We start from the raw sequence: 288,358 nt of genomic DNA on the forward strand, positions 1-288,358 counted from the left end.
GTAAGGATACAGCTTTTCATTCTGGTAGAGAACCCAAGCTTGTCTCATATGCATCTGATTGAGAACCCAAGCTTGTCTCATATGCATGTGATTGAATAAGGGTACAGCTTCGCTAACACAGATGACTGATCGGTCTCGTCTACATCTTTTTGAGAAAAAGTAGTGCTTCACAAACATCTGAATGAGTACTTCGTTTATTGCTATAAGAATATTCTAAATAATATGCTTTAAGAATGGACCTAGTTATATGCTAAAAGAATGGACCTAGTTATATGCTAAAAGAATTGACCTAGTTATATGCTAAAAGAATGGGCCTAGTTATATGCTAAAAGAATGGAACTAGTTATATGCTAAAAGAATGGACCTAGTTATATGCTATAATAATGTACCTAGCGTTATGTTTTAATAATGTACCTTATGCTCTGCTATGATAATTGATCTAGTTCTATGTTTTAAGGATGTACTTAACAATATGTTATCAGAATATACCTATTGGAATGGTATAATAATAGACTTGGTACTTTGATACAAAAGTAAACTAAGTGCTATGCTTTAGGAATGGACCAATCTCTTGTTAAAATCACGTACTTAGTGCTATGCTATAAGAATAAACTTAGTGGAATGCTATGAAACTAATGTACCTAGTGCTATGCTATAAGAATGGAAATATTTCTTGCTATGATATTGTACTTAGTGCTATGCTATAAGAATGGAACTAGTGCCATGACGTAATAATGTATCTTGGAGCTATGATGTAAGAAAGGAATAGGCTGGCATATGTTTGATAAATTAATGATACTGGCTGTAATACATCTGCTACACCTAGTATCTCATTTAAATGATTGAGTTACAATACAATTTCTCATACATGTAATTGAGTACGGATACATTGTCATCTTTTTCTGAAAGAGTAAGGGTACAGCTTCTCATTCTGGTAGAGAACCCAAGCTTGTCTCATATGCATCTGATTGAGAACCCAAGCTTGTCTCATATGCATGTGATTGAGTAAGGGTACAGCTTCGCTAACACAGATGACTGATCGATCTCGTCTTCATCTTTTTGAGAAAAAGTAGTGCTTCTCAACCATCTGAATGAGTATTTTGTTTATTGCTATAAGAATGTTATAAATAATATGCTAAAAGAATGGACCTAGTTATATGATAAACGAATGGACCTAGTTATACGCTAAAAGAATGGACCTAGTGTTATGTTTTAATAATATACCTTATGCTCTGCTATGAGAATTGACCTAGTTCTATGTTTTAAGAATGTACGTAACAATATGTTATCAGAATGTGCTTATTGGAATGGTATAATTATAGACTTGGCAGTATGATACAAAAGTAAACTTAGTGCTATGCTTTAGGAATGGACCAATGTCTTGCTAAAATCATGTACTTAGTGCTATGCTATAAGAATGCACTTAGTTATATGCTAAAATGATGTCCCTAGTGTTATTTTATTATAACGTACTAGATATATGTTTTAATAATGTACTATGTTACAAAAGTGAACTAAGTGCTATGCTATAGGAATTGACCAAGGTCTTGCTAAAATCATGTACTTAGTGCTATGCTATAAAAATCAACTAAGTAGAATGCTATAAAATTCATGTACTTATTGTTTTGCCATAAGAATTGATCTAGTTCTTGGTATAATAATGTACCAAGTGCTATGCTATAAGAATGGAAATATTTCTTGTTATAATAATTACTTAGTGCTATGCTATAAGCATGGACTTAGTGACATGTCATAGAAGTGTATCATATGTATCTTGTGCTATGCTGTAAGAATGGAAATAGGCTGGCATATGTTTGATAAATTAATGATACAGGCTGATATAAATTTCCTACATCTAGTCATACATGTACATATGTAATATAGTACGGATACATTGTCATCTTTAATGAAAGAGTAAGGGTACAGCTTCTCATTCTGGTAGAGAACCCAAGCTTGTCTCATATGCATGTGATTGAGTAAGGGTATAGGTTCGCTAACACAGATGACTGATCGGTCTCGTCTACATCTTTTTGAGAAAGGGTTGGGATTCCCAAACATGTGAATGAGTACTCAGTGGAATGCTGTAAGAATGTTCGAAATGCTATGCTATAAGAACGGGCCTAGTTATATGCTATAATAATGTTCCTAGTGTGATGGTGTAGTAATGTTACATATTTTATGTTTTAATAATGTAACTTGTGATGTGCTATGAGAATTGACCTAGTTCTATGATTTAGTAATGTACTTAACAATATGCTTTAGGAATGTACTTAATGGAAGCTATAAATATGTACAGTATATCATGCTATAAGAATAACCTATCACTTTATTATAATATACTCCTAGTGATTTACTATAAGAACGGACCTATCACTATGCTATAATAGTGTTCCTAGTTCTTGCTATTATTATGTACTCTGTGCTATGCTATAAGAATAAACTTAGTGGAATGCTATGAAACTAATGTACTTAGTGTTTTGCTATAGGAATGGATATAGTTATTGGTATAATAATGTACCTAGTGCTATGCTATAAGAATGGAAATATTTCTTGCTATAATATTGTACTTAGTGCTATGCTATAAGAATGGGCCTAGTGCCATGACGTAATAATGTATCTTGAGCTATGATGTAAGAATGGAATAGGCTGGCATATGTTTAATAAATTAATGATACTGGCTGTAATACATCTGCTACACCTAGTATCTCATTTAAATGTTTGAGTAACAATACAATTTTTCATTCATGTAATTGAGTACGGATACATTGTCAACCTTCTGTGAAAGAGTAAGGGTACAGCTTCTCATTCTGGTAGAGAACCCAAGCTTGTCTCATATGCATCTGATTGAGAACCCAAGCTTGTCTCATATGCATGTGACTGAGTAAAGGTACAGCTTCGCTAACACAGATGACTGATCGGTCTCGTCTACATCTTTTTGAGAAAAAGTAGTGCTTCTTAAACATCTGAATGAGTACTTTGTTTATTGCTATAAGAATGTTCTAAATGATATGCTATAAGAATGGACCTAGTTATATGCTTAAATAATGTACCTAGTGTTATGTTTTAACAATGTACCTAATGCTCTGCTAGCTATGAGAATTGACCTAGTTCTTTGTTTTAAGGATGTTTTAAACACTATGTTATCAGAATGTACTTATTGGAATGGCATAAGAATAGACTTGGCACTATGATACAAAAGTAAACTTAGTGCTATGCTTTAGGAATGGACCAAGCTCTTGCTAAAATCATGTACTAAGTGCTATGCTATAAGAAGAAACTAAGTTGAATGCTATGAAACGAATGTACTTAGTGTTTTGTTATAAGAATGGATATAGTTCTTGTTATAATAATGTACCTAGTGCTATGATATAAGAATGGAAATATTTCTTGCTATAATATTGTACTTAGTGCTATGCTTTAAGAATGGGCCTAGTGCCATGACGTAATAGTGTATCTTGAGCTATAATGTAAGAATGGAATAGGCTGGCATATGTTTGATAAATTAATGATACTGGCTGTAATACATCTGCTACATCTAGTATCTCATTTAAATGATTGAGTTACAATACAATTTCTCATACATGTAATTGAGTACGGTAATGTTTTGATAATGCACCTTTTGCTCTGCTATGAGAATTGACCTAGTTCTATGTTTTAAGGATTTACTTAACAATATGTTATCAGAATGAACTTATTGGAATGGTATAAGAATATACTTGGCACTATGATACAAAAGAAAACTAATTGCTATGCTTTAGGAATGGACCAAGCTGTTACTAAAATCATGTACTTAGTGCTATGCTATAAGAATGAACTTAGTTATATGCTAAAATAATGTCCCTAGTGTTATTTTATTATAACGTACTAGATATATGTTTTAATAATGTACTATGTTACAAAAGTGAACTAAGTGCTATGCTATAGGAATTGACCAAGGTCTTGCTAAAATCATGTACTTAGTGCTATGCTATAAAAATCAACTAAGTAGAATGCTATAAAATTCATGTACTTATTGTTTTGCCATAAGAATTGATCTAGTTCTTGGTATACTAATGTACCAAGTGCTATGCTATAAGAATGGAAATATTTCTTGTTACAATAATTACTTAGTGCTATGCTATAAGAATTGACTTAGTGACATGTCATAGAAGTGTATCATATGTATCTAGTGCTATGCTGTAAGAATGGAAATAGGCTGGCATATGTTTGATAAATTAATGATACAGGCTGATATAAATTTCCTACATCTAGTCATACATGTACATATGTAATATAGTACGGATACATTGTCATCTTTAATGCAAGAGTAAGGGTACAGCTTCTCATTCTGGTAGGGAACCCAAGCTTGTCTCATATGCATGTGATTGAGTAAGGGTATAGCTTCGCTAACACAGATGACTGATCGGTCTCGTCTACATCTTTTTGAGAAAAGGTTGTGATTCCCAAATATGTGAATGAGCACTCAGTGGAATGCTGTAAGAATGTTCGAAATGCTATGCTATAAGAACGGGCCTAGTTATATGCTATAATAATGTTCCTAGTGTGATGGTGTAGTAATGTTACATATTTTATGTTTTAATAATGTAACTAGTGATGCGCTATGAGAATTGACCTAGTTCTATGATTTAGTAATGTACTTAACAATATGCTTTAGGAATGTACTTAATGGAAGCTATAAATATGTACAGTATGTCATGCTATAAGAATAACCTATCACTTTATTATAATATACTCCTAGTAATTTACTATAAGAACGGACCTATCACTATGCTATAATAGTGTTCCTAGTTCTTGCTAAAATCATGTACTTAGTGCTATGCTATAAGAATAAACTTAGTGGAATGCTATGAAATTAATGTACTTAGTGTTTTGTTATAAGAATGGATATAGTTCTTGCTTTAATAATGTACCTAGTGCTATGCTATAAGAATGGAAATATTTCTTGCTATAATATTGTACTTAGTGCTATGCTATAAGAATGGGTCTAGTGCCATGACGTAATAATGTATCTTGAGCTATGATGTAAGAATGGAATAGGCTGGCATATGTTTGATAAATTAATGATACTGGCTGTAATACATCTGCTACACCTAGTATCTCATTTAAATGTTTGAGTAACAATACAATTTTTCATACATGTAATTGAGTACGGATACATTGTCATCCTTCTGTGAAAGAGTAAGGGTACAGCTTCTCATTCTGGTAGACAACCCAAGCTTGTCTCATATGCATCTGATTGAGAACCCAAGCTTGTCTCATATGCATGTGATTGAGTAAATAGTTATCAAAAGTACCAGGATTATAATTTTATACGCCAGACGCGCGTTTCGTCTACATAAGACTCATCAGTGACGCTCAGATCAAAATAGTTAAAAAGCCAAATAAATACAAAGTTGAAGAGCATTGAGGATCCAAAATTCCAAAAAGTTGTGCCAAATACGGCTAAGGTAATCTACTCCTGGGGTAAGAAAATCCTTAGTCTTTCGAAAAATTCAAAGTTTTGTAAACAGAAAATTTATAAAAATGACCATATAATTGATATTCATGTCAACACCGAAGTGCTGACTACTGGGCTGGTGATACCCTCGGGGACGAAACGTCCACCAGCAGTGGCATCGACCCAGTGGTGTAAATAGTTATCAAAAGTACCAGGATTATAATTTTATACGCCAGACACGCGTTTCGTCTACATAAGACACAGATGACTGATCGGTCTCGTCTACATCTTTTTGAGAAAAAGTAGTGCTTCTTAAACATCTGAATGAGGACTTTGTTTATTGCTATAAGAATGTTCTAAATGATATGCTATAAGAATGGACCTAGTTATATGCTTAAATAATGTACCTAGTGTTATGTTTTAACAATGTACCTAATGCTCTGCTAGCTATGAGAATTGACCTAGTTCTTTGTTTTAAGGATGTACTTTATAATATGTTATAAGAATGAACTTATTGGAATGGTATAAGAATAGACTTGGCACTATGCTACAAAAGTTAACTAAGTGCTATGCTTTAGGAATGGACCAAGCTCTTGCTTAAATCATGAACGTAGTGCTATGCTATAAGAATAAGCTTAGTGGAATGGTATGAAACTAATGTACTTAGTGTTTTGCTATAAGAATGGATATAGTTCTTGTTATAATAATGTACCTAGTGCTATGCTATAAGAATGGAAACATTTCTTGCTATAATATTGTACTTAGTGCTATGCTATAATAATGGGCCTAGTGCCATGACGTAATAAAGTATCGCTTACACGGATGAATCGGTCTCGTCTACATCTTTTTGAGAAAAAGTAGTGCTTCTTAAACATCTGAATGAGGACTTTGTTTATTGCTATAAGAATGTTCTAAATGATATGCTATAAGAATGGACCTAGTTATATGCTTAAATAATGTACCTAGTGTTATGTTTTAACAATGTACCTAATGCTCTGCTAGCTATGAGAATTGACCTAGTTCTTTGTTTTAAGGATGTACTTTATAATATGTTATAAGAATGAACTTATTGGAATGGTATAAGAATAGACTTGGCACTATGCTACAAAAGTTAACTAAGTGCTATGCTTTAGGAATGGAGTGCTTCTCAAACATCTGAATGAGTACTTTGTTTAATGCTATAAGAATGTTGTAAATGATATGCTGTAAGAATGGACAAAGTAATATGCTATAATAATATACCAAGTGTTATGTTTTAATAATGTTACTAATGTTCTGCAATGAGAATTGAAAATGATCTATGTTTTAAGGATGTACTCAAGAATATGTTATCAGAATGTACATAATGGAAGCTATAAGTATGTACTTTTTTATGCTATAAGAATGGTTCTAGCACTATGCTTTACTATTGTACTTAGTGCTTTACTATAAGAATGGACCTAGAACTATGTTATTTATAATAGTGTTACTAGTGCTTTACCATAAGAACAATCTTAGTTCTTGCTATAATTATGTAATATGTGCTATGCTATACTACTGATCTTAGTGGAATGCTATTATAATTTCCTTAGTGCTATTCTGTAATAAAATTGAGAATGGAAATGGGGAATGTGTCAAAGAGACAACAACCCGACCATAGAGCAGAATGGATCTATTACTATGTGATGATAAAAAATAAAGTGCAATAAGAATGGACCTAGCTCTTTGCTATTATTATGATCCTTTTAAAATGTATTTAGTGAATTAAGGCTTTAATGGTTAACTTAGTGCTATGATGTGAGATGGTACCTACTATATTGCTTTAATAATGTGCTTAATGGAATGCCTTTTAAAATCCATCTAGTACTATGCTATGAGATGGTACCTAGTCAATATTGCTTTAATAATGTGCTTAGTTGAATGCCTTAAAAATCCATATAGTACTATGCTTAAAAATGTACCTAGCTCTCTGCTATCATAATGAACTAAGTGCTATGCTATATGAATGGACCCAGACTAACGTTATGTCAATGTATCTAGTGCTATGCTCTAAAAATAGACCTAGCTCTATGCTTTTAAATGCACCTTAGTGATATGCTATGAGTATGTACGTATTGGAATGGTATGTGAATAAACTAAGCAATATGTTAAAAAAAATTAACTAAGTGCTAAGCTGTATGAATTGACCAAGCTCTTGCTAAAATCATGAACTTAGTGATATGCTATAAGAATGAACTTAGAGGAATGCTACGGAATTAATGTACTTAGTGTTTTGCTATAAGAATAAAATATTTCTTGCTATAATAATGTACTTATTGCTGTGCTATAAGAATGGATCCAGACCTACGTTATATCAATGTTTCTAGTGCTATGTTCTAAATATGGACCTAGTTCTATGCTTTTAAATGCACCTAGTGCTATGCTATAAAAATGTACTTATTGGAATGATATAAATAGGGAAACATTTCTTGCTATAATAATGTACTTAGTACTATGCTATAAGAATGGACCTAGTGCCATGTCGTAATAGTGTATATTGTGCTATGCTTTAAGAATGGACCTAGTGCCATGTCGTAATTGTGTATCTTGTGATATGCTATAATAATGGACCTAGTGCCATGTCGTAATAGTGTATCTTGTGCTATGCTATAAGAATGGATCTAGCGCCATGTCGTAATATTGTATCTTGTGCTATGCTATAAGAATGACCTTGTGCCATGTCGTAATAGTGTATCTTGTGCTATGCTATAAGAATGACCTAGTACCATGTCGTAATATTGTATCTTGTGCTATGCTATAAGAATGACCTTGTGCCATGTCGTAATAGTGTATCTAGTACTATGCTATAAGAATGGACCTAGCGCCATGTCGTGATAGTGTATCTTGTGCTATATCTGTTAGAATGGAAATAGGCTGGCATTTGTTTGATAAATTAGCACTATGTTATAATAGTGTACCTAGTGCTTTACTATAAGAATAATCTAAGTAATTGTTATAATTATGTACTATGTGCTATGCTTTACTACTGTTCTTAGTAGAATGTGTTATTCTATAAAAATGGATCTACATGTATCATATGTTATAATAATGGATAAAGCGCAATAAGAATGGACCTAGTTCTAGGCTATTATTATGAGCCTATAAGAATTTATTTAATGGAATAATGCTAATATGATGTACTTGGTGCTATGCTATGAGATGGTACCTAGAATATTGCTATAATAATGTGCTTAGTGGAATGCTTTATAGATGCATCTAGTACTATACTATACAAATGCACCTAACTCTCTGCTATCCTAATGAATTAATTTATTTTGTTTTAAGAATGGACCAAGACCTAATGTCATATCAATGTACCTAGTGTTATGCTCTAAACGTGGACATAGTTCTATGCTTTTAAATGCAACTAATTATATTATGAATGTACTTATTGGAACGGTATAAGAGAGGGACGAAAGATACCAAAGGGACAGTCAAACTCATAAATCCAAAACAAACTGACAACGCCATGGTTAAAAATGAAAAAGACAAACAGACAAACAATAGTATACATGACACACTTAAAAAACCAAAGAATAAATACACGAACCCCACCAAACACTAGGGTTGATCTCAGGTGCTCCGGAATGGTAAGCAGATCCTGCTCCACATGTGGCACCCGTCGTGCTGCTTATGTGATATCAAATCCGGTAAATGATCTAATTCGGTAGGTCACATTCATGAAAGGGGAGGGTATTATGAACATATCCGATATAAGAATAGACTGAACACCAAGTTGAAATAAAGTGCTTAGTGATATTATATAGGAGTGGACCAAGTTCTGGCTATAATTATGTAATTAGTCCTGTGATTTAAGAATAAACTTAGCGGAATGCTATATAATAGTTGTGCATAGTGCTATGATAAGAATGGATCTAGTCCTTGCTATTATGGGGAATGGACCCAGATTTTGCTATAATAATGTACTCAGTGCTATGTTATAAGAATGTATTTCATGGAATGATAATGTCAACTAGTATACTCTTAAAATTGACATCGTTCTCTACTTAAAGAATGAACTTAGTGGAATGTTATAATAATTTACTAAGAGTGGACATATTGCTATACTATTACAATGCATCTAGTACTATGCTTTTAATGGAATTCTATAATAATGTACTCAGTACAATACAGTGTACCGAAAGTGTTAGAGTCGTGAGATGTAACAAGACCGTTTAACTTTGCTTTTGCCTTCCTTCTATATATATGAGATACAAAAGATCAATTCCTTTATATATTTAATTCTAAAATGACGTGCTTCTTTCGCTTTGTGAATAAACCCATGCCCTAAATCCAATAAAATTTGTTTGCGCATGCGTATATTAACTACTGCAGAATAATGAATTTTACCAAATTGCCATGCATTTAATATATTTGATTAATTCAAAACACTTTTAAACACTTGAATGATGCACATGGTGTTACTAATTTATTTATTATGACTGTAATGTGTTGCATTTGATTATTGACATATTTAACCTAGATACAACCGTTCATGTTGGCTGTTCAAACTCCTGCCTCTGAAAATCACATTGCCAGTCGTTTGTTTGTTTATCAACACAAAAGGGAGGTTCATGGAAGAGCCTATACAAACGGCCTACACCTATACACATTGGACATAGAAATTACCTTAATTGACCTAATCAGAATCGAAATAATGGATGCAAGCTACTACTTTATTGTAGTTTTAACATGGGTAGGCATTATATTTGTGTTAGTTTAGCCCTCACTGTCGCTCGGGCAAAAATAATCACGAATATAATGCCTATCCATGTTAAAACTATAATAAAGTATAGCTTGCATCAATTATTTCTTGAATAATTTACTTACAATTCAGCAACTAAATTTCTTTTTCTTGTGGATGGCTTGTTGTCTTTTGTTATGATGAATCCATCTGTTTATTTCTATTCCTTTTAAAACAGTACTGCAAGTTCCTACAAATAACAAAACATAAATATATGTAGATGCTAAGAAATTGTATCATTCAAATGTTCTTCTTTTCAAAGCCATTGTCCGCATCATTCAATAGTTTAACACGATTCATTAAAACGTTTGATAGCTGGAAGGATGATTAACAATGTGCTGAAATACTTCGGGATATGAAGGGTCTCTAGTATTCCAACGTTTGGTGCGATACTTACAATTAACAGGTATAAATAAAAAAAAGGATGATGTGGTATGATTGCCAATGAGACAACTCTCCACGAGAGACCGAATGACACAGAAATTAACAACTATAGGTAACCGTACGGCCTTCGACAATGAGCAAAGACCATACCGCATAGTCTGCTATAAAAGGTCCCAAAATAATAATGTAAAACAATTCAAACGAGAAAACAAACGGCCTAATTTATTTTTAAAAAATGAATAAAAAAAAACAATAAATGCAATAGGTAGGTCCTGAAATAGAAGACGTTCAGAATAAAGGTCTGGAAAATTGCGACTGTCACTGGAAAAATGAAGGTACGTATTTTTTGTTCTTCGAGCTAAAAGATGTCCATTTTTGTTTGTTTTTTGTTTTTTGTATCAATAAGACCTTCTATATCTCTTCTACCACTTCATTTTAAATATGTAGATTAACTAGTCGACAGAGACGCATAACAAACAAGGCGTCTTTTAATCCAGTTGAAATTAATATATTTATAAATGCAGATGTATGGCAGCCTTAGTAGGGCATCCCTATGGTTAAGAGAGGCTAGATAAAACTGATAAGAACTTACACGGACAATAACGGAAATAACTATTTGCTATTCTGGTAGAAGGAGGACAACACGAGGATTTTGCATAATTCATTTTTATAATGTGAAGTCTTAGATGACGAATATCATTTCTTTTTGTATTGTGACATTAACACATCTTTGCGTTCTAATCTTTTTGTTTATCTAAAAGACTATGTTCCATTATTTCAGCATCTTGATGCATTCAATAAACTTAAACACATTCTAAACCCTATCCCTGAACTTGTTTGTCATATTGGAGTCTTCATTAAACAGTCTTTAGAACTGAGGGAGTCAGACCCATGTCAGGCAAGGTTATGATGGTGTTTTTTACATACATTTATAATTGAACTCTAATGTTCTATTTTTCCATATATTGTATTGTATTATTTTGTATTTCATTGTATTACATTGTATTTCATTGTATTGCATTGTATAGTTTAAAATTATTGTTTCATTGTATTGCTTGACCCTCATGGGTGTAATTTTGCAATAAAGATATATATAAATATATCAAGAAGAATGCATATTTTTCAGTTCTTACCAGTCTACCATATAGATATAGGAAGATGTGGTGTGAGTGCCAATGAGACAACTCTCCATCCAAATAACAATTTAAAAAGTCAACCATTATAGGTTAAAGTACGGCCTTCGACACGGAGCCTTGGCATATCCATATTCAAAATCTCCGGTCCCCCACCCTATGGCATCTCCAATAAAATATCAAGTTGTTTTACCCTGATTAGTATTAAACCGACCTGGAGTTTAAATTCATTGATAATTGACTGCTTATTTTAAATGTACAGTGACAAGTATTGCATCAATGTTCAAGAAAGCACAAGTTTAAAGTAAGTTACAGTATATAACACACACATAAAGGAGAGTGGTATGATTGCCATTAAGGCAACTATCAACTGAAGTGAAAATGAAGTGAATGTAATCAATTATGTACGGCCTTCAACAATGGGAAATAAACTATACTGCATAGTCGGATATAAAAGTCCCCGAAATGAAAAAGAGAAACAATTGAAGCGGAAAAAAATAACTATCTTATTATATATAACAAAACAATTTTAAAAACGGACCAAATATGAGTCGACAGACATTAACCAACGACAACCACTGAATTACAGGCTCCTTACTTGCGACAGTCACTAAAAAATAGTTACATGTATGCATGTTTGTGACCCTTCAACTGATTTGTTGATGGTTGCTCAACATCCAGTGGCAAATATTTCATGCATGTCCAGGACGACTAGACCGTCCTATAAGACCATTCTACCACATGCATTCAAAAAATAAATGGAGAGTATGTATTTCAGTATAAATGTAAGAACTTCTGAAGAAGAGGGATCGCATCTTTTATGAATAAAATAACGGCAAAATAAAGTTTTAACGTAATACTTAATGGATACATTACTCATTCACGCCTCCGGGTGCGGGAATTTCTCGCTACATTGAAGACCTGTTGGTGACCTTCTGCTGTTGTTTTTTTATTTGGTCGGGTTGTTGTCTCTTTGACACATTCCCCATTTCCATTCTCAATTTTATGATATACCTTGTATAAGTGGTTTTTCTAACGGTTTACAATCTAACATCACAAATCTTGAATTGCTTCTTTGGTATATGTCTGATATTTTCTTCGAATGACAAATGGCTATTTCAAACACTGACCAAACACCGAAGGTCACAAAACATTAAACCAATGAAAACCCACAAAAAAAATGACACACCCTCAGTAATAAAACTACTCACAAAGTTCACTTGACCTCAGCCTTGTTGATCACTTAACTTTAAATCAGTTTGATAAAAAGGTGTCTACGGATGAATTATAATGAAAAAAACGCGAACAAGTTATAATAAAAAAAGAACATTCATTTTTATTTTTAATAAGCAGTTGGTGAAATATTGTTTTAAAACATTTATATGTACATGTATCAACAATCGAGGTTTAAATACGAATTACCTAAAATTCATATGCACTCAATATTAGGATTTCGATATTGCAGCTAGCTCAAAGCCACTAACAACTTAAAAAGAATGGGTTTCTTGGATGGATAATCGTCTCATTGGTACTCATATACTTCATCTTCTTATATATATGAAGTATTTGCAACTGGATGATACTACCCAGTAACAGAATCAATTGATCAGTAGATTTAGATGAAATGCGGGGGCACAATAACGAAACATATTATTTACAACAATGCATACCAAATACAACAGTGATAAATAGTGATAAATAGTTTGAACTCATCGGTGACCTATATTTTTTATTATTGTTTTCAAATAAGCTGTACTTAAACTAAACTATATTAAAATTTAAGCGATTTCTGTAATTCAGTTCTTTTTTTATTTCGATATTACCTCGTTTTCTCCTATTAGTTCAACAGAAAATAATGTACTTTTACCAAAATGTGTCCTTTTTTCGAAGGGAGATTTTGAGCGTAAATGAACGGTGACCCCATTTTTTTTATTTTATTTTTCTATTTAGTATAAGATAAAGTTCATTTATAGAAAAATATAGTTAAAAAAATTATAGTTACCGTGTTTGGATAGAAATATTGTCTGCCCTTGTCAAGAATGCTTTTATTCTTTTTACAGTGGTGATGAAAAATGACCAGTCTTTTCAATTTATAGAAACATATTCAGCTTTTATATGCACGAAAAAAATTATTTAGGATTAAGGGTAAATGCTATAATATTTCTTCGTTTTCATTATTACCTTTTGAGATGAATCATAATTTGATTTTTATGGGATTCTTCATTTCCGTATTATTAAATTTTTATGCCTTTTTTCGGCCATTCTTTTAGTTCATACATTTTGTCTTTCATTCTCTATCTTTTATAATTAAGCACCACATTGCACGCTGTTCTTTATCATGACTTGTTTTCCCTATTTTTTGTTTATTCTTTATCAGTAACTGATGGTACTGTCTTTGAACATCAACACCTAAACGTATCAGTATGGTGAAAAGATTATCAGTGAACAATGCTTCAGAGAGTTACCATTTTATTTTAGGTTATCATCATACAGTTTGAAAAATAAGAAGGACAGGAGTTTGGAGTAAAAAAAGTATTGATGAGACACCTTATGAAAAAAACGGATGATAGTTAATGTAAAAAAAGAATCAGGATAAACTAATTAAAAATAAGGACTAAAAAGAGTGAAATATAAATAGGCAGGACAACTTAAAAAAACGCAGGGCAATTTTTTTCATCCTAGCCCCTCCCTCTACCCAGCCCACATAAAAATCAAATGGTAGCTCCCTCAATAATTGATGTTAAACAAATCTTAAATTTATAGGACCGAAAAGAGTCGTAAACAATATACGACTATAAATCTTTTGTGAGTGGTCAGTTGTCCATAGCATACATAAAGGGGTCATTTATAGTTGGATGAGGCGTTTTATTATCATAAAGTGCTTCTATCATCATCTGTTAACCCGTAAACTGTCAGTCAGAGGTCCTTATATTAAAAATATATATGTCGTACAGTACTTGTTTGAGCATTTTCCTCATTATAGTTCGATTGGCTCCCTATTATATTCTGTCTGTGTTTATTATGTTTTGGGTTGACGTCTAATTGGCAGGGACCTATAAAGGAGCCGAAATAACAAATGTAAAACAATTCAAACGAGAAAACTAACGACCTAATTTATCTACAAAATAATGAACGATAATATAAAATGAATGCATGTTTTTCTATAAATAAGAACCAACATATGCCCATTATAACTGTGATTCCTAAAAGTGTGTTATATGTCAGTTAAAGTCCTTGATCCACTGGTGTGCTTCCGGTAATAAATAAAGATTTAGTCGTATGATTATCATATTTCCTGAGGTCAACATTTGACCATGAACTCTAATATCGGTTTATGTTGTTTTTGAAGGTTTCGGACAAGTGACATATTTTATAGAAATTATTATTTTATTTCCGAAATGTTCTTATTTAGCTGATGGCAATTACTAAGTAGCGGTTTGATCAATGACATGAATATTTTATATGAGTGGTCAGCTGTCCACAATTGACCTTAATGGGTCATCTTTAATCATTTATTTCCGCAAAGCTTTATGTCATCATCTGGAAAACCGTATAACTGTCAGTCAAATATCTTTCATGAGTGTAAAAATGTTAATCTCCTAACTTTATAGAAATCCTAGAACGTTCTGCTTGTTCGTGGTGTTAGTTCGTCATTTTTTGTTGTTGCTTTAAGCGAAATTTGATGATTATAAAGCTTTAGTTTTACATAATAATGTTTCATTGCTATTCAGTCCTTAAAATGTGATGAAAAAAAAAAAGATTAAAAACTGAATATTTTGAATATGTATAAACTGTTACTTTCTTATTCAACACGAGAAAGTCGAATTAATAATTTCGCTTGAGCCATTAATTGGTCATATTTCTCAAGATTTTGTTTTGTGTTTAAATTTATTCATTAACATTTTTCCGATTTATAAGTAGACAGATATAGAACGTATGGAATACGGTTATTGTAAGATTGATATGATTGGAAGCAAGGAAACTACATATATATTAAAATAGAAAATTAGGGAAAAAAATATAAACTAAAAAAAAGAGGAGTCAAACCGAACCGAAGCCTCTGCATGTTAATTATTTTGGTAATAAATATTTGATTTATTTTATTTTTTGTACTTCTCTGGTCGCTTTAATTTCTTTTTTTTTGGGTCTGTATCGTGGATTTGGTGCTCCCTAACTATTTTACGTAAGCGGTTTTCAATAATAGAATGTTTATATCCAGCGAATCTTATCTAGTTTATATCATTTAATTCCCAAATAAGGACTGAAGCGCACTAAACTGGGCAATCGAGTTAGGCGCAGAACTTTTGAAAGGTTCGGAGAGCCTACGATATTGGTTCAATAAAATTTAATGAGAAGCGTGGTTGAGATAGAGAGAACTCCGAATTTTTCAGGGTTTTGTACAATAACATGTTTACTCTCCTACTAGTCATTATTTAATTTTGACACGAATGAAAAGTATCCGGTCAAACAACTACAGTTACAAACAACAATTGGCTATTTTATACAAAAAACATATTTCCTGGATGTATTAAAGCGCAAAACATGTCACATATAAACTTTCTAAATGGTGAAGTGACAAAATTTATGTACGACGCAATATACGTTTCAACTTCCCCCAAACTATATAGAATGTAGTCAAAACAATACAGAGAAATAAATAGACATATAATAAATAAATATTGCACCATAAAACCTGAAATTTGTGTAGTCGGATAAAAGTTTTGATATATTGCTGTAGCTCATACATTCTGATGTTTTTCCCGAATTTTGCATTGATATATTTACAAAACGGAAAAAGTGTGGTGGGATATTCCTTATGTATTGACTATTTTTGTGTATTCTTTATATTTTGCCCCTTTCTGTCCCCGTAATAATTTAGCAGTTCGTGGTTCTCTATTCTGTAAACACCTTCTATGGCTCCTCATGAATGAATTTAGGAAAAGACAAATATCATTAAATCTTGGCTATACAAGATACTATAAGATATATCTATTTATTTATTTGGTTAGTTACTTAATTTTTGAACCAAATGATGTAACAACGAATCAAATAGAAAATTTGTCAAAAACGTTTCGGACAACAAAGACTTATTTCTGGATTTCTTTAGGAGCAGGTCCACAGGCTCTTTTGGAGTCAACCACCTTTTTAAATTAATTTCAAGTAAATTGTCTTACTGTAAAAGAGAGGGCAGTGCACAAAATGTTTTGTTAGTCGTGAAGATAATCGCAAGAATACGTTGAAAAGTGGAAAAACGTTAAAATACAAAAAGAAAAAGAAAATTAACTGTCAATCAATTCAAAAAGAGAGTTCAACCAGTTGTTTTGTTTGTATTTGTAATTGTCCTCAGACCATAAGAACCTAATTTTAATATCTCGGGTGGAGATGTAGGAAATGAAAATCTTCCGATAGCGATGATCAAGTGTTTGAAAAATCCTATCAGCGAGTGGACTTAAAAAAAATAGTACAAAAGTACCAGGATTAAAATTCAGTACGCCAGACGCGCGTTTCGTCTACATAAGACTCATCAGTGACGCTCAAATCGAAATATTTCTAAAGCCAAAAAAGTACAAAGTTGCAGAGCATTGAGGATCCAAAATTCAATCAAACAAAGAATAACACAACGCTGGCATATGCTTCGTTTTTCGAATCTTTACTACATGTATGCCTAGTACGAAATATTTACCCTGCACTTTAACAAATGATTAAAATGACATAGATTTATAATCTTAATAGAGGATAAGAAATGATTTATTTTCTGATTATACTTCAGCTTCGCTTTGAACGCAGTAAATGTATATCAGTTCAAACCTGCTATATGTAAATATTATTATTTTTTTTTGGGTGGTTTAAATGGGGTGTAAATTACAAATTGGTTTCATCAAAGAACAGAAAAAACATGAAGAAAGAACGACATTAAGAGCAATCGTATGAGATTATTTCATTTTCAAAATATAGGTAACAAAAACTTATAAAACGATTTTTCTCCGAATTACTTATAACATTTTTATGCCTCGTTTATACGTACATTTAATTCGAATTGAATTCGAATGGAATGCGAATCGAATTCACTAATCGCGTTCACACAATCTTCTTTTTTAATTCAATTCGCATCAGCAATACGCATTTGTTAATACGAATTAAAAGTTAACGTCGTTTTGGACAGTAAACCGAATTTGACAAATTTGACGCGCATTGCAAATCGAATTAGAATTGACGTTTGGACGTAAAACGTTTCGAATGCGAATTAAATTAATTTGAATTAGTTAATGCGAATAGAATTCGAATTACGTGTGAACTCAGCATTAAATTGTAAAAATTGTAAAATCATATTCTCTTTATTGATGAAAAATAGGGGAAATCCGTTTTTTCGTAAATGATGACGAACAATATATATACAACTGACCACAATCGTTTATAATAACAAGAAGGTATACATGTACCGAGGAGGACGCTGTCATTGTCACATGGTCATCTGTCTGGTATGTGCTTTATAGGGATACATAAACACATCGGCGATCAAGATTGTCATTTTATGATCGTAAGGTGAATATTTTATTATCTTATCGGACCATCAAACTGACAACTCTATTTAGAAGTTTTTTGTTTGTTTGTCCATACAACAACAAATGTCATTATCAAGACTTAACTTCTATAACAGAGTTATGTTTGGTCCTTGATAAAACTTCCGTTGAAAGGGTGATAGAGATTCCTTTTTTCTTTTTTATTTCCCGGGGGGGGGGGCAACCTCTCCTCCTTTATTATACAACTATCCGGATTATGTGTTGGTTCGTGTTGCACATTCTGTTGTTTTTTATAAAGTGTTTTATTAAGAGTTGTTTTTCTCTTCTCGTCGTTTTTCTTCTTTCTCCATGATGTAGTAGTTCTTTGACTTACCAATTCAAGGTGGTACCTAACACTACAGGGAGATAACTCTGTAAAGTCCGCTAAACGTTTTAATTATGTTGTAAAAGGAATATTAAGTTTCTCAATGATCAAAATTGGTGTTTTTCAAACTGCTATATAACCAGTGTAATTTTTCTGACAAAACGGTTGGTTCAAAATGTTTGATTTTTTTTATATATTTGTTAAAGGGTCAAAGTAAATACTTTGACAAAATTCAAAGAAAATTAAACGAGCCAAATTTATTTTAGTGAAGGTGTTGGGTACCACCTTAAACTTTCTTTTGATATTTTCGACTCACAAATACAACAAAACATTATAAAATGTGAAATGCACGATGTTTCCTGTGTTACTTTATATGAGAAATCATTGTTTCCCTGTTAACCTGACAAAATATCACATATTAAAAAATAAAGAATCGCAAGAATTCCAATTACATTTGTATCGACTTGTATCATGAAATATATTTGTAGCTGAAGCCCGTCTCCGGGTGCAGGATTTTCTCGCTGTGTTGGGTCGCCTCCGGCTGTTTTTTGCGTTTGGTTGGGTTTTTGTCTCTTTGATACATTCCCCATATCCATTCTCAATTCTATTGACTATGCATCTTAAATCCTTCATGAATTACCTTTTCAAGGTAGCCACTCAAGTTTATAGTTGCTGTCCAGCTGTTAACTTTCAGTATATAAGTAGCAATAAAAAGGAAAATAGTCAAGACTTCGTAAACGGTAATGAAATGATTAATCATTCTTTTCGGCGTCAAAAAATGATCAAAGATGATCGACACATTAATAATTTGTTTCCAAGTTAGCGTTGGCGAGTTTATTTTGTCAGTAATAATATTGATTGACAGAAACTTTTCTGTTTCCAACTTCGCGTGGAACGTACTATTGTGGTAGTCATTTGGCAATGCAAAAGTGTCCATATTATATACTTTGAGAAAATATTTTTATCCAGTCGAATCCTCACTTTAGCAGCCGGCCAATCATACTTGGGAAAATGTTTGAATTACATCTGAATTATGACAATGCGACTAATCATATTTCGGTTTGAGCCAAGGCTCCGTGTTGAAGGCCGTACATTGACCTATACTGGTTTACTTTCATAACTTGATATTTGGATGGAGAGTTGTCTCATTGGCACTCACACCACATCTTCCTATATCTATGTGGGGACTTCGATGACCTTATGTTCATATCTACTGTATCACTACCCTGTCTAAACTGAGATTGTGTGTTCGAATCCCGTACGCGGCAGGTGCGTCAGACTCTGATCTTAATAGACCAGAATTGTCAGTTTTAATTTATATTCGAAGGTTGATGTTTTTTTTTTCGGGTACTCCGGCTTCCTCAGCCACTCAAAACTGACATTCTGACACGCAATTGCAATAGTGCTGAAAATGACTTTACTACTTGGTATATTTTAATATCTGTAAAAGTTACATTAAACACTAATCAAGTAATCAAACCATACTTTGATTACTAGTAGTCAAGAATAAAATTAAAATGAAATAATGTCGATCTTCAGTCAGATAGCTTAATTTTAACGGTATTTTTAAACGCCGTGTTTTCAAGAGAAAACAATGTTATAAATGTCAAACAAAGAACGATCACGTGTCATGTTTTTCATTAATTATACGTAATAATCAGTGCAAGCACCTTGCTACATTTATAATGCTAACCTTTGACAGATTCTATTAAGGAGACAATTTCTAATTTGTATGTCAACTAAATGCAGTTAGTAACCTTGGATACATTCAAATGACCTTGAATTAAGATGTAATATTTACTTCGTTTCTTTAACCTCAAATGTGCCCTTATCTTAATCAAAACCTCAAAGGTGGACTTCGAATAAGAAAGAAAGTAACTTGGTCTAAGATTTCTTCTATCTGACCGTCTGCAAGGGCCGGTCGAATTAGGTTTTTTAATTTCAATGTTCTAAAATCCAAATTTCCACTTTCAATCGACCAGCTGAATAAGCATGAACTAGGACCAAACACCCAATGCATTCTATACATGTAATTATTGACATAAATAGGATTGTCAATGAGATAACTATAATGCATCAACTGACATGGCGTTAGAAACTAGAGGTCACCGTACGACCTTCAACAATAGACAAAACTTATACAGCATAGTCAGCTATTAAAAGATTCCAATTCCTATCAATGAACGGACAAATAAAGATATACTGTGTTAAACATGATGGTGAGAGTTGTCCGAATTGTTTTTATAACGTTATGAAATACATGAAGAAATTCGAATTGAGACAAATATTCATTTGAAATGATTATAGAACCTAAAAGGAACATACACTAGTTCCTGTAAAAATCAAAATCACTGAGGAGACATGTTGAAGAACAAATGAAGTAATTATTAAGAATAAAGGGATATTAATTCATCCGTTCCAAAGGTGTCTTTAACAAGTCGTTTATGAATGTCATATTTTACATATTAAATATGTTAACTATAGAACAGACGTACATCAGTCTGCCGGTTTTCTCGTTTAAATTGTTTCACATTTTGTCATTTCGAGGTCTCATATAGATGACTATACGGTATGTGCTTTGTCGTACGGTGACCTCTAGTTGTTAACGCCCACATTATGTAGACTCTTGTGGATAGTTGTTTCATTGACAGACATACTGCACATCTTTTTATCTAATTTTAAAACAACTGAAATAAGTCGTTACATGTGATGAGATGGAAATAAAGTTTGTCACTGATAGAAGTTACAATAACTATGTAAAATATCCGAAGTTAAAGTTATGGTGCTATTTATACATTACATATATTACATGATTACATAATAAAATTGAGAATGGAAATGGGGAATGTGTCAAAGAGACAACAACCCGACCAAATGAAAAAACAACAGCAGAAGGTCACCAACAGGTCTTCAATGTAGCGAGAAATTCCCGCACCCGGAGGCGTCCTTCAGCTGGCTCCTAAACAAATATATACTAGTTCAGTGATAATGAACGCCATACTGATTTTCAAATTGTACACAAGAAACTAAAATTAAAATAACACAAGACTAACAAAGGCCAGAGGCTCCTGACTTGGGACAGGCGCAAAATGCGGCGGGGTTAAACATGTTTGTGAGATCTCAACCCTCCCCCTATACCTCTAACCAATGTAGAAAAGGAAACGCATAACAATACGCACATTAAAATTCAGTTCAAGAGAAGTCCGAGTCTGATGTCAGAAGATGTAACCAAAGAAAATAAACAAAATGACAATAATACATAAATAACAACAGACTACTAGCAGTTAACTGACATGCCAGCTCCAGACTTCAATTAAACTGACTGAAAGATTATGATTTCATCATATGAACATCAGGCACAATCCTTCCCGTTAGGGGTTTAGTATCATACCATCATAACATATAGGAGAAGAACATAACCCGTGTCATGCCAACAACTGTTTTTAGAATAAATGTGTTTAGTTCCGACGCAAAGAACTTATCAGTGACTCAATATTAACGCCAAAATATGCAATCTTTAATGACTTGACAACAGTATCGTAATTATGTTCGTATACGAGGACTGTTTACAAGATGTGTACCCCAATTTAAACAAAATGTGATTAAAGTGCAATGAAAATATCAAATTTGTTATTAAAACTATGTACCATATAAAGTAATGTTAATAGTATTATAATTTAATAGAACAGAGAACAGCTGAAGTAAGCTGTTTCTTGAAGCTATCAATGGATGGTGCCTAAACTAGTACCACAGGGTGCTGGTTCCACTGTGGTATTGTGTAAGGAAAGTATGAATATATGTATAAGTCTTTTGATGTATGAATAAGCCTATATTTATATGAGAGCGGATGTTTTTTTTCTTCTAGTTCTTGTGTTTTGTTGAGTATGACTGATAGAATAGCATCAAGATGGAATTTAGTAAATCATTACCAATCTTATGCGTAGCCTAGTACGTTCTGCTAGTGATGGTAAATTTATATATTTTACAGTTAGACGGATAAAAGAAGAGAGTAGACAGAGGTTACAGCACTCAATTGTTCAGAAGTACCTTCGTCGTCCGTATTAATTAACTAGCATATGTTTCAATAGCAATTCGCTAATACTATAATACTATATAGAACGCGTCTAAATATCGCATTGAAAGTTCATTATTTGACTGCAAGACTGCATAACTAAATGTAGATCGTGAAAATTTTATCGAACTTGATTGATTGACAGATGTTGATGAGGGTCTCAATGGGGTATGCAGAATATACAACATATCTTTAGCAATCATATTTTTTCAAAGTCGGACTTTTTTCTGACTGTTTATATCCTCTTTCACTTAATCCGTTGAATGTATGCTGGCTGATACTTTATTTTTGGGAGAACATAAATTATCTATTAGTCCAAGCTGTGGCGGATTCAAGGGTTGTTGAGCGCTCACAAGCTTGTTCTAAACCCCGCCACAGCCGTCATAGTTCCGCCAATTGTAATGTCATTGTGTGTTGTCTGTCATATGGTTTTCGTTTATTGTTTTGTCATAAATGAAGCTGTTGATTTTTATCGCTTGAACTATTTCCCATTTTGTCTTGGCTGCCTCTTATTTATATCAGATTATACGGTTTGGAGAGTATACTACTTTTTGAAGACCGTACGGTCACCTTAATGACTTACATTGCCTTACTCAAAGACCACATTTTGTTACGTTTATATCAATTTTATCATACATTTATCAAAGAGTTCTTAATTTCTCTCAGACTTAGGCTTATTGTTTGCTAGGTTGAGTATAGTGACTTATGCTTATGCTATTCTATCAATTAAATCTTATTCACGTTGACTATGGAGTACCAAGTATAGCAAGTTAAAGAAGACCACAAAGGTAAAGTAGATACTAACGTAAAACTCGTAACAATGTCAAAAGAAAAAAAACAAAAGACTGCAGTTTACATATTTCAGATCCAAAAATAAGTAACGAGTTTTATTAAGAAAGAAATTAATTCTAGTTTCTAACAGTTCAGGTTTACTGTCATTTTTCAGTGTATATTTAGACCGAATAAATGATGAATTTTGTACATCATTATTAATGTTTTATAGTCAACATTTATCAAAGAAAACCTTTGTTTTACAGGTGTGTTCGTTGTATGGTTGACGTAAGCGTGAAAATACATTGAACTTATACGACCAGAGCAATCTTAAGGGAAACACAACATTCTATGTGGGCTAATATTGGAGTCTTCATTTCTGCTTTGTTTAATTTTTTGTGACACGTTCTCTATTGTCCATCATACATTTTTATATCTTTTCTTTGTATTTTAGCATCTCATTCTCTATTCTTTTTATTTATTTTGTGAATTTGTCTTTACCTCTGATTAATTTGTTTGTCCATTATTCTCTTATACAAACCATATCTCTGTGGTTTTGATGACTGTGTTATAGTGTTCGGTTCACTTTCGTCTTCAAGCAAAAGACTATGTGCTTTTGAGCTTCAATCATAAGCGATGACAAGCAAAGAGGCTTGTAGTAAAGTAAATTAATCAAACAGCATTTAGATTGATTGATTGATTGATTGATTGATTGTTGGTTGCTTACCGTCCAGTGGCAAATATTTCATGCATATTCAGGACGAGAACAAGTTAACAATAAATACAATAGGTAGGTTGATATAGTAGAGGCCATCTGGGATGATGGTCGGGGAAAGTTTAACTGCCACTGAAAAATGAGGGTATATTGGATAGGGACAGAAAGTTTGCCTTGCAACAGGCCACCTACGGACCCCTCAATGAGTTGTTGCAAGGGTTCTTAACGTGCAAAGAGCGTGGCACTCTCTTTACAGGAAGCATCGGATTTAACGTCCCCTTCTGACCGGACGTGACTGCGAACTTGATACATCCCGCACAGCCAAACGGACGCCCCACTTCGGCAAGCGTTTTACTGCCGGTTGGGAGAAGACCAAGTGACCATATTTCTATACCCCAGTCACCCTTGGGGTGTGACAGTATTTAGCAGCACACGCACCATGTCACCGCGCGGTCGCAGAGTCAATATAGAAAACTGAAAAGTGCGCAGAATTTAGAATTCAGAGCAAAAACTGGTTGCATCAGAGTTTAATGACAGACTCCTTTGCAGGCTTGAAAAATGACGTATTAAAAAATCAGAGTAAAAATGTCGTTAAATTATAGAAGGCGAAAAACAGATGCCGTTTTTTTTTTTGTTATCTGCTCTGTATGCAATATCCATTGTTTAATTTCGGTTCACATTTTTATTCAATGTTTTAGAATTAATTCACGACCTTTTTGTCTTGTATCTCAAGCTCTGAGCCTTTTCAAGTTTGTCCGTGGAATACTTTTCAGAGACAATTTAAGTATAATTAACGACTTTTTTGTCTTGTATCTCAAGCTCTTAGCCTTTTTAAGTTTGTCCGTGGAATACTTTTCAGAGACAATTTAAGTATATATAGGTGATTTAATCATAGAGCTATAGAGACGTAGAAATGCTCAGTAAGTGGGTCACCTTGCATTAAGTCGGATCAACACTGAGTAATAAATTTCACAAATACGAACATGTCAAATGCAGGAATATTAATGTAAGTGTGTGCCAAAGGCACTTGACGTTCTATCAATATTAATTAAATAGAAGCAATTGGAAGGAAATAGTGTCAATGTATAACGTATTGTGCTAATGATAGGAGAAATTCCGTACTGCCATTTGTATACCACAAAGATAATAAAATTATATCATAAGACATAGTTTCAAAGGTATTAATTTTAGGAGACTGCTATGTAGATACAATAAAAAAAATGCCAAAAACATCTGAGCAACTAGATTTTACGGAAGCGTATTAGCGCCACACATTTTTTTTTTTTTTTTTCCTATGTTTGCGTTATAACGCAAACATTTTTCAAATGGTTTTAAGGGAATGACTAATTTATAGTTTTTATATACTGTTTTACACACAAGCTTTTTTAACATTTGAAGGTATTGCATATATACTTACAAATTTACGTGTTTTACTCATTGTTGAAGGCAGTACGATAATCTATCGTGGGTTACTCTTTTTTGGACGATCAATGCATTCGAATGGGGACATATAGTTGGACACCCCTTTTATCCTGGGTTGGGAACCCCCCTTTTCAAAAATTTCTGGATCCGCCCCTGGGCCAATAAAATGAAGATTAGTTAATACTTGCATGATTTTTGGTATAATATCACATTACTTTAATGAAAATCGTAAATGTACAGATCTACAAAATACTAGAAAATTACACTCATATATCAGACATGCACATGTTTGAATTGTAAATTTCATGAGTTGCCTTCATCATGAAATGCTAAAAGCCAAATATTTGAAAGACAAGACAAAAAAAGAACTAAGCTAAATGATAAAAAGGACCAAAAATCAGTGACTAAGAGCCAAACCCAACTTAGATCAATTTTTGATGTCTGTCACATGAAACATATGTTAGGATTGGCAGCGGGTTTACAAATTCTTGATAAGCTTAGTAGACACTCCCATAAGTTTGAAAAAAAACAGGTATTCAAGTACCCAACTTGATCTTTAATTTGAATGTTATCAAATATATTCGATACATAAGGCATGTTGGTGACATAATAAAAGAACCCGGATATGAAAAAAACTAATCGTACATTGATAAAGACAGTCTCATTTCAGGGTAGTTAAGGATGTTTCTTATTATGTGTAACACACCCTGGTAATCTAGAGTTAGAAAACCTCATTTGGTTAATAATATTTAGATATATTGCGCATGCGTAGATCATGTTTATATCTAACTCTGTAAATGTAAAGCTAGTGGAACTAATTAAACAGATTTAGAAAATGAATTTTATAAAAATAAGTCCAATCTTACCATCATAGTCCATCATATCTATCCAAGCATGAATCTTAAAGTTAATTTACCAGGAAGCTCCGAAGGATCATACAATGCATCTTATTAAAGAAGATGCTTTAAATATTTAAAAAGATATTTTAATATTTTTCTTCCAATTAACATAATCACGTATTGGTTTGAGAACGACAATTTATATTATATTTGATATTTCCGCTATCCTTTATCTTGATTTGGTTTTTCGTTTTTTAAGGTAATCAATCTAAAAATCTAGGCCTTGGATTTATAAATACTCTTTGCATATCGAGCCTTACCACGCTTTCTCAATTGAACAATGCTTAACACTTGAAATTAAATATATATTCTAAATTTAAAGAAAAAAACACTTTTATATCTCTGCTAGCAATTCAAATGTTATTCATAATCTAAAATTTCCTTAAAATTCTGTTGTACACGTCCATCATGATGGATTGCTGGTTAAAGGAAGAGAAACTGAAAGTGAGAACATGCTTTTGTGTGCACCTATCCTAAGACTAATAAGACCCGTTGTTCAGTGGTTGTTGATGTGGTTCAAATATGTTTCTCGGTTTTTTTTTTGTTTTTTTTTTGTTTTGGTTAGACCGTTGTTTTTTCCTGTTTGCAATGTTTAAACTTTTACACTAGTCATTATAGGGCCCTTTGTAGCTAGCTTGCTGTTAAGTGTGACCCAATGCTCCGTGTTTACCTATTTTATACTTTTACAAATTGTGGCTTGAATGGAGATTTGTCTCACTGGCTTTCATTAACTGGGAGTAATTTTTATTTCGGTGGTTCATGTCTTTTGAATTATGTTAATTGTTTTTTTCTCGGTCTCGTAACGATCTTTTGAGTTGAGCCAAGTGCAACTGTTTTAAATAGTGGCACAATGTTTAACCCCGCCAAATTCTTTATCTGCCTGTCCAAAGTCAGGAGCTGTTGTACAGTTGTTGTCGTTGGTTCATATCTATCATTGGTTAATAAATGTCATATTTGTTTTGTCACAAATAAGACCGTTGGTTTTCTTGTTAGGGTTTGATTTTTCATGGCGGGGCCGATTATACGATATAGGATTTTCTCATTGTCAAAGGCCGATAAGTGAACTGTAGTTGCAGAATTTGCTTACTACCACTTTATTCTAAATCGGAAGGATAGTTGTAATAGCCAATCAAACTAATTTTCATACACTGTAAAAATCGTGCTTAGAATTTAAACACTTGTGATACAAGTTTAGATCTTAACGTGTTTAGGATTGTGTTTAATTTCTAAACACATTTTTCAGTAAGCACATAATATTTAAACATGATGTGAATTTAAACACGTTAAAAACAGAAAGTGTATAGATATTAAACACCTTTTTCTAAGCTAAACACGATTTTAAACACAATCCTAAACACATTGTACTGAGATACGTTTAGATCTAAACATGTAAAAAAAAGTGCACAAAAGATGTGCTTAGAATTGTGTTAAGGGTCAAAACACCATTTTTACAGTGTATATAAGTCAAGGTTTCTCCAATTGAGATACAATACGCTTTCAAGTGCTGTATAAGGTCACTTGAATTTGCATTAGTTATTGTTCTTGAATGGGGAAAACATTTTAATTCCCCTATTACAAGTTTGTCCTTGACTCCATAAAAATGTTCCGTAGAACTAATTAAAAATGTTGATGACTGGTAATTAATGTCAATGGTTTTCCTGTTGTTTTTGTTATATATTCTGAATGATAGGTTGTAAATACTGATCAGAAACTCATATTACTACAGCAGTACAAGTTCTTTATATGTTGTGATGTTACACTACTATAGTATTGTTTCAGAAAAGGGTGAAGGTTGGTACCTATTAAAACGTTTAAACCCGCTGCACATGTTTGAACCTGTCCAAAGACAGGAATTTGATGTTTAGTAGTAGTCTTTTAATTGTTGATTTGTCTCATAAGTGTTTCTCGTTTCTCGTTTTTTTTATAGAGATTAGACTCGTGGTTTTCCCGTTTGAATGGTTTTACGCTAGTCATTTTTCTGAGCCTTTAATAGCTTGCTGTTCGGTGTGAACCAATGCTCCGTCTTGAAGACCGTACTTTGACCTATACTGGTTTACTTTTATAAATTGTTATTTTGATGGAGAGTTGTCTCATTGGCACTCATACCACATCTTCTTAAATATATCATCCGTTTTTTACTAAATGCTAATGTTGTCTTTTAGCTTGAGGTTTCAGAATGATTTTCGGGATTTTTTTGTACAAACTGTTAATTTTCTTCCTATGTTGGACAATGCTATTTTTCAATTTAGGTCTCGTACTAGACAAGAATATGCGTTTCTGTTTTCTTCATTCAATTTTACCCATTCTTCTCTATTTCTTTTATTTTAGCATCCATTATTCTATTTTCTCAGACTTATTTTTGTTGTCCAATTTTTTTATTTTTTTTCTCTATTCTGTAAACTTTATCTTTACCCTTATGAACATAAATTTAGATGAGCACCTTTTTGGGTAATTCTGTTGTTGTTTTTTTATTTTTTTTATTTGATATTATTCTTAATATTTCGATCTTTTGCTACTCTTAATATATTGGTGTAAACGTTGATATCTGTTTGTTTCTTCTTTTTTGTAATGTCATTGTTTCCACTTATATTTTATCAATGAGAAAAACACGAAAATCTTATGCATCTGCATAGATTTGTTAAAACATGGAAGAAGTGAAATGAAAAAGTCAATATGATATTGGTTAAAGATATAGGTGCAGGCTGGTGCGATCAAGGACAATTAAGCTTTCTACTTATATATGATGAAATCTTTATTATAGATCACTGTTAGGACTGGTCAACAGTAAATTAAGTCCGATTTGTTCGGGTTATGGTTAGGGTAAGGGTTAAGGTTAAGGTTTAGATTTAGGGTTAGGGTTTGGGTAAAGGTTCTAATAAAATTATAAATTTACTCTAAATATCGTATATAATGATGTAATATATATGCATGTATTTCAGGCTTTGAGGCAATGACCTTTGTTATATTGTCAAAGTCGTATATAAAGTCATGTTTAGAAGTCAAATTATTTAGGATATGAAGATTAATGGGCGTAAAAAACATTTTTTTATTCTTAAAACAAGGTTAACAAAATGTTCAACATTGTGAAACAGAGCAAATTAAAACATAAGACATTATGCCCTATATAGTAATACATGTAGCTAACTATATGGTATGGGTTTTGCTCATCGGTGACAAAAACAATTATCATTAAAAAGTATGATCTAGTAATAAAATTGATAATGGAAATGGGGAACGTATCAAAGAGACAACAACTCGACCATAGAAAAAAAAACAACAGGAGAAGGTCACCAACAGGTCTTCAATGTAACGAGAAATTCCCGCACCCAGAGGCGTCCTTCAGCTGGCCCTTAAACAAATATATACTAGTTCAGTGATAATGAACGCCATACTAATTTCCAAATTGTTCACAAGAAACTAAAATTTAAATAATACAAGACTAACAAAGACCAGAGGCTCCTGACTTGGGACAGGCGCAAAAATACGGCGGGGTTAAACATGTTTATGAGATCACAACCCTCCCCCTATACTTCTAGCCAATGTAGAAAAAGCTTTCATACTATACGGTATTGGTTTTGCTCATCTGACAGCGAAGGTTGTGCAAAGCAAATAAAAAAAAACACCAGATAGTAATAGCTGACTATGCGGTATGGGTTTTGGTGAAAATTGTACAGAGCAAATTAAAACATTCATTTAACAGTATGATTTAGTATGGGTGACCGATAGAGGCGAATATCCTCTTTTTTTTAGCGTTTGGTGGATAGTTTCTAATTGGCAATCATACCACATCTTCTTATTTTGTATTATATCGTATTTTGTATGTAACGTTGAATTAGTAACTAGTTATTACATTTTTCTTAAATAGAAAGATAAAATATTCTTAAACGAAAAAAAAAAAACATGTTTTGTTATGTAATTTTTTTCTTCATATTTCTTGTATTATATATATTGTTTATTCTAAAAACCAATACAGTTTAGAGTATTTTAACCCCACCATATTTTTTTCATGTGACTGTTCCAAGTCAGCAGACTGTCGTTAAGTGATTGTCCTTGGTTCATGTTTGTCATATTTGTTTTTCATTCTTTGTTTGTTATAGATTAGACCATACGTGGCGGATACAACGGGTATAAGTAGAGGGCGTACACCATCTATGATATTTTTGATCGCCCTATGAAAAAAAATCACATGTCTCACGATTATAGTATAAAATCGTCCGTTTTTTTTTTGGCATCGCTCCTCTCTGAAGTATATAATACGTATTCTAATGCAACAACGTTCGTAACCGGTCAATTTGATTGGATAACGTCACTTTCTTACATGGCATCAATTGACAATTGATGCTATGGGACGTACGCGCAAGTGCATGCAGACGGCATATGACAGATTTTGAATACATGTTTTAACGTTGCTTTCTGTCAGTTTCATTAGAATGGAGATAACAATATTGTATTTTAAGCTCCGACGTTTACACTGAGTCATCCTTTTAGTCCGACCGAAGAAGCCCAATACGTACTGTTTATGAAATACAGAAGTCAGTTCACAATCAAAGTATTTGAGTTTCAGTTCGTCGTTTTAGTTAGTTGATAACCTCATAAATTTAGAAATGACCAGTTTATGAGATTAAAAACCTATTGTTTTCGCCGGAGAACGTATACATACACTTGATAAATGTTGTGTACATCTATATGTAGGTCTGCTTACGAGAAAGTTATGGTAAAAGGTTGTTGGGGTGGTTTATGGTGATATGAATTCATATTTCATCTTGCAAAGACATTGCGTTCCCTTTGTTTACTTATTATATTCCACAAAATTTATGTAAACATTTGACAGATAGATGCAAATGAGAAAGTGCAGGTACGGTTTGAAACAAAAACTTGTGAATATAAAACAGAAGATGTGGTATGATTACTAACGAGACAACTCTCCACAAGAGACCAAAATGAAACAGAAATTGACAACTATAGGTCACCGTAAGACCTTCAACAATAACAAAGCCCATACCGCATAGAAAGCTATAAAAGACCCCGAAATGACAATGTAAAACAATTCAAACGAGAAAAATCCTTAATTTAAGACGCATATTTATACGATTATTTATACATACATCTGTTATTATTTTATCAATTAAGTTTACAGATAACATAGATTTTATAAGATGTGGTATAAGTGCCAATGAGACAACTCTCCATCCAACTCACAATTTGTAAAAGTAAACCATTATAGGTCAAATTACGGTCTTCAATACGAAGCCTTGCCTCACACGAAACAGCAAGCTATAAAGTACCCGTAAAATTCAAACGGGAAAACCAACGGTCTTTTGCTATATAAGAAACGAGAAACACTTATGAACACCATCAACAAACAACCACTAGATATACTGACCATCAGGTTCTTGACTTTTTTCAGGTGCAAACAAATGCAGCGGGTTTAAACGTTTTAATAGGTACCAACCTTCACCCTTATCTGAAACAATAGTGTAACACTCTGACAGCCTGATTGCTTTTCATAAGTTTAATGTTGAATTATTATGTTATATTCTAAGGAAATTACGGGCATTACTACATTACAATATATTAATAAATTTATTTTTAGATAATCAAATAAGGAGATGTGGCTCGCCAACGAGACAAATATCCACCAGACTGTCCAGTCTGAGAGTTCAAATGAAGTGAACACAATAAGTTATAGAACACTCGCCAAACGGCTTTCGACAATGAGAAAAACACCTTCCGTATAGTCAACTACTGCTATAAAACTGTATAGTCAGCTACTGCTATAAAACCGTATAGTCAGCTACTGCTACATGTATAAAACCGTATAGTCAGCTACTGCTATAAATACGTATAGTCAGCTACTGCTATAAAACCGTATAGTCAGCTACTGCTATAAAACTGTATAGTCAGCTACTGCTTTAAAACCGTAGAGTCAGCTACTGCTATAAAACCGTATAGTCAGCTACTGCTATAAATACGTATAGTCAGCTAATGCTATAAATACGTATAGTCAGCTACTGCTATAAAACCGTATAGTCAGCTACTGCTATAAAACCGTATAGTCAGCTACTGCTATAAAACCGTATAGTCAGCTACTGCTATAAAACTGAATAGTCAGCTACTGCTTTAAAACCGTAGAGTCAGCTACTGCTATAAAACCGTATAGTCAGCTACTGCTATAAATACGTATAGTCAGCTTCTGCTATAAAACCGTATAGTCAGCTACTGCTATAAAACCGTATAGTCAGCTACTGTTATAAAACCGTATAGTCAGCTACTGTTATAAAACCGTATAGTCAGCTACTGCTATAAAACCGTATAGTCAGCTACTGCTATAAATACGTATAGTCAGCTACTGCTATAAAACCGTATAGTCAGCTACTGCTATAAAACTGTATAGTCAGCTACTGCTATAAAACCGTATAGTCAGCTACTGCTATAAAACCGTATAGTCAGCTACTGCTATAAAACCGTATAGTCAGCTACTGCTATAAAAGCGTATAGTCCGCTACTGCTATAAATACGTATAGTCAGCTACTGCTATAAAAGCGTATAGTCAGCTACTGCTATAAATACGTAAAGTCAGCTACTGCTATAAAACCGTATAGTCAGCTACTGCTATAAAACCGTATAGTCAGCTACTGCTATAAAACCGTATAGTCAGCTACTGCTATAAAACTGTATAGTCAGCTACTGCTTTAAATACGTATAGTCAGCTACTGCTATAAAACCGTATAGTCAGCTACTGCTATAAAACCGTATAGTCAGCTACTGCTATAAAACCGTATAGTCAGCTACTGCTATAAATACGTATAGTCAGCTACTGCTATAAAAGCGTATAGTCAGCTACTGCTATAAAACCGTATAGTCAGCTACTGCTATAAAAGCGTATATTCAGCTACTGCTATAAATACGTATAGTCAGTTACTGCTATAAAACCGTATAGTCAGCTGCTGCTATACATACGTATAGTCAGCTACTGCTATAAATACGTATAGTCAGCTACTGCTATAAAACCGTATAGTCAGCTACTGCTATAAAACCGTATAGTCAGCTACTGCTGTAAAGCCGTATAGTCAGCTACTGCTATAAAACCGTATAGTCAGCTACTGCTATAAAACTGTATAGTCAGCTACTGCTTTAAAAGGTCCTGATAATCATGAAAAATGTGAAATGATTAATCCAAACAAGATAACTAACAGCCTGATTCATGATAATACAATATACCGAAAACTAACACGACAAACACGAACTATTGAATTCCAGTGACTTGTATAGGAAATAATTTGTCAGAGACAAGTCCACGTGTTTTAACCTAAGACATTTGTGCAACAGCAAAACTCTTAATTACTACTATGTTTTACTTGCAAAAGGGATAATGTTTTCATAAGTCTACAAGGACCTTTAAAACTGTTGTTATAAGGGACATTTTTTTTCTACACGAACAAAGCGGGCGTGGCTGTGTATTTTTTACAACCCAAAAAGCTAAACGAACGGCTCCTTTTCTCCAGGTATTTTAATGGAAGAAGACAGATTTTCAAGTGTTAATAATAAAAGGTCAATGATGAACCACGTAGTAACACTAATAAATCAAGATGAAGTTAGCACGTTTTGGATAACTTTCGTACAACGATGTATTGTTTGAAGATTGAAATTTGAAAATAGATACCAATTAGTCCCATAAAGGTTAAACATATAAATGATTTGTTTCCTTATTGGAACCTTTTTTTTATGTTACAATGTAATTCTGGTGTTGCTAATTGCTGTAGACCGTTTAGAAGATATAGGAAGATGTGGTGTGAGTGCCAATGAGACAACTCTCCATCCAAATAACAATTTTAAAAGTAAACCGTTTAGTGTCCATATAACAGCTTATATCCTTAAAACCAAACGGTCTGCCTTTTTCTGTTCATGGGGTTTATTGTTACAAGGAGGGCCCGGGTTAAATTAAATTGTTGGTCAATGCAAAAACACGAATTAACCCTAAAACAATCAACAAGAGATATGTTGTGGTCAACATTTGGCCGTCAATGATATACTTTGTCTATACATGAAAAGATGTAAATAAATCTTAACGATCAACTTAAACATTGCTGTGGTTGATATTAAATTTGACACAAAAGAATAATTTGACATTTAAAGGTTTGGTTAATGAAAGGAGGTCATATAAGTAGGAGAGAGCTCATACAACCCCCTTGGTTAATTTCAGATGTTTGGTAGTCGATCATCTTTGTTATATCAGTTAAATGTTTCCAAAATATTTGGTGCTGCATCCAAAATATAGTAATATTAACCTATTACATGTATGTACATGTCTGTTTATGTTGCTAAACCAGTTTTTTTCATAATAAAAGAACTATTAAAAAAATGTCATACAAGTTGGAGGTTTAGCTAGCTATAAAACTAGGTTTAGCCTATCATTCTAATCGGAAAATGTACGTATCAAATCAGGAATATGACAGATGTGTTTCATACGTTCTGTCGCTTGATAAAGTTTCATTTTATCAGAATTTATGGACTTCCCATTTTTATGCCCCATTTATGGGCATTATGTTTTCTGGTCTGTGAGTCCGTTCGTCCGTCTGTTCGCTCGTCCGTTCGTCTCGCTTTATGTTAAAGTTTTGGTTAAAGTTTTTGGTCAAGGTAGTTTTTGATGAAGTTAAAGTCCAATAAAATTGAAACTTAGTACACATGTTCCTTATGGTACGATCTTTCTAGTTATAATGCCAAATTAGAGTTTTTACCCCATTTTTACGGTCCAATGGACATCGAAAATGATAATGCGGATGGGGCATCTGTGTACTTGGGACACATTCTTGTTTTAAATTATCTTGGCGTTCAGTATTTCTTTTTTTATACTTTTGTGATTTCATTGTTTTCCATCTTCAGCTCAGTGTCAAAATACCAAATGTTCCGGAAGGGTCAACTACAATCATATCATGGCGACTCAATAACTCCGTGTCCCTTCCTTTTCTTACATATAAGAGTTGTACAACATCTGTTAAACAATACCAGTATAACTATATATGTTAGACAAAACCAGTTTCACTATATCTGTTAGACAAAACCAGTATAGCTATGTCTGTTAGACAAAACCAGTATAGCTATGTATGTTAGACAAAACCAGTATAACTATATCTGTTAGACAAAACTAGTATAGCTATGTCTGTTAGACAAAACCAGTATAGCTATGTATGTTAGACAAAACCAGTATAACTATATCTGTTAGACAAAACCAGTATAGCTATGTCTGTTAGACAAAACCAGTATAACTATATCTGTTAGACAAAACCAGTATAGCTATGTCTGTTATACAAAACCAGTATAGCTATATCTGTTAGACAAAACCAGTATAGCTATGTCTGTTAGACAAAACCAGTATAGCTATATCTGTTAGACAAAACCAGTATAGCTTTGTCTGTTAGACAAAACCAGTATAGATATGTCTGTTAGACAAAACCAGTATAACCATATCTGTTGGCAAAACCAGTATAACTTTATCTGTTAGACAAAACCAGTATAGCTATATCTGTTAGACAAAACAAGTATAGCTATATCTGTTAGACAAAACCAGTATAAATATATCTGTTGGACAAAACCAGTATAACTATATCTGTTAGACAACGCAAGTATAACTATATCTGTACGACAACGCCAGTATAACTATATCTGTTAGACAAAACCAGTATAGCTATATCTGTTAGACAAAACCAGTATAACTATATCTGTTAGACAACGCAAGTATAACTATATCTGTACGACAACGCCAGTATAACTATATCTGTTAGACAAAACCAGTATAGCTTCATCTGTTAGACAAAAACCAGTATAAATATATCTGTTAGACAAAACCAGTATAGCTATATCTGTTAGACAAAACCAGTATAACTATTTCTGTTAGACAAAACCAGTATAACTACATCTGTTAGACAACGCCAGTATAACTATATATGTTAGACAAAACCAGTTTAACTATATCTGTTAGGCGAATTTCAAACATGTTTAACTGTGTCTGTTAGACGAAACTAGTAAAACTGTATCTGTTAGACAAAACCAGTTTTACTACATATGTTACACGAAAACGGTATAATCATTTATCTGTGAAAAGAAACCAGTTGAACTATATCTGTTAGACAAAACCAGTTTAACTGTATCTGTTAGACGAAACGAGTTTAACTATATATGTTAGACGAAAACACTATAATTGTATTTGTTAGACAAAAAAAGTTTAACTATATCTGTTAGACAAAATCAGTCTAACTGCATCTGTTAAACGAAACATGTATAACTTTATCTGTGAGATGAAAGCAGTATAACTTTATCTGTTAGACGAAACCAGTTGAACTATAATATTTAGACAAAATCAGTTTAACTATTATAATTAAACAAAACTAGTTTAACTATTATAGTTAGACAAAACCAGTTTAACTATATCTGTGTGACAAAACCAGTTTAACTATTTTAGTTAGACAAAACCAGTTTAACTATTATAGTTCGACAACACAAGTATAGCTTTATCTGTTAGACAAATAAGTAACCAGTTTAACTATTCTAGTTTAGGTGGTAGTCTGTCTAACTCAAGATAAAAACTAATAAAACCTACAATAAATCTAAATATATGGTAAGAATTTAAATTTTGTCATGTGACAAATTTCTTGGTCAGGTGACCTATATATAAATATAAATATACACCTTGACAATGTGACATTAAGGTAGATAAATGGTCTATGTGTCTTAATGAGATATATATAAATGTAATTATGTTCATAATTTAATTCTTTTACATAGTGTTCATTTTGGAGTAAGACTTGAGGAAATTTTACCTGTTCAGGTAGGAGAATTATTTACGATACACAAGCCGAAACTAAAATAACGGAAATTTAATAAAAACATCCACGTGGAGTAAAAATAACAAAATAAATTGATAAAAAAGTATTTTTATTTCTTTAATGACACATAATTTTATGAATAATTTATAACAACATAGAAAAAAAGTAGCGTAAAGAAAATCACAATACAAAAATAACAGATTTCCGACGACTTAAAGAATTTTAACTACTTTTCTTTCATTCTTTTTACGTTAAACAGTGCGTGATAGTGATTTAGTTAAATGCGGAAAAGGCCGCTTCTCTCTATTTATAAATGAGAAAGAATAATATGAAATTTAAATACCCATTTCTATAAGACTTGGTTCTACAAGACTGCCTTTGAATTCATTCAGAAATAAGTATACACCGTAATAACATATATAAATAAATAAACATTTTAGCACGTGACTGGGCAATAATATTGTTAATAAATTTGTGTTTAAAAATGCAAATAAAATAAAGATTGTACGACGATCAACAAACAATTATATAAGATCAGAGGCTGACGGTACTCTAACACGAACTTGAGGAAGGAATGGGGACTTCGATTCCGATGCCTCCCCCTCCTTCGTGTGGTGCGATCGTCCAGGGACTTTCAATACTAACATAGAAAGTCCCTGGATTGTCACACTCTCTGTACTTTTAAAACTAATGAGGGTCTGCCTTTGGACAGTTGAAAGACCAAATGTATGTCTCTTCTCTAACATAGTACCCTCATTTTCTGTGGCACTTCAAGTTTCCCGTTTAATGACATTGCCTTTTTGGATCAACCATTTGTTCTCGCCATGAATATGCATGAACTATTTGCCACTGGACGTTATAGAAGCATCAATCAATCAATCAACTTTAGAAACCGAACTCCGTCGTTCTGTAGTAAAATTTCAATTGTAAATTATTATTTAGTAGTTAAACAACAGTAAAAAAATATGTTAATCGTAACATATTTACTTCGCTCCTGTAAAGGGAATCTGTTTCAGTAACAAAGAGATCACTATACATATTTGTTACGGCGATTAATTGCCAAACTGCTATATATAAATAGAAAGGAATATGGTAGACGTAAAAAGAAAATACTTGATGTGAAAACTAAATTTTGCATTTCATGAAATTTAAGTAAAAAGAACACACTATCAATTGATAAAGGAAGTAATACACCGAAAGGAAAAGGTAAACAAACCAAAAAAAGACTGAGTTACGTAATTTTCAATATTGAATGATGGAAATTCTGTCTAGTTCTTTAAAAACCACGAGAATCAGACTTGGAAGGACAAGGAATATTGTATTAATAAATAGTATACGGCCTTTTAGAAATGTATATAGTTCAATTTTTTTCCAATAGATGACATCACACATTGACAATGATATGCTATAATTTGATGATTGCTTATTTATTCAGTTTCGTTCCTTAACGTCCAGTGGCAAATTTAATATGTCATGCACAACATCATAGCTGATTTGATTCAAATATAAGTATCATGAAAGTAATAAATTACGCGTCTCTGTTTGAAATTAGAAATGTGTAAAATAATTACTAATTTATCTGAATCAGAGAAATTTATGTCTTTGTTTGAATTAACAAATATCTTGAGTTTTTTAATAAATAAGTAGAAAATCTTTTCAAATATGTTATATATGGTAGTACAAAGACTTCATATCAGCTTGTGTCAAAAGAAAGTATTGTTTGAATATAAATACAATTGGATATATATCGGGTGTGGGTTGAATCGGGAAATGATTCCTTGTACTCAAAGGACATTAGTACACCGACACTCCTTCGTCCGCGGACAAATGTATTATAAAGATAATGATTGAATTCATTCAAATATAGCTTGAACAGGGCAAACGTATAGAGTTTATTCCAACCAACCATAACATGACTCAATATATTAAAAAAAGTGAAGCTTGCTGCTTTTGACATCAAAGAAACAGTAGAGCTAAAGATTTGGGTCTCTTGTCAATCAAAAATTATTAACTGTGTCTTGATTTTCTTTATATTGTGTACTACTTCGCACTGTTACATTTCACAGCCTTAAAAAAATTGAAATACACATTAGATTTTATGTTATAGAATCAATCTTCCTTTTTATGAATATCATGTTTAAAAGATTTTCTTTTGTTTTCTCTTACGTAATAAGATAAATTGATATGTTGTATTATAAAGTTAAAGTAAAATAGTAAACAATATACATTTACATGCAATAGCATGACAAATATGTTTACTTTTGTTGTTTACTTTTCCAATCTTTTCCCATCTGTTTATGCAGCCTCAACTTTTAGAAATCTGATACTTCAGGTTTGTTTATACAAATACATGTAGTTTAAAAACAGCATTGAAATATCATCATCAAAGAACATTACAGAAATCTGATAAGTCAGTGTTGATGATACAAATACATGCAGTTTAAAAACAGCATTGACATCTCGAAGAACATTACACTAGTTGCCACTCGGTTCTTCGGTGAAACTTAATATAATTTCATTATCCTAATGAACAGTCATACATTCTACCATAAAAAGGATATAGAATATGACTTTCAGAAATTATCGATTAAAGAAACATTGTGGTGAACAGTTCATTGTCTTTGTCACGATCATTTCAGATTCAGTAAAATTTTAATTTTCAATGGTATATATTTTCTGTTTGTAAATTGTAAACCATATATGATATAATGATACTTTAAATTAAATAAATCAACATTCTCGTCACGAAGAATAATTATATTTAATTTAAGATTCACCCGGAAATGTCATGTGCCATCGAGCATGACGGGTATTGGTAATGTTCTATACAAGGCCATAGTCTGGGTCTACAAAATCAACTATAACCCCGTTTAATGATCCTTATAGAAAAGTTCAATAGATATAGGGCAGACAGGGTAAATTCTAAATCACGTAAATGCTAAATTGTATCCGTTGTCGTTATGAAGACTCGATTTTTACATGTTTAGTTATTGAATTGTATATAAGAGGAAAATCGAACTCCAACATTTTATACGGAATCATTAAGTTTCTGTCGCGCAATACTTCATGTAACGAATGTCGGTCTGTATATAGAACAATGTCGGTTTTCTTTTGTCTTTTTGGTATCGTTCGTTTGCTGTCTTTTTTTACTACTGCCCCGTGACGTCGTCTTTTATCAATGTTTTACTTTTTTTGCAAATGGGAACCATAGATCGGATAGATGGTCAGGTCTAGATAATGACTAGCAGTTTTAATCTACCATTTTAAAAGGCAATTCAGTACTTTTGTTTGAAAAGGTTAACACAATTGGAACAACAAGATAAAAATAAGTATAGAACAATTCGTGGCGTGTAAAATGTGAAGTCAATCTCGTATTTGAACCATAAGTAGCATGAAAGATGTGAAGTCGTTCCTGTAGTAGCATGGAAAATGTGAATCAGTTCCTATATTTGAACCATAAGTAATTAACATGTACAATGTGAAGTCATTCCCGCTGTATTTGAACCATATGTATAGCACTTGCGATCGACATTGAATAAATACTTCGTCAGTCTAAAAAAAATAGGTCTTAATCGAGAAATGATCATGTGCGTTTAACAATTCGATCCCATGAAAACATTTTAAAGTTTATAAATGTGTGTAATATATTAAATGGCGGCATATTTTTGTGCTGCAGGTCGCTTCGATAAAATATCCATGGAAATGATTTGCGCAAAGCGCATTGTTTATATATTTCATACTACGCGAATACTTTAGATAGAAAACATTGGAGGGTTAATTTATAGTATTTGTATACGAATAAACTAAGTCAGCAGACGTTATAAATCAGTGTTGGAAGTAAATTTCTTTCATTTAAGGGGCCCAGGAAATGTTACCTTCTCTGTTTAATATTTTTCGTAAGTACCAATCCCGAACATGAATAAACCTCTCGGTCCCATATTTATACGAACCGCATTGTAAACATTAAACATGTCCAACAGGCGGTCATAAATTCACCTAAATAAACACTATGTATAGTGCATACTCGAATTTTATCGAATTTTTCAGTTTGGAAATGAAGTTGTATGTCATTGACAAAGTTAAATTGTATGTTCAAGATCATTTGAAGGTTGTGCAAAACCACAAGGTACAATAAATATTCTTCAGTGCACGCTTATTATAATGTTACCTAATTTGTAAAACTGGCCGTCGGCAGTATGTCAAAACGTCTATGTACAAAAGGTGTGATAACTTCTAAATAATCACGAAAAAATAAATAAAAACACATATTTCTTGAATCATTATTGTTCGAAGCTTGAACTTCTGCTTTTCAATGGATCGTTATCTTCTAATAGGGTTTCGGTGTGAGCCAAAGCTCCGTGTTGAAGGGCGTACCTTGACCTATAATGGTTTACTTTTATAAATTGTTACTTGGATGTCAAGTTGTCTCATTGGCACTCATACCACATCTTCCTATATGGCTGTTTATCTAGATTTTCACTGTGTTAAAGGGGAGTTCTAGGATTGCATCGCTTTATTAAAGTAGAAGATGTCGGATGATTGCCAATGAGACACATGTACAATGTATCCACATGAGACCATTGAAAGGACGTTGATGTCGTGCTTGGTGTCGGTGTTAGCTTTGTTTAGTTCTGAAAAGGATGTAGTACATTTGGTCTACATCTTTATCATCATATGGGTAGTTACTTGGTACCCCAATAAACACAATTCAAGGCGCACGAATAGAAAATGATGCCGTTATAAATATCATGGCTTCGTATTCGTCTTGTCCAAGATCTCCCCCTATAGGAATAGTTATTGAGATTAACTTTTGTTAAAAAAAAAAATGTTTGTTAAATAAAACAAATGGATATTTATTCATATGCTCCCATGGACATACCAGCTGATACAGACAAGGAAATAATCTCTTTTGTAATAATTTTGGTTCTTTCTACCGCAAGGACGTAGGAAATCCCGGTTTGAAAGTATTATGTATACACGTTCTCGGGTTGGAAGGGGTCTATCACACACGGACATGGATTCTTGCACTAAAAATATTTTTTTTTATAGTATCCCCTCTGATTATATTGGTAAATTTAACTTAGGAATAGTAGATCAGGGCATTTCTGTATGAAGGTATACACAAACGTCAGGTTGGAAGGGGTCTACCGTCTACCATAATATATACAAACGTCAGGCCTCACGGTCATAAAACTTTCGAGCATGATTTTTGTACTAAGACTCGGAAAATCAACCAATCAAACTGCTGGATTTCATGTTTGGAGCATGATTTTTGTGATCAGAGAACTGAGCAAAGTTTTATGCCTTCAAGGCCAGGTTAGAAGGGGTCCGCTACCATTTGAATGATCTCTTTAGTTTCTCTTTCGGTCATATTGGTAAATATAACCTAGGATAAGTATATCAGGGAGGAGAATTACCATATGAAAGTATACAGACATGAGCTTGGAATTATTGGTCTACAAGACTGTCAAGACAGGGACTCAGTGATCAATAGATGAGCGAAAACTTAACCGGTCTGTAGTTAAAATAATAAGTCCTCGTTTGAATCGATTAAAATTTGTCCGATGATTTCGTAACTTTTTATAGCTGACTTTGCGATATTGGTTTTGCTCATTGTCGAAGGCCGAATGCGGATAACCTATAGTTGTTAACCTCTATGTCATTTAGTGTCCAGTGGAGATCGAGTTCTCTCATTGGCAATCATACCACATCTTCTTATTCCTATATTTACATTGTAAATTGAGAACTCGTTATTATGAACAGATAATCTATTATCTTCAGAATATATATATTGATCAAGTTTTCGCATTGTACTTATTATCAATAACCTTAATCCTGTAATACAGATATACAGTCTCCATAACAACCATGCAGTTAGTATCACGGTCAGTAGGTGTGTGTTTTAGTTTTTTTTGTATTTTGTTAGTTTGTTTGTTGTTGTTAAATAGTGCCATTTGAATATTGTGTAAGACGTTAAACACCCTCACTATCCACTGCTACTGTCAATAATACCTCGATGATCTCTCGTGGAAAGATTGACATTGCTGTCTGAAAGATGTAATATACCACACAGATTTAAGATATCACAATTTGTATTGTATCGAAGATGCTTTGAACAACTTGACATGCATTAAATATTTGCCACTGACTCGGCAACCACCAATCAGACATGATTACCAGAAGATTGAAATACCACAGCGGCTCAGTTACAATAAACTTCTCTGTTTCATATTTCCTAGTCTCATAGGATAACAAAAATCATAATGTATGTCCCAATTCAGGAGCCTATATGGTGCATGGTTGTCGCAGCATGACAGTGGTTGCTGTCTGTTATATTTATATTTATTTCAGTTTTAGGGGGGGGGGGGGGGGCAATACATCAGGCAGTTGGTTCAGATGATTCGCTTTATTGTTTCATATTTTGTCATATCGGGATATATTGTTTTTAAACAGACAGTCGACTTATGGTACAGTGTAGTATATTGGGAAATCATGATTTTTCTTTAAGAATTCCAGGTTCTCTTGAAAGAGGAGAGATCAACAGAAACTAACAGGAAGTCAAAAATTTCTACTCCCTGGTCTGCTTTAAAGTAAAATTGGAATTCTTACTTTATCTTTACAGTATAACGGATACAAACATTTTCAGTTCATGCATCTTTCTTTAATTTTTTACATTATAAATGTACGGAATCGGGAGCATGCTTTTCCCGTCATTTGGTCAATTTAAAATATAAAAATGTAAACATCCGGAATGAATCTAGCGGGAACGAAACACGTGTTTGAAATTATCAGGTTTCAAAACAAACAAAGATACAATGTACATTGATGATTTATCATTGCAGCCATAAGGGTTTCTTGCAAATCAGTAAATATAAGGCAGGACAATTCAATTTAGATGGTGGGATTTTAGACTCAGTATGACATATTTGACAAGCCTGACAAGGTACATGTACCTGGTTGTGTTTTTAACAGTTTTAAAATCATTTTAGATGCAGACTTGATCAATTGATACACATTGCCACATTAAAAAGTCACTGATTCATTCACACATCTTTTTTTTTCAATCTACTTAGTGATTGTTATATAAAGCATGACTCTTATAAAGGCGTTAATCACACGTTTCAATTATCTGCATGTATGTCATTTATGTACACCATTCAAGATTTTGATGGACCCTCAAGGGGTATATACATGTACCTGTATACTCAAAATACAACGTGCAATTATACAAGTTGTACAAATTATAAATCAAAATTGAATAAGTGTACCTTAGAGGCAAGTAAATAAGTACACACTACAAACAAAGACTAGATGAATAGTAAATTAGTCACAAACACATGCATAACATGAGCAAGTTAAATCTTTATTTTCAGTTTAAATGTTTTATTAAAATGTTTAAACTAAAATGACCAAAATGAAAAATATAAAAATGAAAGGAAAGAACAGAAAATGAAAACAATAAATGTTGGAACTGCCTTTCTTTCTTTTAAATAAGTTTTTTTAACTCCCAGAACATGCAGAATATATTATTATATTTGTCAATTTTGACTTTCCAAATTATACTATTGTTGATCTTCTATAATACATGTAAGTGGAAGTGTTAAAGGTAGAGGGGGGTTAGGAGGGATCCTGATCCCGAAATCCTGGGCTTAAAAACACAAAATCCTGAGGTCCCAAATTTAAAAAAAATAAAATCCTGACATCCTTAAGTTAAAAAAAAAAGAATTCCTGGATCCCGAAAGGGTCAATCCCAAAATCCTGAGTATAAAAACAACCGATCCCGGAGTCCTGATAAAGGTCCTCAAGGTACATATACAATCACTTGAGGGTTAAAGTAGGAAAAACTTTAAAATCTTAATTGTTATTTTAAACCAAAACTTTGAAGAAGAAAAAAAAAATAAGAGTGAAAAACAATAATCATTTGTATCTATATATGATATAATACATTGTGCATGTATTTATATAATTAAAAATGATTACAGCATGATAAGAGTGGCCCGTCTAAGTTCAGTCAGCAGGCCCCCATTTTAAAAAGTTCTGGCTCTGCCTCCGGATTATGATGAATATTTGAATCAGGAAACTGTTATAATTAGTGAAGGCAAAAAAATAAATACATGTGTTTCCGCTAACAATGAAAAAAATAGGGTAGGTAGGTCGGCAATATCATTTAATTTACAAACATTTATTAGCTGGTTACTAGGAAGGAATCAGTCTGACTTAACATGTACAATGATGTACAGTGCTTATTCAAAAGTGGCTTAAAAAGTGTTGGTCATGTTAGTGAAGGCACTAGAAATACATGTAAGGGTAGCAGAAACATACATATTAGGATTTTTTTACCCATATGTACATGTACAATGTAACCTTATAAATACAGACTCCAAAAGTTAATGACTTATTAGTTGTGATTTACTTAGAAAACATAAGAACATACATGTATATAGGAAAGTACTTCTGAAATCTCTTTAAAATTAAATAATAAGCACTAGAATTTAAGAAAGGAATAAAGTCATGTACATGTAAAAGCAGATGTGAGGAAAACACAAATGTAAGATCCCCTTGTTCTTTTTTTTGTTGGATTATCTAAAGCTTGATTCGTTTGTAAATGTAAGTGGTAGATAGTAAATATTTTATACATGTTTCATGGAAAAGGCCAATTCAAAGAGCAGATTAGGAAACATCTAGATTTATCCTTAAAACTAATAAAAGAGATCTAAAAGCCCATTAAATAGCAAATTTACTAACAGTTTCAACTAGACTTAGCCAAAGATGTATGCATTTTTAAAACAATTAACTTCTGGGCAAACAGGCAAAGGAGAGGTTCCTGGATGTAAAAGGGCATTTTTTTTATGTGACCATGAAGATTTTTTTTATAGCCTGTTTATGCTTTAAAGTTTAACTAAAAGCTGAAAACATTAGTTATACAAGAATATAAAGAGATAGTAGCATGAGATGAAATTCATGATAATATTGCAAGTACATTAAGTAACAATACTGCCAGTACCATGCACATATATGAATACAGTCAGGGGTACTACTTGTACAAGTTATTTTTATTTACTTGAAGAAGTAAAAAAAATTATACACATATAAGTAAATAAATAATGTTTGAATAATCTCCCCTTAATTTTCTAAAGTAAATTTTTCTTCCATGGGGGCTTGTAAATGAGCAGTGTTCTGAAGATAACAGACAAATGGGATTTTCATTGTCCATGAAATAACACTTAAATCATACCTGTCAACTCACCCGTTTTTTGCGGGTGACACCCGTTATTTTCACCTCTCACCCGGGAGTTTTTCTTTACCCGGCGGGTCCCGGGAATTTCTAACATTACCCGTTTCACCCGGATTTCTGACCGGAATTGTTTCCGGTATTTAGAAGTAATACGACCTTCGGTTTTATCGGTCTTTTTCAATGTAACCAAAAGTCAAAATGTAGGACTGTTTACCTGAGCTACGTAACGATATTTTCAACAAGCTACAAGATGAGTTCAGTGACTATCAGTTGACCCCATTAGATTAACTTCCACTTTGCACTTCCCCTGAAACTGACATTGGTACATGTTGGGGAGAAATGTCCAAGTTGCATGACATTTTTCTTAACAAGCCAAGATTTTTTGTTTTGTCAAAACTTGCTAAAACATTACTGGTTTTGCCAAACAGCAATGCAGACAGTGAGAGGGCATTTTCTTTAGTAAAGAAAATAGCTTCAGAGTTTAGGGCTGATCTTAATAAGGATACATTGTGTGCTCTTCTTTCTTGTAAAATGAATACACACAAGGCCGTAACTACCCTTGAGGCAAGTGAGGCAATTGCCTCACTAAAATTTTGACACTGATAATTTTCTTATAAATAATATATATACATATAATAGTCAATTGTTGTTGTCTCAACCTTTATTTCTATAACTTGTCATCATTCCTTTTAAACTCTTCTTTTTGGATTTAACCAGCATCTCAACGGGTGATGTTTCTCGATAACATTAACCTAGTAACGATAATCATCATGTATTTCTAGTTGAAAACTGGCTCTTGCAGAAAAAGGAAAAGCAACATTGAAGGTAAAGAAGGAATCATTCTAGTAAACTATTTTTTTGTGAACAGAGTCTGAGTATTGCATATAACTTCATTAGAACAATCCAAAAACGATAAGTAGACTGACAAATCAAGTACTGGTCTTCGTAAAGGGGCAGTCCTGTCTGCGTATTCATTTCTCTGTTTCACCAACTTTTGACAAATCAAGTACTAGGCATCGCAAGGGGCAGTCCTGTCTGCGTATTCATTTTACAAACTTTAATCTTTCTCTTTACAGATAAATAAAATATAAATAATATGAAACATGCATGGATTAATGTTTATCCATGTTTTTTTAAACTTAAAAATTGAATAAATATCCCACATTCCAATTTGATATTATTGAGAAATGGTAGAACCTTTAACACAGAATTTTGTCTTTACTTATTCGGGACTACAGAATTTCGTTTCTTTATATTCGGGGTTTCGGAATCGACACCCTAACCCCTAAATTTATAGATTCTGGAACTAAAATACCACCAACTATTTCCAGAAATAATTTGAATTAACGGACCTATATGTAAACTTCAATAATCCATTCCAATTCCCCTGTACCCATATCATATATACTTACTCTATAGATAATATCATATACATGTATTTTATCTCATTCTGTCCCTAGTTTGTTTACTCTTTGTCAGCATAAAAGCGAGTTTAATATTTTGTAACTGCGACTGTATGGTGGTGCTTACAGGAAAGCTTAATTCCCTTTTGCAAACAAAACTTACTACCGATGATGCTACCGAATTGCTGATTGAGAAGGAATTGGAAGAAGACATTGATCATTGTGTTGATGATAACGTGCTTCCTTTAGAAACACAGACTGCCCTGAAATGGTTGATAACTTGGAAAAGAGCATGCATGAGTGTCGAGAGATTGTGTGGTCTTGCCATGCTCCATGTTCATCTCTCACGATAAGGATATCAGTAGATCAAATTATGAAACGATTTGACTGAACCGGCCATTGAAAAATTTGGCAAACTCTACTGAAGTTTGTTCTATGTTCTGGCAGAGGACTCAAATCAGTGATATTTGGATGATTATCTTACTTGTAAATTGAAATAGAGTTGTTCAAATTTGGTGTCAGTAAAAGTCTTAAAATAGGAAAAACTTATATAAAAAGTGTCCAAATTCAAAACATTATCAAACTCTCTTAAAATGCCTAGAATGCAGGATTTTGCACCATTCATTTCATACTCTCCAAAAAAAAATTTCGCCTTGCTTCGCTCGGCTCAATTATTTTGCCTCACTAAAATAAGATGCCTAGTTACGGCCTTGACACATTTGCATTGCTATGAACTGAAACCAAGTGCAGTTCTTTTAAAGAATGCCAAGTCTGCTACTATGGAATATAACCATAGTCTGAAATAAACTTGTATGCATGTTCTAACTGTTTCATATACATATTGACTATATAAATTATATGTAAACATGTTTTTGTTCTTCAATTGAGCCCGCAAAATGTCGTACGCGTTATGACCTGAGATTTTTTTCTCAATGCAGGTCATGACCTGACTTTTCATTTTCAGAGGTTGACAGGTATGACTTAAATGGTTAGTAAAGACATCTGCAAAAGGCAGATAATTTAAAATTCTATTAGAGCAAAGAAATCATAAGAATTCAATAAAAGAAGATAAGATGACTTTTTTACTTCTACAAGTAAAAAAATCTGAATGTCCAAGGGACATAACTCGGCCAATATTTTTTTCACCTATACAAGTAAATAAAATTCACTTGTATAAGTACATTGTATCCTACAAATTTACTTATATAAGTATATTAATATTACATCTTCAAGTAATTAAAAATAACTTGTACAAGTAGTACCCCTGACTGGAATATAGTGACATGTAAATTTGAAAACTTAAAACATCTTAAAACAACATACATGTATGCAAATGTTTCCACTGTTGAAAAAAGTATAAAAAAAGTTTCTAGGGTGTTGCCATTTTCATCTTACATGTCTTACATATATATACACAATTTTTTATACAAAGGCAATCAAAATCTAATTCATGTAATTGTATTGTAATTAATTACATTAATAAAAAATAATGTATTTAAAATGTGATTATTTCAGACAAGTAATATATCATGGTCAATTGCCCGAAGTTATTAAAACAGTTAATGTCAAAACTCTGATTTATTTAACGTTATACAAGTACTTCAATATATTTTGTTACATAATTATCTGTTGTTCAGAATAAATTGTGAATATATTGATCCAAATTTCACTCATAATTGTAAATTCCCGACTTGGATGAATCACTGCTAAAGTTACATGTACATGTATGTATTTATATATATTATTCTGTATAGTTTTCTACGTTTTTTTTTTTATTGCAAAGTTGAAATTTTAAAACTTTAGAGGAAGTTTTAGTTACATGTACTTTGTTGCTTTAATATCTTTTATTACAAAATATATTACTACTCTTGACTGTTACATCATTAGTTACATATCATTATGTGGTTCAGATCCTCCCGACCCCTTAATTCAAAAATGTACCAGATTAGATCTAGATCATCCCTGATTTTTCATGTTGTTCAATCTCTTTGTCATGTTAATGTTTTGTGATGTATGTTTATCTTTTTCTTCTGACCATGGTGACACTGTGACCAGGTATTACATGTATTTGTATCTGTCTTTTTGTGTCTTTGTTTGTCCCCTTTGAACATGCAAATGAAGTTCTTGGTTATTTTTGTGTGTGTACTGCATGAATTGTCTTTGACACTTTCATGTTACCTCTGCTGAATATAATAAAACTGAATTTTACTTTATATAAAGATCTGTAAGAATAAGTTACAAGATATCATCATGATCACGTGGGACAATATAAATTATAAGTTAAAAGAAATACAGAAAATACCATTGTTCAAAAGAAAATGATGAAAAACCAACTTCAACAAAACACTTCTTAGAAAACTAAGACTAAGCTAACTTCGTCTCATTGGCACTTATTAGGAATTCTTGAGAAAATGATTGCTAAATCCTGAATTCCTTTCCTTTAAAAATAATGTGTCCCCTCCAGAATCACAATATCATTTCTTTAAGCAATGGATTTTGTTTTCAATTTCTCCTGAAAGGATAAGCAGATCCAGTCCTGTTGCTTATTACAAGAAAACATTTGATCATCTTGATGAGTGACAATCAGTAAAGAAACATTCTTTTTCATGTATCTTTGCAGGTATTATAGTTCCTGAGGCTATAGTAGGACTTTAGTCCAAACAGCACCTCTGATCACAATGGCTGACCCACCCGAGCAAGTAGAAACTGGGGTCATCAAAGATCATCGTCTGCATCTTGGAGATGAGGACTATCACGCAGAAGAATGTAAGTTTTAGTTCATTTTAAAATTATTATTATGATACATAGATAGAGGAAGATGTGGTAATTGAGTGTCAATGAGACAACTCTCCATCCATGTGACAATTTATAAAAAGTAAATCATTATTGGTCAAAGTACGGCCTTCTACTATAGCCTTGGCTCACACCAGACAGCAAGCTATAAAGGGCACCAAAAAATTACTAGTGTATAACCATTCAAACGGGAAAACACTTATGAACTACATAGGCAGACGACAACCACAGTGCAGTGTATCATGTGTATACAATGTGTATATTAATGTACTATACATAGTATTTTTAACAGCACATCATGTAATATTGAAAATTACACTAAGCAATTTACATAATACATATTACCAATTTTCATATATAAGTATAATATTTACAACAATATATGAAAGGCCATGATAAAAATTTAGAATATAATATAAATGACCACTAACAACTTTTAAAAAGAAGAAAAAGAGATGTTAAAATTACAAAATTCTGATTTATATTGATGTGGTCACTAGAAAATCATTGATTGCTTAGAAGGAAAAATAAATGTATTGTATAACTTTATTTAACAATTTTATTTTTAACAGCACAACACAGATTGGTGGACCCTGGTTATATTGGTGTTAGATTACCAAGTAGGCCAAGACGTCCAAAACGTCATCATTCACGAAAACGTAAATCAAAACCAAAAATAGAGGCTACGCCAAGTAAGTAAAGGTTCTGTCTAAAGTAAAGTCATCAATATTTTAGTGGGGTTTGAAAAAGACCAATGATTCTGCAGAAAAGTTTTTTCCATATTCTTTCCAAATTCACAAAAAACTTTCATTCAAAAGACAAATGAAAGAGTGATAGTTAGGTTAGAATGAATTTCTCTAGAACTTATGAGAAATTTTCTTGTCCTTGACCCTTGTAAAAATCCTACAAGTTCCAACCATTAATTCATTAATTTCTGCTATTGCATTGTACAGTTTCAATATTAAATGTTGTGTTCTTGGTAGATTGTGGTTGGTTGGTTTAACTTGGATTATCATTACTATATTATTTCAGTACTTTTATGTTAATTATGCGATTTATTTGGGGAGTTCATTGATTTCGCCCTTTGCCTCTTGGATTGATAGCTCTAGATAGCACCAACTCTCCTCTCACTCTACATTAATATATAACTGTTTAGTTGTTGTTGTTTGTTAATGAGCATGCTGAGAAAAATCTTTATTGGTGATGGACCATTTTCTAAAATCTTCTTGTCTAAAGATAACAAATGTTTAAGATGTACTATTAATTAATGACCAATATTTTAGCGGTAGATTATTAATTAATGACCAATATTTTAGCGATAGATTATTAATTTCTGACCAATATTTTAGCGGTACCATCTGATCCTATGTTTATGGATCCTGGTAAGTTCTGTGTCAGAGTAAACAAGAAAAGGAAAACTAACAAATGGAAAATTACACTTAGTTTTAATTTCATGTAAATTGTATTTTTCATTAAGGATTTCATATTTTTTACTTACAATCATGACATTTTAATTTCAAGATTTAATATTAAAAAAAAAACCAAATTATTCATTAAAGATTTCAATTTTTTTGGTGGTTCAGGCGCTTTTAACTTTCTGTTAATTTGATTAACTGGTTGATGTCTTAGTGACATTTAACCCCTATTACCATGACTATATACTTTGTTAGAATACTTTTTAGATAAAGAGGAATGCAATTTTACATTAAACTAAGACTAAGTGTGTATGAATTTTGTCAATTCCATATTGCATGCATGTCTGGTGTTTTAGTAGACATTAAATAGTACATTGTTTGTGAGATTTAGAGCCAGTAAATGTATGGGATTGGAAAATGTACAGTAGTGACAGTAATAAAAGATACTCATGAAACGGGATTGGAAAATATTCTAGAAATGTGAATACATGTACACCACTATATTCTAGAAATGTGAATACATGTACACCACTAAAGTTTATCATCTGTTTTAGGAGTGAAAAGAAAATTAAACAACATTGTACGTTTTGTAGATTGTTCAAATGAAATCAATGAAAAGGTTTTAATTTTGCAATGATTGAGACATGTTTTTTTATCAAAAGTTTGCTGCCAGACAAGAATTTTTGTGGCTCTTCTGAAAATATGGAAAAAAACACCTGTGTCATTAATTCACTATGTTATTATTTGTTGAAGATGATTAAATGTTAGTGGCATATGTCAACTCAGTGTACATGTATGAACAATCTTTATGTTTTTTTAAAACTACTGATCTGACTGAACGCTTTCAGAGTATTTTTTTAAGTTGAAGGAAATTTTGGAGTAATTTACATAAGTATAGTTTTTACTGAATAACTTTCAAAGTACAAGAATTTAGGTACTAGTGAATTGCAAAACATTTTAAATCTCTAGATAAAGTCAACGTTCCTTTTTTAACTGAAAATTCTGAGTCAGATTAGTTCTGTCTAAATAAACATTGTCTATAGCACAAGAATAGATTTGACACTATTTGTAAATTATGTTTACCGATTGCATGTATTGTATTTAAATACATGCACTTCTAAACAGACTTGACTTATAAATGGCAAACTTATAGATTTTAGATTTGTAACTATGGAAATAATTTTACTTATCATTTTTAAAACTCCACACTGAGGTGCTCCTACTGACATTTTTTTTACACAGAGAAGTAGTTTACCATTACATTGAATTATAGAATTCTATCAAAAAGAGGAAGTTTCATTAGCTGAAAAAATTAGTGTTTTTTATTTATTTTTGGCGATTTCGGTTATCTTGCTTACAGAAAAGGAGACAAATTTCTTTAAATTTCTTATTATGAATGCCGTTAAGTCCTAGTCTGTTCAACAGATTTCAAGTTTTAATCTTTGATATGAGGATGAATTTCATCATTTATTTGATTGTAAATTTCAGCTAGTCTTACTCCAAGTGAACAGATTCAGGCCCTGATCACTGAGAATGAGGAGGAATCTCATGACATTTTCTGTCAGTTGGACACCTTGTTTAAGCTTGGTAACGAGAGTCAGTGGCGAGAAGCTGCAAGGTAAAGAAGTGCTGATGAAGTTTTTTTTTTTTAAGTTTTTTTTTTTTCATTTTTTTCTTCAATAAGTGGTTTATTATATAATACTTATTCGATGAATACCAATTTTTGTTGATATCTATGTGACCTTGATCCACAGAAAATTTTCCAAGGGAATATAAGCAGACTTTTCTAAGATAAAACACCAATGGGTCAGTTGCTTTGATCTTGAATATAGATCTATGTATGTATGCTATTTTATCTTTTCAATTGTCAAACATTGTAGAAGTAATAAGTTAGAAATGTTCCGAATGGATTATAATTTTAAAATGAAAACATTTTTTAAGTCATAACTTTCACAAGAATTACAAACAAATATATGAATGAGAGAGGGGTGGATGTTTATGCAATCCAAGCTGGAGGTCTGAATCCAAAATTTTCAACATGTTGAAAGCTTTCCCTGGTCCAACTAGTAATATTTAAAACAAAATACTGCTGATTGTTGATATTTTTTGTTATGAAAATGTTGTATAATTTAGGAATGTTTTTGTAGATGGGTAAAATATGAGGAGGACGTAGAAGACAGTGGTAATAGGTGGTCCAAACCTCATGTAGCCTCACTTTCATTACATTCCCTCTTTGAATTGAGGTCACAACTTTTAAACGGTGCTGTGATGCTAGACATGGATGCATACCATATATCACAAGTTTCAGGTTGGTACTATTTTAACTGAAGACCAATCTGATTTAAATACAAATCTGAATTCTATGTCCATAGTTTGCTTAACATAATCTTACAATGGCTCATTCAAATTTCTGATTTATCGACCTATCCGATTCCTCTAGTTTTGTTGTAATAACACACACTTGCACATATTTGAAAGCTGATATTCCATTGGATAATGTGCTAATAACCAGAATAGACAGTAGAATGGAGTGTTGTCAGATTCTTAATAAAAAAAATTCAAATTAAGATATTTTTTCCTTTACTAAAATGTACTGACAGAGATTGTCCCCCCCCCCAAAAAAAACCCACCATAGAAATATCAACAAGATATATAGAATGAGGCAAAAAAATATTTACAAGAATTTAGGCCTTATGTCCCAAATCTTGACCTCACCAACATTCTGTAAACAGATAAATAGACCTTACATCTTAATTATGTGAGGTAGCTATTAATATTTCATTGTTTGACTTGATTCTGCCAAAAAGCCAGGAAGATTTATTAATAAGAATCTGTGGTTAAACGTGGGATCCATAAATTTAACACTTTAACCTTTGACGGAGGTCATGAGAGTTTAAATATGTATTGTATATGACAAACACATGTGATTAATTACAGGTTTCATACAAAGTTAATAATTATATTCCTTCATGGTAAATACTTGTAAACAAATGAATAATGGACAAAATAAAAAGGGGAATTTTATGTGACCTTTCACAGTTTAATGACAGATGTTGACATGGTTGTCATTGGTTGCTGTCCATCATATCTATTTTTCGTTAATTGTTTTTTTCATAAATCAGGCCATTGTTTGTTTGACTTGTTTCACAATTTGTCTTGTCTGGGCTTTGAGAGCACATTATATGATTCTGCTTATTGTTGAATTGCCTATTGTGAGGCTCCCACAGGGTACCACTCATCAGGTCGCTTTTAAATTCGTCGAGAGGTCGTTTTTAAGGGAAATGTACAGGTCGCAGGTAGTTTTTCCCAATCCAGAGAACTGAAGTCGGTCGGAGGTCGTTTTTTTCCAAATTTTACAGGTTGCAGGTCGTTTTTAGAAGGCCCCAGGTCGTAAGTCGTCTCTAAAAAGCCCATAGGTCGAAGGTCGTGTTGACCCTGCGGGAGCCTTTATTGTGATCTACAGCTGCTGTAATGATAGTCTGTCCTTAATCAAGTGCCCCTCTTCCAATAAGGATGATAATTTGAGTATATGAATGAAATTACCTTATCTTATTCTTTTAAGAATATCTAGTAAATATATATTTACTTGAAATGCCAATGTGTATTCCAAATGAAGAATGTTGCATTCTCCAAACTATCAATTTGTGCAGAAACTTCAATTTCATCCATTTATAAATAGTAGATTTGACACCATCCCGTGCATCATATGATAATTACATTGTAGGCAATCAAACCAGATTAATTATATTTTAAATAGTTAATACAAGTAAACTTTAAGTGCAATTCAATCAATGACAATCGTCTGTAACAAACATCTGTGATGGTATGAATTTCAGTCACTGTAATATTGGTGTTATCAAACCTTAAAATCTGAAATATCTGTTTATGTAATAAAAGAAAATCTCAGGATTGTACTGTTAGTATCGGGTTGACAAAGGTGTGATATTGAAAATCCATATAAATGCTCTATTTAGCATTAATTTTGGAGTACTCTGCTTATTTAAAAAAAAAAAACTTTTATAGTACATGAACTCACTACTGAAAAATTTTAGTACACTGTTTGCGGTACTAGTATGCTCTTTACTTTTCACACACTACTATGAATTTCAACTTCTAGTTAATTTGAGAATTATGTTCTTATTTAACATGTTAAAGATAATGCTTTGTGCACAAGAATTAAAAAAAAACATGTTTAATATACCGGCATTTCACATTCAGTATACGTATGAAACCTTAGCTTGTAATTAATTATCTATTTCATTTTTCAGAGTTACTTTTAGACAATTTGATAGCCAACAAACTTTTAGAAGACACAATGAGAGATGACATTAAACAGGCCATTCTATCCCCACATATACATGCCCATCTTAAGAGGAGGAAGACACAAGCAGACGACCTTGGCAGAAAAAAGTCAATTGCCAGAACGTTCTCAGAAATTGGCAGATCTTTTTCAAAAACAAATACCAGAGGTTTGTATTATGCTTGAATTGTATTTTTTTAGAAACACAATTGATGAGGGGGGATTAGGACCTTTATTGGGATTCCAGGATCGGTTGTTTTTAAGCTCAGAATTTCAGGATTGATTCTTTTGGGTTCCGGGAATTCTTTATTCAAATTTCGGGACCTCAGGATTTCGTTATTTTAAGCCCAGGATTTCGTGTTTTTAAGCCCGGGATTTTGGGATCAGGACCCCTCCTATCCCCCCTCATTGATTATCATCAATTAAAACCTGTGTCTAGTATAGTTTTTTATAAGAGATTGAGTCTTTTCCCCAGTTTCCCATTATGGCAAAATGACTTGGGTGCGTAGGTAAAGTTATATATTTGGCTAGCTTGCTTGTTAGCTTCACTGTGAAAACTTTACAATGTTAACTCTACTACCCTTCTTTTGGTTAAGTCTAGTCCTAAAGACAGATAGATTGGTTATCTGTTCGACCAGTTTACTCTTAAAGTAGGGTAGAAAAAAATAATCTAAAAATGACTTCAGCTAGCAAGCATGCTTACCAAAGTCATTACCTTTACCTACACACTCAAGTCAATGTTTATTTTAATGATAGATTCACTCTTTGAAATACATAAATACAAATGTTATGACCTTAAAATCAAAGATCCTTTAAAAATGAAGTGTATATATGAAGGTTAGAATTTATTAAGATAAATAAATTTATTTGTGCAGCTCCTCATAAAGATCTTCAGTTTTGAAAGTCAATAAATTTAAAGTCTCTTAAAATGACCTTAAGAAGTCGTAGGAAAATGACCTCTGAGATATAATTAGTGACAACAAAGTTACGGAAATGGTTAACTACGTCTGTTACATTGACAATTGACGTCAATTTACATGCCATAATATGTTAGACAGTGTCTGCTTCCTTAAAATGTTTTGTAGTGTTGTAATTTATCTACCTTTTTACATCATCAACATTGACCAAGATTTGTCATGTAAAAGTTTATATCTTTTTTAACATCTGTTTATATTTTCAAATAAAGTGAGAAAACTGACAAATTAAATGACACAATTATTTTGTATTACCCATATGAAAGAAAAATTCTTAAAAGATGCCACTTTTCAATTTTTAAAATTAGGGACAATGAGATAACTCTCTATCCAAGTCACAATGTGTAAAAAGTAAACAATTAAAGGTCAAAGTATAGCCTTCAAGACAGAGCCTTGACTCACACGGAATAGCAAGGTTTAAAGAGCCTCAAATTGACTATTGTAAAACCATTCAAATAGCAAAGCAGACATGCTTTCTGTCTTCAAAAGATTCATCAATGACGCTCCAACAAACACATTTAAAATGTGTGTCCTTTATCCTGAAATGAACATATCCCAGATGTGAAGATATCTCAAAAATCAAGAGCAAGAATGTTGCACTTCAATAAAACCCTGAACATACCTTACAAACAAAATCTTTCGTTTATTTCCAGATGATCACTAATATGAAAATTAAAAGAAATTTAGGACCTTGAGGAATACGAAAAGGGCAAGATGTCTTAACCTTATCATTTTTATGCCCCACCTACGTTAGTAGAGGGGCATTATGTTTTCTGGTCTGAGTGTGTGTCCATGTGTTCGTCTGTCTGTCCGTTCGTTCGTTCGTTCGTTCGTTCGTTCGTACATCTGTCCAACTTCAGGTTAAAGTTTTTGGTCAAGGTATTTTTTGATGAAGTCGAGGTCCAATCAACCTGAAACTAAGTATATATGTTCCTTATGATATGATCTTTCTTATTTAAATGCCAAATTAGAGTTCTAACACCAATTTCACGGTCCACTGAACATAGAAAATGATAGTGGGAGTTGGGCATCCGTGTACTGGGGACACATTCTTGTTAGCTTTTATTATAGAATATTAAAAAGAAAAGTAGATGATCCCTCGTTCCAGATTCAAGAACCAAGTTCAATATTTCTTAATCTGTATTTCATAAAAGTGCTAAATCATTGGTGTTTTAGCCGACACCTTTGCAAGAAGTTAATTTTGCAGTTGTATTAATACCTGCGAGGTTGTACAGCATGTAATATTATAATTATTTTCTATGACACATTGTATATTATTTAATTAATTATTTATGAGACAAAAGTACAAGTAGAAATTGTCATTAAAACAACTCTTGCATTCATAATTAAAAGCATTATAAATGCACTATGACTTATTTAATACATTGTACAAGTAATTGGATGGTAGAGAGTTATAAAGAAGAAATTATATTCACCGTTAGACATGTTGATTGATTGACAGAAATTACATTGTTTTTTATAAACTACAAATCTGATTCATAACCAATTTAAAGTTCACTTAGAGTATATGACAAAGTACTGTTTTAGTAACTACTGTGGATTCATTTTTATTCGTGGGATACCAATTTTCGTGGATTTCGTTGGTACAGGCAAACCACGAAATTAAATGTTCAACAAATGACAACTTTTACAAAGGCTTGTATGCAGACTTCGGTAAAACCATGAAATTAAATATCCACGAATATGTAAGTTTCCCTGAATCAACGCAAATTGGTACCCACGAAAATAAATGAATCGACAGTATTTTGTTAATATTGTTGCCTTTTGTTATGCTTGATCCCCTTAACTCAATGATGACCCTCTTTCTTCCATAATGATGTATCTATGTGCTGCCTCATTTCAAAGGTTTTACCTTGAAAAAATATGTATCAGACTTCATCAAATACGAGCTAACATAAAACCAATTGCAAGGGAACACCATTTAATGATTTTATTATTATGGTTGGTATAGTGGATACCTTAACTCTCAATAAAATTACAAGGCCAAATTATAAAGTAATTTCACTGATTAAAATAAACATTCTCCTTTTGTGCATAATGACACCTCAGTGGCAGATCAAGGTGTGGGGGGGGGATTCCGGGGTTGGTAACCCCCTTTTTTTGGACGATCAATGCATTTGAATGGGAGCATATAGTTAGAACCCTCCTTTACTCTGGGTTGGGAACCCCCCTTTTTAAAATGGCTGGATCTGCCCCTGCACCTTTTGTACAATATTCTTCTGAGACCATAAGTCATGAGGTTTAACATTGAATGAGGCTGTTGTTCATCATGTGTGGTTGATTTCACTATACATTTGTACATGTACCACAATAAGTCATAAGGTTTCACACTAAATGAGGCTGTAGTTTATTATGTGTGGTTGATCTCACTATACATTTGTACCCATTTCCATTTGACAATTTTTGGCAGGAGTTTTGTGACTTTAATGATTGTACCAATATGGTTGTTAGAATAGATACTTCAGCTCTCAAAATACTTGTTCAAAGTCAAATTACGTTGGCATGTCCAGGGGGGGGGGGGGTCCGGGGTTGAAACCCCCCTTTTTTAGGCTGATCAATGCATTTGAATGGGAACATATAGTTGGAACCCCCCCTTTGTCCTGGGTTGGGAAACCCCCCCCTTTTTAAAATGGCTGGATCCGCCCCTGAATTACAAAGAACTTTTATTGTTTTTACTTGCATAACATGCAAACAATACTCATCTGAGATCATAGGTCTTGAGCTTTCAACATCTTTCATACTCAGTGAAGCTGTTTTTCATCATGTGTCTGAACTGACCATTTCTATTTAGCTCTGGTTCAGGCAAAAGTTATGGGTCACTTTCACCATTTTTAGCCATATGTAACATAATTACACTATGATCGATGTATTCCTCATTACCTCTGAAAGTATCTGTGAAATTTTTACCACAACCTAGTAGAACACAAGAAAATTAAGTTTTATAACAAAATATTCACAACAGAACGTGGAGGTGATCTTATTTCAGTATTCTAAATATTTTCTTATATAAATTTTTATTATAACCTAGTATAATTTGTAGAACAACCATGACAACACACTTAATCTAGTATGAAAAAAATATTCACAATGGTCCATGAAGGGAATTAGTATTTTGATATTCTTTAATTTTATGGTCATTTCTTTGCCCTGGTCCTCCACCATATAATGTTCAAAGGGGAAAATATACTTGCCTCCCCATGCTGCTAAAGTTATATCTAAAGTTATATCTGCTTAAGAGCAGCAAAAACATGTCTTTTGCCAGAACACATTTATTCCAAAAGAAGAATTACATCACATGACAAATATGCACCATATAAAGGGACTCAACTCTCACAACTTAACTACAAAACACATACAACCATACATATACATAACATTTGTATTCTAGATATATTTTACCCTTATTAATGTCTATAACTTATATTTAAGCACCCCTAGAGGATAGTGTGTCAAACCTAAAAGGAAATGCCAACACATGCAACAGTGTACCTAACATGGAAAGATTTCAAGTCAAGGGGGGCCTGTATTCTATATATAGATTTTTACTATAGTTCTCTATACGTTATATTTTAGCACCCCTAGAGGATAGTGTGTCAAACCTAAAGGGAAATCCCAACAGTGTACCTAACATGGAAAGATTTCAAGTCAACGGGGGCCTGAAAGAATCTCCTTCCAGTGCTAAAGTAAGTTTAAACAGAGGCGCAGAGTATCAATAGTCAGCACTTCATTATTTTAGAATCAAATGCATTCTGGGTAATATTTTCAAATGTATTTACCAAAACATTTTAATTGGTTAAAAAAGTCAATTGAAAATCAACAAATGATGCAACATTGTTCTGATTTTATGGATACAAATAATGAAATTACCCATAATCCATCTGATTCTGAAGCAGTTAATATATATAAGAATGGCCACATGAAATGTATTTTGAAATTCTCATGCTTTCTTCAACTTCAGCTTCAAATCTTATTTGGATAATTTCACATATTTAGATATTTTTGTAAAGAAAACGAAATCATCCATTTTCAATTTGTAAGGAAGAGTAGTGAAAATCTAAAATACAAATTCATGTGGTCTTGGATTTATTTTAGTTTAGACATAGTATTTTTTATATATATTCAGAAACAATTTATTAGATGCATGATTTTGACTTCATACTTCATACTGTAGTTAATGAAACGGAAAAGAACAAGAAGAAGAAAAATAGAACAATATTTAATAAAACTTATATGTTAAGAATTAGGGGGAAATTGTATCATGATAAGAGGCAAATTTACCTAAGCAAAACTGTAAAAATTGAGTTTATGGACTTTTAAAAAAAAATCACTCATTTAACAAATTGACAGAATACAATAAAGATTTACTCTTATGAAAACTGCAAAATCAGTCCCTAAGATGGAAATCACATGTCGCTTTGGGTTCACGTCAATAAAGATTTACTCTAATGATAACTGCAAAATCAGTCCCTAAGACGGAAAATACATGTTGCTTTGGGTTCACATTTTGAACATGTAAAAATGATATATAGTGAAAAAATTAATCCTTCTTACAAATTTGTAACTTTTTATTTTATAATTTTTGTAAATTCTGTTAAAGAATCAATGTTCTATGATAAAGTAAGACATATTTTCAGGAAATAATTTTAAATACGCATTTGCACACCTTTTGTAATGAATTAAACTTAAAGTTGAATGCGTATTATCATTTATATGTTTTGATATTTTTTAGCTACAAAAGATACATCAAGTATGTATTGAGCACTTGGTTGTTTTTCAATGTTGTTTACATGTATGGCTGTTTACTTTGAAGTGTTTGTAATACATATTTTTTAAATACCGTACCACCTGAACAACAGTAATTCAATGACAATTTGCTATGCAGGCTAGGATTGGCTTTCAAAATACAAAAAAAACAAAAATAAAATAATATTTCTGGCAATCTTACTGACCATTTTATTTTACTCATGGCTCAATTTTTGTTTTGCTAATTGTAAAATTAAAAACACTTAGTCAGTTCCTGTTGTTCAAAACCAAAATGTGTTATTTTTTTGCTCCCCTGGTGTGTCACCCATTTTTTACAATTTCTAGCATAGAATATCTGAAATTGTGACTTGCACTTAATCCCTAGAAGTTATTTCCATTGGTGGCATTATGCTAGATAATAACAAATCATCAAAAAAGTCATTTTCAGGAAAAAAACATTTGGAGAGGATTACTTCACAAGTGATATCACAAAAATATTGAACTCAAAGGAAAGTTCTAAATGAAAAGTCCCCAACCGAATGGCAAAATCAAAAGCTCAAACACATCAAACCAATATACAACAACTGTCGTATCCGACCTAGCAGAGGCATTTTCTTATGTAGAAAATTATTTCTTAGATGTTGTTTGAATTCATTCTAATAAGATTATTTTTGTTCCAATTAACGGGCCCATGAACAGCAAAGTAATGTATTATTTGAATGTTACTTTAAGTAATGTATAAGTCAAGAAAAATTCACAAATACTTATAAGAAATTTACTCTTTTGATTTTCAGGTTTGTACATTAAGCTAGACATGCAAAAAGTTTATTCTCGGCTCAATTAATGTACATTATTTTATTTGTACACTATATAATAATGTAGGGTTTGATGGTATAATACAAATACTGTATAATTAGATATTAATTAGGCTAGATTAAATTAAATCCTAGATTATTTGTAATTTTTTTAAATTTCCATTAAAATATTGTCTTATCATCCAAAAAATAATTGTACTTATTGTTAGCCCAAAAGATGTTTTATACTGAAAACAAACTTATTTTTGTGAGCTATTTTTTTCATGAAATTCATAAGTAAGAAAATAACTAAAATATGTCATTGTTGGAGTATTTATCTGAATACCTGGACGAAGTTAAAAAAAATGGCGAACTGAAAATGCCAGTTAATTAAGTCAAATGAAAAAAGGGTTAAAAGTGAGCAAAAGTATCCACGAAAATGAAGTTGTTTAAAATATATGTCAAAATTGTCTTTTTAAAAAAATCTAAAATATGCTTAATGAAAAGTTTGCACATGCCATTCAAAATATTGCAAGAACGTGAAGGATAATGTCTGAATTATTTGTTGGTATGGCCTATATTGTAAAATTTATTTTCAGCACCATGCGGCACATCATCATGTATGTACTGAGCAATAAGCTTTTTTGATAATAATTGAGTTCCATGTGTAAGGCTGTTTACTTGTAGCTTTTTATTTATTACAATTTTAGCTTCATTAACTTTTGATTACAGCACACATTTGGGACCGTATATGGTATTCATACTGTGTATTTTTCATACATCATTTTGACTTACAGAATCTAGGGAATTGTGGGTAATTGTGTGTTTTTACACCAAAATGAAAAGGAAGGTAACCCATTGGTTGGTTCTTCATGTTTTAGGACAAAACCTACCAATTACAACATTCTGCTGTATATTTGTAGAGGTATTACCCAGAATGCATTAGATTTTTGAAACAGTGAATTACACTCATGCTTTAAAATAAGAATCTATGAATTAAACCTTGGTAAATCTAGGTATCAACCTTTGAAATAAGTAATTAAGAAGACAAATAGTCAATGAAAGATAGTTATGTAAGATATAAGCCTAGATTAAAAGTTTATTTCATCCCTAAATGATCCTCAGATTGTGGAGAAAAGTGACATGACCTGATATCGTCATTGCACGAAATTTCAATCTGTTGCTATATTTGGTAAATAAAGACAACAGGAAATGTTCAAGCTGCATTATACAAAAATACATAGAAGATGTACATTTAAAACTGTAACAAGCACCTGATGATTCAGATTTTTCTTCATGCTCAATGCACGAAAGGTCATATGGTAATGTCTTGAGCCAATGTACATGTTCAACCGTTTCAAAATAGGATAATTTTTCAGTGTCTTCATAGTGTTTATTTTTAGCAACTTGATTAAATTACATAAAAAAAAAAATGTGAAATCTGTCATGTTTTTGTGTGTTAACATGTATGTAAGCCAAATTTAAAGATGAAATTTAGTTGCCGGATTGTCTGTGTCATGTGACTGAACAGTTTCTTTTTTGTTGTTTTGTAGTATTGATGTTGTTTTATTTCATAAAATGCATGTTACAATCACGTTCAATATCAAATCTCACTATGATTTTTTTGCACGATTTTTTATGAGTTCATTTTTATTTCAGTACCAAAGTAATCATTCTTTCAAGTTTAATTGAGGGATCCATGATGCAAGCTTAAGCTACTAATTTCAATATTTTATCTTGTTATATTTTATTAGATGTATTCATCTAACATTAACCTATATAGCTCAAAATTCAGGGGAGGTAATCAAAAAGAACCTCTCTGAATTAGTCAAAGCTTGTCTTGTTTGCATTGAAAATATATTAAACATGTCATTTTGTATTCCAAACTATAAAGCAAAGTATCATGTAAAACCCATAGTTTTTTTTTTTAAATCTTTTGTCCACTATTCCTAATAATAAAGAAAGATACAATTGATTTCTTTAGATATAAAAAAAAAATGCTCCAGAGTTGTCTTTGCTTCCTTTGAGATATTATTTTCCAGTTTCACAGCTCACAGCTTCTTTTATAAATAATGATTAAAAAAAAATCACTGTTATTTATCACAATATATCAGCTTCTTTTATAAATAATGATTAAAAAAAAATCACTGTTATTTATCACAATTTATCAGCTTCTTTTATAAATAATGATTTAAAAAAAATCACTGTTATTTATCACAATATATCAGCTTCTTTTATCAATAATGATTAAAAAAAAATCACTGTTATTTATCACAATATATCAGCTTCTTTTATAAATAATGATTAAAAAAAATCACTGTTATTTATCACAATATATCAGCTTCTTTTATAAATAATGATTTAAAAAAAATCAATGTTATTTATCACAATATATCAGCGAATAATTCGATTTGTGTATGTAAACTCAAGGGGAGATATTTAATTAATCATTTGATTTTATTATGCATTACAAAATAATTTATTGCTATTAAGCTGAATTAATTCTGCTTCCTTTTGTTTAGTTTATTTGTATGCAATACTATATGATGGAAAGTTTAACATTCCCAATTTGTGTTGAATAAAATTGAATATTTATAACACTTTTAATAGTACAATAATTTATATTATAGGCTTTCCAGTAAAAAATATACTCACAAAAGTACACACAAATCTTAGTTATGAAAAATGCAGATCATATGAAATATGTCTGTTAAACAAATTAGATGTAGGTAAATTCAAAACTTAAAGTTGTGATGTTTGAATAATCATATTTTACTTCACTTGAAACTTTCTTGAAAAACTGTATTGTAAAAACTTTATTTCGTAGTAATAAGGTGCACCTATTGTATCTTATGTAATTATTGATGATAGTAAGCTGGCATTTTTTCAATATTTTGTCACAAAAATGAAATTGCATTTTATTTGTTTTATATTTGTTTGCGGCTAAATGCTGGAATTGTAATAATCAATCTCACAATGGGGTTGATGGTTCAACAAAATCTAGATTAAGCATTAGCAGTAATGACAGAATTTACCATATTTAATTTGGCAATTTATATTTCAGTTAAACCAACCATTCATGAAAAAAATTCCAGATGGCGCTGAAGCAGCAAATATCTGGGTCGGAGAAATGGACGCATTGAAATATCCCGTGACAGCTTTTATACGTCTTTCTGAAGCTAGGCCAATCGGAGACTTGACAGAAGTTCCTCTGCCGACAAGATTTTTATTTATTCACCTTGGACCTCCTGGTACTGCAGGAAAATGTTTAGAAACCGGCAGAGCTATATCTACAATTATGGTTGATGAGGTAAAACGGAAATTATTATGCCATTTATTTCAAAAAATATTTCATCCACAATTTTAATCTCACTATTTCCTACCATACTGAGAATTAGTGTGACATGAGAGAATATAACAACATTTATTGTAAAAAAAAATTAATGCTGCAGCAATTTTGGCTTTAAACTCTTCCCGCCCAAATTGACAAATTGTTTTTACATAAGAGAACACCTGGCTTTCATGGGCAATGTTAATTTATGACATGTCATAAAAAAGCTTCATAATTTCCACAAAAATACTTAATAATAATAGTAATTAATGAGCTTAATATGAGAAATTTCATCAAAACTTAATCACAAACTAGTTTTTGATAATGTTAAAAAATTGTGTTTTAAATGTAATAAATTGATAATTTCCAATAGGTGAAACACATTTGACCTAATTCTTAAGCTTAAATTTGTTCGCCATAAAGCTGTCTTTGTAAAGGCTTTTTCTAAATTTGAAATGCACCTAACTACATCATGTACATGTAAATAGGGTTTACACAACCAGAGGATCATTAACAACTTTTCACACAAAAATGCATCTACCAGTTAATAAGATCTTTATGAAAAGGTTCATAGTCTTTGGAAAAATAAGTAATTCCCTTCCTCCATATATTTAATTTTGAAATTGCCTACAGAAAAGTCATACCACCAGGATGATATAAAGATTGACAATGCCTGAAAAGTAAGCAACACAGTTGTAAAAACTTCTAAATGTTAACCTTTTTTATTAAGACACTGTCATGAAGTTGGGTTAGAGTTTAATAGTGTTTGATTTCTATTTAGGTATTTAGAGAAGTTGCCTACAAAGCCAGAAATCGTCAAGATATCTTAAATGGAATAGATGAATTTTTAGATCAAGTGACTGTGCTGCCACCTGGTGAATGGGATCCTAAAATCCGTATTGAACCACCAACAACAGTTCCTTCACAGGTTTGTAACAGATATTCAACTTTAACTTTTAAGGAGCCTTTTCTGCATTAAGGTGGTATCAATCACTTTGAATTTAATTAATTTGGCTTGTTTAATTTCCATAAAATTTTGACAAAATATTTGCTTTGACCCTTTTAAAAAAAACAAAAAAAATCACTACCGGTACATTTGAACCACATATTTTGTTTGAAAAATTTCATTGGATATATAGCAGTTTGACAAATACTTATTTCAACCATCCTTATGTGAAGGCATCAGGGAAGATTAGTTTATTGTAACTAACTGAGTTTACCCTCTTTAAATAAAGAATTTATTATTATTATTATTTATTTTTACAAGTGTTTAGGAGTTACTATTCATAAATCAAAGCCTAGATGAAGTTTTTTTGGAGATTTTTCTCTGATTCCTTAATTTTCCATTGTATGAATTTTTCCTCTCAACCTACTAAACATCAATAGGGTTTTTCTCAATAGAGAAAAAGTGAAATTTCATATATATATATAGTAAGGCAAACACCATTGACATCATTTGGAAAACAATAAACAGATTGTCCATGGTCTTTCAAACATGAGGAGGTTTCTCAACTAAATCCCATCTCAGGGCTATCAACCTTTAAGGAGATTGTAGCACAGAAAAGGGGGGGAGATGAGATGTAGGATGGTAAAAGAAAGTGTGGATGTGAGATATAGAGGATAAATAAAGGTGGGAATAGGAGACAGGAGATTAACAAAATTAGGCAGGTTTAATACAGTCTAAAACATTTAGGAAAATTGGAAAAATTACAGAAAAAGAGGGCCTTTGAAAATGAGCAACTCTGTGTCCCCCATCCCAACACTCAATTTCAAAATCATAGATATTCTATATTCCTGTAACAGATTATTTTCATGGATATTTTTGTAATTTTATTTCAGCAAGGACGTAAAGAAAATAAGCCACAACCGGCTGGACCAAAAGAGGCAGCATTGATCATTGAGGAGGAAGAGAGTCATGTTGATCCTACTCTCGTCAGAACTGGAAGGTAAATATAAGTGAACTGAATAGAGTCAAATCATCATTTCCTAGGAGTAATTTTTGTGAACTGAAAGGAGTGAAATAATCATTTCCCAGGAGTAAATAACTTTGAATTTTACTCTTGTCAGAACTAGAGGTAAATATGTGTGAACTGAAAGGAGAAAAAATAATAATTTCCCAGGAGTAATATATGGAACTCTCTTTTATTGACAATCAATGCATTTGAATGGGGACATAAAGTTGGAACACCCCCTTTTTAAAAATGGATGGATCTGCCCATGTTATAGGTCCAGTTTCTGTTGTTTATGACATTTTCAACCAATCACAACATTTTGGTGTATGCTTTTGAAATAGTACATAGTACCCAGAATGCATTTGACTCTGAAACAGTGCATTGCAAGATTTCTCATTTCCCATTTACATAGATATAGCTTCAATATCATTGACCTTAACCCAGTTTTAGAATTCTATAGTACACTTCAGAGACAGATTTGAGGGGGGGAGGGGGAAACATTTGGTTGATTATAGAGAATCACTGAAGAAGGACCGGAGTGGGCCTCTTCTAATGCAGTCAGTGGATCCCCACTTATGAATATTTCTGTATGAGCCACTGCAGTTGAATAATCATGATGAAAGAATTTAAGTAAGATGAAGTTACATCAAATTTATAAATTTAATTTATTATAACGAACATTTTTTTACAAAAGTTCTGACCTTGACCTTGTTTTTTACAGGTTATTTGGAGGTTTGGTTGCCGACATAAAGAGGAAAATACCATGGTATCCGAGTGATTTTAAAGATTGTTTACACATACAGTGTGTGGCCTCTGTCGTTTATTTATATCTTGCCACTCTGACTCCTAATGTGACATTTGGTGGATTGCTGGGACTAGCCACTGATAACTATATGGTAAATGCTAAGAATTATTCAATATTGAGTGTTTGCCCGATTTGTGTTTCACCCCATTTTCAACATTGTGATAATGTTTTGGTGGTCAGTTTTTACTGGTGAGGGAAACCAGAGTGCTCAGAGAGAATCACTGACCTTCATGACCTTTGGTTGCTGTTTCAATAAGACATATGCAAAACATGGGAAAAAAATTCAGAATTCGAACTTTTTAAACTGAGAAACCACTTGATTAAAAGACTCCTCTTTATAATTAGAGCCTGCCCTAGAGGGTGCCCTATAGTGATCAGTCTGTCCATCCGTTTGTCTGTCTGTCTGTAACAAATTGTGTCCACTTCATATCTAGAGAACAGTTATAATCTCACACTTTTTACTTGACATGTATATTAACCAACACCAGAGGGTGTGTCATAATGTATGTACAACTTCCTAGGTCAAAGGTCAAGGTCAAAAACTTTAGGGTTAAGTTGACAACCCAATATCCTATGGTAAAGATACAAATTTCTTACCACACATTATTCAAAGCCTGGCCCACAGAGATGGCTACCATCTCAATGATGTCTAGTTTTATATGAAAATATTAAATGTGAATGGCTATGGATACTGTATGTAAATTCATTAATCCCATCTCTCTACTTTCTATGCAACTATTTTTGCACCTGTCCCAAGTCAGGAGCCTCTGGCCTTTGTTAGTCTTCAATTATTTTTAATTTTAGTTTCTTGTGTACAATTTGGAGTTTAGTATGGCGTTCATTATCACTGAACTAGTATATATATTTGTTTAGGGGCCAGCTGAAGGAAACCTTCAGGTGCGGAAATTTCTCGCTGCATTGAAGACCTGTTGGTGACCTTCTGCTGTTGTCTGTTCTATGGTTGGGTTGTCTCTTTGACACATTCCCTATTTCCATTCTCAATTTAACTAATATCTCTTTCTAACCTCTCTTACAGTTCAGTTCCTCAAAATAATACACATATTTTGATGCCCATCTAGTTTGTTTGTCTGTCCTACTTCAGGTTAACGTTTTTGGTCAAGGTAGTTTTTGATGAGGTGGACGCTCAGTGTAAAATATAGAAAAAAAAAATGCCTTCCCATGTTAAAGTGTGCATAGAGTGTGACATGAAGGAATTATTTCTTAAACTAAACTCGCATATGGGCTATACCCCAAATTCAACCTCTTAAAAAAGAGACAACCTGCAAAGTCAGCAAGATACTAGATTGATTGATTGATTGTTGGTTGCTTAACATCTAGCGGCAAATATTTCATGCATATTCAGGACGAGAACAAGTTCACAATAAATACAATAGGTAGGTTGAGGTAGAGGCCATCTGGGATGATGGTCGGAGAAATTTGGACTGCCACGGGAAAAGGAGGGTATATTGGCAAGATACTAGAAGAAAATCATATATTTTAATGTAATAGTAAGTATTTTTGCAGCCTTCAGCTGTTTTCAGCTTTCTAGCGAGTTATTGTCTCTTTTACAAATTCTTAAATTCCATTCTCAATTTTATTGGTGACTTGAGTATTTTTTTTTGAAAATGTTAATGCTAGAAAAAGAATTGATTTAATTTTTTTATTTTTTTAGGGTACTATGGAGTGTATCTTGACTGCTGCTTTAACTGGTATCCTGTTTGCACTTTTTGCTGGGCAACCATTGAACATATTAGGAAGTACTGGTCCCATGTTGGTGTTGGAAATGATAATCTATAAGTTTTGCAAGTAAGAAAATACATTTGCAATATCTTGATGCTTTTTAATTTTATAAGCTTCTGAACTTATAGAAAAATAATCCACTTGCTTAAACACACATATCAGCTCACTGTTTAAATATAGAAACTGGTCGATTTTATAATATTGAGAGACATCTGAGAATTTGTAATATGTGTGATAAACAAGTAATTAAAGATGAATATCATTTTATTTTAGTATGTGAAAAGTATAATGAACTTCGGAAGAAATTTATCAAACCATATTTAATGATTTTCTAACAATATGCATGCAAACTTATTCCTTCTTTGTGACTGATCTGCAAAAAGGTGTGTTCGTTCTATGTGACGTCATCAGGCATGGTGGCCTTTTTTCATGCCATCACAATAGGAAATTCAGATGAAACAAGAAAATTCAATGTCATAATCAGATTTAACCAATGAAGTACTGAGATCAAACGATCCACACCTTGGTTAAATTTTTTAAACAATGGGTGCAGAAAGGGATAAATTGACAAAGAATTAGAGAAAAATCATAAGGATAAATTCCTGAAAAAAAAACAACACATACAAAATGAATACCAATGCATGTATTATTAATTGCAAACTCAACTTGATAGTAGCGATTCAAAATACTGTAAATTCAGAAATTATTGTGAGGTTTTTATTATTGCGAATAATGCGACTGAGTTGAAAACGCAATAATTAAAACTCGCATTTTGTAATATTTTAACTGAACTAAGCATGGCTTTTCTCAAAATCGTAAAAATTTAAATCTCATTCAAGTATTTAATGACAAAATCGCAATAATAAATGCACACAATAATTTCTGAATTTACAGTAGCTATTTTATATTTAGGTATGTTGGCTATTTCTATTAATGTCATTTTTTGCAGTGACCAAGGATGGGAATTCTTACCGTTGAGAGCATGGGTTGGCTTATGGTCAGCATTTTTTCTCTTGATAATAGTTGCATTTGACCTTAGTGCACTTGTGAAATATATAACAAGATTTACAGAGGAAAGTTTTGCGTGCCTTATAGCAATCATTTTTATTGTTGAGGCATTTAAAAAACTGTTTGCTATAACGGATAAGCATCCTTATAATATCCATCCTGAGATACCACTGGATTATACTTGTGGCTGTTACCATCCAAATTTCACGATGCCTGACCCTAATAACGCCACCTTAATGAATTTAACATCAGAAATTGGGTACAATTTAATTGACATGACCAAAGGAATGTCTACAGCCTTCAACCTAAATGAAACTGATTCAAATGTAACTGATTACTCGAAGTTTTTAACAAAAAAGGAATGTGAGGAAGAAGGAGGGAAGATGCTTGGAACTGGTTGTGACACCCCTGTTTACCATGACAATGTCTTCTTCCTGTCTATTATATTGTTTTTATTCACCTTTGGAATTGCATGGACTTTGAAGATGTCCAAGACTAGCAGGTTCTTTCCTACTTTTGTAAGTATGAAATATTTCATCTGCAGTGGCAGATCCAGAAATTTTCATAAGTGGGGGCCCACTGACTGTCTTAGAGGGGGCCTGCTCTAGTCATGCTTCAGTGATTCCCTATATAATCAACCAAAATTTTCACAGAAAAGGGGAACCACCTCTAAATCTGCCTCTGTTTTGTGTAATAACTTGACTTGTGGTGTTCAACAAAGTTCAAATCTTCTATAATACAAAAATAAGGAGATGTGGTATGATTGCCAATGAGATAACTATCCACCAAAGTTCAAATCAACATGATCAAGTGGATGTAAGTAATTATAGGAAATAGTGTGTTTTCCACCAATGAAAAAAACCCAGTACGTATAGTCATTATAAAAGGCCCCGTCATGAAAAATATGAAACAATTCAATTGAGAAAACAAACAGCCTAGTTTATTTTATTTATGACAAAACAATTTACAAAAAACATACATTACAGAAATGACACAACAACAATCACTAAAATTACATTTTTTCCTCAAACCAAAAAAGAAAAACCCAAACAAATCAATTATTCCACAGAATACCCTCAACCACTCAAAGAGTTAAGTGAACTTCTGATTCTAAAAAAAAATTAATAGATCTGAGAATACTACATTTTATTTATTATTTAGAAACAACCAAAATTCAATGCAAGATATTCTATGTCTTCAGAAGACAGTACTTGTCTTTGCATACTGCATCCATGAATAGATTTTATGAAAAAGACATTTCAATATTCTGGTAGTGCAGTTGTATAAGAAGTTAGGCACATCTTATTCTCATGGAGATCATTTATGCCCCGCCCCCTCAGTTATAGTGTATTGACTTTAAAACTTTTGTTTAGTTTTCATGTATTAGTTTGTGATTAGGCCAGTTTATGCGGAACAACTATTGGTAAATTAATGATAATTGGTATGCAGTTATATAATGATATAAGCATTGGCATGTCTCATTTCCATGGAAATTATTTGGCCCTGCCCCCACAGTTCTGATTTATTGACTTTGAAAATTTGCTTAGTTTACATGCATGACATGCATTGGTTTGTGTTTAGGTTTGTTTAACGGGAAAACCAACGGTCTAATCTATATAAACAAAACGTGAAATGAGAAACATGTATATATTACACATTGTTTATACTTATGATAAGTCAATGGGTTTTGGTATGCAGTTGTATTAGCATTTGCACATCTCATTACGATGGAGATTGTTTAGCCATGTACCTTCAGTCATTGTGCATTATACCCCTGCTTTATTATACCCCCGTTTTAAACCCCCGCTTTAAAAAAGGGGGGGTATACTGTTTTACCTCTGTCTGTCCGTCAGTTCGTCCGTCCATCAGTCAGTCAGTCCGTCCATCCGTCTGTCAGTCAGTCCGTCCGTCTGTCCGTCCATCTGTCCGTCCGTCTGTCCGTCCATCTGTCTGTCCGTCAGTCAATCTGTCCCATGAATATTTTTCGTCGCATTTTTCTCAGGAACTACAATACAAGGATTTCTGAAATTTGGTTTCAGGGTTTATTTAAGTCAGTACAGTATACCGTGTGATGCGTTTTCAGATTGATCACTTGAAAACTTCCTGTTTACCGAACACTTGTATGATTTTACACATGATAGCTAAGTTGAAAATTTTCGTCACACTTTTCTCAGGAACTGCAATACAAGGATTTCTGAAATTTGGTTTCAGGATTTATATAAGTCAGCTATACCGTGTGATGGGTTTTCAGATTCATCACTTGACATCTTCCTGTTTACCAAACACTTGCATATTTTTACACTATTTATTTTTTCGTCACATTTTTCTCAGGAACTACAATACAAGGATTTCTGAAATTTGGTTTCAGGATTTATCTAAATCAGCTATATTATGTGATGTGTTTTCAGATTGATCACTTGACAACTTCCTATTTACCGAACACTTGTATGATTTTACACATGATAGCCAAGTTGAAAATTTTCGTCACACTTTTCTCAGGAACTACAATACAAGGATTTCTGAAATTTGGTTTCAGGATTTATATAAGTCAGCTATACCGTGTGATGCGTTTTCAGATTCATCACTCGACAACTTCCTGTTTACCAAACACTTGCATATTTTTACACTTTTTATATTATCCACTTGCGGCGAGGGGTATCATCAGTGAGCAGTAGCTCGCAGTTTCACTTGTTGACTTTGAATACTATATTTGCAAAACTTACATGTTAAAGTGTTGTCATTTTAATTTCAACATTTGTATTATCGAAATATCAAAAATGCAAGACATATCTCTGTGATAACAGTATGTAAAACAAAATAGCTTATTAGAAGTTTCATATTCAAATGTAACACCAATGATTTAATTATCACAGACATGACAGAAGTCTATCTAAAGTCTTAAGCTTAAAATCCCTTTATTTCTCATCTACATTATTAAGGAAATACATGTATGCTCATGAAACCTTATTTAATCTATTTGTTTACATAGTTAGTTGTGTTTATGTTAGTGTATACAGTATTTATTATATTATATTTCGAGCTATTGTATTTCAAGAACAACCATCCACATATAAAATCAGAAAAAAATGCCTTCCCTGTGGGGGACATAGTATTTACTTGAACAGCCGTAATCAGAGGACAAATGGGGAGATAACTTTTGTACTAAATAATTACCAACTTTAAATAAAGTATTTATTATTATTATTGTCATACATTTTTTGGATTAGTTGCATATTTTGACATGTTTTTATCTTATTTTTAGGTTCGTCAGTATTTAAGTGATTTCGCAGTGTTGATCTCTATTTTATGTATGGTTTGTCTTGATTTATATTTGGGTGTGCCCACACCTAAACTTGTAGTTCCAGCAAAATTTGCTGTAAGTATTATTTCCCCTATTAACTTGATTATAAAATAAATATTTGTTTTGTATTAATTGAAAGTAGGAAAGAAAAAAAATAAGTATAACTGTAGGATTATATAGGGTCCCCAATGAAATGATGTCCCATGGACCAAATTTCACAGATATGACCTATGAAATTTGGTCCAGGACATAATTTTATTATAAAATATTGTCCACTTCTATGTAAAAGTGTCCATTGACAAAGGATTCTATTGTGACCTTCGTTGGACATTTTTTCATAGTTAAATCATGTCCATACTGCATAAGAGTCTTGTCTAATACCAAAAAAAATATTTAACAAAAAAGTAATAAGACTAAACTGACATTTGTTTTTAAATATACAATAGGAATCTATGAATTGATTTAACATTTTTGAATTGTCCTTTTTAACAAGATCAATAATGTCAGGAATAATATTAGTATTGAGACACATCTGTGTTGTCATTATTTAAATTTCAATTATGATTTGATAACTAATTGATTAAAACATTTCAATGATTTCTAAATTATTATCCATTTTTAGGAACAAAAAAAAAAATAGCTACACTATGAAATATTGTCCTTTGTGAAATATTTTTATAAAACATCCATGAAATTATGTGCAAGTACTTGGGACAATTTTTCACTAAGGGAGACACTATTTTATAGTTTACAAATGTGATATTCTATCCCATGAACAAAATTTCACAGATGAACTGTGAAATAATGTTCTAGAGGACACAATTTCATGGGACACTTTTTTGGCTTACATAAACATCATGAAGGAAGCAACCACTAAAACTGAATAACTCCTTTGTAAATTTTTGAAATACACATTTCAGTTTAGAAATGTGCCTAATAATTTCCTTTAAATTTCAATTAGTAAATTTAACATAGTTTACTTGTTGGAAAAAAATTTCTATACCATTTATTCTGTTAGGAACATTAAGTATTGAGACTAGAAAATGTTGACAATTTTTTTTTTAACCTTACACATTTGTATAAAAAAGATAGTTAATATTTCTACCAAAAGCAAAATTAAGTACTGTGGATTCATTTTTTTTTTGTGGGTATAAACTTTCATGGATTGAGGAAAACTTACATTCTTTTGGATATTTAATTTCGTCTTTTTGTCAATCTCTGCATACAAAGCCTAAAGAAAATTTCTAATACATTAAAAACTCACCTGTACCCACGAAATTTGGTATTCACTAAAAATAATTAATCCACAGTAATATGAATGAATTTCGTGCTGTTCCTCCAATAAAATCCTTTTGTTTTTAAGATTTAAACTGCAGTTTTAATTTTGTATTTAAATTCCAGCCGTCAAACCCAAAGCGTGGATGGTTCATCAATCCGTTTCATCCAAACAACCCATGGTGGACTATTCTAGTCGCAGCTGGACCAGCCATTGTTGCAGTCATTCTTATATTTATGGACCAACAGATTACAGCTGTTATTGTAAACAGAAAGGAAAACAAACTTCGAGTGAGTTGCTTATTCCCTGTTTATGGGAAATTTTATTGTTGGAACTAAAAAATGTGTTTTTAAACCTTTTTATTTTTAAATTTATTTTCAATTGTTCGGCGTAACTTTCCCCTTACATCACAACCTGACTATGGTGTTAAGGCATTTGATTTATAGAACAAAACAATTTGAATAATTGACTTCACTTTTAGCTCACCGGCATTGTCCGTCTTCATTGTCCGGTGTCGTTAACTTCTTCTCTGAAACAACTAGGCCAAATTTAACCAAACTTGGCCACATTCATCATTGGAGTATCTAGTTTAAAAAATGTGTGGCGTGACTCTGCCAACCAACCAAGATGGCCACCATGGCTAAAAATAAAACATAGGGGTAAAATGTAGATTTTGACTTTAACTCTGAAATCAAAAGATTTAGAGCAAGTCTAACAGATACAAAATTGTTTGTTAGGTCAAGATCTATCTGACCTGAAATTTTCAGACAAATCAGACAATCCGTTGGTTGGGTTGCTGCCACCAAATTAGTAATTTTAAGAAAGATTTGCAGTTTTTGGTTATTATCTTGAATATTATTATAGATAGAGATAAACTGTAAACAGCAACAACAGTCAGCAAAATAAGATCTACAAATAAGTCAACATGACCAAAATTGTCAATTGACCCCTTAAGGAGTTATTGCTCTTTATAGTCAATTTTTAACAATTTTCATAAATTTCTGTAAATTTTTAGAAATATTTTCCGATGTAATGATTGGGCCAAGTTCAGTATAGTAAGATCTACAAATACATCACCATCTCCAAAACTCAATTTTGTCATGAATTTATCTGTGTCCATTGTTTAATATGCACAAAGACCAAGGTGAGCGACAATGGCTTCTGAGAGCCTCTAGTTTTTCACTATTGTAGATATATATAACATGTATACGAATATCAACATTGTAATAAAAACTGGAAAAATACAATCACACATACATACACACACTCTTGCACTTGCACATTTTTATAAGATAGCTTGTGTATTGCAAAGATAAATATTATCTTTTTAAAGATGTGCTTTTTTAAACATGTGACCAGTCAACACAACCATGAGGTTTCTTTTTTTGTTATTATACTTCACTTTAAACGCCATATTTTGATTGGCTAAAATGAGCGAAATAATGTTCTCTATCACATGGCTGAGTGGGTGACAATTTTCCGGACGAATCAGAATTGATAATTTAAAGGATAATGAATTAAATTTACATTAAGTAATTAAAGACAATGTTTATGTTCTACATGTTGACTCAGACTATATTATTTAACTGTCAAATAAAAAGATAAATCATGTTGCTTCACTTGTGTGGATATTTCTAACCTTTAACACTGTTATGTACGTGACCTCTTAGAAAATACTTTTAAATAAAGTTCATTCATTCATTTGTCCATCAGTGTGTCTATCTGTCTGTCATGCTTCAGAAATAACATTTTGGTCAAGGTAGTTATTGATGAAGTTTAAATCAAATCAAAAGGAAACTTAGGAAATTGTTCTAATTGTATGATTTTTTGGTTGAGAAAATTGAAAAAGTTTGTAAAACTAATTTTATATGTACAAAACAATAGTTGTTGGTTTGTGCAAATGAAGATGTATGCATTTCATAAATATTATTTTGCAACTGGACAGGACTTTCAGTATGTGACATTGCTATACTGATACATGACATCATTGCATAATTTTTTCATGTATCATATTTTGTAAGGGGGGATAGGAGGGGTCCTGACCCCGAAATCCCTGGCTTAAAAACACGAAATCCCTAGGTCCCGAATTTAAATAAAGAAAATCCCGACGTCCTGAAATCAGAAAAAAAGAATTCCCCGATCCTGAAAGGGTCAATCCCGAAATCCCGAGCTTAAAAACACCTGATCCTGGAGTCCCGATAAAGGTCCTATCCCCCATCTTCTGTCTATGATCGTTAAAGTATTAGGCAGTTAAATCAACAGGAAAATGTTCAAATTGCAGACAGAACTCAATGATTTGTTGTTGTTTTTCAGAAAGGAAATGGATATCATCTTGACATGATGGTTGTAACAGTGTGTATAGTTATATGCTCCTTGTTTGGTTTGCCTTGGTATGTTGCTGCCACTGTGTCAGCACTTGCTCACATTATGAGTTTAAGGAAAGAAACAGAATCTGCAGCTCCTGGAGAAAAACCAACATTCCTTGGTGTGAGGTGAGTAAATACTCAAATAAAAACCTGTAGTCCTTGGTGTAAGGTGAGTAAATACTTCAATAAAAACCTGTAGTCCTTGGTGTAAGGTGAGTAAATACTTCAATAAAAACCTGTAGTCCTTGGTGTAAGGTGAGTAAATACTGAAATAAAAACCTGTAGTCCTTGGTGTAAGGTGAGTAAATACTGAAATAAAAACCTGTAGTCCTTGGTGTAAGGTGAGTAAATACTGAAATAAAAACCTGTAGTCCTTGGTGTAAGGTGAGTAAATACTGAAATAAAAACCTGTAGTCCTTGGTGTAAGGTGAGTAAATACTCAAATAAAAACCTGTAGTCCTTGGTGTGAGGTGAGTAAATACTCAAATAAAATCCTGTAGTCCTAGGTGTGAGGTGAGTAAATACTCAAATAAAATCCTGTAGTCCTAGGTGTAAGGTGAGTAAATACTGAAATAAAAACCTGTAGTCCTTGGTGTAAGGTGAGTAAATACTGAAATAAAAACCTGTAGTCCTAGGTGTAAGGTGAGTAAATACTCAAATAAAAACCTGCAGTCCTTGGTGTAAGGTGAGTAAATACTGAAATAAAAACCTGTAGTCCTAGGTGTAAGGTGAGTAAATACTCAAATAAAAACCTGAAGTCCTTAGTGTAAGGTGAGTAAATACTCAAATAAAAACCTGTAGTCCTTGGTGTGAGGTGAGTAAATACTCAAATAAAAACCTGTAGTCCTAGGTGTAAGGTGAGTAAATACTGAAATAAAAACCTGTAGTCCTAGGTGTAAGGTGAGTAAATACTCAAATAAAAACCTGAAGTCCTTGGTGTAAGGTGAGTAAATACTGAAATAAAAACCTGCAGTCCTTGGTGTAAGGTGAGTAAATACTGAAATAAAAACCTGTAGTCCTAGGTGTAAGGTGAGTAAATACTGAAATAAAATCCCGTAGTTCTAGGTGTGAGGTGAGTAAATACTCAAATAAAATCCTGTAGTCCTAGGTGTAAGGTGAGTAAATACTGAAATAAAAACCTGTAGTCCTTGGTGTAAGGTGAGTAAATACTGAAATAAAAACCTGCAGTCCTAGGTGTAAGGTGAGTAAATACTGAAATAAAAACCTGTAGTCCTTGGTGTAAGGTGAGTAAATACTGAAATAAAAACCTGTAGTCCTAGGTGTAAGGTGAGTAAATACTCAAATAAAAACCTGCAGTCCTTGGTGTAAGGTGAGTAAATACTGAAATAAAAACCTGTAGTCCTAGGTGTAAGGTGAGTAAATACTCAAATAAAAACCTGAAGTCCTTAGTGTAAGGTGAGTAAATACTCAAATAAAAACCTGTAGTCCTTGGTGTGAGGTGAGTAAATACTCAAATAAAAACCTGTAGTCCTAGGTGTAAGGTGAGTAAATACTGAAATAAAAACCTGTAGTCCTAGGTGTAAGGTGAGTAAATACTCAAATAAAAACCTGAAGTCCTTGGTGTAAGGTGAGTAAATACTGAAATAAAAACCTGCAGTCCTTGGTGTAAGGTGAGTAAATACTGAAATAAAAACCTGTAGTCCTAGGTGTAAGGTGAGTAAATACTCAAATAAAAACCTGAAGTCCTTAGTGTAAGGTGAGTAAATACTCAAATAAAAACCTGTAGTCCTAGGTGTAAGATGAATAAATAATCAAATTAAAACCTATATTCCTTCGTGAAAGGTGAGTAAATACTCCAATTAAAACCTGTAGTCCATGGTGTAAGGTGAGTAAATACTCCAATAAAAACCTACATTCCTTGGTGTAAGGTGAGCAAATACTCAAATAAAAACCTCACTTTCAGAGGTTGGCAGATACAAACCTGAAATTCTATGAAAGATAACATTTCTTTAGTTTATTCTTGTTTTTTCCTTCTTCTGTCAAACCAATTTGAGCCGGGGATTTGTGTCCTCAAGTTAATTCCGTTTTTATTTGTTGATATAGTGGTGAGATATTTAGGTTGAAAATATACCATTTTATATACCGTAGTGTTAAATATCTGTTTCAGACTGTTATTTAATGCTGAGTTCACACGTAATTCGAATTAGTTTATTCAAATCAATTCGAATTAAAAAAGAAGAGTGTGTGAACGCTATTACCGAATTCGATTCAAATTCAATATTAATTAAATGTCCGTGTGAATGAGGCATAAAATTGATTGGCAATAATCTGTGTTGATTTTATAGCTTTTGTTGACTGGATTCCTGTTTTTATTTTATAGGGAACAGCGTGTTACAGCTCTATTGGTGGGAATATTGAGTGGCTTGTCTGTGTTTATGACACCGATTTTGACGGTAATCTTAATTTATCATTCCTTAAAAGAGATAAACCAATTCAATTCTTAATTCAAAAATTTTAAAGTATGATATTTAAGTGTATATCCATTGCAAAATGATAGGTTTAAAAAAAAATTAAACTTGCGTTATTTCTAGCCAAAATTTTATGAAATTGCAATTCGTTCATGTTTCAACAATGTCAATTATTCAAAATGCACAAAAGCATTTATGAATTAACAGTAATAAATTTTGATGAGATTTACACCCCCCCCCCCCCCCCCCCCCAAAAAAAAATCACAAACTTTGCTAAATATGGTGTCAAGTTGTCCAATATGTCATTCAAATGGAGCAACTCTTGTATTCTTATTACAATCAAACACTTTAAAAATGCAGATTAAATTTTTGTTTGTAAATGTAAGTTTCTGCCCACAGTAGTTTTAACAAACATATCACATGTTTATAAATTAAAGTCTTTTTCAACAATATACATTTTTACTAATTTTGTTCCAGTATATTATTTCTGTGTGTATTATCTTTAAATTTTTGAATTTTTGTAGATAATTCCTATGCCTGTCCTATATGGTGTGTTCTTATACATGGGTGTAGCTGCTCTCAAAGGCATGCAGGTAATATTTACTAACATTTTTGCACCTACTTTTAATTAAAAACACACAAAAGTTTCCATTCTGTGAGTATTTTATGGATTTTATTTTATTAACTATATACATGTATTTCTACATATTTGATTTTGAATCCCTACTGAATCATATAAAATTGGGTTTGAACCCACCCCCAAATCATCCAAGACTCTAACATGGGCAGAACATCAGTATGGACTTGGATCTGTTTCCAATAACTTTTTGACGCCAAGCAACAATCACTTTATAAATGTGACATAGATTTTTTTATATTGTGATGTTAAATTTTATGGGAACTTGTTTTAATTTACGTAATGGCAGACAAATTTGTGTGCAAGTTTAAATATGTTTATCACCAACATTAAACTAACAGCGAAATTAATTTATTTTTTAAAATTTTATTGTAATTCTGTTTCTACTTTCAGTTGACAGACAGAATCTTAATCTTGTTGATGCCAACCAAATATCAACCAGATCACATATTCCTACGCCACGTTAAAACCACACGAGTACATTTATTTACTCTCATTCAAATTCTTTGTCTGGCTGTTTTATGGGCAATTAAGACAACTAAATCAATTTCGATCGTTTTCCCCGTGATGGTGTTGGGAACATGCTTTGTCAGAAAAGCAATAGAAAAAGTCTTCACTCACGATGAACTGAAATGGCTTGATGATATTATGCCAGATGATAGTAAAAAGAAGAGAGAAGATGAGGAAGAATTGAAAGATGATGATGACGACGATGAAGAAGTAAGGAAACTCATTTACATTGTGGCATAGACCAAATTTATTTGTTCAGTGTATGTTTACTTGTTTGTGTTTATATGTCTTTTGATTGAGTTAAGCCATTTCAATTGATATTTATAGAGTGTCTTTCTATGTTGTGATGTTACACTATTGTTCCAGATAAGGGTGAAGGTTGGTACCTAGAAAAATTTTAAACCTGCTGCATTTCGTTGCACTTGATCTAAGTCAGGAACCTGATGTTCAGTGGTTGTTGTTTGTTGGTGTGGTTCATAAGTGTTTGTCATTTTTTTACACAGATTAGAATATTGGTTTTCCTGTTTGAAATGTTTTACACATGTCATTTTGTTAGGCCCTTTATAGCTTGCTGTTAGTTGTGAGCCAAGGCTCCATGTTGAAGACCATACTTTGGCATATAATAGTTTACTTTGACAAATTATGACTTGGATGGAGAGTTGTCTAATTGGCATTCATACCACATCTTCTTATATCTATATACATTTATAATAATGTAGATTGAAGGTAGATTACAAATTAATTAAGAAAGAAACTACATTAAAAATACATATAGATTTTGCTCATTGTTGAAGACTACTGTGAATGGCAGCTGTTTCTATGTCATTTGAAATATTGGAGAGTTGTCTTATTGGAAATTATACTACATTTTTTAAAATTTTACTCTTATTAATATAGAGTTGTTTATACTTAAAAAAAATTCTTCACACTTTTCTCAAAAACAACTCTGCAGAATGACTTCAAATTTGGTAAGCAACTTCACAGTGATGAGTTGTAATGCGTATGAGCCTCTATCAGACACCAACTTCCTTTTCTATAACTTTGAATCACATTGAAAAAAGGGGGGGGATAAAATTAGCACATCTAAGCATGTATCTTAGCTTGTAAATATTATTTGTTCAAAATTTTTTGTATAGTAATAATAACATCCAACTGAAATATTTTGTTATAAGAAATAACGAAATATTTTCTGATTTATTTTTTTAGACTGAAAGTTTACTTGGTGATGAAAAGCGAAGACTGAACGAAATGAAAGCTATATATGGTCAGGGAGATAAATTTGGTGGTACTAAGACACCTTTCGCCCAGGATCGTGTCAATATTACAGAGGAGGTCAATAAAACAGGAATCTGGTTGCAAGTCAGACGTGACTCCATGCCTGTTATAAGAGATCCAGACCAGAACAATGGAGGACTTCACAATAGGTTAGGAAAGAGTAAAAAAAATGGGGAGGGGGGAGGAATTGTAGGAAAAAAAGGGGTAAGGGTAAATCAAAAACTATTTGTGAAAGACTGACAGATTGACAACACAATGAACAAAAGAAAAAGTCAAAGAGAATTGACCAATGGGCCACAAACAACATTCGGTTATTTTGTTTAAAAAATGTTTCCAATGAACCCGCCTACCAACCAATATGGCCAAATTTAACCAGACTTGGCCACTATCAACATTCAGGTATTTTGTTAAAAAAATGTTTCCAATGACCCAGCTTGCCAACCAACATGGCTGACATGGCTAAAATTAGAACATGGGGGTAAAATTATGTTTTTGGCTGAAATTTTGAAATTTTACAAAAGTATAATGGTTGCATTATTTTATGCATCAATGTTAACCTGGATTTTTTTTATGTTCTTTGTTTATATCTTAGGAAAAATGGATCAAGAGATAAGAAACCTGCAGAAAAGACTTCTTTCTTTGTGGGTGAAGATGAAAGAACTCCTCTAAAAGAAGAACATGAAGAAGATGATATGGTTTAGATACATTTTCATTTAATTGAGCATGTGAAACATTAAAATGTGAAATTTTATAATGTGAATCTTCAAAATGTGAAATTTTGAAATGTGAACCTTGAAAATGTGAAAAAAAATAATTGAAATGTGAAAATTCATATTTTTTTAAACTAAGTATGTGAAGATTAAATGACACAAATTAATGTTTGTTTAACTTTTCTGATTTATGTTTTCAAGTGAAGGATGGAAAAAAAGGAAAATAAGTCTTTTCCTGGTTGTGAAAAAGATTTAATGCAAATAATTTATGTAGAATGTTAAATATAATTTCTTTTAGTGCTCAGATGCTTCTAGTCAGAAATTGTTGAATTTCAAAAGATGATTGTAAGTTTCTACTGAAAATGAAAATCTGATTTCCATCCAAAGCTAGTGTAGTTTTGTTTTGTATCATTATGCATATACAATATTATTAAGAACTTAAGTTAAAGCAGTTTAAATTCAAACTTAAAAAATGAATATTATTTCTTCATATGTTGATCATATAATTATTATTATTAAATATAGTTATACTCATATGTTTGGTTTATTTATATCTACTGTTTGTTGTATTAAGATCACTATAAGATATTGAAATGTTTAGTATAGTTTTATAATGGAAAATTTATCTATTGTTAAAATATGGCATATATTTTTTTATAGTTTTTGTGAAGCACAAAAATGAATATTCAATATATTCATGAAATGTATAAATGCCAGTTGAGATTTTCAGAGTATTTTGAAATATTTATTGTGCATTTTTGGCACATGTTTTGAAACTATCTCTATTTTTATTTTAATTATTCAAAGAAATAAGTCTTCCAATGCTAGATGTTGTCCTTCGTGTTAATTTGCAACTGCTTTGAAACAATGCTTTTGACTGTATTGTTATTTGAGTACAGATGTAATAGATTAATACAATTTCTTACATTATAATATTATCCAATGCATAGATCTTGCCAAAGTGAATTTTGATGAAGTTATACAAATACTCTATTTTGGCATAATATATAAATCTGAATCTCATATTTATTAAAACCACTGTAAACAATCTTGAATATTTTTTTTATAATCCTGAACTTTATAGATTTTTGATAGATTTCTATTTTTGTTTAATACAATCTTGAACTGTATAAAATTTGATAAGATCTGTGTTTTTTTTAATTATAAATATTACCTTATAATTGTTTAAAATGAAAATGTTATTTTATGAATCTCTTAAAGGAACCAAAGTGCTTTGAACTTGTGTAATTTATGAGTCATAATATTCTAGGATAAAACTAAAAAAATGATTTAAGCATAATATGTTCATATTGTTACATAAGTGCTAGTCAAATTCATGTAACACTCATGTAGGTAGTTTGCTTTCTTGTTTTAGATCTTTTTTGTTTATTTAGTTTGATTAAAACCGTTAGGTCAGTGGGAATGAAGTTACATGTGTTATGTTGGCATTCTGTACAACCCTAAAAATATACTTCAGATTATCTGTGCCTGTTAGTATATCTTATGTGACTGAATCTTAATTTTCAAATATTTATCTTAGAATTTTATTTTTGTAATGCTTCATTTTAACAAATTTAGTTATTTTTTTTTTAAATCTGTGTACATAAGAATCTGTTTGAATTTGCAAAATAATTAATTTCTTGTAATTCAATGATTTTTATTAGAAAAACAAATGTGCAATTAATTTATCTTTGCTATTAATTAAGTTTTTTAATTTTAGTCATTAATGTAAGATATTTTTCTTGTTATATTTGAAGTGCAGTATATTGTTTGTATATTACATTTAAAAAAACAAAAATCAATAAATTAAAAAAATATTTTTTGAAAATATTGTTTATTTAAATGTTATTATTGGGTTATTACATGAATATTGGGGAATATTGTCCCGAGTAGAATTTTATATTGCAACTGGAGCTTGCAATAACCCTTTTATTGTAAAGCAATATAATATCTGAAAGTACAAATTGGTTTTAACTGAGATTTTGACATTGATGACATCATGAATTTTGAAGATTTATTGCACTTTTGGTTACTTTCTGTGGGGAATATTATATTGCTATACAATAAATATTATTATTACATTCAATTAAAGCTTACATTTTTATTTAATTCATATAAAGCTTATTTTTAGCAATTACCTACATTTTTACTTCTCATTGCCTTTTCCTTCATGTGCTTACAAATTATGGATATTTGATATAACTAATTTGAATGCATAAACAAATTACACATGTAAATATTATTAAATGATTTATACATATAAGCATTTTATACTGATGGTGGAATCAAATATCACTTTAATTTCGAAAAATTTCAAAATCACTTTGGTTGATCCCACCGTATAAATCAAGGTTTTCTATGATAATAAATAAACTTATTAGAATTTTTTTATTTAAGCATTTGCTATTGTGTATATATTTACTGAGAAATCATTCTACGGTTAAGCTGTTATGTTCTGTAATCATAAATAACTATTTGAATTTTTTAGTGATAAATTTTTTAATTTGAAATTTCACAGCTAGACATATGTTATGCTTCATTGATGTAAATATAATCATCAAAGAAACCAGAAAATCACTCATTATCAAATATTTCTTATGAGCACAATTTTCAGTTGTCACCAGCTTCTTAACAGTTCAAACCAATGTAAGAGTAAGAGTCTCTGTCAGTTAAATGGTTGACACAGCTTGTTTAAATTACTTTTTATATCAATTTTTCAGCCACAGGCTCTATTTCCATCTAAGCAATTTTTTTGTTAGCTACGTTTGGTAAGATCATGGATAAGTGTTAAAAAACAAGGCTTTATATACAATTATACATATCATTATATTTATATTCTATTTTTGCTTTGCAGAAATCAACAAGGAGCTTTTATTTTATGCTAAACATGTATTTGAATATACACAAGACTTTGTAAGATTATGCAAATTGTTATGAATATTCATTTTGAATTTTCATTATTATGTATGTGATAAACCATTATTGATTTAAAATAATAAAACAGGATATCATTTTTATGATGGATTGTTTCTTATTTATGCATTACCTAAAGATACGATAAGAAATTTGTAGTAAATTTACTATTTCGAATGTTGATAATGAACAGCATCATAGTTCCTTTAAGTTTTATATTGAAATATAAGGAGATGTGGTATGAATGCCAATGAGAAAACTAAGTAATTATGGGAAACCAAACATCCCTGAACAATGAGAAAAAACAATAAACATATGGTAAGCTTTAAAGGCTCCACATGAACAGTTTGAAACACTTCAAACTAAAAAAGCTAATGGCCTCGTTTATTCAATACAATTAACAAAAAAACAGACATGAACCAAAGACTGAATTACTGGTTTCTGACTTGGAAAGTCCAAAACTGAGTTTAACAGGGTTAAAACATCACACTACTGAAAGGGAAAATTAACTATAGGGAAGGAAAAATTGTTCCTTATTAAGTTTCCCATGTGAAAGTGAAATATCCAAATCTGGGAATGGAAAATTTGAGCTTTCTGTATTTGATTTACTTAAAGTAAGTTCATTTGATGTTGGAATCAGCACTATGAACGATGGAGATACCTTCCTTAATTTGAAATGATTTCAAATATATAAAAACTGCATGTATTTCAATAACGTCATATTTCCCCTACCAACGTATTGGCTAAAAAGTTGGTAAAAGCCTTAAGAACTAACAGTCTTCAGGCAAAAATACTTTATGCATTGGTAGTAATCAAATTCTATTGCATCAGCTGTGTATTTTTATATCAAATTCTATCACATCAGCTCTGTATTTTGATATCAATGTCTTTAGTTATGCTGGAGGATGAAATGTTTTAAGAACTAGACAACAAAAAGCAATACTTGTTGTTTCCATGGTTTCATCACTAATATGTATCGGTTTCATATACTGAATTTATAAACTTTTTTCGGAGAACTAAGGATTTTTCTTATCCCAGGCATTGATTACCTTAGCCGTATTTGGCACACCTTTTTGGAATTTTGGATCCTGAATATGCTCTTCAACTTTGTTCTTGTTTTGGCTTAATAAATATTTTGATCTGAGCGCCACAGATGAGTCTTATGTAGACGAAACTCACGTCTGGCGTACTAAATTATAATCCTGGTACCTTTGATATTTATAAATTCTCACCTTTCCTCTCACCCTCAAAGCATTTTTTGCACAGAAGTGAACTCTGACGACCATACTTTTTATTTACAGTGTGTTTGCCCTGGAGAGTGAACTTGTTCTTTTCTCCAAAATCTAAAGTTCACAACAGCTGTTCGATAAATCAGAAATAATAAGCTTAATACCATTCGTTATTTGCATAATCTTCATGTTCACATGAAGCACATTTTATTTGTTCATGCTTTAAATCTTAAGTTTTATTCCTCCATTTTGTTTTATGACGATTATAACAGTTATCTAGAAAATAATCTTCTGTTTTGTATATAAATTCTCCTTTTGTGTGTCCGCCAGCTATACCTTTTTTTTTTAACAAAACAATAGTACATAGTAGTGAAATGATGAGTGGTATTTATACTTCAAGCGAGAGAAATTATAAATTGTTTCATTCGGTGTAAATCTTGGTACTGAGATGACCGCTTATGTCAAATTAGAGGTTTAAGTTTAAAAATGAGCCGTGTCTGTTGTTTCTATAATATCTAGTTCCGGAGAGTATATGAGTGGAACACAATCAGAAAAATTTGGATTATAAACAGAAAGAACATCATCAATATACATCTGAATATGAAGTATATTTAAGGAATATAACTGTAATCTCTTTTCTGTCTATGAAGAAATAACATAAAAAATGTGGTACACACTGAATAACTCGTGTAGTGGATTATTTTACAGTGCACCACATTTTTTATTTTATCTATGATAGACCAAAAAATATATCAGTTATTTCTTATAATCTAATTCTAAATTCCACTTGAAACCGGCGTAAAACATGAAAAAAACGTTGATGACGTCATGGTCAAATTGTGTCTATGATATGATAAACAAAACGACGTCAACCAATCAGAAGACGTGTTTCATCCACAATTAAATTATACCTGAACATAAAAATAAATGATCTTGCTGCTTTGAATCTCTTGTTTTTGACAGGTGTTCGAGAAACTCCGACTTGAATGAAATAAGTAGAGGCACACAGTTGCATGTTTCCATAGGAATGCCAAGAATTTCTAGAAACAAATCTATTACCAAATTTATCAAATATGTTGTAAATAAGACACTCCAGCATACTGATCACTTGCTCCTCTGTGTAGCATGTCAGAGATTGTCATGTACGAGCATGCCAATGATTACATCCGTCAATTGTTTTTTTATTATTATATACATATACTGTGTGAAGTGCACATCTGACCATTTAAGGGTGTTTGCTGCTCAGTTTCAAAATAAATAACTTTCCATAAAACCGGTATATATTGATAGGGGATTAATTGAGGAATCAAAAAAGCAAAAAAAATATAGGGGTCAATCGGCTTGTTTTCGAGATTTAAGCCATTGACATTTTGGGGGGTAAAAGATTTATAAAAAGAAAAATAGGGGCTCATGGGCAAATTTTTTTAAGGCTTTCAATTGGATAAAATCTGAGGATTTTGAAAATCTGACAAAAATTCCAAAAAATGACAAGCAAACATCCTTAAAGACAAAATGGAGTCAGAAAAATTCAGGTAGCGGATATTATCTGCAATTACTGTGCTTATCCTATCGCCTTTGTGGTATCACAATAGCAATGACTAGAACAGTTAACAAAATTGCAGTTAGATATCTCCTCCAACTAACTGGTCATCTGGTGAAATATTTTAGCAGATTGTTCAAGTGACAGGTTGTTAGTATGTAGTGAGTGCTGTGAAATAAAAATTAATACCAGTTCATGATATCTTTGTCATAAATTTTAAAGAAAAAAAATAACTTACTATAATAGGAATCACTGATTTAGAAGGTCTAACTTTGACATGAAGACATTCATCATAAACAGATTTAAAAAAAATAATAGTTCAAAACTTGTTTTGTAGGTCAATACTTTATAGCTTTGTATTCTAAGATGAAGTAAATGTGTAATTGTGATTTGGATAAAACTTTCAATAAGAATAACGGATCTGCTGGCATTAAGGGGAAGTAATATTTATCGAGTCATTGTATATTAAAAATTTAATGAATAATACCAGGCTTATGACTTTGCTTACAGAAGAATCATCAATATGACTTGAATAAAAAACATTGAAAAACTAAATTAGTTCAGAGTTTAAGATCATTGAGAAATTACGAAAGGTATTACCAAACAATGCTTATACTTGTTATCTTATTCTGGGTGGTAGAAACTCATTAGTACTAAATTCAATGATTTTAAGTTTTGCAAAACAGTAAATCTATAGTTTTACAATATCAATAAAAAAATAATTTAAACAGGTCTTTTTCAAAATTTTTATCATCTTAAAAACAAATTGTAGGGTTTTATCAAGAACAAAGGGCAATAGTTTAATAATTAAGGAAATACTGTTACAAACAAATTACTTATAAAATGATAGACGCTAATATTTGTCCGACAGAACAATATACAATAAAACTTAAAAATTGCTGATTTAATTGTAATTTGAATTATTTCCCTTTAGTAGTAGCATATTAAAAAAAAATGCTTTAGAAAAATGGTTCAAATTACAATTACGCACAACTGGCTGTTGGAAAACAGAGCTACAAATTGTAGACTTAAAAACAATGTTTTAAACTAATTATCTATTAGATGTATTTATAATAGAAGTTTTCATGCCATAGTTAGACCTTCTTAATCAGTACCGGTAACTATAATTATGGTAAGTCATCATTATGATTGCAATTTATGACAAAGACATCATTTAACTTGATCTGGATGGTAAGTATTAATTCTATTTCACAGCACTGATTTCATACTAACAATATTTCACTTGAGCAATCTTCTAAAATATTTTACCAGTTGACCAGTTGAAGAACAAATCTAACTGCAATTTGGTAAACTGTTTTAACCATAGCTATTGTGATACCACAAAGGTGACTGAATAAGCACTGTAAAAAATAAATATTTTGCATAACTGTTTCGAGCTTTAAAAAGTGAAGTAAGACAGATGAGAAAATGGAGAATGTTCCAAGAACCCAGTAAATACGACTAACCAAAGAAAGGCTGACAACATCATGACCAAAAAATGAAAGTCGGTGAAGTACTTCACGAAAACCTGAAGGAATAAAGATAAACGGTTCCAACGATTCAGAGGTTAAAGGGACAAAAACGATAAGCAGTTTTTTTATCAATATGGTTTTTTTTAATTTAAATTACCATTCTTATCAAAGAAACCTTTTTTATTATTAAAAAAACACATAAGTAATGAATGGTGTATGAATTTGTTATAAACTTATAAACTTAACATCCCTTGTAGAATCATGACGAATGGAATATAACTCAAACTTATCTATTTTTCAAAGCCAAATAAAATTCAATGTTTTATTCAAAATTTCAGAAAATTTCAAAAATAATCGCAATCTTTACATTTCAGCGACTATAGGCACTACGATTTTTAAACTGTTAATACATACAGCACATATGAGTTATATTCACCGAAAGTCAATTGAACGCAAATGTACAAATGATTTTTCTTTTTTAGATAAGATGAAATAGGAATAGGGAAACAAGATGCCGTCAGAGCCAATAAATTTTAAACGGATTACTGACAGTAGATGATAAAAGCAACGGAAAATTAAACAAACGTATCACGGTTCTGTTTACCCTTCAGGAGCACCTGATATCTCCCTCAGGTTTTGGTGGGATTCCTGTTGCCAAGTGTTTAGTTTTCTATTTTGTATCTTAATCATATTGAATTACGTGTAATCATTAGTATGTTATTAATGTTGATTGTCCTGCTCCTTGTGGGCGCTTTGATTAGCAATGCAATATTTGTTTGTTTGGTTGCTTGTGTACTATTATTTGTCTGTTTGTCTTTTTATTTATTAGCCTTGGCGTTGCCAGTTTATTGCCAATCTATGAGTTTGAGTACTGTCCATCTTGTATCGTTCGCCCCTGACTTCATTAGGATACAATTAAATTTATACTTGTCTGTCTGTCATTTCTAAATAAGTAGAAAATTAGATAAGACGATGTTGGTGTTACTCCATCTTTGGTTTCAGTGTAGTATCTTGGGAACTGTTTGTATTTTTAGAAATATTTAATAGTAACTATTGTATGTTTTTTTTTATCTAATTTTCTTAATTTGTCAATCCAAATCAAGCAATATCTGTACGATGACCGAGTGTGGAAAGGTTGCATATTTATCGCATGGTGCTAGACTTTAAAGTACTTTAGTTTATTTTGAGACAAATGTAACGCATGTGTTATAGAAGTATCAGGCCTGCTATTTCATAGAAAATATTTTGATGTTTGCATTCTAAAGGAACATTGGATTTACGCTTTTTGTTGTTATATACATTGTTGTTATACTTCATCTAAACGATTTCAAATCTATCGTAACCAAATTAATCCGTTATTAAAAAGTTTCTATAAAAGTTTATTAAGATCGTTTTAGGTGAAATTAAATTTTCTGGATTCACTTGAATTTTAGTTCATGTGAAATTGATATGAGTTAATTTGCCTGTGTAGTTAAATAAGACAAAAATGGGTATTATTTTGAAAAGTGAATCGTTTGTCAGAAGCAGTGATGAATCAATCATCTCATTTTCTGCGAAGAATAAATTTAGCTTCTTTAGTCCCGATGAAAGACGTCGTAATGATGGAACCTACCAGCAATTTGTTGAAGAGTATTGATGACACCTGTGGAATCTTTAAATATATCACAAAGGTTGCTATGATATCCTACAGAAGTAAAACCACTGTTTCTGTCTCTGTTTGGAATAAGGCTAGCGAGGTATGACTGTAGAGATAAAATGTAGTACATTCCCTGGTGCACTTATTCGTTCAAAATCATCTCTAATTGATTGAAAGCATGCATTATTGGTAACTACAAAATTTAAAGTTAAAAAAATCATCAGAACCGAGTAAGATGAGAGAGTAGGTCTGGCAGTGAGGGAATCCCACAACAGTGACTACTCTATTTGATTAGTCAAATCAATGAAAGAAATGTAATATTACAATAACCAGTGTATTACTAAATATCTAGTAGGGATACAAAAAAGTTGATGAAGAACCATGTTCAGAAAGCATATCAGACTACCAAACTGGGTGTTTTAAATATAGATAAGAAGAAATAGTATGAGTGCTAGTAATATAACTCGCCATTGAAGTCACAAGGTATATCAAGTTAAAAATTTAAGGTCAAAGAACTGCCTTCCACATGGAGTCTGCCTCACACAGAACAGCTAGCTATAAAGGACCCAAACATTACTAGTGTAAAGCAATTCAAAGTTAATAAAGAGCAAGAAAGCTTTTCTATTATCATCATTGTTGAAAATATTCTTCTCTTACAGTCTTGAAAGTATATCTCAAAGTTTAACAGCTCTCAGACTGCGACCATGGTTGGAAAATCATTACGGCAATCGCCATACAGAGACAAGGTCAGGGTATGTAAAACCTTGTGTTCAACCCACCAGATTTTCTTCAAGTGTCCTGTATCAAGTCTGACATTTTGTTGGTTTTCTATGTATGTTGGCGCTTTTTTTAAAGCAGTTCAGTGTTTGTGTTGTTCCTCTAATAGTTGATGTATTCCCCTCGGTTTTATTAAACGATATACTAATGTTGAGTATTTTAGCAGCCGGTGGCAATTTTCGACTTTGTGAAAGCAGCTGCTTATCGCAAAGTTGAATTGAAATGATCACCGGAACAAAAACTGGAATATCATGAGGCATCTTTTACTCATTTACACGGGCGGTCAATGACTTATTCTTTAGGTAAGCTTCTATACCATTTTGTTGACGAAAAAGCGTTTTAGAATGGGAATTATCTGTCTGATATACTAACCGACAGCTTGAAAAATGTAAGCCCTTAACAGAATGCATTAGTGCAAGCAATAGGAATACGTTCACACCTTTCGTCTAGGATTAGCCGTACAAGTGTACTCTATCATGAGTTTGGTTCAACGCGTCTTTGTTAAAAATCCTAACGCCAATGCATTATTGAGCCACATTTTCTCTGAATTGGCAGATTTCTTTCAAGTGCAGCAAACTGTTAATTAGATAAGTCGAATAAATGGTGACCGCCACATTCCAGGTGACATTCGTTATATAATGCATGCTGGGAGGTTTTCTGATTCCAGAGTTCTCGGATAAAATCGACATAAACACAGAAACTGCAGACGGTAACAAAACTGTCCCACCCAATAGCTAAGCCCGTGTTTCAAACAAAGTCCGGAAATGATCCTCTTGAAAATGTGGCACGCAACGAACACAGGTAATACAGATCTGTTTCTATGGATGACATTACATCATCTTTGACAAATCATTCATCTCTCTATAATCCAATGGTAAGAGTGAAATTCCTTGTCGTGTAGACTAATTTCTTACGTGTGTTAAAGGCAAAGTCAGTGATGTCGATGATATTTGGTTATATACTTCAGACTTCTATCGAGAGATAACTTTACAGTCATAAACCAAGAAACAGGACAAACAGTTCGTTCCTTCATGGACATACTTTAATCGTCATTGAAGAGTACCCATGTTTTTAATGATAGATGCTAGATCCACTGATATGATGTATTTTGATATGTCGAACGTAGCTGTCTAGGTACATACCATTCAAACTTTTGATCAGCAGCTCTATGTGATTTCGATGTCGAACGAAGCTGTCTAGGTACATACCATTCAAACTTTTGATCAGCAGCTCTATGTGATTTCGCAGACGGTACTATTGTCTATTTCATAATAATTATCCGATAAAATCAAAGTTTCTCGCGCTTTCCATGACTGGTTTGGCAGTTTCCCTTTTCCAAGTAGTTCCTTATTGCAAACACTTTTGGATCTTTTCTCTGCATTTAACAAAGTCTGTCGATGGAAGATTTTGGAATAATACCTTCAATTTTATTGTCTTTAAATGCCGCAATAGGTGGAATTCGAGAGAGTGCCTCTGGGTTTTGACGCTTTCGACTGGCTCTATGTTCAATTTGAAAATCATATTCCTGTAGGGTCAATGAGCAACGTGCCAACCTTCCAGCAGGGTCTTTAATGTTCATTAGACATTTCAATGCATTATAATCAGTTGTAATTGTTACTTTTCTTCCGTAGAGATAATGTCTGAAATATTTCACAATTATAGCTAGAGCTTCTGTTTCTATCACAGCATACCTGCGTTCGTTCGTTTTAAGTGGTCTATTTGCATACCTTTCATCTTTTGGTCCCTGTTGAGCCAAGACTATTCCAAGGCCTGTATCAAAAGTATCTGACATTAGTATGATGAGCAAATTAAAGTCCAGATAGTACTCTAGTATGGAATATTGTGCCAGGGTCTGCTTAAGCATGTCAAAGGTTCTTACACAATTTTCTTCCCAAATGAATTTCGGCGACGTCGTAATTCCAGTTACGATTATTAGATTAACACCAGTGATAATACACTGATTACTATCAACATAAACATTATACACAAAAATCACGTTTATTTCCAATCTTGAATTCCACAATGCTTTTCCAATGATATCAATGTTATCACCTTGCTTACTTCAGATACATTCCTCCTATAAACAAAGCAATCATTCACAATAATAACTGTTGAGACGCCAGAGCTCGTCGCATATTAGAAAATAGATATTTGCCTGTCCAAAATGGATGCGCGGCTTCGTTGGGGACATCCCATGGCCCATGGCCAGCTTATCCGGAAAAAACAGCCGTTGAACGTCAAAGTAATTTCGAACTATAACTAACATAAACACTTTTCGCATTTACTTATCCTCTAATTTTGGCGACACAAAATTACGGATTTAATTCACAGGAAATAGCATTTTCCTTTACAACATTGGAAATAACCACATCGTCCAGAAATTAATGCGTGATGGACGAATTTCCAAAATTTCTATTTCCATATACTTCAGGAGTATTCATTTCATTTCCTTTACAACATCTGAAATAACCTTGGAGAGACAAGTTTTTTCAGTTCTTATTTAAACATCATTCAGAACAGACGTCCCGACAGACGAGTTTCAAAAATTTCTATTTCCACATATATAAGAAGGATTCATTAGCTTTCCTGCTGTCTTCTCACATTTTAAGGAAGCATCTTCTGACATCAGACTCGGACTTCTCTTGAACTGAATTTAAATGTGCGTATTGTTATGCGTTTACTTTTCTACATTGGTTAGAGGTATAGGGAGAGGGTTGAGATCTCACAAACATGTTCAACCCCGCCGCATTTTTGCACCTGTCCCAGGTCAGGAGCCTCTGGCCTTTGTTAGTCTTGTATTATTTTAATTTTAGTTTCATGTGTACAATTTGGAAATTAGTATGGCGTTCATTATCACTGAACTAGTATATATTTGTTTAGGGGCCGGATGAAGGACGCCTCCGGGTGCGGGAATTTCTCGCTACATTGAAGACCTGTTGGTGACATTCTGCTGTTGTTTTTTTTATTTGGTCGGGTTGTTGTCTCTTTGACACATTCCCGATTTCCATTCTCATTTTTATTACTTAGTTGCCCGATGCTTCTGTAGTCTAAGAGGAGGCCCGCTCTAGTAATGCTTCAGTGATTCCCTATATAATCAACCAATGTTTTACCACATAAGGCATAAGCGGGTCCGGGCCTGAAAACCCCATAAATCCGCCTCTGTTGCTAGCCAACATGTCACAGGCTGTTCTTATTTCCTTTTATCCTGTCAGTTTGTGATTGATTGAACTCCCTTTGTTCAAATATTTCCAATTACAAATTTGTTGAATCATTGTTTTCCAGTGATAATTTTATCTTAAAAATTGAAATTGTATGCGTGCAGTATTTTATTATTGGTAATCTTATGTCTAATATATGATCTCACCATCATATTTGACGGTTATTTATATAGACACGTAAATCTATTTAATTCCCTACATTGCATTTGTGTATTATAGTGTAAAAATAGACATTGTAATTTAATCCATTTTCTGAAAATGGTCACATATATCTCTTGATATACATTTAAACTACATCTTCGTGGAATTTGTACAATGTAGGGCATGTTTAAAAGTGTTTGTAATTATCATCAAAGACCATATATTTATTTTAGTTTATTCTTTATAAAGGTAAGATTTTGAATATAAGTTCTACATTATTGCAGACATGATCGAATAAGTAAAAATAATTGTACATTATTATGTTGTATGTATTACACAACTAAATAAGTTTATCTATCATCTTTAAAGCGTTAAATTATCGCACAAGCCTATACTGTATAGTATAATAAAACAACTATATTTTTTATATAGAAATGTTATCATTCATTAGCAGACATTTGAGGTTTTGATATATATAGTTGGTTTTATATCAATAATTCTATAGATAAGCAATAATTAAGTTTGTTGATCTATAAAGGTAGATTCACTGTTGACCACCATCTTTGATTTTAAAGTAGCTGTATACAATTTGTCGAGCACAGAGGGGCAATTTAGGTGTAAGACTTCGTTCGAATAATGCAATTAATACTAATAGGTCATTTTTTGCATTTTCTAGTCTTGTTTAGCAAACACTAAATATTTGTTTTCAATCAGAACTATTTAACTTATAAGCTATATAAGATACCTAAAGATCTATACAGTGACTGTATTTTCCATAACTGCCTTTTTTTCTTATTTTAGGAAAGGTAAACAACTCTTAAGTATGATTTAAAGAATTTGATGCCACTATAAAGCAAGTGTTATATATGTTGGATCTGAGAACAGTGAGGACATTTAACACTTGACAATTCCCAAAGTAAGAAAAACGGCTTTCAGTAAAGGCAACTCCATTAAGTGTACCCGAGAATATGATCTTTGTATCTTGCATACATGTTTAAAACCTAGCCTTTTTTTTAATATTTTAGGTTCTTGATATTGAAACATAGAGACTGTGAATAATTGTAAAAGTCAGCAATAGCAAACAATATAATAAACTATTCAGCAATGGCATATATTGAAAACGATTATATTGGAGCACAAGTACAAATATCCACTCCAATGAGGATAGACCAGTTAAAACCTGTCTTAAAGACAAATTTAGTCATACCGATACCTTTGAATGGTCGTGTTAAAATAACTGGTTGTCAAGTACTCTCCGACGGACAGTTTTTACTACTTGACCAAATAAACCGGCGCCTAATGAACTTCAACAAAGATGGAGTCCATATCAAAGATATAATAACATTTGATGGAATTCCATTTGACATTTGTTTGTTTGGAGATCAAACGGTCGTTGTTTCTATTTTGGATAAGAATCAAATTTTGGTGGTAGATATTGAAAAAAGTCTCATTCTAAAGTCATTTCCAGTAGAAGGTTCCTGTTATGGGTTGGACAGCGATGGCGAAACATTGATTGTTCGATTACAAGATAAAGGCATCGTGATCATTACAGATATTGATGGAAGTATTCAAATAAAGGTTAAGATACCAGGATACTATTTTATTCGTGTGGCTTTTTTCCAGGACAAAATATACAGTACACATGTGAATGAAAACACTGTATCCTGTTATACAAGAGAAGGTCAACATATTTGGTCAATCAGAAACAATGACATAAATAGACCATTTGGTCTTTCAGTTGATAACAATGGAATGGTCTATGTGGCTTGCAATCCGATCAACACAGTTGTAGCTATTTCCCCTGATGGTACCTCGAGTAGGGTTATTTTATCCGCCAAAGACGGATTGGACAAGCCTTATGCTGTTCACATTGATAAGAAATCATCAACTTTGTTAATTTGCAATGAAGACAATGCCAGAGCCATTGTTTATAGCATTATGAAATAAAACTTCGTGCAATATATTATCGTTTCTGAAAAGCACTTTTCAACTTGTGGTAAAGTATTTTGTGTAAAGTCCATGTATATTTAATGAAGGATTTGATAACGATGGTATGTCAAAAGAATAGAAAATGTGTAGAAAAGGCAATCTTTCTATCTCCTATAACTTATGGGAATATTAATGTTCAGTAGCAACCACGTGGAAACCTTGTACATTTAATACACGGTCATTAGACGTGTTATATTTCTAATACACGGCTTATTGCCGTGTGATATCTAAAAGGAACACGATTCTTAGTAGTAAACAGTTGCAAGTATTCTTAGTAGTAGAGGTACATTCCTTTAAAGAGACAGCATGACGGTGCTTCTCGCAAATTAACTTCTCACATGAGGCTATAAAACATCGACGTTTAGATATTTACATATCGCCATGTAATTACAGGAGATCTCAACAACGTTCAATACCGGGAGTTTATAAACTTTCTTAAAAAGGGACTAAAAACAAATTAAGAAGAGTGTTGTCAAATTATAAAACATGTTAAGATGTATCGTCCTCAGGAATAGATTACTTTAGGATTGAGTTGCTTATTCTTTACTTTTCTATGTTATGTCATGTGTACTATTGTTTGTCTGTTTGTCCTTTTCATTTTTAGCCATGGCGTTGTCAGTTTATTTCCGATTTATGAGTTTGACTGTCCCTCAGGTATCTTTTTGTCCCTTTTTTACTTGAGATATTTTTGAAACTTTTAGGTATGGTTTGTCCTCAATGCTCTATTTTTTTTATTTTAAGTTAAATAAATTTCTGAGTATTGTTTATATTTGCATATCATTTAGAAATAAGTCAAACATATTTTCCATATGTAAATTTCAACACCATGTCCAAAAGTCCTCTTATGTTACCTTAACATTCGAAATCATTTCTATGACAAGTTGTTGAAAATTTCAATTTAAGTATTGCAAAAGATACAGTCTGAATTCTTGATTAATCTTCCAGAGCACCTGAGATAACCCCATGTTTTGGTGGAGTTCGTGTTGCTTAGTCTATATATTTCTATGATGTTTTTGTTTACTATTGTTTGTTTGTTTGTCTTTTCTATTTTAGTCATGGCGTTGTTAGTTTATTTTCTATTTCTTGGAATGAATAAGACAGTTTTGACGTGCTCGACATGTTAGACTGAAGTGCATTTGAAAAAAATCCAACTGTACAAATAAAAATGATTCTTTGTACTTTAAACAATAATAAAGTTAAGTTCCACCACATAATGGAATAACTATATACACTTAGAATAAATTAAATATGTCAAAACTTCATCATTTGATAAAATCCCATCAAAGGATACGGGGAATCCATCAATGAGACACAAAATGTCATGCACAACAAAATTACATAAAAATCCAAGGAACAATAGCTGTTCTTCATCTCAAAGTCACAGAAGAGCGATCAACAAGGAGCAGAGAAAATATCAACTCTTAAATCTGGTTTGGGTAATGAAAAAAAACAATCATCAACTGTTTTTTTAAAAGTTTATTTCAACATTTTCGTTGATTTATTTATAATATTAAAAACTGATGAAAAACAAAACATATATATGAATAATTATTTTGACAATGTAACAAATGAGGTATACTTTTCAGATACACCATTACAATTAAATATATATATCAATAGTCACAGTTGAATAATCTTTACATTTCTGATTATACAACAATATTAAATAGTAATAACAAAACAAGAAGTGTAGGTTGCATGCTACATGATATGCTGTGGTTGTATAACATATATGTATTGCTATTTTGTGTACTTTTCTTCGGGTCCTCTCATTTGCAAAACCATTAATTATCTATAAAACAAGGTCGTAATTCTCTTCAATAAATTGGCCCTTGAGATTTTAGCTGGTGCGTTTAGTATCGTTGTTTAATATGAAGTCGTTTTTTAGAGATTATACTATTTAATTGCTTTACATCTGATTATGTAATCTAATCTACGTTTAGTTATTAAATTAATATACAATGACACTTATATAATTCTACCTCAGAGGTTTTGTCTGTATTTCGGACTAATATAGTTGATTATTGTTACATTCATATCAGCAAGACAAAGTTTATGATGTAAGGATATTTCAGGTGATAATTAAGTGCAAAAAACAAGAGAGTTATGATTTTGAAAAGACTACTTTCATTTTATGTCTTAAATTTACTCAAATTCCGAATATTTAATAGCAAAATGAAACAGAGATTTTACTAAAGACAAACTTAACACTGTCAAGCAAACTTTTTGGCAGTTCAAAATAATAATCACAAATGTTTGAAAGATTAATTCCACAATATTGTAATTGGTTATCAATATAAAACAGATATAAACTAATTGTTTAAGATTAAACCAAAACTATGAAATAATGCATTCACTATTCAGAGTTTTGTGACATGAGTTCTATATCACACATGAGGGGGATTCAAGATATTTGAGAGGGGTGTATTTGATGAAAACACAATACAAATCGATTGAAGGGGAAGGGGTATGCCCTCTTTGCCCCTTTAATCGTCATAGATTCATATTGAAAAAATTATAACAAAAAGAACACTTACAATTGATAATGACATGACCATTGTAACAAAATATGACAAATACTGTCACAATATAAACATTTGAACAAACAAAAACAAAACCACAAGGAACTTAATTAATTTATAATCTAATTCAAATGATATTTTCAATTCAATGGACTTGAGCTTCATTTTGTGTTATTGCCGTACATGAATCAGTAATGAATACATCTGTTAGACTTTACAATGTAGTCATGTTTTCACTATTTATCGAGTTAAGTTGATGCTTCCAAAACAATCATAAAGGTACAAAATGCGAATGGTACATGTTTTAATCTTCATTTATACTTGATTATAGAATAGTCAATCCGTATTCGGTGCTTCCCATTATAATTTCTGCATTACTTACAGCTTAGACGTATTAAGTAAATTAATATATGTAATGCAACATTCTTGTTTGAATTCAGGTTTTTCAAAGGAAAATATTTATTTAAACTGTGAAATATTTCCGTAGGCATAACAAATTGGTGATATGTATACTTGATCCTAAAGATAGGTAAAAATGATTTTGCTTCTGCGTACATGTATGAGCATGAAAAGAAAGACGTGTTTTGATGTTAATGTTGTATTGGGATAAATGGTATAAAGGGAAAACATCAGAAGATAAATATTATAAAGTAATGAGGAATATCTATTTACAAAATGACGATACATTTATTGGTACGCGGGATTTGATTGGCGGTTAAGTAGTGCAAAACTTAACAATGATTAAAAATGTTAATTTATAGACAAAAACAAAACAAGACATCAACAATGCAATATCTGAAAAAAATAAATTGATAAAATGTATCAAGAAACATGCCCATAAATGTTTTGTTAAATATGATATACAAGTAGGTTCGAACTCTTATATTTTAGGTTACTGCCAAAACATTAACAATAAAGTGGAAGAAGGCATAGGAGACCAACTATACTAAAGGGGTATTACACTTATAAATCTAAACAAACTAAAAGATTGAAGGAATAATAACAAATGATTTACGACGATAGTAGTCTACCAATGTTTATGTCTCTTGGAAAATAATGAATTTGTACACTTCATCACAAATACATAAAACTTTTCATTTATTTGGTTTCGATACATTCGTATGTCTCATTTAATCGTATACAATATCACATCTAAGAATAGCATTTATCTTAAATTGAGTGAAAGCAGGGATTACAATGGTAGGATATCAACATGAAAAATTACAAGTGAAATATGGTTATTCTAATAAATTCAGATAATGATAGACTATAAATTTTCTAATTATACAAATTAATATGTAAATGTATTTACCATTCATCCAGCTCACTGAGCTAAGACTTTTTTTCTATTATCCATTTATATTAACCATTCATATTTATGAAAATCCAACACTCAACATAAATATTGAGCAAAGGTAATAATTACACTCAATTTTCATTTACAGTATTATACAATTGTTTTAAATAAAGCTCAACCGTATGTATTTGGATTAATAAGCAATGTTTTATAAGTGGTTAAAAAAGATTTTTTACAACGTGTACATTTAAGTTAAATTTTGAATGAAAATACAAGATAAATGTTTAATATGTTTTTTTTTTAAATGTACCATATAAAGATCAGAATACAGTTACCTATCTAATATTCTAACAACAAATATTTCATTTAAGAAATTTATATTAAAATACTTTTGAAGAAGGAAAAAAGACTATTCCAAATCATCTAAATGTGATCAGTTGAGAATTGGCATCTGGCTTCAGTACATCACAATCAACACTATTCAGTAAACAAATAAGTAATCCATCCCATTTACCCTTCTTACGAATTATTTCCATATGTTTTTGTCTTATAATCACCGAACTGATTATATCTTTTTCACATTGCTGAATGTTGACATTGGGCTCCGGGCTTTTACCAATAATATCCGTATCAAATGCGTTTCAATTATAAATCGTAATGTTTCTCACACTTATTACTTAATAAAGGCCAACGGTATCTCAATCTTTTAAAGTCCGAATTTCACCTCCATACAACTGTATATGTTGAATTGTCATTAAACGAACCAAGACTTATACCAGGGTTTATTTTGATTAATTTTCATCCACAATTTTTTAGTAACCGGAGAAGGTCGGACATTATTGGAAACTCATTCTGAGCTTAATGTTTTAAAATATCACATAATTCATTCATTATCTCTCTCCTTCCATTGGTTCTTGTTTCTCTTGTTCTAATGCTTCTTTTCTTTCTTCATACTTTGCTGATGTACCATGATAACACTCATCTAGAAAATCACCCATTGATTTATATAAATGTTCCTTCGTATGTCCACCATTTAAGCCATGTTGTTGATCTGTATAAAACTGAAATACCGAACAAATATTTAAGAATAATTATGTGTAAGATCACTCCATTAATATCCTTTGTATATTATTGATACAAGTGCATGATAAAGATTATTTATTATAAGGGAAACTCCAAATTGAAAAAAAAATGTGAAGGCTGGTTGCAAAAGGCACAACTCAGTAAACGAAATGATTTCAATAGTAATCTAGATACATCCAAAGAGCACCAATATATACTCAATAGGCAGAAACTATAAACAACTGCTTTAATTATGTATCAGACTTTCTCATTACCATAGATTACCTAAGCCGTATTTAGCACACCTTGTTCGAATTTTTCGAGTCTTGAATGCTCTTCAACTTTATACTTGTTTAGTTTTCTTACTATTTTGATCTGAGCGTCACTGGTGAGTCTTATGTAAACTCTTGTATACCAACTTATAAGTCTGATACCTTTGATAACTATTCTGGTTTAATGTATATGACTACTGCTTAGATGTTTTGTGAGGATAATGACTTGTGTTATTAATAAGGAAAAATTGTGTTTATGTTTTTTCTATCTGTGATATATTGTTTATGAATTCTTCTAGTGTAACACTAAGTTTCCACATTTTTTTAAAAACCAAATTGAATGCATAAACGAATGAATATTATATTTGCAAAAGCATAAAAGAATGCTATGGCAATATATAAACTAGTTTTAAATTGTGACAAAACAAAATAATAGCAGAGAACAATACATAATGCAATAAAGATACAATTAATTAGCAATACATGATATGATGTGCCACATTCAGAGATTTAATAACGAGTCGGACATTCTTTACTAGATAACATACCTGTTGAGTGAAGTAAACATCTTCCTCTTGTAAAGCTTTCATTAACTGAGCAGAATTTTGGAAGTGTACATTATCTGTAAAGGAAATTATAAACCTATATTGACTGTTGGTTGTTTGGTGGCAAATATTTTCAGCATGTTCAGGAGGAGAACAATAAATACAATAGGTAGGTCTTGTAATAGAGATCTTTAGGAATATAGTAGTGATAATATCAACACTTTGCATAGGTCCTCTGTTAACATGTAATCATGTTTATTAGTAATCTGAGATCAGTTTGTAAATTAACATGCACATCCTCAGTATATTTACGAAATACGTACACTTTTTGTTTATCGAATATATCAGTGTAAAAACCGATCATCGATATTTAAAAAATATAACATAGTTGTCGTGATACCTATTTCAATTGGCTTACATCTAGAAATTTTAAGTGATGGTCAGTTGAGAACTTATGTTTGAACAGAAATTATAAAGTTCTTTTTATTTATCTATAGTTTTTGTGATTTTGTAATGCACATTACATTTTTTCTTATAATCTTTCCTCGATTCCAAGCTGTCTGTTTTTACTTTTTACTACATATATTAACTATCAAAATATTGATTGTGTTCAAAGTGTTTGATCTAAGACCTGGGTATCGGCAGGTTTAAAACAATCTTTAAATTTATTGTTGGTATTCAAAAACAAGTTAAAACGTCATAATAGATATAACATACCATCTCCAGTGCCATGGACCAGCATGAACATAACATCCTTAAAGTTCCTGGCATACTGTAATACTGAGCTTGTCTGCAAAAACACGACACATATATCAATCGGCATAAAGACTTAAATAACTTTAAATAATACTTACATTTTTTAACATGGATATATATATTTCATTATTTTTTCATAAAAGATACCCTTACAGAAATAAAAAGTTTGCTGCAATATTGCAACAATATAGCGGCAATATTGCGGCAAACAAATTTGTTTGCAAGAAGTGTTTGCAAGAAAGTTGCAGGTTGTTGCAGCTACCTGCAATATTCCCGCAATGTTACTGCAACCAAATTTGTTTGCAAGAAAATTGCAGCAAGTTTGCTGCAATGTTGCAAGAAAGAATTTGTTTGCCAGAAAAATGCAGGAACCTTTTCTTTTATTATTTAAGGAATGACTGTTTGCAACAACTTTGCAAGAAAAGTTTCTTTAATAATGTCAGACATGTAGTAATGCACCAATATTTCAAGCATTTTAAAATATTACATATTTTTTTTTTTTTTTTTTAAAGATTTAAGGTTCAAATAATACACAACGTATGGTTTCTTTGAACATTCGGTTATGGAATTACTTCAAATTATCTAAATTTATTATGGTCATACTTTATTTTACTTAGATAAAGCTGGATATTTGAATAATTTATTTGAAATAATCTTCAAATAACAATTAATGCTTATAAAGAATTCCTAAACTGCACATTTATCACAATTATATAATATTTTGTAAGGAAAGAATACTTTGGTATTCATTTCAACAAATTTAATCTAAATAATTGAGTCATAATATTTTTTGTTCTATATGTATTATTATGCCTTTTTGTCACTTTTTTGTGACATTTTTCTATAAACAATATTTTTAATTCTAATATTTTCCATCAAATGAATTTAGCCTCACCTGCAGTTTAATTTCTAGTATCATTATTTTAAAATTATTTATACACAAATTATCTTTCTCATCTCAATAAGTAATATGAGCTGGTGATAGAAATGTAATGTGCCATGCACATCTGGTTTTCATTATCTGTGGATTGGTAAAGACAGGAAGTACCATAAATTAATGTACACAGAGTTTGAGGCCAAATTAAGGGCAGAGCATTTCTTGTTTGTATATATTTCCATTATAACTTATAACACCAAAGATAAAAAAAAAATGTATTTATAATAAATTTTTTATGATAATAAATAACAAATATTTAGGCAATGGATATTTATAATTATGGGCAAATTTCAAAGGGATCACACTGGAACAATACCCTAAGCAACCTTGATCAACATATATTCAAAATTTGAACTGGACATGGACATGCATACAACAAACAAAGATGTCTTCTATCAGGAACAAAGTAATATGAATTTTACAATGGATTTAGACATGTTAGATCCAAAAGATCCAATTGATTCTATTGACACTGGGTAATGCAGATGATAGCCTTCAGTTGACATGACTCTTGGATTCAGGAAGATAGGTGTTTACACACAATTTGGACAACATCTTTTGGTAAGTAAAATGGAGTTGAATGTCCACCATTTTGAATAAGTGCATGCTCTTTAACTGTTCAAATAGTGATAAATAAAGAGTCTTCTTAATTTAATAGAGTTGGCAAAAGTATTAGACAATAGATTTATGCACATGAATATTATCAAAATTGTGTAAGACAGGAGATATTTTTTTAAATCTTTTAATTACTGTATGTTTTAGAAATAACATTACTTATATTGAAACAAGAAATCTTCTAATAAAAGCAGTTTGGTATTAAATTAGAGATCTGTGATTTAACTGTGCCATTAAGAGGTTTGTCAACAAATGGCAACAATTGTATAGCTTACATATATATATAAACACAACTTATCACAAAAATTAACATTTTAAAGAATAGACAAGACCAATTATGTTATAGTTCAATGAAAAACAAATATTAAAATAAACAATAACAACCTAGTACTGACAAGGTTAAATGTATTCTATAGTTATATGCAATTTCTAAAAGGACTTAATCACTTTTAGACATTGACCCTTTAAGTGAAACAAATTCATGCATAGCAAGTCATTTAACAGTGAGCACCAAATTTGTTATGTTATTTTGAATCTATATATATATAGACAGAAAAATATTACAGTCATTTCTTATAATTTAATACTAAATTCCATTTTAAACTGTAAAAAACTATGAAAAAACGTTGATGACATCACGGTCACAAGACTAAATTATGTATATGGGCTGATAACAAAATAATGTCAGCCAATCAGAAGACACGTTACATCCAAAATTAAAATATATAGTAGTAACTTATATCTGTGTATCTTTATAATTTTAGTAATTTTTTTTTATGTCTACTAATTAAAATTCTTCAACTTTTATTTTGTAGTATTTTGGAAATCAGAAAATTCAACTTTAAGGACAGTGAGACTTACAGAGAAACAGAACTAAAAGCTACACAGATGTAACACGACAACCTATAGAAGACAGAGACCATTTTCAACCTATAGAGGACAGAGACATTTTTTTTAATTATTAAATCATAAATTATTAAATGTTTAGTTTTTAATTCCAAATTTTACACCTGAATTGTTGAAAGATTTGCTGCAATGTTGCCGCAATATTGCAAGAAATTAATTTTCCTGCAATATTGCTGCAACATTGCAGCTTATGAACTTGCCGCAATATTGCTGCAACAATCACAGCTACTGATTTTCCCGCAAACATTTGCCGCAATATTGCCGCAATATGTTGCGGCAATGTTGCAGCAACTGTTTGCAAGAAAACTAATTTGCATACGAAATATGAATATTTGCAGCAATATTGCCGCAACTATTTGCAGCAACATTGCCGCAAATATTTGCAAGAAGCCTTATTTTTCTGTAAGGGTATATCTGTGTTTGAACTTTACCTTACAAAATAATGGTAACAATGCACATTTAATGTCTTAATTCGTTCTTGTTTTAGATTGTTTCAGAGAAAATCATTAGAAGAAGGATCACACATATACTTTACTTTTATTTTAGAACAATGGAAAACCTGTTCGAGATTTCATAACATTTTGTATTATCAACATAAGTCTGTTCACATTGCAGCTATATTCGTTTTGATCATTTATACCTGATGTGGATAAGAGATGTTTGTATTATTTGTGAAACGGTCTAAACTAAATAATGACTTAAGTTTTAAAAGAATAAACATATATTGGCACAATAAAGGTTGAGACGTTCTGCAACATTCAGCAGGGGAGCCACACTTGTAATCTCAATAGGGCCACATGCATGTCATTCCAGGAATAAAGTTCGAGTTTGAATTTCAAATCCGACTTTGATTTGATTGTTATTACATGTACATGTAAACACATATTTAGACAACTCTTTTACATATCTCTAGGATTTCCAAATGCAGATAAGCAACTTATTTTCGCGAATAAGCGTTTAGCGCTTACTAGCTTGTGTCGCAGCGATTTAGTTTCACAATTTTCAAATTTGCTTGATGAAGTTGAACGAAGAATGATCAAAATTTTATTTAATCACGAATTCGCAAATTTTTATTACTTGTTAAAGACGCGAAAATAAATCCCTCGACAAAATAAGTTGGTTTATGGTAATTGAGTTATATGTAATGGATGAAAATCAACTTACACTGTATCCATTTGGATTTTCTCTTGGAGTGTTCATATACCTCTCTGTATACACTGAATCTATCAAAATACAACAGATGACTTTATTAAAGAAAAATACATTTGAGGTACAAATCTTCTTAGTTAATTCTATGTTAATCAGTGCCTTAATGGTTTTGTAAATACACAAAAGAGGGGCGAAAGATAACAGAGTGAAAGTCAAACTCATAAATTGAAAATAAACTGACAACTCTGGGGCTGAAAAAGAATAAGACAAACAGGCAAACAGACCATCAATAGTACACAAGACAAAACATTGAAAAATACAGACTTAGCAACACGAACCTCACTAAAAACTAGGGGTGACCTCAGGTGCTCCAGAAGGGTAGTTTTCATAGTTCTGTGGTATTTGTAAATACTTTTACTTACCATAATATAACCAATCTGTTACTGGTGCAACTGATATACCACACTCAAACAATTCTTTTGGCTGTCTTCCCAGTACATTTGCAGTTAAATAACCACCATAGGACTGCAAGAAAGAAACAAACTTAATAATTTATACCAGACTGCTTTGAATACAAAATCTCTCAAATTTGCAATTTTTGACATTTTGACCTATAGTGTCTGTTTGTTGTTCTCACACATCGTTCTCAGTTTTAGGGAATAATATGAATCATTCATGAGATTGAGAGCTATGCCAGCCATTTTGTACATTTATAAATGACTGTACTTAGTCATGAATATAACATTTGTTTTCTCAGTTTGATGTGTTTGCGCTTTTGATATTGCTATTTGATAAACGGACTTTCCGTTTTGAATATGCCTAAGAGCTCTGTATTATTGTTATTTTACTTTTTTTTTAAGACATATAAAATAGTTTGCACTTTCTTCATATGAACACATTCTTTGTTATACAGATATTTCAAAATTGATTTCCAAATACTTTTCGTCTTTTAATGGCAACATAACAAGGGCATGCATATTTCAAAAACATGATTTGACTTTTCTTTAATTTTAGAGCTACGGTATGTTTACATGATATATAATTCATCTAACTTTATTAACAACTATCAGATCACCCTTGTGTTAGAACTGTACTCACCCATCCCCAAATTGACAGTTTACTTGATTCTACATATGATAAACTATCAAAATATCTGAAAAAAGAACAAAAGGTTCGTCACATATAAAATAAGTGTAATCATCAACATATATGATTGTCATGAGAGTACAAATGTTCAATATAAACGAGTAGTTTTCTTGTACCTTTTTCTCCTTGATTGTTTGAATATATCCCAGAACAAGATAGACTGTTTAAATAGTATTGTTTTTGTTTTATTTATAATCTGTGTAGTAGACTTGATTGGTGAATATAAAATGTAGTGCTATCAAAAACGGAATAAAATGTGCCCTCTATTAAAAAGAATATTTTTTGTGCGACTATTTTATTTGTTATCATTTATTCTCAACTTGTGCTATGCACTTTATTTAGCATGCTATGCTTTTAACTTTTGTATGTCATCTATGGCATCTTACTATAACAGTAAATAAAAAAGGAGATGTGGTATGATTGCCAATGAGACAACTATCCACAAGAAACCAAAATTTCACAGACATTAACAACTATAGGTGACCGTACAGCCTTCAACAAAGACCATACCGCCTAGTTTGTTGAAAATTGCGTTGTTTTCATGACTTTTGTAAGTGGGTAATATATTTTGTTAATCAGTTGATTTGAAAAGCTCACCAGAGCTTGTTTTAATGTACATTGTTTATTGAAAATCGAGTATATATAAAACTTTGAATTGAATTGAAATGAATTGTATAGTATACTTACTGAGCAGCAGTTATGGTATCTTGAACTTCTATGGAACCAAGGTTTTTATACATCCTGTGTAAAAATCGATCTCCTCGTGCACCCGTTCCTCTGGCGTCTACGTAAGCCACTATGATATTTTTAGTACTAGCTAAATATGATGCCCATTTTATTTCAAATTTTTCTGTAACTAACTGCGAACCTGGACCTCCATACCTATAAGCAAAACCATATAATTAAAGACTTATGAGTTTCAGTATTTATAAGCTTGAATGGTAGTTAACACAGGTATCAGGCTTATAAATTGAGACGCGCGTTTTGTATACATTAGACTTATAAGTTTAGTTTAAACATATTTATTTACAGGGGATTGGGAAACAAGTTTAGCAACTTATATTAATCCCTTTCCACTTTCTCTTTGACTTCAACATGTTGTTTTCAATTTTGTGTCATCTTGTTTTTTGCATCGACATATTTCAACATCTACTTTCTTATATATTATTTTTCTTATAATGAGCTACTTATAATCTTAAAATACCAGACATATATTTCCACAAGAATGTGTCCATAGTGCAAGGATACCCCATTCGTACTATCATTTTCTATGGTCAGTGAACCGTGAAATTGGGGTAAAATTGTATTGTGAAATTGAAATTAGGAAGATCATAACATAGGAAACAAGTGTACTGAGTTTCAAGTTCATTGGACTTACAACTTAGTCAAAAATCTTCCTTCACCGAATACTTTAACCTAAATCAAGACCGACAGACTAACTGACGGACAGGCAGACAAACGAACGCACAGACAAGAAAGTATAATGCCCATAAATGGAGAATAAAAATACGTACACAGACATTAACAATGGGTAAGTGATAATTTCATCTTTATTCCATACAGGCGGTATCAGCATCTTGGCATGAATTTCTGAAATACAAAGCAAAACATTAAGAAAACTTATCAACAAAAGTCTAGTATTGTTTATGTAACAGTGGTGCGTCAAAACAATACTTTTAAATTGTACAAAAAGAGTTAAGGAGAAGCGATATCATTTTAAATCGCATTTATGTATAGTAAGTTTACTAAAGTTCTGTCAATAAATTATTACCGACTTTTTCGCTACATTTAACGCAAAGAATCCGTAAGCAGGGCACTAAGCTTAAAAAGCCCCAACAGGGTATCACGTTGAAAGACTTAGAACACAAGCTTAACGCTATTATCTCAAAAAGGATGACCTAAGTGATACATCTGTGTCTTAACTCACATGAGACATAATTTCGTTGTATTAGATCATTTAGATACCAGACAACTGTTCTTGGCTATGAATTTACATTTTTATGATAATGTATTATACACTTTTGTGACATTTTTACTGAGTTACGAATACCATTACTCCTGAATAACACTATATGCAGATTCTGTTCACGGACCGGAATACTTTTTCAGGAGTCAATTTGGTCAATTGTTTCCACACGGTTTGATTTTTCAATATTGATTCATGTAATTTACCCTGGTCTCGTATCAACTAATTTTTTTCTTAATAATTTTACTTTGCAATTATGTGAATAAGTGTATCTAAGATAAAACAGCTATTTTTCAAACGTTTTTATCATATTAGAGACAGAGGTTTACTTTGGTAATAAATGTTTAGTCCCGTTCATCCCAATCAAATTAGTACCAAATAATGAGTATGTTACAAAGCTTTAGCCACTATATTTCATTTTAGAAGTTTGCATTGGAAGTAAACTCATCATAGATACCAGAATTTAAAAATCATCAATGATGATAGAAACGAAAAGTTAAAAAGACCAAATAAAGTACAAAGTTCAAAAGCTTGGAAAAACATGTGCCTGTGTACGTGGGAGTGCAAATGCCTGTTATTAACTATCAATAAAAACAAACAACTTACTTTCACCATCCTCTGTTTCAATCTCTATAAACTTAATTTTTGGGAAGGCCACTTTATCGTATTTCTTCCGTAAAACTTGATTGTCTTCTAACATGATTGCTGGAATGAGAATGATAAATGTTTCAGTTGTCAGCCATTTTAAATCAATTTTATGACACTGTAGTAAAATTAAAGCATTCAGTTTCATAACAGCGTAGTGAACATAGAATAACATAGCTGTAAAACAAAAGATGTTTTAAAATTCATTTAAACTAATTCATTTTTATTAATGTTAAAATACCTGTAGTTTTTTTTGCATTTATGTCAAATTCCATAGTTGTTATCCATTTGTTTGATGAGTTTGAGCTTTTGATTGTTGCCATTCGATTAGTAAGTTTTCGTTTTGAATTCGGTATTTATGTGATTTTACTTTCACTATTATTCACTTTATTTTATAAATAACGCAGAAACCACAAAATGAATGGCTTCTATGAAATACTTACATATATCAGACATGGTTGATTTAAGTATGAAGTAAGGAATGTCTGGACCTAGGCATCCAAGAATATAATATTTCCCAGTATGACTAAAAGAGGCTGTGACATATTGACATTTCTCATCAATGTCACATGACAAACACTTAACGGTGGGTGTGAATGATGAAGATGGACTGTCTGTAGAGATACTGCAAATATATAAACAATTTTACAGTTATCTCCCTTTTCACACAAATAATATTTTCTGGATGACAACATCATTTCAGTTCATCAAATGTTATTGAGCGTTTTTGTTGTATTATTTGAATATCATATGTCATCTATAGTATCTTACTATGCACTATGGAAATGTGTTGTTGTCATGACTTTTGTATGTGTGCATATATTTATTTTAGCTCACTAGGCCTTGTGTTTATGGAGTTTATGAACAATTCATGTCTGAACTAATTGATGACATGATTTAAAAGAGTTATTCTTCATACATTTACATATTATAAGTTAAAGTTAACAAATTATACAATATGTACAAGTGATAATTTGATCTTAAAAACTTATAATTTGACATACCTATACAAATGTCTTTTTCTTGCGTCTCCGGGAGTTGCTATGAAATACACCTCCCTTAACTCATCATTAATACCAACTATATCTGTCACTTCGTATTGTCCATGGGTAAGAAATCTTCTGATCCCAATATTTCGAGACAACTGCTATAGAAAATCCTCAATATTAAATGTTAGCTAATAACATGCCAAGTAGCATCCACATATGATAATAGGGAAAAGAGGATGAAAATGGGATGGATGTTAAAAATGGTTTTATGAAATTTCTTTTTGAAAGTTCTAATTTCAAAAATTTAATTTGATAGGACGAAAACAGTTATTGGAGTAGTCATCTATAAGCATAACATGTATTATTTTGCAATACCATAGATCGTTTGGGCATGTCTGTGTGATTATATGTATACGTTTGACAAATATCTCACAAAGATCCAAAGCTAAACCGTAAGTTTTACAGACTTCTAGCTAGTTGACCAGTGATTAATGAGTAGAAATAAAAACAAAATTCCATATATATTTCGAACCAATCAGAGGATCGTAAATACTACATTTATTCTGATGTTTTGCAATTATTATTTTCAATAATTATAATTACATCTCTATTTACAAAAAATTATTTAATCAATATGATTGAATACAAACAAGGTTGTTTGATTGTATGAAGTCATGTATAATCTATATGGATATAGAAAACTCGCAAAGGAGAACAAATGACAACTCATATATATTAAGCTGTCATTCCATTTGAAGCCCTTTAATCAGCACTTATGTGTTGACATGAATTATCTTTGATATGGTCATTATTTATAAAAATAAACTGTTAACAAGGCTTTAAATTTTCGAAATACTTAGGCTTTTCTACCAATGGAATAGATTACCTTAGTTGCATATGGCAAAGCTTTTGTGAATTTTTGGTCCTCAATTCTCTTCAAATTCGTACTTTATTTGGCCTTTTTAACCTTTTTTATTGAAGCATCATTAGATCTTTTGTAGAAGAAACGCGCGTCTGGTACAAATACAAATTTCAATTCTGGTATATATGCTGAGTTTATATTCAAAGATATAAGTATCATAACTTTGAGTTTGTTCTTGCCAGGTAGTCCAAATGTAGCGTTCAGTGTTGGGCTCGAAAATTCAAGGTTGAAAATGGAACAACCCTATTATTTCGAAGATTCAAATCAATCTTTGTTAAGCTTTATTAATTATGTTGTATTGCAACTTATTACCAAAATAACAACGACAATGGCAGTTTGCAACAGCCAGATATCTTATTTCATACTTCACGACTGTTAGTGATAAATGAACATTATTATCATATATATAATAACCTTTTATATGTACTAAAATTTAAAAAAAAATCATCTCAACCTCATCAAATATAAAAATGTCATATACTGTAAACCAACTTATTTTCGCGGATACATTATTTCGCGTTTCACCTTTTCTTGAACACTTCGCGGCTATAAAAATTCACGATTTCCTTACTAACATGAAGTTTAATTAGGAAAGATTTAAGTTGTACATATTCGCAACGATTTATATTCGCTCTATTTTCTACTCGCGAAAGTCGCGAAAATAAGTTGGTTTACAGTATTTGTTATGTAATTTGCGTCTTTTCTATTTAGCATTTACAAGCTAAATGAGTTAGCAAAACTAAATAAAACTAAAAACAAAAGACAGGTGCATTCCTCTATAAGCTGTATGATATGTTATATAATTAGATATAGGAAGATGTGGTGTGAGTGCCAAATGAGACAACTCTCCATCCAAATAACAATTTAAAAAAAGTAAACCATTATAGGTCAATGTACGGCCTTCAACACGGAGTCTCGGGTTATTAGTATGTTTTTGCATATTTCAGTTTTCGGAGATAAAGATTAATAAGAGTGAGATGAATAAATAAAATAATCGAATTAAGATGAAATCAAAATGAGTTAGATCTGGCCTTGCGGTCATAAAACTTTCGAGCACGATTTTTGTACTCAGACTTGAGAATCAACCAATTAAAATGCTTGATTTCATGTTTCGAGCATGATTTTTGTGTTCCGAGCACGAAGCAAATGTTTATGACAACAACCCCAGGTTTATTAAGAGAATGCACATTTTTTTGTATGCATTATTTGTCCCAAAGATGATGCAGTACCAAATTTCGAAACAAAAATCAATCAATAATAAATAAAAAAACATGGACGATTGCGGTAGAGTTAAAATACCGCTGGTTTGCTTTTTTAGATACAGTAACGATCAACCAGTTGGAAGCATCCATAATGGAATTCATAATAATTTGATTTATAAAAGTTTATTAGTAGTAAATTAATTAATATATGTGCGCATGCTTGCATATCCATGTGATATAAGAAGAGGTTAGGTCGGATTAATCAAAACAGAAACGACTAAAAAAAGACGCCATGTAGTTTAAGTTATACATTAGAAGATTTGACCTTATCTGTTTATCAATTTAACATAAAGTTATAAAAAACTTTCATTAGAAATATGAAAAAATGACAATGAGTTAAAATAAGGAAAATAGATAGGGAAAACTCGAACAGGTGAATTATGTAATGTGAAAAATTATGGATTAGGTAAATAGATGTGAATGGGTGTGAATAAAAATTAGGATGTTGATAAAGAAGACATTTGCCAATCCATGTAAAACGATTATTAGAAACACAGCGTTAAGAACCACAGAAGCCTAATTTAATACTAGTTTGTTTTTTTAGTATTTATATGAATTACTTATGTATCAATTCAGTGTTAAGTTTAATTCATTTATTTTTACTCTCATATTTTTCAGAACTATTTAACCTTTTGTAATATTTTTTTACCCCACATATTTACAAAGTTGTTAGATAGTCATAGTTATATGTCCTCTTCGTTAATTATGGAACCAGGTTCAATCCATCTTTTTAGATAAGGAAATGCGTTTAAAAAGTTTTGTTTTATATCAAATTGCATTATAATAAAATAGCAGAAAATAACATAGTTTTGTCGACAATGATGTTTATGGTGTTGATTTTGAAGGGATCCCTGGAGCCTTCTTGTTTTGAAGGGATCCCTGGAGCCTTCTTGTTTTGAAGGGATCCCTGGAGTCTCTTGTTTTGAAGGGATCCCGGGAGCCTTCTTGTTTTGGAGGGATCCCTGGAGCATTCTTGTTTTGAAGGGATCCCTGGAGCATTCTTGTTTTGAAGGGATCCCTGGAACATTCTTGTTTTGAAGGGATCCCTGTAACATTCTTGCGCAGGATAATTGGACAACAGATTGCATAGGACTTTTTACTCAAACCACTTTTCTTAAATTAAAACCGAACCAGGACAGGCACTAGTCTGTCATCGTGGTACACTCATAACGGGAAGCCTGCTGTTCACTTATCATGTTTGCCATGAAAATGCAAATTTATTTATTGACTTCTTGCATCACCGTCTTATGATATTTCAGTGCCTGTAGAAAAATCTTACAAAAAGAATTTTCAATTGATAACAAAAAAAATATTATTGGTTAATTGGTTTGGATTGGCAAACGGTTGAAAAAAACCTTAAAGGAGTTGTTAAATGAAGGAATCATCGTTATACCGGGTATAAGGCTTAACTGTCAGTTCAATATATTGATTTGGATAGGAAAATAATCAAATAAAAACAGGTTGTTCGACAACTTAACGTTCAAAAAATGAAATTTCATTAGAGAGCGGAACACTTTTGGTGTAATTAATCGATTTGGATTGGCAAATGGCAAATATATAGGGGGGAGGTGGTTAAACCACATGGCAAAAAAGATGGTTAGACAAACTTAAAATAGACGTTAAACGAAGGAATTGTTAAAAATGTGACTACACAACAAACCTTGCCGATATTACTCACGGGTAACTCCACCATGGCGACATGTTTAAAGTACCCGGCTTTCCCATCTTTATTCGGCATTAAAGTTAAATAATCTTTCCCATTGGCTGTAAATAATGGTGGCGTATCCTAGAAACATAAACATATAAGATTTTAAAAGTATTGAGCTAAATACATGTATATTATTTTGTTGACTGTATTTTGCATATGTTTTGCTAACATTTTTAAAGCATTTTTTTGTAATATGCAAACTAGAAATTACTCGCATTAGTACTATCATCAAACCAAGATTTTATAGAAACCAATTTAAACAAAAAAGAAACAAATTGTAAATGAATTTTGCAGAAGTCGTATGCGAATTTGATTCATTATATAAGGTAGATCACTAATGAAGAATGTTTTGACTAAAAAAAAAAAAAATTTGGAGGGGGAGTCATTAATGAATATTGCTTACCATTTCTATCCATCCTCCCTGTACCTCTTCTTCAAAGTTCTAAAACATAGATTTAAATATATATTAATATTATCTACCAACCTCCAAAATTATCTTATAAATTGAAAATGGAAATGGGGAATGTGTCAAAGAGTCAACAACCCGACATGGATGGAACAGAAAACAGCAGAAGCTCACCAACAGGTCTTCAATGCAGTCAGAAACTTACGCACCCGGAGGCGTCCTTCAGCTGGCCCCTTAGCAAATATATATACTAGTTCAGTGGCTCCTGACTTGAAACAGGAAAGTCTGAGTTTGATGTCAGAAGATGTAACCAAAGGAAATAATCAAAATCACAATAATACATAAATAACAAAAGCCTACTAGCAGTTTTAAAACTGACATGCCAGCTCCAGACTTCAATTAAACTAATTGAAAGATTATGTCTTCATCATATGAACATCAGGCACAATCCTTCCCGTTATGGCTTTAGTATCATCCCATCATAACATACATGAAAAGAATATACACAGATGATACTAATATTGCTAAACTAAATGAAAATAATAGTAGCATTCCGCTGTTCAAAAGTCAAAAATCACTCAAGTTATAAAAAAATACTGTCCTTTCAATTTTTAATACCAATACATATGTTACTTTAAGTAGCTGTTGTACTGTCTTTAAATCAACTCAATCTTAATTTCTCAGCTACAAAAGTAGTCCCAGTGCCTTTCCTGTAGACATATACTTACCAAACTACACTGCCCAGTAACGGCCGTGCACACTGTAAATAACGTTCTATTTTGTGCTCTGTTTACCCATGTCACTAAAAAGTATGTATCATCTCGCCAGGATACGGTGGTGAAATAATGGTCACTACAATTAAAAAGAGAATACAATTAAATACAAATAAAAAAATTAATGATGTTTGACTATTTCAAATTCAGGTTATACTTCAAAAGAAATCATATTTAGTTTTCACATACATATATTTTTCCAGTTCATAGCAAATGTTTTGATGTGAAGTTTATAAACAAAATAACTACAATAACAATGTTAGAGTAAAATGTTTACTTACACATTTAAAAACTCTTTTGGCGCTTGTACGTCACTGGTTTTACCCGTCACTAAGTTATGAACTTTTAGTTTGAAAGTTGGATTTGTCGCACCAGGCTGAAACAAAACATACGTACTGAAGCTAGGGTAATACAAATTATATCCTTAATATCCCGCACCCTATAATGCAACATTTGAAGAGTTTTAAATGAACGAAAATTCCTATTTACAAATTAAATAAAAAAAAGTATTGACAGTGTAGTTATACAGTATACACATAAATTGTAACGTGAATAATTATATAAAAAATCATTTGGGCTAAGTAAGCTCATGATTGAAATCTTTCGCTTATGACAACAATAGAAATTCTTAAATCTGAAAATAAAATAGAGCAAAATAGTTTCACTTTCTAGTTTTATCATCTATCATTTCAAAATACCGTATAAACACCATATGACCGGCTATCGGTAGCACATATGCAAATGGTACCACCTATCAAAATATGTTGTAGTCGATAAAAAAACACATTGTATTACAAATACAATCGAATATTATATCTCTACTTTATATGGTTGTGGAATCAATTCTGACAATCGGAAACACAGATTATAATGCATATGATATACATGTAATGATGACCGGAAATTCGGTGATTGACAGTATGTTTTAAAACTTGAATTTCACCAAAAAGGAAATGATCTTAAACAAATACAGTACCTTTGGGTAAGCTATTCTTTTCATTTCACCGTATTCATTGGTTGGATCACCATAGTAAGGATACATGTATTTTTTCACTCCAGTATCATTAAACTGAGCATATAAAATATGTGTTGCTTCCTGAGACCACCATATTGCACTGTCAGACATCAGTATCTCCTCTACAAACGTATGTTAGAAAATAATGAGATGTCGTATGCTTACAATTGAGGCAATCTAGAGTGTGTTAATAACATCGACAAATTTCATAGAAGGGTGTATTGTTTATACCGATTATGTTTGAGCGTTTGATATTGCCATTTGCATTGGGACTTTCCGATTTGATTTCCCCCGCAATTCGGTATTTTTCCTTTTTACTTATCACAAACCCTGAATTCAGCACTCATCTGCTGGCTCGGGATATCTTTGATAAGTTCCCAATGTTATCATTAATCCAGAAGCAAGCACTCATGTGCTGACTAAACGTGCTGACTTGCGATATCTTTGAAAAGTCATTCTGTGTTAAATTACTATTCATAACTTTGAAAAATACAAAGGCTTTTACCTCCATTCATACATTTATATATGACCTAAGAAAAATTGACACGAGTTTCAAATATTCGGTTTTTAATGCCCTACATCTTTTTTCAGGGTTTTGCCGTCCAAATTGTTTTAACTCAAGCGTTTTTGTTGAGTCTCGTGAGTTAACACAAGTCACATGATGTACAACACAATAAACCTGGAGTATCAAACGAGTTAACAGCAACTAAGATAATAAGACAAGAAAAGGACAGAATAAAATTGAGATTCTTTTTTTTTAAATTACACAAAGGCTTGGTTCATCTAAGAACGGTATCTTTGCCGCTGCACTCGAAACAGAACATAACTGTGATGGATAAATACTGACAAAAATATATATAATCTGTTGGTTAAATTCTTTCATTGCCCTCATCAAGTTGATTTAATAAATCATGATGTCTATAAAGTTTGAAACTTTACATGCATCATAAAACAATTAGGGCAGAATCTTATAAATTTCTAATTAATTTCATTCTAAACACATAATATTGTTTGATTATATTATTTCGAAAATGCCAAACATGATAAGTATTAAAACACATTTAGAAAACATCTTTTAGGTTTCATTACTAATCCTATGTGTTGTACAAGTTCACTTGTTTTAGCTTTTAATCGACAAATATTGGAATTTGATGTAGAAGTTATTTTGTAACGCGTTCCTCTTGATTTACGATGATTCGTGTATATGTTATTAATATCTACCTTCGTATACCCAATCAGGAATTCCATTAAATATTTCCTCCGTAATTCCATCAAATGTCACCTGTTTGGTTTCTTTCGTAATGATATTTTTATGGTATATATTATTATGTTGCACAAAAACCTGAAACAAAAATCGTCTGCACATGATCTAAACATATTAGTACGCAGAATTTAATCACAATGAGAATGAAAATAGGGAATATGTCAAAGGGTGGAGGATGTTTTCGCTTTTTTAACAGATTTTGAAATTAAATGTGTCTGAATTAAAAAAAAAGATGATTCATACAGACTTCGTCCCCTTTCACAGGTAATGTCTTCCTCATTAGATTTGACTGTATACAATATTCACTTTTAATGTTTTAAATTTCTATGTGTTTTGTAAAAAGTATTACCAACAAAAAAATGTAGTAAGCACCATTGTACGGTACTTAAGCAAAACCAAAACGTGTTATCCACGATGGGCCCACTGGGGATTTAATGCAATCAATTTCAAATACCATCCTACATAGTTGGATCAATGTCCACTATCAAACATTTTAATGTTAACAATGCTGCTTACATTCGACAATTAAAGAGGTTTGATGGTAATAAAGCAATGGGATTTTATTTGACGTTGTTGGTTTCCGTGTACATTGAGCAATCATAACTTACCACAGCTGGTCCTTTTGGGGCCCATCCAATGTACTGTAACACATCCTCATTTTTGTATCCTTCTAATGGTACATACGTCCTACAACGAATTAACATCATCATATTCACATGGTGTAACAACTGTGTGAACAAACACTAGTACTGTGGATTCATCATTATTCGTTGGATACCAATTTTCGTGGATTTCGTGGGTACCGGGGTAACTACGAAATTCGATGATCAACGAATGACAAATTGCCCATAAGGCTTGTATGCAGATTTCGGCAAAACCACGAAATAACCACGAACATGTAGGTTTCCCTTAATCCACGAAAATTGGTACCCACGAAATTAAATGAATTCGCAGTATAATGAATTCAAGTGTTGGAATCTCATTTTGATCTTAAATTTATCTTACATATTAAAACAATAAGTTTTTCAGGATTGTTCAGTCTGTCAGACTTAACCACTGCGGTAAGTTCAGCATAATTGAGACACTTCGCTTGCAGTTAGTTTCATAATTTTTAAATCATTCGCTGGCAGTCAAATCAAAACTAGAACTGCTGATACCTTTCGCTTGGAGGAAGTTACGTCAGTATTGTTGAGAGATTTCGGTTGCAGTCAATTCAGTACTGTTCGCTAGCCGTTCAACTTATTTTGTATGATATTGATGAAATAATAGACAAGAACTACTAAACCGTCTGAACAAAGACTGAACAAATTTAATTGACCACAAACACATTTCCTATGTTGCCTGAACAGACCTTACTTAATTTCAAGTCAATAACAAGTCCAGTAATGCAATTACCGTAGTCAATAAGTCTGAAAAATTACTGAAAGACGGATACTTATTTAATAGTTCATGTTCAGTCTTTAAATAGCTGTTCAGGTCCATATGACCATAACAGATAAAAATACGTTTACTAGTGGAAACACTTTGGAATTGCATGACGCGAGAAGCAAGTATATCCGTTTATAGTATTTCGATTGTTGTTACTTAAATGTTTTTATTTTTTTTTAAATTTCATAGGAAGACAATAACTACAATTGTAAAGATTCAACAAAATGAAAATTTCCTTTAAAATTGCATTCCGAATAAGTGCATTCCAATAAATACATTATATCCTAAAACATTATTATAACTCCTTCTGCTTATGTTAGAACAATCAAAATTAAATGAATCGACAGAATTTTATAGTGATCAGCATTATAGCGTCGTATTCGACGACGATAAGATAAGGTTCTGGAGATGGGAAGGTGTCTATGTTTCTATTTATTTGTCATGTCATTTTTTCCAATTTTATATATTCTATGTGTTTACCTCAGTAATAGTTTGTAACTCGGATTTTTTTTTCTCTCAATCTATTTATGTCTTTCGAACTGCGGTATACTACTGTTGCCTTTATAATTCAGCACTTCATTAATCTCCATTTCTTTTTCAATTTTCTTATGTTTTTTTTTAACCCAAACCAGACACTCTTTAATCATATTTTATTTTTAATATGTATTGTAAATTCTTCATGATTTAGAGTAACGTTCGCCAAGGCCCCTAGACTCTGTCCTTTAGTCCTATTTTGATCACCCAAAGTCAACCCATGAATTCTCTATCATCATCTATATGTTACAACGGAGACATCAATAATACACTGTATGATTTAGCATCGTACTATTGACTGGATTACAACACAATATAAAGCTATTATCGATTTGGCATTCTTCTTACACATAGTTTCAATTAGTTTACGCTAGGTTACAAACTTCTTACAATATTCATTTTCTTTTCTCTCGTCAATAAAAACGACGATCTTTCAAGAATGTTCTGAAGTAATTGATGATTTATCAATCCGGCTGCTATGTGTTTTGTTAACTATTTGTCTCATTTTTTTTGGTTCCAGTCTATCGGTCTTTTGCTCGCATTTCTAGAAACGGCCGATGCTCTTCTTTCCATTATCCTGGAGTTATATAACTACAGTTGGCTATTCTCCCTCTCCTAACTTTCTCATATAATGCTTGCCCCCGTAATTTGATACCCGATTTTGATTTGTCATACTACAAAAGCTTTGAAAATTGTGTGCTTTTTTCCTTACTAATATTTGCAATCAGAACAAATATTATTAAACATTTGTTAAACTGAAAGCATGCATTGTTCTTGACCGTTTCGGAGTGTAAAGGACTATGGGCAGTTTTCATTGTTCGTACCACAAAATGAAAATAAGAGAGTGCATTAGATTCTGAAAACGTCAGAGTTTATTAATATTATAATTCGTAAATCATACATTAACCATGTTAACTCACCCAGTAGACACGTTGTAAAGACTGTACTTTGAAAGTGTGGAATGTCTGTATATCTAGGAAATAAAAATAAGTATAAACGATTGTATACAAACACATTTACAAAATATCCACTTCACACGGATGGGTTGGTTTTTCTACTTCAGTAAAAGCATATCAATTGAATGAATTCAAACTACATTACATTTATGTATATTGATTCTTTTAAACCTTAATCATCGATGTTAAAAAATGTTACATTTCAGCATGGATGTATTGTCATTCCAATGTGCAAAATATTTTAAACAAAACTGGAAATACGGCGCAAAATCTTTACTCAAAAAGAGTTTACACACAACGTTGAAACGATTTGATTAAACTACAAATAATGTATCCATGCACACTTTCTGACCTGGCAATTTCTGTCGCCAAATTTTAAAGGTGTGTATAATAAGGACAAAACAATGATTTTTATTTCAATCACGTGATTTCACACTTACATGTTCTGGTGCACCGGTTGTCAAAATGGCGTATTTTCGGTCAGGTGACAATTTATAAACTCCAGTGTCTAATGTTTTCTGCAAAGATAATTACATGAAGGTGTTAAGAATATGTATTGCATTGCATTACAATGTATTACATTGTATACATGCACATGTACAAAACATTACATTACATTACATTACATTACATTACATTGCATGACATTAAATTACAGTAATATTTCGTTGCGTTTCATTACATTGCATTACATTACATTACATTACATATTATGGCACAACATTGCTTTGCATTTCATTGAAATTAGATCAGAGAATGAGTAGCCAGGAAAACAATAAATATTTATTTTTGAAATTTTAACGGTATGTTTAAGCGCGTTGTATGTTATGCTTTAAACAAAGTTGTTATACTTACAAAGACTGTACTTAAGATTAAGGTTACTGTTTCATTAGAAGTACAGTTGTATTCTACGACTGCGCCATCATCGTTTCTGTACACAAAGGCCTCGTCTCCTACAAAATAGAAAACAGTTGCATTGCTAATACAGGATTGAACGTTTGTTTTGATAAGTATGGATATAGATAACAAGTATAAAATAGAATAGCAAAAAATAATATCAGGGGCAATTGTAATGAAACAATCGAAAGAGAGACAAAGGACGAAAATTAGCCGTCAGTATATGAGGATATGGACGGTAGTATTTATTTCTGACTCTGTAATTGTTAGGCCTTTTTACTTCATCTTAATATTTACCCATTATGCGTTATTGTCTTCGTTCTTTATATTATAGCATCATATTATTTTCCATTCTTCATTTTTGGGGCCCTTTTTTTCTTTGCTATTTTGTTGACTAGTCTGAAAACCCCATCCTTACCCTCAGATGCTACACAGGGATCTAAAGATAATGCTATTTGATGTAAAAAACTAAAGCATGTGTAAGTTCTTGTGCTCCGGAACGGAAAACGGTTTCTGGTCCAATTGAAGAGGGAAGAAAGATACCGAAGGGACAGTCAAACTCATAAATCTAAAACAAAACTGACAAAGCCATGGCTAAAAAAGAAAAAGACAAACAATAGTACAAACTGTATTATAGAGCATATGAGCTTACACATGCTTTAGTTTTTGCATCACATAGCATTATCTTTAGATCCCTGTGTAGCATCTGAGAGTAAGGATGGGGGTTTTAGACTAGTCAACAAACTGTACTATTGTTACGTTACTGTACTATTGTTACGTTACTTTATCGAGAGAAAATCGAAATCAACGTTTCTTTTTTTTTATTTGTTTTCTTCACCTGTTTAATTCTCGAGAAGCATTTCTATATAAATTGTCTTACCGTCCACCCATGTGACATACAGCTCTTTCGGATGAAAAGATTGGTTAAGGTAATTTTCTAACGATAGCTTTACTCTGTTGTCCTCCTCCTTCGAACCTAAATAGAAAAGTTAAGAATTGAAGCAAGCATAAAATATCTAATGAAAAAGAAAAGATAATTGTTTTATTCCAATTGTATTTATATGATACATCATTTGTTTGTATTTGAAATAAAATTAAAATAGAAATGAAACGGTTCTGAAATTAAACCTGACTACAGAATGATGCAATTAAAAGAAATATAATCTAAGTAATTAAAATGAGGTTTCAAATAAAATGACCATACAAACTTATTCATAAACGCCATGAATTATTTCGAAGATTCAATATAAATAAATGCAATTTAATATACATCCAACATAAGCCTACATTAACTTTTGAATTTCGTTATTTAGCGTAAGCAGATACAGGTGTAATCAATACTGTCTACTAGTAGTCATATCTAATAATTGCATTGCTGATGATATTCAAATTTAAGCTGCGCAGATATGTGCAAATTAACCAATTATGAACAAAATTAACAACAAAAAGGGTATATACATGTAACATTTATGCCTTTAGAAATGGACATCTTTAAATATTTAAACACAGACACTGCTTTGAATTTTATCGCCAACTTTTTTCAGAACGTTTTTTGTAACTTGGTTTGTTCCTTGTTTACACATGCAGTCTGGGACATGTGTTTGTAAGGGCTGTGTATTTATCAATCGATCAGGTTTGCAGAGTTAAGAAAGAAGTCAAATTTCACTCTTGTGAGTAAATTTTCAACAGGGGATCGAAACAACACGAGCCTCATTTTAAAAAAGATTCATTGAGTCTCGTCCTTAAAAGTTGTGTTTAGTTTGCATTTAACGTTAGTTTGTACAGAATGTGATTTTATAATACTCTCTGATGCCTATTATTCATGCAGTTGTCCGCATATTGTTAACAGATAAATAAATATAATAGAATATAATGTGGTATGATTGCCATTTGGACAACTTTACTCCAGAGACCAACTGACGTAGACGTAAACAACTATGGGTCACCGTACGGCCTTACACAATGAGCAAAACCCAAACGAAAAAGCAAGCTATAAAAGGTCACAAAATGACAATTGTAAACAATTCAAACGATAAAACTTTAGGATTGAACTGGCATCTTTATATATAAATGATCCAATAAAAAAGTTCCTTCACGCTGTCATGAAATCTTGATGGAATTTGAAGTTTGTTGATATTATGTATGAATTTAATATACAGATAAGAAGTCCCATAGTATTAACTAAGCGTGCATCTATAATTATATTTTTGTGCGAGAAAGCAGGTGGCTTCTATCTATCGGAATACACCTATAACTACTAATCTATGCTGCTAACATCTAAACGATGAAAATATGAACTAGTTTTTTCTGATAATTGGCAAGCTATGCAATATCATCTAATCGATGGAAACATGTACTATATAGTTTATACTGATATTTGGCAAGCTATGTAATATTATAATTCTGTTGTTAATTAATCAATATACATCGTATCAACCTTTTTCAGAAATTAATATTACAAAGGGCATTTTTAATCATATTAATTAATGACAAATCAACCGATTGTCTGTCAAAGTATGCATTACGGACGGTTAAAAGTACATACCGGTATTAGGAATATGAGGAACCTATGCATATATGCCACATGTGATGGTTGAACAATATACATCATTAAATCAAAATGGTAAAGTACATTTCTATAATTAAAAAAACCTTGCTATTAGATGGATTATGTTCTATCGTAAAAACAATTCATTATAATCAATATGTAATATGATTAGACTACTTTAATTTGATAAAAATTGTTTTTTTTATCGTTCTGGCTGTCAATTTTCAATCGTTTTACATTAGCTTTAACAGATCGTGGGCTTTTTCTCGTTTGAATTAACATTTTTTTTTATATTGCAGGCTCCAAAGTATCAATACGGTATAGATCTTGCTCATTGTTGCGCGGGCCGTATATGTTATTTACATCCCTGTCCTTTTTAGGAGAATAGACCTGCAGGATCCTGTACCAGAGGCTCTAACGTACTCTACTTCGAGACTTGCGTGACGGTTCAAACATGTTTGAACTTTCAACATGAATTATGTTAAAAAGCTTCTTTTCTTTGACTTACTTTTTGTTTGTATTCACCTATAGGCTGATAGAGAGCCAACATTGGAAGATAACAGAGTAGGTATGTGAATGTTTTTAAGAGAATACATGGACGAGGGAATATTGTAAACACAGGACTGCTTGTGTATACGTTCTTGTGTTACACACAGTAAAATAGTAGCAGGTGTAATTTATAGTAAGTGCAGCTCATGTCTTAACCTCCACTCTCTTATTGCGTCTCTTCACTATTACATCATTGTCATTCGCCTCTTATTAAGTGGCGTTTGTAAGAAGAAAAAAACTCTCTTGATTTACCTTAACCTTGAACGTTTTTCATAAATAAACTCATCATGAATACCATGACTAAATATAGTATATACGCTAGTTTCGTCTACGAAAGACTCGTCAGTGACGCTCGAATCCCAAAAAGTTAAAAATGCCAAATAAAGTACGAAATGGAAGAGCATTGATGACCAAAGTTCCTAAAAGTTTGCCAAATACAATTAAGGTAATATGCCTGAGATAGAAAAGCTTAAGTATTTCAAAACATTCAAAAATTTGTAAACAGTAAATTTATAAATATTACCATATCAATGAAAATTCATGTCAGCACAAAAAGTGCTGACTACTGGGCTTGTGATACCCTCGGGGAAATAAATCTCCACCAGCAGTGCATGTTGTAATCTCAAGCATATCGTTGATATCATTCAACATTCACATCGCAGTGTATCGTGCAATGTGCATAGATAAAAGTTGGTATCATCATTATAGCGCAAATAATAAATTTACTTATTGCGCATTATTAAACTATATTATATTTTTTTTAAGTTTTTTTAAATCAAAGAACTAGTTATCACATCATAAGAAGTTGTGGTTTGTTATATCCTATTAGTTTTGATTTCGTTTTGGACAATTTTGTGGTAAATAGATGACAGTTCTTTGAGTGTTATTTCCTTCTATCTTTTTTAATACTTAGGTTATTTTCAGTTTGACATATTGTACAGAAATCTGGCTATTGGTGAATGATCCTTAATAGATGTAAGAAGATGTGGCCTGACAAACAACTCATTTTATTCAGAGACAGACGTAGAAAGAAGTCTTTATAAAAGAAATCAGGAATTCACTTTATGTTTAAAAGAATCGTAGTAGCCTAGTTACTTGTAAAATCCGATAAAGCCGGTTTCAGCATAACCAGTTTATTATCTTATTTAATTCATCAATTCAAGAAATGCAAGTGAATGGTGTATAGTATTCAGTCGATACTGTCTGAATGATTCATGAAGCCATAGAGCAGTGAATTGTCGAGATACTTAATTCACTCGAGAAGAACATATTGGAATCATTAGATTCCGAATAAATGTTACTTTGATCATGGAACTATTACGTACGTTGACAACTCAATGCTTCTTTGTCTTATAATACATTACAAACGGTTCATTTAGCGTAGTTAACAGTATAACTGTCCTCTTCAAAATTGATTTTTGTGTGAAAAAAAAACCAGGCATCATTCAAGATCTCCAGGCGGCAAATAAAAAAATATATCATCTAAATCGTAATTAGATATTTTACAGTTGGGATCTTCTAAACACACCAAACCTAAACTGCATTTGTTTGGCTTTCAATAACAAAGGGAAGGACATATTGAAATTATCCCTTTTTAAAATATTTCTAATACGAGGAATACTAACAGTCTCCGGGATAAGTTTACAATTCCGCTGAGTGCAAAAGTTGTCACCTTAATTTTCTTCCCTGATAATTGTCCTAAATTGTTTTGGCTATAGCACTACTGTTGAAAAAGTTATGCCCCTTTTTCAACAGTTTCCTCAGAGGAAAAGTAGTTTTCCTGAAGGGAAAACAAACTTCTCTAAAGGAAAACCATTTTTCCTCAAGGAAATCTGATTGAAAAAAAAATGTATTATTGAAGATGGCAAAGCGGTAAATCAAAAAGATATCATATCTTAAACATTTAAAAAGGGACAATTCTAATACCCCCTGTTTTATTGAAGTTTGTTTTAAAGCTACACACCTACGGTTGGGTTTGAGTGTGTCTAGACGATTCTATCTGGAAAGGGGTAGCATATTTGCAAAAACTGAAACGACTTTTATTTATTAAATGCAGATAGGACGTCATAGAACCTCGTTCTTGTCCTTAATCATTCATAATACGAGGGATACTCATTCAATAGCATTTGTTTCAATAATAGCCATCAATTGCTTGAATGGAAATAAAAACAATTTCATCGAACAAAGTCTTCCAACATATATGTGTTTAAGCTATCATTGCAAGTTTTCTTTTCAATTACAAGCGCCTTTTATGCTTAGCTATATATGTATAGCAAACAGCAACTTCATCTTATCACAATCTAAAGAAGCTTATGCTCAAATAGCAAAAGCTACCTGTATCCATTAGGAAATATAAAGACAAAACATTTTAGAAAACTTGCTGTCAGACCTTAATTGATTTTATGCAAACAAAATAAATTATTGTTAATTATTTCTATGCTAAAAACATTTATTTGCCCATTAAAAACAAAAAACATAAAATAATTAATAATTATGCATGAAATGTCGTTACACTTGATTATTTACAAAAAAAAAGAGGATTTTTTTTTTATAGAAAATATATCTCTCATAAACTTTTCCATGAGGTTAACAGGTATATATATGTTCGCATTAGTTAAGCATAAAAAAGGCACTAAGAAATCATCAGCGCATGACAGCAAAGGCTGTAGCAGAAGTCAACATATAAGGCTATTACATTGCACAGTGGTGACTTTAGATTTTATAACTTTAAACTTATGTTTAAACACACATTTTCTTTAGTGAATCTACATTATTCAAATTATGTGCTGTCTTAACGGTTAGTTGTACACTTATGATCTAATAGTGAAATCTGCATGTGTACACATTGCTTGTGGTTCTTTGGTAGACTACTGAGGGGGATAAATCTATATGAACAAAGTCTTTGTTTGGCTATTGAGGGAAACATATTTAGTCTTAAAAAAAATGGGTGAGTGAATCGTATTGTTTGTATGAAACTATTTAACCGTTTCATAACAGTTCTCTGAAAAAAATATTGATAAAATATTTCTTTACTCCCCTGATATAACGAAATATTTTATTTGGACAAAAAACCTCAGTAGAACGAACCAAAATACCACAGAATTACTCCACAGGTCATGTAGATTATGCAAACGCCACCGTCTGCGACGGGCAGACAACTCATGTTAATTAAAGTGCATTTTATTAAATGTTGAATGCTTAAAAATCATGTGCCTGTCCACTGTTTCTGTCCTTCCAGTCGTTAAACTTTACTTAGAACCTGGAATACACATTTTGTGCACGAAACACCAAAGCTAGGATTTTGATTGGTCGAATTATGAGTCCGAGTACTAATTTTACTCGAATGTGTTATGACTTTGTCAATACCTTGTAGTCAAATAAATTGGAGTACAAGTATTGTACTAAGACGCAGAAATCAACCAATCAAAATACTGGAATTTCGAGTAGAAATGTTGTACTCAGAGTAATGAATAAAAGTTTATGACCAAAAGGCCAAGAACGCAGAGGTGACACGTTATAAGTTTGCCCTACATGTATCTATTCCAATTCCCAACGAGTGGAATAGGCACAATCAACATGACCTGTGTATCTTTATAAGTCGTGTTTATTTGTTAATATTAGACATATAAACAAGCTACAAGCAGTGTAAAGTACTCGCTATATAATAGCATCTAATACCAAAGGATTTGTTCATAAATGATTACTTTCAGTATCTGGAAATATAAATAAATAGGAGAAAACACGACATAATGTAAAATGATAACATGTGAAAAGGTAGGATATGAAAATATGATCCTTAATTCCTCTTTAAAACAAATAATCAATGACAAAATCAAAATGATAAAACAAAAGGAATTAACAAAACAGGAAAAGAAGGTTTACAGAATAGAAATGTAAGTCTTAAAAAAAATCATGAATATTTCAAAAATAGAATTATCAGAGAAAATTTATCATGAATCATAATATTTAAATATTTGTTTAATCAAATTTTTAGTTTTAGGCTTTTAATTCAGTATTGCAGATAACACTTTTTCGCTTTATACCGTACTCCGATACGTCTCCTTTTCAATGGTGCACATGTTACACTACCACCATGACAATCCGCAATGTACCCCGTTTATAGGCTCACCAAATTCATCGGAGTAATGAACAATTTACATGCCCTAATCGAACAATCCGAAAAGAAGAAGTTTACAAGTAACCTTATCGTGTTAAGACAGTAAGATTGTACCATAACGTACCTGGCGTTACTAGAATGATGGCTGTCACTATAAGAGCGCATACAATCAGAATAACCAACAAGGCTATAGCAATGCCTCTCCAGTTCCTTTGGTCTTGAGTGTGTCCAACAAGTTCCTGAAAAAGAAATAAAAAAATACTTATAAATCCAGATAATGTTTTCTCCATTCGTAGACCTGTAAAAATGCAGAAAATAATAATAAACTTGACATGAAAATGGGAAATGTGTCAAAGACACAGCAACAACCCGTTCAAAGAGAATAACACAGCCCAAAGCCACCAATAGGTCTTCCACGCAGCGAGAAATTCACGGATCCGGAGGCGGGCTTCAGATAGTCATGCCTCATTCGCACTACAACATTTCCATGTTCAGGGAACCATGAAATATTTGCACAAAAGTCAAAAGGTATACGGCATAGAGCGTTGCCGTATTTGAAATCAACGTGTATAGTCAGAAAGGTATTTGATAAAAACTTTCTCCAAGGCAATGGATCTGTAGAAATCAGAATAATGCAGAAAAAAGGGGAAAAGAAAATTTTGTCTAAACCTTTAAAGGCTCAATAATGCCACAAGAATACTATTTGTCATCAAATGCATCTGATATTATATTAAATGGTGATGTCGAAATATTAGGTTTAATTTTTTAAGAGAAATTCTTATCTGGATTTTGATAACATGCAATAAAGCTTTTAACATCTACCTAAGAACAGGGAATACGAGCTACATTAACAGTATTAATTGTGAAAATGGATCAAGAAGATAAAGGCGAGATAGCTTAATTTTCTTGAAAGATTTTTCGAATCTCATTGTGTCTGTCAATAACCGAATTAAGAAAAACAGTGAACAACAGGTTCACAAACAGGTGCAGACATGAAATAAATATGTATATGCACTTGATGTGCACATTTCTAACTCTGCCAAAACACAAATAAAGTGAGATGTGTTGTTTGTCGATGAAACGTCTACTAAAGAGTAGCATGTAGTATGAATTATTATTTCTAATACTAAATTATAATCCTGGTACATTTGATACAAATGTAACTATTTAAACCACTGGGTCGATGCCACTGCTGGTTGACGTTTCGTCCCCGAGGGTATCACCATCCTAGTAGTCAATATTTCGGTGTTGACATGAATATCAATTATGTGGTCATTTTTATAAATTTCCTGTTTACAAAACTTTGAACTTTTTCGAAAAACTAAGGATTTTCTTATTCCTGGCATAGACTACATACATGACCTAAGCCGTATTTGTCACAACTTTTTTTGAATTTTGGATCCTCAATGCTCTTCAAATTTGAACTTATTTGGCTTTATAAATATTTCGATTTGAGCGTCACTGATGAGTCTTATGTAGACGAAACGCGCGTCTGGCGTACTAAATTATCATCCTGGTACTTTTGATAACTATTACGAAAAGAATGGAATGCCACACATCAAAAATAAGTTCACAGAGCAGGGGACTAAGCGCCCCCTTCATTTATGCATTTATGGAGATTCGTACATAATGGATGTATGGACTCTTTACAAGTATAACTCTGTTAGTTTCGGGGCCCCACTCTTTTCAAACCCGGTTCGACGTTTCAATTTGAACAACGTACTGGGGCTAATTCCATACACTATTATGATATAGCATATACAAGTATGACAAATTAGCTAGACATTCATAGGAATCCTACAGAGAGCTATGCGTGTGGTTATCGATAATTCATACATTAATGTTGAAATGGAAAACGTATAAACAAAATTTAAAGCGAATACTATAACCATAATATTGATATTTTTCATTTTCCACAACGATCGATGAAAGCGTAGTACAAATGTATCTATAGCTGATAGTCGACAAATAGTTTCGATTTTTACAACATTCAATGGGGACAAACACTAGATTGTTTATAGAAATTTTAGTTGTAGGCAGACGTAGCAATTGTATTGGTAGATTTAACAATACAGATAAGCATATATACATATATATAGATTAAGAACATAAATCCATTGTCGACGTCATAAAATATTATGATGAACATCCCATTTTAGCACGCTTATAACGTTGGGATAGATTTGTCTATATATATATACAAAGTGTCCCTTTGATTTTTATTTTGTTCAGGCTACAAATGTAACATTAATAAGAAATCGATGGAAACCTATTATTAGATACAGAACATGCAAGCTCAAACAGTGTGATATACTGGCGATTTTTGAAATGCAAAGACAATTGGAAATAATGTTTGATTGACTCACAATTGTTTAATGTCCAGTGACAAGTATTACATGTATGATTGCAAAGACTAAGAACGGATGTAAAATACCAAACTAGTTGTGTTTTAAAACGACGAAAACACAAAAAAAAGTCTACACAATACTACTCAGAAATGACACAATACTACTCAGAAATGTAAGACATCAGGAACCCAAAATAATCCGTCAGTGACATCAGTGGCTTAGTCGACATCAGACTCAAATTTCATTATGGATAACCGATCATCATTAGCCCTTCTGTTGTCGAAGTTAAATTCAGATTTATTTGTATCTGTAAATCGTTTGAATGATACTCCATCAAGCAAGATTTTAAGTATTGAATTGTGATGAATTCGCCATTACAAAACTTTATATTATAGGTAATGTTTTCAAAAGCGTACACCAAAAACGCTAAGCAGTGATGTGACGTTTGCTACATTTTGGTGTACGAACAATAAAATTAACCAGTGTCCTTTAGTTTCTGAAACATCGGATCGTCGATATAAACATCGTTTAATTTTAACAGTCTGCTAATTAACGACAAGACGAAAAAATACTTTAATTACGATGATCTTTTTTCTAAAGGTATATTTTAAGAATTAATAGTCCTCATTGCTCTCCAACTTCTTTCTACTTTATTTGGTTTTTTTTTCCTTTAAATTGTTCGAAGACAAAACACGCGTTTAGCTTACACAGTGTTAATCATGGTATCTATACGACGATTGTTTTTTTTAGAAGTAACACCGACAAGTTATTCTGTCACGCTCCCAGACATATCATTGCATTACCTGCTTGCTGTGCTCTTGGTACTTTATTTAAATTATTTATCCTTAATCAAATTCAATCAGAAGGCCAAACCATTAACTCATTAACTTCTGGTTTTCAGAGGTTAAGTGTGTAATTCTAAATACAGCGGTTTTGATATATGGCTATCAAACTCAGTACAGTGATCGTTTCCGTTCCGGAACTTTTTTCCTGCGGACCCCTATTCGGATCGGAACTGGATCTGCCGGGGAGTTTGATATGTCTATATCTTATTACTTTTAAAAGCTAATCTAGTTTTAACCGGGCTTTGGATACGGACATCAATAATGAAACAATCAATGGGTGTAACGTTTCCTTTAGCTTTACTTTCAAATGTATGAATAGGGTTATATTTCATTTTCGATAGTAAGATTTACTTTCCGTCCATTGAAAAACAAATGGTAAAACCAGTATGAAGCAGTACATCTCTATATTTTTCAGAAACAGAATGCAAAACGCTTTAGAGCTAACATATTCAATTGATGAGATGCAAGATGCTATTGCATAATTGCACAAATTGATGCAATTGAGAAATCCAAACTCTTCTAAAACGAGTAAACAGAACATCGCAACATAGAAAAGGAAAATTCACAATAGAAAAGAAAATATATGAAATAACGAATATCGGCCAAGAACCTTTGAAAAATCTGCAGTATCTACAGAACATTGGACTATGTAAGTAAATCATGCGTAAGTCTTACAGATTGGTGACGTGAGTTTGACGTGAACTTGACTGATCAGCGAATGATCGATGACTGCCTACGGATCGCTTAAAAGGCAACGCCTAAGGTAATACTTTACGTGTATATAGGCTGATCAGAGCGGGAGGCCCTGGGGCCCGGGCCCCCACCTTATCGTTGGAAAAATTTGGTTTGATTATATAGGAAATCACTGAAGCATGACTGGAGCGGGCCCCCCTTAGGGCAGTCCGCGGGCCCACGTATACGTATAAAAGTTCTGGATCCGCCACTGGTGAAGGAAAACAGAATAACTTGCAAATAGAGCTTTGTTAGATCGTGATGAAGCAAAGAAATACAATATGCATAAATTACAATACATTATTTAAACAGGGATAAAAAGGCACAGTAAAACCTCCAGTCACCAATATCTTCAAATTTATAATCCATACAATAAACTAACTCCTTTTGAAAAAATAAAGTCACAGAAATACTAAACTCCAAGGGACATTTTAAACGGAAATTTCCTGATCAAATGGCAAAATCAAAAGCTCAAAAACATCAAACGAATGAATAACATCTGTCATATTCCTGGAAACGGTTGTAAAAATGAAAAAATATTGCGGATTTACGATTTTTACCACTTTTTGTAAAATACATGTTCCACAAATCACGGATACTTCGGAGAACCGAGCAAGATACTATACTTGATAGAACGCTTTTTGTTGAATTGTCTAATCAAAAGTATTAAACTATAAACAAGTCCACAAACCTCATTTTCCAACTTTGCCAGTAATGTATCAGACAAAACCCTTTTTCTATTGTCATAGAATCTTTTTCCTCTTTTCGGAACATGATAGCTTTCCCCGTCCGATTCCTCATTGTTGGTATTAGCTGTGACTGCAAACATTCTACATGTTCATAGTCTCTAAACTTACTTTAAAAACCTAGCCTCCAAACCCAATGCTCATTCAAGTCGAAATAAATAATTCATAACTCAGTAAAAATCATCCAGCGAAACTTAAATTAAACCAACTCTACAATATGTGCCATAGTCTTTGTATATTCATTAGCTCGGTAAACAAAAAGGTAGATATATTGACAAATTTTAATAAGTTTCTCCTATCAAAATTGTAATTTGAATGGCGACCGCTTCACAATGCAGGTCGTTTTTAAATGGGAAATCGAATACCGTCATCTATTTTCATAAAAATATATATGTTGTATAACGTTTGATGGGCAAAACTAATTTGTGTCATGCGATGCAGAACAAGTATAAATTATTCACATGTTTTATAAAATCTAGAACTGTTACATGATGCAAGAAAGAACATATATTGCAGTATTGAAAAAATAATAAAAAAAATAATAAATGCTGTCTCAGCAAAAGCTAGAGAATGACGGAAAGGAAATTTAGAAACAGTAAAAAAATGAGTACTTTTTATTTCTTTTTGCGTGTACGACTTAAAAAGACCGTACTCTTAATCAGTGGAATTTTACCGAACTGTTTAAAATATCGGCGATTAAATTAGAAAAGTGCCTAAATTTCCCATTTTGGATCATGTTGAAGTGTTATTTTTCAACTCACGATCGACAAATATAAACTCACAAGGCTACCTTTGTCCAGAACATAGAATCATATGCAAAACAGTGTGGCTGTGGCTATTGATTGACGTCCTAAATTAACCCATTGACTGAGACAGATTATGTGAACGTTTGTCTGTAACGACCACTGCTCACTATGTACTTGTTAAAGACACTTAAACTGTGGGGTTATCAAAGATTCTCAATACCTAAATAAAGTAATTCGAAAAATTAATCATGAATAACACGATGTTATGATTTATATATCAATAATATAAATCAAAACATAAAGGTTATTCCTAATTAATTTTTCGGATTATTTCATTATGAAAGGCGTTTAAGAACCTTTGGTGACCCTACAGTTTAAATTCTATAATAAGTTAGTGAGCAGTGTCGTTACAGACAAACGTTCACATAATCTGTCCCAGTCATTGATAAATTAAGGACGTCAATCAATGGCCACAGCCACACTGTTTTGAATATGATTATATATGAATTCATCATGTCATTCATTGTTCATATGACAACCAATTATCATTTTTGTTTTTAAGGTCTATCTCAGACACAATTTGGTTCTAATAGAAACATCATAACCCTGAATTCTTGGGATGAGTTAGAATTTAAAAACTTAAAGGAAAAATTCTAAACGGAAAGTCCCTTGTCAAATAAATGGCAAAATCAAAAGTACAAACACCAAAGAATTAAAAACAACTGTCATATTCCGCATTTGGTACATGTATTCATTATAAAAAAAAATCAATTATTATTAGGCATATACACTTCAACATGATAATTTTAGCTTTTAACTTATTAGGCATATACAATTCAACATGATAATTTTAGCTTTGAACTTATTAGGCATATACACTTCAGCATGATAATTTTGGCTTTTAACTTATTAGGCATATACACTTCGACATGATAATGTTAACTTTTAACTTATTAGGCATATACACGTCAACATGATAATGCTAGCTTTTAACGTATTTAAAATGCACTAACAGTAAAACATGATTAAAGAGATCATATGTGTTAGGCAAAACCCTGTTTTATAAGACCATTACTGGATTCTTAAAACAAGTTTCACTGTATATGCAAACTAAAATTTAAAAAGAAATACCCTACCTTTTTTTCATCCATTCCTTCAAAATTGACAGAATTCCGTTTTGAACAATATTTGATCATTTTGTTATAATATAATTAACAAAAAATAATAAAGAGAAACCACAAAACATGAAAAGATGTCTAATATATTTTTTTCTCCATATATTAAATTCCCCAGAAATATTATTTATCACACTTAAGTCAGAACAAACCACAAACTACACTATGAACATGATTTGTCTATATTTGAACCTGACACCCAACGACAGAAGTTTTAAAGCCAGCTTCACATTTCAAATATACAACCATCAAGTTAGCGTCACATTTCAAATATAAACTAACCGTCATAAAGTATTGCTTTGAGGAGAAATTGTTTTCTTTTTGTTTGTAATTGAAGTTGTCTGGGGTAAAGTTCTGTTTTGCTTTTGAAGAATAGTATCACACAGGAGTGTCTCAGAATATTGTATTATCTAACGTTCAAAGAAAGCTCTTTGCTGTTTGGAGATACATTTGTAGGAAAACTCTTTGCTGTTCGGAGATATGAAAGATCGGGTGAGTGCTGCTCGGTTTTGTTATCCGAAGCTTTGAAAACTATATTGAGTGAGTGCGGAACTTTTTTTGTTGTCCAGACATATGAACGGTCCTTGAGTGAGCATTGCTGTTGGTCTTTCCATTCTATATAGCTATGTTCATGAATATGAACGATTTGTTGAGTGAGTGCTTCGTCGTTCCATTTTAAAGACGCGAACTCTGTATTTCAAGTAAGTGACGTACGTTTATAACTAGATAAATGAAAGCGAAATTAAAGTATTGCATGCTTAAGTTAATGGTTCATTATAGTAACGACTTGTAGTACACTCTAGAGTTTCACCGAAGCGTTGCTTAAGTTGTTTGTTCATTATAGTCATGTTATGTACGTACACAGTATGTCAGCTTAATAAAGTTTGACCTTATCAACTCCATCAGACAGTTGACCTTGTTACATCAATTATTATAGATACAGAACTATGTATAACTGCATGATTACATAATCATATACTGAATAGTACATTCCCATCAAGTGTTTATTACTTTTGTTTTTATCTGTTTTGTAAATGTACGGAATACGTGCATATTAATCACGATACTGCAAAGATAGAAATCAAAACCAAGGACGGAACTTTAAGCTAGAAAGGTGTACTCTGAGCCTTTCTATTTATTTTTTAATTATAAGAAAGCAATAGTTGTTGGAACACAACCAAGCAAATGTTCAAATAAAATTTGATATCGAGATATCAATTTTATTTTGGTTAATTTCTAGGACGGCATTTATATCTTACGATTTTGGGAATAAATTTTGATTCCTAAACCATCTGATACATTGAAAGAAATAACAGCTTTAACTGAATTCTGGTATTGCTCGGACGTCTGGACGGCTTTATAAAGATTTGCCTGGGTTCTCAAAGTCCTCAAGAAGATCGCTTGACGTTGGAGCAATCGACGAGTACTTTAATGGAATTGGTGGCATTCCTATAATTCAATATCTATATGTGTGTCGACTTTTTTGAAACACTCTCTGATTACTCTCATATCTCATTGTAAAGCAAACATTTTTGAAACAAATTATAGAATTACACTGTCGCAGTATGAACGTCCAGTATAAACTCAAATCAAAGCTAAAGAGCAAGTTATATGTAAATCAAAGACTGTGAAAGTGACACCATGAATTTACAAAAGAATACATATTGAGAAACCAAATATTGGTAAAATGAAGGCAAACATGAATAAAAAGTGGGCAAAAGACAAATCACAATAAACCAACCATTTAAATATTTGATTAGTAGATCCGGTTATACTTTTCATTTTTACAATCAAATCGTCATTCAAGTCGATCAGTATATACGAACGAATGCATCATTTATCCATTTGTAGATTGATTATTATCCTCTTTCATCACTTTTAATTATATCATGGCGTTCAGTTTTATTGTCACAAAAAGTTGTCCCTGGAGGGAAACACATGCTTTTGGCGAACAAAACTACTAGTACGTGTAGCTACCTTAGTTGAAATTAAGGTGATACCAAACACTTTCACTAAAATTAATTTGGGTCGTTTAATTTTCATATATTTTGACAAAGTATTTACTTTGACCCTTTAACAAAATTATAAAAAATTCAAATAGTTTGAACCAACCATTTTTCAGAAAAATTACACTGGTTATATAGCAGTTTGACAAGCACCAATTTTGATCATTGAGAAGCTTAAAATATTCCCTTTACAACACAACGTAATTATAAAACGTGTAGTTGATTTTACAGAGTTGTCTACCTGTAGTGTTAGGTACCATCTTAAGATGTCATGGATCGAATAATGACAATTTTGACAGCAAAGTTATCACTGTAAATGAAAAACTGCTTCATGAGATAATCTCTAGATTGGCTTTGTAGTTTTGAATGATGTTCGATTGATGTCTCATAGACGTATATCCCACATCTCTTAGTAATACATTCGAGGGATTCAGATATCTTGTATACATGTATGTGAAAGGTTCTACTGACTGTGCAGTTTGTTTTTCGTTTGTTATTCTTGTTTACAGATATTATTATATAATTTTGTGATATAATATTGACAAACTACAGTAAAACAAGATGTTAAACGAAAACACAATGGATTAATCACTCACACCTGAATTGTTACAGTAAAAGCTGAATACAAATCAATTAGAATCAGAGGATTAGTCCATCGATTTATATATCTTAATTTACATAAAGATGACGAAGTATTTAGTTGCTGTCCGTCATGATGGTCGCTTTATAAGGCTATGACCTTAATAACAAGTTTACAAAATTCCAGTTTCCAATTTCAAAATGTGTTTACTATTTCAAAAGTGTTTCAAGAGGTGCACAACACATAGGAACATGTAGGAGAAGGTACATATGTACCGGTCATTTTTGTAATAGTTTCCATTTCCCTTTTCCCATCTTTTCCCCTGATCCAATTTTTATAATATTTATATCCCACATTACCAATTTTGTTTTTTAGTAAGTTTCAACTAAAACCCAGATTTTACTTTCTCTGTACGAGTAATACCAAGATCTAAAAGTATCTCCATTTTAGTTCCTTATCGTCAATTTTACAATGCGAGAACTTTCACAGATTGAACCCACACCTACCTCCTTTATTGGATAGAGAATTCAAAACAATGATTATTAAAACAAGACGGTGTTGTATGATTGACAATGAAACAACTTTCCATCCGAGACGAAGTGACAAGAAGTAAACAGCTTTAGGTCACCGTACAGACGTTAAGCACGTTATTGCGTCAATGCCGTGAAATGCGACAGAGCAATTTGATAAATAGCTCTTCTATGAAAACTAACTAGTTCAGCTTTATGAAATTTATATCCATAGATGAGGCAGGTATTACTGTTTCCTAAAATATCAAAAATATTCTTTAACTTTTCATAATAGTTTCAAATATTGATACAAATATTACCAAAACGTCAAAAATATGCGTGTCAGACGTAACAAATTATTCGCAAAATAACTTTTGCGGGAATTTTTGTGGTCTAATAAAAAGTTTAAAATCCGCGAAAATTCGCATGAATGATAAACGTCTAATATAATTTATGACGCCATTGCTGTTTTTTGTGTTGGTCGAACGGAAAAAAAACATTTTTTCAAAAACGAATATTCCTCGCCATGGTCAGGTTTCTAAAAATGGTAAATTATCAAACTTTATCGCTTTTTAAAATATCAGATGATATAAAATTTTGGTTTTATAAATTATTCCTACAAATGTGCTTAGATAGACCATTTCAAATCCGGAATTTTACAGCACTCGCACCACAAATAAAAACGCATTGGCCTCGGGAAAATGTCTTGCAAGATTGTCCAATATCGAATTTCGCCAACTTTTTACAAAAACACTGTCAGTTTCAACGTAATTTTATTAAGTATTCAATTCGTAGCATATAAAACAGTGCTTTTTCGTAATTGTGCTTTCACCCCACAATGCGATAACATACTTTTTGATAAGCTGTTAAGTCGAAATGACTTCGTTTTTTAACAAATCAAATGTCTTGCAAGTTTGTCCACTGAGCAATTTTCTTACGTTTTGAACGTTTTCGATTCGGGACGCTATACATATATGTGTTTTCAAATTATTTCTAAAAGTTTGTTCTTTGTTTTGGTATTAAACACCACATCATGTATAAGCGACATTTGTTGTATTTTATTGACCTGTCATCAAAGGTAGGAGAAGCCGGATATCAGTTGCAAAAACTGTCGATTAGGATCGGAGTCGAACAAATCTCGCCACGAGCGTATCTTAAAATTACCATGCTTTTTATCACTTTATATAAGCTCATTAGGCCAATCATTCCCCTAGGCCATCGAATTCGAAAGCAGTCCGTATTATCATATGATATATGAACAATATTTCATTGTTTTTCAATAACAAATACGGTTCGATTTTATGTTTTAAGATCAGAGGACAAAACAAAATAACCAAATTACAAATTTCGAAAATAGATAGAATCATAGAAACCACGATAAGAACTGCAATATATAAAATTAGTTATAATCAAATAGAAAATGAATAATTATCTAAAATGAAATAAAAAAACATATGGTAATTTGTCAATAAATAGGTAAAATATTAATTACAGAACAAAAGAATTTCATATCCGAGACGGGAGAGATCCGTTTGCGCCAAAAATGCGTCCTTTTGCGCCACGACTTTTATTCTCAAATGCTACGTTTGCGCCACATGTTTTAAAATTAGATGGTATCATTTGCGCCAAAAATAAAACATACGATTGCGCCAGTAAAAAGAAAAAATACTTCCTTACTCTTTTATTCGGACTTGGAACCGGCAGTGTAACACGGCACATGTTTCCTTTTCTGAAACATATGTTTTTCTTACTTCTGCTGCATGGGTACTTCCCAATTTAATGTTACATGTAGTAGCTTTTAACTTCTTTTTATTGTCCAAAAACACAAACATTAAAGGATGAAATCCATAAAATAGTTAATATTAGTTCATGATAATAAAAAAGTCCATACGCATCAACATATGTGGCTAAAACATAAAGAGCAAACACTTCTATTTTCTATATTGGCACATCTTTGTTAAGCAAAGCAATACGTTTTATTCTCTCTCTGTACATTGACTATCTCGTGCTGCTTAAGTCATTTAATTCTCTTCAGAAACTCGTCTTTATGGTGAAATATCTCCTAACATGTGATATCTTTTGAGGCAAAAATAAGAATAAAGATATAGTAATCATTAATATTTATGATAGATATATGTACAGGTAAATTGGCGCAAATGAGTTCCGAATATTGGCGCAATTGATACATTTTAAAAATAAAATTTGGCGCAAATGATACCCATTAAAAACAGTAATTGGCGCAAAAGGACTGCTGCCTCCGAGACAGAGGGAATTAAATATTGTAAAGAGATAAAGAAACTAAAAAGAAAAGAGCAAAAAATAAAAGTTACAATAAATATAAAGAAAAATACAACACAAGCCAAATCAGAAGTCCGAAAAGTTCATTTGCTTGTGTATCTACCAGTAGCAAATATTTCATACATATTCAAGACTTTGAAGTATCCATATCGATCAAAAATGATTTCAATCAAAACGAACAAAGTATACTCGATTACCGACGTAAAACGTCAAATTTTGACGTTACCAATTGGGACACAATATCGTGCGTAACGTCACAGCATTCACTCATGAGCAAAACCCATTCATAATGATGTAAATGTAAGGTTCTATGAACAGTTTGTTATAGCATGAACTGATTGTAAGAATAGGATTGACGTACATGATTTTCTTAAAACAAATAAAAATCTCAACTTTAACTCTGTGCGTTCGGTTTATTGCTCTTATATTTTCAGAAGGGATTAATGACTATGTATAGATGTTTCAACGAGGATTAAGTACCGCATTTGACATTATCTGTACGTCAGAGACAAAGATGTAATGATTGGTTTTATATCTTGGTGGTTTTTTTTTCTTTTGAAGTAAGAAATTTGGTAGTGAGGGCAGCTATACGATGTTATTGCAAATGCCTGACCAGCATTCAAAGACTAGAAAAATTCTGCTTAAATGCATTACAATTTGAACAGGATTCCTTTCGGTGCATACAACGAAACATTTTCCCACCCGGAAACACTCAAAGAAGCACCTGCATCACTTTGACTCAAACGACATTGGTGATGGGTACCATTATATTATGAATTGTAGAACATGTCTGTTAGAAAGATATAAAATTGTACAACAGTACTTTTGGTTAAAACCTTAAATATATTATGATCAACTATTCAGCTCATTAACTATTTTGTATTACAAAAATATGTAAACTCAGGAGCCTGTAATTCAGTGGTTGTCGTTTGTTTATGTGTTACATATTTTTTTTCGTTCATTTTTTTACATAAATAAGGCCGTTAGTTTTCTCGTTTGAATTGTTTTACATTGTCTTATCGGGGCCTTTTATAGTTGACTATATGCGGTATGGGCTTTGCTCATTGTTGAAGGCCGTACGGTGACCTATAATTGTTGATGTTTGTGTCATTTTGGTCTTATGTGGATAGTTGTCTCATTGGCAATCATACAACATCTTCTTTTTTTTTTTATATATTACATGACATATCAGTGTTATAAATGTGAAAGTGATCAGTCCTCCCAGTTAATTTCGTTGTATTTTTTCAGAAATGCATGTACGAAATTAGTTCATTAAAGTCCAGTGGCAAATATATCATGCATGTTCAGAACGACATGTAATAATTGAACCTGATCGTTATGTTTCGATATGTTCTTTTTATGAGAAATAACGTCACTCATTCATAATGTTTTCAATTTTTCCAAATGAGAAATATGGATGTCTAAATTAATCATCGTTGATGTCAATCAAAAGCGGAAATTTAATTAGTTTGTGGTAAGTGTGACGTTTTAATCAATTATGATTGTCAACGCATCGTGTCTAGAAGATAGCTACAATTCAATTATTATATATAATAGACTAAAGTCTCTTTAGACGATCGTCATTATTGCGAAATTTCTGTGCCAAAGAATTAAAATGTTTTGGTACTGCAATATTATCTGATGGAGGCGAAATTCATTGTATTGTTTCTTTATCTGCAAAAAGAATTTTAATGAAAAAGTTAATAACAAAAAAAAAAAGAAAAAAAAGATGTGGTATGATTGCCAATGAGACAACTCCAAACTTCTCAAGACCAAAACGAAACAGAAATTAACAACTATAGGTCACCGTTCGGCCTTCAACAATGAGTAAAACCCATAACGCATAATGATTGGCTGCTTGAGGTAAAAGTTTAAATTATAAGGTCAACATACCAACTTTAACTATAAACTAGTATCTCAATTGTTTGTAAAACAATTGAAAGGTCTTTCCTGTAAAAGTGATGTTTACGTTATGTTATTTGTATGAACTTTCGTTTGATAAACGACAAGCATACCTTCTCAAACTTTTCGCTTTTTACACTAAATGACATCATCCGCCTACATTTTTGAGATCGGAATTATTATATATGTAACATAGAGTAGATGAGCTTTCATTTGATATGCGACAACGCCATATTCTAGAAAGTTTGATTTTTGCACTCAATAACCCTATCTTACTAATTTTTGGAGGTCAGGAATTTGCTATTTGAAATGTACACATCATGACCTTTCATTTGATATACAACAACTCTACCTTAAAAGAACATTTATTTTTTGCACTCAATGACCCCATCCAACTCATTTTTGGGAGACGTCAATTTGAAATTTGAAATGTTCGCTTTATGTTCTTTCATTTGATATGCGACAACCTTACCATCTGAGAAATTTGAATGTTTGCACTAAATGACCCCACCCGTCTCCCTTGGATGAAAAGGGGGTTTCAAATTTTCATTTTTAAGTAGAGTTTATTAAGACCTTCAATTTGATATATCAGATGACCCCATTTGACAAAGTGCAAATAATGATGCAATATCAACTATATAAATAGAAATTATGAAACTTACAAAGTCAATGCAAAACATGAAAATTTCAAATTGAATTTTTGGTGTTTTTTTCCATGGAATGTTTTTGGTATTTGGTCAAACATATAACTATGTCAACCTCTTCAATTTCTTAAACATTTTAAGTGGTAAGCTATTGATGATTCAGAAATACATGCCTCCGCTCGCAAAACTTAAAACTGCATTATCTCTAAAACGACAATAGATATCTCAAATCTGTTAAATGATAAATGATCTGCAGTTAAAGGACAACATTATAGAAAAAGAATTAAGACAATTTTAAAGTTCACTAAGGTCACAATTAATCATCAAATATATGATGCAATACAAAACTTGAGAACCGGAAGTCGTAAAGACATGGGACTATCACCATTCAACTCAGGACCACTTGACCTTTTAACTATAACAAGGTCAAGGTCATAGTATACTGTGAAGGTCAAGGTGAAATTTCATCATGACCTGACATTGACCTCAAATTGAAGGTCTTGAACTACTGATCATCTTTTAAGTTTATAGTAGGTTGATATCTGTTAACTTTAAAAAGATATACACACAATACTATACTTTTAAGAATCATCCCGTCGTAACTTTTGAACAGACGGTCGGACTCTTTTGAGCTCAGTGTTTAAAATGTAGAGCTCGTCGAGAGGAACATTTTATACGCTGTAAGTATGCAGCAAACTCTTATTGTTTTCTTAATATGGAAGCTTAAAATTGCAGCGTAATTTTTGTTTGCACTCGGTGACCTTTGACCTTGGGTGCAAATTAAAGGTCATATGAACTGGAGATTATTGGTGTAGGTCCCAAGTCTTTACGACTTCCGGTTCTAGAGATACAATTTTTCAAAAATTGTGTATCTTTTTTAAGGGAAATAACTCCTTATAAGGGTTAACAACAAAATGAGTGTATATGTTAATTAACATTGCCATCTGGTCTTGTACATGTTGCCGTTTTTAAATGGATTCTATCTAATATACTTTTTGAGAAAAATGTAAAAGAAAGAAATTGCTTCAAGGGGACATAACTCTCATAGGGAATGATGAAATCCTTAGCAGCCTCATATGGTAACACATCATGATGAGATCTAACTATTGTCTAAATAAAGTCGTGATATCTTCAAAAACAACGAGGGGGGGCCATGTCGAAAAAAAACAATAAAAGGGAGATAACTTCTAAAGGGGATGATGAAATCCTACACAGCCTCATCTGGTAATACCTCATAATGAGGTCTACCGATGGTCCACATTTGGTCTTGATAACTCCAATAGAAACGAGGGGAGGCCATGTCAAACAAATGCTGGATGAAAAAAAAAAAAAAAAAACATGCGAAAAACAATAAGGTCTTTCCTCGCGGAGAGGAAAGACCTTAACAACAATTGGCATCCTACAACCGTCCCGAGCTTACAAAAGTTGTGAATCAATTAAACGAAGGCTGGCTGCCAAAGTTCTACAATCAACGCATCATTCCCAACTACAGTAATAATGATCTTCCGTTGAAATATTCAATGAAATCCAGTGACATTTCACTCAGAGACAAGTTTATATGTTCAACTTTCTCACTACTGTACATTGCTAATTAATAAGGGTCTGGATGGGTTGTGCTTCAATTCTTTATTATTTTGTCATTTTGACTGCCTTTCTCTATTCGTAGTCAGGTTTGACCATTATTCTCAACTTTTGAATATGAACGCTTTCTTCATTTTGGGGCCTATTTTTTTAAATTCTGTATTGTTTTAGCCCTTTATTTTGGGGCCTATTGTTTTAAATTCTGTATTGTTTTAGCCCTTTATTTTGTACTTTTTGTCTATTATACTGTTCTCTATTCTGAAAGTCCCATCCACACCCTCTTATATGTTCGTGGATAACTATCATTTCTGCTGACTCCTAGAATTAACGCATTATAACAGTACTGTAAAAGTTTGTATTGAGACCCCCCCCCCCCCCCCCCCGCCAAAAAAAAAAAAGATCACGGCATTGATTGCGTTAAAACTTCATTATGATTACATTTCTACAAATCGTGATGAACCGAATCAAAAACTTATAAACAAATTCCCATGTTAGTTCTATTTTACACAAATAATTCCTGAATTAATCGTTATCAAAACCAATAGTCTTACAAACAGATTGTTAATGACTTCCAATCAATCATCTGTCCATACAAATCTGGTCTGGGTTCTTATCATACACCACAGATATATTGTATAAACATAACGTGCAAAACATCAGCCATCTCGCTTCATTAACTAATCATAGCTAAAATACAGAATCTTCATAATTACTTTTCAGCTTAAAATGAAAAATCTTTCATAAAATTGAACCGTTTTAAACCATTCAAGATTTTGAAATGATCAGTTTCAGGAACTGAAATTCCGTATTTTTTGTTAAATCAATATTTATATTTTTCACATTTTTCAAGTTGCTTAGACTTCCAGCACATAGCTGAATTGCAGAACCTTCATTCTTATTTTTCAGATTCAGAAGATTTTTTCTCATAAAATTGAACCGTTTTAAACCATTCTAGATTTTGTAATGATCAATTTCAGGAACTTTTGTTAAATCAATATTTATATTTTACTTTTCAAGTTGCTTACACTTTTTAAGTGGCTTGCTTGGAGAATGAAATAAGATTTTCAACTGATAATCTCCTGATATTTTGTTGTAACACACGTACTCAAATGTCCGGCCATAAAATACGGAAGGTCGGGGTGGTCTGTCCTCAGCCTCGTAAGATTCCCAACTCAATCTGTTGAAACATACATGTATCCAGGAAAAATAATAAGTTTTAATTTTATTTGTATTTAGACCTTTTAAATTTTTTGTTTATGTTTATTTTAGATATCATTGAATGAAGTTGATATTACAGGCGTAACGACATAAATCAAACTAAGAAAATTTTGTCTATGTTCCTTAGTTTATTTTCAAGTTCCTTTATTTTTAAAACTCACAAACATTCCATGTATTTGACTACTCTCGAACTTTACATGTTGACCTTGGCAGTATGTTACTTGTTGACGTTTATTCGAAAAAAAACACTTGAACGCATAATAATACAATCAAACCTATATATATATATATATTGTGGCACAACATCCTGTCCACAAGTTAACAATTTTTTTTTCTGTGACGTATTCAATTTATAATAAGATCCATTTTGTTACAACCTGTGATCAATTTTATTTGGCAATCGCCAATGGCAGTCAGCAGGGTTAAAGAACATCAGTTGTTCGACCTGTTAGTCAAATGCGTTTTGTTTAAATATACTTTTCACTCTTTTGGTCTTTTGGAAAATGTTGTTTATGCTGTTTTTAGACCCTTCTACAACGACATTTGTTTGACATGCACACGTATAAAAATTGCGGTTTTTATCCAACGCAGTCATAGGTTTGAACGTAGTTTTCAATTTAGACTCGTTTATATTTTTTGTTTGGGCATGTATCATATTTTCCCTCCGGTTTATATGATCCGTTCATCCTATATATTGACTCTTAAAATTCAAGAGTTAATCTAAAAATGAGGGTACTTTCTCTAAAAATGAGGGTGCTTTTTATATGGCCTTCCAAATACCGTTTCGATCCCTAACATCACTGAAGAGACATTTATTGTCGAAATCCGGATATGGTGTACTAAAGAAATATTGACACCGAATGTTTGTGGCACAACATCCTGTCCACAAGTTAACAATTTTTTTTTTTTGTGACGTATTAAATTTATAATAAGATCCATTTTGTTACAACCTGTGATCAATTTTATTTGGCAATCGCCAATGGCAGTCAGCAGGGTTAAAGAACATCAGTTGTTCGACCTGTTATAGTCAAATGCGTTTTGTTTAAATATACTTTTCACTCTTTTGGTCTTTTGGAAAATGTTGTTTGTGCTGTTTTTAGACCCTTCTACAACAAAATTTGTTTGACATGCACACGTATAAAAATTGCGGTTTTTATCCAACGCAATCATAGGTTTGAACGTAGTTTTCAATTTAGACTCGTTTATATATATATATATCATGTACTGTAGTACGCCGCTAGATTAAAACTGACGTGGAAAGGTAACATATGGCCACCGAAAGCTCTTTTTTTGAGAGCCCAGGTGGTCGTGTGGTCTAGCGGGACGGCTGCAGTGCAGGCGATTTGGTGTCACGATATCACAGTAGCATGGGTTCGAATCCCGGAGAGGGAAGAACCAAAAATTTGCGAAAGCAAATTTACAGATCTAACATTGTTGGGTTGATGTTTAGACGAGTTGTATATATATATATAAGCAAATTTACAGATCTAACATTGTTGGGTTGATGTTAATGTTAGATCTGTAAATTTGCTTTCGCAAATTTTTGGTTCTTCCCTCGCCGGGATTCGAACCCATGCTACTGTGATATCGTGACACCAAATCGCCTGCACTGCAGCCGTCCCGCTAGACCACACGACCACCTGGGCTCTCAAAAAAAGAGCTTTCGGTGGCCATATGTTACCTTTCCACGTCAGTTTTAATCTAGCGGCGTACTACAGTACATGATATATAAGGCATGAAGATGTTATTGTTACAGATCAGCTAAATTATCTATAGTAAAGGATCCTACAAATTAATGTAAGATACAGTCACAGAAAATAATTATATTCATAAGTACGTCTGAGTCAGTGACAACCCTACAACAGATGTATCCATCGGATCGCCATCAATGATGGTGATACATGGCTGTGTACATAATGTATATACAACTCGTCTAAACATCAACCCAACAATGTTAGATCTGTAAATTTGCTTTCGCAAATTTTTGGTTCTTCCCTCGCCGGGATTCGAACCCATGCTACTGTGATATCGTGACACCAAATCGCCTGCACTGCAGCCGTCCCGCTAGACCACACGACCACCTGGGCTCTCAAAAAAAGAGCTTGTATATATATATATACAACTCGTCTAAACATCAACCCAACAATGTTAGATCTGTAAATTTGCTTTCGCTAATTTTTGGTTCTTCCCTCGCCGGGATTCGAACCCATGCTACTGTGATATCGTGACACCAAATCGCCTGCACTGCAGCCGTCCCGCTAGACCACACGTCCACCTGGGCTCTCAAAAAAAGAGCTTTCGGTGGCCATATGTTACCTTTCCACGTCAGTTTTAATCTAGCGGCGTACTACATACAGTACATGATATATAAGGCATGAAGATGTTATTGTTACAGATCAGCTAAATTATCTATAGTAAAGGATCCTACAAATTAATGTAAGATACAGTCACAGAAAATAATTATATTCATAAGTACGTCTGAGTCAGTGACAACCCTACAACAGATATATATATATAAAGGGTACCATTGGGACGAGAGAAAACTGACATTACACGAGAGTTGGCACGTTTGATTTGAGATTAACAATGTATAGGTATTACTACAACAGGAGAAAAAATGATCAGTCAAGACAAGTTTTCAATGTATAGAGATGACCTTTATAGCAGGTATGACTGTATATTACTAAGCAACCTTGACGAAAATATTTCATGATTTGTATATTATACACGCTATGTAAACAAACACAGATGCAAATATGCACGAACTGAAAAGAATCAATTGTTGTTAATAATTACAGTCATGTTTTGAAGCTCCCAAGTGAAAAATATAAGACTAAAATGTAGAGAACTGTTACATAAGGGTGAAGTTTCTTAATCCTTCCATTTTTTAATTCATCTTTATCACTTTTGACATGTTTTGATAAATATCTTCATCATTGTTTTTGACACACAATTTTAATCTTTGACAAAAGTAGTACTACTAACAATTTAATATAATAAAGCTATAGAATATAACAGTTATAGGCACTAAATATCCATGTAATAGCTGTCACTGGACGTTAAGCAAACAATCCAACATAAACTACAAAAGCGTTATGTAGAAAAAATTGAAAAAAGTACATAAGGTATGTGAACGAATGAATATCAGCTATCAAATTGTATATGCTTACTAGTCAAGTTGGTAAAGTTAAATTTAGTTTTTTGATTTGAATACTTTTAAATCCTAAAATGAAATAAAAAAATACATAAAGCCCCCATATTCCCCACCTTTCCTCAAATTTCCTCTCCCCTTCCATAAACCCCCCTCCCTTCCACAACCCAACTCCTTACCTGTTCGCCATCAGGTGATTCGGCTTTAGATTTCTTTTCCATTTCATAAATCCCCAAACTATCTTACTGTCTATACATTGTCCTCAACTTCTTTCCAGCTTAAATTATTGGCTATAAAATCAATCTCGATGAAAAATCATCGCATTAATCCGGAATAAATCATTGTGTAATCCGGCATAGGTTTTGTGTTATTTTTTTCACTTATTATTATTTTCTGTACACTGAATAATCTTACAAAATTGCTAATTAATTGATGAGGTTAACTAATTCCAGCGAATTACGATATCATGCACACGTGCGTCGGTGGAATAGTTATAGCAAATTGATTATTACAGCGTAGATAGACTATCAGTAGAACTAGTGATATTATGTGTAGCACAGTCCCGAGCCGAGTTTATCTAGTTTGTCGCTGCAAAATTACTTCTACAGATACGTGTGTGTAATATATATATATGTGATGTGCTCCAAATTCCTCTGTTGCGAGAACCGGCTAAGAATACGCAATTTAAACCAGAAAAGACATAAAAAATCTATTATCGTTAATGAGTAGCTACAAAGCTTAAGCTAATAGTTTAGCATAAAGAGGAATTAAAATGTATTTTCGTTGGATAAAGCTAAACAATATCTATTTTTGCCATGATTTACGTAAATTGTAATATTTATGTTCTGGATTAAATTGAAGAAAAATAGGATTTTTTCATGGAACTTATATGTCAGGAGGATAATCTTAAGTAATCAAGCTAACTGTTCTGAGAAATGCGAGCGATTTTAAGGTATAAAGAAATCCAATGTATAATATATACATGTTAATAAAAGAACTTTCGTTTCTAAATGTATGCAAAATTTATATTTACACAATTAGTTGCTACTGATATTATTTTTTTTTTATCAAATTGAATGTACAGATTTGAGGGGCAATTCCACGAGGTGCTCATTTCCCAAATTCCGCCTTTTTGTATTCTATTTCCAATTTCCTTTTTTTATGCCCAGATTCAACTTTTTTACACCCATATATCCCAGAGCCTCAGTTTTTCAAACCCTCCCTCCAAAATACTTCCCTTATCCCCCTATAAATCACCCCCCCCCCCAAAAAAAAAAACCCAAAGAAAACCGCGACATTCCCTCACATTTTCTTTCTCGTGCTAATGAGACGTTTTCCAATCTTTTTTTTCCAATCTATTTTACAAATAAAAAATTTGCACCATCTTTGATAAGTTCAGTAAACATCTTGACTGGTTCTGATCGATTATTGTAGCTACATGTAGTTGCATTAAAAAAAAATAATGATAAATACTTTTAATTCTTTATCCAAATTGAGTATGCGTTGTATGAAAAGTAATAGTGCCCTCTACACATGCTACGTTTGAAGAAAATACGTTGGAATCAATCAAAAGGTTTATGTTAACTGCTGGTTAATGACTGAATATGAAAATGTTTCTACAAATAAATGTAGGATATCTTCCATTTACACGTAAGACCGTGGACATTTTGTTTTAAATGATACATGAAAGGGCTTGATTTTTCTGATTGGTAATATATTTTTTTTAAAAAACAAATTAACTTCCATTTGTCAGTATATATATTCAAGGTACTGGACCTTATCAAAATTAACATGCATGCATTTTGTCATATATGGTCCTATTTAAATATGACCTCAGCCACCAGCATTTAAAAGACCTTAATTGCAAGAATTGTGAGATATTTATTAACATATGTATATATATATAGCTTGCTTCAGTATTCATACAAAAAAAGTGTTGCGTTAATAAAAATGCCAACAGAACCATTTTAACTTAATAAATTTAAATTCGTCGTCAGATGGACACATATATTGTTACATAATTGAGATATAAGACGTTGCTAAGCAACAATGTCCTAATTTGATATGGTTAAAAGACAGATTTAGAAGAATTTGACAGGATATCGATTGGCCTGTAGTTGTAACGGCATTTTCATTCAGTAGCATCGATCAATATTGATACAGAAATATACACTCAGTATAAAAATACCCTATAAACAATGTTGTAACAATCTGGAGAAAATGCAATGCGGTGTGCACTAGCACTAGACGGAGGGGAAAGGTGCGCTGTATAATACAAAAAATACACGATGTTGAAAAAATATCATCTATTTATAAGAGCGTATGGGAAAAAAAGAGACCAGCCGAGTTCTAACATTTGTATCTTCTTTCCAGAAGTGAATAATGACTAATTATTTTCCAATGCTCTTACGTGAATGCACCTATATATAATTATTGCTTTGTTCTGGATGAATATTCTACATAGAAACTTTGACATTTATGACGAAAAATTGCAATTACAAATTTTGGCAAACCCTTCACTTTCGCTTCAATTCTTTCGTTAATTCTGTCAACATAAGTATAATATTATATAATAATTCTCAGATAATAATAGGGGAAACACCCAACTTTCATTTATGCATAATTGACAAAAATCGTCTAATGCAAAGTGCAACTCATCCAGTATTAAACATTTAATGATCATGTATATAATTAAGTACATTTTTTTCCTTCTTATAGTCCTATCAGCCAGACACAGAAATTAAAAAATGTAGGATTGGTTTATATTTCCACTCTAAATAAATTGCATTAGAAATATTCATTCGTCCAAGGGAGTCCACTACATGTATATGCCGATAACTCATTCTGAAGCCAAGAACCTAACCTGAACAATCCAGTCGTTATATTCTATTCACTAACAGTTACCTAAACAGAATAATCCAGTTCTAGTGAAAACAGGGCGATGAATTATTTGAAGTATCAATAACTAGGATTTTTTGTAAAAGTGTGAACTGATATCAAGCAAGATATCAAGTTTTACAGTGAACAAAAATACAAAAAAAACGCCTCATTTTTGCGCCTGTCCCAAGTCCGGATCCTCTGGCCTTTGTTAGTCTTGTATTATTTTAATCTTAGTTTCTTGTGTACAATTTGGAAATTAGTATGGCGTTCATATCACTGAACTAGTGTATATTAACTATATTTGTTCAGGGGCCAGCTAAAGGACGCCTCCAGGTGCGGGAATTTCTCGCTACAATGAAAACCTGTTGGTGGCCTTCTGCTGTTGTTTTTTCTATGGTCGGGTTGTTGTCCCTTTGACACATTCCCTATTTCCATTTTCCGTTTTATATTGATGGGAAATATTGACACTATGTGTTATTTCACTATTGCAGAACGAAGGAATACACGAAAGTAGTGCATCAGTCTGGACTAGACTAGTACATATAACCGGAATACTCGATTAAGCTTGGGCAACAACAAACTAATTCATTGTATGCACATTACCGCATTTTATAAATCAAAGGATTTTGTTTTGGTTTATGAGAATAAAGATATATATATAACGAAGGCTGAAATAATTTCTTCTAGTGTAAGAAATAAAAATTTAAAATTTTCAATTCGAGAAAAAAACAAGCTTGTTGAAATTTCAAGCATTCATTTTGAACCCCTCACTGCAACTGATCATAGAGCGATTACAATGTCAATGGCTTCTTCTCTACATTATAAAGTAAAACAAAATCAATTATACCGACAACATTACGATGCTGCAATCGAACATTACTACATTCCGCGGAAGTTCAACAATAGTTAACTGCACGAAGCGGAATGATAGGTACGTTTTATACCACTAAACAAAGAAATACAATTATCATAGATTTTATAAAGAACGCTAATATTGATTATCCACAGTTAACGTAAAACATGGTATTACATTTGCATGGCAAAATCAAATTGTCAGCTTGGTGATCAGCAAAACAAAAATCCCAACCAGACGACTTTTATGTGAAATTGGTGTGGGCTATTAACATAAAATGAAAATTAAGCCACCATTGCTGAATCATGTAACAATGTTCGTTGATTTTATTGTTAACCCATACACTAGTAACAATTGATCTGATATGAATTTCAGTCATGTGGTAGTAGTTGATATGATATTTCTAATATACTTAGTACTCGGGTGTGCTCCATCTTTACCATTTAGGCAACTAACGTCAGACTAAAGAACATTATTGACAGAAATGCACCAATCTAATGCAATCTTTATGTAACAATGTTTTCATTGGCATCAGCCATCTCTTAGGTCACGTGGCCAATAAAACTGAATTTGCGACCGTCAAATACCCAATTGACGGCGGCAATTCTTTAATTACGGTAATGTTATTCCTCAACTCAATAGATATAAGAAGATGTTGTTATAGTGTCAAGTGGACAAGTCACAACTTGTAAAATGTAAATCATCATAGGTCACAGTCCGGCCTTCAACACAGAGCATTGGCTCACACCGAACATCAATCTATAAAGGGCTCCAAAAATAATGTTAAACTATTCGCACAGGAAAGCCAACGGTCTTATCAATATAAAAAGAAGAGAAACAAGAAACACTTTAACCAAATTAACAAACTACAACCACTGAACACCAGTGTCCTGACTTATCTAGCACATTTAAACGTTTTAACAGGCGCCAACCTTCACCTTAACCTGAATGTAACATCACAACACAGTAAGACACACTTCAAGGCTAAAAAGATTACACCACTTTCATTGTAAATTTTTTTATCACGTTCTTAGGTTAACATAACCGAATGATCCTCTTTATCTTTATAGAATATTCACTTTGCAGAGATGGTTGATAAGATTCCGTGTTGTGATTGACAGACAACAGTCGCGAAGCATTCCGAAAGTATATTTAATTTCCCAATAAAAAAAAAAAACCCATTTATGACCGCACGTGCTTTCCTTGGCGACGTAACAACAATACATGAAGGAGCTTATTTTAACTCGTAATTTCATGGTTATATCATGTATAAATATGTATTATAAGAATTTGATCCCGCCTTTTGTAATTTCAAAGAGATGTAAAAGCGTTGATCGGAAACACAAATGTGCTTCGATCAACACTTTTACAGCCGAATAAAATTATATATAAAAGAAGCATTGCAATCTTGAATGATAGGAGTTTTTCAACTTGCAGGTGTAGGATAAATGTTCTTGATTTCAAAATGAAAAAAGAAGGAAGAGATTAATGCTGAGCTTTTCGTACAGAGAATTTTCTTTTTCATTGTCAGATATTAGAAACATTTGAAAGAAAGGCGAAGATTATTTTTTTTACAAGCCAATCATGATTAGAACAACCGTTATCCTGTACAGACGAAAAAGATCCTCCCCTCTTAAACAATGAAAAAGAAAGAAAAAACCCAGTGGCGAGCATAAAATCGAAAAGCGAACAGGAATTAAAGTCTAAACTTTTTATTAAACTAAATGCCAGGTTTAAAAGGTCGAGTTGTAAACTTAATTTTGTTACAATTACAAGAGGTCATCGATGACGTTGCGGATTGTTCTGTAAAATACTGCATAAATGTATTTCATCAGCAGTGGTTACGTTCAACTGAATAATTCTTATGACGGTCGCAATGTATAAAGATTTTTTTAGTGTAGTAAGGGAGATAAGTCAATGTTTTCAGAAAGTTGTACGAATTGAAAATTTTACCATAAAAATAAAGATTTTTTTTCTAGTATTATTTTTGTATACAAGTTAACCGCTGGGTTTAATGAGAAGAATTTCACAAAGTAAGAAAAAAATTTAAATTGATTTTCCTTCAGAATAATAAGAAAATAAAAGCAAACGCAAATCAATTTTCTTTACGAAAATAAGATATTAAATTCAATTGAAATTCGTATTGATTTTAATGTTGAAGTAGGGCTACTGCGAGTAATTGAGATTTTTGTTTCAACTTTAAATAACAATTTACAACTCGTATTACTGATCTATATTTGTCAATTATTTATAGAAAAACAAGATACTATAGATCTCCACTATAGATATATTATTACATTGACAGAAACGACATTTTGTATAATTTTCTGTACTTTTGACTGTGATTTGTTTTAAACCTTTAACATAAATAAGGTTAATTAATCAGTATTTGGATTGTCAAATAAAAACTACATAAAAATGCCATTATATACTATTATACTCTTAATTTCGACAGCTTGTATAAATAGTGTAGAGATGTCATTTATAAAGCTAAACATTTGATTACCAGATGGTGTCACTTGTTGATGTCAATTTCTCATACGGGGTCTTTCTTACCTGATCCTTCATTCTCGCGGGATTAATTCACGTGCAAAATCCCACAAGAACAGCCATTACAGTTATTCCTATTAATTATTAGTTATGAATAACACTGATTGTTTTTATAATTAATTCCAGAAAAGCATATGGAAAATAACAAATCACCTCTCGGCCATTATTGTTAAAGTGACAAGCGATCAATACGTAAAGCAGACGACACACATAGCCTGTCAAACACAAACATCGATTTTTCTAAATATTTCCTCTATTTGCATAATTCTCTTTTATTTCGCATTTTCATACTAAAAACAACACTCTTACAGTTGGGAGAATGTTATGTAATGTTTTGTTGACAAATTCAGAATTGGGATCGAATAATCTAACTGCCGAAGGAGATCTTGCTTATAGATCAGATATCTAATTACCAAAAGGGCAAACGAATTTGTACCATTTACATACCCTTTTACTAGCTATAAGTTCTATCGAGGCAGCACGCGACAGAGATCTAAATCTGCAATGTATACACAATTGGAAACTCTATTCTATTACAATGCCAATCGAAGTTAGACACCGAAGTAGAAATTGCTTATGCATGTTATACATAGGATGTTTAATCACCAAAAGCGCAATATGAATTTTTCAAATTTACCATATATGTACCATACATTCCCTTATTTACCAGCTACATGTATGTGTACCACAGAAGCAACATGCAACAATTATCAAAATCTGCATTATATAAATGATGGTATACTCCATTGTATAACAATGCCAATCGACGGTAGATAATAACATTTACGGTACTAATTTTTCTGCCCATTTCGACAATAAACGTCTCTTCGATGATGCTCAAACTATTTTGAAAGTCCAAAGCTTATTGAAAATATGAAGAGCTTGTAAACCAAAAATGGCAAAAGAGTATAGGCAAAGTCGGGCAAGCAACCACAGTTTTGCGTCTATAGGATATATTCCTTAATTTTGAAATAATTTCCAAAAGTTTGTAACAGTAAATTGCAAATACACAAAATCCGTATTTTCATACCAATACCGAAGTACCAATATGGGCTGGTGACACCCTCGTAAAATGATTGGTACTATTAACGGCAGACAACAATCTGCTACAGACGATATAAAAACAATTTTGAATTGCAACGGGAACATAGATTTTATTGAGCCGTGTCGTAAATTTACGGTTATGGTTAACACACTTTATCATCTTCCTTGAAGTGTGAAAAAGCCCTGCATCCCTGTCTAATACATACTGAGTTATAGGAAGATGTGGTGTGAGTGCCAATGAGACAACTCTCCATCCGAATAACAATTTATAAAAGTAAACCATTATAGGTCAAGGTACAGGCTTAAACATGGAGCCTTGGGTCACACCGAACAACAAGCTATAAAGGGCCACAAAATTAATAATTTTAAGACCATTCAAACGGGTAAACCAACGGCCTAGTCTATATAGAAACCGAGAAACGAGAACCACGTATAAATTACATCAACAAACGACAACTACTGTACATCAGATTCCTGACTTAGGAATTGGTATGGATTTTGGGCCTACATATTTTGTTAAGATTTTGTCTCTGGTGTGGACAGTTATTTCATTACAATCATACCATCGTCATGAACACGCATGAACTATTTGGCACTGGACGTTAAACAACCAACATTAATCAATCAGTCATACCACACCTTCTTCGTTCAAATGTAATTTCAACATTAGATTTAACGTACTCAGACCCAAAATCAAACGAAAACAGCCATGGTCGAACACAAGAGCAAGTAAAAAAAGTTCATATTTATGATAAACATAGAAAGCAAAAAGAAAGAAAGAAAAATGAAAAAAAAAAACATTTGGTTTTGGATATTTGTAAATATTTTCGCATTCAATATATAGTACGCATTTGAAATGAAGTGCATGCCAAAGAAACTACATAAGAAACTTCAAATATTTGGTTACCTGAATTTTTCGTTTAACAAACTGTGTAAAACTTAATAACCTATATATATATATAGCGAAGCCTTTATTTTGTATAACCTAGTTAGCCGTGTGTCACGAATAATAAGTACTTATAAAAAAGAAGATCGATTGCCAAGGAGACAACTGTCCACAAGAGACCAACATGGCACAGAAATTAACAACTGTAGGTCACCGTACGGCCTACAATGAGCAAAGCTCATACCGCAAAGTCAGCTATAAAAGGCCCCGAAATGACAATGTAAAACAATTCAAACGAGAAAACTAACGGCCTAATGTATGTAGTGTCAGCAATTGGCTGATATACATATAATTTTTCAAGTAAAGATTTGTTCTGAACGGACGGATTTTTGTACATGTCCTAAGATAAATAAGTACAACAATTGGATATCGTAACTTGAGCGGATTTTGTGCAAATATATTGACCTTAGGTCTGTCGTAAAGTTATCATATATCAAGACATACAGCTTGACGCAGCGCGAATCGTCACGGGGGGTACTAAACTTACCAGTATAAACAATTTATATGTTGAAACTCGATGGGAAAAATTATCTGAAAGACGACGCAATCACAGACTAACTCAGTATCACAAAATTTTGAATAATAAAACTCCAGAGTATTTAAGAGACTTATTACCTGATTCAGTAGGCAGTAGGCATGATCATAATACAAGACAGAGAAATAATATTTCACAAGTCAACACACGGACCCGTTTATATTCTGAATATTTCATCCCTGCAACAACAAAACTATGGAACACTCTTAACTTAAACATAAGAAAATGTGAATCTCTATCATTATTCAAAAAACAAATTAGTACCCAAAATAGTAAGATCCCAGCGTATTATTATATAGGACATCGTTTTGGTCAAATTCTTCATGCTCGCTTAAGAATGGATTCAAGTTCATTGAATTCTCACCTTTTCCTTCGTAACTTAGTAGACTCTCCAAATTGTCGTTGTGGTGATGTAGAAACAAATTCTCACTTCCTGTTATCTTGCCCTTTATATACTAATTTAAGACAAGAACTATTAGATTCTGTTTCAGTTCTTCCTGTCCAAGTTAACACAACAACTTTGCTTTTTGGATCAACGGTACTCTCAGATGAGCAAAATAGTCTTTTATTTAGTTTGGTGCAGAAATATATTATTAAAAGTAAACGTTTTAACCCTTGATGTTAATGCTTCGTCACTCATTAGGAACCAAAGCATTTCACACTGTATACAGTACAATAATTCATGTATATTTTTATTTATTTTTTATTTTTTTCTCAATAATTTTTTTTTCTTCTTATTCTTCTTTCACCTTTTTCATATTCATATATTTATTACAGAGCATGCCAGTTATTTATTTTATGTATTGTTCAATAAGTGTATTATTTTTGTAAAGGAGACAGATTTGTAAAAGCAAATTGCTTGTTTCTGAATCCTGAATATATTTGTATTATATCGTATCATGATGAATTTATCTGAATAAATATTGTTTAAACTAAGACATACAGACATATATGTATAAAAAACACACACTTCAACCTTTTACGTGTTCCGGTGATTAATATTGATAGATTTTGTCCGTTATTATTGAGTTCCTTTTTTGTATTTAACTTGGAATTCAGTATTAACTTTTGTTATACTTTTCTTTTAAATAGTTGAACCTATAAGAATAGGTATTCAAAATCCGTATATTTTCCTCCTATTCATGCTGTCAGGTTTTTTAGATGTAAAAAAAAATCTTTGCAAATGACACAGAAATTAACAACTATAAGTCACCGTACGGTCCTCATCAATGAGAAAAGCCCATACGGTATAGTCAGCTATAAAAAGTTCGTAAATAACAACTGTAAACAATTCAAACGAGAAAACTGACAGTGTAATTTATGTACAATAAGATTTATCTAAAACCGCAACAAACCACAACCACTAATATTACAGGCCCCTGACTTGGGACAGGCACATACATACAGATTGTGGCAAGTATATTTGATTTAAAAAAACTTACTTTGCTAGGGTTGGGTTTATCCATGGCCGCCGATACTGCAGAGATATCAAATTTTTCACGCACCATCTTAACATATTTATGAAGTTAATATACAGGATCTCTACACTGCGGACAACAACATAACGACAGTAAAATTTACTAGAAGTGTCCTTTTACTAGAAGTGTCCTACGGGGGTTATTTTTTTTATTTACAAATTGTTCATATAATGTTGAAACATAAATATACATGTAATTGTAATTTAAAAAAACACATCTAAAAGTATGTAGTGATTAATCATTGTTTAAAAAAAATGTGCTTATGATTATTTTTGTAACTTTCAGTTTGTTTACTCTTATGTTATAATACATATATGTAGTGTCAAAACTATTTTTCATTTTGTACATGTAAAGGTACGGTGTCGTGTTTAGGACAGAAATGGTCAGTGACCAATCTCATACAGTGCCAAATACAGTTATGAATGCTGCAAGGATATTAACCGGGGCATCAACTTGTTGGGGGATCTATTTTCAATTCTTTATAAGCATTCAAATTTCAGAAAAGTTCATTTTGTTCAAGTGATTAAAATTATTATATTTAGGATAAAGTATGATGTAACCGGATCTTTTAACCACGGACACCGCAACGAAGGTCAAATTTACTATTAGTGTCTTACGGGGGTATTTTTTTTTATTCAGAAATTGTCATATAATGTTGAATTTTTTTTATACATGTTGTTTTAATTACACACATGTTAGAGTAAGAAGTGATAAATTGTTTTTTAAAAAAACACCCAGATATTGTTTAAAAACATGTGCTAATTATGATCAACTGAGTTTACTTGTATGTTATTATACAGATATGTATATGTAATATAAACTATTTTTACATTTTGTACATGTAAAGGACGATGTGTATTGGACAGCAATAAATGAACAATCTGATACAATGCATGCATGAATTATTTAAAGACAATTATATATTTGACCGTTTATTGAGCAATTGCAATAACATTATGTACTAGGTAATTTAACACATGAAACATTTGCCACTGGACGTTAAGCATCAAACAATCAATCAATCTAGGTATTTTACACTATATCGAGAGGTAAAATTCATATACATGTACAACATGTAGTCAGCCTCATCGGGCCACAGGGGACCACTTACTAACGTTTTCATTAATTAGTGGTGTAAACTATGACACAAGAGTGGTCCCGTAATAACCGTTGGCAAGGGCGGATCCAGGCGGTTTAAAGTGGCACAATAGTCGAAAGCGGAAAATATATATTCTGCCGTCGGAGCGGAGCGGAGAGATGCACAAACGTTTTTAAGAAAGATTTTATGCTAACAAAATGTTTATTTTCCAACTTAAAGGGATATGTACGGCATCTACGCACCGCCCTCAATCCGCAACTGAATAATATATCTGTTTAAACAATCTAGATGTTAATGTATCTGATGACATTTATCTTATAGTCATGATTAGGTATATATACATGTACCGAAATAATTCATACAAGTGTCAGACTAAAATTATCACAGATACCAGGCTTTAAAAATTTGTGCTCTTCTCTCGTTTTGTCTGAAAAAGTATCATCAGCGACGCTCAAATAAAAAAAGTAAAAATGTCCAGATAATCTACGAAGTTGTAGAGCATTCATAACCTTTCAGTGATAATGAACGCAATACTAATTTCCAAAGTTTATCTGGTTATCGAGATACATGTTTAATTCGTACTACCCCCCTTACTATTTGTTTAAATTTATAACTGGTGCATTTTTACATGTCAGTCGAAATTCATTTATCTGGTTATCGAGATGTATAATTCGTACTATCCCCCTTACATTCATATATGGAGATGTGGTATGATTGCCAATGAGAAAACTATCCACCAAAGTTCAAATCTCAAATGAAGCAGATATAGTTAACAATTTTGAACTCTTCTTTCGCTTAAAACACTGCATATTCTCCTCTTTAACTTAACTTACAATTTTGCTCTCTCTCTCTCTCTCTCTCTACTTAAACCACGTTATAATCTCCCCTCAAACTTAACAAATTTGCACTCCTCTTTCGCCTAAACCACTCCATACTCTCCCCTTAAAATTGACAACTTTGCGATCTTCCCTCGCTTAAACCGCTTCATATTCCCGTTAAATTTGTCAAATTTGCACTCCTCTTACACTTATAAAACTTTTACTCAATATTTTTTCAATTCAACCTCCTCTTTCCCAAATCTTACCTCATTGTCGCTATCTAATCCCTGCTTCGAATAAACCAATTTATACTGTACCCTTACACTTGACAATTGGGCATTCCTCGTTCGCTTAAAACACCTCATATATATATACACTCCATTTAAAGATCTTTAAACGTGACAATTTTACACTCCTCCTTCGTTAATACAACTCCATACTCTCTAACTTTAACTAGACTGACGATTTTGCACTCTTCTGTTACTTTAAATATTTCAAACAACTACCCTTAAACTTTCAAAATGTGCCCTCCTCCTTCACTTAAACAACTTTTATTCAATAGTTTTCCTATTCCACCTCCCGCTTTCCCAAATCTATCTCGTTATCGCTATCTAATCCCGTTTCCTCCTTTCTCAGCAGACGATATTCATGCCATGTTGTTGACAATTTTACACTCCTCCTTCGTTAATACAACTTCATACTATTTAACTTTAACTAGACCGACAATTTTGCACTCTTCTGTTACTTTTAATATTTCAAACAATATCCTCCTTCACTTAAACCACTTTCACTCAATATTTTTCCAATTCTACCTCCCCCTTTCCCAAATCTTACCTCGTTATCGCCATCTAATCCCTTCCCGTTTTCCTCCATCCTCAGCAGACGATACTCATGCCTGTATTGAATATTTGTTTGTTTATGTCCTTTATTTTTCATTTGTTCTGCAACTTTTTATTCAAAATCAATAAATCCATAAAACATAACATAACATGCACATGTTTACTTATCGTAAAGTAATCGAGTCTTTTGTAACGCCGTTTTTGATCAATGACTTAGGTGGCTTAAAAGCAGGTGTTCAAAGCTATCAGATGCTACACTAGTCTAACACCGATACATCGAAACAAAGTTGAGAATCAAAGCTGATTTGTTAAAATTAATTACATCTCCTTTAATTATTTGACCATTACATATATTTAATCAATCCCTGGAGTGTAAAATCGGGTTTTACGTAGGGAAAAATCTCGTTATTCATGATAGAAATCAATCAGATTTCACAAGTTTAGGATTTTTTACGAACGCCAATCAGTCATTTCTAAATGATAAAACAATGGCGTTCACAAATCTTGAAATAACTACTGAAGCACTAAATTTCCATATTACACGAATGTCATTTTTTAAAAGATCTAGCATATTAACATGCAAAAATGTTTAATTGATTCTAGTATACCGACTTCAAGTTTTAATGAACCATACAATAAACGAACTAATTCTAGTGTACAAAGTGCAATCTTACGTTTATTTTAGTCCGTCCTTTTGCACGACGGCACCATAATAAAGAACCCAGATACATTAATCGAAGTCTGGGTCTTCTGCATCGATACAATGATAAAGACCTCAGGTACATTAATTGAAGTCCGGTCCTTATGCACAACGGTACAATATTTAAGAGTTCAGCTGCGTTAATCGTGGTACGGCGATTTTGCACAGCAGTACAATAACAAATAGCTCAGCTATGTAAATCGTGGTCCGGCCGTTTTGCACAGCAGTACAATAACGAAGAGCTCAGCTACATGTACGTAAATCGTGGTCCGGCCCTTTGCACAGCAGTACGTGGTCCGGCCCTTTTGAACAGCACCACAATAATAAAGAGCTCAGCTACGATTTACGTGGTCCGGCCCGTTTGTACAGCAGTACAATATTAAAGTGTTCTGTTACGTAAATGAAATTATAGTCCTTTCGCTCTTACTCAACTGAAGTTCAGCGGTCCTCTTACAAACTATCTAACAATTTGTCTACCGCACACATCTTTGCCTAAATTTAGTTCAAGATTATATATGTCATATCATAACGATTTTGTTTAATTAAGCTTTTTAAACATTGAAAAGGTAGTATAACTGCACCAGATTACATTTATTGGTGCATAATGATATGCATATTAGTTGCAATATCTATAAATCTTTAGTCAGTACATAGAAATATCATAAATGTATTTTTTTTAGTCTATATAATATACATTTGTATTCAAAGGCGTGACAAGTTCTTCCGTTTACGGTCTAAAATGAAAGTTAGCACACATACTTGTTTCCTCGTTAGTCGAATTGAAGATTACGCATATTTTCCATTAAACTTAATTGAACCACAAAAAGGAATATGTCGTTTTTCATGGTTGATTTCAAATTTCAAATTACAACGATTTCTATCCACGCGAGAAGTGACATTTAATGGAAATTAACTTGAAGTTCTTAATATTAACTGCTGTTCGATTATTTCAATTTTGAAGGAAGCCTGTTAATGGAAACAGTTCAACACGAAAATGATTTCACTACGGTATTAAAAAGATGAGCTTTGAATTCGTGTCGTTGTTTTTTCGAATACCAGTGCAGTCAACAAATTGAAGTCAGAAATTACCGCATTATATCTATGCTGATGACACCTATATGTTGTTCTTTATTCCAACAGATTAATATTTGTAATTCCTAACATGCACTGGACGCATCAACAGTATTCGATGTGTAAGTCCTTAGCCAAATAAACAAGAAGCATTTGTACCATCATTAATCAACGCCATTAAAAATATAAAATGAATTTCAGTTTCAACTTTCATCCACTCTATATCTTTATCGCCGCTTATTTCATACATGTATATTCACATTTGAGCCGCTTATAACCTTTGAAAACTAATGCAATAATGGCATGCATTCCCTTCCATGACTTATACATTTTATGGATATTTCTGTCATAAACATTCTACGATCATAATAAATATGGCACAAACATAATATTCTACAGGGCAATTTTTAATTCTACTACTGATATACTGAGAAATCAAGTTGACAGTTTTTGAATTATTAAGAATTTGCAGTACTTAAAGAAAATGATATAAACAGCCAAAACACAATACAAATTAAGCAAATACAATGCATATTCCGTTTCTGGTAAATATAGAAATCCTGGATATTGATATTTCTTCAATTCCTTCGTCTAATAACTTTTTTTCCAATTCTAAAGGATTAAGTTGGGATTACGAAAACAAATGTCATGACTACTAAACAGTTTGATCACCAGGAATATTATCGGCCTTTACATGGCGTTGTCAGTATATTTTCAATCTATTATATGTTTGACTGTCCCTCTGGTATCTTTCGTCCCCACTTTACAGGAAAAAGACAAATGTCGAAACTTAGAAGTATCTAGTGGTCGGATTATCTAAAATGTAATGCCGGTCTCGGCCATTGCAAACAAAGTTGAAAACAGTCACAATGTGCCAACACAAAACAAATTGAATATAACAGGCTCAATGCGACTTCTACAAAATTTCTAAAATTGCAGTTATTGTACTTCATTCGCACTATGAGGCTTTTTATTTCATTTGTGCCAAAACATATAAAAACGCCGATACATATTTACAAAAATGACGAGTGAATTTCTTTCATTGTAAAATATACCCCGACTAAAGGCTCGTATAAAAAAATTGTAACCTTTCCTCCATAATTATTAGTATTTGAATGAGTTCATTCAATCAAAAAAACATGCATTTCTGAAATTTACTTATGTATAAATATCACATTTGACAAAATGTCGCAAAGAAGAATCAGACACACATCTCTTTAAGATGTAGCTAAACACTGCAGATATTCGGTATTTTTACCTTGAAAATTTTAATTCTTTTGAAATACATTCAACTTCCTTAATACGAGTTATTTAACAAAGACTGTGCAAACAGGTTCGTGGAATTTGCTCATTGTTGAAGGCCGTATGGTGACCTATAGTTGGTAATTTCTGTGTCATTTTGGAATCTTGTGGAGAGTTGTCTCATTGGTAATCATACCATATCTTCTTTTTTTATATTAAAAGTTTATCCTTTGCATGTTTGCGGAAAAAACCCTTTATGATGCATATTTGTTTTAAAACTAAAACACTTTGAGCACATGCAGATTTAGAATCAAGAAATCTCAAAATTTTGTAAGAAATTATGATTAAAGTAAAAATATCGACATGCATAGCTATATTCACCTTACACCTACATGAACATAATGTGTACAATGTATATGCTAAGAGACAAGCCATTACACCTTCCTTTCATTATACTTTATCTATCAAGCAAATAAAGCTCCATAACAACAAGAATATGCTTGTTGATTTTAGGATCATTATGATTAGCATTAGAGAAAAACAATTTAAAAGATTTTATCATGAATAAATTACATGCATCATCTGTAGATATAAGAAGATGTGGTATGAATGCCAATGAGACAACTCTCCAACCAAGTCACAATTTGTCAAAGTAAACCATTAGAGGTCAAAGTACGATCGTCAACACGGAGCCTTGCCTTAATGCGAACAGCAAGCTATAAAGGGCGCCAAAAATGACAAGTGTAACGCCATTAAACCAGCGCTCTAATCTTAATAAAAAAAACGAAAAACTAGAAACACTTATGAACGACATCAACATGTGTTCTTTTAAACCGCATGTGAAGGATCGCGGTAGCATGTTTGCCTCAAGAGTAGGAGTTTGTGGGTGAGGTAAGATCCCTGACCGGGCCATCAAATAAAACTAAAATTGGTATGCTCGTTTGGCGTTTAAGAATAAGAGCAAATAATCCCTTTTTCATCGGAGGCTGTATTTAACTGGAAAAAGGATAAACTATTGTGTATAACATGTATAATTAACACCATACAAATAAAGATCCAATTGCTACTGGGTGGATGGTACTGTCGGTGACGGAAACACGCCATTGTAAGGCATAATTCTAATGATGACAGATAACAAATAGAATAATACTAAAACAATAGCTCAACAGTTTTTTTCCTACTACACAAAAAAAAAAAAAGAAAAATGTAGACTAAATTTTAATTGTTGTTATTCGCGTGACAATATTGATTCTCTATGAAATGACTTTGCAACAAAAACAAATAGGGTTGTCCTTCTTTGTCAATAGATATATTTACCGAAGATTAATTTATTTATACAAAAACAGCTTCAAAAAGATGAGTTTCATTAAAGGGTAAAAATTGGCCTTCTAGTAGAATTAAGATAAAAGTGTATTATTTGACAGTTATTTATACATTTGTAAAAAAGAATTAATAAGTAAAATTTATAGTTTCAATATTCAGTAAAATTTGACAAATGCTTCTATTTAAACATAACAATTCAGAAATAGGATGGCAAATTTTCAAAGTGCATTTAGCCAATGAAATCGAATGATTAATGATTAAGATTCAGCTGCTTTCTTCTTAAAAATTGGAAATATAGCAAAAATTGAATACTCGTAAGTCATTAACACTTCATTATTAATTGAGATAGATTTAGAAATAAAAGTTCGATTTTATGTGAAATTTTAACATTTTATACTGAGACCTATACAATCAAACATTGAAACGACTCATACATACAGTACGTGTATTTATTAGTATAAATAATCTCAATATTGTTTAGATTAGATTTGTTCGTTTAACAGAGAATTCTCAACCAATTCAGACTGGAGAAAGAAATTTGGAGGCATGTTGAATTTCTATAATAGTTCTTGAAAAACTGGTCATTATCGTGATATATGGACTGCCCACAGGACAGTGGTATTGACTAAGAAAGTGATAATGACTGAGCCGAAATATCTAAAGCTTCATATAAGTCCAAATACAGATCATCTTTACAAAGAGAATTTTAAGACGGAGTATAATTTTATTGGGAAAAGACATTCTAATAGTGTGTTTGCATATTGTACCTTTAATACAAATACTCTTCCTTGTAACTCTACCACAACAAATGACTTGTCCTACATTATTTGTAAGTTTAAGATCCCATACAAATATCTTTGTATTCTATTTGTATGCCCCACCTACGATAGTAGAGGGGCATTATGTTTTCTGGTCTGTGCGTCCGTTCGTCCGTCTGTCCCGCTTCAGGTTAAAGTTTTTGATCTAGGTACATTTGTAGTTTTTGATGAAGTTGAAGTCCAATCGACTTCAAACTTTGTACACATGTTCCCTATGGTATGATCTTTCAAATTTGAATGCCAAATTAATAGAGTTTTTATCCCAATTTCACGGTCCATGGAACATAGAAAATGATAGTGCGCGTGGGGCTTTCGTGTACTGGGGACACATTCTTGTTGTTTAAGGTTTGCACATCTTTACCTACTGCAAACAGAGAATACCATTGATGTAAAACATTTGAATTTAGAACTGTGATTGAATACAAAACACAACTGTCTGCAATTGGTTTACCCATGGAAGTACTATTCCATGGTTTACCATTTCGTATACATGAACATTTATTTTTTTAATTAATCTATTTGTTATTCTATATATTCTTACAAAAACTTGAATTATTCCAAGATTAATAAATCACAGAATAAAACGTTACCACTGCTTCTTGTACAGCAATAGGATTACTAATTAATTTTTCTTTTCTATTTCCGTAAAATTTCAATCAACAATGAAAAAAATCCAATAAGTTATATTCCAATATACGATGCTAAATGAAGGAAGATTCTATAATCCGTACCGACTTATATGTTAATAAAAACCATTTTACACGAGGATTAGTCATGACAAGATATATTTAGAAAATCCCATGTAATCCATTTCTGCTTCTTTATATAGAAACTTAATCCTTCCATTCACTTACTTACATTGCTATTTTAGTACAAGATATCTTAAACAATGTTGAAGTGGATCTCTTAAAATGCATATTAACTACATTTGTTACGATGTAAGCTTAACAGATATTCTATTTATACAGATTCCCGCGGACGTACAGTGTATTTGCACCTAATAGAATGTACTTCAGTTTCTCTAACTCTATGGAAATTTATCCCTTTCTGAACCCATTGTATAAAAAAATTTAATCAACGTATGGTTGACTGTGATCTCAACAGATAATTGGATGATTTTAAGGGTCATGACCTATTTAGCCAACTGGATGATTCAAAATATGCTATAACAGGTGTTAATGAAATTGACAACTTCGTGCAATGTGAAAGGCACCGAAGGGGGTTTTCGATTAACAAAAAAAGAAAATGTTTTTTTTTAATCATTAGAGAAACAGATTCTTACATAGTTACTCGTGGATTATCGGATTTATCCAATCTCGATAGTTAAATTATAAATTTTAAAGTCCTCGCCGAGGCGGCTCGGACTTTAAAATTGATAATTTAACTATCTCGATTGGATAAATCCGATAATCCACTGGTACCAATGTAAGAATCTATATTTCTCTAATTATATGGAAAATTATCCCTTTCCGAACCCGTTGTATAAAAAAATTTAATCAACGTGTGGTTGCTGGTGATCTCAGAAGATCATTGGATGATTTTAAGGGTCATGACCTTTTTGGTTGACTGGATGAACCAAAATATGATAACAGGTGTTAATGAAATTGACAACTCCGTGCAATGTGAAAGGCACTCGAAGGGGATTTTCGGTAAACAAAAAAAGAAAATGTCTTTTTAATCATTAGAGAAACAGATTCTTACATAGTTACTCGTGGATTATCGGATTTATCTAATCTCGTTAGTTAAATTATAAATTTTAAAGTCCTCGCCGAGGCGGCTCGGACTTTAAAATTGATAATTTAACTATCTCGATTGGATAAATCCGATAATCCACTGGTATCAATGTAAGAATCTATATTTATCTGGAGCATTACGGTTATAAAGATTATATAATCTTAACCGGTTTTACAATTTATAACATCTTATCCAAACAAATCTACAGTTCATATGCATCTCAACAAATGAGCATTACAATTTGACTTTAAATTTCTGAAAACAAAACAGGTTTTAGAAATGGCGGTACTTTTTGACAATGCCGGACAGTCTTGGTACTATACTTGTCATTCAAATGACATAATTTGCTTAAAAATCAGATGTATTTTTTATTTCATTACAAAGGAGTCTTTCTATTTTTACCTCCCCCCCATATCATTATCAAATCTATTAATATGAAATTCAAATAATTCTTAACTCAGATATTTTTCAAAATTATCATTCATGTAAAATTTTCAACTAAATAAAACTTCCAAGCTTTAAAGAATTTCACCTTACCTCTTTGCCATTCTTCATCTTGTAAAATAAAAACCTTTTATTTATAAATCAGCAAAAACCGTTATCTACATTTATTACATTAACATACTTTAGAGGTTGATGTGTTTTTGAAAGATATTTGGTAAGATCATTATTACCATCGAACGTTTCATAGATGATTAGATATGTAAGCATAACCCACTCAATTTTTGAAAGTAACACTGTAGAAAGTTCAACATTAATTGTCATGCATTGTCTGACGTAGGTATTTTCAAGCTTCCTTCACACTTCTAATTGTTACAAAAATCACGATAGTTTTATCAGTAGTGCAAGTTTTCTTGCAAGCTTGCAAATTGTTTTTAATTTTAAGGCACCTTCTTTGATGCTTTAAAGTTCAATACTTATTATGCACTTAATCTGCGTGAATGCGCCGGATGGATACATCGAAACTGCGAAGGACGATTTATTTTGGGGCTAAAATCAAGCATTATTTTAATAGGTACAAATATCATATAGATTAAAAAATCGCTTTTACATTTTTGTACAGTTATATCTTCATTGGTTAGAGGTTGGCAGTAAGGTCAATTTCTCCTGAATTTATTGTAAAACAGTCTCTAATTTTAAACTTCAATTCATAGTATATATCATTATCAAATGTGTTTACTTTAGAGATCTGACAACATATGGCCTTTTTCCTCAACAGGTGGTCATATAAAAAAAAAGAAAATCCACACATTTATAAAATAAGAATGACATGGCTAATCAAGACCAAATAATGTTGGGAATAAAAACAGATCTGAATTAACTTCTGTTGTTTAGAGAGTTCCTATGGTGAAAAGAGTTCCTATGGTGAAAAGAGTTCCTATGGTGAAAAGAGTTCCTATGGTGAAAACACTGACAAAAAAGGGCGCCCATCTGTATACATTCCAAATATTCTGACCTTGTTTACAATTGGATTCGTAGTATTGTTGATGGGAATATGACAACGCTCGTCGTGGTTTTCTCTCTCACTTATTATGCCCCATGTATGGCCATGATGGTCTGTGCATCCTTCCGTCCGTTCGTCCCACTTCAGGTTAAAGTTTTTGGTCGAGGTAGTTTTTGATGAAGTTGAAGTCTAATCAATTTGAAACTTAGTAAACATGTTACCTATGATATGATCTTTCTAATTTTAATGCCAAATTAGAGATTTTATCCCATTTTCATGGTCTACTTAACATAGAAAATGATAATGCAGGTTGGGCATCCGTGTACTTGGGACACATTCTTGTTTTTTGAATATTTTAATTTTATATTTGAAAGGACATTCGTTTTATCCTTAGTGTGTAGGTTATGATATCTTTTTAGGATGTGGAAAGACAATACATAAAAAGGGGCACAGTTATTTCTTTTGCCTAGAAATTGTCTACATGTACTTATGTTATAACTGATAGTGCCAATATCTGATATATTGTACATTTGTTGAAGCATGTGATAGGATGATTATAGTCCTGGGGCCGTGTCAACGAAGCTGTCCTAGGACTAAGACATGTCTTAGGATGGTCTTAGGACACGTCTTAGCCTTAAGTAGGGTTAACGAAAGTCTCCTAAATAAGATATGTCCTAAATTTGGTCCTAAGGTCCCATTCAGTTCAGTGTTTTTATGGACAGTCTTTCGGCACATGAATTCACAACAACAATTCTCTCTTGCAAATGATGTATTAACTTTTTTCTCTAAGACTTGTATTCGTCACATTGAATAATCTGCAGAGATTTCTACAATCGATAGAAGATGTTTCCGGTTATCGGTATTATAGACAGTGCTATTTTTTCCCCTGATATTAACTTTAAACAGTGACTTTAATTCTTTGCTTTTTGTAATTTTCTGATTTCTGATTTATATATTTCATGTACACCAAATCTCTATAATAGAGGACATAACGTTATATATATATATATATATATATATTGTACATTTGTTGAGCATGTGATAGGGTGATTATAGTCCTGGGGCCGTGTCAACGAAGCTGTCCTAGGACTAAGACAAGTCTTAGGATGGTCTTAGGACACGTCTTAGTCCTATAAGTCGGGTTAACGAAAGTCTCCTAAAATAAGATATGTCCTAAAGTTGGGATAAACAATTAGGTGTCTTAGGATAGTCCTAAAGGTTACATCGTCCTAAAAAGTAATAAAAACAAAAAATATGGCATAAAATCAATACTAAAAATACTTATACAATATTAAACTATCATTAGATAACATTAATAAAAAAAAAATCTTTAATGTTTGTTTAAGATTTAATTGTATTATATTAGATTAATTCGTGCTGCCTTTTTTGAAGCCTAAACAATACTATCATCATAAGCAACATATTTTAAATAATTCAAACATGGGAAAACGTTTACTTCTTTCTTTACCTAATCCTGATTCAATACATGCAATAATCGAATGGACCTAAGGACAACAATAGTCTAAATAGTCTAATGTAGTAAACTTGCAGCACGAATATCACAAAGTTTTGTGACCATTTACTTTTGTTTTCGTATTATATTCATTTATATCTTTTATCATATTTAATAACGTATTTATCAGTATTCCTTAAAAACTTTTAATTTTATTTTGCGTTAATTATTTTCTATTTAAGAGTCATCCTCACTCTCTTTACATATTAGTTTTAAATACAATTCAATCTATGTCATACAGATCTCTACACACATTTTCAATTAAATAAATGTGTTAGGATGGTCCTGGAACCATCGTAGTTAGGAATGTTCTAAGACAGCTTTGTTTTACATCCTAAGACATGTCTCAGACACGTCCTAAGACCATCCTAAATAATGTCCTAAGACCTATCGTAGGACATATCCTAGGATGCTTTCATTGACACGGCCCTTGTCTTTTAAGGAGATACAACGTTTACAACAAGGAAAAGGGGACGTAAAGCAAAGCTTAATATAACATCCATTCTGAATACCAAAAACATGAGGAGAATACTAATTCGCCTTTTTCTATCATTTTTAATTTAAAGATTTTGTTACGCTAATTGTTTTGCTATTCAGGAAGATACAAAAAAAAACCCCACAGAAATGAGGCAGTGAAGGAGGTGTACATGTTCCTGTCTCACGCAAAGAACCAGAGGTCTGAAACCCTGTCTCATTGCTCGACAGTACTGACGCGAACAGGAGGTTGGGCCAGGATGTCAGTCTAATAATTAGTGATGTAAATTGACACACAAGTGTCACTATTATTAAAATTCATCCAATTAACATAATACACATTAACACAGATTATAATGTATTTTAGTTTGATGATCGTGTCGTAAATAAGTTAAGTACTTATTTTTAGATGCAGTTAGAAAGAAAATCGATAATGAAATATTAAATCATCATCATACATTATACTTAAGACAGTGTAAAAGGAGATGTTGAGCTAACCAACGTCAATGCAACAATGGCAACATCCTTTACAGTTTTATAAATAAATATCGTATTGGTTCTTCATGGTTTATCACTTTATCATGGTTTTATTAACCGTCTTTGATATAATATATACTTTTATTGTATTTTTCCTAGGAACGAAATGACTGGTTATGAAATATTTTCAGTAAAATATAGGACACCCCAAAAGAGAAACGACGCAGTTTACATTTTGTATTTATACCTATCTACATTGTACATGTCAGATGCACAACTATTAAAAATGGACATACACATCATTTACAAAGGGAGTTATCAGTTAACAAAAGCGATCGTTTTCTATTCTAGACAATATACTTCAAATTATTTGTTTATTTACACGTATAAGTCTTTTATTCATATCATTTCACGACTCTGTGATAACAGATATGAATATAAAATGTCCTTGATGTATCTCAGGAGGCGTCAGATTGGAGTTACAGGCAGAAATGCTCATTTCATTTTATAAAATCAGGAAAATTGTATGAAGAACAGAGACTTTATGGCTTTGATGTATTTGTGGTTATTGTTTATTTCATAAGCACACCAGTTTCAAAGCAATCCAATTAATTAGAATGCTTTGAAACTGATGTGATGCTTTTTTCTACTACATGTATGTTACATAATTTCGTCAATCAATAAACTCGAAAATGAAGAAAAAAAAAATTAAATTAAAAGATACAGAAATAAGAAGCTATGGAATGTTTGTAAATGAGATATTTCTCCACCAGAGCCACACTTACATAGAAGTTGAGAAACGTAAGGCCTTAAACGATCAGTTAATTCCATACCACACATTCAGCTATTAAAAAGCCCCACATTCAAACGATAAAAACTAGCGGCCTGACTTATGAACAAATCAATGAACAAAACATCAGATACACACATAGAGTATTTGTACATATGTCAAATTTTTAAAACACTCGTATATGCTCAAGTCCTAGTGATTTTCGATGAAAAGTGCACATTGAGTTTAATTTGACATTACAAGAATTATTTTCGTAAAAAAAATTGTCTTTCAATTCAAAGAGAAGCAATTGTAAATATTGATTCTTCACCATCTTGCACGAGCAAGGTGGCGCAATATTGGTTCGTTCTGAAGTAATTTGTTTCCATACAAACAGAAAATGTAAAGAGAACGAAAAAAGCGTGCTACTGTAAAATCGTTTGATATTTTCAACCAGAATCATGTAGTCGTTATGTTCTACTCATAGATCACTATACAACCACATGTTGTTTTTTTCGGGGGGGGGGGGGGTGTAGTAATCGTAAAAGGGTGCTGCACTTAATAGTCACAGTATTTTATCAGAACACTTCAACACTTAATATTGGATTGTAGTTTCCAAACATTTAACAGAGTCTTTGACGATTATTTGTTTCCATCTCAAATACAGATGATGCAATTGTAAAATACTTTAGTCATGTCGGAAACCGTTTAAATGCAACCCATTTGAATTCAAAAGCGCACCAGAATTACGTTGAGTATTTGGAACGTAAATGATGTAATTTGATTCATGTCTAATGGCTGTAAGAACTATTTCAAGGTTACAATTTGTCCGTGGATTATCAGATCAAATAGTTTAAGAAGATGAAATATTATCGAAGCCTGAAAGCAAATAATTAATCTATATATACATAGAGCAGAAATTATTAAGTCCGTACGCAGCATTGTAGTTCAAGATATCTATCGAGCACCTGTTTTATCCGATGTAACAAAAAGAACAATTAAAAACTTAATGGGTTAATAATGTTCCAGCGTCTCGTCATGTCATTGTTAAAAAATTCTGCTGACAAAATTATCGAACTTTTATCAAGATGACATCAACAATTACAAAAACAAATAAAACGTTCATTTATCCGAACAATGAAAACTGATATCAGCCATTTAAAGTAATTGGACAATTATTAACGAAGTTTTCAAACATTTAGTGCCAGTAATTGATTATTGTTTTTTATACACATAGATGAATTAAAAATAACGACTCTGCTGATAAAATGACACACTGCGGAAAATCAATGATAGAGATATAAAAAGATGGTTCTATGAGGTTTTAAATAGAAAAAAGATCATTTCAAATATAATTTTGTAGATTTCTGATCCGAAACAACGATGTCCAACCATTTACTCTTCAAATCTTCCTATCCTCTTTATAAACTCCCTATCTTGATCTGCCAATGAGGTTAATGATTTACGAAATGAGCCGAGAAAAAGAACCATCAAGATACACAAACACGTAATATGTGACATAAATGAATTTGTGACCCGTCCTTCTGCATAAAGGTTGATAATTTCAGTTATTTTATGTCGGTAGATGATATCTCAAATAATAAAAACTAACATAAATAGTGAATAAATTAATAAGACAAAGCGCAGGTTCCATATCAGGAAACTAGCAATGTATAAAAGACGTAAAAGCAAATACTCAGTAGACAATACATATACAAGACAATATTTCATTTTACATACTGTCTCTGCGTTCTACATTTGAAAATGCCTGTACCAAGTCAGGAATATGACAGTTGTCCGTTCTTTGAGCGTTTTGTCATTTGATTATTCCATTTGATTAGGGACTTTTCCGTTTTGAATTTTCTTCGGAGTTCAGTATTTTTAGATTTTACTTTATAATACAATTAACATATTGCAGTACATGGTACAATATTTAAACTAAAAGCTCTCAAGAGATTGTGTCGTTCATCTGTATATACTGTGGTTTTGGAAATCATGTTAAAAAAGGTTAAATCATAATAAATATTATTAGATTTCCAAATAATGATTGATACCAAGTTTGGTTTCATCTGGACAGTATCTAAATGAAAATCAGAGCATCCCAGTGAAGTCTTACAATAGTTACTTAAGACCCCTTATCATTAATTAAACTAGTGTTCAAGTTGTGACCATTTGAAATTGTTTTATAATAATTTTCTAAAGACTTCTATATATAGTAAACCCCTATCTTTTGTTTGCCATGGAGGTCATTTTGGTTGGATTACAATTTATAATCAAGATACCCTAATGACAATTTTTGGTTATGTTGACTTATTGTAGATCTTACTTTGCTGAAAAAAAATATGTTTACAGTTGATTTTTATCTGTAATAATATTTAAGATAACAAACAAAAAAACCTGCAATATGTCCTTACAATTACCAATTCAGAGGAAGCAACCCAACTGCTTAAAGTTGTTTAATGTGTCAAGAAATACATATATTTCAACCTGATAAACATTTTTAACCCCTATGTCAGGTTTGCTCTTAATGCTTTATTTAGTTTAAGAGATGTAAGCAAACATCTGCATTTCACCCCTACGTTCTATTCTTAGCCATGTCGGCAATGTTGGTTGAAAGGTGTGGTCATGACACACATTTCTTTTTAATCTAAATACCCTTATGATGGATGCGGCCAACATTGTTTTAATTTTTCTCAGTAGTTTCAAAGGGGAAGATGTTTGTAAAAGATTACAAAAAATTACACCAAATTGTAAAAAAAAAATGACTTCAAACGGCAATAACTCCTTAAGAGTTCAACTGATCATTTTGTCCATGTTGACTTATTTGTAAATCAAATTTTGCTCTACATTATGACTGCTAACAATTGTCCGGCCAGATGAGCTTTCAGTTAGCTTTAAACATATTTGTATATATTATTTACAGCTATGTATATTATAACGTTTTTGTATGCAATTTCACCGTTTTAAACCTAGTTCTTTAAAATGCATGACCAAATACATAAAATGAGTAAAAGGCACTTAACAAATTAATGGAGACAATAAAATAGTTATTATAGAGTATCAATGGGAAGTCTACTCGTAGCAAATTGATCAATTATTTTTATCGCTTAATGTAATAAATAAAGCATCGCGTTCTTTTTTTTTTATTTTGGTTCTGACCGAATTGTACTTAAATAAACATTTTATTTAAAAGTAAAGCTGACAATTATTAGCTATAAAATAATCTCATATGATAAAATTTGAACCAAATCAAACGGAGAAAGGTAACGCCTTTACACAGAAGCTAGCAAAATACAAATATGGCGGACAGTTTCCAATCGCAGCCACTGAATTACCTAATATTCTTAAATAAGCAAATGTGGTACAATGGAAAAACTTATTGAAGAACAAATTCTTTTTTACAAACACTTCGTATTTCCCGTTACTTCGTTTTGCAAGGCATCGTTTTTACCAATACAGTTTGATAGATAGGATCAAGCTAGCAGCGTTAAAATAGTCGCCTGTTTTACAATCATAATTCTTGTTGTAATCACAATTGCACTTCCTAAATCATTTATAATTTTTATTTGAACGGTACCAGGAGAGAAGGGATACATTGCTATTATTATCTGAAACTTACTTATATAAATATAATGTTTAAGATTGCCTTTTGTAATGTATCCATTGATTCAGATTCTAATCCGACGATGAATCGAGTGTCAAACCATAGCTATGACAAAGATTTATGTCATGACTGGCCCATTTGTCATTTTTATCGACTTAAACGGCTTTTTGTTTAATTTGATGACGAGAATGGTATTAAAACAATAATTCCTACAATGTAATGTATAGCTTTAGTATTTGCTGTTATACATTTACCACCACTGTTGTTATGCTCAATAGAAACCAAATACATTTTATATAAAGTCCAGTCTTGAACAGATTCTACACTTTGCCAAAGTTTACCATAAGAATCAACAAAAGGAAATTCAAAGGTAAAATTATTGTTTTCTCTGTTTTATTGCAAAGTCTGACCTTTTCTATTTTACTTAAAAGGTGAAGCCTCTATAATGTTGCAACACCTATTGGGTTAAACTAATGAATGTCGACCATATTAAACATAACAAAATAATCATTTTGAACATTTCCTATGTCTTTTCATATGAAATCAAATGTTTATGAATAATTGGCGATGTAGAATCTGAAATAACTCAGTTTCAAATAACTGTTCGCAGGTGGACATCTCTTTATTTCGTGTTTTAATGCATTTTGTCTATATCAATCACCACCTTGATCCTACTAATTATTTTGTTCTATAGAATACCATTTTGACTGTCATCAAATGTGAGTTCTTAATCCTTATAATTATTACATTCTATGGAATACCATTTTGAGTTTCATCAAATGTGAATTATATGAACACTCACCGATACCAATTAGCAATATAAAAAGAAGTATTGGTAAATCCAATAGTAATATGATAAAACACATTGTTCCATGTCTAGACACGCAAACAGTACACACCGGTTTGTCATTTGTCAACTATCAGTTCATTTTTATTTCATTTCAGGTAACCAAACAAAACTTTCTGGGCGCTTTTACTTTAAAGAGTTCATTTTTAGAGACATTAATCTTTGTATTACGATACTCATACTAAAACTCACAATTCAACCAGTCAAATATTTGATTTTGTGTTTCAAATACTGAGTACTGAGTTTAGTTTTATGACATATAAGCTTGGTTTCAGACAGCAAAGCAGGTAATAAACGAAAAAAAGTTGTAGTTTGAGATTGAACAATTATACCAAATATTTGTTAAGAATTTTTTTTTTAATCTTACTTTTCAATTAGAAAAGTTAAGATTAATGTTGACATTGATTAAAACTTCGTTTTACCTGAATATGATAATTTTTTGTGGGACGAGTTTAGGTCAACGATTTTTTTGTGGCTCCTTTCTTTTTCCAATGTTGATATCCTTTTTCGATAACTAAACACACTAAAGGCATGTGTGACCCATCTTTAGCTAAGGGTCAAGTAAGGGTTATATAAATACGGGTTTGACTAAGGTTGAATCATTGACCCGCGAGTCAATAGAAGATATGGAATGTTTTCGATCTTTTTTCGAGGAAATAGCATAATGATATTTCATTATTCCGCTTTTATAAATGTTTGAAACAAACAAAAAATCACAATTCAATTTTAAGTCTTTTAGTTCTCTAGCTCCAAATATTTCTTCATATAAATGCATCCCTGTCTTTCATATTTCAAAGTTTGAGCGTTTTGAATGGAGGTTAATCCAAAATAGCGCTTCGAACGCACAAAGATCAGTATTCATCAACGATTGTCTGATTTTTTTTTAAAGTAAGGCACTAGCACATTTTAATCATAATTGACACTATAGCTTTATTGTTTGTCGTAGTCTAGACTAATTTACCCCTGCAGCAACAAAAGCATTGCGTATATAATCTGATAACTGTCTGAGTGCTGATGCACCAAAATTAGTCGACATGTCGAAGAAATCTAGTTTAACCATTTTATTTACAGCTTCAGTATAGAAAACAAATAGGTAAAGGGTAAACAATAGGATAATAATACAATGTTTAAGGAGTCCAATATAATATGATGTGTTAAACATTCTGGTCAATTTATAATCATTAAATTTTATAATAATAAAATTATATCTTAGCAGGGCCTTCTTGAATTTTGATTTCTTTGTGCTCTTCCACTTGCACATTATTTGGCCTTTATATATTTTTCATTAGTCTTTTGTAGAAAAGGCCCGAGTATGACATGTAAAATTTTAATCCTTATATCCATGGTAAGTTTAAAAATGTACACTAACAAACCATTATCTACAAATCTTAGAAACAAATTCGTAAGAGTTCAATGTACAAAGTAAAATTACAAAAATACTGAACTTAAAGGAAAATTAATTCGGAAAGTCCATAATCACACAGCAAAATCAAATAACAAAACACATTAAAAACGAATGGACAACTGTCATATTCCTGACTTGGTACAGGCATTTTCAAATGTAGAAAATGGTGGATTGTTTGATACTGTTTATAAGTCTTTATAAATCAAATGCATAGAACTATTAACAAATGTCCTACAAGTGGGAGGTTGAGCTAGCTATAAACCAGGTTTAACCCACATGGTTCATAGGTAAATGTCAGTACCAAGTCTGGTTTATTAGAGTGGTTTATCACTGTTTTGGTTGTTAATAAATAAACTCATCATAGATACCAGGACTAAATTTAGTATATACGCCAGACGCGCGTTTCGTCTACAAAAGACTCATCAGTGATGCTCGAATAAAAAAAAGTTAAAAAGGCCAAATACAGTACGAAATTATTTTTTAATTAACTTTTAATTTTGTCTGTTTTTATGGACTTCTGCTTTTTGAATTCCCCTTGTAGTTTGATATTTTTTATTATAACTTATTGCGCTATTGCAAACCACCGTGCTGAAGAATGTATAAATGTAGCTAATGAACATTTTCGCGTTAGTATTCCCATTCTGTTTTTGTTTAGACACACATTTCTATTTAATTTATCATAAAAATCATAATGGAAAAACAGTATCAATTGCTTTGGAGAATATACCTTTTCCAATATAAGCAAGCACATATATCATAACCCAGATATAACCTAGAATATGTTTAATCTACGAGAAGGTCTATATGCCAATGATATTGTTGCCAATATATTATAATTTGTTTTCGACAATCATACAAAAGAGAGAGGTTTAAATCGGTATAGAACTAGGTATAATCCTCCATTTTCTTCATAAGGAAATAATTGCAGCAAGTCAGGAATATGGCAGTTGTTTTCCATTCGACTGATGTGTTTAAGCATTTTAAAGGGATTTCCGTTTTGAATTTTCCTTGGAGTTCGGTATTTTTGTTATTTATATTTTTTGTTTTATATTTAATTACTTCAATTTATGCTAATAATATTTTCCGGGTTTCTTTTGTGTTTGTGTTGGATAATCTGTTTACTCCTATATCAGTCACAATCTTAATCAATAAAACGGCAATATCTATTTATAGTCCCACGCGGTGACATCTGTTTAACTTAGATAAAATGTATATTTGCAGTGAACATGTTTATGGCATAGGAATGGTCTTTGAGAGGATAATTGGTCATTTTACTATGAATTATTGACCAAATCAATGCAATTTAATAAATAGGTCATCAACAAACAAAAGATGATTGAATGGATGGACATCTGCTTGTGTACTGAATATTAAAATGCCTTATCAGAATCTTTCTTGGAAATAAAGACATCAAATTGAGACATATAACACAACACGAGTATTTTATTCTATATCCTATTTTAAAATCCTTTTGTTTTAAAGGAAAAAGATCACAGAAAGGACCTTAGTTTTTTTCCAGGTTAGGTATCCCGTAATTTTTAGAGTTGTGAGTTTGATTGGGTTCACCGAAGAACCAGGACCACAGAGGAATAAACCATCAGTACAGATAATTGACAAGAATATAAAGAATATAGCCAAAAAATAAGCCGCTAAAACATAATGAAAAGAGAATAATGGGCAAAATATATAAAGAAAGGCATCAAAATTAAAAGAATTCAGGAATGTATATACCATCCTCCGGATCATCATAGTTGTAAGACCATTTTTTTTATAAGACATTTTAATGAACTTTCAATTTTATTTCTTATAATTACTTCCACTGACAACACGTGTGCCTGTAACGATAGAAACTCTTTTAAAGAATTTGAAAATTCTGAAATTGACTTTTATTTTAGTTTTATTTGGAAGAAGACGTGACTGAATGGAATTAAAAGAATAGTTTTGCTATTAACACTCTTTTGTGATGGATCTTTCCACACAGTGGGATTTTACGAATGGTTAAATTTTAGACAGGAGAAATAGTTACTTATTTCACATGTTCTATCACTATCAATTATTTTTGAAAAGCGCCGAATAAATCTGCAATTCAAGGTATGAAACTTGATTTAGTTGTACAAACATTCATGAAAAACATACACATTGTTTTTGTTTTGTGAATATCATGATTGATCTTCGTCAGTCTATTTATATGCAACCGCAAATGACTTGGGGTTTTTACACGGTCAGTATTATGTACATTATTTATTTTCTTTAATAATTGAAATTGTTGTGCACTAGATGTTCAACCAGTGTATTATATAAATTAAAAGTACAAAATTGCTCTAGGAATAAAAAACATAACAGTTAACGTATCAGCTACAACCACCAATTTTAAAACCATAGGTGGATCCAGGCGGGGGGAAAGGGGGGGGGGGGGGGTCTGGGGGCCCGGGTCCCCTTTCGTGGAAAAATTTGGTTGATCATAAAGGGTATTATTGAGGCATGACTGGAGCGGCCCCCCTTAGGAAAAGTTCTGAATCCGCCACTGAAAACTATAACAAACTAACAAATATCAAAAGGGATAACATGGATTAGACTTCAAAGGTGATCATTCTTTGATAGCAATCGTTCCGTTTTCTTGACAAGATGCTTTGTTTTAGTCCTTATTCTTTTCCCAGAAAAAAACATTTCTATATTAGAATACAGTAACGAGACTTTGTTTGTCTCAGTTTTTTTTATTTTTCATTTTGTGTATTGCACTTAGAACTTAGTGGTTGTATCTTATGAAAAAGGAGTTGTGCTAGTTTCGTATGAATGCGACTGCAACACAAACAACCATAACATTACGAATTAAACAAAATGGATCCCCTCGAAAAATGCAAGATAATCAGCTATAGTGTTATATCTGTTCCCATGTTATTAATCTAAACTTGCAATATATATGTTGTGTACAAGATGTAGGTTTGTACAAATTATTATTTGTTTTTTGACACATACATACTTGTACCAGGTGATACAGGTGATACAGGTTTATCTTCTAAAATGTACTAGTTCAATGTTTTGAATTAAAATTCATATACTTCAAACAAAGATTTAGTGCTATTCTCCTTGTCCTCAAAATAGAAAATGAGAATACCTGAATGATTTAAATTATAATTTTATTTTTCTCTTTATACTATATTCATATCCATAAAAAGTCTTTTTTGTTGTCTTATAATGTTTTTTGTATCAATGCCTAGTATTATACTGTACCCTGTAGTAAAATATTACAGAAATATGCAAAACAAAAGACTGCGTGCTTTCATCATCCATTCGTGTTAATCAGTTCATAAATCACTAATAACTTGTACAAAACATTTGTACAAATTATAATTTGTACAACATTACAACTTGTACACCACATAAACATAACGGCTGTCTTTTAACATAGATGTCCAAAAATATATAATATTTTAGATTTTACGGATATTTATAGAATGTTTTCATGTAATCTCCGATAAAAATCTGTGTTTGAAACAAATACATGGTAAAGTGGCTATACCTCTTTGGTTTTATTGGTTTTTGATGATACAAGATCATAAGAAAACCCCAATTCGATATTTAATATGACGTTTAACGTCATTGCTTAAAAGTGTCTCGATAAACCGTTTCCTTTTCCTACCCACTTCATTAAGAAAATACTTTATAGTGATCGACTGGGACCCGGATGAAGACTGTCAAGTGACCGTTATTTACAATAATAGGCGGGAACGCTTCCTCATTCGTCCGTGTTCTATTTATGTTGAAAAAATGAAAGTGCTTGTGTGACAATCAGCTTCATAAAAGTAATGTAAAAATAAGTGAAGTAGAAAGTCACTTACTTATAAAAGAAACCAAAACGTTTTCAAACTCTAAAGCTACAAATGTATGTTTGATCTACTTCTGATGAAGTTATCTTGCTTTTATGTTTAAAATTTCTAAAATTAACTTGGTTACTAGTCAACAAATCTGCTTCTAGTAAAATTTTGTACAGGTTAGAACTACATCCATCTGTATTTAGTCAATTAAGTTACCTATTCTGGGAGACTCAGTTTGTAAAAAAAGGAATAGATACTAAGAGCAACCAAACGCATTAGTTTTAAGTCGACTTATGTCATCATCAAGAAAGAACGGTTCTTAAAACAATGACAAAAGGACCACACAAGAACCGTATCAAAACACTGAATAGACAACTAAAGTATCTTTAAAAGTAAACTGCATGTAACAATGGCAATTATAAGGATGAAAGAAAAATAGGCTGACAAAATCCTACTGATGAATGGTAGAAAGGTGCATGTATTAACAAATTTTCATGGGCTTTTCATCAGACTTGTAGAAGAGGAGTCACGTTTCGCTAACGAGAGGTTGAAATATTGTTTGTCGTAAGTGCACGTGATTAAAAAAGGTTTACTACCTAAAAATGAACATGGCCTTCCAATTCAATTCATATATAACATGAACAAATTGGAATGAAATGTACTATTAAATTTGCAATCGGGTTTTCAAATAAAAACATTAAAAGAGTTCTTTTTTACAAATGCAAATTCCATTTAATGCATTTTTATTTGAACAATGAACGAGCGTCATAGCATACTAATTATTCTTTTATTACAATGCATTATATATAATTCAATACATAAATAAATCATATTCGTTCATTTCATTATTATCTATACATCTGCATTCATCAATAAAACACTAATCTCATTTGTAAACTGAATGTATGAGAAAGGAAACTACAATTTAATTTTAAACAAATGTCATACAAATGACTATCAAAATAGCAATACCATTTGTTTCTAGAACTACCACTGGGTCAATCAATAATGCTCATGGTGGACTTTCAGTCACTGGACGTAACCAGTGCCAGTGGCAATTTAATTATATATTTGTTGGTAATTTTCAGGTTTGCAAGTATGAAAATGTAAAAGTTGTCTTAAGACGCTTTTCTGATTAACTATTCCTTTAGTCAATATATATAAATATATTGTCGAAATCTAGACCTGGTGTACTAAAGAAATATTGACACCGAATGTTTGTGGCACAACATCGTAGCCACAAGTTAACAATTTTTTTTTCTGTGACGTATTAAATTTATATTCAGATCCATTTTGTTACATCTTGTGATCAATTTTATTTGGCAATCGTCAATGGCAGTCAACAGGGTTTAAGAACATCAGTTGTTCGACCTGTTAGTCAAATGCGTTTTGTTTAAATATACTTTTTCACTTTTTGGGTCTTTTAGAAAATGTTGTTTGTGCTGTTTTTAGACCCTTCTACAACGAAATTTGTTTGACATGCACACGTATAAAAATTGCGGTTTTTATCCAACGCAATCATAGGTTTGAACGTAGTTTTCAATTTAGACTCGTTTATATATATATATATATATATATATATAAGTACGTCTGAGTCAGTGACAACCCTACAACAGATGTGTCCATCGGATCGCCATCAATGATGGTGATACATGGCTGTGTACATAATGTATATACAACTCGTCTAAACATCAACCCAACAATGTTAGATCTGTAAATTTGCTTTCGCAAATTTTTGGTTCTTCCCTCGCCGGGATTCGAACCCATGCTACTATGATATCGTGACACCAAATCGCCTGCACTGCAGCCGTCCCGCTAGACCACACGACCACCTGGGCTTCCAAAAAAAAGAGCTGATCTGTAACAATAACATCTTCATGCCTAATATATCATGTACTGTAGTACGCCGCTAGATTAAAACTGACGTGGAAAGGTAACATATGGCCACCGTAAGCTCTTTTTTTGAGAGCCCAGGTGGTCGTGTGGTCTAGCGGGACGGCTGCAGTGCAGGCGATTTGGTGTCACGATATCACAGTAGCATGGGTTCGAATCCCGGCGAGGGAAGAACCAAAAATTTGCGAAAGCAAATTTACAGATCTAACATTGTTGGGTTGATGTTTAGACGAGTTATATATATATATATATATATAACTCGTCTAAACATCAACCCAACAATGTTTGATCTGTAAATTTGCTTTCGTAAATGTTTGGTTCTTCCCTCGCCGGGATTCGAACCCATGCTACTATGATATCGTGACACCAAATCGCATCTTACATTAATTTGTAGGATCCTTTACTATAGATAATTTAGCTGATCTGTAACAATAACATCTTCATGCCTTATATATCATGTACTGTAGTACGCCGCTAGATTAAAACTGACGTGGAAAGGTAACATATGGCCACCGAAAGCTCTTTTTTTGAGAGCCCAGGTGGTCGTGTGGTCTAGCGGGACGGCTGCAGTGCAGGCGATTTGGTGTCACGATATCACAGCAGCATGGGTTCGAATCCCGGCGAGGGAAGAACCAAAAATTTGCGAAAGCAAATTTACAGATCTAACATTGTTGGGTTGATGTTTAGACGAGTTATATATATATATATAACTCGTCTAAACATCAACCCAACAATGTTTGATCTGTAAATTTGCTTTCGTAAATGTTTGGTTCTTCCCTCGCCGGGATTCGAACCCATGCTACTATGATATCGTGACACCAAATCGCATCTTACATTAATTTGTAGGATCCTTTACTATAGATAATTTAGCTGATCTGTAACAATAACATCTTCATGCCTTATATATCATGTACTGTAGTACGCCGCTAGATTAAAACTGACGTGGAAAGGTAACATATGGCCACCGAAAGCTCTTTTTTTGAGAGCCCAGGTGGTCGTGTGGTCTAGCGGGACGGCTGCAGTGCAGGCGATTTGGTGTCACGATATCACAGCAGCATGGGTTCGAATCCCGGCGAGGGAAGAACCAAAAATTTGCGAAAGCAAATTTACAGATCTAACATTGTTGGGTTGATGTTTAGACGAGTTATATATATATATATAACTCGTCTAAACATCAACCCAACAATGTTTGATCTGTAAATTTGCTTTCGTAAATGTTTGGTTCTTCCCTCGCCGGGATTCGAACCCATGCTACTATGATATCGTGACACCAAATCGCCTGCACTGCAGCCGTCCCGCTAGACCACACGACCACCTGGGCTTCCAAAAAAAGAGCTTTCGGTGGGCATGTGTTACCTTTCAGTTGTAGGGTAGTCACTGACTCAGACGTACTTATAATATATATATATTCATGTATCACGATATCACTGTTTATAACAAGAAATCTCTTGGATCTTTCGATAAATGTAAATACTTATTTCAATATCTGGACGTTTTGTTCATACGAGTAGTTCGGATTTCCAGATTTCAATACCTAAACATTCATTACAAGGTCACCAGGGAGCCATCTAAGGTTTTAAGGAGTGTAGAAGCAGGGGTTACAAGAAACTCGGCCATCTTCAACGGAAATTAATGTTCCAATATTGTAAAAGGAAAGTGATCTTTTTATTTTAATCTCTAGAAAGGTAACATGAATATAGTTTCCAATTAATCATCTATAATAACTGCAACGAAAGTGTTAAAAGACGTCATAAGGATATAATTAAATGACACCTATTTGTTTTCGGTCGATTGATCGGAAAAATGAGAATATTACTACAAAGTCAGTTTCATTTTTTTTTTACATTACATGTACCAAGCAAAGGGCAACACATCATAGCTTTCTGTTGCTTATTATTATTAAAATATCAAGCCTACTGTAATTTGCCGATTTTCAGATCGTGTAACTAGTAATTATTTAGGCAAACTTAAATGAAAGTAACAGCGGAAACTGAGAGAATAGTAAGAAGTTAAAAAAAGCGAAACTTACTTGAATTACAGACAATGCAAGGTAATTTTCATTTGGAATACTACCAAGTACTAAGCGGTCAATATATCTGCTTGCAGACTATCAATCGTTTGTTAATAGTCAACAAGTGTTCAGTGGTTTTGTTCTGATCATGCCTTGATATGATTTAATATGCTATTGCTAAATGTTGAACATTTTTGGAATCTTCCATTTGAACGTTAATTCTTATAGTGACCGAATACATATGTAATGCTATCTGTTGGGGTATAAGCTCCCAATGCATGTTTGCATCTTTTGCTTTAGTTGTTGTTAGCTCTGTCCGTTTCCGGTCATATTTAATTGAAAATCCTATTCGAGCTGATAATGAACTATTATAAATTGGTTGTTTGTTCATGCAATGTATTTATGCGTTTGAATCTTCTATTACCTTCTATTACATGCACTAGGGATTTTCTTCAAGGTTCAGATTGCATCTTTAGAAAAAAAACACAATTTAATCATTCTTGAATTCTAAGTTGAAATTTTACAGTATCACATTTAATTAAATTAAATATTTGGGAAACAGATCTAAGAGTATCATGTATTTTTTCTGAAGTAGATTTAATCATTAAAACCTTGTTATTATGCTAAATAAAGGCAACAGTAGTATACCGCTGTTCAAAACTCATAAATCCATCGACAAAAAACAAAATCGGGGTAACAAACTTTAAACTGAGGTAAACACATTAAATATAAGAGGAGAACAATGACACAACACGAAAATGTAACACACACAGAAACGGAGCAAGCATCAGACCAATCCCCGAGAATAACAAATGTAACATCAAAACCAAATACATGAATTTGGGATAGACAAGTACCGTGACACGTCTTATCGGAATGTGTCTTAAAACAACCTATGATAAATATTCTTTTACACAAAAGAAATGAACTATAATCACATTCTAAAGTAAGCAATATCTAGATATCTTCATAAGACACTTTAATTCATGAATTGATGACATTATTGCTAGGAGATACCTTGCAAACTTCGTGTTAACCAAACTTATAAAAAGATATATTCTGCGATGGTACATGTTTTAGTGTAAATGTTACTTCTTATAAATCGGTCAGTATGTATAAGGTGGATTATTATGTCGTGTTTTATGCTACTGTTTAGTAATTTATGTGGCCTTGTTTTAGTACTTGATTATTTATTGCGATATTAATTTATAAACAAAACACCATAACTGGTCGAAAGCCCTGACAAAAAAAAACATTTGGCAGAGAATAAAATCAAAGTCAGCAATTATTTTCTTCAAATCATAATAAGGAAAATATGACTATTTAAGAACTTTTCTGAACTGTCGAGCAGTTTTTCAAGTTTTTTTATTTGTTGTTTTTCTATTATATTATAATCTTGCTTATACATTTAAAATTACTATGATGTTTTTTTTCCAATTAGCACTTTTATAAAATACTAGTTTACAAGTATATCATGTATATTAAGTAATGAAAGATGCATTTGATTTAGGAGTTTTGTTGATTCTGTTTAAAATACCGAAAATAAACACTTGTTTGATGGAATTCTTATAAGCAACTTTTGAAATTGATGATAAGGATTTTTTGAGAGGAAAAATATTTTTCTGTAAGTGTTTGTCAAACATACAATATATTATATTACATTCAACGTGAAGTTTTGTTAGATTGAAAAATTGCAATTACATTTACACAGGCGCTAATTAGACCCCAAATAGTAATAGATCATTATCATCTTTGCAATTGGAATCCATTGTAATGACTCGGCAATAAACTAACTCAATTGACGATTATCGTTATGAACAGATATTCCCTTGAAAAAGTGTCTTCATTCAATATTGAATCCTTCTGTCAGTACATAACATATGGGGTGAGACTAAAACAATGCGATATGAAATATTCAAATAATTGATGTGGTCCTAGCTTCTCTCATTGTGCTGTCTTGTACATATTTTTTTTTTAATTGTATAAGCATAAAACATAAAGTTCTGCCTTCACTACAGTATAAAAGAACCCTATTTATGTTCATGAATAGAAACTGTGTGAGATAAGTGGCAATGTGACAAAAAGTAAAAGCACAAAATAAATGAACTCCGAGGAAATTCCAAAAAGGAAAGTCCTAAGGGAAAAATCAACAGCTCATACACATCAAAGAGAATGGATAACAACTGCATTATTCCCGACTTGGTACAATGTAGAAAATTGTGGACTTAACCTGGTCTTAAAGCCACCTTAACCTCTCACTTGTATGACAGTCGCAAAAAAATCCATTATATTGACATCGACGCGTTTGAGAATTGTATCAACTTACACTTCTACATTTTTAGGGGTACGTTGTTATCTAAGAAGAAACAATGACACATTTAAATGTTGTGTCAATGAACCTATTGATAAATAGTAGAACATGCATAATTCTGTTTTATGCCCCTGCATATGATCCTAAATAGGAATACAAAATCAAGGGAACATTAAAAACATTGTACAAACAAGACCAAGTACAAACAACGGTAAAAAAGACCATACGTTGCGGTTATTAATATTTCATTAGGATTTATCGTAATCAGACTCAGAACTCAACCAATCAAGTGTTCTAGATTTGGTGTTTCAACCACAAATCTTGTACACTTAGTACTGAGTAAGGTTTTATGAAACAGGGCCTAGAACACTTACATTTGTACAAATTCTCAAAAGAATCTGTGGTGATCTTTTGTGCTATGGAAAGTTCAACAGTTACTGTTTAATCGTGACTCCCGTTACATGAATGCAACGGGTGATAAAGCGTTAATGAGTTAAAATATACAATATCTCTTTCTTAGCCATATTTTGCATAACTTTTTAGAATTTTGGATCATCAATGCTATTCAACTTTAAACTTGTTTAGCTTTATAAATATTTTGATATGAGCGTCACTGATGAGTCTTATGTAGACGAAACTTGCTTTTGGCGTACTAAATTATAATCCTGGTATCTTTGATAACTATTTGATTAACATGTAGGTCTAGATGGACACATAGTATCAAATTGTTGAGTAGAAAAGAAACATCAGAACGAACGAAAGAAGACATGTGTTTAACTGTAATGTATTTATTATTATTTTTTTATAACAAAGTACTTAACTTTCAGGTAAAAGTATTAAATGAGAGAGCACTTAATAAAAATATCACATTTCAAATACAATAAAATATTGATTATTTAATCGCTTCATTTGCTTTTACGAATAAAACCACATAAAAGAGATGTCTGAAAGCCGGTCTCAATCATTTTTTTTTTAATTCTGCGCAGATGGTGGGTAAAATTGTAGATGGCTAAGTGGATAACATTTGTGTACAGTACATCAGAAATAATGATTCAACGTCATGTCATTAAAAGTTAATCATTTAATAAATGTATATGGAGCAATGAAAATCCAAAATATATGAATCATTAATGAAAATGATTAATTAAAATTCCTAATACCAACAAGTCTGTCGATTCAAATTGAAAATAAAAAACGACTCAAGTCATTCAGAAATACATTTTTATATTACTTTGTATCGGTTCTGGTATAAAATCAATAGGTGAAATTGACTTACCTCAAATTGAAGGAAATTATCTGGTTCACTGCCCAAGTTTTTGTGCCTTATTTTTATTGGTTTAGCGGTTCGTCTGGCATATTCCCTCACACTATCATTCATAGTGACAACGTTGTTATCTTATCATTGTGTTACTTTAATATTTATTAATCCATTACCAAGCATTGTGCTTTTTTAAATCATTAAATAAGTGAGGTTAATTAGATTAATTCAACAGAGATTAAATGCCACAGAGCGCAGCACACAGAACAGTTAATTCATCCTCAATTCAAAAGAAGTACTATTGTGTTTAGTTCCAATCTGTCTAAGGAAGAAGTTATGCAATATCCATGATCATTATTATTCCTTTTTTAATTTCAATTATATAACAATTTTAACCGATTTAAATAAAAGAAAAAACATCTTATTTGTACTTTGTTGATCCAATTTTGATTTTCATATTAGAATCGTCACACAAACTCTTTTTTTTTACCCCAACAGAAAAAAGAATCATTTAAAAATCGTCACGTTACATTTTCTTGTCAACACAGAATCCATTTCTTGACACTTTTAATTATAAGAAGTAATCTCCGTTCGGTCTTAATGAAACAACAGGTGAATTAGAAAAACCTCTCATCATGATTGGCAGACGACACATCGCTCGCGCGTCGACGACCAAGCAGCAAGCGACTGTTTCCAAGTAAACGGGCATATCCGGGTGTTAAAACAGCAATTGTCTCGTGCTTATCACATTGTACGGAAATTAATATCCTGACAAATGACTTTGTTAGCTTTATCATGGATTGATTTACAGGTAAAACTAATCAACTATAGAATCAAAACTGTCAATGAGTAAACACACTTTTAGCAGTTTTTTTTTCTCAAACAAAGGAGATGACAATTTCTTCTATAGAAATAATTTAAACTTAACAATCCGATTACTAATTAGAGTCAACGATTTTCAATAAATAAGTAAATATATTTGTGTCATCAACAACTGTTAGACTTACAACCAGCTAGTGAAGTTATATAAAAACTAGCAATTCCTTTCTGATAAATGTTGACAGTGGGAATGCCGTGTTTTGTTCCAGATATTTGATAAAATACTCACTAGTAATTCGTCTGAGGTATCCCATAGGGCTTATATATAATGATGAGTTCTTTTCCAACGGATGCAATTTAATTTACTAAACTGTTGACAATGATTTGATATATTTGTCACAAACGGAATTGTCACATTAGAGTTTAATTTGCAGGTCTAAGCAAACAATCTACATAGACTAATTGTCATTAGGATTGAATTTCTCTTATCTCACGAAGGCTCTCAATCTATCTGATGCAACTGCAAATTACTCATAATTGATAACGATCTTGATACTGGACAATGTGCCTTTATATTGTCCACAAAAGACAGTGTACATTTATCTAGATTAATTCAAAAGGAAGAGTGATCGAACATAAAAAGACTTAAAACCTATCTTTTCTTTTGAGTTTTATAAAATTAATGTACTAGTACCATAGTTAGTAATCGACTTGTCGAATTAAAACGATCATGATATTTATTGTCTGCCTTTTCGAAAAACACTGAAAGAGACAAAGAAAACAAATAAAAATCTTTAGTCGCAAAAAAATAAAACAATACCAATGGACAAACAGACAGACATAAACAATTACAAAAAGGTCCACACGAAAAAAACACCGAAAACTATAACAATAAATATTTGACAGTACGAAATTATTCTAAAAACTGTCATGATCTTATGAGCTCCGTAGAGATGAAATTTCATTTTCTTAACTGTTGACAATGCTTTGATATATGTGTCACAAACGGAATTGTCACATTAGAGTTTAATTTGCAGGTCTAAGCAAACAATCTACATAGACTAATTGTCATTAGGATTGAATTTCTCTAATCTCACGAAGGCTCTCAATCTATCTGATATAACTGCAAATTACTCATAATTGATAACGATCTTGATACTGAACAATGTGCCTTTATATTGTCCACAAAAGACAGTGGTATGGGAGTCTAAAATGAAAATAATAGAAATTGTTCATAATTTGCCAAAACTTAGTATCTATTGATATATGCTACAACATATAATAAAAATGATAGTTCACCGCGCATTTTCTCAAGCTACAGGATGTGACAAAATGACACATTTTGTAAGGATTATACAAAAAAATACACCATTTTGGGATTAGAAACTCATCAAAATGATAGGATTGTTAAATACTTAAGGAAAAGATAGCTTTTAGACAATGCTTTGAGTATATCAAAAGAAAAGATAGGTTCACCTTTCGTTTTTTCGGCTAAAATACAAAATAAGAAAATTCCATGTAGTCCTTCAGAAAATGCAATGTGTTAGAGGTACCTCCCCTTATTAAGCTAATTTAAAAAAAAATTAAAACAACAAAAAATAATCAACATTTGCAAAAATATTAATATTTATAAGTTATATTCTTATAAATTGGTTCTTTTGAATAAAAAATCACATTAAATATTTGCATTCCTGCATGAAATTTTGCTAACTTGATAGAAAATCTGGACCTTTGGTTCTCTGTTTTTTTTTACCATCCAAGATGGAGGAAGACACCCATACCACCATAAAACTATCTTTTTTTCTTTTGAGTTGTATGAATTAATGTACGAATACCATGATGAGAAATCGACTAATCGAATAAAAAATATATATAAAATGTATTGTCTGCCTTGTCGAGTGACAAAGAAAGGTACAAAGAAAACACAAAAATTTCTTTAGTCGTAGAAAACCAGAGATTATCATGGCCAAACAAACAGACTTAAAAGCTGAACAACAAAAAGGTCGGTATGACACACTATCGAACACTAAAAATGTTGCAGCACGATCCCCTTCTTAAAACGGGAATGATCTAAAGTGTCCCAGAGAGGTGATTACTCCCTTCGTTATTTGTGCCCTCGTAGGTACACCTAGACTACAATGCATTTGTGTCGATGTCAAACGCCTATAGTTTTGTTTTAAGTAAAAGTGCTGTTCCTTTTTGAAAACTGACTGATACTAGCTAAAATAATAATGTTCTTGAGTAAACCAAGTTGGTTTTCTTTCAATTTCTTTGACAAAAATCCAATCGGGTGAAAACAATTATCACATGTTTACATGTCGTTTGCAAAAATCTGATAACAACTCTAATCGAGTTTTAATGGAATCAGGCAAAAATATATGTACGTTTTATTGATGGATAGACTGTTCAAAAATAAATTTATACAGACGAGTAATATCATATTGATAATTCAATTGAGCAAAACAATCTCGCAATAACCGTAGGGTCAATCCTAGTTACCAATAGAATAAAAAGATAAAACGTTTAAAGTTCACGTACTCTCTTATTTTCCTCGGACATCCTTTGATAATATCTTCGTTTAATTTAACAGGAAATGGTGGTAATAGTGGAAGCAGTTATAATTCAAATTTCACGCCTGTTTTTAATCTATTTCCGGTCGAGAAAAAAATCGGTCGTGTCACTGCATAACATTTTTCTTAGACGTTAGAAACAGACAGACAAAGAACAATTTATACCAATTTAGAAACAATTTCAATCATAAATGCCTTTCTGAATATGAAATTACAAATCGTATTTTAATTAATGGATTTGTATTCATTCTCAGAACAAATTATTGATTTTGTTTTACAGCTAATTGAAATCCCTTAAAATACATTGAGGAATATCGGTAATTTTCTTTAAACACGAACGACTATTGTTTCACAGGGAACTTGCCGCCATTGAAGGCTTTTATTATCAATATAATCGAGATAATTTGTATCCCTTTAATTATAGACCAAATATGGAAGGGTCAATTGAATAACAATTATGTCGGATTTTGTTAACTTATGATTAAAGGTTCGTATGTGATATAGATTTTCCACCATATGTCTTTGGAAAAGATGTCGTAGAAACATAATTGCTGATTTCGAGATCAGCATTAAATCATTGTGACAATGTTAAAATCTTGTTCATGTCATTTGCACTCTAAACTAGATATTGGAAATATGATAAAATTTAAACATGTTAAATCTCACAGAGAAATAAAATACCCTATTATATATAGCATACACTGATGTTAACAAAAACAAGTCAAATCGTCCCCAACTATTTTTCTTGTGTTTCATTACCAGTCATATTTAGTACACACCAGTGAGGGATAAAAAACTGGTTCGTCTTCAAGGATGTCCTCTTTACCAAACAAACTTCTTCAGAAATACATGAATGGTCAGTGTGCTTGTTTTTGTGGTATAAACAATGGAAACAGTAAAGACTTTTATTATCAATATAATCGAGACCATTCGCATCTCTTTAATTATAGACCAAAAACTGAAGGGTCAATTGAACAACCATTTTTTCAGATATTATTAACTTATGATTAAAGGTTTGTCTGAGATATAGATTTTATTAACTTATGATTAAAGGTTTGTCTGAGATATAGATTTTATTAACTTATGATTAAAGGTTTGTCTGAGATATAGATTTTCCTCCATATGTTTTAAACAAAGATTTCCAAGAAACATAATTGCTGATTTCGAGATGTAAAGTTTGTCTTCAGCATTAAATCATTGTGTTTCAGGATTAAGAACTGTAGTTAAGGTAAAACAATATCAAGATGACACGATGATAAATGTAGAAATGACATCGAATGTAATTAATGCCTCTTTATACAACAATGGTAAAATCCTGTTCATGTCATTTTCACTTTAAACTAGATATTAGAAATTAGATAATACCGTATAGCGGGTTATTTTCGCGGGTGAAAAATTTCGCGATTTTCATTGAATAAGATATACGAAATATTTTTGCGGTTATTATTTTGGCGGTTTCGAAACTTTAATCAATACCTTTGCATGTACACTTTTAAATTGGCGGAATTTATTTTGGCGAGTTTGTTCTATCCGCGAAAATAAGCGAAAATTTACACCCCGCGAAAATAACCCGCTATACGATACCTTAATCTCTTCGAGAAATAAAAGACGCAGTATAACATACAATGATGCAAGAAAATTAGTAAAATCATTCCCAACTCTGTTTTTTGTGTTACATTACTATATTATTTTAGACATAACCATGAGGGCAAATTAACTCATTCAGAATAATTTTGGTGTATTCTGTTTGTGGTATAAGCAATGGAAATCAGGCTGGAAGATATTCGCTCTAGATTTATCATATACTTAGATAATTTGGACATGGTTTTTCAGGTATGAAAAATAAGAAGGAATTTAGAAGATTTCAAAAATGGCTTTTTAATCAAAATATGTAATAAAATTACGAAAGAAATTTGTTATCAGCATAGGTTTATTGGCACTTCATGGATAAAACTAGATGATACACAATATTTGACGAAATATCTAACACAAAAGTAGTGAACATACGGTATGATTAAACAAAGACATCAACATTGTGATATTTGATTCGTTAGTGTCGCTTTGATTAAATTAAAACAAGATTTGACTGGTCCTAAGGGACTCAGAAAAAATATTTCGACATAAAACTTGCCATGTTTGTGTTATAGTATCCCTAAACCAATGATACAAATAAAATTAGAACTTCTATTTTAACAAATAACTTCTCTCAGAGTTACATTAATTACATTTTAAAGTTATAAATGTCACTGTTGGTAGAAAAATTCCCATGTGCCTGTATTGTCGATAAAAATAACTGTATTCTTGTTTGACGAATGAACGCTTTTTGTTGTTATTATGAACGTAAATCAGAATATCGCATACAAGTGAGAGGTCTAGCTAGCTATTTAACCAGGTTTAATCCACATTTTTTTCAAACGAAAATATCTGTTTCAAGTCAGGAATATGACAATTGTTCTGCATCCGTTTGATGTGTTTGGTTTTTTGATTTTTCTATTTAATGACGTACCTGCCAATTAGAATTTATACATGAGTTTCGAATTTACATATTATGAGTTTAGTATTTTTGCCATTTTCCTTTTGTTGTTGTAGATTTAAAAAATCATTATGCAGTTATTATTTCGATTGTTGAACGATGGACAAAAATGCTGGATTGATAATTGGAATTTCAAAAAAATGTTGCATGTATCTCAATATGTAGAGCAGGTTTGTCACTTATCATGCCAGTACATAAGTACTGACTACTGAGCTGATGATGTCAGATGAAATAAGAGTATTCAATATTACTGCTCATATGACAACCGCATTTGTAATGCACAAAAGATTCCAATGTACTCTTTGTCGATTGTAAAAATTCCGATAATAACAAATAAACTGCTCTTAGATACCTGCAGGATTGAAATTTTATATTTTCGGCAGACGCGTATTTCGTCTACAAAATACTCATCGGTGACGCTCGAATTTAAAAAGTTAAAAATAAAAAAAACACACAAAGTACACAGTGAAAGAGCATTGAGGACCAAACGTTCCTAAAAGAATCGCCAAATACAATTATGGTTATCTATTTCTGAGGTAGAAAAGCCTAAGTATTTCAATTATGCTACGTTTTTTTAAACAGTTAATTCATAATGTGACCATATCAATGATAATTCATATCAACACAGAAGTGCTGACTACTGCGCTGATGATGCCTTCGTGGAAGAAAAAATTCCACTAGCAGTGGCATCGACCCAGTGGTTGTTAATAAACTCATCATAGATACCTGGATTGAAATTTTGTTTGAGCGCCAGACGTGCGCTTTGTCTACAAAAGACTCTCCAGTGAAGCTCAGTAACCGATCATACTGTAAGACATGTATCGTTCTATCTAAAAGGTATCACATCTAGCAGTGTGTGGCTAGTTATCAAAAGGACCAGGATTATAATTTTATACGCCAGACGCGCGTTTCGTCTATTAAAGACTCATCAGTGACGCTCAGATCAAAACAGTTAAAATGCCAAACAAATACAAAGTTGAAGAGCATTTGAAGACCCGAAATTGCAAAAAGTTGTGTCAAATACGGCTAAGGTAATCTACTCCTGGGGTAAGAAAATCCTTAGTTTTTCGAAAAATTCAAAGTTTTGTAAACAGAAAATTTATAAAAATGACCATATAATTGATATTCATGTCAACACCGAAGTGCTGACTACTGGGCTGGTTATACCCTCGGGGACGAAACTTCCACCAGCGGTGGTATCGACCCAGTGGTGTAAATAGTTATCAAAAGTACCAGGATTATAATTGTATACGCCAGACGCGCGTTTCGTCTATTTAAGACTCATCGGTGACGCTCAGATCAAAACAGTTAAAATGCCAAACAAAAACAAAGTTGAAGAGCATTTGAGGACCCAAAATTGCAAAAAGTTGTGCCAAATACAAACTTCCAAATCATTGTAACAAATTTTGTTTTGTTTGCTTTAATATCGGTCAACATGATTTTTATATGAATGGATTTTGATATGGTTTTGTTTGTTTGAACAGGTTTTAAACGTTTGTATAAGGTTTAGGATTTTTACCTCGACTAACACTGAAAAGACTTTACCTGCCAAGATGCGTATCTGGTCCGGTAAATTTGCTACCGTTAATGTCATTTAATATCGCATTAAAATCACGTTAAGCTGTTTATTCAGACGTTTCAACAATCCTGGAATATATGATGATTTTTTTTAATGAACAAAAACCATTTAATTTTTTTTATAATATTATAAATTATAAAAATTCATTCCGAAAAGAACAAGCCAGTAAGTCTAAAATGGTTGTATATCATATATGTGTTTTGTCTTTCGAATGCTGCTGCATTGATTTCAACCTAACATATTTCTACGTTCACCAAAAACGTTGAGCATTCCTTTTGACAACAGCATAGTCACATAAAAAAAAATCAAATACAGCAGAAAACAAAATACAATGTCCTTCATGTGCACTATTAAAACGATAAATAGATGCTGCATGACTACCAGCGAGACAATTAACCACTATAGGTAAAAAGACATGGAAAGAGTAAATGTATGTATTATTACAAAATAATTATTTATTTAAATATTCCTTCCAAATTTGATGATATTCGTTTTAAACCAATTACATTGTATGGATAGAATATTGATTGTACGATCATTACGAAAATATAAAAACATTAAATTTGAATTTTTCACAGCATGGTAATAATATGAACCATGTTATTTTGTCTTGTCATATATGCAAGATTCAATTGAAATCATCGAATCACAAAAGGAATTTGTTAAACATTGCTCTCATTTTCCCAGATATACTTGATTTCTGCAATGGTATAATAGACAAGACTTTGGTGTTTTTGTTCAATGATTACAATATCAAATAGAGTTATCCTTCATTATACAGTCGTTTAATTTTAAATCATATTTGTTTTATAACGATATATTTTATTTACATTGTGGAAACAAAATAAACTGCGTCATAGTAAAATTATATACTACAATTTATCATTGTATTTGCAGTTTCAATTATATACTCAAATATTATACGAAGAAGACTTTAAGGACTTGTTCTTATGCTTGTGAAAGGTTTATGGCATATTCGTCAGATTTGAAGCAGTGCATGTAGTAAACGTTGAATCATTTCTCAGAAATATTTATAGAATGCTCAGAATAGTATTGTCAAATAGTAAGACCAGCAATTGGTAAGGTATTTAATACATTAAGGGCATACGATACAGTTTTGATCCTGTATTTACAAGTTCGTGAAAATTTGCATATAGGCTATTTTTTACCTGATTAAATCAAACATGTAATAAAAAATATACCTTCATGTGCTACTTTTGAGTTAAATGAGGTTGAAATTTTGTATATTTGCTAAAAATTCAGATTTGTGACCGTAATTTCTTTTTCGAAAGAGAGACATAACTTTTTTGTTATAAAAGATAAACTCAAATTGTTTGTTGTTAAATAATCGGTAATTTCTGTATTTTTTAAGTATCCTAGAAAATAATGCAGTTTTTATTCTGAAATAACTCATATTTATCATATGTTCATGAATTGAAGAAAATACGTCATTTTTTGCTGCATGTTTATCAAAATTTTGGTCAAATAATCTCCCTGCAAAATGAAACAAATTGCTGTTTTGAAAAATAGGGGTCCAAGAACTCGTTTTCAAATTAAATCAGTTTGAATGATAAAAATCAGTCGAAAAATGCATCTTTTCCCGATATGTCACAGTTTGACGTCGCGAAAATAATATTTTACGTTAGCAACGTCATTACCTCTCCTGTAACTGTATCGTATGCCCTTAAGTGCAAATGACAGTAGCATAAGAAAACCCTGTAAAAGTGCCACCATTCAACATAGCTAATTAGTTTTATTTAAATGAATACATGTTATCATAACTTGGCTGGAAATAGTACCATGATCATTAATTGTAAGTATGAACTGAAGTAATTAGTACAAGGGGAGCACTCAAAATGGTTGTTGTTCCCAAAATATTGGCTTTAGGGTGTAATTATTCGTTTAATCATTCAATATAAGAACAAATGCTGCATGCTAAACATTACTTGATTAATTTGTAACAGTAGGTAAAATGTCGTTGCATTCATATGATTGATACTCATTGCAAATTGTATTTCTCAATGAAATCCAAGATGGCAGCATGTGCGTCTCACGACGATGTAAACAACACAAACTTAATACAATATTTGCTTATGCTCGCTTTATCATAGTTATAACAAAGAAATACAATTATAAGAACGGAAGGCTTCATTTTGTATTTTCAGACACGGCTAATCGGAAATTATTATCTGCCGATACCATGTTTTGGAAACGTGACATACTGTCTTATACTTGAAGGATCAACTCTGCAATTCATCTAATGGTTCGTATTTGGAACTGTCACATTAGTATCTTTTAGGAATATTCTACATTTATCAATGAGTTCTATTACTGTGCGGAAACTATTATTCTGATGTATATCCATTTGATGTTTGGTTCTTAATTTGCACGAAAGGTTTGTCATTGAGAACAATTACCAATCAATTTCAACATAAAAACTTAAAGATTAATCTACATTGTAGGACGACATAAGTTAATTATAAACTGGAGTATATCAATAAAAAAACGTGTAACATGAAACAATAATCTTTTATTTTTTCAGTGCAAACTTTGTTTCTTGATAAGACCACATTTATTATCCAATTTTTTTAAACAACAAATTGTTACATTTATTCGAAAAATTTTGTTAATTGGTATTGTACATGTACTTCAACGATGTAAGAAATGAGAGAATTAATTGCTTATTTGTTTCGCAAATCACTACTGATTAATAAAGGTGGTCAAGTGCAGTTAAGATATTAACACGAACATTGGTATCATTATTAAAGGACACGAGATAGGGTTAAAGCCTTACAGTTGCGTTATACAATGCCACATAACCCAGAAATAACAGAATTTCACAATAATAATAAGCACATTGAACAATGATGAATCTTTACCGCTTTTTTTAACAGGAACAATTACATGTACACTCAAGACCAGACTTTTGGAAAAGTAACATTTTAAACAAATTGTTGATATTAACAGCAAATATGTGCAAAAAGATTATTCTAAGCAAACATTGGTCAACTAGTATATATTTGTTTAGGGGCCAGCTGAAGGACGCCTCCAGGTGCGGGAATTTCTCGCTACATTGAAGACCTGTTGGTGACCTTCTGCTGTTGTGGTTTTTTTTATTTTGGTCGGGTTGTTGTCTCTTTGACACATTCCCCATTTCCATTCTCAATTTTATTTTCAGGTTGTTGAGCAGGTTTGAGTATCTTTAAAACGTTAATGAAGATTAATCATATTTATAAAGTTAAAGTGTCAGGGGGAAAGTATTTAGTTTAATATATTATAGCTCGCATTTATTTGTTTGCGTCCGAAGCGAGTTCTGTTCATATGGGAAACTCAAAAACAAGAAAATCATAGTGTTTTATTAATCCGGCATATTTTCGACTGTCATACAAGTGAGAGGTTTAGCTAGCTATTAAACCAGGTTCAATTCACCATTTTCTACATTAGAAAATGACTGTACCAAGTCAGGAAAGTGACAGTTGTTATCCATTCGTTTGATGTGTTTGGACTTTTGATTTTGCCTTCTGATTTTTTATTTTCCTTTTTGAATTTTCCTCGGAGTTCAGTATTTTTGTGTTTTTACTTTTTAACAATAGAAGACGGTTTTGATATTAAACAAAACATTAAAAACATTTTTTTTAACTTTTACTGACACTGGAAAAGTAAAAAATGAAGGTCGGCAACATTTCCCAATATTACCAATGAGATTTTTAAAATCAGTGAAAGTAGTACTATTTAAAAAAAAATGATTTACAGAAGACTACCGCATCCATATCCGCCACACCGGAACGCTACATATTGTTAGATTAGTCGCTAGCATTCAAGAACAAACTTGAATAATTTGGTTTATCAATAATGATTAAATACTGAATCAAAAATATAAGTTATGAGTTTGACATAAATGCAAAAGACTTGACGAATCCAACGATTCGAATATTAAGGATTCTATATAATATTTGAAAACTTTGCCATATACTATCCATTATTTGTAAAAAAAAACAAACAAATAACGTTATGTATAGATTATGTGTTATTGATACTGCTTTCCACCAACAACAAAAACAAATAAAAGTTGTTTTTTGACAAAAGTAGTTTATCAATGTTCTAATTCAATAAACCAACATTTTTCTTTTTTTCTTTTTTTACTTTATTTTTCTTCTTTTGTTTTATTTATCTTTATTATTTAATTTTGTTTTCTCCTTTCTTTTTCAGTTATATAGTTACTTATTTATTCTTGTTCCATATCATTGTAATATTGCATGCTATATTTATGTAATATTTATCTGGAATTGGGAAACGGAATAATATAAGCTATGTTTAGCTTGTTTCCGAATGCTGTTACAATTGTGTATTTTGTATGATTATAAATTTGTATTGATGATAAATAAATATGTTTAAACTAAAAGTAGAAGGAGCGAGACTAGACGGAGCGAGACTAGAAGGAGCGAGACTAGAAGGAGCGAGCCTAGACGGAGCGAGACTAGAAGGAGCGAGACTAAGGGATGGAATGTCGATGTGGTAAGCGTCCTATCTTTGAATCTCTGCGAAAAGAATTTCCATCAGTCGAAATGTTAAAATCGTGAATAGACACAACATTGAAGATCAGACGACGTCTCTGTAATCAAAAGAGAATGAACCAATACAAGATTAGAACCAACAACTATTCAGTCGATCTACTATATAACTGTATTTGGAGCTGTTGATAAGGTCAAATCTAACACTATAACGTTAATTGGGATATGTAAAAGACTTGTGATAAAGAATAAGGGTATGTGTCTTCTGAGAAATGGGAAGTTGACAATTGGAAAGTTGAAATTATCACGCTGATCATGGGTTATTAATTGGCATATCATCTTAAACAAAAAAATTTCCGTAACATAAAAGAAGATAAAATAATATTGTAAAGAAAATATTCAATAGACGATATAAAAGATCTACTAAACAAAAACCATTTATTTAACAATAAAGAAATTAACAAAGGAGGTGCTTCCCTGATTAGTATGTGGGGAAAAAAACCAACTCTTTTGTATTCTTTGCATTTTACAAATGAACATTAAACTATACCGCAATCTAAGGAGTAGCGTGGTAAAATCTTTTTTTTTTTTTATCTTGCATTCAAATAGTCAGTGTCATACTCCTCTTTAAGAATATAAATAATGAGTTTATCATGTTACATATCAGACTTTTTATAGAAGATTGTAAACTCGTTACCTTAAATCATTTCGTTGTGTCATGTAATGTCATGTCACAGGTCGGAAATTGAGACATTCAGGAAAGGAATAATTTAAACCTTATCATTTAATATATCTGCTGCACATGCTTGATCACATGATCAATATCCAATATGTGAAATTGACAAGCAGAACAACTTTCTCATTGACAGGTACAAAATAGAATTTGCATTTGACAGAAAAAAATAAATCAACTATTGCTTCTTCTGTTTTGCAATATTAAACCTGTCAAAATGTAATCAAATATTTGATTATATATAAAGGCAACAGTAGTATACCGCTGTTCAAAACTCATAAATTCATGGACAAAAAATCATCATAGGCCATGAAAAAGGAAAACAGAAAGGAAAGATAAGTAAGATGATCGTCTATAACAGATAAAAAGTAAAACCTGAACTAAAGAATTATCATTTGTCTAAGGCATGATGTACTCGAAAGGTAGTTTTTCGCTATTTTTGAGATTTAAGATCATCTCAAAAAACATATTTGGTGTCCTTAAAGAATACTGAAAAGTGATCCTTTATATAAATAAGACACCAGAATGGTGTAAGGATTACAATACCAAGAATTTACCTCCATTTTGTGGTACATTTTTAACCTTGTACATATCAGTACTGTTTGGTAAGACTAAAAACTTGTAATGTTATACTTTCTATTCATTTAGTACTGTTAATTGCTATTCAACGTCAGGAGGAACCTAATTTGAATCGTTCAGTCTTTATATTCAACAAAGTACGACCACACTAGTGTCGCAATTACATTGTGAGTTAAGCCATCGAAAAAATTCGAGATTGATTTCGGGAGAACGTGATTTATTCGGAATAGCGAAGCCATACGTTATTTCTACGTCTCGTTTTTCTTCGTGTGCTTGTTTTCTTTGTTCTGTGTTAAAGCTTATTTAAAACTCCTACTTTTGAAATATAAATAAAAATAATACTTATTTACTTGATATATCATGCTTACTTATTTTGTGTGCGTATCATGAGTAGACAATTGTCCTGCTTTTTAATTTCATCTACGACTCGTAGGCTGAGAGGTGGTAACTCTGTTTGTATTGAAAATGTTAAAGATATGCTATTTTTAGCATGCAGTATATAAAACATCTTTGTTTTAAATCCCCATTTAAATTGTAAGCCTGAAAATTGAAACCTTTTCTTATGTTTTACTTTCGACGATGGAAGTTTTGAACGACCTTGACTGGCCATACAGGTCAGTGTTTCACTTTAACATCGAACTGTTATTTTTAATACATACATATGGAGGAACGGAATGATTGCCTTTCGTGTAGAAAGTATTCACATTTATAATTTTAAGTATATGTATATGAAGAGACATTTATTGTCGAAATCCGGATATGTTGTACTAAAGAAATATTGACACCGAATGTTTGTGGCACAACATCCTGTCCACAAGTTAACAATTTTTTTTTCTTTCTGTGACGTATTAAATTTATATTAGGATCCATTTTGTGATCAATTTTATTTGGCAATCGTCAATGGCAGTCAGCAGGGTTAAAGAACATCAGTTGTTCGATCTGTTAGTTAAATGCGTTTTGTTTAAATATACTTTTTCACTCTTTTGGTTTTTTGGAAAATGTTGTTTGTGCTGTTTTTATACCCTTCTACAACGAAATTTGTTTGACATGCACACGTATAAAAACTGCGGTTTTTATCCAACGCAGTCATAGGTTTGAACGTAGTTTTCAATTTAGACTCTTTTATATTTTTTGTTTGTGCATGTATCATATTTTCCTTCCGGTTTATATGATCCGTTCATCCTATATATTGACTCTTAAAATTCAAGAGTTAATCTAAAAATGAGGGTACTTTTTATATGGCCTTCCAAATACCGTTTCGATTCCTAACATCACTGAAGAGACATTTATTGTCGAAATCCGGATATGGTGTACTAAAGAAATATTGACACCGAATGTTTGTGGCACAACATCCTGTCCACAAGTTAACAATTTTTTTTTTCTGTGACGTATTATTTATATTAGGATCCATTTTGTTACATCTTGTGATCAATTTTATTTGGCAATCGTCAATGGCAGTCCGCAGGGTTAAAGAACATCAGTTGTTCGACCTGTTAGTTAAATGCGTTTTGTTTAAATATACTTTTTCACTCTTTTGGTCTTTTGGAAAATGTTGTTTGTGCTGTTTTTAGACCCTTCTACAACGAAATTTGTTTGACATGCACACGTATAAAAACTGCGGTTTTTATCCAACGCAGTCATAGGTTTGAACGTAGTTTTCAATTTAGACTCTTTTATATATATATATATATATATACAGAATACGCATGCAAATCTTGAATCTTGAGGAAAAAACATGACACATGACGAAACTCTGTCATTTAAAACAAGACACACATAAAGATGTTCCCCAAAGTGTTATTGAACCACTGCAGGCCTTCTACATTTTGTAAATGTATATTTAAAGTGTATCTTCAAAAGTGTGACGTATACCCAGCAACAAACATTCATGTAACATTTTGTACACACTTACATTCCGCTCGACGACAGTGTAAAAACAGTAAGAATGGTTCGCGGTGGAAATACACCAAAAAGTGAAGGGTGTTTATTTCAATAGTACAGGTTATATAATTATAATGCATATATCACATAAACATGGCAAATTAGTTTAGTTTCAAATAAAAATCAAATATGATAAAGATTTCCCTATTTACCCTCCAAATGTCTTTTTTTTTTATATTTAACTTGCAGTTTTTTTTTGTGAATTCATACAAATTGCATGTCTCTCAATATACTCAAGGGAAAAAGAAAAGAAAATGAAAACCCTACCTATATACCTTATAGATCGTAAAGAAAAATACACACATACAGTTTTGATTGACCTTATTTCGTTTTTAAGATGGAAAAATATACAGATTATGTAATGAAGAAAGATCTGAGTAACGTAAAACAATGTTAAAATATGAAAAATATACAATAGATATAGGAAGATGTGGTATGAGTGCCAATGAGACAACTCTCCATCCAAATAACAATTTAAAAAGTAAACCATTATAGGTGTATTACATAAGTCAAATAAACATTATATAATCTTACCAAAATGGTTAAAGAAACTGTATGTGTAATCCTTTTTTCCATGTTGAATTGAGCAGAATTGTAACATTTCTAGACAAATTTGTCACTAAAGTTAGAAAAATTCTACTTCCTTAGGGAATCCATTGAAAGTTTATTAATACATTTGTTGCAAGATATACGAATACATTTATGGCACCGTCAACAAACTCTTAAGTATCATTTCGTAAGATGATTAAAATAAACAGCCATCAATCCAAGTTTTTTTTATTCCCAAAAGAACATATATACTCTTAAAATTGCTCAGGATTTATCAGCTATGCTATATTCGTTTCCTTTAAACATCTATGTACTTTAATTGTGTCAGCTTTAGTCCTATGATTAGTTAAAAAGTTCTTCAAAACGCAAAGATCAGAAAGTTATGTTTGAGCTTTAACCCGGAAGTTAGTGAAATACAAATTGAACATGGTGGTCTTAGTGACAAAAATCAGAGCTGTCTACTAAACATTGTTCCCTTTTACTCAAGTTTAATGAATATGTCACCGTTTCAAGGATGAAATTGATTGTCGTCTGCAGCAGTCGCGTGCGTTCGAGCCTCAGCTTTAACCTTTTATAGAACTAAATTGAAACGCAATAAAACTAAGATAATGGTGATGATAAAAACTGAACAGGACCAGTTTCCTTGTAATTTCTAAATAAAATCAATGTTTAATAACGGACAATGTAACAATTAATGTCCATTATTCTTACGTAATATCGTCGGTGTTTGGTCCAACCATGTGTCAAGATTAAACGTGCAGGTAATTTAAGAATCCATGTAATTGGAAAATAAATATGTCACAGAATCATTGAAAAGGATGTTTCTTTAATTGTATTTACTATCATAATGTAAATTGTTTATGGACAACATCTTTTGTTTGATCTTTTAAGTTTGCGTTAAAAAATATACGAAAATACGGTATAATTGCAAATGAGACCACTCTAATTTTAACATTCACTGAGCATGAATACATATCTCCTTTCAACACAGCCAGTCAGGTTTTGGTTACGAACCCCCTTTATAATTAGTTTCTTAGTTACACGTCTTTACGTTTTTATAACTTCGTTTCATTAACTTAATTTTATGGATTATTACCTTACCTACTTAATATTTGTATAAGCAGTGTTTAATTGACAGGAACCTGCTTATATCACTCTCGGAATTTGATTGCTCAGTATTTAGTTTTTTGTTGTACCGTTTTGTTGAATTGTTCATCTTTTCGTAGTCTTTCATTGTGGAAATTTTTAAGAAAGTTGAATATTTAAGTTGATTGAAAATTTGAACATCTTACGATTTAACTGTACTTCCATCATTTTACTGAGGTTTTTTTTAATTTCTTTTTGTGACTCTTGCTAATCTGGAGAGATCAATGTCATTTCCACTTTTTAATCCTTTCATTTTACAACTAATTAACCAGTGTCCAAGATAATGTATGATTGGACGCTTAACTGCTGTTTAGACACTTTGCTTGAGGCCGATTTCCCTTTTTGATTCCTCACCAACATGAATCAAAAGTGTTTCCACACAGGCACTAACATTTCGAAACAAAGTGTTCACCGAAATCAAACTTTTAAAACTTTTCAGTGTTTCTATTTTCAGACTGCATGACGTGACAGTAACTATGTTTGCATTAAGGGCATACGATACAGTTTTGATCATGTATTTGCAGTTTGATGAAAATTGCCTTATAGACTATTTTTTGCCTGATTAAATCAAATATGTAATAAAAAATATACCTTCAGGTTCTACTTTTTTAGTTAAATGAGGTCGGAATTTTGTATATTTGCTCAAAATTCGGATTTGTGGCCGTATTTTATCTTTCGAAAGAAAACCACAACTTTTTAGTTTTTAATAGATAAACACAAATTGTTTTTGTGTTATAATTTGTAATTTCTGCATTTTAGGAGTATTCTAAAAACTTATGCATTTTTTATTCAGAAATAACGCATATTTACCAAATGGTCAAGATTGGAAGAAAAAAACGTAAGTTTTTGCTTTATATTTATCAGCATTAAAAAAATTGTACTATTTACAGTTTTATAAAATATGGTGCACATAACCTCCCTGCAAAATGAAACAAAATGTAGTTTTATGAAATAGGGGTCCGTGCACTCGTTTTCAAATTAAATCAGTTTGAATGATAAAAATCAGTCGAAAAATGCATCTTTTACTGATAAGTCACAGTTTGACGTCGCGAAAACAGCGTTTAACGTTATCAACGTCATTATCTCCCCTGTTACTGTATCGTATGCACTTAAAGAGTGGTCTTCGATTCGTGACCGTGGGAAGTAACCGGAATACACTTTTTCAATTTTGTCTTAGAACTGATGCAGAGCAAATAAGAAATGTTGCAATACAACTCATTATTAAAACATTCTGTCAATTCGGTCTATTTTTTAATGTCTGCAAATAGTTTTACCCTTTACATTGATTCAAAATCTCTCTAGCCTGGATGATTGAGTGGTCGCCAGGGTTGCCTTTACATGTGCATCACGAAATAGTGCTTCATGTATTTAATCAATGAAAAGTAAGTATAACTAAAAGTACACGTTCAAGCTAGAAAAAATACCATTAGATATAATTAACCTGAATAATCATGCCGTTACTTGTCGCTAAGGGAGCTACCATTTGATTTTTATGGGGGGCTAGGATGAAATATGAAAAAACTAGGCAGGACAGGAGTTTTGAGTAAAAAATAAAGGCAGGATGAGACATTTGCAAAAAAAAAGTCAGGATGACAATTTATGTAAAAAAAGTCAGGATAAACTTTAAAAAAAAAAGCAGGACTGGATAGAGTGAAAAATAAAAAGGCAGGACAGAGATTACAACTAAAAAAAATGCAGGACAACATTTTTCATCCTAGCTCCCCCATAAAAATCAAATGGTAGCTCCCTAACTGCATAGTATATAGGACATTGGCCTCGATACGGTGATGTTATAATAAGAACCTTTAGGTGTTTTTTTTTTTATGTCATTTCAAACGTACTCAAATAAATCTATTCTAATCCCATTGAAATAAAAAAAATAAACCACAAGAGTATGGATTGAGCGTTTGTTACAAAAATCGCAAATAGCTTTGAATAAGTGTATAGAAAAAGGAGCTCAGTCCAACACTCATTTATATTTAATAATTCAACTTTAGGTATAAATAGATTTTAGTGCAATCGTGTATGTAACATAGATATGTTTGTTAACATGTTCATTGGTACAAAAAACTCCGGTTTAACATTCGATAACAAACTGCCTTCTTTCGAAATGCGTTAGAAGTAGAAACATGTAAATGAGCGTTTGTTTTAATCATAGCAACTTCTTGAATGGGTTACAATGAGTTTTCTATGGTACAAAAATATGTGTCAATACGTAGAATGCATTGCTGAAAGGAGGTATAATAACAATATTTATTTTTTCTTAAAGGTTAACAACAGCACAAGACCACCAAAGCAGCAAGAAAATCCCAGCTTCAGCCTGACTGTGGATTCATTTATATTCGTGGATACCAATTTTCGTGGTTTGAGAAACATTTGCATTTTCGTGGATATTTGATTGCTTGGTTTTGCCAAAGTTTGCACATATTCCTTTAGGAAACATGTAATTCGTTGCATATTTGAATTTGTGGTTCTCATGTACCCATGAAATCCACGAAAATTAGTATCCAACGAATAAAAATGAATTCACAGTAACTGAAATAGTTCTCTTGGCACCTTTATAGTTATATGCAAATGTATATGCCTATTTTTGACATATTTTTGATCAGAGATGGATGCTTATGAAGTAAGGGTTCACAATCATGTACATTAGTAAAGATATTGCTTAATCAAGGCGTGGAACATGGCGCGTATGCTTACATAAACATAACATGTGCTTGCAATAATATGGTATCGCTATAAATAACGATTGGTACTAATTGTTCGGGCGAAGGCAAACACTTAATCTATGACAATATACATTTAGATGAACCACCGATATAGTGTGTTGAAGTAACTGAATATATAACTGAGTAATTATACAATATTTATGTCTTTGTAATGTAAGCATGAGAGAAAAACCCATGTGCCGAACAAAAATACATCTTTGTATTGTTTAGATTATCTATTTTTGTAGCATTGTATGATTAACGATTCTGTCCTCGTTGTTATATTAGTGTGCCGAGGTTAGGTCAATAAACAGAGCAACTGCATGCTTTGTTCAAATATATCATAACTAGTTGTGAAGGATCTGAAAGCAGATTTCAAGTAGTGTTTGGTAAGTGTCAAAAAGACGGGAAAAGACAGTGTAAAATGAGAAAAGGAGGGGGAGGAGGTAGACAGAAATCTGATTAGACATAACATTTGGTCATGTATACATAACAAACCACAAAACTAAATATTTATCATAACACAATACATGGGATCAATTTCGAAAGTTTTCTAATTCATATGAGTTACATCGCAGTAAGTTACACCTGAAATCTTTATCTTTTGAGAGAAAAATGAAAAAAAATATGATACAAGCAGCAGCAGCTAAGTGAAGTATAGAGTAATAGTTCCATTGAAGCATTATTTCAAGGAAAACAACCTTTTCGTAAAGCTGTCAAGGTATAATGACATTTTTTTATCCAAAAAACACGAGATGAGTTTCTTTTAAGTCAGACTGTTACTCGTATTCATTTTATCAAACAACAAAAAATGAAACATAAAATGATAATCGTTTGTCAAATATGAGTAGTATCATTTATGTCTTTGTATCGCATGGAATGTAATGCAACTGTCATACAAGTGAGAGGTTTATTGCTTTTAAACCAGGTTCAATCTACCATTTTCTACATTTGAAAATGCCTGTACCAAGTCAGGAATATGACAGTCGTTGTCCATTCGTTTTATTGTATTTATCATTTGATTTTTCCGTTTTGAATTTTCCTCGGAGTTCAGTATTTTTGTGATTGTACTATTTTCAGACATCACAAATGGCATTGTGCTTGCATTTATAAAAAGAGCATACACCAAACACGTCAAGAAGTTTAAAAAGAAGTTGGAGTAGTTGAACTCTAGTTCAACTTGAATTAATAAATAGATTTAGTTTGCCCAGATTGAAAAGTTAATCAGTGCATCTCTGATGGATTGATGAGAAGATGTCATAAGCAGCCATAAGTAGTCTGATAAAATCATTACCTAGTGCAATGTTATTATATAAGTATCAATACATTATATAATTTATCTATGTAGGATCATAAATGGCAGTGACCTTATGCAGTAATACACGTTTGAAATGCTCTTATTATAAAATAAATGGTATCACTGATAATCAGAGTATTCAAAGCTCTCACTTCAATATCAAAATGGTGATAACCTTTAAGAATAAGGTTTTTCAGCGAAGCAATAAGTTTATATAGATGATTTTATCCTAATTAACGAACTATATGAACAATATAACCCTTCGTGCGATTATTTTTAAGACGCTCTACGACTTAATTTGTTTTTTTCGCATGCACTACTTAAATGTTGCACTTGTAGACCATAAATGTGGGTCAAATAGATGCAATGACTTGTAATCAAGGTGTTCTAAGAAAATTTTACTTGGTAAAAAACTAAATCATGAGGGTAAACTCTTTTCCGTTAAAAATTACTTTTCTAAGTAAAGAATATATTATTAATATACAGATGAAAACCGCGTATTGCATTTTACTTATACAGCAGATAATTACACTTACATTTTATTTATATAAGAGTTGGGTCTATTTTACCAGCTGACTAGTTGGAGACCTTGTATTTTATTCAGACAAGACAGATTTGTAACCAGATATATATGTTATCATGACGAACCGAAATGTGTAAACAGTTGTTTTCTTCAAAAAGCAAACAACACTTCATTATTTATGACTTGAATATAAAGACTAGTGTTCTAAACGTGGTCAAACAACATTGACATATCATAATCATAAAAGCTTTATTGTGCGATTAAATTTCTGATCAGACCATGTGACTTACCCGTACATTCGGAACTTCGGCATAGCTGACATGCCTTGTTGGTAAATGCTTAACTTTACTGGTCTCTCCTCGCCACATGATGTTTTTTTCTCAAATGTAATGAATTCAGCTTTATGAAAAAAAAGTCACGCTTGGGTTCCTATTTAAGCGTATTTCAAACGTTGCTGTTCCATGCGTTTTTCGGTTTAATTTTAAGGTTTCCGATTTATTTTAAAAAGCGCCAAAAAAGTCGTCTTGGCATCTAAAAATATGTGTGACACTGTGGTTTTTAACTCAAGTCTTCATATATGACGATTTTCCTGAATCTTGCTTTTCTTATGACATCTATATTTTTCAATAACTTCAGATATTGTAATTTCATAAAATCCATAAAATGTCTATTTTTTATTGATAACGCAATGTATCAGAAAATTATACTATTTGAGTTTCCTGTCGTAAATTGACTTTTTGTAACTTAAAACATTTAAAACAAATCTGCACTTTCTAATTGTAATCACATACAGGCCAACGTACTATTAAAATAAGAAAATAACAACTCGCTACCCATTAAAGTAGAAATAAGCACAAAATGTTAAAATGTTTCACAAATTAATTCAATATATAACGGTCAATCAATTTGAAATTATGGAAGTCGATTGTTTTTATTTATAGGACATTGACAAAATGGCATCGATTTGAAAACACAAATTATGGACTTTCTCAAAATGTAGAATGTTTACTAATATTAAAGAAATTTACAAACATTGAGAAAAATAGCATAGCAGATAGGACAAGAGAATGACATGTTTAATGTGTACTATAGTACTTTTGACTGACAACAATTGAGTGGCAATTTTTTCAATAAATAATTATTTTTTTGTTGATGAATTGTTTATATAAATAATAATTTGTTGAGACGTTTCTCAATAAAGTTATAAGTTTTAACGTGCACCTTTTGCTATTGTTGAAATGATAAAGAAGAATGCCTCAACTACATGATGGAAAAAAATTAACAGAGAAAGCAAGAGATACGGCAACGCTAAACATGAAAGAAAAATCTCTTTCGAATTGAAACTTTTTTTTAATTTTGAAAATTTCCTTTCATTTTTTTTCCATTTTGAAACTTTCCCTTCATTTTTTTTCCATTTTTTGAAAATGTCCCTTCATTTTCCTCTTTAATCAATGATCTTCAATTTACACATTGATTTTAGACAATAATTGCTCATTTAATGATGAAAGCAATCGAATGTTCAGGTAACTTTACTGAAAATGATTAGTTCACGAGTTTGGAAGAGAGTAAATAAAACAAATTCATATCCCTCTTGCTAGGTTGATGATGTGTCTCCCAAACTTGTCGATTATGACAAAAAAGATTTACGAGAAGGATTTTGAACATGAATTGAAAAAAAAACATTACCAATCTCCAACACTAAAAAAAAAATGACAATGGTCAGGAAAAGAAACTGTTACATTTAAGAATGTCATATTTTATCGAGATTTGAATGAGTTGACCGATACCATTGCGAATCATAAGTGTTTCTCGTTTGTTCTCGTTTGTTTTTATATAGATTAGATAAATGGTTTTCGCGTTTGAATGGTTTTACACTTGTAATTTGTTGGGCTCTTCATAGCCGCCTTGTTGGTCGGTGTGAGCCCATGTTCCGTGTTGAAGACCGTACTTTGACCTATGATGGTTTACATTCTATAAATTGTGACTTGGGTGGAGAGTTGTCTCATTGCAACTTGTACCACATACTTTTATTTCTATATAGAATGATCAGAAAGTCAGCTATAATAGTAAAATTTCTATCAAAATCACTCAAGATTGATATTTTTTTATATCATTGACCAGGAAATTGCAATATATCAAGCTTTTCGTGTTGTTTTATCTTATACTCTTGCATTAAAAGTTAAGCAATTTAAAAAAAAAGTCATATTTTAAGCTTTCAAAACATCTTTTGACTTGTCCATAATCATTGATAATTTTTCGTGTGGATGAGTTAAATATATGAAAGTTGTATTAGCACTTACTTGTTTAAATATTGGATATTGTCATTGACTGTACATGCACAATACACATACACACTAATTATTAAATATGTACATTAAATATGGTCTATGGCTATCACATATATTCGTAAAACATCCCTAAAACTGCAAGACATAAGATAAATTATTTTCGTTTGTTACAGAGTAAACTGACAGTACTTTAACCTTTATTTCAATGATTTTTGGTCGTAAACCTTATTTTATTGTTACCAGTTTATTGTTTATCATAATCAATCGTTCTAAAAAAAACTTAATTAAAAATCAAGAAACATCTGTTTATAAACCACGTTTAGCAGATATTCACCATTTCATTTGTTGATATATCGATGCTAACTTCATCATTGTGTGGTTTTCAATGAATTAAGAACCGTCAATTTATATGATTCTTTCCCCTCCCCAGAGAGTTCCTTTCCGGTTGAAAATTTCTCAATAATTCAAAATATTGAGCCTAATTTTTTTTTATAAAAATTCCCAATGTTTCTAATTTTCACAAAATATAATGGTAGATGTAGTTTTGGAAAAAGTGAACAAAATCACTAACTAGCAGTAATCTATTTAGATATATTTCACATAAGAATATATTTTATGTTAAAAGGGCTTATTTTCGTTAACAACGGACCATATAGTCAAGCAGATCTTTTATTTGTATCACGTGATTATATGCACCTATTGAAATTTCACACGTGAGTTGCATGGCTATACTTGTGGCGAGTTTAAAATTGGATAAACAGTTGGGTACTATATAGAATTGCCAGTTTATTTTATTCGTTACCAGTTGAAACATAAATTAACCGGATTATACTTTTAGTAGTTTTACACACACACACACTCTTCTGCCGAAATTTTCATATTCTGAATACGAATATATTTCTTTTTAAAAATCTGTTAATGAAAACACCTGTATAATCGTAACATTCAAAATACACAAAATATATCACAAATCACCATTTACCTTAATCTGAGCCATAGTAGAAAGATTCTTACTGGCTCCCGTTTGTCTTTTTAAACTGGCGGAGGTAGCAACAGAGGCGACTGCAGCTGATGTCATCTCAATTTAGAATCAAACTCACAAAATAATTATCCAAGAATACTTTTTTCGATTATTTCAATTTGAATTTTTGAATCAGAATTGTCCTCAAAGCGCAACAACATACGCTATAAACCGTTCCTGCGATAGTGCACCAAACAATAAAACTTATTTTCCTTGTTTATTCAATTTTAAATCCTCCTTCGGATATTGTTTTCCCTTCGGAAAATGTTATATTTCTTAAGGCTGTTATACATGAACTATAATACTTTTAATCCCCCAAATGACTGTCACCAAATCTGAATCTATCCAATGCCACTACCAATTATGAGGGGTTCCTTATACATAGAAAACTATCGAACAAGATACATTAATACCGTTAAAATCCCCCAGGGGAACGTAATACTAGCCACAACTATCCGAAGGTGCACTTCTAATTCATAATATTTGGTGGTTAATAGACTCAAGCAAAGAAAGAAGAGAATCTCGAATCTTCAATGAAATGGCTCATTCTCTTGTGTTTACGTCAATTCAATTAACCAGCAAAACAAATGACGAAAAGACAGAAGAAGCTAATTAATGCCTACCAGAGATCATAATAAATAAACGCTCGTATGAATTAGGTATAAAATCGCATGTCGTAAAGGTACAAGATTGTAAACACATTTTACGGCAACTTGCCGAAGAATGTCCTCCGTCTGAACTTGGTTTGTATAATCTTGTATACTTTTAGCTATAATTCAAAGTAATTGATATTAACAATATAGAGAGAATTACACAAGTAAGACATGTAAATCTTTTTATTATCACTAAGTACTTGTATACAGGGATTTGCTTTTATTCTCAAAAGAACCAATTAAGAAAGGGGAGGTAAACGACATATTTTCAAGGTCAAGAAAATGGGTATTTTGAAATTAATGCGTAGACTACTCCAGATATTTTCCCACAATAAAGTGCACAGGTAAATTAAATTAAAAAAAATATTTAATTGTTTTCATGATCCTAGCTAAATATAAATATAAATATTATTATAGGTATTGAATGCTTCTTTTTGTTACTTCATGGGGTTGTAAAAGCATTAAAGTATGTGACTGTGCGCACATTTTTCAAATGAAGCGCTTCCGCGCTTCATACAAAATGTTCTTCGGTCAACGCTTTCACACCCCAATGAATTACAAAATGAAGCATTCAATTCCTAATTAAATCACAATCGATACTGTTAACATTTATTAGATATACATGTACAAAATGTAAGAAGATGTGGTATGAGATCTAATGAGATAAGTTACTCACCATCCAAGTCACAATTTGTAAAAAATAAACCTTTTTAGGTTAAATGTACGGCATTCAACACAGAGTATTGGCTCACACCGAACAGCAAGCTATAGAGGACACCAATCACGACAAGGGTTAAAGGGGTCAATTGACAATTTTTATCATGTTTGACTTCTTTGTAACGCTTACTTTGCTAAAAAATTGTTGCTGTTAACAGTTTATCTTAAAGGGTTGTCTGATGCGTCTGCAAATGTCAGATTTGCTGTTATGCGTTAGTTTCAGAGATTTTATATACCATACTACATTTACCCTCTATTTCAATTTTAAGCCATCGCGGCCATTTCGGTTGCAAGTCGGGATAATCGGATACAACACACCCTAAAGATGAGTAAGGCCAAGTTTGGCTTTATTTTGCCCGGTTTTGTCAGAGGAGAAGATTTTTGTTCAGGATTATAAACTATAAAAGTTGTGAAAAAAATACTTTAAAGGGAAAAAAAATCCTTATTGGGTTAATAGACAATGTTTATCATGTTGACCTCTTGTAGAATTTACTGAATATTTAATATTTAAGTTTATCTCGATCTATTATAATACTCAAGATAATAACCAAAACTGCAAATTTAATCGTTACAATATATTATATGATGTTGTACCCTTATTCATGACATTGTTACATAATGTGTTTGTTCTAGATCTGTTCACACATCGTTGTAAATATAATTGGTTTTGATGCGACTGTCATACAAGTGAGATGTTTGTCTAGCTTCGAAACCAGGTTTAATCCACCATTTTCTACATAAGAAAATACCTGTACCAAGTCAGGAATATGAGAGTTGTTTTCCATTCGTTTGATGTGTTTGAGCTTTTGATTTTGCCAGTTGATTGAGTACTTTTCCTCGGAGTAAAGTATTTTTGTGTTTTTACTTTTTTCACTGTCTCTCCTATATACATAAATTACAATGTCTTTTGCCAAAAATCATAAAAAGTAGGTGATTAAACTAATGCGAAACATGTATGCAATATGATAACATTATGTTAGTAATGTAATTATGAATCCCATGTGCTAATGTAGGTAAGTGATTTACTAACGATTGACACTAAACGGGAGATAACTCTAAATTGGCAAGACGATAAACCAATGATTTTTTAAAATGCCAATGAATGTAAATTGTTTGGTTATTATTCAATGTGTATGCCATCAACCCTTCAAGGTATAATAAATGTGCAATTGAAATGAATATACAATCATTGTTTTCATTCGAGGTATTTAACTGATTGGTATTATTGTTAAGGAGAAAGTCGGTACAAGCATGTTGTGATTTTGTTTTCAAATAAACCAGAAGACCCATATCCACTTACACGCCCTTGTTCAACTGTGACTGGTTATTTTACAATTGTGAATAATATGTTCAACTTTCAACGTACAAGTTCCTATATTTTCGTCACTTTATATTTTCTATGTTGGGTTGTCCCCTTTTCTTTTTCTTTTTTTTTGCTTTGGCTTTGTCAGTGTTTTTTTTTGCCATGGCTATGTCAGTTAATTTATTACCTCTGAGTTTGGATTTCCCTCCGGTATCTTTTGCGTTTAAATAATATTTCACTAAGTGGATGTTTTACAATTTATAAATGTTTTCCATTCTTTTTCTTTGCCTTTTCAATAAATTAATGGTTAAACATTTTAAATGTTTAAAATTGGTTATTTATTTAATCAAACACATATATTATAAACTTAAAGCTATGACATTTTCCCCTAGATATTATTATTCACTTATCTAACAATCATAGAAGACTTGGGTTCCTTTTGCAAGATGATTTTTTTCTGTGTTAATTAAAAGACTATGTTCTAGTTTGGTGTGTGTGTGTTGTCTGTCTGATTTTAGCTGTATATGTACCCGGGTTCGTAAGCAAAATAAAAAATTCAAAATATTAAATCCATTTGAATAAACGGAGTTTACATGCACTTTTTCTTTATTTCATACTTTGTTACATTTTATGTCGTTTGCTTACAATCGTCACAACTCGGCTGATTCCGTACCTCAGAAGGAGAGAAGCGGAGTCACCCGAGGATTGCCGATTCAGTTAAGATTCATACGTCACAACTCGGCTGATTCCGTGCCTCAGAAGGAGAGAAGCGGGGTCACCCGATGATTGCCGATTGGGTTAAGATTCATTCGTCACAACTCGGCTGATTCCGTACCTCAGAAGGAGAGAAGCGGGGTCACCCGATGATTGCCGATTGGGTTAAGATTCATTCGTCACAACTCGGCTGATTCCGTACCTCAGAAGGAGAGAAGCGGAGTCACCCGATGATTGCCGATTGGGTTTCTTATACAATTACTTCAACTAATAATTGTCATATCATCATATTTTTTTCTGTCTCAAAAAAGTACATTGAACTATTTAAATAACCATCTAATTGTTACATAAAACAATTTGTATTTCTTTGAAGTTAAATTAAAATATTACTGTCTTTTTGTCATGAAATGAACATCCTTTTCTACACTTTGAGTCAGGAATCTTAATATGAAATTAATTGCACCTCATTTGTGAAGATTCTTTGATGTTACGCACCAGGATAAAAAAAATATATATAATCGGGAGTTCACGTTATACGGTCAAGAAAGACGTGATATCAGGACTGCTTGTATAAGGTCACGGTCCGAGTACTCAGTTATCGTCCTTTGGTTGACGAATATAGTCCCAAGTGTGGACAGTATGTCACTTGCAAATTTTCTTTTAATACCCTGTCTTAATTTATTTTTCCATGTTTTATGCCTCAAATAGCAAGTAGGGGGATAAAATTACACTGAAAAAATGGGTCATGAATTTTAAAGTAAGGTAGTGATTTAGTCCAGCAGAAATAGGTTAAAAAAGCACTTCGGAAGCTGTCAAAGGATTTCAAGACACCCTTTACATAAAACTGTTTATATTTTGAGGTAGAGCGGATGAAGTGTTCTATAATTTTGATAGCATTTGTACTAAAAGTAGTAGCAGTCGGATTTTTTTAATTTTTCATTTATAGTCTTAAAAAAAAATGTTAATGCACTACGAAATTAGTGTGGTCTAGGACCATAATGTCGCATTCTAACAAACAGTTTCGATGATTTACCGAAAAAAAATCTCTACACCAAGGGAGTAATTGTGTTTAATGCTCTGATTGGACGAGACATTTATATGTACTCCATTAAAATTTCAATTCGAATTTGAGTGATACATTTTGTAATAGTAATTCGTTTAGGTCTTTGGTAATAGATTTGGAATATGTGAGTTACATGCCCAAGACATTTGCGAATAGCAATCTAGATGGTTTCAGTTTATCGGCCATGGTCATAAAATAGATATAAAATATATACATTTTTTTCCTCCTGACAGGAGATCACGAACTCTTACATTATATAAGGTAAAATAAGGACATCTTGCCCTCATAAAATACTTTAATTATACTGGTTAATACAGATGAAAATACACTGCGAAGGTTGTCTGTTACATAAACGATTTCCATATCGATTCCATAAAAAAATAATATAACCCGAATCACGTTGACTTATCATCGAAAGTAAAAGATAATTATTTAACGCCATGTCAGCAATATCGCTGCGAGTAAAACAGAAACTTAATGTTGAAGTACGGAACAGTATTTTCAATCATATTACAATAAGTTAAACAACTTAATGAACATGTTTTTTCTCATTGTTGAAGGCCAATAATAGCATGCTTACATCCACTTCAGTTGAACTTTGATAGTTGTCTGATTGAAAATAATGCATTATCTCCGAATTTTATATCAACTCTAGAAAAAAGAAACACTGAAGTGGTGTATTTGTCATGAGGACCAACACGTCAGAATTATTCCTTTTATTTTCAAAGTTATATTAGAGTAAAACTAACTGGTCAATTAAATACAGCGACGTACATTTTAGTTTGGAATGACATATTGTTCAAAGGAATACGGGTACTATTCCACAAATACAATAATATCGAATAGTGTTTAATCCTTTCCATATATCAGCATTAATTTGTAAAGTTTATTAATTTTCTACATTCAAGATGATGAGTTAATGCAAAACCAATAATCGATAAACAATAATACTAACATCGCTGCGTCTGATATTTGATAATAATACAGTACTGCTGGGAGAAATTAATATATTTGTATTAGTTTTTTTTTTTGTGCCAGTTCTATCTTTTATTCAAATATCAAAGAGTAAATCAATTCAAACGTTGTCCGTTGTTTGTGTAAGCGCTTTGTTACATATCAAATATGAAGAAACCACAATTTGCCTAGATCCTTTGGGATATCAATGTTTTATTGAATGAAAATACCCGAGAGACACGAATGAATGTTTGACTATTGACATGTCTTAAAGCTTAGGAAAACAATTCATTTAGAAATAAAGGAGTCTGTAGACATTCGAAGAATAGTCAAACGTTTACATCAATGGATTTGCTTTTATCAAAAGTTTATAATTTAGCTTAGATAAAAAAAAATCCAATATTTAGTAATGATTCGTTAAAAACTATATCTATAACAAATACAAAAAAATCATATTGGCTCTTTTTATAACATTCAACATAGATAATATCCAATTTCAATGAAAAAAACCCAAGTCAATTGATTTATTTTGATATTTTAGTTTTTTTTTTAATAAACATGCGGACAGACAATACACTGTCAAAAAAAAACACGAACAGAAAGCAATTTTTACAGAATTATGTAGAAAATAGTGGATTGAACCTGGTTTTATAGCTAGCTAAACCTCCCACGTGTATGACAGTTGCACCATTATATTGACAACGATACGTGAGCAAAACAAATAGACATAATAGGTAATAATGTCAAAAATAAGGGAATTTCCTTCAATTAACTGCAGATAAAGATCAACTGATGGATTGGTAGCCGTTTTCTTAACGTCTGGCCTCACGGTCATAAAACTTTCGAGCATGATTTTTGTACTCAGACTCGAAAATCAACTAATCAAATTGCTGGATTTCATGTATCGAGCATGATTTTTGTGCTCCGAGCACTGGGCAAAGTTGTATGCCTTCAAGGCCTGGTAACAAATATTTCATGCTTAGTCAGGAAACGAGACAGAAACGAGATAGAAATTGAGCCTTGCAGCAGAAAACCTAAATTCTCTAAAATGTTATTGCAGAACTAATAAAAGATACTGTCCAAGCGGAGACATCTGAATAAACGTCCGATTTGACAAATGAGCATATTGTTTATAATAACACGTCTGACTCTACGAGGTGCAATTGATGACCATGTTTTTATTCCTAGTCAACAGTTGGATTTCTGATTAAGATAAGGCCTTATACAATCAAAACAGAAGAAAATAACACAATAACATTCCATTTGCAAAATCATCCAATCGGATGAAAATGTTCAATGGTAAAAAAAACACGCTGCATCTTTCATATAGAAAGAGATGATCCATAGCTTTATTTCGCCTTCACTACTATTTTGTAGTACTTTTGGTACCTCAATGAACGTTCGTATATGCTTAATGTCTATAACTTTTGTGTGAAATGACTAGAAAAAGTAATAAAAAGGCCTTTCACACTTGGTTTCTTTTTCAATTATATCAAGTTGTGCTTGACTGTGAAAAACCCCCAACAAGTATGATTTCAATATCTGGAGACCTGCTTTAGCTAATATAGGAGTCTCGGGATGGTAACGTAGATGATATATAAAAAGGTATACAATAATCCATATATAATTTGCATTTTGTAAATCGTATATTGTTTTGCTATATAAATACGACTATAATATAAGTGCACGTGGATATTCCCTTAAGGCTATGAGATCAGGTGTTTGGAAAGATAAGAAATATAATAATACGTAGTTTCCACAAAACAATTGTCTATGTTTATTAAATAAAAAGATACCCTGGGAATAAACAATGTCAACTAAAATTAAGAATGCATTGATTTGCATCTTATTAACCCATTTCTTCATTTTTTTTATAGCGTGTAGTTTTGTTGTTTTGCTAATTTGATAACAGAACATACTGGAATTGGTATGTATATAAATTCATCAAGGGTACCAGCATTCGATCATCATTGACGCTCGAAAAAAAAAGTAAACCAGGCATAAAGTATGAAGTTGAAAAGCGTTGAAGACTCAAATTTCGAAAGATTTTGAAAAATACAACTAAGGTAATCTATTCTTGGAGAAAATATTCAAAGTTGTACTCTAGTATTCATTTGTTATCAGTTCATGATTGAATAGCAATGTCGTCTATGCCTATGTATATATGTAGTTTAAGCTTCGTTACACTTTCTATTAACGAAGAATGCTATATATGAATTGTAGCAAATAAACTTGCAATCAGAAAATTCGAATGGCAATTTGATTAATAGAAAATCTCACTGTCTAACAAGCTGTGTGCAAGTGAAGCGTTGAGAGTCGAAAAGTGTTAACTGTCAACCAAATTTGCGACTCATATAAAGCTGTCTGCTGTAATAGAAAATGTAACGATGCATGAATAATATATAAAGTACATCTAAAGCCATAGACAACACGAACACACGTAATATATATAATCTAGATCTGGTGTACTAAAGAAATATTGACACCGAATGTTTGTGGCAATACATCGTAGCCACAAGTTAACAATTATTTTTTTTCTGTGACGTATTAAATTTATATTCAGATCCAGTTTGTTACATCTTGTGATCAATTTTATTTGGCAATCGTCAATGGCAGTCAGCAGGGTTAAAGAACATCAGTTGTTCGACCTGTTAGTCAAATGCGTTTTGTTTAAATATACTTTTTCACTTTTTTGGTCTTTCGGAAAATGTTGTTTGTGCTGTTTTTAGACCCTTCTACAACGAAATTTGTTTGACATGCACACGTATAAAAATTGCCATTTTTATCCAACGCAATCATAGGTTTGAACGTAGTTTTCAATTTAGACTCGTATATATATATATATATATACAACTCGTCTAAACATCAACCTAACAATGTTAGATCTGTAAATTTGCTTTCGCAAATTTTTGGTTCTTCCCTCGCCGGGATTCGAACCCATGCTACTGTGATATCGTGACACCAAATCGCCTGCACTGCAGCCGTCTCGCTAGACCACACGACCACCTGGGCTCTCAAAAAAAAGAGCTTTCGGTGGCCATATGTTACCTTTCCACGTCAGTTTTAATCTAGCGGCGTACTACAGTACATGATATATATATATATATATCCATCGGATCGCCATCAATGATGGTGATACATGGCTGTGTACATAATGTATATACAACTCGTCTAAACATCAATCCAACAATGTTAGATCTGTAAATTTGCTTTCGCAAATTTTTGGTTCTTCCCTCGCCGGGATTCGAACCCATGCTACTGTGATATCGTGACACCAAATCGCCTGCACTGCAGCCGTCCCGCTAGACCACACGACCACCTGGGCTCTCAAAAAAAAGAGCTTTCGGTGGCCATATGTTACCTTTCCACGTCAGTTTTAATCTAGCGGCGTACTACAGTACATGATATATAAAGCATGAAGATGTTATAGTTACAGATCAGCTAAATTATCTATAGTAAAGGATCCTACAAATTAATGTAAGATACAGTCACAGAAAATAATTATATTCATAAGTACGTCTGAGTCAGTGACAACCCTACAACAGATGTATCCATCGGATCGCCATCAATGATGGTGATACATGGCTGTGTACATAATGTATATACAACTCGTCTAAACATCAATCCAACAATGTTAGATCTGTAAATTTGCTTTCGCAAATTTTTGGTTCTTCCCTCGCCGGGATTCGAACCCATGCTACTGTGATATCGTGACACCAAATCGCCTGCACTGCAGCCGTCCCGCTAGACCACACGACCACCTGGGCTCTCAAAAAAAAGAGCTTTCGGTGGCCATATGTTACCTTTCCACGTCAGTTTTAATCTAGCGGCGTACTACAGTACATGATATATAAAGCATGAAGATGTTATAGTTACAGATCAGCTAAATTATCTATAGTAAAGGATCCTACAAATTAATGTAAGATACAGTCACAGAAAATAATTATATGTACTGTAGTACGCCGCTAGATTAAAACTGACGTGGAAAGGTAACATATGGCCACCGAAAGCTCTTTTTTTTGAGAGCCCAGGTGGTCGTGTGGTCTAGCGGGACGGCTGCAGTGCAGGCGATTTGGTGTCACGATATCACAGTAACATGGGTTCGAATCCCGGCGAGGGAAGAACCAAAAATTTGCGAAAGCAAATTTACAGATCTAACATTGTTGGATTGATGTTTAGACGAGTTGTATATATATATATATATATATTCATTAAATAAAATAATAAAATAAGTAAAAAGTTAACTTTTTACTTATTTTATTATTTTATTTAATGAATATATACATCTGCACATGTGAAATTTATTTTTTACGCCTATATATATATATATATACAAAACTAAAGAGCTTTTACATTATGTAGCTTCGGTAAATTTATTCGCTTTACTGCGCATTTAACAATAGGTAGTACTTGAATAGAAGTACAAATGTAGAAACACTGGAGGCTTGAATGGGACTATATTTGGGGGATTTTTTTGTGAACTTGTGTAGCCTTTACAGTAAATATTTACATATAAAATGTAAATCCCTTTCATATTACAAAAGAGAGGCGACATTTTACAAATGGAATTTCAACCCAATGGCCATTAGTAGAAAAGAAACTCACGATGTCTTGGCAAAACAACTGATGAAAAACGACCAAACGACTAACAACAGTACATGTACATTTGTACATATACAAAACCAAACGAACAATTGACTATCGTGACCTTTAAATTTAATACACAAAAAGTGACTGTTTATTTGATATCGGTCGATACTAAAATTCTCGGATTATTGATAAACTTTCCACGGTTTACTGAAATTTTACATAAATAAATAATAAGGACGCTAGAGTAATATTTCTATTTCTAGATTGTATGTCTTTAAACGGCCATATCTAACATTGTGTTATTGGTGATATCAGGTAAACGAGAATCTCCTAAATATTTTATTGAATTTCCAAACACAATAACAGAAACTTGACAGTCAATTAATTAGAAGTGTGTAGACATTGTCATCAGAAACATGATCAATAAGTTCTTTGATCGCGAGTGCTATCCCGATACCCGATTAAACGTTCCATTGATTTCAGACCATTTGATTTAATTGGTGTGCTTAGAAAAAACAAAGAGCAGTCATCTCGTATTGATATTGTCTATTATGTAAACAATACGAGATTAAAATTGAAAATGGAAATGGGGAATGTGCCAAAGAGACAACAACCCGACCACAGACAACAGCAGAAGGTCCCCAACAGGTCTTCAATGCAACAAGAAATTCCCGCACCCGGATGTGTCTTCTTCATCATATTTTGTACACGTTATAACCCGAATAATTCTGTCCCTCCCTGTTATCGATCTCTCCTTCTTGCGAAGTTAATGTAGTAATCGTAGATCAGCGGAATGTAACGACTGAATTATTCGGGTTATACGTGTAACGGCAATTTCAAAACGGAGTATTATTTTCCCCCGCAGCTGAAAGTTGAGGGGCATATTGTTTTACCCCTGTCCGTCCCCCCGTCCCATTATTGGTATATAGTTATTCTAGATAACTTCTCTGACAATTTGAATGCTAGGAAGTTTTCACTTTGCTGACTGTGTATAGATATAAGAAGATGTGGTATATGTTTGAACATATATTGAAGGTATGCATGTTGTCAGGTTTTTGTTTTTAATAATAGTTGTAGGGCATTATTTGTAACTCCAAGACATAATAAAGTCAAGACACATTTTTTTTTAAAGAAAGCTGGAATATCAGATTTGAAATAAATCATTCGGCAATCCTCGGTAGAATCCGCTATTCTTAGATGAGGGTACGGAATCGGCCGAGTTTAGACGAATAAAAATCAATGTTGTCTTCTGAACGGATGCAAACGTTAACAGCTAAAACAAAAGATGGAGAACTAATATCTTCAGCTGAGTAAAACGCTTAGCACTGACTAACAAAACACATAAACCTCCCTGAAGATACTCTCTAACAAAACACAATAAACTACCAGATGATACTCTCTAACAAAACAATAACCTCCCTGAAGATTCTCCGGTATTCATCATTCTTTATCACTGTCTCTTTGTTATGCTAATGTAATACTTTTGTTGTTTGTAGTATTCCCTTTGTGAACACTATTAAGCTATCTATAATTAATTCAAAAACTGTCTTGAAGTGTTAAAGACCCGTATAAATCTTCTTTTTCTTATATTAATATATATGCAACTAAATGGATCGCTTGTAAGACTGCAGAATAACGTTATTTCTTTGCAAAACAGATAATTTGACCCTCGTCTAAATTTGTTTTCATTAAACATTTTTATGCAATCCTGGGGTGTCTTTTTTTACAGTTTGTATAATACAGGAACATTATTATGCCTTATGTATATTCATTATAATGTACTTAACACTCAATAAATTATTTCTCATCACTGTAAAAAGAATGCAAACCATTTGTAAAACGAACGAGAAAAGGCAACATATATGGTTAATTGGTCGGATTGTTTGTAGCATAGCGTCATTGGCGGATCCTGGGGGGGGGGGGGGGGGGGGGGGGGTATGGGTTTCGGGGGTTGGAACCCCCCTTTTTTGGGACGATCAATGAAATTGAATGGGAGAATATAGTTGGATCCCCTTTACTTTGGCAAATATATCAGGTATGTTGAGCTAGGACGATAAAAGTTTCTACATAAACGTGTATATGTAGTTTCAATTTCTAATGAACAAGGTAACGCAAAGTTCTAGTTGTTTAAAGATATGCAAGCTTTTATAAAACATAAATAATTTAAGTTTAATTTGTAGATTGTGCTTAAGCAAAAGTAGTCCGTGCACTATCTTAATTTGGTTGGTTGAATTTTTCCATTTTTATACTAAATAAAATTTCCCCTGATAACAATGATCACGAAACATTTATTGGTGTGAGTATCAGATATAGTTTGAATGCCAAGTCTATCTTATATTTCTGTTCTAAAAGTGAGGCCAATGGAACTGAAGATTGCTTCAAGTCAGTGGACATACTTCATCCATAAAAATCCCTTTTTTCAGAATTTAAGGAATATGGTTATTTAACTATTCATACCCAAATATATTTTATTTAACGTCTCGTAATTGGTCTAATTTTTGTTTATACGACGTTTTGGGTGTATATATGCTTTTGAAAATATTTTTATCATAATATATTGATATTTAAATTATATAATGCTCCTTGTGAGCCCATTTTATGGAAATAAAGCATCTATCTATAGCCCATTTTATGGAAATAAAGCATCTATCTAGATATATATATATATATATACCAAATGTTCAAGATCCTTAAAAAAATAAGGCGAACGGTATTGTTTTATCCATTTGCAACGGAAAACCTTGGGAATTTATAAAGCAAATTTTTCAATTCATGTATAAGATGATGAGAGATTGACATTTTATAGTGTGTTTTATTATATTGTGATGTTACAGTATTGTCTCGGATGTGGGTGAAAGTTCGTACTTATTAAAATGCTGCATTTTTTTGCTTTCTTCCTAATTCAGGAAACTGATTTCCAATTGTCGTTTGTTGATATGGTTCAGGAGTTTTTCATTTTTCTTATATAGTCCGTGGGTTTACTGTTCAGTGCATGCTGTGAGCCAAGTCTCCAGGTTAAGACGTACTTTGACCTATAATAGTTTTTCGTTCACAAATGGTGACATGGATGGAGAGTTGTCTCATTGGCAGTCATACCATATCTTCTTATATCTATATAATATCTTCTTATTTTCAATTATAAAATATTATTGTTCTTTGGCATTTTATTGTACAAGGACAGTAGGATTAAACATTTATGAGATCATTTCACGATAAAAAAAAAAACGGAAGCAATAAAACCAGTTGTAGCAGAGAGTTAATAATGAATGAAATTGATTTCACCTGTATTTGTACAAAATAGAAATGAAGAAAAATATGAAATTGATTTCAACTTTGAATGTATCATTTAATTTTTTTCTATATTTGAATGTACATGTATAATTTGTTACATATATCATTATCACCCCAGGTGCGGGAATTTCTCGTTGCATTGAAGACTTGTTGGTGACCTTCTGCTGTTTTCTTATCCATGTATGGTCGGGTTGTTGTCTCTTTGGCACATTCCCAATTTCCATTCTCAGTTTTATTGTACTTTTTTTGAAATCGACAATCCTTTAGATATAGGAAGATGTGGTGTGAGTGCCAATGAGACAACTCTCTTTGTATGGATGTCGGTCCACAAACATATCATATATGGTATACAACCACTGGTAGATAACGGTTATTTTCCTATAAAAGTTACCATGATAATTACATGAATACTAAGAAGATTCGGTATGATTGCGATGAGACAGCTCTCCACCAGTGACCAATTGACATAGATTTTTACAACTATAGATCACTGTACGGCCTTTAACAAACAGTAAAAACCACACCTCGATCATGACCCCCCCCACCAAATTAAAATTAAACAGACAAAAAAAAATCTACAGATTGAGCAGTAACCCTACAATAATCAGGTAGGAAATCGTGCACTCTTGAAGGTATCTACAACTCTCTTAATTCAGAACTAAAACAAGGTTTATTAAAAAGCTACCTCTTTTTTAGAAACAAACATTTTCAGCAGCAAATAAGCTAAATCTCGTCTTAAGTTATTTCTATTTTCCCCAGACTTATTTTCGTATATTTTACATGGATTTATCTTAACCGTTGTACATGTGTTCAGCATGACACGTCTATTCTGTGTAATATTTTCAAAAACGTACACCAAAACGTTGTGATTGGTTTAAAACGTTCTGAACAATGGCAATCCAATCAATGACGTAAAGTAATTTTACTTTTGGTGTACAAATAATGAAATTTCCCATAGTCCTTTAGAGTCTGAAAAGGCGAATTGACAAGCTGCAGGTTCCTACATTTGTACGTGTTAATATGTTGAATGAAACCCGTCAGATGATACGTTCCAAAATTCTTCTCGACTAGGATACATGTATACACAAAGCATTTTCAATTTTATTTATGGTAATAAACACACTATACCATCTGATACTTTTACGGCACGCCAGATACAATAAGATCTTTATTTTTGATTGAAATTCAAATGAATGGTTTTTGCTATCGTGTAAATCAGAATTATGTCTACCTTTCGTATTGTAAGTGTGATACAATAGATTTTGCAATGGTTTCAGACAGATTTTTATGTGTAACATGTTGCATATACAGCATTCTTCACAACTCGGTCGATTCCGTAACTCCGCCGAATGAGAGAAACGGTTACCCGATTGACATCTGCAGTGTACAGGGTTTGATCATTAACTAATCGTCAAATCTATCTTTATGACGGCAGTAAATCTGATCTGCATGCATGCATGCTAATTCTATCAACCATTCATTAATAACAGCATACTAATGTAATATCATGATATATAATACAATTGTGAGGAAAAGCTACAACACAGTAACACGTGTCTTACCTACTTAATTTTCTTAACATGGAACTAGTATAGTTATCATAAATAAAATTGTTTTCATGTTGACAACTTGTATTAATTTGGTACAGATTGAGTATATGAAATAAGGGTAATCGGAAGTGGTGAATCCAGAACTATCATAAAGGGTGATCCGCTGACTGACCTAAGAGGGACCCGCTCCAGTCATGCCTCAGGGATTACCAATAAAATCAACCAAATGTGTCCCACAAAAATGGGAGCGGGTCCCTAGGAACACTCCCCCTCCCAGATCCGCCTATGATTGGGAAATGACAAACAACAACATTTTGAAACCAGTTGTCATAATAAATCGTGTGTTGGCCTCTGTCAAAAGCTTCCTTGTTTAAAAGTTGTATAACATAATTAAGCTTTTCCTCTGGTCCTTAATTTGAAACTATGAATGGATACACTTTATAATTCGATTTGAATCAAAAGCTTGTATTGATTTTGTACACTTTGATGAAATGAATTAAGGGGTATGCATGTTCCACAAAATTGAATGAAAAGTAACGGGCGGGAGGGGGATACTTAAGTCAGACAGCAAGGTAACAACACAACCCATTGCAAATTTCATACATTCTTTTCAAACAGAAGTGATTAGTACACCCTTGTTTTGGAGCTACTAGGATATTGATTGGCTAAGTTTCTAATAAATAATAGTTGTTATATTTAGAGAGAATCCAAAGAAATGGGGTTCCAAAAAGAATCACTTTTCATAACTGAAAACATGCCTGACCAATGCTATATATTTCAGTAGTTGATATTCATGGATCCATCACAAAACACTTGGTATGGATCTTTCTTTAAGCATACTAATGAGACCTAATTATTGTATAATAGTTATTTTTTTATATTGTCATACATAAACTAGAAAAACATCGAATTACTAGTAGAGTGTTACCTAATGAACAATAGTTGTTGAAGTAACACAGTTTTAATGGGTTATATTCTTGTCATATGCAGACATAATTAATGATTCTGATTGTATATATATATACCGTGTACAAGTTATCATTATGTACAAATTATAATTGTACAAAAAACAATTGTACAAATTATATATATATATAAATATAAATTGTATTTTGACGTTGTACAAATTGTAATTTATACAAAACGAAATTGACGAAAATTCACTGATAACTTGTACAATAATATGGATTTTGATGAAAGAAAATCATTGATACGCACCCCTATAGAATTGTTATAAATTACAACACAGTTCATCTTATTCGTCAACTACTTTTTTTTTAAAGTAATTCTAGATCTTTATTATTCGTTTGAGCCAGTGAGTGATTGAACTCATCATAGATACCAGGATTGAAATTTAGTATTAGCGCCAGACACGTGTTTCATGTACAAAAGACTCTTCATTGATGCTTTTATCAAACAAGTGAAAAGGGCCAAATAAAGTACGAAGTTGAAGAGCATTGAGGACCGAAAGTTAATATATATATATACAATTAGTAGTTTGTCTGTACAATAATGCAAATGAATCATAAATCAGATGATAATCTAGCCTTCCCAGTCGGGATATAATTTTAAAAACATAGTTTCTGTCAATCATTACGTTAGTATATACATGGAAGTATTATTTAAATATTACTTCAATGGTATATATATATATATATACAAAAGATGATGTGGTATGATAGCCAATGAAACAAGTGAACTCTTCACAAGAGACCACACGACACAGAAATTAACAACTATAGGTCATCGCACGACCTTTAACAATGAGCACAGCCCATACCACATAGTCATCTATAAAAGGTAAATACATTGTACGTGTACATGTTACACTTACCTCTAAATCAACAGCCTGTCCAGGTTTCGGTTTGGAACTGAATTTCCGTTCGGAAGTACTTTTGACTGTCACAGACGTAGAAGCTGAATTCATGTTTTCTGTTTTTATCAATGAATATCAATGCTATAGTATTTCTTCTCTTATGCTTGAGCTATCTATCCATCAAAAACCGATTGCACTACAGTTTCTGCTGTTTATATCTAAATGATTACTGGGAAATAAAAACACAGTAAGTCAATTCTAAGTACTTATGACCTCTTTGAACTTGCTCTTTCAAAGGTCCGATATATTTATTCCAGGCAAACAAGTTTGTCCACTTAACCTAACATATATATGTTCTTTTCTATATCGCCTAAACTAAGCAAAGACGTGCCGAATGAAAATCCAATTTGTATGTTCCAACGTTATCAACCATACAATAGCATTGACTAGCTTGATCATTCAATACATAAATCTAATGTTTTATTTTTTTCCGGATCACTGTTTACACTGGTAAACCATTTCAAACACTAATATTCCAATGAAATAGTATTATAATGGTAAGTGAAAATACGGGTTCAAACACGAGTAAAAATATCGTATTTCCCAAAACACCATGCAATGAATCGCTAATATATATGTCCCAAAGAAATATAATAATTGTACATTACAACGCAGGTACAATCACGAGTAAAAACCTCGCATTACTCAAAACACCATGCAATGAATCGCTAATTCGTGTATCATGGACAACGTGAAGTTGTTAACACTACTAGACACAACAAACACCTTTAGATAATAGTACCACACGATCCAACCCGGACTGCTATTAGTTAGTAATTATGTAATATTTATTATTTATGAATTACCAGTCCTGTCTAAACATCGTTGGCTTTATATCTGTCAGAATATTAGATTGACAACTTGTTCATAATTGGTTAATAAATCCAATCCAGAATAGGAAACTATTTAATTTTCTCAATTATGCCGAGTTTTCACGTCAATGGATTGAAAGGTATAGCTCGTTCAGTATTAATTATTTTCTGTCCTTGAGTGAATGTGTGTTTAGTTCCTGGTGACACAGTTTTAGTGTTTGCCTTTTTTGTAAATAGTAAAAATTTTGATTTTTTTTCTCTACGCTTTTTCAAAGTTCACATATATAATAGTATTGGATATAAGTGAAATCCAATAAAATAATTCTTCAAAGTTAACATTTTTAATAATATTGGATATAATTGAAATCCAATAAAAACAATTTTCCAAAGTTCACATTTTTAATAATATTGGAAATACATAAAATCCAATAAAATCCAATAATTATAAATATTTCATGGTTATTGCATATTAAATTACAAATATCCGACTGATATTGAATATATTTCATCAATACACTTGAAACAGACAATGAAAGCACTTTTTTTCTCGGAACGATTTTTTCAAAGACCACTCCAATGATCTCTGGTAATCACTAAATGATTTTTTCACTAAATTAATTACTAAGTCAACAATAAACAGATAATTAATGTTGATTCATCACGAACGTTTTTAATTATATTATATAAAAACAACCAGCACAGCTCCCAAAGCGCCATAAAAAAATAAATGGATTTTTCTTACTTTGAAAGATATAGAGCGTTTAAAACATAATAAACACCAGTAAGTATGGTTGATGGCATCGGATAGAGAATAGAGGTCAATACTCAAGGTTAAAATGAGGTTTAGGTATCTAATATGGGATATAAAAGAGGTGCGAAAGATACGAAATGGATATTCAAACTCAAAGTTTGTGAATTTTTCATAATAAATAATTACATTGTAACATCTACAAATTAATATGTTCCATATTTGAATTTAAAAGAAAAAGCATATTACGATTTTTTTTTGTACCTATTTTATTCGATTTCTGCTGAAATGGATATGCCAGAAGCCTTTGAACATACACGATACACGATTAGAACATTTCTTGTCTGCCTATTGTCATTTAGTTCTAAAAGTTCTATATATAGAAAATATAGTAGACAACTTTCATTCATGATTCTATTTATATATTATGGCTTAAATAAGGAATTTAGGATTGTAACCAAAAATATTATAACCGTTTCTCTACTATGTCTACCCTTCGGACATTTCAGAAAACATTCTGCTCATCAAGCTTAAACTGGACCCATGTTGTTGCTTCGCCCTTAGTGTGTGTCGAAGTATCAATCAACGGGTGACCAGTTCATATCTAGCTGTGCGATAATAAAAATATAACAAACATCGGAACGGTAATGAGTTATTTTGGCAGTGAAACACACAACAATATACGGAATAATAATCTCTTAATTCGATTTAGAGTAATGACAGATGTCGACATATAAACATTGCACGAACGTCTTAACACGCAGACGGTCATCAAAGACAAATTATGCACTGCATGATGAATCGAAGACTTTTTTTGTATTATTATTAGCACGATAGCCTTGAATGCAATATGTTGTGAGGTTGATTCGATACGTTATTAAAAACAGAAATTGATCACTAATTAAAAACAAGCAATTTATCAATTTGCTTTATTAGTGCATTACATATCGAAATTATTTTACTTGCTCTACACTAAAGCAGTACTATTTTTGATAGTACATACAAGTCGTTTCTCTTTTTTTTATAAAGATAAGACCGTTGGTTTTCCCGTTTGAATGGTTTTACACTATCAATTTTGGGGCCCTTTATAGCTTACGGTTCGGTATGAGCCAAGGCTCCGTGTTGAAGGCCGGTTTACTTTTTTTAGATTGTTATTTGGATGGAGAGTTGACTCATTGGCACTCACGCCACATCTTCCTATATCCAGTAACTAGTTTTTCCAAACATTGTACTTTAAAATGTGTAGGAGAAAAAGGCTCCATGTTGAACGCTATACTTTGACCTATAATGGATTACTTTTACAAATTGTGACTTCGATTGAGAGTTATCTCATTGGCACTTATATCACATCTTCTTATACCTAGAAAAATGTGTTGTACTCATAAGTTACTTTAAAATGTTTGGTTCAAATATATTGTTTATTTTTTTTTCTTCATTGGGTGCACTTTCTATATGTGATGCTTTATTGAAATCATCTACAACTGTTTGAATATTCAACCATCATGACCATAGACCCCTTCACTTTCTTACCTAAACAAAATCAGACAAACAAACAAATAAATACACTTGAATAACTTTGTTTTTTGTTGTGCACTAAAAGACCTTCCAAATATCAGCTGCATTCACCGCGCTGTTTTGTCAGGATAAAGATTGTACCGCGCCGTTTTGTCAGGATAAAGATTGTACCGGGCCGTTTTGTCAGGATAAATATTTGACATCAACACATACACAAAATAATAAACATACTTCCTGCTTCATAAAGTACATTTTTTTTTATTATATCATGTTATAATTGATAGCATATTCTGTAGAGCACAGGTTGTTTCGTCTGATGTATTCTATGACACGGTGGTATTGTTCAAGTTTATGGACGTATTTTCTGAAGGCCTCAAAAGAGGACTCAGCATGAGCCGAGACATATCATAGAAATCTGAAAAAAATCGAAGGTGTCTTTTCTACATTTGAAAATGCCTGTACCAAGTCAGGAATATGACAGTTCTTGTCCATTCGTTTTTGATGCGTTTTGTTATTTGATTTTGCCATTTGATTACGGACTTTCCGAATTAATTTTCCTGTAAGTTCAGTATTTTTGTGATTTTACCTTTTCCTTTCTCTTAAACCTTAAGCAATTTTATTTCAATATATTGGTAATGATTTTGTCAAAGAGTAAATTTAAACCAACATATATCTCAAACTTAATCATCTATTCGTACTGTGAAATGCCGTTTGAAACAAAATGTTCCTAATATGAATATATCTGACGTCATAATGCTCCTTTATGAAGCCGTTTAACCAAAGAATATTATGTTGTTTCTCACTAACTTTATAAGAATTGCATTTACGGGTATCTTGTTAGAATTAGAATATTTTCAAAATATAACAGTTACATTTGGTTTTTGTGTCGTTTGATTGTTGTTTGTTGACGTACACCAACATCTTATTTATCAATGATTTTTTGTTCCCATACAGCAATTTATAATGACAAATATGAAGTTAGTATTGCAATCATGTTCATAACAAGTACTAGCACTAAGCCAAAGACCGAAGTGTTCCAAGCTAGAAATTTTGGAGAAATACTTGTCTCTTATATATTCAAAATGTTCCGTCGTCACAATTTCCCATATAAGCTCAAGATTAGCGAATAATAAATTGCCATCGAGTACCTCATTTATTGTTTCCCTCAGAGGGCGAAACTAAAAATAACAATCATTATACCGTTTCTTGATTTATCTATATACTTTGGAAACTGACAGATTTTACTTAGTATGTAATTCGTGCTTTGAGTAATCAATTCAATAATGGATCCTTGTTATTTATCACACAAAGTTCATCGAAAAGTAAAGGCTTTACTTCCGAGCTAAATCTTCATTTTGAAACTGTTGCATTTGTCTTATTTGAAATAAATCTACTGTCCATGATTAGTTTTTAACGCCAAGTTTTCCCATAGCAGGGAATGAATTGTCTTTTGAATTTTGGTATTTTGGTATTTTTTGTTTATAAATAAACCGTAGTTATAAAAAAATATCATTGTTAACACTTTATTCGTCTGAAGCTCTTTTCTAGATTAAAGGTGTCGACATGTAAACATTGCACGAACGTCTTAACACGCAGACGGTCATCAAAGACAAATTATGTACCCCGTGATTCATCGTAGTCTTTTTTTGTTTTATTATTACCACGATAGCCTTGAATGCAATATGTTGTGGGGTTAATTCAACATGTAAAGAAACAATAACCTGATCACTAGTAAAAACAAATACAGTGGAGATCAGTTATAATTTATCATCAAATCTGTCAGAAACAGTCAGGAGAACTGTTCTAGGACAGTATATCTATGTAGAACTGCCATCCTGGCACCTTTTAGACAGTTCTAGCTAGAAAAGTTCTATTCTAGAACTGATTTGGTCAGTTCCATCTAGAACTGATTTGGTCAGTTCCATCTAGAACTGATTTAGACAGTTCTACCTAAAACAGTTTTAATCAGTTTTACGGCTAGAACAGCTCTGTGATTATAACCGATGATTTGGTCAGTGCTACGGCTAGAATTGATTTTGTTAGTTTTAAACTCGAATCCAAACGCTTCAAAAGCCAGAAATGTACTAGTATAAATACGGTGAAACGTTAGAAGCTACATGGAATATTAAAAGGAGATTGATTCAAGGCAACGAAAATTTCCTGTTCATTTTATAACAATGAGACCAGCCTTTTTATGATCAATTTGGCAAAACTTTAACATGTTAACAAAGCAAATCTTTCAAAATCAATACCCCAGATTTGTACTAGCATGACCAAAACGACGGGTGCCACATTTGGAGAAGGATCACCGCCATTTTGTTGGTGGGGTTCGAGTTGCTCTTTCTTAAGTTTACTTATTCTACTTTCTTTTTCTTATTCTTTCTTATGCCATGACGGTATCGGCCCTGTCTATTCTAATCAGTTTTGAATCCCCTCTTTTTAACAACCGTCTCCTTCTTTCGTTTTTCTTTCATAATAGTGTCGGTGTCTTCCATCCACTTTTTTCAACATATGTTATTTTCCTGAATTATCTCACTGAAAATCTTAATTGTTTTCACTTTTTGTAAAGAATCTTATTCAAAAGATGCTAGTTAATTTCCAACTGAGACTCATACTTGAATAAATTGGTCCCAGTTGCCTCGCATATGTTTTTCTTATCATAACAAGAACGATAATCAATAATTTGTAATTAGTAGTTATGTAGTAGTAATTATATCTATAATCCCTGTCTTATATACGTCACAACTGTACATATAAGATATGCAAGCTAGACTATTGCACTGCATAACCATTGCTAATCTACTTAATATATGCATAAAGAGGAATGATTATTTTTATTAAATTGTGTGAATGAGAGTAGATATGCGTTTACTTTCTACATTGGCTAGAGGGGGAGGGTTGAGATTTTATAAACATGTTTAACCCCGCCGCAATTTTGCGCCTGTCCCAAGTCAGGAGCCTCTGGCCTTTGTTAGTCTTGTATTATTTTTAATTTAAGTTTCTTGTGTAAAATTCGGAGTTTAGTATGACGTCCATTATCACTGTACTAGTATACATATTTTTTAGGGGCCAGCTGAAGGACACCTACGGGTGCGGGAATTCTCGCTTCATTGAGACCCATTGGTGGCCTTCGGCTGTGTCTGCCCTATGGTCGGGTTGTTGTCGCTTTGACACATTCACCATTTCCTCTCTCAATTTTATGTAGTTTACTTTCTACGATGTGAGACATGGACGTCGATCAGAGTGAAAGGCATATATCAGCTTCAAATTATAAAAAAAAACCAACAATTATTAAATCTTGTTTGTGTTATGATTATAAATTATTAAGTCAAATTGATCTTTGATGACAACAACACTTGCACAAAGCCTGCAATGCAAGGCTTTACACATTCAAGATTTTCCTTCGATAGATTGTAGATTTCTTACTCGTATTGGTTAAAGCAAGGTTGATATAGTTATTTTTTTTACACATCTTCATTAAATCTTTTGACTTAAGGATGCACTCTAGACTTGCAGACTGGGTTAAGGTACGGTGACATGCTTCATTTTATTTTTGACACGCCATATGCAATAACACATGTTCGTCTTCCCAACGTACGGCGACATGTTACGGCAGATTTTTGCTATGTTTTGATTGCCATTTCAGTACGATGGTTTTTTTCAAAGCAACCATATACAGATTAGTGTCACCTGTTTGCATCTGCTTTACTAACTACTGGTAGAGGAGTTGACGAAGAAAATTTTGACGTGCTTGAGCCCACGCTTAAACCCGTCGTTCTAGTACAAAGTAATGGGCAATGTGTTCAAAAAGTAATATGTTATTGTCCGGAAAAGCAATTAATATTTACCCCTGGATGGAAGGGACAATCATAAACTGCCCTCTGTAAAACATAATTTCTTTATCCTACAAACCAAAAATACACCAAATCAATATGAATTTGAATATGAATATGGGATTACAAAAATAATTGAATATGAAATATTTAATAATCTTATTATTTCATTAATATTTACGTAAAGTGACGAATATTACAAACATATTAGGGGTGATAATCATTCAAAGACAAATATCATATTTAAAAAGTCGTCAAATCTTTTGCGCATGTGTATTTGCAATCTCTTGGTGCACGAAGTATCAAAAACTTGTAAAATGAAGTATTCTATGCTGATACATACAGTCATGTGTTTGATTGTTGGCAATGAAAGCAATCGAACACAGTTGCTTATCTGTTGTTGCTGGGAGCATTAACTACACATTACTTAGTCAGTGTCTAAACAGAGGAGCAATTCTATTGTCTATCTATACAATAGTTACAAATCGGTATACATAGCTGTTGTTTCCTGCGTTCTGGTGAAGCTTTATTAATTTGAAAGGAGGAATTAGTGTTCATCGTGCAGTAACAAATACAATGTATTACATACTTATTAGAGGTAGATAATGCGCAATAACGAATATTCCATATATAAGAAAGGGAGCCCGTTAAAGTTTAATGAATATGAACACTGCTTTGTATCAGCTGATTTTTTTCACGTGATATACACAAATTATAGTCAACGTGAATAAATACAAGTACGGACACATATTCTGACTCCGAGCTAACCAGTCTTTACTCCAACGTTCCGATTGCTAAATATAAACAAAATAAATTAGCATGGCCCTAAACGGCTTCCGTTCAATTGCTAAGATGTTGGCGCAGTAAATATCTATTGTCAAATCTTTCCTAGGAGCGGATACAGTCGTTTTCAAAAGAAGGATTCTAATTATATGTCCTATTGAAACGCATTTATTATCTAAAGAGGAGGGTTTTAACTCCGAACCCCCTTTTGGATACGCCACTTTTCTACATTGGCAGTCGACCACCAATCAAGTTAAAATTAAATTTTTTTCTCATTTTGGGTTCCTCAAAATGCACATCTTAACTATTATCGATAATTTTACACATAAATCGGTTTTCATCGTTGCTTACTGTCTGAATGTTTCATTGCTTTCGTTTGTTGTTTTAAGCAAAAATCTGTCCTTTTGAATTGATTCAAATTCGTCACGCTCAAGAGTATAAATTCATTTCTTTTTTTAAATATACATAGAGGATTTCACTTTTTTTATTCTTCTATAAATGAACTTTATCATATACTTAAAAGACATCATGTCAACTTTTAATAGGTATTGAAGGGTCCAAGCAATTAAACCTCAGTTCATAGTAAGCATGATGATAGCAAGATAGACAAATACAAATGTACATGTAATGGCACTATGAGAACACAGTCAATAGAGGGTCTTCCAAATGTGACTCCATACTAATTTTGTCAAGCTATAAACCGTTCCGAGTCTAAAAGGAAGTGCATAAAAGAAGTAGCGGCAATACAGTATTTGTAAGCACCACAAGGGCTTTCCATTAACAAAATAAAAGAACAAATCCTACAAGATCATACATAAAACAACTGCAAAACAACTGCAAACATGTATTAGATTATGGCAGACGTGTACAACGGTTTCCGTATATGTTACCAAAAAAATCAAACCAGACATAGACAAGCGTAAACCAGACTGACGTGTTTGCTCATGTCAAAAGCCTGTAAATCAAAAACTTCAAAACAAAAATAGAAATAGACTAAAGTTGCTTGAAGCAAAGCTTACGACATTTGTTATAAACCAATATTTACTCTGCTGCCTTTTAGAAATATTTCTCGTCTACCGTGTGTCAATAATATTTGATAAATGCAAAACATTTCTACGGTATTTCCCAGAGGACAAACATCATACATGTTTAATATTTGTATCACTCACTTCAAAGCATCTCGATTCTACTAAGTGTCAAATACAAAACCATATCAGACAACATTAAATTGAGAAGACACATAAATCTGCACAGGTACAAACGCTGGCATAATGATTCAAACAAAGGTAGTAGGCTTACTTTTGGTAAAACGTTGAAAGGATAAAACAATGTCTCAATAAGTTACATGGCAATAAATATATTTTGTTTTACACTTTATTTTTGTGCAGGTACTGGTCCAATGCCTGGGGGACTCTTATAAATGGGATTCCTATTTTGTATCTTAACTAAATGTTTTATATAAAGTTTTCGTTTGGTGTCGTTTCTACATATATATAAATCTCTGATTTTAAGTTTTAGATTTGAGCGAGTTTTTTTTTAAAGCTGTATACCAGAACACGCTTTTGAAATTTATAAAACTTTATTTTCCAGTAAAATATCACAACCCGCAAATGTGAAGAAGAAACTGAACAAAAAAAAACCCAACCCGAATCCAATCTATTATCTATCCTGGCTGCTGGTATTACAAATGCCAATAGAAAAAGTAATAGAACTTATTTGAACTAATACTAGAGCAATGATTGAACAACTCGCCATGATTTACATCACAAACATACAACCATGCGGGTTATAATATATAACGTAAGGGTACCCAAATTGCACCTATTTAGAAACAAATAGCAACAAAAATCTTACAATATTTCCTAGAGACTAAACAATTTGTATTTTTATGATTTGATACTATGCACGTCTTTCAACATAGGAATACATATTTAGATATACACAAAACGTTCACAGTTTTTATCAACAGATGGACTGTTTACTGAAAAAGCAAAATGTACGAAAACGTCACTATGCGACGTCATCAAAACGTCATCTTTTCAAAATTAGCAAATACAATATATTATAAGTATCCATTTCGTAAAATATGAAGAGTAAGCATGGACAAATATCCAACTGTTCAAAATACTTGAAGAAATTAAACAAAAGCCCGGTTATTAGACTTTTGACGATGTGAATCTAAGCATGGATGCAATTTGGGTACTCCTCATTACAAAATCATGGATAGTTTGGAGGTTGATTCAAACCCATTTTTCAATGACTCAATATGGATTAAAATTTAAATTGGTGTACCTATACAATCAAGAAGGATAGGGCTACAAAATAAACACAGTATGGACATTTTTTTATTGATCATAAAAAAACGTAGGTGAAAAAACTGTCAAAATAGGTGCAATTTGGGTACCGTCACGTTATATATATGATTTCATATCTATGTGTTTAATATGAATGTTTCTTTATCATTATGAGGCTAACTTCATACTGGAACCTCTTAGGATGGAAAAACGAAGTTAGCAATATCCTAACTTTACTTTCCGCTATATAGATGATGTTCGTTCACTAAATAATTCAAACTTTGGTGACTATGTTGAACTATGCGTCGAACAGGAGAAACATGATACAACATATACTGTTTAGTCTGCCTCATATCTTGACTGTCATCTAGAAACTGACAATGAGGGTCGAATGAAAACAAAACTTTACAACCAAGAAGATGATTTTAGCTTTCCAATTGTTAACTTTCTATTTCTGTGTAGCAACATTCCAGCAGCGCCTGTATACGGAGTATATATCTCCCAATTGATTCCATATTCCAGCGCTTGTATTGTCTATCCTGATCTCTTGATTGTTTCACAGAAGATATCGGATATGTGTCTTACGTCGTAACTACAATCACCTTCCCTTTTCATGAATGTGAATTTCCGAATAAGACTATTTACCGGATTTGTAATAACATGATCAACCCCGGTTTCCGGTGGGGTTTGTGTTGCTCAATATTTAGTTTCTATGTTGTTATTTTTGTACTATTATTTGTCTGTTTGTCATTTCCTTTTTTAGCCATGGTGTTGTCAATTATTTTCGATTTATGAATATGACTGTTCCTCTGGTAACTCTTGCCCTCTTTCACTTTAATAAAGCTACTTTGAAAAAATACAGTTTCAATATATATGTATAAAACCAATTCAATAAGCATGTATATACCAATCTACACGGATAACTGATTTCTTTGGATTTTGTACAAACATCTTCTGTTTTTAAATTGGAATTATCATTTCAATTTAATGTTCTCAAACGATGGCTGCAAATCAGTGTTGTGTCAGTGTTAAGTGTTAATAGAAATAAAAAGATGTCGAATGACTCCAAATGAGATAACTCTCCATTCAAGTCACAATGTGTTAAACGTAAACCAGTATATACAGTTAAAAGTACGACCTTTGACACGGATCCAGAGCGGCTCTCATCAAACATCAAGTTATAAAGGACACCAAAAATGATTAACAAAAAAATCTAAAAAAATCCGCTTTATAGATGATGTTCTTTCAAAAAATAAACAAACAGGAAAACCAACTGTAAACAAATGCAAACAAATGCAGCGGGTTTAAGACTACAGGTATTGTCATATAATGTTACCGTCCATAAAAACTTCTTATTTTGCAAAAAAGCAATGTATGTACATATGAAACTAGTATGAAGTCGAATTAAATTTTGCAAGAGAAAATGGGGAATGGATACATGTTACTAGCAAAGGTATTAGTTGTAAGTTCTAACACGAATAGAAGAAAATATGTTCATAAGTCATTTGAACTGTTTTTCAATAACACAATCAGTAAAAGAAATCTATCTACAAGTATTAAATACACCAAAACATTATGTTACTTTCAATAAATACATGTATTAAGGGGTCGAAGCAATCAAATTTTATTTCATGATACCGCAGGATAATCGAAGAATATTTAATTACAATTAATTACACCTTGGGAACAAATAAAAGTCGATCTTCCAAAGGTAATCCCACACTATTTTGTCAGGCTTTTAATCGTCCAGAGTCTAAAACGAATTTAAAAAAACAGTAAAGCGACAAAAACATATTTGCAATTAAAACCAAAATCTAGAAATAACAAAAGAAAAGAAAAAGCCTTTAAGATCTTACGTGAGAAAACGTTAGTTTATTCTGCATCAAATATTAAGTTGTTGACTGCATTGTACTATCAGACATTTTCCACATTAAAAAAAAACCAGATGCACAAACAAACGAAAACCAGACTATTGTGTTTGCTCATGTCAAAAACCTGTAAATCAAAGACTTCAAAACAAAAATAAAAATAGACCGAAGTTGCTAAATAGCAAAGCTTTCGACATTTGTTACAAACAAATATTTACTTTTATAAATATTTCTCGTCTACTGTGTGTCAATACTATTTGATAAATGCAAAAAAACTTTCAACATTATTTCCCAGAGGACAAATATCAGACATGTTTAATACTTGTATCACTCACTTCAAAGCATCTCGATTAAACTAAGTGTCAAATACAAAATCATAAACAGACAACATAAAATTGAGAAGAAGAAATCTGCACAGGTACAAACGCTGTCATAATGATTTAAACATAGGTAGTAGGCTTACATTCAGTAAAAAGTTGAAAGGATAAAACCATGTCTCAATAAGTTCATGAAGTTTACATGGCAATAAATATATTTTGTTTTACACTTTATTTTTGTGCAGGTACTGGTCCAAAGTCCGGGGGACACTTATGGGATTCCTATTTTGTACCTTAACAAACTAAATGCTTTATATAAAGTTTTCATTTGGTATCGTTTCTACGTATATTTAAATCTCTGATTTCAAGTTTTTGATTTGAGCGAATTTTTTTCTAAGCTATATACCAGAAAACACCTTTGAAATTTATAAAACTTTTTTTCCAGTAAAATATCACAACCCAAAAATGTGAAGAAGAAACTGAAAAAAAAAACCAACCCGAATCCAATCTAATATCTATCCTGCTGCTACATGGTATTACAAATGCCAATAGAAAAAGTAATAGAACTTATTTGAACTAATACTAGAGCAATGATTGAACAACTCGCCATGATTTACATCACAAACATACAACCATGCGGGTTATAATATATATATATATATGATTTCATATCTATTTGTTTAATATGAATGTTTCTTTATCATTATAATGTGTAAAAAGTAAACCGGTATAAACAGTTAAAAGTACGACCTTTGACATGGATCCAGAGCGGCTCTCATCGAACATCAAGTTATGAAGGGCACCAAAAAATGATTAACAAAATAATATACAGACAGGAAAACCAACTGTCTAATCTATATAAAAAACGAAAAACGAGAAACACTCATAGACCACAAAAACAATTGACAACCACTGAACAACTGGTTCGAACTAAGAACACGTGTAAACAAATGCAAACAAATGCAGCGGGTTTAAGACTACAGGTATTGTCATTTAATGTTACTGTCCATAAAAACTTTTCATTTTGCAAGAAAGCAATGTATGTACATATGAAACTAGTATGAAGTCGAATTAAATTTTGCTAGAGGAAATGGGAATGGATACATGCTACCAGCAAAGGTATCATTTGTTAGTTCTAGCATGAATAGAAGAACATATGTTCATAAGTCAGTTGAACTGTTTATCAATAACACAAAAAGTAAAAGAAATCTACAAGTATTAAATACATTAAAACATTATGTTACTTTCAATAAATACATGTATTAAGGTGATCCCACACTATTTTGTCAGGCTTTTAATTGTCCAAAACGAATTTCAAAAAGAAGTACAGCGACAAAAAATATTTGCAATTAAAACCAATCTTGAGATAACGAAAGAAAAGAAAAAATCCTACAAGATCTTACGTTTGAAAATAGTTTATTTTGAATCAAATATTAAGTTGTTAACTACATTGTACTATCAAACTTTTTTCACATTTAAAAAAAAACCAGACGCTCTCAAACAAACGCAAACCAGACTATCGTGTTTGTTCATGTCAAAAACCTGTAAATCAAAGACTTTAGAACCAGAATAGAAATAAACCGAAGTGGCCTCAAACAAAGGTTACGACATTTGTTATAAATAAATATTTACTCGGCTGTATTTTATAAATATTTCTTGTCTACCGTTTGTCAATAATATTTGATAAATGCAAAAACTTTCTACGGTATTTCCCAGAGGACAAATATCTTACATGTTTAATATTTGTATCATTCACTTCAAAGTATCTCGATTAAACTAATTGTCAAATATAAAGCCATAAACATATAATATTAAACTGAAAAAAGTCTTGTTAAGACAAAACGCTCTTATAATGAAATTTAATCAAAGGTACTAGGTTTGTATTTGATAACGGCTAACGCTTAACATTAGTGGTGTCAAAGAGTCCTTATATATGACAGGATAAGAAAAACAAAAGAAAATACGCATAAGAACATATTTTAAAACGTTACAACTTTTAAATGAAGCCGCAATAATGTGTTTCAAAAATTCGAATGTTATATAAATTAACGCAGGTGGATGTAGTTGTTTTTAGTCAAACAAACATACAAAATAATAGTCTCTTTAAACATTTGTAGGCGATAAATATTATCAAGTCATGTTTGGTCTTCATCAAAATGTTGCAATGTACTATAAGAAGTAAAATCACAAAAATACTGAACTCCGATGAAAATTCAAAACGGAAAGTCCCTAATCAAATAACAAAATCAAAGAAATACATCAAACGAATGGACAACACATGTCATATCCCTGACTTGGTTCGTGCATTTTCAAATGTAGTAAATGGTGGATTGAACCTGGTTTTATAGCGCTAAACATCTCACTATTATATTATTTCATGTGCGTTTCCATGTACTGAGTGATCTTGTGTCTGTTTGTGCTGTATTCCTGTCACGTGATGTTGTCATTCTAGCAAAATTCATTAACATTGCAATATATGTGAGATAATTTGCTAACCATAAATGAGGTTCAGTCGCCACGTTGTTTCATTAGAATGTCCTGTACCATGTCAGGAATATGGCAGTTGTTATCAATTTGTCTGTTTCTACGTATGTTTGCGTTTATTTTTGTTTTACTTCAGTGTTTTTGTCGTTCCGTTGATTTCCTCTTATAGTTGTTTTGCTTCCCTAAGTTTTGTAACCTGGATTTGTTTTCCTTTAATGGTATACTAACTTTTGAACCGTGGTAATATACTGTTGCCTTTATTTATCTTAATGCCTATTCATGTGCAATTACTAGTCAACAGTCCGAGAATCAATATAATTGGGGTTCATTTAGTATAAAAATGTAACTAAATGAATTTAATGTTTTAGTTTAGTTTCTTTCCTTTTGATGTTGTTTCTCCGAATGTATAAATCCCTGAATTTGAAGCTTTATTTTTGAGCGTGCTTGTTGAAGGCATATCAAGGAAAACGTTTTGGAAATTTACGAAACGAACTTTTCTTCAGGATAATATCATAACCCGCACTTTTGTAGAAGAACAAAACTGAAGAAAAAAAAACAGAATCTATTACCTATCCTGCTGCTGGTATCGAAAAGGTCAATAGAGAAAACCTATACAACTAATTTAAACTAATACTTGTGTAATGATTGAACAAGTCTCCTTGATTTACATCTCAAAAATACAACCATGCGGGTAATATATATATATGGTTTTATATCTACATGATCTATGTGTTAAATATGAATAATCGTTTGTCTGTGTCTGATCCCTTAGGACAGATCGACTTTCATCATAGGGTGTTGTGTCTAATTTCATCAAATATCTATGCATTATTCATATAATATATGATTTTACTTGTTACATACACAAAATTATTTTAATAAATAGTGATAATTATATATATATACTCGGAAATTTAAATACCTCACATACACTAATGATTTTAAATGAATAGTAAGAAATATATATTTACTCGGCAATTCAAACAACACAGCACTTCCTTCCATGTCTTCCATATATATATGTTTAGTAATTTCGATTTATTTACCTGTTTTAGCATAAAAAAGAACAAACATTAAGTACATTTGAACCTAACATTGATACTATCCAGAGTTTGCAGCGAACCTTTCTTTTAAACTGAAACAAAGATGACTATATTCGTAAGACAACAATCGAAGATGATAGTCAAACTGAAATAAGCTACAAGAAAAATATTCATTATATAACTGAACAAGTATTCGCGTAAAATATACGCGATTTTTCACATTTGTCAACATTTTCTTTTTTGTGTTATTTTAGAGTCTAAGATGAAATAGAAAAAAAAACATAATTTCAAGCTTAAAGTGTTGAATTCTGTATTTAGATTTGACATACTAGCTTTTGTTTAATTTACTTTGAATTAATAAGGTTCAATGGATTAAAAGGTTTTTGTGAATTTCTCTGTTTCCCAAAGAGTTTCTCGAAAACAAATATCTAAGCAATTGCTGTGATGATCGAGTACATATGGCTGTTAACTTGGACTGTTAACCGTTGATAAATGAGTTACAATTACAATTAATCACCCTTAAGACATTTAAAACAAACCAGCCCCTTATTTTTCTCGTTATAGAATAATATGCGCACCATCAGTTGAACTCTTATTGCTTAATCCCTTAACATCTTGTTTTTAACATCATATTTCCCGAAGACGATAGTGTTGTTAGGTCCCAAAACTAATACATCTATTGAAAAAAAGACAGACATGAAAAACTACTAAGTGAATAAATACATTTTCTTTGCTAAAACTAATTACAGAAAATACCAACTGTCTACCAACTTGTCAATAACTCCACAAACAATCTAGGATTCCTCTTTTGGGACAAAAACTCTGCCAGCCTTAATACGACCTGATAAATTTATAGTTATAACACCATGTCTTTATTACTTTCGGAACACTCCAATTGTCAGATCGATTTTCGGAAGGACATTAAATGCGGTGTTTATGCTATGATGTACTGTAATTGAACTGTTGTCTATAATAACATTTTACAGTAACGCTTTTATATAACGTTGTTTATGTGATATAATTATTGATATAGCAGGTGATGAGGCTGTGTGCTACATGTAAATCTTGAATAAGTTTCAGGTGATAAGGCTGTGTGCTAAATGTACATCTTGAATAGGTTTCAGGTGATGAGGCTGTGTGCTCCATGTACATCTTGAATAAGTTTCAGGTGATAAGGCTGTGTGCTAAATGTACATCTTGAAAAGGTTTCAGGTGATGAGGCTGTGTGCTCCATGTACATCTTGAATAAGTTTCAGGTGATAAGGCTGTGTGCTAAATGTACATCTTGAAAAGGTTTCAGGTGATGAGGCTGTGTGCTCCATGTACATTTTGAATATGTTTCAGGTGATGAGGCTGTGTACTAAATGTACATCTCGAATAGGTTTCAGGTGATAAGGCTGTGCACTACATGTACATCTTGAATAGGTTTCAGGTCATGATGCCGTGTGCTAAATGTACATCTCGAATAGGTTTCAGGTGATGAGGCTGTGTGCTACATGTACATCTTGAATAGGTTTCAGGTGATGAGGCCGTGTGCTAAATGTACATCTCGAATAGGTTTCAGTTGATAAGGCTGTGTACTACATGTTCATCTTCAGTGGGTTTCAGGTGATGAGGCTGTGTGTTACATGTACATCTTGAGTGGGTTTCAGGTGATGAGGCTGTGTACTACATGTACATCTTGAATAGGTTTCAGGTGATGAGACTGTGTGCTACATGTACAACTTGAATATATTGCAAGTGATAATTATGTGTGCTACATGTACATCTTGAATAGATTTCAGGTGATAAGGCTGTGTACTACATGTACATCTTGAATAGGTTTCAGGTGATGAGACTGTGTGCTACATGTACAACTTGAATATATTGCAATTGATAATTATGTGTGCTACATGTACATCTTGAATAGATTTCAGGTGATAAGGCTGTGTACTACATGTACATCTTGAATAGGTTTCAGGTGATGAGACTGTGTGCTACATGTAAATCTTGAATAGATTTCAGGTGATGAGGTCGTGTGCTACATGTACATCTTGAGTGGGTTTCAGGTGATGAGGCTGTGTGCTACATGTACATCTCGAATAGGTTTCAGGTGATAAGGCTGTGTGCCACATGTACATCTTGTATAGGTTTCAGATGATGCGGCTGTGTGCTACATTTACATCGTGAATAGGTTTCAGGTGATGAGGCTGTGTGCTCCATGTACATCTTGAATAAGTTTCAGGTGATAAGGCTGTGTGCTAAATGTACATCTTGAAAAGGTTTCAGGTGATGAGGCTGTGTGCTCCATGTACATCTTGAATATGTTTCAGGTGATGAGGCTGTGAACTAAATGTACATCTCAAATAGGTTTCAGGTGATAAGGCTGTGCACTACATGTACATCTTGAATAGGTTTCAGGTGATGATGCGGTGTGCTAAATGTACATCTCGAATAGGTTTCAGGTGATGAGGCTGTGTGCTACATGTACATCTTGAATAGGTTTCAGGTGATGAGGCCGTGTGCTAAATGTTCATCTCGAATAGGTTTCAGTTGATAAGGCCGTGTACTACATGTACATCTTCAGTGGGTTTCAGGTGATGAGGCTGTGTGTTACATGTACATCTTGAGTGGGTTTCAGGTGATGAGGCTGTGTACTACATGTACATCTTGAATAGGTTTCAGGTGATGAGACTGTGTGCTACATGTACAACTTGAATATATTGCAAGTGATAATTATGTGTGCTACATGTACATCTTGAATAGATTTCAGGTGATAAGGCTGTGTACTACATGTACATCTTGAATAGGTTTCAGGTGATGAGACTGTGTGCTACATGTACAACTTGAATATATTGCAAGTGATAATTATGTGTGCTACATGTACATCTTGAATAGATTTCAGGTGATAAGGCTGTGTACTATATGTACATCTTGAATAGGTTTCAGGTGATGAGAATGTGTGCTACATGTAAATCTTGAATAGATTTCAGGTGATGAGGTCGTGTGCTACATGTACATCTTGAGTGGGTTTCAGGTGATGAGGCTGTGTGCTACATGTACATCTCGAATAGGTTTCAGGTGATAAGGCTGTGTGCCACATGTACATCTTGTATAGGTTTCAGATGATGCGGCTGTGTGCTACATGTACATCGTGAATAGGTTTAAGGTGATGAGGCCGTGTGCTACATGTTCATCTTGAATAGATTTCAGGTGGTGCAGCTGTGTGTTAGATGTACATCTTGAATTGGTTTCAGGTTATGAGGCTGTGTGCTACATGTATATCTTGAATAGGTTTCAGGTGATGAGGCCGTGTGCGACATGTACATCTTGAGAAGGTTTCCAGTGATGAGGTCGTGTGCTACATGTACATCTTGAGTGGGTTTCAGGTGCTAAGGCTGAGTGCTACATGTACATCTTGAATAGGTGTCAGGTAATGAGACTGTGTGCTAAATGTACATCTTGAATAGGTTTCAGGTGATGAGGCTCTGTACTACATGTACATCTTGAATAGGTTTCAGGTGATGAGGCTGTGTGCTACATGTACATCGTCAATAGGTTTCAGGTGATGAGGCTGTGTGCTACATATCTGGATTAGATTTTCATTGAAATCCCTAAATTGTAAGCATGAAAGTATTTGAAAATTAAAATTTGCATGTTGACAAATAAGCTGAGTAGGCAAGTGATTTAACTCATCAGTTATACAAGGATTGGCATTTAGTTTTTTCGCCAGACGCACGTTTCGTCTACAAAAGATTCATCGGTGAGCTCGAATGAAAAGGTAAAAGGTCAAATTATGTACAAAAGTTAAACAGCATTGAGTACAAAAACCTTTTACAAGTTTTGCCAAATACAACTAAGGTCATCTATTCCTGAGGTAGAAAAACCTATTAGTGTGCGACGGTTATTTATTTGTACAGATATTCACAGTTCAAAATATGCTTTCCTTGTTGTGTTGCCGCTTTTGTTGGTCTGAGATTAAATAAAAATTAAATTAAAAAATTAACAAAAAATATTTTAAATACCAAAAAAGAAATTCAAAGTGATATTATAATAAACTTTGCATTATTTCAAATGGATATTGATATGTCTTTAAATCAACAATCGTCTCTTTCGTTGGTGTTTATATGGTCTTTAGTCATTCTGAAATCAGCATTAATGTTATAATTTAAGCATCATCTTTGTTAATATTCGATCCAGATTGATGAGGTATGTCCCCTTTTAAAAACGCTCCTCAGATTCTGCAGTTGTAAATGTATGCATGACAAAAGCCAACTAACGTTTTGCTTACCTATTGTAGTGTGTTTTCTAAGATTTTTCCTATCATTTGTCGTGTGCTGTCAAAATTGGGTTATAATTGATTCCCGGATACGCTCCCGGCAGGCGCACCACCTTAGGGTGTAACTTGGGAATTGCTATATACACGGGCGCAATAACACCTTAACTACATGATTGATTTTGGATTTCATCATTAACTTTATGTTACTGGGTATATATAAATAATTACCAAAAATGGGAACTTAAATATATTAATTTAATATACACCTTATCGCTATTTAGTCCATTCCGGGAAAAACCGTCATTTATACAACTTCTTGTTTGGGTCACCGGCCGATAAATGGAGGTCATCAGTAGTGAGCTGGGGGAGAAAAACTTTAGAAAGTGATCATCAAGAAACTTTGATATAGTATGATCCACTTTTTTCAAAATTAAAATTGAAGTAAAAAAATATTTTGTTTGAAGTATTTATGGTAGTTAAAACAGGTCTCATTAAAAAGTATCATGCATGGTGAATTGTTTAAACAGGGTCCCAGATAGCTTCAACTGGATGAAAAAGTTGTGTAATTTTAGAACTTATCCGGAATGGAATAAATAGCGATTAGGTGTATTATGATACTCTAAACAATGGGAAATTAAATATGTACAAGACGCCTTTACGTGTATAACCAGTCTAGTTTTAGCCCACACTTATTTAAATTTCTTGTTCATTTCTTATTATACTTAATTGAAATTAAAATAAAGGTTACAATTATGAGGTTTTCACTATAATCATAATAAAATATAAACTTCCAAACGGACAGAAAAAGTCACAGACATATTGATAATGCCCTACGGCTGGGGAATTATTAATGTTTCTATCAATACTATTGTCCCTTGTGCAGTCTTCAATATACAACGATATTATCCTCTGTACACATAAATACATCTATTTCATTGTAAGTAACGATAACAAACGAGGATCAATTGATTCACGCAGATAGACTGCATTTAATTACATCACTGCAGACTTTTCTCATAACTCTAGTGCTTATCCTACTGCACAGACAGATATGCTCAGTTATAGTTTCATTAATAGTTGTATTCTCGAAAAATTGCACTAGGGAATATACGACATGTAACCAACACTATATTTATCCGTAAATTAACTCGACTCAGCTGTTATATTTATTGCCAAAGATTTATTTAAATAGTGACAGGTTTTTTTTATGTATCTTTAATTTTTCATGATGAAACATGTGAAATGTCATTCAACAGTAATAGACACAAATTTATAAAAATTAAGTTACACTTAAAAGATTTATCAAGTCATTATGATATCAAAAGAATTATTAAAAATTAACATACTTTAACGCATTAAGCGTTTCGATATATTTTCACGAAACATTTCCCCCCCAAACACCCTTAAAAACTTCTGTATCATATAATTTAACCGATATTTGAAAAGGTACAGTCTTTTGTTTAAAAAAAAAGTTCTGATTACTAAAATGAAAATAAAATCTGAATCTGCTGTTCTTAAATGTAATGTATAATAACTAAGCAAGATGGAAGAACGATAACTCTTAATATATTTAAATCAAAGTCAAAGCTATATCGACGGAAACTGTCAACCAAACCGATGCCATACATTTTCAGTGAGCATTACACGTTTTAAATTTTTATGATTTTACCACAAAAGCTCTTAACTTGACTGGATTAAAACCAAATGCAATGCAAAAGAACGCTTAAGAAACTCAACTCTTTAATAAAATTGTGTACATTGTATTTGCAATAAGTAGTTTTTTTAATAATAAAATGTTCAAATTTCATAACCATTTTTCAGTCTCTTCAGTCAAAATTCGTGAGGGGTATAAGAAATAACTTTACCAGAAATATGATGCTACTGCTTGTGGAGTTTTAATCACCAACCCAGTAGTTAACACTTCTGTGTTGATTTGAGTTATCATTGATATTTTCATAACTAGAAATTGACTGTCAACTTAACTTTGAATTTGTTAAATACTAAGGCTTTTCTACCTCAGGAATAGATTACCTTAGCTGTATTTGGCAAAACTTTTAGGAATTAAGGGTCCTCAATACTCTTCAACTTCGTACTGTATTTGGCTTTTTTGAAAATTATTAAAATATTTAATATGAATGTCACTTAATAAATTGTATTCATCTAGAAATGTTTTCTGGTTTAACCCTTTACTTTTAATTATTAAAACCAAATATTTGTAAGTCAATGGAGTATAATTACAATAAAAAATGGAGAGCTAAATGACTTAAAGAGGGACGAAAGATGGACAGTCAAACCCATAAATCTAAAATATACTGACAACGTCATGGCTAAAAATGAAAAAAAAAAAGATTTGAACACATGACACAACATAGAAAACAAAAGAATAAACAACACGAAACCCACCAAACACTAGGGATGATCTCAGGTGCTCCAGAAGGGTAAGCAGATCCTGCTCCACATTTGGCACCCGTCTTGTTGCTTATGTGAAAACAAATCCGGTAAATAGTATTACTCAGTAGGTCATATCCATGAACGGGAAGGGGATTGTAGTAACGACGTAAGGCACATATCCGATATCATTTGTTAAATGGACTTAAATAATAACCCATACCACTCTCAACTATTCTATTTTTAAATTTATAAGCAGACAATTTATGAAAGGTAAGTTATTACTCATTTACTGACTACTGAGCTGATGATACCCTTGGGGACTGTAGTCAACAGCAATTATACCGACCCACTGCTGGCTGTGACAAATGAAAACAATTTTGTACATTTCATGCGTCTGAAGCACTTGTTTGGTTTTATCTTAATCTAAACTATCAGCTATACAATAACCGTGATAATGGAATATTTTGTGCTAACAATTATAAATTACAATCCAAAATCCAAACAACAAAGAAAAAGGAAAAACAGTAAAATAGCAAAAATTATCCAAGAGAACCCCAAAACGAACGTCCTGTATTAAACTGAAAAATCAAAAGCTCAGCACATCAAACAAACAGAAAAGATTTACCTGACTTTTTACATAAACATGTCCACACTGCACTTCTTCAATGAAGAGATCAAATTCACCCTCTATATATTTGAAATTATATTAACAGACGATAATTAAATCGTTGTGACATTTAAACAACAGACATTCTGCAGACTTCCAATCGATACGAATTGTACTTTTGTGCTAATCGACTAATGCTTTTACATACACACATAAAAAAATGTATGAAAGTTTAAAAAATCTTAATTCAACACCCAAAAAACCTGAAAATCAAAAATAATTAAAAACACACACGGAGAACTTTAATGACGGTGAACGCAATAACCCGCTTTATTGTAGTTCTAACATCCACAAAACTAGCTTTATGTCTGAAGCAACACATTGTAGAATACTAAACAATTAGAAAGCATTGGAGTATTAAAATGATGGTGTACACGTCCCTTTGTTAATGATCGATTAAACCAGGAACAATAAACCAATTTAATGAATATAAGGAATACAGTAAAATGATGTTAGGACTTTAAGATCTATACCGTCTAATCTACTGGACAATAAACTGTCCCTTTTCATTTTAAGTTAACCACTGTGTTGGATCTGAATGAATTAAAAAAAAACGACGTTATAAAATGCCAATTAATACAAATAATATGAGTGAAAATACAAATATGTGTCTGTCTTAATCATTTTATATTTTTTTTGAGGTAATGCAATACATAAATACTTCTTACAGCAAATGTTAAACACAACAACAGATTATTGGAAATATCACATGTCTTTTCAGGACCTAATCAAGTTTAAACAATTATTCAAATACTTAAGTTCTCAACAATGAACGGACAGAGTTGACGTGCCGGATATCAGTAGTAGTAAATATGTTTGGTAGCGTAAACAAGATTGTTTTTGCGCCTATTGGTCATATGCATCCCACTAACACAGTTTTCAGATTAAAAACCCACATTCAATTCAAACATGACTACATATTCTAACATGATTTCTCTCATATGATCACATTAAATGCATGTGTTTTCAAGCGAACTTCTACAGCTACATATTTGGTTAACAACTTATTTTATATTTTTAAATCTGCAATGAGGAGACCATAAATTAAACCTACAAACTATTTTGGTTCGTTAGCCATAATGAAAAAATAATCTAAATATTCCAAAGATAACAACTCAAAACTACATGCAAACTCACATTTAGAATCAATTTACCTCTATTTTTAAATTGGAAGCTGGATCCTCGGGTTCTTTCCAGGCTTTTCTGTTGATTTGAATATACGCCATTTTGATAAAATGTACACACATCTCAATTCAAATCACAATTTTACAAAACACAAAATTCACTTTCATAATGAAATGTTCATTATAAAGGGCATGTCTTATTAGAGCATACTTGTACAATAGACGCACGTGTATTTGATATTATCTGTATCTAATGACCCAGCACTATCAAACTGAAATGTCGTTCTCATATCCACTTAAAAATTAGTATTTAATTAAGTGACTGTCCAAAAAAGTTATCGAGGATACAAGCGGCAGATAAGACAGAAATGTAAATCATTTATTTGTGAAATATTGCATAATCCAGTCTATATATGCTTATGAAATTGATTTTTTTACTGACACGCATCAATATGACATTTAAGAAGTTTTGGAATGCTAAATGAGGAGCTAATGCAATTTTTCGGAAATAAAGAAAGATGACACTATTCTACTCGATTAATTTTCTTATTCAATATTTTAAGAAGAAATCCTTGCCGCTATTTTCGTTGTTCAGAATGTTTAGGTTTTTTTTTATTTGTTACTACGTGATAAATATTGCTGTAAGTAATCTAATGGACTGGCGGCATATTTCTTTCATATCATTACATATATAAAAGAAACATAAGGATTGATTGGTCGATTGTTGTTTTAATACCACCTTCAGCATAAATAGCTATATCTTAGCGGCTTACTGTATATTCAGAAGAAGCCCATGTGCCCAGATAGAACAATCGACCTTGGAGAAGAAACTTGTAATCATAGTCGCTGAAGTTCGATTATCTCAAAAAAACCAGATGTAGGTTCCAAACTCACAAACTCAGTTGATACAGTTGATGTCCTTGTTAGGCACATTAGGCCTCTCTAAACATAAAGAGGTAGACTTATGTTCTGCTTAATGTATGACAACACTCAAAACAGATCCTAGTTAATAATTAAGGTCTTATAACTAGTTTTTACTTCATTAACCTCGCCTGTAGCACTAACATCAAACATGTATCAAGGCAAAACCAAAAAACTAAAAATTATGGAAACTAAAATTACGATCAGTAATATAATATGTCGTGTGAACAAAGAAGTAATGCATATAACATATTGGACATACACATTCATCACTGATTCAAGTCTTGTTCTTAGAAACATAATTTTGTATTATTTATATAAGCTAGCTTTCATTAGCTGTGATTCTAAAATATGTTTAATTTTATGTTTAAGATAATTGTTTGTCCGCTTTGTATCAATTTGATTACTAAAGCCCGTTTTAACGTATTGTTTTAGATTGGGTTTTTTGTTACTCTTTTTAACCAGCTGGTTATGGGAAGGGATTAGGCGCCAGCAAAATGCAACATTCTTTAAATGCTAGTGATTCTATGGCTGTTGTTTATAGCTGTAAATTATATTTGTGGTCGCGTCGTTTTGTACACAAATCAGACATTGTTATTTTAGGGCCATTTCTAGCTATGATACATTCGTAAAATTTTCGACGAGATCTTGCTTACGTATAAAAAAATAAACTTCTTGGAAAATTTAAAAAGGGTGAATTCCATTACAACTAACAAAATAAAACAATATCAATCACCAGAACAATTTAAAAACAGCATCTATAGTCCTGAATTTGGACATGTATTTTCTGCAGAGAATGGAAAGTTTAACCTGGTTTTATAGCTTGTATGACAGCTGTTTATTGTTCTTGTATAATGAAAACATTGGGGAGTAACCTTAATCAATGTAGAATTGTAGCAATAACTATGACCCAGCAGCCAGAACTGTGTAAACATTTATCACAGAAATACTGACTATAAACTTCTAACAAACATACAAATTAAACCAACCTTTAGTAGATAATTTCTCTAGAGTTTCTCTTGGATTTCTCTGGCTATGTGAAAATTGTAGGTATTAAGGAGCCTTTTCCCTAGTTCATAACGATTTTCGTTCTTTTCCCCCTAGATGCAATAAGTTAATTAATATCCTAAATTGAAAACAAACTAAATTATAAAACAGTGCATTACCTCATCATTGATACCAGAATTTATTTTACGCCTGACTCGCGTTTTTATTTTATTTAACGAAAGACCTATCAGTCACACTTAAATTAATAAAACAAATATCTCCTGAAAAAAAAACCTCAACTTAAGTTCAAAGGTTTTACCCAAACAAAGCTGTTGGTAAGTATTCATATATTTGCAAAAATGACTTACCGATCGTGAACTACCCATCTCAATCTTAAGTTTTGAGGCTGGATCTTCTGGTTCTCTCCACGGCTTGGTTTGTACTCTCACATACGACATATTTATCAATACAAAATACATCGTCACTATCACCACAAAACATTTGCATCCTTTTTCGTAGTCTACATTTGTTTGAACCTATCTCTTGCATTCAAAAATGTCCATGACTAACGTATTGACCTTAAAATAACTTAATACCTGACCAATATAAATATATTTGAATCAATTTTGAATGAGCAGATTGACCATACAATTTTCGCGAAATAAAAATTGGTCTTATATACCTATTAATTTACCATAATACCAAAACCCTACCATTATCTTTATAAGTACTACGTATATGTAATAGATACCATATATAAGTGTCAGTTAAGCTATTCATGTAGAATAATCTTTACCAAAATAATCAACATATTGACAAACACTAACATACATTGCGCTATGGTTATTTCAATGTTGCATGCAAGTCTAATTCGTGAGCCTTTGGAAAATCACCCTCAAATTATGTCACGAAACTTTCGTTTAACCCAAAGGATTTGGCAACTGTAAAAAGGTTTTAAACACGATTTCAATGCAATATGCATAACTTTATTGCAGTTCAAACTGCGTTTACAAAACACTTTAGTAATCTATGCAATACACAAATATATCAATTATTACCCAACTGTTATTACAGGCGGGAGGTAGAACTGAAGGTTTGGAAAATTTTAAAAATTATGAATAGACATTCTTAAATTCTCGAAAAGGAGAGTATTTCACATAATAATTTTATGAATTCAACTTTGAAAAGTTCCAATTCCGTGTCTATGTGAGATAGCATTTGCATGCGCAAAAAAAGCACCCGCTTTAAAACTTTGCATTGCAGCACAAATTGTGGGATTATCCCCCGTAAATCAATTTGATCATCAATGCCAAATTGATTTTTTCCTTTGTTCTTGCCAAATATTAACCCATAGGAATTGGCAACTGAAAAAAACACTTTGAAAACGCTTTATTATGTAGTTTTTTTAAATTAATTTATAGACATTCAAACAATTAAAAAAAAGAGTACATGTGACATATGATTTTTAAGAATCCAACTTTAGTTATTCCTTGAATGGAAACCTCTTTCGTGATTTGTAATACACTATTTCAATGAAAACGACACCAAATATTCTTAAACAGGATCTCTCTTTTTTCTGATTACCATTGATTATAACTAATATTTTTAAAGGCAACTCTTAGAGATGTCCGATAATTTCAAATGCGCACCTTCATCACCCTATCCTTACTATTATAGTAACAACACACGTTGTTTCGATTTGTGCTTGTTAACTCCAAAGTGCAAACTTCTTTTTTCAATGTGTATGAAACAATTTATAATAAATCACATTGATCAACAATCATTTCTTCCATTATTCACAACTTTTTAGGACTTGACTGGAAGTCGTTTGGAAATTGTCTTGTTGTATCAATATGTGCATTTTACTGTGAGTATTTTTTTTCTGTTTGAGTTTAGTAAGATGCGTATTTAGTAGCATTTAATGATGGTCGTATTTTTACATTTACTGCGGGTAGTATTTTGGCATTTAGTATTTCTGTGCTGTCGGGTTGATGACTGAGACGTATACAATTAATCTCCTTGAAGCCATATAAAATGACATGTACAACAAAAATATACTTCACAAAGAAAGACAATTCTTGTTAAATACTTGCACTTAAGAGTGAAAGTGCATTTTATTTTTCACCTCTGGTAAATATTTTTCGGACATTTTAGGAAATGTATATTGTTGAAAGCGTTTAGAAATTATTACATAAATTTTCGATTTAACAAAAAATGAGGAATTACGTCAATATTCAAAGCGAATAATTATGTGTTAGGAAGTCATATTTTATAATATCAAATTCAATTTTAATATTTTATTGTTATATTTGATAGTTACACTTTTTTTAATTGAACATTTTTGTTATCTATGCTATATTCTGTTATTTCGAATCATAGATACCATCTAATATATGGTAGTTTATTGTGAGATTTATTTTAAAGGAACTAGGTTAATACTGTCGCTTAAGATGACAAAGATTTTTTTTTTTTATAGAACCGGTAAATATGCTTTTATTCTCCGAGAGTATCACCAGCCCGTAGTAAGCACTCATGTGTTGACATGAATTATCCTTGATATGGTCATTATTATAAATTAACTATTTACAAAGCTTTGAATATTTAAAATACTAAAGCTTTTCTACCTCCGGAATAGGTTACCTTAGCTGTATTTGGCAAAACATTTAGGAATGTTTGGTCTTCAATTCTCATCAACCTCGTACTTTGTTTGGCCTCTTTAACTTCTTTTGTTTCGAGCGTAATTGATGAGTGTTTTGTGAACGACACGAGCGTATGACGCAAATACAATCCTGGTATTAATGTTGAAATCATTCAGGTTGTGCTTGATAAAACTTCATGGTTCATCCTGTTAAGGTCCGCATATCAAACAACTTAGATTTGGAGCCCATTTATCTTAAAACACAGAGCAGAAATATAGCAATGGGAGATTTCCAACACATATAGGGGTTACGATTGAATTACAATATTGACTGCTGTACCCCTATTTTTGACATTTTTAACTATTACTTCTGTTTGCTTTGTTCACATATCGTTGTCAGTATAATTGAATTATATGCTACTGTCTAACTAGTGATATATAGATATAGGGAGATGTGGTGTGAGTTCCAATGAGACAACTCTCCATCCAAATAACAATTTAAAAAAAAGTAAACCATTACAGGTCAATGTATGTCTCATTAGCTCTTAAACCATGTGTAATCCACCATTTTATACATAGGAAAATGCGTGTACCAAGTCAGGAATATGACAATTGTTATTCATTCTGTTGCTGTAATTGATCTAATACTTTGACATTTGATAAGGGACTAACCGTTTTAAGTTTTCCTCGGGGTTCGATATTTTTGTTTTCATTTTTGTTTTCATTAGTCAAGGATAAATCTTTAAAATCAATTCAAAAGAAAAAAAAAGGAAAAGCAGCAATCTATAAAAACACAAGTTAACAAATAATATCTGAGGGGCAACAAGAACCAATTTTGAAAAAAAATGGAATAATAATCATTCATATTTACAGTTTGTAGCTACTTTCTATTTAGCATCTATGAAAGGTCAGTTGGACTAAAAATTAATTTATGACAAAACCATTCGTATCCAACATCTAGGGAATACATCTTACCGGTCTCGTTCAGTCTCGATGAAATTTCGTTCTTAAATTTTTCCCAAAACATGTAATACTAGTGGAAAATATCAATGAGTTTCAAAAATACTATAGTCGCACATAACTCTGTGAAAAAAACTGTGTATTTACAATGAACGGTTTTTGAGTAATCCAGTTTTCAAATTTTACGACCAATCAAGTCAGTATTTTTAGGCAAAACTTTTAAAAAATGGGTTAGGGATACAAAAAATGATTTTACAGGAATCATGAACATCCCATATCAATTTGGTCTTAGATATGTATTTTTCCAAACATTTATAACAAAAGAGTTGAAATAATATGCATTTTGTTCTTAACACTGAGAAAAATCACAAAAATAGAAAATTGATAGCATGGTAAACTTTGCACAAAAAAGCGTCAAAAATGGTGTATATCCTTAATAACGTTGACTTTCAAAAATTCCCTTTGATTAATTGTAGCACTTGACTTGATTTTTCTTGAAGCGTTTATTGTATATGACAGTTTTCAATTATTGCACTTATAAGCTGAGATTTAAAACATATAAATTCCACATAAAATATATATTTTTCATGTAGTCAGGGATCGATCCTTTCAAATATAGCTACATCAAAATCAACGAATTTTGGAAAAAAAGAAAAGGTTAATTAGTTATTGCCACAACGAGCTATCTTGAGAACACGTTTTCCCTACAGATCATACACAATGTTTTAGTATTTCTGTTGTAGAAATAGAATAAAAAAAATCTTTTGGTATTATTTTATGAACTTAAAAGGATGATATAAGAATTACGTCATTAATTTAAAAGATGGCACCTTAAGATAACAAATAACACTATCATTCATTATTGGACAGTATCTTTACAATACGCACTGATTTGAGGTGTAATAACACTAGCTTTTTGTTTGAGACCAATTATAATTAATCAATAACGCATTTTCAATTATACATCCCGTATTGTTCATGAATGTTTTCTGTCTGCATGAATCGTAACCGTAGCCAGATTTAACTAGACTTTCATGAATTTGAATGCTCTTCAAAACAGCAGTTGATTTGGCTTTTGATTTAGGTGCCATTAATTGGTACTCATATGACGTACTTAATTAAAACTTTATATTGTAGATTAGTTTTTATTCAATTCTGCACTATATTCACCTTTTAAATTTACTTTAATATGAGCGTAGTTTATATAAATCGTTTTTTAAAACACATCCATGTAGAGACAGACAACAATGATATTAATGGCAAAACGTAAAATAAGAAAGATTAATCAAAACGAAAAATTCCGTAATTCAATTTCAAAATCAAAAGCTCAAAAACATCAAACGAATGGATGGAAATAGAAATCGCATGAATTCCGATTACATATTTCAACTTTCACATGGTTTCAGGAAATGAGGTGGAAAATGCTCAAGGATAATAAACAAGTAGAAATGAAACTGACAAACACACTACAATATCTTTTGGAGAGATAATTTCAGGTGCTGTTGAGCTAGGGTAAAGAAATATGGTCATTTTTGTTTTACCCCAAATATCAATTAAGTAATCGTCAAAGTAAGGCGTTAGTAAATGTTGACATCCGTGACAAATCAGAATGGTGAATGTAAGATGTGTCACATTTTCTGCATATTTTAGAACACTTGCAACAATTCTTTAAGATCAACTAGGAGCTTGAATTTGGAGGCAAACTTTTTCAAGAAAGTCATATTGGAACGTACTGTGCGCCACTCCTTGTCGAACTCTACTAATTTTTATATGAATCAGAGTTCCTTCAGACACCTGTTAAAACACAGTAGATCAAAGAAACTAGGTAATTTAATTTCGTTGATTGTTGTGCAGCGGTTAATTATTTACACCAATGAAACAGATGCATTTATTCAAACACTTATTCCTTTTTTTGTTTTACCTATGAACCATAAAAGCCAACCACAAAGCAGTTGCAAAACAAAGAAAAAGCTTTGAAATATTTTAAACTGGTGATATCTATAAAATAACATTTTTTAACGTATTCGGTACTTAAATTTTGAAAAACGTCACCAGTGTCTGAGCAGAAAGATGATGAAACAGGGGTATATCAAAGAATGTCTCGTCCTTTTTCTAAAACAATCATCCGCAGATACATATACCTAGCAGATTGAATAGATTATGGGTACTGACGTTAATGATCATCTAAAGAACGTGTTGTAGTATTCTCTAATTTGTCTTTCTGAATATTACTTTTACTGTTCAGTTATTTTAGTTGTAGTCTATTCTTCATGATAATCATTTGACATGGTTCGTTACTTTTACATCCCGTCACTATGCTATTGTGTTATTGTATTTTTTTTTTTTTTTTTTTAGCTGTTTGATTATGTGCTTTCGCTATATGCATATTGGCGTTTATCTAAAAAAAAAAATGTTTATCTTTATAGTGATTAAGATTATAACACAATTTGACGTTTGTGTTCCTATTTCGACTTTTCTACCTGTCATGTCTGTTTATTTTGTTTACGCATCGTTGGTCATATAATGGCATGTTACGCGACTGTCATACAAGTGAGAGGTTTAGCTAGCTCAAAACCCAGTTTTACAAAAAATGTTTTAATTCTCAATATTTTTCATAAGAAAATGTCCGTACCAAGACAAAAATATGACAGTTGTTATCCCATCTTTTGATGTGTTTGAGCTAAGCCTTCTGATTTTGCAATTTGACGTTATGAATTTATTTGCAGTTTGTTATTTTTGTTATTTTTCTAAATAACAAAATATACTTTCGATCTCCCTTTGATTTGAATTTCAAACGGAATAATGACGGTTAATGTGTAATTTGCCGTTTAAACACATGTTATCGTCCTATCGTATACATTATATTTTGACAACAAATATAGTTGATCAAGTTTTATCTGGTTAAAGGCGCTTGAATAACATAGTGACACAAGATCATCTAATCAAATCTTGATTCTCATGCACCGAACTTATCCCATGTGTTCCTCTATTACACAAGGAATATCTCAAAAACGTTGTGATAACATCGATTTTGATATTTTTGTATATAACATTTCAATTGACTTCATGTTATTGATGAGTCAATTATTTTGTCAGTAACATATAATCATTTGTTTTTATTGATAAAAGATTTACTGCTGTGTTTGTATATTTTTTTGTTTGAACAAAAACAATAGTTACGGAAATCTAATGAATCAATTTCGAGGAAATAAAGATATTTGCCAAATTCCCATTGTTTAGCCGTGAATAAATACATAAAAGTTAGACATAAATATAGCTTCCGAAAATTGATATTTCATACAAAAGTTCAGACAATTGTATTTAATTTATCAAAAGTTAACTAACATGTAAATGTAATTCAAGCGTAAGTGTAAAGAGACAACTATTTATGATAATCATAAGTTCAAAAGCATTGTGGAGTATTTCTTTTCGATGAATTGTCAATGTCACATTGTCACAAAAATCAGACGTTTTGATAGAACTAATGTCAAAGAAAAATCGAGATTTTAAATTAACCAAATGATCCGTAGAGTTTTTTGTTAGAATCCAAAAATGTTTAATTCCACTACGCATAGTTTTATAGCTAGCTAAACCTTTCAATTCTATGGCAGTCGCATTAAATTTCGTTATCTGAAAAAAATGTGCTATCAAAATATATAAGGGATTTTCTTCCACATACATGAATTACCTTATCTGTTTTTGCCAAACAAGTCGAACATTTTCTCTCCTTAATGCTCTTCAATTTTTGTGCTTTATTTTGCCTTTCACAGGTTTCAGTTGAGTCTGTTTCACAACATTAAAATATTGTTTGATACACTAGGATATAAACCATATATAAAGCTTATATACGTGAAGTCTCTCTTTTGCTCTTTTTTAATTTTAAGATGCAAAAAGCACTTACATGTACTAGGTGCGTCTAGATATCTATTTACAGATGCTTTATTCCCCTAAGTACTAGTACATCGTGCAAAAATTAATTAACAATTCTGGTTTATTGCTTAGTTCAGACAATACTTGCATTTCTAAACGAAATCGTCAGTCAAAAGACCGATAATTTGGGAGACATAAAATATAGCTTCTGCGGTCATTATGTAAACATGAACTGTAATTAACCCATATCGATATACTGATATAAGATAGCGAAGGTCGTCGAGGAAGGTTCTTTTTAACGTTAATCAATATATGGTTAACAAACATTATGTCTACATTAATTTTATTGTAACGTTTTAGCCGTCGTGAACGTCAGAATAGTTTCGCATGTTACCCATATCAGTGTGATAGACAGAACCTTCACGATTGAGACTCAAAGCTTGAGCATGTTAAAGTCATAAGAAACCTCAAATTAAAAATATATATATATATATATATGTTTTTATAACTAAATGGATAGTTTTCATTATACAACTTATGTACAAATACTTTTTTCTGATGAAAAATTCTTTAATTTGTCCACATTTAGAAGAAGATTACTTATTTTTAATTGCTTGCTTCCAGGAAGCAATTCGCCGACAAATTTTCCGTATGCATAGTAGCCCGAGCGTAACCCTCCTCGTAAAAATCCGGTGACCACAATACGCATGGATCTGTCATTGAAATAAACAAATATTTGATTATACATGTTAAACACGTGCTCAATACCCATGCTTTTTGTGATTTGTTTACTATAAGGTGGCAATCTGTAAAACTCGGCTTCAGAACACGGCATTTAATCAGCAGCCATATTTGTTAAATCATAACAAATAGAGAGAAACAAAATTGACGATTATATGATATATTTGCGAAAATAATGATAAAATCGTTCAGAGAGCACTTAGTTTATGATGTATACATGCATTTGTTCAAGAATTGGACAAACATTATTTTTCACCACTCACTCGTTTCATATGATTTTAAATGTCTTAGAGTACATAAACGAAACGCGCGTCTGACGTATTGAATTATAATTCTGGTACCTTTGATTACTCTTTACTTAAACATTCATTACTTCGCATGCGACGACATTTGGGGGCATCGATTGTTTAATACAATTATGAACATCAATTCAGAAACAGAACAGTTAAAATCATGTAAAAAAATCAGATCATGATGACTCGTGTCGTCTTGATCAATTAACATACTTATACAGATCACGACTATTTTATTTGTTCACGCATCATTGTGAATATAACGGAATTTGATTTGACTGTCAACAAAAAAGTGAAAGGGTTAGCGCTATAAAACCACGTTTAATCCATCATTTTCTACATTTGAAAACGCCTGCACCAAGTCACGAATATGACAGTTCTTATCCATTCGTTTTTTATGTGTTTTGTCATTTAATTTTTTCATGTGATTATGGACTTTCCGATTAGATTCTCCTCTGAGTTCAGTATTTTTTGTGATTTTACTTTTACGGGTGCAACTAGTGGAGATGGAACTGCACTACGTTCTAGACCACCTATGTTCAAACTTAGTTTTTGATGTGTTGTATCAAGTTCATGTTGCTTACTATCTGTTTTCTGTTTATAGTGTTTGTGGTCTGTTACCCTTTGCTTTAAATTACTTTGGACCAATGTATCATCGGGTGTTTTTTTCTCTCCAAACATGATAATCTTTGTGAAATACCCTATATATCTCCTCTTCCTATGTATCTTTAGAATCATCATCAACAAATAAGCGACAATATTTCCGATACCAAAATATATTTAGTTTATGATCTATATGGTTTTCCCGTTTGAATGGTGTTACACTAGTAATTTTGGGGCCCTTTATAGCTGGTTGTTCGGTGTGAGCCAAGGCTCCGTGTTGAAGGCCGCACTTTAACCTATAATGGTTTACTTTTTAAATTGTTATTTGAATGGAGAGTTGTCTCATTGGCACTCACACCACATTTTCCTATATCTATATATAACAAGAATGTCGATATCAAATTAAATGTTTGATATCTCATTCTTGTAAGAAGGATTTTTCATTGACATGAGAGTGTTGTAGAAATACGTGAGCATGATCTGCTTACCCTACAAGGGTTTATGAGATTAATGTGGTACCTAACACTACAGGGAGATAACTCTGTAAAATCAGTTAAAACGTTTTAATTAGTTTGTGTTGTTAAAAGAAAATTAAGCATCTCAATGATCCAAAGTGGTGATTGTCAAACAGCTATATAACTAGCATAATTTTTCTGATTAAATGGTTGGTTCAAATTTTTTGAAAGTTTTATATGTTTGTCAGAGTGTCAAAGTAAATACTTTGTCAAAATGATATGAAATTTAAACGAGCCAAATTATATATATATATAATTTTAGTGAAAGTGTTAGGTACCACCTTAACCAAGTTTTCTGGTTGGGGGTTTGCAGCTCATTTTGTTCATGTTGGGTATTTATTAACTTATGTTTTTTACGTGATTTTGTTTCCCAATGCATTTTAGTGCTTCTTAGACTAATTTAACTATTTGATGTCAACCGCCTCATAACGTTATAAAGTTGATTTGATCGTTGTAGTAAAAAACAGACTAGATAAGCTTTCAAGAATAACCCAGGAACTAAAATGGCTTCATGTTTTACAAAATTTTATACAGATAAAGAGACGGCAAAAGAAAACACAAAATAGTGATTGTTTAAGATTATGTCTGGTCTGTGAACAAAGTGAAATTCTGGCAATAACCACATCAAATGTCTTTGAAATATTAAATACTTAAGAAAATTATATCCCTAACTTAAATCTAAGAGCTCAAATATGAACTGCACAACAAAATCAATAGAGACATCAAAAAGAAAAGAGTAAAGAAAGGGAATTAAACTAATTACATAACGTGGCAAAAGCAATTTATAGATAATAAATTTTATTTTGAGAAAATATTTGCAATAGCGTAATCATTTCAAACGTAAATATGTGAACCTACACATTGCATTCCAATCTGAATTAAAATCACACTTAGGTACGAGGGGGAAGGATCGTCATTTGGTTTATGTAACAGACGTTAATTATAAGCTTTTGTTAAAAATCTTTATATTTTATGGAACATCATGTCATATTCATTTTATTTACAGTTAAATTTGTATTGCCAAAAAAATTGTATATGTGTAATGACAATTGATAAAATTATTATAATACAGACACTCTACATGACAAACGTGGTTGGCCTTTCCCATTCTCAGTTTTAATTCGCGTATACGGTAACCAAAGTCAATACGTGTATGACACTTGATTTAATTTCAATAGTTATCAAAGGTACCAGGATTATAATTTAGTACGCTAGACGCGCGTTTCATCTACATAAGACTCATCAGTGACGCTCATTTCAAAATATTTATCAGGGCAAACAAGTACAAAGTTAAAGCGCATTAAAATCCTTAAAATAAATAGTATATAACATGTACAACAAGATCAAAACAGCAAAAGAGTGGCAAAAGATACCTAAGGGACATTCAAACTCATTTGTCGAAAATAAACAGACAGAACCAGGGCTTAAAAAGAAAAGAAGACCAATAAACAAATAAAAGTACACAAAACACAACATAGAAAACTAAGAATAATCAACATTAACTGTGAAGAATGTGCACATACAATAAATATTGTAAAGATTAAAAATGTAAATTAAGCAAAATTTTGTACGATACGAGTTACAAATCATTCTACGAACGTTTTATCTTAACGCTTTCAAATATTGGGCTTAGTTTTAGTATGTGTTACATTAGATGATTTATAAGTATGTATTTCAACATGCCACTCATTACCATGCTTTAATACCTCATCTACTTTGCACTTAATTTCATATAAAACTGCTGCATTCGAATGGTGTAAATAAACTACATACTTTAGTGAAATGTTTTCTTAAGATAGATCAAAATAGTTCTAAAACATATGGTCCACATATTATGACATATATTTAAAAACACTGCAATATGTTTTAAACTGTGTTAGTTTTATAATTCTAAGTATTTACAGAATTGGCCAATATTTTTGACAATTACAAATAGAATAATTTAGATTTTTTTAATTCATTATTTTACACGCGTGTTCAATTTGTTTTGAGTATAACATGTATAATCCTATCTTCAACATGTTTAATAAAAAATTCTTTCGACAAGTGTCATACTTCGCGCCGTGTGGTTATTGCAATACCATTTATTTTAATGACTGATAAAGTCAATTGTCATCGTTATTCTTTTCTGCATACGATTGTCTTTTAAAACAGGTAACCATGTTTAACCCCGCCGCATTTTTGCGCCTGTCTCAAGTCAGGAGCCTCTGACCTTTGTATTTGTCTTGTATTATTTTAATTTTAGTTTTGTGTGTACAATTTGGAAATTAGTATGGCTTTCATTATCACTGAACTCTTATATATTTGTTTAGGGGCCAGCTGAAGGACGCCCCCGGGTGCGGAAATTTCTCGCTACATTGAAGACCTGTTGGTGACTTTCTGCTGTTGTTTTTTTATATGATTGGGTTGTGGTCTCTTTGACACATTCCCCATTTCAATTCTCAATTTTATCATGTACATGTGATGTGCAGTTGTATTATCAAATATTTTCTGACAGGACATTTTAAACTCACTTTTGTATGGCCCCGCAACAAAGTGTCAGTGCCATATAGTTTTACCTTTGTCCGTCATTTTGTCATTCCGTCATTCTGTCATTCCGTCATTCCGCAACACATCATTCTACGAACGTTTTCAAATATTAGGCTAAATTTTAGTATGCGAGTTAACCATGGTCAAGTTTAAGTTTTGTTCCAATCCGCCATTTCCCCCCCCCCCCCGAAATTACAGGCTTTGGATTTTGATAAATTGTTTAAAATCACAGTTATACGGGCTTTTTTTTTAAACGCCTTTAGATATTGGGCTGACGTTTTGTATGTCAGTTAATCATGATGAGTTGCAAAAAAATGTAAAGATCAAGTTTAAGTTTATGTCTGCTCCGCTGATTTTTGCCGTAGGGTTTTACGACTTTGATAAATTGTTGAAAAATAGCACATTTTGTAACAGTTATACGGACTTTTTTCTTGACGCCTTCTTATTTTGAGCTGATTTTTGATTTGTAAGACCACCGTCATGTCTGTGTCCACATTTGTTATTGAAATTGCATATTTTTCAACTTTTGCAGACGTGGCCATTTGTGTCGTTTCGACACATGTAGTTATAATTGTTTTTTCATAAAAAAAACTGATTTTGTCTTCGTTAGTATACATTTACACATTGATGTAAGAACACTTAGCACTGGAACGAAATGTAATAATGTAAAGGGCAAATAACATAAAACAAGATAAGCATTATTTATAGCATCATTGAAGCTCAGTTTTACTGTGAAATGTGTCATAACTGCCTGTTCTACACTCTTTCCTCGTTACTTTCAGTTCTTCTAACTGTTTTGTCTGTTTTGTAATACATATCTTTATAAATATATTTGACTGGGACGAAAGTAAACAAATATTCCTGACATTCAACGTGAACTTCTAGCATTACAGCAAAATAAATAATTCAGCCTGATTAAGCATTTCTAATGTTATTTATTGTTTTGCAATGACATATGTCTTAGCACGGCATTATATGCATCAGTATAAATCATCTTTTCATTGGTGAATATTATACAATGATACTTATCAATGTATGATATATCAAACATGGCAGTTACCAACCGGCTTTACTGAATTCGTAATGAACTTCGAAATGATGATACATATCATTGAATGAGAATTTCAATATTATACGATATCGTTCTAAATATAAGAGAAGACTGGTTATGATTGCCAATAAGACAAATCTCTTCAAGGGATCAAATGACAGAGAAAACAACAAATATAGGTCACTGTACAATGAGCAAAGCCCTCACCACATAGTCAGCTATGCAAGTCAAGCAAAACTTTATGATTTTTATATTCTTGTCTCGACAGACTCAAATAGATATTTCATTTTAATGATAACTTTTGATAATAGAGGTCTGAGATGTACATCAATGCCAGAAGGACCTATGAAACCGATCTAATAAACTAAATCGTACTTCGTGGTGAACTGCTAACAAAATTCAGGTAAAAAAAACCCTCTAAATCGTCCCGCGCCTCTAATTATAATAGAAATTATCACAGACCTGCAACTGTTTTTGAAATCCTTTAATTAAAAAAATTGTATGTACTGCAATTGTTTAAAGAATGAAATAGTATATATAATATACGAAACTTACAATCATTGTCAGTAAAGAACATTCATGTATCAGTATTTGGAAAAGAATTCAACGCATCTAAAAGTTTCAACAGTTAGTAAATATTTCAAAGCATATATCCCATATCCCACTTTCCAATATTTTTTGTATTACGTTTAGAAATGCTAATTAATAGAATTATTAAAACAATTTTAAAGTATAATTTGGATAAAAACTTTATCGCGTATCACATTGGAAGTATGACCAGAGTAAAGTTTTCCATAGTCATCCTCCTAACAATAAAAAATGATGTTGCAATAAATGCAGGATGTTCGAAGTACTAATTATGTGTCTTTGCGAAATGATGTAACTTCTTTTAGTTACCTATAGTGATGTAGTATGTGATAGCTCAGACTCAGAGTATCGGACTAGCCTAAAAACATTTCCTATTGATTCAAATAAACATGTTCTCTGCCTTTATGTAGAAATATTATCTACTTAACTATGAACTTAAATCTGTCCAAAGCAACCTTGATAATATAATACACAGTACTCAATAGTATATTCTAGCTGGAACTATACCTTCTGAAATTTTAATGAGGTGAACATTTAAGGGTTCTAGATCTGTTTCGTTCGACATTGCGATTTATTGATTGATTGTTGGTGTTTAAATGCCACTTTTAATCACAACATTTTGGCTTATTGTCATGTCTGAGAAAGTCACATTGTTGCAAAACCCCTTTCTCAAGGAGTACAATCTCTATCATGTTGCACTAACCATAATATCAAGTACTGGTAGATATAGTATATGTGCCCCAATAGACTAACATTATCAAGATGTATGTTAAACTGATACTCTCTCAGGATTGCTATGATGTTTTTCATGAACACACTAATGCGTTTTATGTTACTCGACCTCTCACTTTCCCGGTCGTAGAAGAAAATTCATTTAGAACCAAGTACTATGTTCATCATAATTTGAAGTCGTCCGAAATTGTATCTGATAAAATCCTCCACTACTTGACATTTAATTCAATGTCGATTGAACTCTGTACCTACTTTACCGTGTTTGGCTAGGTCGTTGATTTAGAATTTGTATTAGTGTCGTCATTCAGTTCATAATATTTCCCTGTGGAGTTTTTTCAAGTTTTGCTTAGTAATCAATATAAACCGTTTAATATATTAAATAAACATTATAGTAACTCGACCTGTCACAATGACCACATGGGAAAGATAGATAACTAAGGACTTACTATCACATTATATAAAGGTTTTAGTGGTGTTAATGCCGGATTCATCTTTGTTTCTGTTGAAGTTCGTCACAATGTTTTAGACTATGGATGGTTAAGAATATGACAATTTGTATAGGCAACTGTCAATGGTTGACTTTTTAAAGCTTTTTGGTTGCTGTCCCATAGACCACTGATCCATATCTCTTGTCATTTACAATAATTATAAAAGATAAAATTATCATGTTATGTTTTTTTAAAACAATATGCAAATACATCGCACAAATTGCGCAAAAATTGTTTAAATGTTATAATAACATTAACGGTACCAGTTTTTCTGCACCAGATGCACATTTCGACAATGCATGTCTCTTCAGTGATGCTCGTGGCCAAATTATGTAAAATTCAAAGCTTATATAAAAGATGAAGAGCTATAATCTAAAAGTTCCAAAAGTATAAACTCATTGATTAATTTTAAGAACTTAAACAAGATATAAAACAAGATATAAACAAAAAGAAATAAAATCGAATGAAGCCTGGATCGACATCTACCTACGCATTCCGTCATTAAATAATTAAAAATGAATCTCGTTTTATCATATTTAGTTTCTGCAGCCAGCTATTATTTATCTGTTATATTGTTACAAACAGTTACACTCGTTTTATTTTCACTGATGCTATAATCCTTTGAGACAGAAATATAGAGATGCCGTTGCACGTCTCAATATTTTTCAATAATGAGCAGAAATTACAGGTAGTAGTAGTTTACATTTGTCTAAATTTCATAAATCACATTCAAAAGATACAAATCAATGTAAAACAGAACAGTACCGTAAACCTCGCTATAGAATGCAACGGAAATAAACAATTCATAACAGAATATGGCCCACTTTATACAACACAATTATCTTTAAAACAATCATAGCAAACAGAAACCAACGATAACCACTTGACTATTAGTTCCTGGTTTATTTAGTATATATCTGTGGCATTTAAGTGTTTTATATAGTTGCTAAAAATGGATTCAAACAAATTAGAATTAAAATGCAATGTCATTCATTTCTTTTATAAGACCACATTGGTTAGCAATTCCAAATTTTAAGAGACGAATAAATGTGCAAAAGGAATAGCAAACAAATGGAATATTAATGAAAAAATCAGCAAAACAAGAAGGCTTTATAAGAAGAGATTTTTTAGGGCATAATTTATTATACTTTCAAACATACGGGTTGTATGAGGCTAAAAGGTTTGATGAGTCTTTTGGAGACGAAACGCGCGTCTGGGGCAAATCTCTAATTTCAATCCTGGTATCTATATGAATTACAACCACTTGGTCGGTGCAACTGCTGATGGAGTTTTTGTTCCCCGAGGATATCACAAGCCCAGTACTAGTATATATGAAAAGTAGAATCACATGTACAAGGTTGGATAAGGGAAATCACAAAAAATACTGAATTCCAAGGAAAATTCAAAACGGAAAGTCCCTAATCAAATGGCAAAATCAAAGGGTAACAAGTGAGATGATTTAAAAATATTAAAGAATAAGAGAAAATGTATATGTTTGTATTTAGAATTTTAAAAACGGATTATTGATAAAAATAATTGTTAGTGATTGTTATTTCAAATATTTATGTACATTTAACTTTTGGATGATACTTGAATCATCAACTCGATGACTTTGGTCAAATACTATTTCAATAAAAACAACACTATAATATACTACAGAAAGGACAACGACTCAAACTGGTCACTTAACAAAAAATGAGCAACAAAAAAACCCCGAAAACTTGATCAATACCAACCAAATCAAAACCAAAAGATTTGGAGCTGTTTCAGAATTGTAACCGTTTTTTGCTCAACAATGTTGCTCATGACAAGTACAAGTTCGATGATAAACCTAATACGGTGATAATGTCATCCAGGAAAAATAGACAGGATTGTTGCAATGTCATCAGGACCAAATCCGTGTTTATTTATTATAGTTTGCACTAAATACCGTTGCACAAAGAAAATTCCTAAACTTACAGTAAATTTACAATAGAAATAGTTATCAAAGGTACCAGGATTATGAATTAATAGGTCAAACGCGCGTTTCGTCTACATAAGACTCATCAGTGACGCTCAGATCAAAAAAGTTATTAAGCCAAATAAGTACAAAGTTGAAGAGCATTGAGGACCCTTAATTCCAAAAAGTTGTGCCAAATACTGCTAAGATAATCTATTCCTGGGAGAAGAAAATCCTTAGTTTTTCGAAAAATGTAAAGTTTTGTAACAGGAAATTTATTGAAGAAAGTTCATTGATTAATTCCCATGAAATATTTTAACTTTCAAATTGATATATAAGTGTCTGGTCACGGTAACAAATCTATTAGCTAGGGGAAAACGGATAAAAAATGATGACATTTGAGTGATACTTAGAAGCCGCAAGTTCTTCCAGTAATCAGGATTATGCAACGCTTAACAAGATCAAATAGATTTATATTTATCCTCGAAAGTTCAACGTTCTGCAATGTGAATAAAGGAGATATGGAGTGAAGTTAATGGGGTTCTCATTGAGGGGTTCTGATCCCGAATCCCGCTTACTATTTTGTCATCTTTCCGTATCCAGCTTACACTATGTACGTGAGCGATTCTCATTTTTTGTTATTTCCCGAGTCCCGTTTTCATGGCACAAAAAATTGACTTTCACGTGTCACGCTTACAAAAAATCGACAAACCCGTAACACGCTTAGACCTTAATAAGACACCCTTTAATGAGAGAAAATCAAATGGTATATTAACTAAAAGTCGTCTTCGGAGTTGTGAAACTGCAATAACGACGTGTCAACTTTTGTTAACGGTCTAAGTGTTACCTTGACATGTTGTACATATGTGTTGGGTTCTTTCACACCTTATACTCTAAACGAGGTGAAAGTCTGGTTTTGTGAAGAACGACAAAAAAGATGAGACAACAAATTGGCACAAATATCTACGAAACTGATACATTTTTAACTTTGCTGTAGCAAAAAATTTAATCAAGTGTAATTTGTATAACCTAAAACATAAGCAACAAGATAAAGTATAGACGAGTACTTTATATAGATTTTCTATTTCAACTCTCCTCGAATTTTATTTCTCGCCAACAATATGTAATTTTTTGTCCTCGCTTTATTAAAGCCAAAGACGTCTTTGTAGTACAAACATGCATGTCATTGATGGATTAAATACATTCAAACACGCAGCTTTTTTAACATGATCAATTAAAATCTTAGTAATTCAAAGCAGAACAAAATTAAATGCACACAAGACTCCTTATTTTTAAATTCTCCTCCAAATTAAATAGAAAACAAAATGCAAGTCATTTATACATGTTCTAAAAAATGAAATTAATTATGTTTAATAAATGCTCTTTTATTTTTGATGCCATACTGGTTCTTGGCTTTTCCTTTTGAATTTGTCAAATGAAATCATGGTAAAAGTATCATTACTTTCGAAATCACAACTTATGCAAAAAAAACATTACTTTACTTATTTATTCAATGTTAAACATTAGTTAAAAGCAATACAAGACTTATATCATAATCCAAATAATAATAAAAAAAACATTAAAAGTTATCGATGAATAATCACATTATTAAACGTCACATGTGCAGGATGTGTCGACAGAGTAATTAGGATCTATATTGTTATCAAAGGCACCAGGCTTCTACTTGTATACTTCAGACGTGCGTTTCGTCTGCTATGACTCACCAGTGACGCTCAGATAAAAAAAATATTTGAAAGCCAAAATAAGTTCAAATTGAAGAGCATTGAAAACCACAAATTCCAAAAAGTTATGCGGAATACGGCTTATTTTAATACGCCAGACGCGCGTATCGTCTAAATAAGACTCATCAGTAACGCTCAGATCTAAAAAGTTTAAATGACAAAAAACAAGTTCAAAGTTGAATCATCACCTGTCAAACAATTAATAGTAAGACAAATGTGACAACAAGAAATGGGACATGATTGGGAAATATAAGTATTAGACATATTTTGTTGTTTCTTTTTAAGATGTTAGTTCACAAACATAATCGCTCCTGATCATGGGTTGAAACATAGACACATCGTCCAGGTCAACCAATATTAACTATTGAGCTAAAATATTGTGCAGGGTCAATATCTTTTGATCTTCCAAATAACTTTGTTAAAACAGGTTTTGTTTCAGTAGCATAACCCTGTTTTTAAAATCTGTATAATGCGAACATGCACGAACGTAGGAAACCAAAAAGGTATGTAAATGCCAGACTATGAGACTAAGGGTAAGTTTTATCCAAACTATACGCAATAAACACAACTGAATCGTCTGTGTTATCATGGAGTTAAGTTGAGGGTCGTCAATATGTTTTAATATCTTGGAAAAAAATAATAGATCGAATCATACTTTAATTGTTTATGAAATAATCGAAACTTTCACTTTACTGGAATATACTAGTATAGCGTGCAAAGACACATACACTGATGTTTTCATTATCAATATATCATAAGATCGTTAGCTTCCTCGTTGAGATATCGTTTTGCTATTATTTATGATGTTCGACTTTTGAATTTTCAAAATGGTTGTTCCTATCCAAACTACTCGCATTTAACACAACTGAATCGTCTGTGTTATCATGTAGTTAAGTTGAGGGTCGTCAATATGTTTTAATATTTTGGAAAAAAATAATAGATCGAATATGTATTTATAAAGGTTACTCGGGAACACGTGTATTTGTTTACTTTTAACACGTGTGTTTAAATCAAAACATATTTATGTTTAATTTGATTGGACCATCAGTAAGTTATTACCGGTTTAAGTTATATTATCATGATAACTTCATGCTAGAATTTTAGCGCTAAAATTATAATAAGATATCTAGAATTGTCATTCGAGGTTCGCCTATCCGACAGAAAGGTTCGTTTTTTCTTAAATCGCCACTTGGTAAAATGTCCGAATCTTCTCCACGTCTGGAATTGAATGAAGACATACTACTCGAAGGAGATAATAGTTTACCGCCACCTAATATTCATAAAGCAGCTGATAAGTCGTCTGATTTGGTAGATACTGTAGAGCTTTTTAAGACAATTTTAGACAGCAAGTTAGGTGAGTTGAAATCTGAACTCATACAAGAACAAGATTGCCTTAAGAGAAAAATTAAGGAGGACGTCACTCTAAAATTTAAGGGGGAAGGAAACAGAATTCAGTACACCTTTAACGAGGAATTATTAGACACTGTTAATAAACTTTCAAAATTCATCCCTAACTCTAATACTGAAGCCTATAGATTAGTTCTTGACATAACTGATAAGATCAAAAGCCGTAATAAGAAAATACGCATAGCTGATGCTTCCCCTGCTGGTTGGGGAACCGTTAGGGAATACGAATCCAATGCCGTGGCTTCAGATTCTGAAGATGAGAGAAAGATACGACAAGCTGAGACCAGAGCTATCCGTACCTCCAAGGAGAAGTCAAAATCTCGCCAGCAACCTTACCCTAAAAATCCGCCTCGTCAACAACCTGCGGAATCTTATGGTAACCCTGCTTACGCTCAGCATTATCAACGTAATCAGCAACAGCCCTTTCGTGGGAGCTTCGCAAGGCGTGAGCCTTGCTCAATCGACACGTGCCACTACTGCAGGCAACAAGGCCACTGGAGAAAAAACTGTCCTCTTCTCGCCAGTCTCAGGTCATCCAACAGCAACTCCACAACCTACCAGAAGTAGTAAAGTAGGGCCTGAACGTCACTCTCCAGTCATTGTGAATGATAAGTATTTAGACACTATTAATGACCAATTTTCTACATGTTTTGTTGATAACGATTATATAGAATCTTTTTTAGATCAAGTTCAATATTTTGAAACTGTCAGTCATATGATAAATTTAAAGGGGTGAAAGGTAGATTAGCTTGTCATGTAAAGTATTGGGAAAATATAGGTGCTTGTCCTTTTGTGCTTGATACAATAAAAAATGGTTATGTTATTCCATTTATAGATACACCTTATAAATGTACCACAGAAATAATAGATCAGCACGGCAGAATACTGAATTTGTCACAAAGTCAATTGAAGATTTAGTTCAAATAGGTTGCGTAATTAAAGTGCCTTTTCAACCATATGTGGTAAATCCATTGAGTGTTGCTACTCAAAAGTCCGGTAAGAAACGACTTATTTTAGATATGAGTCAATTGAATAAACACATAAAGCGCGAAAAAATAAAATTTGAGGATTGGAAGTTAGCTATACAATATTTTGACAAAGATATGTATCTGTTTAAGTTTGATTTAAAATCTGGTTATTTTCACTTAGACATATGCTCACAGCAACAGACTTTCTTAGGTTTTCAGTGGGAAGGTCAATTTTATTGCTATACTGTTTTAGCTTTCGGAATTACTACCGGTCCGTACATTTTTACTAAATGTTTGAGGCCACTAGTAAAATTTTGGCGTGGAAACGGTATAAAAGTTGTTTTGTATTTAGATGATGGATTTGGCATGAGTCCAGATGAAAATACATGTAATGAGCAATCGTCCATCGTAAAAAGGTCTTTGATTGATGCTGGTTTCCTTATTAACGAGGAGAAGTCTGTTTTTAAACCTGTTACCGAGTTAGAATGGTTAAGAATAGTTTGGAACTCGAAAGAATACAAATTATCTATTACTCAACGTCGAGTTGACGATTTGATTTTCTCATTGAATGTCATTTTGGCTAAATTTCCCTATGTTACAGCTAGATCTTTAGCTCAGGTTGTAGGTAGAATTATTTCTATGACTCCCGTAATCGGAAATGTGGCTAGAATTATGTCAAAGTTCTGTTACATGGAAATTGAAAGTAGAATTGGGTGGGATATTCCCATTACAGGGTACAAACCCGTCGAGGTTTTATCAGAGTTAAAGTTCTGGTTAGAAAATGTCACCATGATTAACTATCGTAATTTATGTCATTACAGTAAATCTTCTGTTGTCATATACTCAGATGCTAGTAATATTGCCGCTGGTGCATACACCGTTGAATTAGAAAATAAGATTTTCCATAAGATGTGGACATGTAGTGAAACGGTACAAAGCTCCACATGGAGAGAGCTGAAAGCTATAGAGTTGGCCCTTTTTTCTTTTAAGAATAGTTTCACAGGAAAAACTATAAAGTGGTTTACTGACAATCAAAATTGTGTCAAAATTGTTAATTCGGGAAGTATGAAAGAAAATCTTCATGTTATAGCAAAATCTATTTTTTCATTTTGCATTCAAAAAGGAATATCAATTGACATTCAATGGATTCCCAGAAAAGAAAATGAAAAGGCTGATTATATCAGCAAAATGGTTGATTTCGAGGACTGGGGAGTCACACATATATTTTTCAATTTTTTAAATGATATGTGGGGTCCTTATTCGATTGACAGGTTTGCAAGTGTCGAAAATAGAAAAGTTATGAGATTTAACTCCTTATTTTGGCAACCTGATTCTGAAGCAGTTGATGCATTTTCTCAAGTTTGGACCAATGAAAATAATTGGCTAGTTCCACCAATTAATCTTGTGATACGATCGATTAAACACATTATAGCTTGTAAAGCTCGAGGCACGTTAGTTGTGCCTAAGTGGATTTCTGCTGCATTCTGGCCTTTGATATTCGATAAACATCTGATTTATCAAGATTACGTAAAAGATGTTATTGTGTTTAAAAATACTGATGGTATTTATAAGCAAGGTTCGAATAAGAATACGATATTCGGAATTGAACCGTTTGGTTCGCCAGTTTTGGCTGTTTTGCTAGATGCATCTTAGACATGGCCCTAATATATATATATATATTTTAGCAGGCAGGGTCTGTTTGTGACATGGCCCTAATATATATATAGATATATTGTAGCAGGCATGGTCTGTTTGTGACATGGCCCTAGTATATGTATATTGTAGCAGGCATGGGTGTTTATGTTGACATGGCCCTAGTATCGGTAATGATATTGTAGCAGGCTTTGTTTTTTATTTGACATGGCCCTAGTATCTATAATGATATTTTAGCAGGCATGGTAATTTGTTTTACAGTTTATGGCCCTAGTATCTATAAAGATATTGTAGCTGGCATTGAAATATTTGAATATATATTATATTTTACTGTGTATAGAAATCTGAAATATGCTAATAATTCGTCCTCTGTATATGTATATAAAATGTTATTGCAATTTTACGTTTTTCAGATATTTTTTCAGTAGGACATTGGTCAGACTTTAATTCACAAGTTGCCTCTAATAATGATCTCAGCAGTTTGTTCAAACAGTTACCAGAATTCCTTCTTTCGTCCAAGGCTGCGAGTACTCAGAAGAAATATAGATATGCCTTCAATTCATGGTGTAAGTGGACTAGTCAATATTCTTTTTCACCATTGCCAGCATCTCATTTACATATTTCTTTATATTTAATTCATTTGTCTGAAACTGCAAAATCGGTTTCAAAATTAAATGATGCTTTTTACGCCATAAAATGGGCACATAAATTAGCTGGCGTTGCTGATCCCAGTGAAAATAATCTAGTTGCATCTGTTCTTGAAGGGGCTCATAGAAAAATAGGTCATTCAGTTGTCAAAAAAGAACCTATCACACCACATATTTTGAAAAATATTGTATGTAAATATGCTAATAATACTTGTAATTTAAAAGATGTAAGAATAGCATGTATGTGTTTATTAGCCTATGCTGGCTTTTTACGATTCTCCGAGTTAGCTAACTTGAGAAGGTCTGATATACAGTTTTCCCCTACTTACCTTACACTTCATTTAGTCAAGAGTAAAACTGATGTATATAGGGAAGGGAAAGATGTTGTCATTTCAAAAACAGGGAATATTACATGCCCGGTAGATGTACTTCAGCGTTATCTAAAGTTAGCTAACATTCCTGAAGAATCGAATGATTTTATTTTTAGACCTATTTGTTATTGTAAATCTTTGAATATATACAAACTTAGAAAGAGTAGTCATATTTCTTACACCAGAGCCAGAGAGTTATTGTTATCTGCACTTGACAGTTTAGGTCTTGATAAAAAACAGTTTGGCTTACATAGTTTGAGGTCAGGAGGAGCTACTGCCGCGGCAGAAGCTGGAATAGATGACCGGTTGTTTAAGAAACACGGGAGATGGAAAAGTGATAAAGCCAAAGATGGTTATGTTAAAGAGAGTATACTCAACAGATTGTCAGTATCTAAGAATTTAGGCTTGTAATATATATTGTCTGTCCCCCCTTTTTCTTTATGTCCCTTTCTTTATCAATCGAAGCTTTCTGTGCTGTCGGGGCGAGCTGATAACCAAAAACTGTGTTGAGTTTTTACTTTGTAAATGCTTTATGTTCGTTTGAAGTATTGAATAAGAACATAAATGTATTTATAAAGGTTACTCGGGAACACGTGTATTTGTTTACTTTTAACACGTGTGTTTAAATCAAAACATGTTTATGTTTAATTTGATTGGACCATCAGTAAGTTATTACCGGTTTAAGTAATATTATCATGATAACTTCATGCTAGAATTTTAGCGCTAAAATTATAATATAGATATCTAGAATTGTCATTCGAGGTTCGCCTATCCGACAGAAAGGTTCGTTTCCCACCCACCCACCCTTTTTATTAAGACTTCATAGGAATGTGAATCAGTATGTTATGTAGAAAATAGTTGATAAAATACATGTATGTAAATCGAAATGATTTTTTCTTCAACTTATAGAACATTTTTCTATTGTAGATTGTGTTTATATGTGATGGCAGCGGTCGATGACAGCAAATTGGACATTTGTTTATTGTGTATAATAAAAAGAAGCTTTCTGTGCTGTCGGGGCGAGCTGATAACCAAAAACTGTGTTGAGTTTTTACTTTGTAAATGCTTTATGTTCGTTTGAAGTATTGAATAAGAACATAACATACTTTAATTGTTTATGAAATAATCGAAACTTTCACTTTACTGGAATATACTAGTATAGCGTGCAAAGACACATACACTGATGTTTTTATTATCAATATATCATAAGATCGTTAGCTTTCACGTTGAGATATCGTTTTACTATTATTCATGATATTCGACTTTTGAATTTTCAAAATGGTTGTTCATATCCCCTGTCAATTGGGAATAGAGGGTGCCATCCGTTATTGCTAGCAATTACAACATGTACAGTTCTAGTTCTAGTTGACTTCATACTCACCAAATTGTTTGTTTATAGGAGGAACATTTAGATTTTAAATCGTCCATATAACTTTCAATAATGTTTCGAAAAAAAGGATGCATAGTTCTAACAACAGCACAACAGATTAGATTCTAAGCTATCTCAATACAAGTCAATGAGACATTATTCTTTAAAACATGGATTAAATTTGTAAAAAATGACTTCCGCGCTTCACACAAAATGTACTTCTGTCAACGCTTTTACACCCCAATAAATTTACAAAAAGAAGCATTCAATTCTTAAATCAAAATTGATGTTATCGTAAATGGTAAATGAATAGAATAACTTCCGACAATTATTCAGATAATGAATAAGTGATAAAGTCAGGAGATAATCCTGTACATTTAATATTTTCTTTTTTTTAAATCAATCTGTAAATTAAATGTGACCAACATGAATCATATAATTTTACAATTAAGCAAAACATTAGCTAAAAATAGTGTTTTATTAGTCAAGAAAACTATTGAGTCAGCAGGGATCTTTAATGTAATCCTTCAATTGTACACCCTTGTGACTCATTAAATCTAATATGTTGCTGAAGTACGTCATAATTCCAACATTATGGTATATAAATGTTGAAAACAGAGTTTTCTTACAATTAAATTATTAATCTATAAAGTATAAATAAGTGTAGCAACAATTAAAACAAATAAGTTAAAGGTTAAAAAGGGCGAAATCGATAAAAATGATTAAAATCAAATGTTATCAAACAAACGAGTGAAAAACATCTGACAGTTTTCTGAATTTGTACATGTCTTTTCAGAAAAAAACTGGTTTAGAGCTAAATCTGCCAATTGACGTTTTTTATGGTTCTTTAATATTAACAGTATTGGGTGATTATCGCAAATCGACGTAATAGGTTTATGTAACAATTACTGGCATCCAGCGGCAAAGACTGTGTAAATATATACTGCACATATTCAACGACACTGGCTAAATAATTCAAACAAACATTATAATGTATAATATATATAGATAAACTCATCATAGATACCAGGACAAAATTTAGTATAT

The 288,358-nt window shown here is 32.0% G+C and overlaps 3 protein-coding genes across 25 annotated transcripts; 2 read left to right on the forward strand and 1 right to left on the reverse strand.

The window, feature by feature from the left end:
• The first annotated feature begins 37,185 nt into the window (after positions 1–37,185).
• On the forward strand, positions 37,186–87,338 carry LOC134695156 (electroneutral sodium bicarbonate exchanger 1-like). 5 transcript variants are annotated; one of them, XM_063556356.1, is made up of 22 exons: positions 37,186–37,305; positions 50,562–50,707; positions 51,307–51,426; positions 52,084–52,116; positions 53,638–53,767; positions 54,297–54,457; positions 56,418–56,618; positions 61,018–61,127; positions 66,046–66,291; positions 67,094–67,240; positions 68,152–68,258; positions 68,986–69,160; positions 70,742–70,875; positions 71,759–72,335; positions 75,080–75,193; positions 76,520–76,684; positions 78,708–78,886; positions 81,102–81,174; positions 81,714–81,782; positions 82,220–82,546; positions 83,543–83,760; positions 84,204–87,338. In XM_063556356.1, exons 2-22 carry the CDS (start codon positions 50,620–50,622, stop codon positions 84,310–84,312), a joined length of 3,483 nt encoding a protein of 1,160 aa, XP_063412426.1. In that variant the 5' UTR covers positions 37,186–37,305; positions 50,562–50,619; the 3' UTR covers positions 84,313–87,338. The 5 variants fall into 5 exon arrangements, with proteins under 5 accessions (XP_063412426.1, XP_063412428.1, XP_063412427.1 ...); XM_063556358.1 differs by having other exon boundaries at positions 37,209–37,228; XM_063556357.1 differs by lacking the exon at positions 37,186–37,305 and adding an exon at positions 44,057–44,246.
• Positions 87,339–97,387: 10,049 nt separating this feature from the next.
• LOC134694815 (uncharacterized) lies at positions 97,388–99,746 on the forward strand. The gene is made up of 2 exons (XM_063555880.1): positions 97,388–97,496; positions 98,273–99,746. The coding sequence occupies exon 2, from the start codon at positions 98,352–98,354 to the stop codon at positions 99,192–99,194; it is 843 nt and encodes a 280-aa protein (XP_063411950.1). The 5' UTR covers positions 97,388–97,496; positions 98,273–98,351; the 3' UTR covers positions 99,195–99,746.
• A 948-nt stretch (positions 99,747–100,694) lies between these two features.
• Positions 100,695–236,280, reverse strand: LOC134695072 (prolyl endopeptidase FAP-like). Of its 19 annotated transcripts, none has more exons than XM_063556256.1 (25): positions 236,121–236,280; positions 132,547–132,661; positions 132,010–132,018; positions 126,089–126,184; positions 125,167–125,264; positions 124,752–124,829; positions 124,276–124,328; positions 122,002–122,080; positions 121,351–121,471; positions 120,091–120,251; positions 119,396–119,490; positions 119,070–119,193; positions 118,339–118,377; positions 117,888–118,013; positions 114,059–114,201; positions 113,498–113,679; positions 113,016–113,114; positions 111,958–112,033; positions 111,131–111,325; positions 110,396–110,450; positions 109,720–109,822; positions 109,313–109,371; positions 105,652–105,724; positions 104,938–105,011; positions 100,695–104,116 (listed from the first exon to the last, which is right to left on the reverse strand). In XM_063556256.1, the coding sequence occupies exons 1-25, from the start codon at positions 236,211–236,213 to the stop codon at positions 103,946–103,948; spliced, it is 2,517 nt and encodes an 838-aa protein (XP_063412326.1). In that variant the 5' UTR covers positions 236,214–236,280; the 3' UTR covers positions 100,695–103,945. The 19 variants fall into 19 exon arrangements, with proteins under 19 accessions (XP_063412326.1, XP_063412324.1, XP_063412321.1 ...); XM_063556254.1 differs by lacking the exon at positions 236,121–236,280 and adding an exon at positions 219,413–219,936; XM_063556251.1 differs by lacking the exon at positions 236,121–236,280 and adding an exon at positions 194,673–194,962.
• Between the last annotated feature and the right edge of the window lie 52,078 nt (positions 236,281–288,358).

The sequence above is a fragment of the Mytilus trossulus genome, chromosome 13 (assembly GCF_036588685.1).
Source record: "Mytilus trossulus isolate FHL-02 chromosome 13, PNRI_Mtr1.1.1.hap1, whole genome shotgun sequence".
In the NCBI taxonomy this organism is placed as follows: Eukaryota; Metazoa; Mollusca; class Bivalvia; order Mytilida; family Mytilidae; genus Mytilus; species Mytilus trossulus.

Coding starts and splice junctions, on each gene's coding strand:
- LOC134694815 (XM_063555880.1), top strand. CDS start 98,352: ATGGCATATATTGAAAACGATTATATTGGAGCACAAGTACAAATATCC.
- LOC134695156 (XM_063556356.1), top strand. CDS start 50,620: ATGGCTGACCCACCCGAGCAAGTAGAAACTGGGGTCATCAAAGATCAT. Junction 70,876..71,758: donor ATAATCTATAAGTTTTGCAA/GTAAGAAAATAC, acceptor CATTTTTTGCAG/TGACCAAGGATGGGAATTCT. Junction 82,547..83,542: donor ATGATGACGACGATGAAGAA/GTAAGGAAACTC, acceptor TTATTTTTTTAG/ACTGAAAGTTTACTTGGTGA.
- LOC134695072 (XM_063556246.1), bottom strand. CDS start 137,176: ATGTTTGCAGTCACAGCTAATACCAACAATGAGGAATCGGACGGGGAA. Junction 114,202..117,887: donor CCGTGAGTAATATCGGCAAG/GTTTGTTGTGTA, acceptor GATTTTCTATAG/CAGTTGTCTCGAAATATTGG. Junction 105,725..109,312: donor AAAATCCAAATGGATACAGT/GTAAGTTGATTT, acceptor GTGTTTTTGCAG/ACAAGCTCAGTATTACAGTA.